This window comes from Eleutherodactylus coqui, chromosome 4, assembly GCF_035609145.1.
Source record: "Eleutherodactylus coqui strain aEleCoq1 chromosome 4, aEleCoq1.hap1, whole genome shotgun sequence".
Lineage (NCBI taxonomy): Eukaryota > Metazoa > Chordata > Amphibia > Anura > Eleutherodactylidae > Eleutherodactylus > Eleutherodactylus coqui.
The window spans coordinates 32,962,011-33,250,368 of NC_089840.1; the positions used below are offsets into that span (position 1 = coordinate 32,962,011).

General features: G+C 45.0%; 1 protein-coding gene across 2 annotated transcripts; it reads left to right on the forward strand.

The window, feature by feature from the left end:
* Positions 1 to 39,512: 39,512 nt before the first annotated feature.
* On the forward strand, positions 39,513 to 207,824 carry GLRA2 (glycine receptor alpha 2). Of its 2 annotated transcripts, none has more exons than XM_066598537.1 (9): positions 39,513 to 40,202; positions 44,947 to 45,080; positions 63,951 to 64,018; positions 76,372 to 76,595; positions 90,738 to 90,820; positions 101,160 to 101,297; positions 108,611 to 108,825; positions 165,679 to 165,828; positions 206,949 to 207,824. In XM_066598537.1, the coding sequence occupies exons 1-9, from the start codon at positions 40,135 to 40,137 to the stop codon at positions 207,228 to 207,230; spliced, it is 1,362 nt and encodes a 453-aa protein (XP_066454634.1). In that variant the 5' UTR covers positions 39,513 to 40,134; the 3' UTR covers positions 207,231 to 207,824. The 2 variants fall into 2 exon arrangements, with proteins under 2 accessions (XP_066454634.1, XP_066454635.1); XM_066598538.1 differs by lacking the exon at positions 63,951 to 64,018 and adding an exon at positions 64,120 to 64,187.
* Positions 207,825 to 288,358: the final 80,534 nt, after the last annotated feature.

Below are 288,358 nucleotides of genomic sequence, written 5' to 3' on the forward strand. Positions count from 1 at the left end.
CTTGTGAATCCCATATTTGGTCATTTTTTCAATAAGCATGTTATGAGATACTTTGTCAAATGCTTTACTAAAGTCAAGATATACTATATCCACCACATTTCCCTGATCAACCCAGTTGGTGATTCTGTCATAGAAGGAAATTAGATTTGTCTGGCATGACTTGTTTGTTACAAACTCATGCTGGTTCTGGTTAATTACTCAATTCTTATCCAAGTACTTGCATGCATGCTGTTTAATAATTTGGTCAAAGTTCTTTCCCGGTATAGAAGTGAGGCTCACAGGCCTGTAGTTTCCTGGATCCACCTTCTTCCCTTTTTTGAAGATAGGGACATTTGCCCTTTTCCAACCCCAACTTGGAACAACCTCTATAAAAGGTATTTTCGGAGAAGTTACAACCCTCAGGACTAGTGTTAAGCAAACCAAAACTATCAAACCCATTTTTTTGGTTGAACTCTGCTAAAAGTTTGGTTCGGCACCAACCTGAGCATCAGGAGGTTGGTCTCAACCCAACCCATTCAAGTGGCTTCTTTATTCTCTTCTTCGTACTCTTCTTTTTTCCTCTTACTAATTCCTCTTTCTTTTTCCTCATCCCTTTTCTTCTTCCTCTTTTTCATTCTTCTTCTGTTATACAGAGCATCTACAGCTCTTAGATAGTATTATACAATAATTTGGACCAAACCAAAAGAAGTCCAGAACTGGATCCACTAGAAGTGGCAGTTCAAAAGCAGATCTAGCAGGAAGAAGAAAGAGAAGCCCAGAAGTGTCTTCAGCAAGAAACAGAAGTAGGAGTCTAGAAGTGGCTCCAGCAGAACAGAGAAGTAGAAGTCCAGAAATAGATCTGGCAGGGAGAAGTAGAAGTCCAGAGGTGGATCCAGTGGGAAGGGGAACTAGTGTAGTGGTCCAGAGTAAAGGCCTATTTATATACAACGATTATCGCTCAAAATTCACCCAAAAGCCATATTTTGAGCAATAATCATTGTCTAAATGTGCCCATATTTCAGTTTTCTGCTGAAGAACGGTTTTCAGTTCTGCTTGAAAACCATCATTCAGCAGAATAACTGATAAGCAGGACCGCACACTGTGTTCTGCTCGGGGAGAGCTGATTACAGCTGATAACATTGTATCAGCTGTTCTCAGCTGTCAGGCCCACTGGCAGAACAGCTGATAAGCAGGACAGCACACTGTGTCTGATCTCCATGGTACTGAATTCTCCACGGGAAGCTAGAGATTACATTGTTTTCTCTTAGCAGCCTGTGGCTGAACAGTGGAGCTAATTACAGAGCTCAGACCTCCTGCTGAGTTTTGCAACAGCTCTCAAAAGCTCATTTGCATGCAAATGAAGCCGATAAAGTACTAATAGCAATTAGTGGCTATTAGCACTTTATGCATAACGATCGCTAATCTTTCAATCTTTTGAAAGATTATCTGTGTGTGTAAATGGGCCTTTAGAGTGTCGCTCTGTGATGTTTTGTCTTCTTTTTGTGTATTGTATTTGTGCTTGTCTGTGTGCTGTGTGGATTCAACCTATGTTGATTGTGTGGTCTGTCTCTCCTAGCCTGCTGAGCTTGTGATGTGTGACATGGGGAGTCAGAAGCTCTTGGGGGAGGGGCCAGAGGAGAGTGGTAGTTGGAGAGGGAAAGGGGGTGATGTGAGAGAGCAGCAGTGAAGTTTGCTCAAAACTGTGTGTGGAGATGTGTTCCTAGAAGTAGACCGTGTGCGGAGGAGACAAGAGAGGTTACCCATGCAGAGTCCCGGGTAAAAGAAAAACATGACAGTGAATAACGTGAAGATATAAGGGCTCAGTCAGAAGAGCGTCCTTTTGCATGCACCTATGCACGCAAAAAATTGCGCTAAACGGATAAACAAAATGTGCGTGACCGAAGATCCGGGCAAATGCTCCTTTCCCTAGAGCAGCTGTGCCTGTAGAAGCACAGCTGCTCCAGGGAGATCCCCTCATCACTGAACACTGTGACAGCGCTGTCACAGTGTTCAGTGATATGGGGACACCCCGCGGAGGTTTAAGAATCCACTGTCACAGCCGTCACCAGCTGTGACAGAGGACCGCAATGCTACCACATTGCTTTCAATAGCACCGGCGCTGCAGCTGGCCCCTTGAGAGCAATGAGCTGCAGGCAACCTCTGCAGTGATTTTCGGGGAAGGGCTTTAAATATAGGCCCTTCACTGAAAATAAGCCCAAGCTCACAGGAAAAAAAAAATCATACATCACCTAGTGCTCCAGCGCGGCTTCTTTCTGCAGCTCCCTGGCAGTTCTTCTTCTGTATTCTGGTGGCCTGGGATTTAAAAATCCCCGCCTCCAGAAAGCACTGCCTCTGATTCGCTAAGCACTGTGACCAATCAGAGGCCGCACTCAGCCATTGAATGACAGCTCCTGTGCAGTCAACCAGAGGGACATCAGAAAACAGCAGTGTGGAGCAAAGCCCAAGGAGCAGCAATTAGCAAGGACTCTTGCAGTGATGGAGGCCTACTCAAGACCAGTGCAGCAGGCAGTTTCCCCCTGCTGATGAACTTCCAGGAAAGGGCCCGAGCAACAGGGTCCCTAGACCCAGAGAGACCACTAGAGAGCCCTGATGACCAAGGACAGAAGAAGATGATGCCGCAAGTGACTGAGAGCGGGAAAGGAGTCCATCTTCTGGAGCTGAGAAAGCAAAGTACAGAGCCCTGCACTTGGAGCACTGTCTATCTTTGCCTTGTATTCTTGGAGTGTTTATTCAAGTAAACTTATTCCAGGCCATGACCGTTCCCGGGGACCTGAGGCACTATATTGCTGTCTGTGGCTCATTTATTTCCTCGCCGATGTTCATGCCAGGGGGTACCGGAATGGTGGCGTCACCCATGAAAACCCCAGCACCTGTTCTCCCATTTATTGGGCATCTCCATGCCGGGGGTGTCCGAAAGAGGCCCAGTGTTGCCCTGTCCTCGGGTGCGTGCGTCCCTCCGAGAGGGAGTGTGGTAAGTGCTGCCATGACAAGTCAGCATCTTGCCTTCCCAGCTCCTGAGTGTATGCCATGTGTCCGGGGTCCTATAGGACGCTGCACATCTATGTAAGTGTATTCATGCCCTAGGTACACTATTATATAAAATCTTTGGCCAGGGTGGGGGACACAGGCTTAATGAAAATGTGATAATATAAGTATAATTAATATAGATGCATTTGTTAACGCAAAGCCTTGCAGGGTAATTGTTTTGTTAGATCAGTGTTCTGTGGTTATGATACAGTGTGACCTGTTTTCTATGCCATATAAAAGGACGTGAGGAGACAGCAAGGCACCTAGTTAGAAGGAGGTAGTTAAGCATTGATGTGATTGAAGGACTGATCCACCAGTATTGTATGACATTAGTCACTGGCAGAGCTGGTCAGGGTCTAGTACGACCCTCCAGCTCTGCTATAGCAGGGAATCCCAGCTGTCACATGACCCTCGGCTCCCGTAGTGGAAGTTACACTTCCACTTTCACTTTTCAGTAGACAGTGCATTGAGTTGCTCATTGAGGGGTTAAAAGCCCCTCCTGCCTTCTCCTCTGGGTAATCAGCTATTATTAACATCTGACAAACCGTCCTGCCTCTGATTGATTGCAGAGGAAGGAGGCTTAAAGCCCTGCCGTAATTTTACTATTGGCTGGGCTTAAAGCCCAGGACCAGGCACCGTATATTTACGATGCCTGGTCCTAAACGGGTTAAACCCTGAAGGCCCCATACGCGGCCCTTTTCTTAAGTTTCGTTTTCAGTTTTTCCCCCCAATTTCAAAAAATCATAGCTCTTTTATTTGCCAATCGACATGAAAGGACCTCTTTTATGTGAAAAAAAGTTTTATTTTTCAATGGTACTATGTAATATACTGTATATTGCACTAAAAAACATAAACATTTCTAAGTGAAGTGAAACGAAAAAAAATGAAATTCCACCATCTTTTTTTTTGGTTGGGGGGAGCAGGGGGCGGGAGGGCTTTTTTATGGTGTACATACTATAGCAAAAATAATATGCTATGGGTCAGTTCAATTACAGCAATACCAGATTTATATATATTTTTTTTTTTGCTGTACTACTTTTAAAAAATAAAATGTTTGAAAAATATTACCGTAATTAATTTTCTGCTGACAGCCATGACTTTTTTATTTTTCCATCAAAATAGTTGCGTGAGGGACGTTCTATAGTTTCCATTGGTACCATGTTGGAGTACATACAGAACATCATTTTGATCGCTTTTTATAAAACGTTTTCTTGGAGACAAAGTGACCAAAAAAAAAAAAGCACAATTCTGACGTTTTATATTGATTTTCTGGACGACGTTCGCTATACAGGGTAAATAATGTATTACTTGTATAGGTCAGACTTTCATGTACGCAGAGATGTCAAATATGTTGGGATTTTTTTGTTTTTCGATTTTTTTTTTGTCATAAATATGAGAAAAGCGTTTTTTTTTTTTACTTTTAATACCTTATATTTTTTATGATAACTAATACAACTTTTTAAAACTATTCTCTACATTTTTAAAGTGTTAGAGGGGATGCAGGTTCACTGGGACACTGGTGCCAGAGGGCTCCTAAGACCTCTATGTCCCATGAGATGACACCAGCATTATACTTCTGTTTTCATCATGGTGGTCACCAATCTCCTTGTTATTGTGTGGACTCTTGTTGTTTTACATCCTGTACATCCCAATAGCCGTATCCTGTGGGAAAAGCATCAGTGCAGGAGCAGACAGCGGTAAATATTTCTGAAGATGCAGAACGCCTGACTTCAGGACGGGGTTTTATTTGTGGGGGCATTATTTACATGGGGGCATTATATCAGCTATATGAATGTGGGGAGCACAATCATTGGATGTTAACCCTTTGCAATCCAATTTTGATTCAGGGTTTCCTAGGGGGCTTTCTCTTTCTGCCATTATACAATGGCACCATCTACTGGCTAGAGCCAGTACTGCGGTATGCGACATGCTGGAGAGGTCCCCCGACAACAGAGCGGCCAGTAATCTACAGTAAGAATACCCTGCCGGATGTCTTCCAACATCAGAGCTGTACAGCCTTCAATCAGAATGTCTTCAGACGTCAGACAGTGGATAGGAAAGGGTTAAGGGCTCGGTCAGACAAATGTTTTTATTGCACATCGCAAAAAAAAACCCGCACATTTCGTGTAGAAAAATCGCGTGAACAGGTGCATTTCCTATCTTTTGCATGTGCGATTTTTTTTGCACTTGTAAAAATCGGACATCTGAACGCTTTCATTGGAAAATATTGGCTCTAATAGAGCCGCTTTTTTTCGCACACCTATTCATGCACGAAAAATATGCTTGTCTGACCGAGGCCTAATGTTGTGATAAGGAGATCCTCATCACAAATCAAATGCACTCTACTACGCTAAATGAGCTTTACAGGAATACATACACATTTAGAAACAGTTCAACTCATGTTTTCTTCACTCAGAAACGAGTTGGTTCAGCATCCAATTGATGAAGTCAATAAATTTTACAATTGAGTTCAACATCCGGTCCTGAGGGTGGTGGCTTTAGTCCCTGCTTACCTTTTTGCTCCGTACTCCCTGTTTGTTTCACACTATGGCCCTGGAGTCTGTAGCTTTTTTGTAGTTACATACTGCCTGCTGTGAATTTTCTACCACAACCCTGGATCACTGAGACAGAGAGATGGGGAGCACTGGGGGATTGAGATGGGGAGCGCTAGGACAGAGAGATAGGGAGCGCTGGGACAGAGAGATAGGGAGCATTGGGACAGAGAGATAGGGAGCACTGGGACAGAGATAGGGAGCACTGAGGCAGAGATGGGGAGCACTGGGACAGTGAGATGGGGAGTACTGGGATAGAGAGATGGGGAGCACTGGGGGATTGAGATGGGGAGCACTAGGACAGAGAGATAGGGAGCGCTGGGACAGAGAGATAGGGAGCATTGGGACAGAGAGATAGGGAGCACTGGGACAGAGATAGGGAGCACTGAGGCAGAGATGGGGAGCACTGGGACAGTGAGATGGGGAGTACTGGGATAGAGAGATGGGGAGCACTGGGACAGTGAGATGGGGAGCTCTGGGACAGAGGGATGGGGAGTGCTTGGACAGTGAGATGGGGAGTGCTGGGACAGAGAAATGGGGAGTGCTGGGACAGAGAGATGGGGAGTGCTGGGACAGAGAGATGGGGAATGCTGGGACAGAGAGATGGGGAGCGCTGGGACAGAGAGACAGCACACTATTACTACATGTAACTTTTGTAATTTCTATAATTTTCGTATTATTTGTGCTTCCCTTGTGCCTTGAAAGTGCTGTGCAATAAGTTGGCGCTATACAAACAAAGATTATTATTATCATTGCTGTCTGTATTTTATGGATCTGTTGCTATGGAAAAATAATTTTTGCCCATTTCAGGTTTTTTTTACAGATATATAAAAAAAAGGGAAACATCATGAATGGAGTAAGAAATGGACATACAGACCACATACTAATGAAGAAATGTATGGACAAGTTTTTAAACACTTGCGTGAATTAGCCCTTGGGTTGATGACATCCACAAGTTCTGTGGCAATATTTGAGGAAGGGTTTTTTAGCCAAAGCCAGAAGTCGATTCCAAGAAGTGGAAAATATAAAAGAAGGAATACTTCTCCTTCCTGTCAAATCCACCTTTCTACCTCTGCTTCCTGCTGGAGCCTACTTTGAGCTTTTACTTCTCCTTCCTGCTGGTTCCACTTCTGGACTTCTACTTCTCCTTGCCACCAGAGCCATGTCTTGACTTCTACTTCTCTATCCTGGTGGATCCACTTCTGGACTGCTACTTTTTCGATCTGCTGGATCCATTTCTAGGCTTCCACTTCTGGACTTCTACTTTTCATTTCTGATGGAGACTTTTATTTTTTCTCCTTGCTGAATTCACTTCTGGTTTGCTATTTCTCCGTCCTGTTGTATCAATTTCTGGACTTCCACTTCTCCTTCTTGCTGGATGCACTTGTAAACGTCTCCTTCTTGCTGGATCCACGTCTGGACATCTGCTTTTCCTTTCTGCTGGATCCAGATCTGAACTTCTACTTACCATCCCGCTGCAACTACTTCTAGCTATGGTCAAAAAAAAAAAACTGCCACTGCCTTTTTTTCTACTGAAGTGCAGGAATATGAGAAATTACACAACTGGAATGTACAGATTTTTCACATCTTGAGTTTTAATGATCCTATGAAGATACAATATCTACTTGTATTTCTAGTTGGTGTTGTGTGTCTCTGGCTCGAATCAGACTTTTAGTCATAACTTACATTTTTATGATTTTTTTCTTGTGTCTACTTTTGGCCAATATGCAGGTTTGTGCGTATAATATAATTTATTTTATAATTTTGGGTTTCTGTCAAAAGTAGTAAAATTGTCCCAAAAAGGGTTAAGGTCTAATTTCCTGTTGAGTTATAGGCTTATCAGACAACTCCAATGAATCACTGTTTTTTTAGGAAAACTAGAATATGATAGATTTAGAAAAAAAACTTGATAAAGTAGCATTGTACGAGGCTTCCCTAATGTAGCTGATTCTATCCTGATCCATCCACTGGGTATAATGTCAGTAATGGGCGAAATAAACAATAATCTGTGTTATTAGGGTCTGATTTAAGAAGTGTTCACATAAGTAGCAGGTTTACTTTAATCCACACAACTTCGATATCTAAGACTGGAGCTATGATGTAATAGCGGCTAATAATAAAGCAGAGTAATAATCTGCACCATCTTCTCTGCAATTATGTCCCTTCTCTCCACAGAGCAATAGGAGCCGCAAAGTTCTCATTTATGTCATCGTTATGATAAATTGTTTCATAAAGCTCCATGCTCAGGTTGGGATTGTATTAATGTGATCATTTCCCTACTATTCGCTCACAGATTGTCTGGATCCTAAAGCTTGTAGGAGCGCCAATTACCTCCAGATTGCCAAAGATTATCCGGATCCTGTAGCATGTGGAAACACCAATCCACTCCAGATTGTCTGGACCCTATATACTATGAGACCTCCAATCACCTACAAATTGTCCGGATTCCATAGAGTTCATGAGTCCAATCATCTACAGATTGTCTGGATCCTATATACTGTGAGGCCTCCGATCACCTACAAATTGTCCGGATTCCATAGAGTTCGTGAGTCCAATCATCAACAGATTTTCTGGATACTACAGAGTGTAGGACCTCCAATCCCCTACAAATTGTCTTTAACCTATTTCGTGTGGGAGTCCAATCCCCTACAGATTGTCTGAATCCTATAAACTGTGAGACCCCCGATTAGCCAAAGATTATTCGGCTCCTGTAGTATGTGGGAACGCCAATCACCTACAGATTGTCTGGATCCTATATACTGTGAGACCTCCAATCACCTACAAATTGTCCAGATTCCATAGAGTTCGTGAGTCCAATCATCTACAGATTTTCTGGATTCTATAGAGTGTGGGATCTCCAATCCCCCAAAAATCTTCCTTATCCTATATTGTGTGGGAGTCCAATCACCTACAGATTGTCTGAATCCTATAAACTGTGAGACCCCCAATCAGCCAAAGATTATCCGGATCCTGTAGCATGTGGGAACCCCAATCACCTACAGATTTTCTGGATCCTATCGTGTGTGGGAGCGCCAATCACCTACAGATTTTCCGGATCCTATCGTGTGCGGGAGCGCCAATCTCCTATATATATATAGTCTGGATCCTATAAAATGTGAGCGCTCCAATCACCTACAGATTTTCTGGATCCTATCGTGTGTGGGAGCGCCAATCACCTACAGATTTTCCGGATCCTATCGTGTGTGGGAGCGCCAATCTCCTATATATATATAGTCTGGATCCTATAAAATGTGAGCGCTCCAATCACCTACAGATTGTCCTGGATCCTATAGTGTGTGGGACTTTCTGCATATCATCTCAGGCTGGCTTCACATGGGAGCATGCGTATTTGTGAGCACCTGATTGTAATGTTTTTGCTGAACAAAAAATGCTTTTTTGCGCATGCATCGGCGTATTTAACTGTACTTTTTGCGCCGCATGTTTATTTTCGCGTGGCAAAGAAAGATGCACCGATTGAAATGGCTAATTAGTATTAATGAGGTAAATAAAAAATATTTGTATAGTGCAAACTTATTCTGCAGCACTTTCAGGTAATTATTACCCCCCACCAAGCTGGGTTCTCATTTTACCGACCTCAGAAGGATGAGTCAACCATGAGCCGGCTACCTGAATCATGCGGGGATCAAACTTGCAACCTTCAGGTCAAAGGTGAGAGCTTACACTCTGCGCCACGTGTCCTTTTTCTAGGGGAATTATGCAGTGTTTCATGCGCCTTCTTATGCATTTTGTGTGCATTTGCACACAAACATTGACTTCTATGGGAATTTCTGGTGTGCAAATATGCATAAAAAAATAAAACGTTCTATTTTTTTGCGCAACCAAAATACACGCTCAAAATACGGAAATGTGTAAAAAAAGTGCCATGGAAATCAACGGGTGCAAATGCTGCCGTGTGAAACTGGCCTGAGAATTCCACTGAGCGCAGGGAGCGCATCGTTATCCACGAACTTTAGATTAGATTTATGAAAATTGTCTGAAACGTCTTTGTTGACCAAAGCAACCAATCACAGCTCAGCTTTCATTTTTCAAGAGCACTGAGCTATGCCAGCTTTTATTTTAGACAGTTTGATAAATCTCCCTGTAACAGACTGTTCCATCATTCTTCGGTGAAGTGTGATTTTCTCTTTCACAGCTGTGGGAATCGAACACAATAATTGCTCTATATGAAGCACAAAATACCGTTATTCTCTAGTATTCATACAATAGCCATTGTTAGTCTTATATAAATGTAGCTAGGACTATTTGTGGGACCGTTACATTTTCTTAGAACTACTTCCTAACATTGCATAATCATATTTCTTTTCAATTCGCTAGTGGAAATAAAAGCTGTTATTTTTGTAACTCAGTATATAAGAGAAGGAAGCTACTTTACGGGGTGATGCAGCAGAGATTGTATGCAGCGGCAGCGAGAGAAATCTTGCAGAAACTTTTGAGGTGGAGGCAGCCACTGTTCAGAGAGAGGCACAAGCAGTGCTGTCCCCATACTGGTGAGCAGTGCAAGAAAGGGCCTAATGACTGGGGCCTGACCACAGATGACTAAACAGCCTGACGAGTGGGGGCCGAACAGATGTACAAAGGTCCCTGATGACTTATGACTGAGTGGCTGAATGCATGAACCGAAAGGGCCCTGATAACCAGTGGCCGAAGGTGTGATAAGATGCACCAGATGACAGAGACAGTGCTGTGGATTCGACAGCAGGATGACCACCCGGACTATAGTGGACTATGGTATGGAGATTGAACCTCCTGTCATTGTACGTAAGTGAGGTTCGGACTTGTTAAAAACTGGTATGCAGACCATTTAAAGGACTTGATAGAGAGTTAGCAGGCCTGTTGACATGGGTAGGGTTATGGGGACATGTACCACTAGAAAATGAAGACGTTGTGAAGACAAAGTGATGTTCTGGAGTCTGTGGGTAGCAGGAGATTAATGTGTTATGGATGTAAGGGCAAAGCAAGCCACCTAACTCCATCAGTGTCATGAGGAGGTATTCATAGAGCCATGGACCTGCGGTAAATTGGTATGTGAAATATGAATGTTGTAAATAGATGTCTACAACGTCAGGAGTGTTAGGTGTAGAGATATAAGTCCTACTGGGTGGTACAGGTAACAGAGTCAGTAATGGCCAATGGCCAGTATAAAGTCATGCAGGGGTTTTGCTGCATCCCGATTCCAAAAAAAATGTAACGGTGATGTATGCAAACATTAAAAGTAGTGCAGGGTTTAGTGGTGGGTTTCACAGTGAGAATAAATGGGTTCACATACACACAAGCCAAATGTTAATTAAGTTTACTTAAAGTGATACACTCACATGCAAGATATCAAAAGACATCCAAGATACCAAAAGATATCACCATTAGAGATGAGCGAGCATACTCTCTAAAGCAAACTACTTGAGCGAGTAGTGCCTTGTGCGAGTACCTGCCCGCTCGTCTCTAAAGATTCGGGTGCCGGCGGGGGAGAGCGGTGAGTTGCCGAAGTGAGCGGGGAGGAACGTGGGGAGGAGAGAGTGAGAGAGAGAGATCTCCTCCCCCATTCCTCCCCGCTCTCCCCTGCCGGTACCCGAATCTTTAGAGACGAGCGGGCAGGTACTCGCATAAGGCACTACTCGCTCGAGTAGTTTGCCTTAGCAAGTACGCTCGCTCATCTCTAATCACCATACAAGGCATGTAAGATCAAAAGACACAAACAGGCTCAATCTTGCAACCCCCTGACTTTAGACATGAATGTAATGTTGGAAGTCTCATTAGAAATGTTTTGACCTTTTCAAATTAATAAAATGTTTTGTTAACCAAAAGACACAAACAGGGTATACAAATCGTGTATCAGCAAGATGCAGAAAAAGCAAAACCCTATTATACTTAGCATCTATCACAGCAGGTATGTGGCAAATCAATTGGGTGTTAATAGGCTGAACTCCATGGACATATGTCTTTTTTCGGCCTAACATACTATGTTACTATGGTTTTTGGGGGGTAGGGGGGGGGTCGATATTCATCAGCTCCGGACGTGGAGGTTAGACTTCAACACCCTTCCATGATGGACTCTCACCTGTCTTTGTCTATAGTGATATTATATATAAACCTTGTATGACGCTACATGACATTTCTGATAAATTATCCAATAAGACATCTTATAGCCATACTCTCAAGGCAAAGCTTTAAATCGGCTTGCCCTGCAGGTCCTAAATAGGTGGGAGTGCAGTACGCAAGTCCATAACATCATGTTTTAGGAATGTTTTAAAGTACTAGCCTGTGCTAGGTGTGTAGGTTGAATACCTCCAAGTGGCTGCTTCTGAATTAAACCCTTTGCAATCCAATTTTGGATTTAGGGTTTCCTAGGGGGTTTTCTCTTTTATGCCATTTTACAATGGTGCCATCTGCTGGCTAGAGCCAGTATTCCAGTATGTGACATGTCGGAGAGGCACCCGACAACAGAGCGGCCAGTAATATACAGTAAGAATACCCTCACGGACATCTTCCCACATCGGAGCTGTACGGGCTTCAATCAGAATGTTGGAAGATGTCAGACAGGGGATTGGAAAGGGTTAAAGGCATAAAGTTACTCCTTCCATACACATGCAGCATTTACATACCAGTGCCTTCTAAAAAAAATATATTGCCGGTTAGGTAAAATTTAACAAAAAAAAAAATCTATGGTGTGTCCGCCTCCATCTGTCACCACCACACCATATACACCATTTACGTGCTACAATCACATGAAAACCTAAAACAAGAACTGCATGTTATTTGTATGTTCTTTCCGTGTTCTTGTGGTTGCATCCTGGTTCTCCGCTTTCCTCCCACACACGAAAACGTCCTCTGAAATTTGTCCTAGTCTGAGATAGAGAAATCAGGTAGTGAGCTTCACTGTGGGTGATGTGAGTGATGACGATAGAATGGTACACCGCGGTGGCATATGTTGGCACTTAAAATAAAAAAATTAAAAAATATATATACGGTATATATATATATATATATATATATATATATATATATATATATATATATATGTGTGTGTATTAGCAGATTCTTCTTTCTTGTTGTCTTCTTCAGAAATTGGCATAGAAGGATAATAAGAGTTGGAGACAATCGCTGCCCCCGCTCTGTTAGCTGTCTTAACCATTCATTTGATCTAATTAAAAACTTTCAGCTTGAAAGATGTAGGTGGCTAATCAAATGCTGAGAGTCCGAGAGAAGTTATGACGGGGTCGTAATTCAGGTGTTGGAGATTTCTTCCACTGCATATAAAAGTCGTATCCCTAGCAACCTAGTAGGCGTCAAGGGTATAAGAAAGACATGGCAGATCTGTAGCGGCTGCAGAGGTGACAAGTGATTAAGGAAGGGGATGAAGTGTAAGACCAAGAAAAATGAATACAATTAAGGTTATCTACTTCAAAAAAAGGATCAATGGATATTTCCATCAGATCGATTCCATATGTCGCAGAGTAAAACTCCTACTTGCCTTCAGTACACCCCTGCGATCTTTGTCGCTGCCCACTGCCAGTGCAAGGTGGCACTGATGAGGTTGTCAAGCGAAGAGCATTCAGGAAACATGGCTGCTCTCTGAGGCGCGTATATCAGGCCTTCCCATATTACTGTATTGTTTAATGTTTTTATAGAATAACTGGTGTTAAGGTATGTGCCTTTAAGAGGGGAGGTTACCTAGGGCATGGGGGAAGCGGAAATGGAGCCAGCGGCTTTTTTTTATAATCTGAGATAGTGGTGGAGTGCCCTGTGTAAGGGGCGCAACCAAATGTGTAATGTTGCAATAAAGATGTAAAGAGAGAGACGTGCAAAAATTGCGTCAAAATCTTGTGCAACGGAACTGGAGAGATGAACCGACACAGCAAAACAATACAAAAATGGAAACAAAAATACAACTGATAGGAAACTGCAGCACTTATCTGGATTAGGAGCAATTCACCTAGCACAGAGGAACACCACTCTCCAACTAAACCTCTATGGAAGTGAATAACTAGCGGTGAGCAAAGGGAGGGGTAAGAATATAAGGCTCTCCAGGCCTGATGATTGGCAGAGCAACTAGAGAACCACACCTCCAACCTTCTCTCAGGAATGCCTAATCCTCAGCATGCATCCATGCAGCATAGAGAGACAGCAACCAGCAGTCTCTGCACATGGTGCATTAACCCTCGTCCTGTATAACAAGGTGATAGGTCTTGGCCTGCGTCGAGGCCACCATGCCACGACGCTGTCGCAACCGACAAGCCATGACAGTTACCAATAGAAATTACAGGACGCCCTGCAAAAAAATGAGCCCTTGCTCAACGACTCTGATGGAAAAATAAAAAAGTTATGGCTGCCAGAATTTGATGTTAGAAAATAATTTAAAAAATGAAGTATCTTTGGAAAAAAAATTAAAATAGTACCGCAAAAAAATATATATAAATTTTGTGTCATAGTAATTGTACTGACGCATAGAATATTAAAAGTTATCATGTCATTGTTGTTGCAGTTTGTGCGCCGTAGATAGATGATGGAATTTAGTTTTTTTCCAGGGGGAGATACAAGGGTGGGAGAGGTACAGAGAGGGGGGCATTATCTTTATCGGTGTCACTAAAGGACTCACTATTACTGCTGGAGCCACTAAAGGGACACTTACTATTGGAAGCACTAACAGGTGTCACTATTACTACTGAGGGCACTATTACCATAGGGACCACTTAGGCCTCATGTCCAGCGTTTTTCAAGCACGCGAATCCGCGCCCCATAGGTAGTTAAATACATGCGGATGTCATTTTTCCCGTCAGGCGCCGATCCGCGTGCGGGAAAAAAAATGGACATGCTCCATTTTCGTGCGGGTCTCCCGCGGGGACGGCTCCCGCAGGCTTTTATCGAAGCCTATGGAAGCCGTCCGGATCCGCGGGAGACCCGTACCAGAATTAAACTCACCTGTTCCAGACGATGCTGTTCTGCCCTTCTTTGCGGCTGGATCTTCTTTTTTCGGCCCGGCGGATGTGCCCGGCGCATGCGTGCAGCACGCCGCCGGCGTGCCGAGCACATCCGCCGGGCCGAAGAAAGAAGATCCAGCCGCGAAGGAAGGAAGATCCGCAGTGTCCGGAGCAGGTGAGTTTATTCTGATTAGCCTCATGTCCGCGGGGCAGGAGGGACCCACTACGGATTCTACATGAAGAATCCACAGCGGGCCTGATTTTCTTTGTGGACATGAGGCCTAAAGGGGGCACAATTACTATAGGGGCCACTGAGAGGGGGTGCTATTACTACTGGGGCGACTGGAATAACAGAGGGGAAAAAAATCATACGTTATGATAAGCCACACCCCTAACTATACCCTTAAACCATGTCCCCCTTTTTACCCTGACTGGTACTTTATGGGGGATGTCACTAATGTACAGCATAATTAAATGGTCCACACTCTTTATATATAATGATGATTTCTTCTCACGGTTGGTAATTGCTTTGCTTGTGGATGTAATTAAGGTTTTGTCTTAGTTATATATTTCTTCTCCTTATTTCTTGCCTTTTACGTGTACCAGCAAAATTAGGGCACGAGGCCCCTCCCCGATTATCAGTACTGAAGCCTGTGCTGCTATCTGGCTCATGCTGTATGCTGACATTGTGATGAATGATCCTCCCGCTCGCTGTTATCTTAGTACGCTCTGTATATGATGATTGCCGCCTTTAATATCAGAGCACAATGGTTCGAGATTTCACATTTACAAATTGCCTTCTTTAATACAGCAGAATGCACCGAGCTGCTCCGAGCATAAGGACATGGAAAAGGAAGAGATAATACTTTTTAAATTTTTTAAATTTTTTTTGGTTCACCAAGGGATTGGGGCTTTGCTGCCGACTAAGAATCCAGACATTTGCTCTAAGTCAGGGGTGCAAAACTTTTTCTGGTCTGAGGGCCACATTGCCATATTGAACCACTTCCAAGGGTCGCAAGGGTATTCCTATCTGAGACACTTATGGTATATCCTAATTATATGCCATAATAAAGTAATAAGTTCCACTTCCAAGACTCCCATCTATTGGGAGAATGGGGGTCAACCCCCCCCCCATAGTTGGGAGTCAACCCCCCCTCCCCACCCCCTCAGCACTCCAAAGAGGAGGAGACAATGCACATAGCGCTCTCCATTGTAGATGATGGATGTTGATGGATGGGGAGAAAGGGAAGGAACTGGACTCCAAGATATTTTACGGACCGCCCAAGACAACAGTTAAAAGAACGCCACTATCCTGCTGGATTGGGGATGGTTGGGAGATCTACAAATCAGCAGCATGACCATCTTCGCTGTTAGAGCCCATTCACAGAAACAGGGGCGTAACTATAGAGGGTGCAGGGGATGCAGTTGCACCCGGGCCCAGGAGCCTTAGGGGGCCCATAAGGCCTCTCTTCTCCATATAAGGAGCCCAGTACTATGAATAAAGCATTATAGTTGGGGGCCCTGTTACAGGTTTTGCATTGGGGCCCAGTAGCTTCAAGTTATGCCTCTGTGCAGCATGGTTTAGGTATGGGTACGGGTACAGATACAGATAGAGTGGAGGGTCCCAGCTCACGTTTTGCATCAGGGCCCCTGAGCCTTTAGTTACGCCCCTGCACACAAGCGTATGGAAAACACACATAAGCAGTAAAAACGGTGCTTTTTCACTGACTCAGGCTTCTTATATAGTCGTATAGGAATTCAGTTGTTTCGTGTTCACTGCGAGGATTTCTTGGCCGTGAATCATACGACAGAAAAGACAGGACCTGCCCTATCCTCCCCGCACATAGCGAATACATTGTGCGGGAAAGATCGGGAAGTACCTATCTTCCCATCTCTTTTTTCAAACTTTGGCGCAGAGTTTGAATTGCCAGCAAGGAAAAGAAAATCTCCCTCGTTCAGGCGCGGCTACGCTCAGTGTAGTTGCGCCCATGGCAAAGTGTTTAAGCCCCGATATTACATACACCAATGTGAATGGGCCTTAAGTGTATTCACTTACGTTGCTGCGGAACTTTCGAGTCACATTCCACAGCTGAGATTCTGCAGCAATTTAAATTTAACCCTTTCCAATCCACTGTCTGACATCTAAAGACATTCTGATTGAAGGCGGTACAGCTTTGATGTCGGAAGACGTCCGGCAGGGTATTCTTACTGGCCTCTCTGTTGTAGGGGGCCTCTCCAGCATGTCCCATACCGCAGTACTGGCTCTAGCCAGCAGATGGCAGCATTGTATAATGGCAAAAAGAGAAAGCTCCCTAGAAAACCCTGAATCCAAAATTGGATCGCAAAGGGTTAAAGAATAAAAATGCTTGTCAATGCTGAGAAAAGAGAAAAGAGGAGCAACACCATGGGGGTGTTATTCGGCCTCCTTCACATGAGTGTATGAACATTTGCACATGCCTCAGTGCAACATTTTGTGCACTGAATGAGGTTTTCATGCCCGAGTATCACAACATATCACTGTACTTTTTGCGCAGACAAGGTATCTTCATTCGCGCACGGCAAGCAATAACGCACCAATGTAAATGACTACTTGGGGTTCTAATGGGTTCCAGGTGTGTTCTTTTTCCAACGGAATTACGCAGCGTATCACGCATCTCCTTGCGTACTGTGCACGTAAATGCACCCTCTCCCCTCTGACTTCTATGGTGACCTTTGGTGCACAAATGCGCAGAAAAATAGAGCCCGCCGCAGGGTCTTTTTGCACAACCAAAATGTGCAGAAAAAAATACGCTCATGTGATTCATCTTCTTGAAAGCAATGGGTTCTATTTTCTGTGTAGTGTGTATGCAAAAATTCTGTGTGCGCGAATACACTCGTGTGAAGGGGGCCTTATTAGTGGTGGACATGGATGTGCAAAGGTGCTGCCACTAGAGATGAGCGAGTATACTCGCTAAGGCACATTACTGGAGCGCGTAGTGCCTTAGTCGAGTATCTGCCCGCTCGTCTCTAAAGATTCGGGGGCCGGCGCGGGTGACAAGTGAGTTGCGGCAGGGACCCGCTCCCCCCACCGGCCCCCGAATCTTTAGAGACGAGCGGGGAGATACTCGGCTAAGGCACTACTCGCTCCAGTAATGTGCCTTAGTGAGTATACTCACTCATCTCTAGCTGCCACCAATTCTGAGGCTAGATTCGCCCAGATGTAATACGCAGAGAATATAACCTGTTTGTTCACATGTATGTATTTTTTCAGCACATTCTGGTAGCGCAAAAAAACCTAAAACGCACGCTGCACAATTTTCTGCGCTTTTGTGCACCTAAAGTCCTCATAGAAGTCAAGGGCGATGGGTAAATGTACGCAATCATGCAGTATTTCATGCTAGGAGATGTGTGGAATAGTGCATGATTGCGCAGGAAGAAGAGCACATCTGGAACTGATTAGACTAATTAGCCATTTCAGTCGTTTGGGTTTTTTTGCCGCTCGCAAATGAACATGACTTGCGGGCACAAAAAGTACAGTAAGCACTGTTCATTCTGTAAATACGCTCTGCTCTGGCACACGCAAATAGGCATACCCTCGTGTGAAGGGGGCCTAAACCTGTAAATAAGAGGTCATGCAACGTATGGGTGGTTGTCAGAAATCTGGCGTCGGGTGCAAGTAGCAATAAGAGTACAAATAGTATTCTTTATTGTATAAGAGTTAAGAACAAGCAGCAAAACGCGTTTTGAGGCACAGCTTCTTCTTCTTCAGTTAAGCTGGGGTAGGACACAACTGGCTGCCGATTGAAAACTTGGTAGTGCCTATTAGCCGACATAGTGGAACAACGTCAGTGGGGGTGAGGCTCTAATTACAGGGCGTCCAGAGCTCCTGCACCCCTGAAACTTCCTCCCCCAAATTTAAAATTGCCATAATCATAAGAACCCACAGAATAGATTGAACATGTCCTCCATGCCGCCTGGTGTACATTCTTCTCTATTCCTGACATGTGCGCACCTTGTTGGGGTCTCTTTTCTTCTATGGTTTGGAAGACTCGACACGCATGCGGCTCCTCTATTGTGCTCTCTTCAGTCACTCCCACTTCGGGGATTTGTTATGTGGCTTTTATTATGTAACAAAAGCACATCTTATTACGGTTGTATTTGGGATTATTTTGCCTGTAATTTGTGCATAATTTTTCATCATGGCATTTGCTATGGAGGTCGGGGGAAACCGGATGGGGCAACCAGGTCTCTAATGTGTTTATTTGTAGTCCCATGAAGACTTATTTCACTCGACCTTCAAATGAGATAGGCTAGTTGATACACACAAATCCGTTCCGAGACTCTAGTGGAATAAATAATATATTGTCTGGGGGGGTATTCATTCTACTCATTTATTTCAATGTTCGCATATTAACCCAGTGCAATCCAAATTTAGATTCAGCATTTCCTAGGGGGCTTTCTCTTTCTGCCATTATACAATGGTGCCATCTGCTGGCTAGAGCCAGTACTGCAGTATGTGACATTCTGGAGAATCCCCCCCACCCTCCCCCGACAACAGAGCAGCCAGTAATCTACAGTAAGAATACCCTGCCGGACGTCTTCCGTACAGCCTTCAATCATAATGTCTTCAGACGTCAGACAGTGGATTGGAAAGGGTTAAAGGGATTTTCCGACTCTTTACTATTAGTGAGTTATCCTCAGGATAGATCATCAGTAGTTAAACGCAGGGGTCTGCTGCTCGGGATCCCTACTTATCAGCTGTTTGCAGGGTGTCCTTCCTCTGGATCAATATTGGGGGGGTAATCGGCTGAACTGGATGGACATATGTATTTTTTGGCCTTATGTACTATGTTACAAAAAATACTATATTGTTTTCCATGGTACTTTCTCTTTAAGAGGAACAGAGCTAAGCGGAAAGGAACAGGAGAGCAGAGGGCAACTAAGCTACAGAGGGAGGATAAGGAGTTGCTCCTGAATTTGTGCTACTGGACTGTTGCTGGGGTCCTACAGACAGCGTTCTTCGGAAAGGATGAAGTAAATTGGGGAGAACCGGAAAGGGGGGAATTCTGTAATCAAGCAATTTCTCGGTTTCCCACGTCAAACCCGTGCTAGCGGGCCTGAGAGAAACGTAGTTCTCCCGTCAGCTAGGCGCAGGACTCTTGCATATTGACGAAGCCAATTACTTACTAACAGAAAAAAACTGCTATTTATCACTGTTTCCAAATTACCCGGCATACGGGCTTTCAGAATCGTTACTTGTTGAGAATATAAAGTGTTTACTTATTCAGCAACTACGTCTCCTGCAGCCCATGTCTGTATTCACTGGAGCCTCCGGGCCAAAGCCACCACCCAGTCCTATTTTAGGACCCGACCCTCCTCCGAGCCATTGTGGCTGGAACTGGGTCATGAATCCCTAATGTCCCCCTTGCCCACACACTGAGGAATCAGTGAGAATTTTATCTGTTTAAGAGTAACGGTCCTTGTTCACCAAGAGTCATGTCAGAACAGAATGTCTCTTCAACGGCGGTCCTCCTTTACCTGTCCAACTTATAACCCACATATTGGGTCTGCAACACAATCTCTGGAGCCCAAATGCCCACCAGTAACCAGTTTTCTTCCTTTGCCCATTGGTGGCTCCAAGAAGGCAGAAGGATAGGAAGGCCCAAAGGAGCGTCTGACTCTAGTAATTTTGCAAAGGTTGTACACTAGATGCTCTTTTCCGCCCATAGCGCACTACAACTTGCTATCCAACCAGATCTCCGGAAGTACTTCATGCACGTCCCTCCAGCTCTCTCATCCAACTCTCTTGGCACACCCTCCAATTTCTAGTTGGTGATTGCTTACCCACAGCCAACTGCTTCTTGAGCCCTCCTCCTCTTAAAGACACATTTACCGTATACCAAAGGTGTGTTTTAAACAGAGAACCGTAGAACGTACATTCGACGGATCCCGCCCCCTTACATGGTCATGTACATACCCATCTGTGTAGTGCATGGGTGACCATTCAAATAAGTAGCTGCTGTGCAATGCATGGCTGATGAAGAGGGGCTAGCAGGCCAGATGCAGCCTCCCTTAGACATAACAAGGGGTTAGTGCCACGACATCCATGGCCAGCTTGGCGGCTTCCATTTGACAAGGATTTGGCTGTCTGAGATGCGCCATAACATCTTGTACTCTCTGAAAAGATTGGGGGATGGTATATACTTACCTGGGTGCTCATAGACCATTATTATAATGTCCTGTGAGACGGCTGCCATAGAACAATCATTAAGGCTTGTTCTGTATTCGAGTATAAGAGTAAAGTCGTATCTGGTCAGGTTTTAATGAATTCTTCGCAGATGAAGCAACACGGCGCTCCTTTGTCTCCCATCCACTAAACATCTCTTTCAGTAAGTCTTAGATGAATGGTATCGACTTGATCCCAAACTCTCTGGCCCGGCACCAAATTATAACATAGGAAATATAATTAGCTGAAGGAAAAAAGACAAAAACGCTTTGATTGTGCGCCGCTGGGTTAAGCGTTCCGTATTTCCTAATGTGTTGTCAGAGCGATGAGAGCTGAGGGTTTTGTTCATGTAATTTATTTCTGTCTTACAAGTGCAGATGAATTAAATGGCAGATGAATAATAAGTGGACGTCTATTCTAGGAAGCTTCGGGGGTCATATGGAGATTACAATGTTTCCCCACTGCTAAACTGCTCGTGGCGGCCAAATGGGTCCAGGAACCTCCCGTCTATGATCTTTCACAGGAGCTCTTAATGTGCCAGATTGTCTTACCTTTATTGGACATGAAGAATTACTTATCCGATGAAAGATGGTAATGAAGGAAGTCTGAGGATTTTATGTGCTGACTTTAGAAAGTACCTAATTAACATGTGCTCTAGTGATTGATGGCTGCAGAGAATTGCGGCCACCGTAGGTCTATGAAAAATGACCAAGGGCGCCTTACGTGAATGCATTTCTGAGGGAAGAGTAGGATTGTGTATGTGTTGAGCATATAGAGCTAGTTATTTGGGAATAGGTTTAAGACGGTCGTAATGGCCGCTGATAACCATAAGCAATACCTTAAATTGTTATATGAGTAGTTCAAAAGCTGAATCCTGCGGGAAAAATGCTACGAATAGAGATGCGAGCATTGCCCTTAGCGAGTACCTGCCCGCTTGAGAGACAAGATTCGGCTGCCGGAGCGGGGGAGCGGTGAGTAGCGGCAGTCAGCAGGGGGGAGCGGGGGGGGAGAGAGGGAGAGAGAGATCTCCCCTCCGTTCCTCCCTGCTCTCCCCCGGAGCTCCCTGCGCACCACCGGCACCAGAACCTTGTCTCTCGAGCGGGCAGGTACTCGCTAAAGGCAATGCTCGCTCAGCACTAGCTACGAAGTAAGAATGCTTTCAAAAATAAGAGTGTTAAAAGTTTATTTTTGTCAAGTAACAAAATGCAAAGTGACTGATCAAAAGAGAAATCTAACTCATATCAATATTTGGTGTGACCACCTTTTGCCTTCAAAACGGCATCAATTCTTTCAGGTACACTTGCACAAGGTCAGGGATTTTGTAGGATTATAGTCAGGTATATGATAAAGTAATTATACCAAACAGGTGATAATGCTAATCATTTTCATATGTAGATTGAAATAAATCATTAAGTGAAACGGTTACATAGAAGGCTTAAAATTGGGCGAGGAACAGCCAAACTTCAAGGTGAGGTTGCGGAAGACAGTTTTAATGTCCCAGGTCATACACCATGGCAAAACAGCACAGCAACAAGATACAAGGTGGATATACTGCATCAGTAAGGACTCCCCAAGGGAAGGATTTTAAAGCAGACTAGGGTTCAAGATGTGCTGTTCAAGGTCTTGTGAAGAGGTGTAAAGAAATGGGTAACATTGAGGACTGCAGACGCAGCGGTCGGCCAAGGAAACAAAGTACAGCAGATGAAAGACACATCATGCTTATTTCCCTTTGAAATCGTAAGTTGTCCATCAGTGCTACCAGTTCAGAACTGGCAGAAACCAGTGGGACCCAGGTACCCCCATCTAATGTTCTGAGACGTCTGCCCAGTCAGTGTTCTTCATGGAAGAGTTGTCCCAAAACGCCATACCTTCAACATAGAAACAAGGCCAAACGACTAAACTATGCAGGTGTTCTGTACTGATAAGTCGAAATACAGAGTTATTACAAGTCATCATCTCAATTTGAAACAATCATAACTCATAATGACACATAAATCTGATATCAATGGAAACAGAAGCTCAAAAATTTTAATTTAGAAAAACTCTCTAATAGTTAAACTATCCTTGTTGCCCATAACAACCAATTACAGTGCAGCTTTCATTTCTCAAGCTGCTGAGATAAAATAAAAGCTGCGCTGTGATTATGTTATGTTTGTGCGGGCTAGTGAGCAGTGGGCCGACACAAGCGTTACCAGAATAGGGAACACCAGGTGAAACTACCACCGATTAACACCTCTCCCTATCTTCTACAAAGGAAGATGACCAAGGATCTACCTGAGCGGGGACATCGGGCCAATAAGGGGTGGCCCAGTGGTCTTCGGATCTGGGGCCTTAATGCCTCTAGGAAACCACGCACCCAGTCTAGGACGCATACACATGCCACCACTGACAGGGACATCTGGGCAGGATAAGAAAACACACAGAGCCATAATCACATCATACAGCAGCCAATACACAAACACTTGTAGCAGATGTTTATGCTATAAATACCAGGCAGGTGTTTTGGCCAAAATATGGAAGCTAGCGGGCCACGTCATGGCTCCCGGCAATACCGCTAGTCCCTACACTAAGGCCTCCTTCCCATGAACAGATTTCCGCCGCGTAATTCGCGGCGAAAATCCGCTGCGTTGCCCGCTGCTATTAGGTTCTATTGAACCTAATAGCACAATACTCACGGTGTGGAATTCCACCGCGGAATTCCGCACCGTGAAATCTCCCGTCCTCACCCGCTGCATGTGTACGCGCGGCCGGCTTCCATTGCAGTCAATGGAAGCCGTCCGTTCACGCTATCTTCCGCTATAGCACAGCGGAAGATAGCGTGAAAACGCTTCCCCGCCTACCGCCGCGTCATATGACGCGGCCGGCGCGTCACATGACACGGCCGTCCGCTTCATGTGACGCGGTGGGCGTGTCACGTGACGCGGCGGCGGTGGGCGGGGAAGCGTCATGCGGGAGCGAGAACGCCGGATCCGCAGGTAAGTATGGGGTCTCTGGGGGGCACCGTGACGGACTTTGCCGCGGAATATTCCGCGGTGGAGCCCGTCACGGCCACGTGCAGCCGGCCTAACCAGGAGTCCAGCGACATAACCAAAGAAAACCACAAGACACAAACCTTATTGGCAGCCATCACACATAGAGCCTGCTCACACCACAGGAAGGGGGACCCACATGTCTATGAGCTGCGTATGTGCGACTTCGCCAAGGTGAATGTGTTTTGCGCTATAACTTGTAGGGAAGTGTACAGCCCCTTCTTTTTCCATGAGGAAACAATCCCATGGATTTCATTCCTGGACATGCTACAGATATGGCTTCTTCTGCAGTTGGAAAAGGGAAATCCCAGGTGTCGCCTCCCAACAGGATGAAGAACATCCCAGCCTCCTATTGTGACAATGAAGTCAGAAGTGAGCTCAATAGTTGACTACCAAATGGATGGACTGGTCCTGGCAGGATCCTGACTACAGGCTTGATGTGTGTTGAGTAATAAAAGGGGCTCACATTGACCAACGATGATGTGGAAAAAAATTGTGATGCTGAGCAACAAAACATTTTGAGTTTCTGTTTTTCTATGGTATCAGATTTATATATCTGAGTGTCATTAAACATCAATTATGAGGGTTTCAAATCGGCAAGAGTATTTGTAATAATCCTGTATTTGTCTGTAACAGAAAGCAAGGTGTTCACCGAGCGGCTGGAGAGCGGTACAATAATAAGTGTCTGCAGGCAGTAGGGAAGCATGGTGGAGAGCGGTACAATAATGAGTATCTGCAGACAGCATTGATGCATGGTGGAGAGCGGTACAATAATAAGTCTCTGCAGGCAGCAGTGAAGCATGGTGGAAAGTGGTACAATAATGAGTGTCTGCAGGCAGTAGGGAAGCATGGTGGAGAGCGGTACAATAATGAGTGTCTGCAGGCAGCAGTAAAGCATGGTGGACAGCAGTACAATAATGAGTGTCTGCAGGCAGCAGTGAAGCATGGGGGAGAGCAGTACAATAATGAGTGTCTGCAGGCAGCAGTGAAGCATGGTGAAGAGTGGTACAATAATGAGTGTCTGCAGGCAACAGTGAAGCATGGTGAAGAGTGGTACAATAATGAGTGTCTGCAGGGAAGCATGGGGGAGAGCGGTACAATAATGAATGTCTGCAGGCAGTAGGGAAGTATGGTGGAGAGCGGTACAACAATGAGTGTCTGCAGGCAGCAGTGAAGTATGGTTGAAAGTGTACAGTAGTGCTACAATAATGAGTGTCTGCAGGCAGCAGTGAAGCATGGTAGAGAGCAGTACAATAATGAGTGTCTGCAGGGAAGCATGGTGGAGAGTGGTACAATAATGAGTGTCTGCAGGCAGCAGCAAAGCATATTGGAGAGGGGTACAATAATGAATGTTTGCCGCAGCAGTGAAGCAAGGGGGAAGGCGGTACAATAATGAATGTTTGCTGCAGCAGTGAAGCATGGGGGAGAGCGGTACAATAATGAGTGTCTGCAGGCAGCACTGAAGCATGGTGGAGAGCGGTACAATAATGAATGTCTGCTGGCAGCAGTGAAGCATGGTGGAGAGTGGTACAATAATGAGTGTTTGCAGGCAGCATTGAAGCATGGTGGAGAGCTATACAATAATGAATGTTTGCAGGCAGCAGTGAAGCATGGGGGGAGCAGTACAATAATGAGTGTTTGCAGGCAGCAGTGAAGCATGGTGGAGATTCCTTACAAGTTTGGGGCTGCATTTTAGGGAACAAAGTTTGGGATTTGGTCAGAATTAATGGTCCACAATGCAGGCAGATACGTATCCATCCTCCAATACCATCAGAGAGGTGTCTGATTGGCTCACATTTATTTTGCTGCATGACAACTACCCAAAACATCCAGCCAATGTTAGTAAGAATCCTCTTTAGCGTAAAAAAGAGCAAGGAGTCCTGGAAGGGATGATTTGGCCCCGCAGACTCCTGACCTCCCCATCATCCAGTCTGTCTGGCATTACATGGAGCGACAGAAGGATTTGAGCAAACCTACATCCACAGAATATCTGTACTTAGTTCTCCGACATGTTTAGAGCAACCTCCCTGCCAAGTTCCTTCAAAAACTGTGTGCAAGTGTACCTATAGTAATTGTTGCTACTTTGAAGGCAAAGGGTGGTCAGCTCAAATAGTCATGTGATTTAACATTTCTCTTTTCTTCATTCACTTTGCATTTTAATTGCCAAAAAAACTAACACTTCTATATTTGAAAGTTTTCTTACTCTGCAGCATTTTTCCCGTACCTGCCTAAAACTTTTGCAGAATATTGAATATGGAATCAGCTCTTCTCCAAAAGCCAATAGCAATGCAATGCTGATCAGTCGTAATAGATTTTGCGGTAAGTAGGCGTTTTACGCCCTCCACAGCTCAGCTTAGATATAGTTGGGCTGTACTTAGGTTCTAGTATGGAGGTGCTCATTGAATGGAAGTTAATCCTGGGTTGACAGTTCAGGTATTATCTAATAGCCTCTATTGCCTTGCAACCAAGTATGAAAATTGAATTTTCGTGGGAAGAGCTTCTATTAGTCGCAGATGAAAGCAGCCAAAGCATCTCCACTTCCAGGAAGAACTTTTTTAATCATTTCAGGTACATAATCAGCATCCAGTAGTTGTATTGCCACTGATGGCAGTAATGACATACAGTTCGCCTGCACAGGACCATTGGTATTGGATTGGACTATAATAATTTTCTCGGAGGCAAGGAAGAGAAGAACCTAATGCTGCAAACGGTTGTAAAAAGATAGTTGTGTTCCATAAATTAAGGTGATTGAGAACAGCAGAAGTTCTATCAAGGCTGCTTGTTTCAGTTCCTGAAGGGCAGGGGTCCCCAACTCCAGTCCTCAGGGACCACCAACAGGTCATGTTTTCAGGATATCCTATAGTAAGAACACCTGTGGCAATGTCTGAGGCACTGACAATAATTACATCACCTGTGCAATACTGAGGAAATCCTGAAAACATGACCTGTTGGCGGTCCCCGAGGGCTGGAGTTGGGGAACACAGTTGTAGGGGACTTGAATTTGCGATCACTTCTTTGCTTGTGCTATATACTGTAATATTTCAGTAGGGTGTGGGATGCTACGCTAACCCATTGGCACCCCTTGATTGCATCCTATAGGTTAGTGGGACTCCGGAGGAATCCCCTCAGGCTGACTATTTAGACACGCAGTCAGTTTTGACGGTGGCATAGAGATAGTTAACTGCTGCTATCTGAACTAACTCGAGATCCTCCGGAGTCTGCTTCATACATTCTTCATGACTGCATGGCATACTGTATATATACGTGATGGGTCAAAAAGTGTTTAAAGGGGTGACATGAGACTATAGCAAATTCTGCTTTTCCTTTTCAGAGACTGCCCCATGTGCACAGGCCATGTTCGACATTACAGCTATCTATCCAGTATTGCTGCAGTACTAGCTATACTTTATAGACAAGAGTGGCAATGTTTCCAGCCAGACATGTTCAGGACAGACTAAATGCAGAATTCTGCAGAGAAAAAAAAATTAAATTATATATATATTTCTATATACTTCTCCTTTATGATTTGTGGTTCTTTATAGTTTATGTGACCGAAAAACGTTACTAGTCAGGAGAAGGTGATGTAAAGGTAAAGCCCCCTGGTGCAGGCACCGAGTCATGACTGACTCCTAGGGTGACGTCATATCGTGATGTTTTCTTGGCAGACTGTTTTTGTAGGGTGGTTTGCCATTGCCTTCCCCAGTCATCTTTTACCCCCCAGCAAGCTGGGTACTTATTTCACCGACCTATAAAGGATGGAAGGCTGAGTCAACCTTGAGCAGGCTACCAGGGAAATGAACCTGCAACTTTCAGGTCGTGAGCGAGAGCTTAGGACTGCATTTCTGCTGCCTTAACGCTTTGCACCACATAGCCCAGCAGATAGAGCTGCTGCCTGGAACGCAGGAGCTCCTGGGTTTGAGCCCTAACAATAGCCCCCTCCCTCTAGGATGGCCTACGGACATCCCAGGGGTTGGCTTTCCCGGATACCTCCTGTGGAACATTTTCATAACCCTCTTTGAATCTTAAGAACTCGGAGCATGAACATTCTGTTCCGGCTCCCATACAATCTCTTTTTAGAATTATAGACAAGTTTGAAGACTTCGAGTCGAACAGAATCTGGAACATACAGTCTCTTTTCCTGCACCCAAAACCCCTCTCTGAAAGGCAGATCCACATCCTTAGAAGGATGATTGAGGAAAGAGTCATTTTCATACCCCTTTGAATCTTGTTAAGAACTCGGAGCATGAACATTCTTGTCCGGCTCTCAATTGTTTTCCAAACCACACTCCTTCCACTGTGCAAGGTATTGTAAGTCCCCTTTAAAAAGTCTAGAGTCCGGAATCTTATCAACCATGAACTCTTCCTCCCCTTGGACTTTCACTGGTAGAGAAGGTGGCTGACTTCCCCGGCAAACGTGTTCTCCCTGAATAGCTTGAGCAGCGACACATAGATCACTGGGTGAATCTTTGAAGCGATCCGAAAGGGTTCTATAAATTTTTGACCCAATTTGAAGAGGATATGTGACTTTTTAAATTCTTCATGGATAACCAAACTTTTTCACCAATCTGAAAGGAAGGAGTGGGCTTGCAATGTTTATCCGCTGCCTGCTTATAGTTATTCTGGGCTTTCCTGGACCATTTTTGTGAGTTGATCCACCACAACAAAGATGAGTCATTTCTTTAGAAGTGGGAATATCAACCATAAAATCCAATGTTATTAATCCCCACAGCCTGGATGGAACTGGAAGTGGTTGAAGAAGTCCTAAGGGAGAAGATCGTGGTGTGTTGTTTAGTGCACATGTTTCATAGGAGGCAACTTAGTTTTTTACATCATCCTTGCAATTAGGCCACCAAAATGAACGAAGCAACAGTTCTAAAAGTTTTCATAACCCCAAGATGGCCTGCAGGTTTAGGGCGCCTGCACACGAGCAAAAATTCCACGGCGGGATTTCCGCCGCTGAAAGCCTGCATAGGATTGCGTTAACAAACGCATTTCTTTGCAGACGGCCGCGGTTTGGCCTTGTGAAATCTCGCTCGGCAAACAAACCGCGGTATGTTCTATTTCTGCGCGGGGCTCGCACATCAAACAGCCAGAGCCGCGGGCGTGGGTGAGTACGCACTGGTCCCTGCAGGCGCTCGGGTCGGGTCCCGCAGCGAGAATCCGACCCGCCCGTCTGCAGGCGGCCATAGAATCATAGACAAGTTTTAAGATTTCGAGTCAAACAGAATCCAGAACATACGGTCTCTTTTCCTGCACCCAAAACCTTTCTCTGAAAGGCAGATCCACGTCCGTAGAAGGATGATTGAAGAAAGAGTCATTTTCGTACCCCTCTTTGAATCTTGTTAAGAACTTTTTTGAGTCAAGAACACCCAGGAAATTTTTGCAGGGCAGAAAAGTACAGTCTGCGTTAGACTCCTCCTCAGGTTCAGCAAAAATCCTGGACAAGGCATCCGCCGTGCAATTTCTTGAACCATTTCTTAAACCAGGCCTATAGGAAATAATATTAAACCTGGAGATGAACAAGGCCCATTATGCTTGTCTTGCTGACAGTCTTTTAGCTGCGCAGATAAATTCCAGATTTCGGTGCACTATTACAGAATGATCGGCACCTACGATGTTCCACCAAGCTGTCAGAATATATAAGACTGTCATCGAGGTAAGCAACAACAAATTGATCAAAAAAATCTCCATACACATCATTAAAAAAAATGCTGAAAGGTGACAGGAGCATTACAAAGACCAAATACCATAAGCAGGTATTCAAAATGGCCATATATTGTTCTAAAGGCGGTCTCCCACCCGTCACCTGAACTGATCCGTATGAGATTATAGGATCCTCTCAGGTCTAGTTTAGTGAACAACTTGGCAGAATGGAGTCTTTCCAGTAATTCCAGGTTTAACCCTTTCAAATCCACTGTCTGACGTCTAAAGACAATAGGATTTACGGCTGTACAGCTCCAATGTTTGAAGACGTCCGTTGGGATTCTCTTACTGTATATTGCCAGCCTCTCTGCTGTTGGAGTCTATCCAACGTGTCACCTCATGCAGTACTGGCTTTAGCCAGCAGATAGCGCCGTTGTATAACAGCAGAAAAAGAGTAAGCCCCCTAGGAAAACCAGGATACAAATTGGATTGGAAAGGGTTAAGGGACGAGGGTAGCGATTTTTGACAGTAATTTTGTTTAGTTCCCTATAACACCGTGCAACAAATTTTACAAAACATTTTCATAACAGAAAGTAAGTGATATGTTTCTGTAATAATAAAGCCTGCTGATTACACTGGTAAAGTTGATACTAACAGCATGTCTCACTATCAAGTCACGAACCATTTCCTTTGTTTAAGATGATAACAGTTTGGACATGCTGTAATATTACTATTCGACTGTTTTTGGTGGAATAAGGCGCTTGGATCTTGACTTCCAAAGAAACATTAATTTCCTTCTGTAAGAACCAGCAAACGTCGCCCATGCTTCCTGCAGGAATCACCTTAGTATACAGTCAAGAGAACAGCTGATCAGCAGGGGTCGCTGGTGACAGAACTCCACTAACCTACTATTGATGATCAATTTTGAGGATAGGCAATCAATAGGTTACAACTGGATGACTCCTTTTAACCCTCTCCAATCCACTGTCTGACGTCTGAAGACATTATGATTTGAGGCTGTACAGCTCCGATGTTGGAAGACGTCCGTCGGGGTTCTCTTACTGTATATTGCCAGCCTCTCTGCTGTCAGAGCCTATCCAACGTGTCACCTCATGCAGTACTGGCTTTAGCCAGCAGATAGCGCTGTTGTATAACAGCAGAAAAAGAGTAAGCCCCCTAGGAAAACCAGGATACAAATTGAATTGGAAAGGGTTAAGGGCGCACATTCATTATGAGGATGTTCTGTATTGTATTAATCCAATATTTTGCACTGAGCATGATTTCTTTCATCTATCACACAGAACACATATCTGCAGCACATCTCATTTATCTATGACCTGATAATTCTCTCACTGCCTTTATTCTATCTCGATAGAAGGCACTGATAATGTGCAGCTCCCCGCGGCTGTACCGATATACTGTATGTTCCAAAGGTTTAACAATACATTCTGTACTTTACTCATTTGTCTTTTTATGTATTCACAAGAAAGAGACATGGCAACCGCTGACGTTAATAGACATACACCACCTAATTCACAAACCCATATTACACTTGTGACTCTTATCACATGTAGCTAAGCAATCAGGAAGTCACAGATTCAATAGAAATTACAGAACTCTCTGCGTTAAAATGTCAAGTTGGGAAGAAATGGTCAGAAATCTTGATTATTTGAGACACTCGTGTTTATAATGGCTCCTGGAACCAGGAAATAACTTCCCAGTCCTAAACTGAACTTGCAGAACTGTAATTCTGAGCTGCCATCCATATTGCTAGAGTACCTTTCCACCATTAGGTTTTGTTACCTGACTAGCAAATGTTCACTTGTTCCTCTTGTGCAATTGTTTCTTTAAATGTGTTCCCTCCCCAGATGATGGGTTTGTGACATGATGGTGTAGAGTAAGTGCTAGTGAGGTAGTACCGCCTGTTACTAGACAGCCATCAAGATAATAAAGTTCCATGGAGCAGCGGAAGTAAGTGTAGTGATGCAGCAGTTAGTGGTCCGGGCAGAAGGCAATGAGCTGTACTCCTGAGCGCTGCTGAAGCGTCTAGAGACCAGCACTGCTTACTCAGTGCTGGTCTCTAGATGTTTCGGTAGCTCTACACGATTCCATGCACAAGCCCGTCACAAGCCCGCCACAAACTGGCTTACAGTCACGTCCAATCTGGATGTGTTAGAGCCGAAAACCTGAAAGACTCACGGGCTGTGAATAAATAGACTGCAAGTGCCTACAAAACAGCGGTAAACAATAAAGACACCAGACACTAGGGAAACACTGTCCCTATAAACCCTTTACCCAAGAAAGAGACACCTGCCTATACGCAGATAACCCGCCCTAACAAGGGCAAACCTAACTGCGTACCTAGGCCACTAACAGACCCTACGTGGAATAGAGAAAACCACAGAGAACAAGATATCAACAATAGTAACCTCAGTACTTAGCTTTGTGACGGATCAGGAAAACAGGAGATCCAGCACCAACTCTAACTTCCACCACAGTTAGTGGGAGACTGAATCAAACAGCAATCAGCTAAGTGCAAGGCCAGGTTAAATAGTCCCCCCAAATTACCCACAGGTGAGACCAAGCAAGTCTTTCCTAAAACCACTCCCATCAGATCCAGAAGATGAAGAGAACCAAATACAAGACCTGAGCCAGATGACTACAAAGGAACAGATCCCAGAACCGCCGTCACACATACATTACACTAGAAACCTACTTCAGCGCAGAACTGGTATACGTTTCCATCTGGTGCATGAAGTTGCCGCCAGATGAGACAAATGTATGAACGGGCTTGTGCCTCTTAAAATATGTGTCGCTCCTAGTTGGGTTCATAGTTTACTTAGACTGCTGTATGAAACACCATTCTAAAAGTAGCTTGACATGGGACAACTGCAGTCAATAGCCGTCCCAGTAACTACTGATTGTGTGATTTTACACACGTGTGATAGTCTGTCAGGTAATGGAGGTGGAGCGGCCGGAGATCACGTCTGCCCGCCTCCATTCACAATAAATAGGAGTCATTGAAAGATCGAGCAACTCCTGTTTACACGGATTAAGAAGCCTCTCGGCAGTCATTCAGTTTCAATGAGTTGAAATGGAAGACTAGCGACAACTAAGTGACTTCTCACTTAGAGCCCTGTTGAGGGCTGTGTGAGCATTATTGGCCCATGTAAAGGTTCCTTAAGTAAATATGCCTCAATGTATATAATTAAGGAATGGTTTATATGTACAAGAACCTCCACCCGTATTACAACTTTGGTCCAGTTTAGGCCGCAGCAAACTATGAACCTTCCTAAACATCTTCACAACCACAGTAAGACAAAGATCCCACGTCTTCTCTATTTGAACACAACATTATTGGTGCATGACCCTTAACGGTCCAGTGAAAGATTACCAGCCAAGTAATCCATCAATATTACAGATCCCTTGGTGACCTACAGTAAGTCCAGGTCAGAAGAATCGGGGAATATATGAATATTAACCCTTTGCAATCCAATTTTGGATTCAGGGTTTCCTATGGGGCTTTCTCTTTCTGCCATTTTACGATGGCGCTATCTGCTGGCTAGAGCCAGTACTGCAGTATGGGACATGCTGGAGAGGCCCCCCGACAACAGAGCGGCCAGTAATATACAGTAAGAATACCCTGACGGACATCTTCTCACATTGGAGCTGTACAGACTTCAATCAGAATGTTGGAAGACATCAGTCAGTGGATGAACCATGGAGCTCAATGGGAGAAAAGCTAGACAGTCAAGTTTGATTCACATCACGACCCTCAGTACAACTGCACCGATCATACTAGTTAATGTGCAATGAAAATCACGTAACAAAATCCCCTCTACTCCGAAAGACAATTACATTCTGTCTGTTCTTAGGCAATTAGAAGCTGACAGACAAATTCTCCTAAACTCGTAGAATAATAAAAATTCCATTATTTTTGGAAGAAATGACAAGTCCACATGTGCCGAAAATTATTGGAGAAATAGCTTAAGATCTTCGGTGTCATTAAAGTATTATATCACTTTTATATTGCAATCACAGTCACCATGGGTGATTTGCAGCAATGGGGTTTCCGTAGATGTCCTTTGAACAATGCATAGAATAGGCTGAGCAGGTTATGTAATCAGCCCCATTGCCTCTCTTAGGACATCATGTGCTCCATTTCTGTATTGATCAGGGGCGGCATTGTTCCCTGACTGCTTCGTATCTCCATTACAATGCCTGATTCCCTAAAACCCCATTCATCTCTGATTGCTCACATATGGTGTAGCTCACCTGCTGGCTCTGTTCTAGATCTTACTAGGAACCGGTGGTCTCATTTAATCAATGTTCTTTTTGTTATTTGGATTCATAATTCTAAAGCCCATGCATGCAGTCCTCCAGCCATCTATATATTGGATGAAAGTGAATGGAAATCATGTCAGGTGTGCCTTTTGTTATTTGCACCACAGCACAATGCCAACCAGGACCCTTGCTGATCAGATGAGGATGTGGTGCATAGAGGTGCCAACATATGTGACAAATGTATTAAGAGGCTTGTGTGTAGCGCTTACACCAGCACTAAATTTACTTAGACTGGCATACTTAAATAAAACACCTAAGTCACATTAGGTTGGAATTTGTGTTGTGGTGGCTGATCTTTGCTGATGGGGTCCCCAACCTCCTCCTGTCATCCATCACGCTAGCAATGTTTAACTTGGGTCATCGGTGGCAGACACCGCATCGGCTGTCAGTTTCCTGGTGTCCACAGGGCATGCACGCATGGTGGCCTGATTTTTAAAGAGCCAGTGCATGCACCCAGCTTTTCAATCCCCGGGCAATCCAGGCAAGTTGCTGTCTATCTAATGCATCCCACCCCACTAGAAAGTCCCTAAGCAATTAGTCTTGTATGCTATGCAAAGATGTATATTAGTTCTAACTCCTGTTTGATCTTTGCATGCACTACTCAGCTTTCCCATCGTCTCCATTTCTGACCTCAGGTTGGCATTGGATGGCACTATATCTGTCTGCTGCCTGCCCTGACCTTGGTCTGTTATATCTTTATTATGAGAAGACCATGCCTGCTTTTTCAGTATGGCGTTACAACTACCCTGACCAAGACTAACTTTGGGTAGCAGCCTCAGGGCTGATGCAGTAAAGACTAGATCTTGATTGGTGGGGTAAAAGAGTGAATACCAGGTAACCCCAGGTGGTGCCCTCAGGGGTAGCCCCAAAATAAATTGGCTTGTGGCATGGTGGGTCTACACCTGCTGTTCTGCCACTTTGGGGCCTCCTTGCATTGACATGCTTTTTCAGTTCTGCCCATAAATTTTCTATAGGATTGTGTTGTCAGGGCTTTGTGATGGCCACTCCATTAGCTTCACTTTGTTGCCCTTAGGCCATTTTGCCATAACTGTGGAAGCATATTTGAGGTCATTGTCCATTTTAGTTTTAACTTCTTATCTGATGTCTTGAGATGGTGCTTTAACATTTCCATAGAATTGTCTTTCCTCATAATGCCATCTATTTTGTGAGGTGCACCAGTCCCTCCTGCAGTAAAGCACCTCCACAACATGATGCTGCTACCCATGGGTTTCATGGCTAGTGAGGTGCTCTTTGGTCTTCCCCTTTTTCCTCATTACATAACATAGTCATTATGGCACAGCAGTTCTATTTTTAATCAAACCAGACAACATTTCTCATTGAAGTCATGTTTCTCTCCCCATGTGGAGTTGCCTTTTTATGATGGCTTTGTAGCAACGGATTGCTCCTTGCTGAGTGGCTTTTCAGGTCATGTAGATATAGGACATGTCCTACTGTGGATGAAGATACTTTTGTATGATGCAAGAACTCAAAGAAGGCATCATTGTTGCTCTTGAGATAAGAAAAGTGCAAAGTGATTTTGTTTTATAGAAAAGTTAAACAGCAGGGAGCTCCCCTTTTTCGCATTTGCACAAGGAAAGACTAGAAGTAATGGGATGAAACTGAAAGGGAGGAGACAGATTGGATATTAGAAAAAACTTTCTGACAATGAGGGTGATCAATGAGGGGAACAGGTTACCACAGGAGGTGGTGAGTTCTCCTTTACTGAAAGTCTTCAAACAAAGGCTGGACAGACAGCTGTCTGGGATGACTTAGTGAATCCTCCATTGAGCAGGGGGTTGGACCCGATGACCCCAGAGGTCTTTTGCAACTCCACCATTCTATGATTCACCACTTGGCAAACATTCATATCTGTGATCAAGGGATTTCTAGGGGATCAGAAAAAGGAAAACTACCAACATCTCATCCAAGACCTTCTCAAGAACTATAAAAACCTTGGATGTCGAATGTCCTTAAAAATAGATTTCTTAGATTCTCATCTGAATTTTTTTCCTTGCAACCTAAGAACAGTCGGCGATGAACAAGAAGAAAGGTTCCACCAAGGTATTCAAACAATGGAGGAGAAGTATCAAGGCAGTTGGGATCCCTCAAAGATAAGTCATTACTGCTGATTTTTGCAGGAGGACAACAGGATGCATAAGAGAATAAATGAACTGCTTTGTTTTTGCTGCTTCTTTTATTTGCTATGTCGTATGCAGTAATATATGAATATGGTACAGATAGTCCCCGACTTGCGAACATTCGATTTACGGACTTCGCAAGTTACGAACAATCTGTCCTGCGCAGTATGATGTAATGCTATGGCATTACATCATACTGTGCAGGCACTGGACAGTCTGTCCGGTCAGGTCGCGGGACACTGTGAAGTTGCTAGGCAGCCCAGAGCCTTCTGAAAGGCCCTAGGGCTGCCTATGCAGAGCACCTATCAAACTGTGCCCTTGATAGGCACTCTGCATAGGCAGCCCTGAGGCCTTTCAGGAGGCCCCCAGCTGCCTATCAACTGCACAGCGGCCCGCGATCTCATCGTGGAACGCTGTACGGGCCCCCTGAACGTCGGGTGCTGGCTGTTTCTTACAGCGGGCACCCGGCGGCAGCAGTTCCGATGAGCCGCGCCGTTCGTCGGAACTGCTGCCGCCGGCTGTCTGCTGTAAGAGTAGCCAGCACCCGACGTTGTATGGAGCGGGATCCACCGGCGATCCCGCTCCATACAAACATTTGTTCGGACTTGCGAACAGGTTCCTGGAACGGAACCTGTTTGCACGTAGGGGACTAACTGTATTTATATTTTTATACACTGTAATTCTGTAATAAATAACAATTGAAGCTCAGCTTTAAGTTTGAATTTAATAAAATATGACATTTACTTCCACTTCCCTGGAATATAAATACTGCATTATATATATGTACATCAAAATATAGCAACTGTTAATTCTCAAAAATCTGTAATGTGGAGATTTTTTACAGTCATATTTAATTTCAGCGAACCAAAGTAAGTTTTAAAAAACTGTATTTCCCCACGTTATTTAAAGAAAAAAAAAAAGGGTAAAATTGTTGACTAGTGTCATCGTGGTGGACAGATGAATGTGGTAACTTCAAGCATTCGGAAACCGCTCTCAAGGATGTACCGGACGTCGGGGGCCACAATTCTCTTTCTATTGTCTTGGCTGATTTATTTTAAAGTTCCTATGATGTAGATCAAAATGGTTGTTCTTAAAATCCCATATCTATCTCATATCTATCTATCTATCTATCTATCTATCTATCTATCTATCTATCTATCTATCTCATATCTATCTATCTATCGCCTATCTATCTATCTATCTATCTATCTATCTATCTATCTATCTATCTATATATCTCATATCTATCTATCTATCTATCTATCTCATATCTATCTATCTATCGCCTATCTATCTATCTATCTATCTATCTATATATCTCATATCTATATATCTCCTATCTATCTATCTATCTATCTATCTATCTATCTATCCATCTCATATCTATCTATCGCCTATCTATCTATCTATCTATCTATCTATCTCATATCTATCTATCTCATATCTTTCTATCTCATATCTATCTATCTATCGCCTATCTATCTATCTCATATCTATCTATCTATCTATCTATCCATCCATCCATCTATCTATCTATCTATCTATCTATCTATCTATCTATCTATCTATCTATCTCATATCTATCTATCGCCTATCTATCTATCTATCTATCTATCTATCTATCTATCTATCTATCTATCTATCTATCCATCTATCTATCATCTCTAACTATATATACAAATAAGAGAGATGGAATAATACCTTCACAGTATTATTTGCATCTCTCTTATTTGCATATTACCCAGAGGAGCATAAATGGCCTTCTGAGTCTCCTCCCTCACCGTCTAGGTGCCCTCCCTAAGGAGAAAAGATAGGGTTTCTAACTATATATAATTACACTCAAAATTATTCAACCCCATTGCAAATTAGGTTTGTTTGCCACATTCACAAACTTTCAGCTTTTTGCAAAAACCCAATCAAGCAAAAACTATTTAGATAGGTCAGCACAAGTGGCTTCTCCAAATGTAAGACAAAATGCCACTTTTAATGACTACTGCAGTCTTGGAATTATTCAACCACTCCATGACAAGAGTCTTTAGTAGTTGTAGAGCAACTTTTGCTGTTATGACCTGCTGTAAATGTGAAGTCTAGTGAGACACCAGCTTTTGACAGCGTTCCTACGGAACCTTAACCCATTCCTCACGGGCATTGGCCTCCAGTTCACTAATATTCTTGGATTTGCATGTTTCTCATTGTGTTCTTCTCTAGTGCATCGAATAATAATTAGGCATACCTGATTGATAAGGCTACGATACCCATTGAGTATCATCCAAATTGAATATATACTCTAACAATATGATCCTTACTCTGCAAACGGAAACCTCAGCGCCGGTTGCCATCAAATTCTCCTGCAGGTCTTTTGCAGTCACTCTTGACCACCTGCTTCCTCTGGTGGCAGCCTGTAATAGCTTCCTCTTTCAGCCATATCCAGGTAGTTTAGCGAGTCTTCCTTTAACTTTGAACCTGTGAACTATGCTTTCAACTACTTCTCTAGGAACATTCAGTGCCTTTGCTATCTTTGTATCCTTTTCCTTGTTTGCTCAGCGCTTCACTCAGAAGGGCAATAAGCCAGTGATGTCTTTTCTAAATGCTCTGCATGAACGCTGATGACCTTAGCGGTGACATCAGTGCTAGTGCAGTCCTTTAGACGATTGTCTTCCTCTCTAAATGGGACATTAGCCATATTTCTGACATGCAATCAAACATCACAGTCAACAAAGCCGTAGCCAGTTCAGGTATTTGATGTGTTTTATCTCAAGCACACCTGATACAACTAATGAAGTGCTTGATTAGTTGCATCAGGTATCCTTCAGACAACAGCTGGTTTACAAATGTGTGTTCTTATGAGGGAATCATTCTGAGCCTGCAGTAAAAATTGCATTTTGGGTTGAAATTAGTTGGGTTGAGCTATTTAAATTGTTCTTGTTTGATTGTTTTCTTGCAAGCAGCTTTGGTAAATAAACCTAATTTGCAATGGATGTATGCAAAAATCTATCTATCTATCTATCTATCTATCTATCCATCTCATATCTATCTATATATGTATCTATCTATCTCATACCTATCTATCTATCTACTCTTAACCATCTAACATTCTAAAGACGATTCCGTATTACTCTGCAAGCCACTTGTAATATATATATAAGGATATTGTTATCTTTCATTTCATTACTCCCCTTTATAGACGAGAGATGTTGATGTGAGGGTCCCAGAGACTTCCGCTGTTTACACATCTGGCTGTTCATCCCAGACACATTAGAATTTCCCATCCACTTAAATCTTCCTCGGTAGTAAGAATCGTCAATTTTGGAAGTTAATATGATATCCTAAGAAGGAGCCAACAATTCTTTTAGAATATCTTCCCCATTTGTTGCAGATCTTGTCAGCTGCGCAAAATCCGCAAATGAGGTACATGTGAACGCACCCTTCCTGCCGCGTTTAGCGGCCGTATCTCCCCCCACCATGATTAATATGATGAAGCTTATTACATACCCAAGACAACTATATACATCTCACAGACTAGAAGGAATAGGCTTGCTCTTTTGGTTAGGGGGTTTGCAGTCAGCAGCCTCTTCCCACCCACATCAGCACAGTCCATAGTTGCATTGCTAAAAGCTTGTGCTCATTCCCCCACACGCCGCCTCCTCCTCGTCTTCTTCTACATCAGCCTCAGTGTCAGCAATAGCAGCAGCACAGGGAGACGTATCTGTAAGGAGCCTACGCGGCGGACAGGAGAACGTTACCATCTGACACTCTAATTACTATCGCTCTCAATTGACGGAGCTATTTCGTGGTCTGAATACTAAAAATCTCCCCAAATTCTTGATAGGAGCCCCTGGTCCTGGCTCCCCTTGCCATCCCTATATATGGATGCTGCTGTCAATATGGGGTTGTCCCTGTCGGAGCTGTTGATATAATTACCACATCCGTGCCAAGTAGAGCAGCCGCTTATACCGAGCCGTTGTGGGGATTCCACGTTACGCGATGTATATGAGGTAACATTTCCCTGGTCGGAGAATCCGGAGAGAAGGAACATCATCCGGTGTTTTGTATTTCACCGCTGCCGAATAATGAGCCTGGGCTTAACCTGACGATGCTTCCAGAGCGGAGCCTGCTGTCTCTTCCCCCCGTGCTCTGTCACAATGCCCATCTCCCTCATCTCCATCTCATGACGGCATCTAGACAATAGGGTCTTTTCTTTCTTCTCTTCTTTGGGCTGGGGTCATTTCTGGAGTATTTTTTACCTTGATATAATCCGGAGGAATGAACCGGCGGTTGGTGAACATTGTGACAGCGTTCCTTGCATTATGCTTCGAGATCAATAACTTAAGGTAGGCAACATGAATGATATTCTGCCATCCTATGTGTGATACGTGCACGCCGGTCCTTATCTCATTGTGTGAAGGTATAAGAAAGACGGTTGTAGATCACCGTCTACAGAAGAAGTTACGAAGTGCGTTGGATGTTGTCTGGGGATCCAAAGGAATGAGCATCGGAAGAGCCTCGGATCTACGGAGCCACCAATGGGATCGCCGTATCCAAGCAGATTGCTGCCACTCTGTATGAAGCCTCATTGAAAGCAGACCATATATATATATATATATATATATATATATATATATATATATATTTCTATTTATGTAATCTATCTATCTATCTATCTATCTATCTATCTATCTATCTATCTATCCATCTATCTATCTAATCGTGTAAGATCCAACCATTTACCAGCACTACTACCTATTAGACACCACAGATACCATTCTGCAATATCATAATGATATAACCAATTCAGCTCTGCTACATCTGCATATAAACAGTCCAGTGCATTGTAATCTTTCCGTTGTGGTTCCTTGTGTAACATTCAGCCTGTGGCTATATTAGCTCACTAATGAGAATATTCTGGTCGCGCGTTCTTGTTTTTGCCATTTTTCATACATATTCAATGGCTGGAAAGGTCACGGGATGCTTGTATGTGATAATGTCGGGGATAATTTATTGGACTGCATCCACTTGTTTTAGCATTAAAGGGGTTGTTCAAGTTGTAAACTATTAATTGCCTGTCCTTAGGATAGGTCATCAGTAGTAAATCGGAACCCCTCTGATCAGCTGTTAACTACGCTGATGCGCTCGTGCGATGAGATGATTTCTGCAGGAAGCAGACAGCTCCATTTCCACTGCAGTGGTGAGGCTTGGTATTGCAGCTTGTGTCTCATTCATATCAATGGGAACTTGGCCTGCAATACCAAACATGGCCACTACAGTGCAAACGGAGCTTTTTGTTTCCTGTAGACATCAGCTCAGTGAACGAGCACATTGGCACAGAAAACCGCTAATCAGGGGGGTGGTGGAGGTGGTGGACCTACACTGATCTACTATTGATGGCTAATCCTGAGCATAGCCCAATAGTTTACAACTGGACAACCTATTTAAGAATAATGATACATAAGAAAAATGAATATATATTACATATATATATATATATATATAGTCCCCTACTTGCGAATGTTCAAGATCCGAACTTTGGTACACATGAGCAGAGTGACAGGCATTCTATAAAGCCATGCCGTAGGCCTCTGGCTATCATGGCAACCCACAATCTTATTACAGGGGGCAGTGCGGGACCCCCAAACATCGGTCAGGACATTTAAATGCCGCCATCAGAATTGTCAGTGGCATTTAATGGGTGAACAGCTCCGATGAGCGGCATGGATTATCAGAGCTGTTGCAGGCTGGTGTCAGCTATTAGAAACAGCCAGCACCTGCGTTGTATGGAGCGGGATTGACCCCCGATTCCTCTCCATACACACCCAGTATGGACATACGAACACATGCACTTACGAAAAGGCTCCTGGAACAGAACCTGTTTGTAAGTGGGGGACTATATATATATATATATATATATGTGTGTATTGGGTGGGCTACTTTTCTGTGACACATTATGTATTACATATGTGTATGTAATTATAAAGCGCTACACTACATGTCCCAGATTACCACATGTATCCTGCGTACCGCTGTACAATGGCATCCCGTTTCAGTGAATTCATCAATTGGCCACAAGTCATTCATTGGTTGTCAGTAGATGAGATAAGGTGACCTCTTAAATAGTTTAGGACTAGAGAAAAAGAAAGTATTGGGTAATATGGTGGTGAGTCGGCCATGGGGAGACCATTGCCAATTATCACATGACATCACCGATTACAGTATCAACATTGCCATAGAAGCCGGGATTATTCCTCAGTGTCCGCAGGTTGTCGCACAGGCCTCGCGTGACAAGTTTCCGGGTTGTTCGGATGCCACATAGAGTTAATGTTACCTTTGTGGAATCCACTGGAGCTGCGGTGATGACAAATATAGGTCAGCGGCATTACAGAACTAAGATAAACGCAAACCACGGGTTACAATGACAACACCATGTAAATAAAAATGTCTGCCGCCTGAGCTTACTATGAGATTATCAGAGGCGCAGAGACCGCAGAGTGAAAATACGAGAGAGAGGAGTGTGATGGTACAAAAGGCCATAGTGTGAGGATACGATCATAGATTGTAGTGTGAGAATACGAGAGACCACAGTGTGAGCATATAACCAGGGACCGCAGGGTAAGGATACAACACCATGGTGTGACAATACGAGAGGCCATAGTGTGAGAATACGAGAGAACGCAGTGTGATAATACAATCATAGATAGTAGTGTGAGATTACAACCAGAGACCATACTGTGAGATTACGAGATCATAGTGCAAGAATATGATGAGAGACCACAGTGTGAGAATAAGAGATGCCATAGTTGTGAGAATATAAGAGACTATAGTTGTGAGGATGCAACCAGGGACCGTAGTGTGAGAATATGAGAGACCGCAGTGTAAGAAAACAACCATGGACTGTAGTGTGAGAATATGAGAGACCGCAGTGTAAGAAAACAACCATGGACCGTAGTGTGAGAATATGAGAGACCGCAGTGTAAGAAAACAACCAGGGACCGTAGTGTGAGAATAAGAGAGACCACATAGTAATAATCCGGGAGACCAAAGTGTGAGAATACGACCAGGGACCGTAGTGAGAGAATATGAGAGACCATAGTATTGGAATATGACCAGGGACTGTAGTGTGAGAATATAAGAGATCAGAGTGTAAGAATACGACCAGCGACCATAGTGTTAGAATACGAGACCGTGGTGTGTGAATAAGAAAGACCATAGTGTGCGTATGCAAGAGACCATAGTGTAAGAGTACGAGAGACCACAGTGTGCGAATACGACCAGGGACCATAGTGTGAGAATACGAGACCGTAGTGTGCAAATCTGAGAGACCACAGAGTGAGAATCTAAGAGACCAAAGTGTGAGAATACGACCAGGGACCACAGTGGGAGAATAGGAGGGATTATAGTGTAAGAAAACCAGAGAACATAGTATAAGAGTACGACCAGGGACTGTAGTGTGTGAATACGAGACCGTAGTGTGCGAATACGACCAGGGACCGTAGTGTGCGAATACAACCAGGGACCGTAGTGTGCGAATACGACCAGGGACCGTAGTGTGCGAATACAACCAGGGACCGTAGTGTGCGAATACGACCAGGGACCGTAGTGTGCGAATACGACCAGGAACCACAGTGGGAGAATAGGAGAGATCATAGTGTAAGAAAACCAGAGACCATAGCATAAGAATACGACCAGGGACCGTAGTGTGCGAATACGAGACCGTAGTGTGCGAATACGACCAGGGACCGTAGTGTGTGAATACGAGACCGTAGTGTGCGAGTACAACCAGGGGCCGTAGTGTGTGAATACGAGAGCCCATAGTGTAAGAATACGAGAGACCATAGTGTGAGAAGATATAGCGGAAACCTACGCCAGCTCAGATCTGGCATAGGGTTCAGTCTACCGCGCAGAGGAACCGGCAGACACTAGAAATGTGTTAAGAGACTTCTGCCTCTTAAAGGAGTTGTTTGGTTGCAAAACAAGTTTTTAAAAATAGTTCCAAATCTGTTTAAATAATTAAAATTGAGGTACTTCCCCGTCTTCAGGCCCAGCGATCCAGCGCTGCAGCCCCGCAGTCCTCCCGGTGTTTGCTGTTAAAAGGACATCACATGACGGCTGCAGCCAATCATAGTCTGCTGGGTCACTGCCGCTTCACCTGGCATCAGCACTCACATTCTGGGTGCTATGATGCCCGAAATTCTAAACGGTGAAGCTGCAACCTCTGATTGGCTGCAGTGGTCATGTGGTGTCTGTTTCAAAAACCAGGAGGACCGCAGGGCTGCACTGGACCGCTGGGTCTGAGCGCGGGTAAGTACCTCAGCCTTAATTATTTTAACAATGTTGCACTATTTTTAAAAACTTGTTTTAGAACCAGAAAATCCCTTTAAGTCTCTTAAAACGTTTGTCGTGCCTGTGCATTAAACTGAAACCAACGCCACCTGGCGTTGGGTTCTGCTGTAATGTGCGCCAGGTTCACATGGGCGCTGTGTATTTGCGTTACGTTTTAGCGCATGTGTGTGCGTATTTTACTGTAAAACACACAAGCATGCCCCCATTGACTTCAGTGGACAATTAAGTTTAGTTAGTTTAACCCTTTGCAATCCAGTTTTGGGACATGCTGGAGAGGCCCCCGACAACAGAGTGGCCAGTAATATACAGTAAGAATACCCTGCCGGACGTCTTCTGACATCGGAGCTGTACAGCCTTCAGATCAGAATGTCTTCAGACGTCAGACAGTGGATTGGAAAGGGATAATATGTGCTATTTTTGCACGAAAATATGACATGCTGCGGGGTTTTTTCTGCACCCAAAAAATGCCCGTGACCGAACCCACACAAATCAATCAATGTGTTCGATTCCACAAAATCTGGCGCTCCTGCGCACGCAAATACTCATTCGCTCATGTGCAGCTGGCCTTAAGCCGGATGAGTAAATCTGCCCCAGTGCGTTCTGTCATGAATTCTATGGACCGTGATGTCATATTCACGCTGATCCCGCGTCCGTGTGCAGGGTAATAATTACAGAAAGTCTGCATATTCTGCATGTCATGCATGTATATCACATTCACGCTGACCTCCATGATTCGTTTAGGTCGGCTTACTGTAAAGAACATGACTCCAGGTCTGGGAAATCTCCATCCCAGAGCATGTCCCCTTCTGATTTTTTGGATAAACTCATGGGAAGGACGTCTGGATACGATGCAAGAATTAGACCAAACTTTAAAGGTAAGATTGTTTATCATGGCTGGGTAATAACAATGGCGTTATCACATGCACCCAGTCGGGGGTTAATAGCTGAACATCCAGCACAACATCAGAACACAAGCACAGCCAGTGAAATCACAGAAGAGCAGATCTGAACATGAATCCCCCTAGCAAACCCCCAATAATGCACCAGACGACACTTAAAGGGATTGTTCGGTTACTTGTCAACATTTCTGCTATGTCTCCCTTTGTCTTAGGGCTCATTCACAAGGGCGATTTTCGATGTTGCATATTACACATCAAAATAGGCCATAAAAGTGAATGGCCTTGTGCAAATACGCAGTGAATATGCATTAAATATGCTTACATTGCGTATTGCAGCATTAAAACAATGGGTCCTACTGAGTATTTTTTGCACATGTAATAACACTGTATTTAAAGTGCACGAAAACCCACAAAACGGCCGAAGTACACAGGAAACAGGCGTTTTCGGTTCGTGAATACGCTACGTATACACAGACCTAAATATGCTCACGCCTGTGTGAATCTAGCGCCGTTGCCCCAATGTCCTCCTGGTGATTGTTGTGGAGGATGTCATCACAGGAAGTCCCTTTATTGCTGCAGTAAAAAAAAAGAAAGATGATTCTCTACAGTCATGCATTGATTATAGAGGTCTTAACGCTGTTACAGTGAAGAATAAATATCCACTACCTTTAAAGGGGTTGTCGGGTTATCAAACAACCTGCCTTCAATAGAGCTATCTGGGCTAAAATAATAAACTGAGCTATACTTACCCCTCCGCCGGGAATCCAGCGCTACAGCCCCACTGTGGTCCCAGTGTTTGCTGTGTTAGCTGCTATCACAGGAAGTCAGGTGACCGCTGCAGCCAATCAGAGGCCACAGCATGACTGCCCGATTTCCGGGCATCAGCGCTCACATCCTGAGCGCCATGATGCCAGGAGTTTAGAATAGTGACGCCACAGTCTCTGATTGGTTGCAGTAGTCACATGATTTCTGGTGCCGAAACTTTCAAAACAATGACCAGGAGGATGGTGAGGCCACAAAGCTGGATCCCCACGGCAGATGTCGGGTAAGTATTGCTCTTTTTCCTATTTTAAGACAGTTGGAAATACAGCAGAAATGTTGTCCGGTAAACTACCAGCCCCCTCAAGAGACACAGAAAGGGGACAAATATTTATTGTTTCAATTTTAGATTTTCTGTCTTGGACTAATCCTTTTGGTTAGAAGGATCCTCCAAATTATAAACTGGTCACATGTTTTCTATGGGTGAATCTGGCAGCAAAGGTTTAATTCCCCTGCAGCACCCCCAGAGGACAACTGGAGCATGACACTGTGCCTAATAAAATTAGCCTGGGTTTTCTAGAGATGGCCTGGGTTCTCCTTTTAGCTGCTTTCCACTCCAGTTAATTAATGGAGATCCCAAACCTTTTAACGCAGTGAATTTGGGGTTTCTAACCTGTAGATCCCTTCAGGAACAGAATCAGTTACAGTAAATGTATACCCTAGTACAATAAGACATATAACACACTACGTTACATTCATATTTACAGGACATATTGTATACTGGGGCTTTATAATCTGAACTTTAAATGTTTGGTAATATTTGGTAAAGTTGTTTTCTTGGCTAAGAGATTTCAAAATCCATATTACAAGTTAATAATATTTCCAGCTTAACCCCTTAATGGCCTATTTGATACCTTAATAACCCAACTATAATCTTAGGTCTTTCGTTGTGGTTTTGAAAGTGCCGTTACTCTCATCATTTATTTGTCTACACAGCTATGTTAGGGCTTGATTTTTTTTGCGGGACAAGTTGTATTTTTTTTAATGTGTTGTAAAACTTTTATTAATTTTTTTGGGTGGGGAGGTAACTCCCCCCCCCCCCTTCCCCCCAAAATTCCACCATTGTTTTTTGTTCTATTAGCGTCCACCTGTGCGGTAAAATAAACATGATAGCGTTATTCTCTTGATCGGCATGATAGCAGCGATACAAAGTTTATGTTTTTGTTTGTTATTTAATGTGTTACTGTTTTGTACCCTAAAAACACTAAGAAAACGAAACTGTTTCTCTCACCGCAATTAAAGACTCAGAACTAGAGATAAACGAGCGTACCCGTTAAGGCAAAATACTCGAGCGAGTATTGCCATTTTTGAGGACATGCCCGCTCGTGAGAAAAGATTCGGGGGCTGGCGGGGGTGAGCGGTGAGTTGCAGGAGTGAGCATGGTGGAGCAGGAGAGACAGATCTTCCCCCTGTTCCTCCCTGCTCACCCCTGCCCCCCGCTGGCCCCCGACTCTTTTGGCACGAGCGGGCATGTACTCGAAAATGGCAATACCTGCTCGAGTATTTTGCCTTAAAGAGTACGCCCGCTCATCTCTACTCAGAACATTTTTATTTATTTTTTATCATAAAATCTATATAAGAACAGTTGTAGGACAACCTGTAGATCTTATCGGTACCATTTTGGGCTAAGATGAACTTTTTGCTCATTTTTTATTCCACTTTTTCGGAGGTAGGAGTAGCAAAAACAGCAACTCTTTTTACAAGGTTTTATTTACGGCGTTTACCATGCAACATAAATAACCTTTCCCCTTCATTCTGTGGGTGAATACAATTACAATTATTCCAAATTAGTTTTTTTTTTTTTTACTGCATTTATATAATTAAAAGTTTTTTTTACGGAAATAAAATTTTAATTTGCATCACTGCACCCATAATTTTTTTTTAATTTCCCATCCACTAAATTTGTATATATTCCTAATTGTAAAACGCGCTAGGGCATTCCCCATTATTGGCGTCATTAACAATCAGCTGATCCCCGGGCCAACTGCCTGTACGGAGAGCGAAGGATAGGTCATCAGTAGTAAAAGTCGTGGATAACCCCTTTAACACAATCCATCCAGAAGGAAGCAGAGTCCATAGGAGGCGTAGAGTCCATCTGTAGGATGTAGACTTTAATGGAGCTGATAAATAGTAGAGCAATACATTTCGGGGCCAGAGGTCCCTTCTCTCCTTCGTACTCTCAGTGGGATCTGACGCTTCCTACGGCTGTTGTAGCCATAAAAAATTGAGACATACACCAATTCTGAAGCTCCGCCCACTTATCTAAACACAAAAATGTGCCTTACGGGCCTCATAAATATGATGATTGGCTACAATGTACATTTTTCTCATAGCATAAACACATTGATAACTCTGCTCTCTTCTGTGTAGAGAACATCATATTTCCCCTAAAACGTCACGAAAAGCTGAGCTGTGCGCTGTGTGTGAATCTAGCCCAACTAACTGTAACATAATTGCACTTTAACCCCTTAAGGACCACCAGGGTGTTTTGGTCCTAAATGTCCAGACACTTTTTAGGGATTTTACCCCTGTGGTGCTTTTACTGCACTATTTTATTTTCTTCAGCTACCAAAATTATTTTTGTTGACATTTTTTTCCCTTGACATATAGGGCTAATTTTTGACGTCGTTTTTCTCGGACTTTTTTTTCCTGTTTAATTGGGCGTAAAAGGGTAGGAAAAAGTTTTTTTTTTGTTTTTTTTTTTACTTATAGTGGTTTTTAAAATGAGTATATTTAGGCTAAAATAAAGTACAAGAATGGGTCCCTTATTTTGTTTCAGACCTTTTGATATATAATTTGTATAGTCTTGGATTACAGGGCACACATGGCGACGGTTTTGGTTGGCGTTGTTGGTGGGTCATTTTCTTTTTTATGTATATATTTTTATTTCATTTTTTAACTTATTTTTGTAACTATTTTTTCTAACACCTATGTCTACCATGATGCCATATAAGACCTGGGGAAGGTCATTCACGCTAAGGGCTTAGTCAGACGGGCGTTTTTTGCCGCGATTTGCGCATGCGCATGCGTCCGGCGATTTTTTAAAACCATTGCTTCGCAATGGTATCGGACACATGAGCGCTTTTTATGCGCTCGTCCGAAAAATTATAGAACAAAAAAATCGCAGATCGCACCTATCTGCGATCTGCGATTCCTGTTCGCTTCTGTATATGCGCTCAATGGGGCCGGCGGCAGCAGCGCTGACCCCATTGAGAACATATAGAAGACAAATCATTCTTCTCTGCCCCAGCTGTAACAGCTGTGGCAGAGAAGAACGATGTTTGCCCATTGAATTCAATGGAGCGGCAATACAGCCGCTCCATTGAAAGCAATGGGCTGCCGGCGTGCGCGGGGTTAATTGTCGGGAAGGGGTTAAATATATAAACCCTTCCCTGCAATTCATGCTAAAATGTGTTAAAATAAAAAAAAATTGTATACTCACCTTTCCTCTGCAGCCGGAGTCCAGCCGCGGCCGCTGTCAGTTCTCCTGAACTGCTTCTCGGCACTATTCAGCCGGCGGGGCTTTAAAATCCCCGCCTGCTGAATGATCTGCTCTGATTGGTCACAGCCTGACCAATGAGAGGCCGGTTTCACTCACACACCCATTCTGCCACACCTGACTGCTGCCTCTCAGCGCTGAGCCAATCAGGGGCAGGTCTGACTCACATCCATTCATGAATTCATGAATGGGTGTGAGTGAGGCATGCCTCTGATTGGCTCAGCGCTGAGCCAATCAGGGGGCAGGTCTGACTCACACCCCCTTCACACCCACTGCAGGACGGCTGCCCGGAGCTGCAGGCAGAAGGTGAGAATGCAATTTTTTTTTATTTTAACACATTTTAGGATGGATTGCAGGTAAGGGCTTATATATTTAAGCCCTTACCGACAATTCATCCCGGGCTCGCCCGCAGCGCATTGCTTTCAATGGAGACGGCTGTATTGCCGTCTCCATTGAATGCAATGCGCTGGACAGCTCCGGCCCGTTTCTAATGAAACGCGGCTAGGAGCAGATTTTCGGGCGATTTGCGGGCGACTTGCGCGCACCGGTCACGCGATTTGCGGATGCGCATCCGTCATGCGATCCGCAAATCGCGGCAAAAAACGCCCGTCTGACTAAGGCCTAACTTAGAAGCCCCAGTTACAGGGGAAAACATCCCCCTGCAGTGACATCAGTCACTAACAGAGCTGGTCAGGGTCTGCTAAGACCCACAGCACTTCCGTAGCAGGGGGCACTCGGCAGTCATGTGATTGCTCGGTCGAATAGTGGAAGTAACACTTCCGCTTTCTCTCTGCACTACATAGCCCTCATTGAGCGCTGAGTAGCCTGTAAAGGAGAAGAAAGAAGCGTTTAGAAAACATTTCTGCCTTCTCCTCTGGGTCCTCGGCTCTGTCTAACAGCCGAGGACTCAACCTGCTTCTACTGCTGCACCATATTTTTTCTATCAGCTGGGATTAAAGCCCAGGACCAAGCACTATAAATTTACAGTGCTTGGTTTGTAAGTAGTTAATCAGTTTCCTATTACACATTGCACTGCTCAGACCATTGTGATCTATAATATCTATACAACGGATTAAATCTCTTAGCACAGAAAATGGTTGTGAAATGTTGTGATATTGCTATGTATATATAAGACGGTTTTCAGTTTGTCTGTATACATATCCCTCCAAGACTATCCCGTCTCATACCTGCTGTGCGTTACATTAAGTGCCCGTCTTCTCATATGTGTCTTCCAGTGATCCATCATGTGTTCCAATCCATTCCATCCATCATCACCGCCACCGGAGTAACATTGATCATGAATCACGGAGGTCTGGTGAACAGATAACAGATCTGTGCCCCGAAGAGGAATCCCTTATGTCCTTATTACCTGCAGTTGTCACCACACAGCACATCACGAGATTCTTGCATGAGGACATGTTGTAAAATAACATATGTCCTACCACCCAGAGTCATGGCGGTTCTGGTTTCCAGAGATTTGAGATGTAAGACGACTCAGGATCCTGATATCACGTTTTAGCTGCTGCTACTCGTTTTCTCTATTGCTTTTGTATGTTTCTGGATTGTTCTATTGGTTATTGAGTGTTTATACTGTAGGGTATCTGAATGTATAGATAATAGCAGATGGCTGATCCCAGAATGGAGTATTGGAATAATGTTACATACTTGTAGTGATGCCCCCTGGTGTTACATACCTGTTATGGCACCCTTTGCTGTTGCATACTTTTTATGATACCCCCTCGTGTTACACACTTGTTATGGTGCCCACTGATGCTGCACACCTGTATATGGCACGCTCCTGCTGTTACATACTTGTTATGATGCCCCCTAGTGTTGGGCACACTTACTATGGTGCCCACTGGTGCTGCACACTAGTTATGGTGCCCCCTGATGCTGAACACCTGTGTTTGGCACACTCCTGCTGTTACATACTTGTTATGGTGCCCTCCTGCTGTTACATATTTGTTATGATGCCCCCTAGTGTTGGGCACACTTACTATGGTGCCCACTGGTGCTGCACACTTGTTATGGTGCCCCCTGATGCTGCACACCTGTATATGGCACGCTCCTGCTGTTACATACTTGCTATGGTATGGGTTAAGAGAAGTTGGGAGGCCCCAAGATAAACTTTTGCACCCAGGCCCATGAACCTTTAACTACTCCCCTGATGGTGACCCCAGGTGTTTCATAAAGGTACTTGTTATGGTGCCCCTAGTTTAACATACTTGTTCCCCTGGATGTTACACACTTACAGTATTATTACGGCCCCTGCTGATACTTATCTGCTAACTCCAGAAAGGACAATATAACAAATATGTAACATCAGGGAGCACTATTACAAGTACCTGTATAATGTAATTGTTCCCAGCAAGAGAAACCATGTAATCTTGTAGATATGATACCTTTTAATTGCTAACAAAGCACCAGGGGGTGTTATAACAAGTATACTTCTCCGTGTTTTGAAACGCTGCCCCTTCACAATGCCTGCGAATGGACAGCATTTAATACGAAAATTTAAAAAAAATTGAAAAAAAAAAAGTCACATTGCGCATATCCATGATGTCAGGATCCCGGACATGCGTACGGGCTGTGATGAGAGTAACGCTTCGAGACTCACAGCATTGTACTCGTGTGAATGAGCCCTTAGGGTGAGGCTTCTTACATTATTCTACAAGTTACACATCTCCTAGAGGTAGTGTGCCGCTCTAAGCGAGTCATCGCCCCTCACTTCTCCCTCGTCTGACAATCCCCCTAAAACTGGTGTATAACATTGTCTAAAAGCCTGTAAAAGCCCTTAGACAATGTTATACACCAGTTTTAGGGGTATTGTCAGACCAGGGAGAAGTGAGGGGCGATGACTCGCTTAGAGCGGCACACTACTCTTAGATCACCTAGGAGTGCTTCTAGGTACGTTTGAGACAAAGTTAATGAAGGGTTGTTGAACCAGGGATTATTTCGAATTGCCAGATTGGAGACAGGAATTTTTTCCCTTAAATGGAGAACATTGGCTTCTACCTCATTGGGGGGGAGGGGGTTTGCCTTCCTCTGGATCAACATTGGGGAGTAATAGGCTGAACTGGATGGACATGCGTCTTTTTTCGGCCTTACATACTATGTTACTATGAAAAAGACGAAAAATAGAAGAAGGAAAAGAGAGAAAAATAATAAGAAGAAGGAAAAAGAAAGAAAGAAAAAGAAGGAAAGAGAAGAAGCAAAAAGAAGCAGAAAAAAAAGGAAAAAAGATTTGCTTTCCTTCTTCTTTTTCCTTCCTTTGGTTCCTTCTTCTTTTTCCTTCTTTTGCTTCCTTCTTCTTTTTGTTATTTTGCTTCCTTCTTCTTTTTCCTTTTTTGCTTCCTTCTTCTTTTTCCTTCTTTTGCTTCCTTCTTCTTTTTCCTTCCTTTGCTTCCTTCTTCTTTTTCCTTCTTTTGCTTCCTTCTTTTTCCATCTTTTGCTTCCTTCTTCTTTTTCCTTTTTTCCCCGCTTCTTCTTCTTTTTCTATTTTTCCCTTTTACTATAAGTGTGTTTGGCCAAGATGGACTCCCTGACATCAGGATTTCTCGCTGAACTGAACTTTTAGCAATAGTTTGACCCAGAACTATTTCGATTCACTCAACAACACTAATCCCAATAACTAACTTCATGTGGTAGAAATCTAATTTGCCTCTTTAGCGGTCTTGAAGGAGTTTCCATGTTTGCTGAGCACATGTTGGCTGTGCTTCAGTTTCTGGTTCAACACATCCCAATCTACCTCTATGGAGTTTAGGTCTACTCAGGTGATTGTGAAGTCCTCATCATCCAATTACGGTACACCATCAGTCTCCCTTTTTGTTCCTTCAGACCGTCATCCTATTAGAAAACCAAACAGGGACCCACTAAGCAGAAGCCGGATGGGATGGTGCGTTTTTTCAGAATGCTGATAAAAAAAATTAACTGAGCTTTGGTAAAACTTTTGACATGCCATAGAGACACGTCAAAAGTTTTGATGAGTGGGGAATCCGGTTGTTGAGAAGGAAGGATTCATCGGAAAATGACCTATTATATAAATTGCATTTTTGTGTTAAACATATTTTTGAAAAATTGTTTTAAGGTTTTCAGTCCAAATTTTTTTTTTTCATCCAAAAATCTTGCATTCTTCAGCCTGACCACAGAGCCTAATTATAAGCAGATATTTCCTGATCTGTAGAGAAAGCTTTGCAGCAGTCATCAAATGAAGTCATTAAATGTATCTTCAGTTTTAAGTAAGAACCGTCGCACCTCTGCCCCATGATTTACTGCACATCACAGCATTATACACTCACCTTCCTTGAACCTTATTAAGTTATGGTGCTTGGAACCAAAAGTCTTCAATTTGGCCTATAATTTAAGACGCTTTCGCAGGCAGATGGGCGGTATGGCAATTCTCATGTGATACGTTTCATCATAGCAATTTAGGTTTTTTGTTACCACACTTGAAGACACTACTAAAGTATTCTTGACCAACCCTCAGTCCCAGCAGATTGTAGTTTTCTAAATTCAGTTGTTGCCGTATTCTAGTTTGCTACATCCAGAAAAGATAATAAAGTGGGGATCTTTAATGAAGACTCAGATTGGCATTACCGTTAGTATACTGTATGCACATTTAAAAGAAGTCTGTAACATTACTTTCTCCCTTAAGCCTATGCTGAGGGATAGGATGACAACAGTAATTACACTTTTGTTTCCAATCACACTGCTCCATGAGCCCCGAAATTAGCATTTTTCTGGTATGCAAATTGGTTGTGAACTGTCCAATGGGCGGTTCAAATGCTAAGAATGGTCCTAGATGTCTCCCCATTGTTCAGCCTAAACTGCACCCTCTTCCTAGTGATTGACATCACCAGCTCATCTATAGAATACACCAGTATTAGTGTATCTTGACGCCGTCAGGAATTCCTGGTGGAGTCAAGATTGACAGGGGGGATATGACGCCCCCTGATGCTGATTGGCTGCAGAGGTGGACATGCTTCAGGTCCTGGGAGTCCACTAACGATGAATGGCAAAAGCATACAGCGTCCACCTGTGCCCATGCTCGTTCCTGGAAGCGCAACTCATTCAGCCGACAGGGCCGGCATCAGCAGGGACACCACAGCGGCATCAAGCGCCTTCCCTGGCGGCGCTGCAGGACGGAGCCCACAGGCCCATAGGACAGACACTCACCGCCACCTGACGCTTTCTTAGGCAGTAAGAGGAAGAGAGCTGGGAGGTGAGACAGCGTGGGGGAACAGTGACTGACTGCCGGCGGCCACTAGGTAGTGGCAGACGACAGCATGGAGGACCACACACTGTGAGAGGCGGCGGCCATGTGCAGCAGAAGGATTATGCCAGGGAGGCCATGCAGCAGGAGGCCACAGCTGCAGGAGAGGCTGACTGACAGCTGGTGCATGCATAGCACTGGGAAGTTACACTGACGCCGGTGAGGACAGTCAAAGGGCTGGGAAATCATGCTTCGTTGCACCTTTCCGGACCTTCAAACCTTGCACCAATCGGGAGCTGGGTGTGAGAGGGGCGTTCCTCCTGTCAAACCCCTAGCTTCCGAGGTGTCAAGGTACACTAATACCGAATGCACCTTGTCTCCAACTCAAGGGGGCTAGAAATGTCAATCACTTAGCAAGAAGAGAATCCTGGCCCTGTCTTAGTATGTGGACCGCCCAATGGACGGATAGCGCATCTGAAAGTCACATGAATTGCAGATGAAGCTGGTTGATGTGGATGTCGTGATGCCATAGTGGTGACATACGAAGGTGGAGGCAGCTTGTTTTATCAAAAATAAATATATTCACATTATACCTCCACATAGGCGGGTTCAGTATAGAGTGTTACAATACTCATCAGAATAGAACAATATTCCCCAAATAATAGCAACCAAGCACCCACTATTCAGCATAAGATATCGGCCTCTACATCTCCTCTCAGCCTTTTTAAAGTGGTAGCAGCAAGGCACATATAACTCGGACCTTTCATCTATATACCCAATCAATCACAAATATTGGCAACTCCAAATAGTTCCAATTAATATACATGAAGGGTCAAACTATAATTTTCAGCTGGCAGCTGCTGGGATTCCGCGTCCAGCTTCCTTTTCTTCCAGTCGTGTGGAAGCGTTTTAACTACGCACACTTAGTACATAACATAGGTACCACATGTAGTGGCCTCACGCATCACTGATGGCATTCTAGAACACAATTAATGCACAGGAGCCAATGCCAAAACATACACGTCTCACGATTTACTTCCATTTAGCTTATCAGCCCAGACTTCTCAGAACCACCCATTGGAGCTCCTTGGTAAATACACAGAAACCTAGCCTAGGATATTGCTATCTGTGGCTTTATCACAATATCACATCTGATGCAACATGCAAAATACCCTTTATTACCCTTCAACTTCTGCCATCACAAACGTAATACACATATAGCACTACTTCCTCCTATTGAGTAGCTACGCAAGCAATTTACTTAACATAACCCCATTTTATCTATTTACAAGGCTGTGCACTAAAATGGTGCCACCATTAGCACTGTACAGTATATTACATCTTTTAAGTAGTACCAAATAGTCCAAGACCCTCACCCTGGCAAGGGACTTTGTGACTCACAGAACCCGGGGGGATAGGAGGCACTCACTACTGATGCTGGAATACAGTTTCCGGATACAGACTACTCCATGGCGCTTGGACCCTTGCAGAAGTTACCACAGCTGAGGGGGTGGTGGGTTAGCTGTTATGGATGTCACGGTAGAACTACCATCTCTTCCTCCAAGGGACGTGTGCAACCCTTTACCAAGAACCTGGCAGGCCTCTCCAATCAATGCTGATGATGCGGTTACCTGTATAAACCTCTATATGTAAACTTTGGTATTTGTCACGGGTGACGCCACCGTTCCATCCACTGCAGTAAACTCCATAGATGGTGCAATAAATAGGCCACACACAGGGCTGTACTTTAAGTAGACTAAACCGGGAACTGTTGATAAAGCCTGTCTTTACTGGAACATCCAACAGGGATGATACACAACAGTCCTTGACATGGAGGATTGGCATAAAGACAACTTCTATTTGTGAGGAGGCAGGGAGGCAACTTGGAGCATCTCAATACATAGTCCTGGTTATCTGTAGGATCACTCTCCCGGATGACTTCTCCCACTCTCTCTACCGGCCAACACTCACTGTTTAGTTGTCTGTTAAAGTACTCTCTCAATCCTTCTATGGTAGCTTCTAAACTCTATCCCATATTGGATAGGCCTAGATGGGGATATCTCCTGCCCACGTGTAGGCTTGCAGACTCACTCGCTGTCTGACGAGCTGACTACACTGACTGACTGCTTGGCAAAGACTCCAACAACAACCACAACCAGCAACCCTATTTGCACATCTTGCAAATACATATATCTTTCATGCTCACCTGACAACACTGGATGCACACAAACTGTTACATTTTCCAGACATACCTACACATTAAGCTTTTGTGTGCTGCAGCTGTGCAATACACATAAATCACTGACAAGAGAATTGCACAGTGCACATACATTAAAGACATGAAAGACATTTAGGGACACATATATGAACATTTATAAACAGTTATGGAGGGGCCAGATATATAATAATAATAATAAAGACAATAAGAAAAACAAAGTACAAACATTGCAGAACCGCGGTTACATGGAAACAATAGGGGTGAGGGTCCTGCTCCAATGAGCTTACATACTACGAATAGTGGGCGGATACAGAAGGTAAAGGAGCTGGAGATGTGCACTGTATGGCGAGGTGGAGAGTGAGGGATGCTATACACATAGACAATGGTCAGACATTTAGCCATGTGACGGCAGAATCGGTATGACTGCAGGAGCGGTTTATGATGGCTAGCAGGGATTGCAGTCAGTAGGTCAGGGAGCATGTTATCAGGCGGAGTACAGAGGGGTTTGTTTAGGGAATTCGGTATGCCTCCCTGAAGAGGTGCGTTTTTAGAGCACGCCCGAAGTTCTGCGAGTCCTGGATTGCCCGGGTAGCCTTTGGTAGTGCGTTCCAGAGGACTGGTGCTGCTCTGGAGAAGTCTTGGAGGCGGGAATGAGAAGTTTGAATTAAAGGGGCGCTCAGTCTGGTTTCGTTAGCAGAGCGGAGAGCCCGGGCTGATTGATGGATTGAGATGAGGGAGGCAATATAGGGGGGCGCTGCGCTGTGGAGGGCTTTGTGGATGAAGGTAGCGAGTTTGAATTAAATTCTGTATTTAACGGGCAGCCAGTGCAGTGACCGGCACAGGGCAGAGGCGTCCGAGTAGCGGCTGGACAGGAAGATGAGCCTGGCTGCCGCATTCAGGATGGATTGGAGAGAGTAGAGTCTGGTGCAGGGGAGGCTGATCAGCAACGAGTTGCAATAATCAAGCCGGGAGTGGATGAGGGCAACAGTAAGCGTTTTTAACATGTCCACAGTGAGAAAAGAACGAATTCTTGTGATGTTCTTGAGGTGCATCTGACATGTTCGGGCCAGAGATTGGATATATACTTCAGGCCACTAGGTTTAACCCCTTACATATAGATGCAAGTTCCAAATCTGCATTTCTGGGATCCAATACCCCTGTATCAAACTTTAACCATGTTTGTGAAGATGATCATCTTTTTTCAACCTCCTCTACATCCGCTTAGAAATAGTTAACTGTTTTATCTATCTGCATGGTAATAGTGCAAATGAGCCTATTAATATTTATGTAACGGTGAACAAAGAGCTGCTATGTTACACGGCTTTTCCCATTTTCGCTTTGTTGTAATGCAGATAGCTTCAATAACATTTCAATGATAGATTATCTCCAAAGCGTAATTCCATATCAGTGTTAGAGCGTCCTTAATCTCGCAGTGCGTTGCTCTAGTAGATGCGGTTTACACTAAATAATCTAAAGCATTTCTCCAGATGAGATTTCCATGTTCATTTGTAATTAGCTAAACATCAAAGTTTACAATTGCAATTTCTTGCTGCTTAGATCCAAACCGGAGGAGTAAGATGCCAAATTAATTAAATCTAGAAAGAAAGCCTCCGTTATTTGGGCTTCTCCTTGAGGAAAAGGTCATCTTTGCCCGGAGGTGAGAAGCCAAAGTGTCATCTATATAGGGCAGTGCGCTGGAGTAGATGTGACACTTGTGGTATGATATTGTTAGTTTGCTGCCCGTCATGATCTCCTGTGAAACGGTTTTCAGAAGCCTTAATGTTTAACTTTTACCGCTCCTTGTTATAGTACATATAAAGGGGGTCATTTATAGTAGAATCAGACTCTGTGCCCACGACTGGGCCTTTTACCACTTAAGCCTCCACCATCCTGGGCCTCCACCACTTCAGCACCTGGGGGGGCTTCCACCATCTACTGTTAACAAATTGTTCAAAGAACTGAACTTAATTAATAAAAAACTATTTCTTAAAGGGGTTGTCCATTTATAAACTAATGATGGCCTATCCTCAGGAGAACTCATCAGTAGAATGATTGGTGGGGGTCCATTGCCTGGCATCCCTTGATATTTGCCAGGCTAGTGCATTTGTGTACTGAACTGAATTCTGCAGGAAGCAGACAGCTCCATTCTTATTGTAGTGGCCAGGTTTGGTATTGCAAGCCAACTTCCTATTGAAATGAATGGGAACTTGGTCTGCAATACCAACTCTGGCCACTACAGTAAGAACCGAGCTGTCTGCTTCCTGTAGAAATCAGCTCAGTGCACAAGCACACCGGCTGGTTGAGGATCCCGGGCAATGGATCCCCACTAATCTACTACCGATGACTTATCCTGTAAATAGGTCATCAATAGTTTACAAAGAGACACCCCCTTTAATTTACAACCTAAGGCCTCTTTCACATGGCCATAGGCGTTTTTACGTGTGCCTACCGGCGCCGTAAAAATGCTTGAATGGGCGCACAAAACTAACGTTTGTGCGCCCGTTCAGATGGCACGGGCCCCGGCACATAAACGCCAAGGCCGCAATACCGTTGCCTCCCCTTCCCTCCCTCTTGCCGGCTCACCTGCTCTCTCCTTCCATCCGGCTGTTTGCAATGGTAGTGGGCATGGGCGGAGCTAAGCACCCGCCCTTTGTCTGCAGCCAGCAATGGGAGGGGGCAGAGCGGTGCGGAGCTTAGCCGGAGGGGAGGATAGAAGGAGGAGGGAGTTTAGCAGTCACATTACGGGGTTCCACTTAAAGGGGGCCCGTGTCCCCTCTGCTGCAACCCTATCCTTTACTTTCTATCTGGTGCCAACTCTGAAACTCAAAGGCCCTCATTTATCAGAACTGTCTAATAGTAAATCTGTCCTTGTTGCCCATAGCAACCAATGACAGCGCAGCTTTCATTTTACCTCAGCACTATAAGAAATGAAAGCTGAGCTCTAGCAACCAATCACAACACAGCTTTCATTTTACCTCAGCAGTAGAGATGAGCGAGCATACTCGCTAAGGACAATTACTCGATCGAGCATTGTCCTTAGCGAGTATCTCCCCGCTCGGAAGAAAAGGTTTAGCTGCTGGTGCGGGTGAGAGATGAGTTGCGGCAGTGAGCAGGGGGGAGCGGGAGGGAGAAAGGAAGAGAGAGATCTCCCCTCTGTTCCTCCCTGCTTTCCCCAGCCGCTCCCAGCCCGCCGCCAGCAGCCGAATCTTTTCTTCCAAGCGGGCAGCTACTCGCTAAGGGCAATGCTCAATCGAGTAATTGCCCTTAGCGAGTATGCTCGCTCATCTCTAGACAGCAGTATAAGAAATAGCAACCAATCACAGCGCAGCTTTTATTTTACCTCAGCGGTTGCAGAAAAGGCTGAGCTGTGATTGGTTGCTAGAGGCAACAGGCAGTTTTCCTCTCAGACACTTTTGATAAAGGAGACCCGATATGTTCTGTTGCCTATGTAAACAATGGCTATTGGCTCTGCTATGTGTGGAAATATGGAGGAAGTTAAGGTTAAACTCCTAGCTTCTGGGCCTCTAAGTGACTACACATCTGCCACAGTGGCCTCAGTAGTAATAGTGACCCCCACAGTGGCCTCAGTAGTAATAGTGTGCCCTATATTGGTCTTAGTAGTAATAGTTACCCCCACAGTGGTCTCAGTAGTAATAGTGACCCCCACAGTGGCCCCAGTAGTAATAGTGACCCCACAGTAGCCCCAGTTGTAATAGTATCCCCTATATTGGTCTCAGTAGTAATAGTGACCCCTACAGTGGTCTCAGTAGTAATAGTGACCTGCACGGTGGCCCCAGTAGTAATAGTGACCCCCACAGTGGCCTCAGTAGTAATGGCAACCCACACAGTGGCCCCAATAGAAATAGTGACCCCCACAGTGGTGCCAGTTGTAATAGTGACCTCCTCTATGGTGCCAGTAGTAATAGTGACCCCCACAGTGGCCTCAGTAGTAAAAGTGACCCCCACAGTGGCCTCAGTAGTAATAGTGACCCCCACAGTGGCCTCAGTGGTAATAGTGTCCCCTATATCATCCCTAGTAATAATTGTGTCCCCTATATTGGCCTCATTAGTAATAGTGACCACCACAGTGGTCTCAACAGTAATAGTGTCCCCTATATTGGTCTCAGTAGTAATAGTAACCCTCACAATGGCCCCAGTAGTAATAGTGTCCCCTGTATAGTCCCTAGTAATAATACTGACCCCACAGTGGCCTTGCTAGTAATAGTGACCCCCACAGTGGCACCAGTAGTAATAGTGACCCCGACAGTAGCCCTAGTAGTAATAGTGTCCCCTATATTGGTCTCAGTAGTAATAGTGACCCCCACAGTAGCCCCAGTAGTAATATTATCCCCTATATTTGTCTTAGTAGTAATATTGACCCCCACAGTGGTCTTATTAGTAATAGTGACCCCAACAATGGCCCTACTAATAATAGTGACCCAAAGAGTGGCCTCAGTAGTAATGGCGACCACCACAGTGGCCTCAATAGAAAGAGTGACACCCACAGCAGTGCCAGTAGTAATAGTAGCCTCAGTACTAATAGAGCCCCCCCAAAACCCACATACTTATTCTCCTCCTGGTCTTCTGAGTGCTGCTGCTCCTCTTCACAGCACTGTTGCGGGCAGAAGTGTGTGGCCAGCAGCAGCGCCTCCTCCACTGATGTCTTCTCCTGCGGAAGCAAAGTGATCAGCAGCTGAGGAGCTTCTTTTTGACCAGACATTCTGAAAGCAGGACAAATGGCTGTCCCGCTGGGGTCCCGAAGGAAAGCGGGATGTGGTCCCAAAGTGGGACTGTCATACCTAAGTCCGGACATCTGGTCATTTTAGATAGAGGGATCTTTTGGATTTTTCCCATAAGCAACATATCCTGTGAGTGACTGTGAGCTTTACACAACCTATTCTTACCCCCTGGGTAGCAGCAATGTGTCTTACACACTCGAACACTTTGTTCACAGAAAAAAATGGGAACTTTGTCTGCAATACCAACTTTGGCCACTACAGTAAGAACCGAACTGTCTGCTTCCTGCAGAAATCAGCTCAGTGCACGAGCACACCGGCTGGTTGGGAAACCCAGGCAACCCTTACAACCTAAGGCCTCTTTCACATGGCTGTAGGCGTTTTTACGCGCGCCCCCCGGCTGAGGAGCTTGCGGGGTAGAGGTGTCATTTGTCACGGTGGCTCTACCAGACTCCTCACCCGAGGGGCACACAGAACCTCGGCCAAGGCACTGCTAGGCCTCTTCCGGGCAACGCCAGGTGGCAGTTACCTGAATATGTGTAGTGGACCTGAAGTTGTTACTCGTGACGCTACCGTTCCTTTTCTCGCCGGCAAATCCCTGGTGGTTAAATAAGAGAGTCCACACACAGTTAAACTTGGATACTTCAATCACCGGGAACAGGCAGTGACTGGAAACTTTACTCTGTAGCTTCAGAAAATACAGCTTATTCGCACTTGCAGGAAGGACACTGTTGCAGTAGTTGGTCAGGGAGGAGAACACAGGATGACACCGGGCCCACAGTCTAAGTTATCTGTGGTGCTCCACTCCTGGAAAGGGAACACTCTGGAGGAGGACGGGGAAAAGGAACACTCCACTGACCCTCACTCAGAACTTGCTTCGTGGAACACTGCACAGCGAACTTTCCCACTCCTTGCGCTCCTCAGAGGTGGATCTTGGCATGGAAGGACTCAGGATACCTTTCCTTCTTTACCATCACTTCACCACATGAAGGGTTGAAGGTACCCCCATGTGGCCGGCACCCTCACTGCTTTCTCAATCATTGAAGATAACAGAACAACCGCTCACACTCAATCACTCATATTTATAAAGTACAAACATCACATGACAAGACAGACTTGTTACATTTTCCAGACATGTCCCAGCCACTTTCAGACATTAACCTCTTACATGCTGCAGCTCTGCAATACACATAACTGGACACAGGACAATTGGCACAGTGCATCCACACTACATACATGACATGTATGATAATTATGGAGGGGCCAGAGATAGGTGTTTTGGGCCACTACAAATGTATCTAAATGGATTTGCAACAAAAAAGCACAACGTATGCCAGGATTCTGTCATAGCAGCAGTCATAACTGATCCCCACTGGGTGAAGTCTGATCCTGCAGCTATTCTCCCTCCTACTGTATCTCTTCTAGACAGATTGAAGCTATATAAAATGTTGACTCAGGGCTTATACATATCTTCTAAAACCTAAACATGATCAATGTTATATGTATATTAGCGCTCGTTCATATTAGTGTTGGGGGATTCAGTCTTCCTACTTCCTTCGAAGTAGAGGAAAACCGCACCCCCTGGCCGAATAGCTCCGTTTTATGACGGATTGAACGGTCCCCCAATGACTGGTGAGCAGTTCAGCATCTTCCCGGAATTTACATGACGAAGTCAAGTTGCTTGCAATGCTATTTCGTCTTGTTTTCTAGCGGAAATCAGCGGCAGAGGTTCCGCTGCTCATGTGACCGATCCTTTATACTGATGCATGTTATATTTGTACATTCCATACACTATTTGTGCGATTTTATGTATTTTCGTTAAACCCTTTTCTATTCTATCTCCTGTGGTCGGGAGAAGGACTCATTAGTTCCCTTGCGGTACAAGTTGATGTTCAGGCCAATTGTGTCTCATCGAGTGTCAGTATCATTCGATTTTCCTTTTGCGCTAAGTACATTTACAAATGTCGCCAGCTCTCTCCATTACTGTTGTTCTCATTATACAAAGCGTGTAGATTCTACCGGCGCCCTGATAAGAATGTAATGGCGCAGTACGCAGTGAAAGATCAGACGCTTGTAGGACGGTTAAAGCTTTTTACATTTGCCTTGCCATTACACGACATTATCAGCATCGCACTCCGCATTCTCTCATTCCATGTCTCCTGCGAACCACGTTTCCAAAAAACAAAACCCGACATTTTTATGTTTTATTTAAAATGCATCCATAATGCTTGTTTTCTTGTGTTCCTGTAAAATATGCTTTTCTTCCTCTTGGTTACCTCCGAATCTGTACCAGCTTGTACAGATCAGAGTCATTCCTTCTTTGCTTCCATCTGTATTGCAACATTCTTATTGCATTCCGCAGGTCCGCCAGTAAACGTTACTTGCAATATTTTTATAAACAGTTTTGGATCCGTCACAGAGACCACAATGGTGAGTGTCACGCACACTGGCCGAAGGCCAGACGGTAATGAATGTGCTTCATGAACAAAACCTGTCATTTTTTTTCTTCTATTTATTGTCTTAACTTACAGGTCCCCCTGTAAATGTTACCTGCAACATATTTATCAACAGCTTTGGTTCAATAGCAGAAACCACAATGGTGAGTGGTACTGACCATTGAAGCTACCCTGCCAAGAAGATGGACATGTCACTTTAGTCAATCGGATGGAAAAAAATCCAAAAAGATCCAAAAATATATAGCCACAAATTCAAAATGTATTTATTATAAGCACGATGGAAAAAAATTAAGGTAGTTTCATACTTGCGTTGACTTCCGTCACAGATCCGGCACAAAAGACTAAAAGAAAAAGTGCTGCAGCAGTGCTTCTTCATCCGGCTAAAAGCCGAGCAGTTGAGCGGAAAGTCAACAGACCCCATTACAACCAATGGGGTCTTTTCGGGGCTGTTTGGTTCCGTTGTAAGACAGAGCCATTCGGCCACAGGGATCCGCCTTTTCTGCTTACCAACAGCAAAGTGGAACCCCAATGCAGGTGTGAAACTACCCTTACCCCTACTGTAATCATGATGGGTCTTCGAAAGATAACCAAACATTATAATTTGATGCGTAAATACAAAAAGAAATTCCAAAACTTTTTTTTTACAACCGCTTCTAAATTAATTTTTTTGATTTTTAACCGAGAGCAAAATTATTAAAATCCTGAAGGGAAATCAGAGAGAGGTAACATGTCTCCATCTTTGCAGGATGTTGTTCAATGAGATTAACTGCATAATGCACGCGCTTACGATGCTTGCATTACTTTCTATCTAATCCTCTCATTTCATGTTGCTGTATATTCAGAGATGTACACGTCAATGGTCATTATTGCCTCCATATGAGAAAAAAATGCACATGCTCAGAGATTAAAGCAAAATGTGAGCGTCCACCCTAATTCCGCAACTCAGTTGTATGCCAAAGACAGGCTTTTACCGAGAGACATTCCCACCATGTGATTGTTGGCTTCTATTATACCTGATGAATTATTGCGCTGTGCATGTGTTTTTTTTCTTTTTTCAATCAAATTCCAAAACTATATTCAGTAACTGAGATATTAATATAGATTAATAGGGGAACATCTGAAAAACACAAAACATATCCATCATCATTATAGTTTTATTATATTTGTGGGATGGAAGATATTTTCCAAAAAATTCCAACTAAAGTGGTCAAGAGAAAAAAAAAAGGCTTCAAAAATGTGTGACTTAAAAAAGCACCCCCGCCAAAAAAGTATAAAAAATACATGAACCAAAAACTGGCCAAAAACTAAAACCCCCAAAAAGTGTGAAGCTACCCATAAATCTTCAATAGCTGACCACTGAATATTTGTTTGTCTGACTGCTATTCCACCCTGCCTCCCCATACACAGGCATGCTCATTTCGGTTGAGTGTGTATATGTTCTTGGTGTGGAGGATGAAATAAACTGCTGCCAGAATCTTCTGACACCTTTGAGAGAAAGCGATCACGCATATTGAAATTCAGCATACCCAATCTTATTTTCTCCTCAACATATGTTGAACCAAGAACAGAAATGTCTAATATGCATTAGATGGTTGGCCGGTCTCACCAAAATTGGTGGGTTAGGCCGACCTTAGCCTACTGTATAAAGACATCTTAACTGTTTAACCGGAGCTCCCACAATGCACTGCTCTCTGGTAACAGGAATTCTGCAGAATGTTAAATAAGAAGTTCTCTTGGAGTTGGAAATGAAACAACATATAATGAATACGTACTGAAAGACAAAAAAAAAGCCAAATATATGCACATACATTGATTTTTATATACTGGAGACAGTGAAATCTCATAAAAATGTTGAGCAAAAGCGGATTATTCTTTTAAGCAGAAACCTCTGTGTGCTTTGTGTGGCATGAGGCGAGAAGGGCAGCTAAGATGCCAATTTACAAAACTTCACCCCTCAACGGGTCTCTATGGATGTAAAGGCAAGCCACAAGACCGGCACATGAAATAACTGCAGCCAGCAGGAGGATTCAACAGATCCCTGCGTTCTAACTGTGTCACAGCTTGGCAAGTGAATACAGGGAAAGCCTTAAGACTGACTTTGGTCACCGTCAGAGCCCTCTTCTCTGCTAAACCTCCTTGGCTGGGCCAGGACACCAGGAGGTAGGCGATAGTTTAAGTCACCTTGGACCTGAAGCTCCTCGGGTAACTCAATTTACTACTTAGCTCACAACTCACTCATCCCTAACCTTAACTCCCCTCACCCACAATTGGCGTCAGCATGGACTTTCCACAGCAAAATGTGGGCATTGAGAGGCATGCAGTTTCGATTTTTCCTTTACAGTGGTGGATACGAATTGCATATTCCAGGAGCAGAAGAAAAATCGCAGCATGCTCTATTTTGCCGCAGAATCTGCACGGACTGCCTCCATTGAAATCAATGAAGGCGTCCCACCCACAGCCCATACGCAATTAACATTGCGTATGGGATAAGGGTACCCGTATCTTCGCCAAGCGACTGCATGGCCAATGCAAAAAAACTGTACTGCGCACGTGCCTCCACGGTCATCCGCAGAACAGTTAAGGGAGGTACGCAGCGCCACCGGCCAGGATCACAACCGGAATGCACTGCGGGCCTCCTGCATGCAGAATCCAACCCGTTCGTGCGACCCAGCCTTACAAGGATGAGAGGAATCGGCGGCCTGTGGTCTCTGTCATTTCCTGCATAACTCTTCTTTTTTTTCAGTAGCATGCAGCAAATCCCGAGGATTTATAGATGACATTTTGCGTTTAGTCGGTTTTCTCATTCATCTTAGCATTCCATTAAAGTCCCTGGTAATTTTACTAAATAGGTTTTAATCACTAGAAATTCTTAACTTCTGAGGAAATGAACAGAAATCCGATTCTGCTCCGATAAGTAATAATAATTCCAAGCACAAACAAAAAGAGTTTTGCCAACATCACGCACAAAATCTATCCACGTGCTGCGCCTGATTACAGGGTTGCAGGCATATTTCCTGTAAGAGACATGAGTCTTTGCTGGGTGACAGACAGTCTAATTATACAACTAATGTGTCGCTGTAGGGATAGGAAGACACAAACAAGAGCCGGGATGCCACACACTGAGGAGAGTCAAACAAACGGCTGCTTGACATTAAAGGGGAATGATCAGCTTCAGAGATACACAAGGATTATCAATACATACAAAATAAACCAGCTGATCTATCGATCGCCATTTACAGATATCATCAGCACTGAATATAAACGTTGCACCCAGTGGTGTACATAGAAGTGAGGGGGCCCCATAGCAATGAGAAAAATGGGCCCCTTATTAAGGGACTGGATTTTGGTACCCAGGACAGACGGGTCTGGCAACTGATTTCCCCTCCACTCCCTTTCCATGACAATGGGAAGATTTGTGCATGAATAATCAATGCACACATATCTTACTGAGTCCCTGCAGAAAAAACCCTGATGTATTTATCTGATTTTGCGTTGAGTTTTCATTTCCATGCATTTAGAAAGCCTCATACTTGGTTTGCAGGCTCTCCTAGATTTATGTTTCTGGCTTGGAGCACTGATCAGTTGGTCTCTCAGAAACAAGCTCAGCTCCCCCTCCTCTCTTTCAGAGGCTGTGTAGCATAACCACGCCCACTCAATACTACACAGGTACCTCTCCTCCTCTCTCTGAGTAGCTGCTGGTCTGTCCCCACTCCCCCACCCCACACACACACTGCTCATAACAGCAGAACATTCACCCAGAGTGAATTACAGCCCTCTGTAATAGTAGCTTTCTCTGCTCTCTGTCCACCTGATCTCCTCCACCATCCCAAATCTCTGTTATAGCTCAGTGGAAAGGCAGTGAATGCACTTTCACAACGGGACAGCAGGCTAGTAAAGGAGTTTACTCTGAATGACAGAATTTGCTAAGATTTCGATCCCCCAGCCTGCAGTGCCTTGGGAAACAATACAAGCATAGAAACCAAACCATCAGAATTTTTTTTAATGAAAACCAAGTTTTTGAGCCACTCAGTTCCTCTGGAGAAGGAAGTCCTGCACAGGTTCCAGAGACTCAGTTTTAAAGGGGGTGGAACCAATCATCGCTGGGCCCCTTCTCTCTATGGGCCCCATAGCAGATGCATGGTTTACCTCTATGGTACGTACACCCTCGGTTGCATCAGAACATTGTGGGGTGCTGACAGTGGGGACAATAAGCCAGGTCACAGGCTTTCCTGCAGTAAACTTGGTAATGAATTCTAAAACTATTGGATGAGAGGATAAACGCAAGCTAATATTAATCCCATCAGAGTGGATCTCTGTGCAGCATTGTAATTAACCCTATAAAGATGCTTACAGAAATTTACACTAAAGTGAACAGGGTTGAATTGCAGCTACATGTGCAGATAGGCTGCTGTGCTTAGAAAAACAACAAGGGACCAAGAGACCCCTCCACCTATAGGGTCATCAGGATTACTAATATAACTGTCCCCAAGCTGTTCTAAATAGGTGCCATGTATCTTGCAGGAAGTCATAAACAAGCGTAAAGGAGTTGAAGCTGCCCCGAGTAGACTAAATATGAGCACTAGGCTTTGCAATAAAGGGGTCGTCCCATTTGACAACCATTTTCCATCCGCACACTCAGGACCCCTCTGTATGTGTTAGAGCAGAGAGCCATTAACAAGCAGTAGCTCTCTCTAGCTGGCCCAGACCATTTACAATACATATGACAACAACAGCCATTCATTTGAATGGACACATTTTGTCATCTATCCTCAAGACAGGTAATAAGTGTCTGATCGCTGGGAGTGTGACTGCTTGGGCCTCCACCAATTATGAGTACAGTGGTTCTAACTCCCCCTTAACAATGGAGTGGCGGTTATATATATGTGCACTACTACTTCATTTATCTCTATGGTGCTACCGGAGATAGCCTAGTATGGCACTCGGGTATCACCAGGGAATTTGATAGGGATAGCATAAATGAGTGCGATGGTGTCCACTAATTCATAAGGAAGGACCCCTGTTCTTGTGATCAGTGGGAATCTCAAAAGTAAGAACCCCATAGATCGGAAACGTATTACCTATACTGTTTGTATAGGCGGGACAACCCCATTGATACTGTAGTGGTTGCTGGAAGAGAAATGAGCAGCCAATAGCAATATTCCCTTTAAAAATCATAGTAAAGGATATATTTCTACTGAGGCAACCTCTTCTTATTAAAGGGTATGATTGTGATGATATGACCTCTTCTTATTAAAGGGTATGTCTGTGATGATATGACCTCTTTATATTAAGGGGTTTGTCTGTGATGGGACAACCTCTGTAAAGATCTTTAGTGCATTAAACTTCCTTTAGTGATACAGACATGAATTCAGTAAAGCAAAAGAGCCTTGTTTATTACTTGCAGTGAGGTCCGGCCGGGTCAGCTATACCCTCTAGTTTCCAATAGATGCACAAACATGGTTGATCCTTGATAACATTTCAGAGTTGCTTAAATAGCGTTATATTGGATTTAGTGTGTATATCCATAGAAATGAATGTTAGCAATAGAAAAGCAGATTTGATAAAAGAGTCGAGTATTGGATCAATCTAACTTACATTATTAAGGTATAATAATAATGTAAATGTCACTGAGGATATTGAGGCTAACGTACCACACCAGGATTTCTTTAATTTATTGTATTGACCTGATTTTCCCTTCTGACTGCCATGAGGGGCTGATTGGCAGATGTAGATGAAATGCAATTGTCAAGTTATCTACACAACACCAGCCATGAGTACCACATAAGAGAACCAAAATAACCACATATCACCAGCCATGAGAACCACATAAGACAACCAAGACACCCACACAGCACCAGCCATGAGAAACATATAAGAGAACAAAGATACCCCCATAGCACCAGCCATGAGAACCACATAAGACAACCAAGACACCCACACAACACCAGCCATGAGAAACGTATAAGAGAACAAAGATACCCCCATAGCACCAGCCATGAGAACCACATAAGACAACCAAGACACCCACACAACACCAGCCATGAGAAACGTATAAGAGAACAAAGATACCCCCATAGCACCAGCCATGAGAACAACATAAGAGAACCAAGATATCTACACAACACCAGCCATGAGAGACGTATAAGAGAACAAAAACACCTACATAGCACCAGCAATGAGAAGCGCATAAGAGAAGCAAAATACCCACATATCACCAGCTATAAGAACCACATAAGAAAACCAAGATATATACACAACACCAGCCATGAGAACCACATAAGAGAACCAACATATCTACACAAGACCAGCCATGAGAACCATATAAGTGAACTGAAATATATACACAACACCAGCCATGAGAACCACATAAGAGAACTAAGGTACCCACACAACACCAGCCATGACAACTACATAAGAGACCCAACATACCCACAAAACACCAGCCATAAGTACCACATAAGAGAACCAAGTTATTATTTACACAACACCAGCCACGAGAACCAAGATACCCACACAACATCAGCCATGAGAAACATATACGAGAACAAAAAAACCCACACAACACCAGCCATGAGAACCAAAAGAGAGAACCACGATATCTACACAACACCAGTCATGAGAACCACGTAAGAAGAACCAAGTTATTATCTACACAAGACCAGCCTTGAGAACCAAGATATCTACATAGCACTAGGCATGAGAACCACATAAGAGAACTAAGATACCCACACAACACCAGCCATGAGAAACGTATAGGAGAACAAAGATACCCACATAGCACCAGGCATGAGAACCACATAAAAGAATCAGCATACCCACATAACACCGGTCATGAGAACCACATAAGAGAACCAACATATCTACACAAGACCAGCCATGAGAACGACATAAGAGAACTAAGATATATACACAACACCAGCCATGAGAACCACATAAGAGAACCAACATACCCACATAACACCAGTCATGAGAGCCACATAAGAGAACCAAGTTATTATTTACTCAAGACCAGCCTTGAGAACCAAGATATCTACACAGCATCAGCCATGAGAACCACATAAGAGAACCAAGTTATTATCTACACAACACCAGCCATGAGAACCAAATAAGGGAACCAAGATATCTACACAACACCAGCCACGAGAACCACATAAGAGAACCAAGATATATACACAACACCAGCCATGAGAACCACATAAGAGAACCAACATACCCACATAACACCGGCTATGAGAACCACATAAGAGAACTAAGGTACCCACACAACACCAGCCATGAGAACCACATAAGAGAAGTAAGATATCTACACATCAGCCATGAGAACCACATAAGAGAACCAGCATACCCACAAAACACCAGCCATAAGTACCACATAAGAGAACCAAGTAATTATCTACGCAACACCAGCCTTGAGAACCAATATACCCACACAACACCAGCTATGAGAAACATATAAGAGAACGAAAATACCCACACATCACCAGCCATGAGAACCAAATAAGGGAACCAAGATATCTACATAACACCAGTCATGAGAGCCACATAAGAGAGCCAAGTTATTATCTACACAAGACCAGTCTTGAGAAACATGATATCTACATAACACCAGGCTTGAGAACCACATAAGAGAACCAAGTTACTATTTACACAACACCAACCTTGAAAACCAAGATACCCACACAACACTAGCCATGAGAAACATATAAGAGAACCAAGATACCCACATAACACCAGCCATGAGAACCAAATAAGAGAACCAAGTTATTATCTACACAAGACCAGCCTTGAGAACCAAGATAACTACATAACACCAGGCATGAGAACCACATAAGAGAACCAAAATATCTACACAGCCCCAACCGTAGTCACTAAAAATGAAATGGTATATTGTGCACTATAGGAATATCACTGGATGTCTTCACAGAGCCAACAGTGGCTTTAACTGAGCATACACATGTACATAGTGTCCGATCAACAGCAATCTCTCTCTATCCCCCATATACAGATGTGCTTGGCCAACAGCAATCTCTCCCTATCACCCATATACAGATGTGCTTGGCCAACAGCAATCTCTTCCTACCACCCATATACAGATGTGCTTGGCAAACAGGAATATCTCCCTGCCACCCATATACAGATGTGCTTGGCCAACAGTAATCTCTCCCTACCACCCATATACAGATGTGCTTGGCCAACAGCGATCTCTCCCTATCTCCCATATACAAATGTGCTTGGCCAACAGCAATCTCTCCCTACCACCCATATACAGATGTGCTTGGCCAACAGCAATCTCTCCCTATCTCCCATATACAGATGTGCTTGGCCAACAGCAATCTCTCCCTATCACCCATATACAGATGTGCTTGGCCAACAGCAATCTCTCCCTATCACCCATATACAGATGTGCTTGGCCAACAGCAATCTCTCCCTATCACCCATATACAGATGTGCTTGGCCAACAGCAATCTCTCCCTACCACCCATATACAGATGTGCTTGGCCAACAGCAATCTCTCCCTACCACCGATATACAGATGTGCTTGGCAAACAGGAATATCTCCCTGCCACCCATATACAGATGTGCTTGGCCAACAGCAATCTCTAACTATCTCCCATATACAAATGTGCTTGGCCAACAGCAATCTCTCCCTACTACCCATATACAGATGTGCTTGGCCAACAGCAATCTCTCCCTACTACCCATATACAGATGTGCTTGGCCAACAGCAATCTCTCCCTACTACCCATATACAGATGTGCTTGGCCAACAGCAATCTCTCCCTACTACCCATATACAGATGTGCTTGGCCAACAGCAATCTCTCCCTACCACCCATATACAGATGTGCTTGGCCAACAGCAATCTCTCCCTACCACCCATATACAGATGTGCTTGGCCAACAGCAATCTCTCCCTACCACCCATATACAGATGTGCTTGGCCAACAGCAATCTCTAACTATCTCCCATATACAGGCATGCTTGGCTGACAGCCACACCACTGTGCAAACGTTTTAGGCAGGTGTGGAAAAAATGCAGCAAAATAAGAATGCTTTTGAAAACAGAAGTGTTAATAGTTTGTTTTTTGTGAATTAAGAAAATGCAAAGTGAATGAACAAAAGAGAAATCTAAATCAAATCAATATATGGTCTGACCACTATTTGCCTTGAAAGCAGCATCAATTCTTCTAGGTACATGTGCACAAAGTTTTTGAAGGAACTCGGCAGGGAGGTTGTACTTCAAACATCTTGAAGAACTAACCATAGATCTTCTGCGGATGTCGGCTTGCTCAGATCCTTCTGTTTCTTCATGTAATCCCAGGCAGACTCGATGCTTGTGGGATCAGGTCTCTGGGGGGGATATCATCACTTCCAATGTTCCTCGCTACCTGCTTTGCACTTTAGCTCACATCTCCGCCCTGATTGGGTATTCTTGGAATATAATTCCCGGAATACAATTAACAAGCCGTCAAACAGACTATGGGTAAAAGAAGATAATTATGCATCTGGTAGCACAAAAGTAAATATGTGTCCGGATTGAATTCACAGCCATTAACTCGATTTCTAGCAAGTTTTAATGTTTCAAAATAAAACAAATTTGCATTTCCGAACAGCGAGACGGCGATTCCAAATGGACACGGCAATAAACTGGAGCACACAGGCAATGAGAAATCCTCGCTGCAAACCAGAGCTCACTGAAGCCTGCACTTTCCAAGCTTAGACTGGGAGAGGGATCCAATGATTTGGCTGAGCTATTTTGGCATTACTAGGGTAACAGCATCTATTTCTCATTGATCTACATACTATCTGGCATATGGAGGCCATTTAAAAACTCATCAACTCATCGCAACACCATTGTTCACAAGACTGCGATGCATAATATGTTCATGTTAATGCTGGTTATTGTTGTGAAGCTCATACAGGCTGTTGTGTTGTGGGATCTGCTAACGCTGCTGCTTCAGTATTGCCAGGACTTGTACACCGAGAACTGCGATCTATACCAATGTGAACTAAATAATTGTTTTTGTCTTAAAGTCACTTTCAGCATTTCTGTATCTTATTGTCTGTAGCTGTGAGCTTTGTCTATAATGTTCGGTGCTATGGTCCACTACACAAATGGGAACTTTACCATTCACTGTCTCTAATTAGTGCAGGAACATTTAGATTAACCCTTTCCAATGCAATATGTATTCTGGTATTCCTAAGGGGCTTACTCTTTTTCTGTAGTTATACAACAGCGCTATCTGCTGGCTAAAGCCAGTACTGCATGAGGTGACACATTGGATAGGCTCCAACAACAGAGAGGCTGGCAATATACAATAAGAGAACCCAGACGGACGTCTTTCAACATCAGAGCTGTACAGCCTTAAATCATAATGTCTTTAGACATCAGACAGTAGATTGGAGAGGGTTAATACTGGGATATGACTGGGACTTCTAGTATAAATTCTGATACCGTATCATTCTCCATAATCATTCATATGCCTACAGCTGTCAATGACACTTTTACAAATGTGACAGGTATCTAAAGCTCATAAACAGTATCACAGTCACTTCACCCCCAGAACCACCAATAGGTCATTTATTCACCCTTTCCAATCTAATTTTGAATTCAGGGTTTCCTAAAAGTCTTTCTCTTTTCGCTGTTATACAATGCTGCCATCTGCTGGCTAAAACCAGTGTGTGTGCGCCACAGAGGCTCAGACAGCAGAGTGGCTGGCAATAGACGGTAAGAATACCCTGTTGGACGTCTTCTGACATTGGAGCAATACAAGCTTCAATCAGAATGTAGGAAGACGTCAGACAGTGGCTTGGAAAGGATGAAGACAAGTCTGCTATTTTCCAGAACAGCGCCCCTCTTGTCCATGGGCATGTATTGCATCTCAGCCATATTCACTACAATTCCAAACACAGCCCATGGACAGGAGGATCACTGTCTATGTGCAAAAAACAGGCTTTTTTGTAATCTCAGACCTTATTAAAGGGGTTATCCAAGTTGTAAAAACTTTGGACAACCCCTTCCCTATGCATTAAAATAAAAAATAGTGATTTACTCACCTCTCCTGCTGTGTCGCACAATGGTGCTTGGTCCTCCGCTCCAGTCTCTGTTGTAGAAGACCATAAATCTAATCACGCCACAACTCTAATCATTTGCATATATGTCTGAGATGTAACTGCATGCCCAGCTTTGCAGCAAAATGCCAACTACTTCTAGGTCCTTAATTTTTTTTTTTTTTTTACAAAGGGTGTATATAAGGACTATTATTAATATTATTACCAGTTTGGGGGGAAGCCTGCAGTCTGACATTGTCCAATCAGTGCTGACAGTGTTAGACTCTGTAGGGACTTGATTTTTTTGACAATGAGTGTATATAAGGAAATATAACAGTAGGGAAATAGGGGACCCTAGCTTACTGATATGAGGAAACTCTACCTATAGCAGAGCGCTCGTCCTGCTAAAGGCAACCCCACATCAGGAACCTGGGGCAACCCTGACTCTCCCTAGATGGTGAAAGGGGATGTAGCAAAGGTTCGATATTACATAACTATATGAATCACAAATGTACAGGAGATAAGATGTAACAACACCCCAGATAATATAAATCACCAGACTGACTTATCTGAACCGAAACACAGGACTGGACAATAAGCCACCCACTAGCCCAGCAACACCTTCAGACAGAGAGCATAACCAGCGTCCTCTGTGAGGAGGAGCTGGAATAAATGTGTACGAACTGAAGCTGATTGGCTGGCTGAGCTACATACCTTCTAGCCAACCAGCCATTCCACATACCAACAGAAAAGGGTCTTTGTTGGCGTCCAGCTTCGAAATGACAATGAGCATGCGTGAGGACTGGGGCTGATGCTGTGACATCACCCTGATCCTCCGACATGACCAGTGAGCTATGATAGACCGGTTTTCTTTTAGACAGTTTCTATGAATCTGCTCCATAAGCTTCATCCAGATTAATGTCCATAGGGAACCAAAAAAATTATGACAAAGTTACTGAGGAATGTTTGTGTTTCCTATGGAGAGAATCCCCCTCATTATATTAGATGTTATACTGATCTTACTTATTTGTAAAAATGGCAACAATTCTCTTCTGACATTGTTAAGGAGAATCCTACCATTTGTTCTGTGGACCATACCACTTTATATTTGGTGTTCCTGGAAGAGTATCTGAAAGTCTGCACTTGTATTTTACTTCCAGAGGCTCCTGCATTAAATTAGTGATGCGGCGTGGGACCCTCTGGTAGGGAATACATTGTCACTGTGCACCATGAGCCTGGTTATAGCGGAATACTAACTTTTACCTCACTACTTCCGTAGGACTACCGAGTGAATATTTTTTTGAGACAGCAATGGAACGACCCACGACTTTCTTATAGTGAGTACCCTGACGACTCCTTGGATCTGGATCCCTCCATGTTGGATTCCATTTGGAAGCCGGATTTATTTTTTGCTAATGAAAAAGGAGCAAACTTCCACGATGTCACCACAGACAACAAGCTGCTGAGGATCTTTAAAAATGGAAATGTATTGTATAGTATAAGGTAAGGGAAACCGCTTCTGCGCAGAAGTTCGGTAGAATCAGAGTCCATACTCGGGTTGGAGAAATCCAGAAAGGATTTGTTCATGCTGGAGTCGTTTCTGCTAAATTTGTGATTAGAAAAGTCTGATTAACGTCACAGAAATGAGGAACGGCATATTTACTATCTATCTCACATCTACCCTGTTTCCCTGAAAATAAGACATAGCATGATTTTCCAGAATTTTTGAGGATGCAAAATGATTTTTCAGGCTTTTTGAGGATGCTTGAAATATAAGCCCTACTCCAAAATTAAGCCCTGCTAGAAGTTAATTTAAAAAGTCAATTTAAATAGTGTCCAGGCAGCTATACATGTAAAAAAGTTAAACCTTTTGAAACAAAAATTAATATAAGACACTGTCTTATTTTCGGGGAAACACGGTATGTATTCATCTTTATAATTATCTAATTCTGTCTCTATCTCTCTCATATTTGTCTATCTAGCTATCTATCTCATATCTATCTATCTGCTCTCTATGTCACATCTATAGGCTTTATTCACACGAGCGTTATATTGCGGCAATTTTGCCGCAATAAAGCGCTGGCCGAAAATCGTGATCATCTGATGCATTGAATTCCCATGCATCAGTTCAGATGGGCGATTTTCCGGTGTGTAAAAACAGCCAGTCGTAAAAGATAGCGCATTGCGGCCAGCCGTTTTTACGCTGGCCAGAAAAGATAGGTCTGGACCTATCTTCCATCCAGAATACACCGGCCGGTCCCATAGACTCCTATGGGAGCCTATGAGAGCTGCTGGAAAAGGGAGGTGAGAAGGAGTTTAGCAGCACCTCTGCTAAACTCCCTCCCCCTCACCACCAATTGCAAAGGAAGGGGGCGAGACGAGGCAGGAGATTAGCACACTAGCTCCTGCCCCACCCCCTCCCATTGCAAGCATCCGGCAAAGGAATGGAGAGGGGGCAGGAGTTTAGCACACTAGCTCCCGCCCCATCCCATCCCCTCCGATTGCCGGCAGCCGGCAAGGCGCAGAGAGGAGGAGGGAGTTTAGCAGAGGTGCTGCTAAACTCTCTCTCCTCTCCCGACAGTATTCCGGGCTGCAGTGTATACTCGCCGCAACCAGGTCGTCTGAACGGGCTCTTAAATGGGAGATGCAGCCGTGACTTGGTCATAGCTACCTCTTGGTTAAGAGATTTTCGTCTGCCCTGCTGCCGTGATGCAGCAGGCCAACAATCGCAGCACCTTTGTGAAGGAGCCTATAGATTCATGGTTCTAATTATCTAACTTTCAGTCTCTATCTCTTTCATATTTGTCTACCGGTATCTAGATATCTATATCACTCATTATCTATCTATCTATCTATCTATCTCATATCTATCTATCTATCTCATATCTATCTATCTATCTATCTCATATCTATCTATCTCATATCTATCTATCTATCTCATATCTATCTATCTATCTCATATCTATCTATCTATCTATCTATCTATCTATCTCATATCTATCTATCTATCTATCTATCTATCTATCTATCTATCTATCTATCTATCTATCTATCTATCTATCTATCTAAGTATGTCACATCTATATATTCATCTTTCTAATGATCTGTCTCTATCTCCCTCATAGTTATTCACATTCATACATTAGCAGTTTTCTTAAATCATTCTAACATTTGCTTTCCTGTCTCAGTAATCCATTTGAAGCCACAGTTCCGTATCTAATACCCGCCAGCTCGTTGCTGCGCTCCTAAGTGCGGCTCTGAACACGTTCTGCATAAGTTCTCAAAATTTCTAAGTTGGGAAAATGTCAAGTCCATTCCCCCGATCATTTTACAATGGCACCAACTGCCTTCTATTCCTCAGAGACATGGCACTTGGTGTCACTTAAGGAGCAGATACCATTCTATCCTTTGTAGTGGTTTGACAGGCGGCGCGCGCGTGCTCCCTCTTTGTGTGTTAGTTGATGAGTGATTGAACAGCAGAGGAGAATCTATTCTGATTTGGGTCTTATTTTTAGTTATAGTCGAATTCCTAATTCTTTTATATATTCCTACAAGATTCTTCTACTTAGGAAGATACAGATTCATTATGTAGCTAAAAGGTACGTGATAAATGCATCTAGAGACGACCATAAGGGCGGATTCTACCATAGAAATAATGAAAACTAGCCTAACATCATCATGTTCACTTACTACTGTGTTTCCCGGAAAATAAGACGCTGTCTTATATTATTTTTTGCCCCAAAAAGGGCACAGTGTGTTATTTTTTTTTTGTGGGAGGGGCTTATATTTACCTGGTCCGCGGCGTCTCGATGGTCTTCGGCGGCGCTGCGGCAAGTGTCCTCCTTGTCTGCCTGCTCAACTTCTTTTTGGCAACGGGGCTTTGAATACCCCGCCTCCAGCAAAGCAAGCGCTGTGATTGGCTAATCACAGCGCCAGCAGCCAATCACAGCCGGCGCTCGATGAGCCAATCACAGCCCTTCAGTGATGTCATCCACTGAATGGCTTTGATTGGCTCATCAAGCGCCGGCTGTGATTGGCAGATGGCGCTGAGATTAGCCAATCACAGCGCTCGCTCTACTGGAGGTGGGGTATTCAAAGCCCCGTCACCAGCAGAAGCTGAGCAGGCAGACTGGGAGGACTCAGCCGTTTGCCGTAGCGCTGCTGGAGACCATTGGGATGTCGCGGACCAGGTAAGTATTGATTTTAGGTCCCATTTTCGGGGAAGGCCTTATATTTCAAGCCTCCCCCGAAAAACCCAATAGGCCTTACTATCGGGGTAGGACCTATTTTCGGGGAAACACAGTAACATAAGGCCTAGAATTTTACCACATTAAAGTGACCCTCAGGTTTTGGGACAAAATTTTATCCCAGGACCAGGGAGGCCGAGTGGTATATTACCTGCAGTTGTTCTTCTGTGCCATCCATCCAATTTGCTGGTTTTAGGTCCTATTTTTGTCTGTCCAAGATGGCCAATGCAATCTTACATCTACCTAATCTCCATAGTGCATAGGTAGTGTTAAACTACCAATGCACTATATTTGCTCTCTGATTGGCCAGTGCGGCTCACATGATCAGCACTGGACAATCAGAAAGCAGTGCACAGTCTGAAATTAGCTAGATAGAAAATTGCAGCAGACTTATGGCAGAGAACAACAAATGCAGGTAGTATACCCCCAACCCTTCCGGTCCCAGGACAGAAATTTGTCCTGAAGCCAGAGGATCACTTTAACACAAGAGCTTACAATGTATGAATAGGGGTGACACAAGAGCTGACAACCTACGAGGAAATAGGGGTGACAGAAGAGCTTACAATCTATGAGAAAATAAGGGTGACACAAGAGCTTACAATCTATAAGAAAATAGAGGTGATACAAGAGGTAGCAGTGCTTGTTCTGCGCAATGGTCCAGCCATCTTTTATATAAATAGGGTCTTATAGATAAAGCTCTGAGACGCTGACCAGCCCAAATCCTTGTATGTTGTACATATAAGAAGTGCACTAGGGTGATGGGGATTAATGTGATCGGGTTCTGAAGGGGAATTTAGAAACAGGATAAATAGGGAAGCATTAGATTAGGAAATTTGATAGGCCTCTCTAAAGAATTGTGCATTTAGTGCACGCCTAAAATTGTGGATATTGGGAATTAAACCAATTGTCTGGGGTAGCGCATTCTAAAGGACTAGGGCAATTCGACAAAAGTTTTGGATACTGGTTGGGAGGTTTGCAATAGGGCAGAACTTAGTCTATGCTCATTAGAAGAACAGAGAACACGGGTAGGGTGGTAGATTGATGAGGGAGGAGATATAGGGCAGTGTATCACTGTGGAGAGCTTTATGGATGAGAGTGATAAGTATAGACTAGTAATTATTAGGAAATTATAGCACTAGTGTTTCTGGTGGTGCAATGCGTCACACAGCTCTGCTACAGGTCCTTCATCCCGAGTGAATGAGTTACTTGCTCCGCCCCTGATTACATCACGGCTATGTCATCACAGGCCCTTCATCCTGGGTGACTTACATGCTCCGCCCCTGATTGCATGACGGTGACATCATCACAGGTGCTGTAAGCACATGGCTGCTGACTGGCTCTGCAGGTTTTTAGTAAAGTGAAGGACCTGTGGTGATGTCACTATCAGATGATCAGGGGTGGAGCACAGGGCCCCGGTGACTGATCCCATGACAGGAGCATCTTCACATGTAACTCACACAGTCACTCTCTTACAGACAGGTGGTTATTAGTATTCCATAGCAGCTTAGGCCATGGGGGGGTTTGTAGAGGATGTAGTCCACCCATAATCTGTACAGGAATGAAAGACCTGTGATGACGTCACCGTAAAGTGACCAGGGGTGGAGCATTTAACTCACTCACTCAAGGATACAGAGCCCAGGTGACTGATCACATGACGGTGACATCATCACAGGGCCTGTAAGCACACGGCTGCTGTCAGGCTCTGCATGTTTTGTTTGAGGACCTTTGAGGATGTCACTGTCATGTGATCAGGGGCGGGGCATGTAACTCACAGTCACTCACAGGTGGTCGTTAGTATTTTAATTGTATTCTATACTGGATGGGCAACCAGTGCAGTGACTGGCAGAGGGAGGAGGCATCAGTGTTTTGACCAGCACAGGGTGGAGGCATCAGTGTAGTGACTGGTACAGGGTGGAGGCATTGGACCAATGACTGGCACAGGATGGAAACATCAATGTAAGGCCACCTGCAGACGGGCAGAAATTCCGCGGCGGGATTCCCCGCAGAATTTCCGCCCCTGGACGCCTGTATAGGATTGCATTACAGCACGCAATCCTATGCAGACGGCCGCAGTTTGTCTGCGTGAAAGTACGCACAGCAAACAAAACGCGGCATGGTCTAATTCTGTGCAGGGCTAGCAGTTAGATCAAAAGATGAGTCTGGCTGCTGCATTAACAATGAATTAAAGAACAGAGAGTTTAGGAAGGACAGGTCCAATCAATAGCGAGCTGCAGTAGTTAGAGTGAGAATGGATCAGGGCAACAATAAGCGCTCCTTCTGTTTCTACGGCAAGAAAAACACAGATTCTGGAGATATTTTTGAGGTGCAGGTGACATGATCAGGCAAATGATAGAATATGAGGAGTTAAGGTAAGATTGGAGTCACATATCACCCAGACAGCGAGTGTCCTGCCCAGGAGTCACAGACTAAAAGTTAAATATCAGGTTTAGGTCATTTAGTAGATCACAGAAACACAAGAAGTTCAGTTTTTGAAAGGTTCAGTTTCAGATAGAGAGAGGACATGATGTTAGAGACAGCGGACTGACAATCACTGGTATTTTCAAGTAGTGAGGGTGTGATGTCTCAGGAAGAAGTGGATGTCATCAGTCTAGAGATGGTGCTGAAAGCCAAATCTGCTGATAGTGTGTCCAGTAGGGGCTGTATAGATGTAAAAGAGGAGAGAACCGAACCTTGAGGAACCCTAATAAAAAGGAGAAGAGGAGAAGAAGTAAAGCGCGAGAATGAGGTACAGATCAAGCAATCCAAAAGGTAGGAGGTAAACCAGACGAGAGCAGCATCCTGAAGGCCAATAGAGTGGGGCATATTGAGGAGACGTGGGTGATCTACAGTGTCAAAAGCTGCAGAGAGATGCGGGAGACATGGAGAATGAGGTGGTGCGAGAGGGAAGGAGATCAAAGCTACTGGGGGATTGGGAGATTATTTCCTGACGTTGTTGTTGTCAATTTTCTCTTTGAAGTAAGCGTTCAAGTGTTCAGCCCTGTGTTCCTTCATAGGTAGCTGCACATTAGGTCTAAGGATGGAGTCAAAAGTATCACAGAGTCATTTTGGATAGTGAGGAGATAAGAGAGGTGAAGTAAGCTTGTTTGGATGGTGAAGGGCAGAGTAGTAAGTTCTGAGCATGAATTTGTAGTGGAAGAAATCTCCTTTCCTGGAGGAAACGTGTTTGAGGTGGGTGCCAAGGTTACCATGCCTGTGTCAAGAGGGTTGGAGTATGGGGGCTGCTGCTTTGTCCTGGCCACTTTTGAGGGTTTCGTTATATTGTTTGATACCCAGGTTGGAATAAGAGAGGGAATAGATTGGGGACAGCGAAGACTCAGTATATAAATTGCTGAGCATTAACCACTTGTAGGTTTCAGTATATGCGATAAGTAGGAGTGTCCTGAGAAAGACAAGAATACTTGATAGTAAAGAGGAGAAGTCTGTGGTCTGAGAGCAAGAAAAAGTTTAAAAAGTAAGGGCCCTTTTACATGGGACGACCTTTTGGGAGTAGATTGTCACGTGTCTGGCGCAGGACTGGAATCTCATGTTGTAGCCACTTACTAAAGGGTAGGGTGGTCCAGGAGTAGTTAGGGTCTGGTTCACAAGATGATGGTGCAGTACAGTTAGAACGACCGGTATTGCGGTGGTAACTTCTCATTTTCTAGGGGAGCACTCTTGGAGCTTTGCCCCTGACTGGGCGTGGGCAGCTTGGATTGGCAATTCATCTTACAATGCTCTAAGGGGAAGGTGATAGTTCTTGATTCCCAGTTAATGGCCGGGTTGTGAGTAGAGAACTATTCCTCGGATGACTGGGAGATTCGTAGAGGAGATGAGATGAAAACTGATCATCTCATGATGATCTGGCTCTATGTGAATATCCAGTTGACGTGTCTCCTGAGTGACAGGCCCCCGAAACCAGAGGGAAACCATTCACCGTTTCCATTTCAACGGGTTCGGTTTTAGCTCTGGTTGCAATATGATTGTCAGGAGCATATTGTCAGTCCATGAAATTCCCTCCTGCTCCTGAATCCAACATGGCAGTGCCTAAGATGCTGAAGGCTCCCCATAGTTATCTTGAAGTCATTGTCAATAGTGGGGAGTTTATTGCACATTAGCTAAAGGCTGATTTACACGCAACGATTATCACTCAATATTCGTCCAAACTACGGCTTTTGAGCGAAAGCCGCTGCGTGTAAATGTGTGCCCATTGTGCACTTACCACACACTCTTCATTCATTGCTGAGTTTAGCAAAAAAGCCGTTGTCCCTGATAAGAGGGGCATGCTGTGCTCTCCGCGGGCAGCGTTAATAGCAGAACAAAAGCGACATGTTTAGAGAACAGACCGCTGTTCTCTAAATACATGGAAATGAAGCTAGTTAGCTACTAATGGGCTGATTATCCCATTAGTACCTAATGCAAAATGATCGCTCAAAACTTTCAGTTTCTGATGAATTTTGAATAGAGATGAGCAAAGCTACTCGTTTCGAGTAATTACTCGATCGAGCACCGCGATTTTCGAGTACTTCTGTACTCGGGTGAAAAGATTCGGGGGGCGGAGGGAGGCGTGGCGGAGCGGGGGGTAGCAGCGGGGAACAGGGGGGAGCCCTCTCTCTCTCCCTCTCCCCCCCACTCTCCGCTGCAACCCCCCACTCACCCACGGCGCCCCCCGAATCTTTTCGCCCGAGTACGGAAGTACTCGAAAATCACGGTGCTCGGGCGAAAAAGGGGCGTGGCCAAGTAGGTTCGCTCATCTCTAATTTTAAACAATCATTCTTGCGTGTAAATGGACCTTAACAGTTCCAGTAAATAGTGCATGTGAGAAGGAAAGAGACATGTAAGTAAAAAAGGAAAAAAATGAATAGCGGCTCACCTCACCAGCAGGGCCTCTGATACAGGGGAAAAAACAATATCTGTTTCCCAGCGGGAGCTCCGTCCTCAGATGGTCGTTGGCAATCGGCTAAACTTCATGAGAGAAACTTTAGATATGGAGGAGGGCTTCAACCGAAACGCGTTATTTCTCTCGGAAAGAGACATGGGTTGATATGGATACCCTGTTTCCCTGAAAATAAGACATAGCATGATTTTCCAGAATTTTTGAGGATGCAAAAGGATTTTTCAGGCTTTTTGAGGATGCTTGAAATATAAGCCCTACTCCAAAATTAAGCCCTGCTAACATTTAATTAAAAAAATCAATTTAAATAGTGTCCAGGCAGCTGTACATGTAAAAAAGTTAAACCTTTTTGAACAAAAATTAATATAAGACACTGTCTTATTTTTGGGGAAACACGGTAGTAAGCACTGAATGGGGATACTCGCTGTTAGTTATGAAGCAGAGAGCTAAAATAAAAACAGAAGCTTTAGTAATAGTAGAAGTGGTGAACTTAATGTTCTTGAGGAGCTCATATACACTCATTGACAAAAAAAATAACGCATCAAAAAGGAGTTGTTGGAATCGGGTGAAACTTTATATGTGTGAATATAATAATAATATATGTGAGTGATTATAATATTAGAGCGTAAGGATACGTTTATTGCAGAAAACTGTGTAATTCCAAGGAGGCTCTACTACCCTGTTGTGTCACCTCTAGCCTGGATATGGGCAGCCATGAAGGCATACAGGATCCATATGCTATCCTGCAGCACATTTGCCCATGGATGCCGCAACTGGGCCTCTAGATCCTGCACACTTTTGGCTGCCGAAGCTGGTGTCCCAGATGGTCCCATAAATGCCCGATCAGTGATAAATCTGGTGACCGGGCAGCCAAGAAAGTGTGAGTGTTGTGGGGGCTCCTGGTACCCCCTGGTGTGTGGCCAAGAATTATCCTACTGGAAGCCGCCATGAGAGGAACACATGTGGCTGCAGGATGCCCTGAACATATCGCTGAGCTGTCATTATCCCATGTACTAGGGGTGACCGACTTCGTGTGCTAAGGCTCCCCAGACCATCATATCAGCAGGGGGCAGTGTGCTGTTCGACAGCAAAGGCAGGAGTGAGGCACTCACCATGAGTCCTCCATTCTCAAACACGACCGTCATCAGTGCCCAAACAGAACCGGCATTATTTTCATAATTCACAAAGTCGCAATGTATAAATGCCCACAGAATATGTCTACCAGGGCTGTAGCTGGGTTGCAGGCTGTCAAAGGGGGTGCATGGTGCCAGATGGGTCCAGGATGCCAGAAAGGGTGCAGGGTGTAGGAGTGTATGGTTTTAGAGAGGGAGCAGGGTGCCAGAGGGGTGCATGGTTTTAGAGAGGGAGCAGGGTGCCAGAGTAGGCGCAAGGTGCAGAAGGAGGTGTGGAATGCTAGAGGAGGTGGACAAGCTGATTGTCCTTGTCCACCTCCTCTGGCATCTGGCACATAGACACAGAGCTAGGTCAGTGAACTGAATCGTTGCTCCATGGAACAGGAAACCCTTTTTACACTACTTACCCGTATAACAATGTGGCAGGCCCAACAGGGCCGCCAAATACATGATTGTTTGCTGCAGAACTCAGCACTGATAGCTGATGGAAACGTTGATATCTCAATACAAGTAATGTTGTTTCAGATTCATTAGCACGTCTGCAGCACGTGTCCCATATCCTTCCATGTAGCTGTTCGCATAATAACGTGTGAGCGCGCATCACTTAAATGCATGCGTCTATAAATTATGGACACTATTTAGCCTAATTTCAGAAACACGTATGGTAATTTCCATTAATCGCTCTGAGTCCTTGGAGCTAGATCATTCAGACGATCGTGTTAGAGTCATCCGGTTTTTTCCTGTTCCATACTGTACATGGATTTTGCATGTAATACAAGTGAATCCAGAGTGTAGCATTACACAAAGCACCAGTGGACTATTCAGAGTAATCCTCAGCATCGAGGCATCCAGCAGTAACCACCGACTAAGCTGGAAGAGAAATGAGAGGAAATATTAAATATTCTATATATGAAGATTCAATATAGCGCGTCTTCTCTATATATGCGGATTATAGATACACAACCTGCACCAACTGTCCACCCCCTAAAAGTAATCAGAGCGTAGGGGAAAAGAACAGATGATATACTGGGAAGCCTGCGGTATAGTGCGCCTTCTCCATATATGAAGATTACAGATACACAGCCTGCACCCCCTCCCCTGAGTAATCAGAGCGTGCAGAAAAGGATGATATATCTGGTAGCTGCAATAAATGTGTCTTCTCCATATATGAAGATACTGATACACAACCTACACTGGATCCCCCCCTCCCGAGTAATCATAGGGCACAGTAAAAGCAAAATGATATACCTAGTAGCCTTCAGTATAGAGTATCTTATGTTTAGATCAAGATTACAGATACATCCCTCCCCCAAAGTAATCAGAGTATACATGAATAGATTATTTCCTGGACGTCCTACACAGCAGCACATATATACACGGGGATTTATTCATCTACCTCATCTTTTGGACAGGTGACATGAACCAGGGGCTTAACTATAGAAGATGTAGGGGATGCGGTTGCACCCGGGCCCAGGAGCCTTAGGGGTCCCATAAGGCCTCTCTTCTCCATATTGGGAGCCCAGTACTATGAAAAAAGCATTATAGTTGGGGGCCCTGTTACAGGTTTTGCACCGGGGCCCAGAAGCTTCAAGTTACGCCTCTGACATGAACCATTAAATAGTAGGGCCGACTACTAGACACGGATCATGGGCAGGAGGGCACTACTTCTGAAGAATAGAGGTAGATCCTCTTTATCATGTCAAACGACTCTTTTTATTAGAGTGATTGCTTTTATCATACTTTAGAGATGTTTTCTGGGACTAAACTATTAGGGGTTCTGCCGCTTGCGATCCCTGCCAATCAGCTTGTTGAAGGGACCATGGTGCTCAGGTGAGCGATGCGGCTTCTTCTTTCCTGTGATGTCACATGCATTGATCACATAACTTGAGAGTAGCTTAGTCCCGTTCAAGTGAATGGAATTGAGCTGTAATACCCGGCACAGCCACTATACAGCATACGGCGCTGTGCCTGGTATGGATTGAAGTGACAGCAGAACTCACCTGCAGCCCTTTAATATGCACCTATTCTTGTGTCATGTGCTGATTTCTGGGCGCCAAAGAGGACGTTATGAGAAAACCTAAATCTACTAAGAAGTTATGTAAACAGGGAATTAGTCTTTAACCCCTAAATGGACAGGCTTGCTTGGGCCTTAATGACCAGCATTTCATGAAAATGGCTCTACGACGACTTGTTTTATGTTGGAAAAATAGTTTCTATCGATATACATGCAGGGCTCTAACTACAGGTGGGTACGGGAAAGTAGCCCGCCACGCTCTACAATCTGTCTTTGTTGTCCATAGCAACCAATCAAAACACAACTTTAATTTCTCATATTGCTGAGGTAAAACGAAAGCTGCGCTGTGATTGGTTGCTATGGACAACAAAGGCAGATTTTCTTTTTGACAGCTTTCATAAGCGTGTGGTGCTGCACTATTTTCCGTGTGGCACCCTGTATAATTTCAGATAGTCTCACTCAGGGTTCGTTAGCCATCAATAGGAGGAGGCGGGACGGGCCAGCGCTTAGCTCCGCCCCATCCCACCCCTCTCATTGCAAAGAACGAGCGGGGAGGAGGGGACAGGTGAGCCTGCGATGGAGAGGAAGGGAAAAGGGCCGACGACATGGTAGTTTTGGCGTTTATGCGCCATGCCGTCTAAACGGACACACAAACGCTTGATTTGTGCTCCTGTTCACCAGTTTTAGCTCTCCCAACGTAGTGTATATCGGACGGCCGTGAAAACGGCAGCCGATATACGCTCGCGGGAAAGAAGCCTGAAGCCTATTTACACAGAGCGATAAACGCTCAAAGATCGGTCAAACGACAGTTTGAGTGACAGCTTTGAGCGCTCATTTTGCATAAACTATTAAATAGCTACTCAGCTACTTAATAGCAATTAAGTGTGCAAATAAAGCCTTAGCTAAAAGCAGTTAAAAGCCCAAGGGCTCTTATCTACTTTCAGCTCCTTTGTTTCCCGACGAGAAACAATGCTATCAACACTACCCGCGGAGAACTGCTGATAAGACCGCAGGACGATTTTTAGGTTGGCCTGAATTTATCAATCAGCTAGCAGTGAACGAAGGCCGCGCGCTTAGATGCAATGATGATCGCTCAAACGATCGCTTTTTAGCGATCATCGCTCAGTGTAAATGAGCCTTTACTTTGGTGTAATCAGTCAGCCCAGGGTTCTCAGAACCAAACATCAGAACACCTTCGATAAATGCATGGCAGCCTTGTCAGGTATATTGCTGTCCGTGGCTTTGTCACTGTGTATCAGTTCTTACTAGTGGGTGAACCATGCGTCGGGGGGCGTCCTCCCTGCAGTCGGTTATAGTATCTTTGGCATGTTGCTTTATTATATAGATTGCTTTATATTGTGATGCCATATATATTTGTCATTGAATGTGGTTACATTGCTGCTGTGTCCCGTGTCACTACCTAATATATGGATGCTGTCAGGCTGCATTGGCATTAACTGTTTATCATGAGTATGCTATTACTATTTTAACCCCTTCATAATGGGGCCTTTTTTTTTTGCTTTTAATTCCCCACTTTCAAAAGAATCCTAGCTCTTTCATTTTCTATTGCCGTAGTTACCTGAGGGTGCATTCCCACGAACGTATATCGGCTCGGTTTTCATGCCGAGCCGATATACGTTGTCCTCATGTGCAGAGGGGGGGAGGATGGAAGAGCCAGGAGCAGGAACTGAGCTCCCGCCCCCCTCTCTGCCTCCTCTCCGCCCCTCTGCACTATTTGCAATGGGGAGAGGTGAGGCGGGGCTAATTCTCGGAACTTAGCCCCGCCCTCGTCCCACCTCCTTTCATTGCAAATAGTGCAGAGGGGCAGAGAGGGGGTGGGAGCTCAGTTCCTGCTTCTGGCTCTTCCATCCTCCCCCCCCTGCACACCAGGACAACGTATATCGGCTCGGCGTAAAAACCGAGCTGATATACGTTCGTGGGAATGCAGCCTGAGGGTTTATTTTTTGCAGTGCGAGTTGCTTTTTTTGCAACGGTACCATTTAATGCGCTGAAAAGTTTAAAAAAAATTCTTAGTGCCCTGAAATAGAGGAAAAACACAATTCCACCATCTTTGCCGCGGTACTGTTTTTACATCATACATACTGTGGTAAAAATAATACGGTAACTTTATTTTGTGAGTCAGTCCGATCACAATGATACTTTTTTTTTTAGTGTTCACAGGAGACTTTAACTTGCGATCGTTCGATTGTTCATACCATATACTGCAATACTTCAGTATCACAGTATATGGTATATTTGCTGACATTCTATTAAGATTGGGTTTCAACTGGTACAGCCGGGCTTTAACTGTCAAAGACAGACAACACTGGCCGTGTGTTGAGTGGGCTTGGCTCCTGACTAGAGTTGAGCGAACATACTCTGCTGAGCTTGATGCTCGTTTGAGTATTAGCGTACTCGATGGTGCTTGTTACTCGAACGAGCATCAAGCCGTGTTCGACCCCGCCCTAGTTTTTGGCTCCTCCTAACTGTGACGTGCCTGTTTTGGCCCCTCCCCGCCACGACGCAGCGCACGACATTGGCAACTTTTTTGTCAGGCAGTAAGGAGAGAGAGAGAACGAACCTAGGAAAAAAAAAGAAAAAAACCCCGGGACCCGGCGTCCCACATACAAAAATGCTCGAGTCTCCCATTGTAGTCAATGGGGTTCGTTACTCGAGTAGAGCTCTCAAATTTTACGAAAAGCTCGACTCGAATAACGCGGACTCGAGCATTTGGGTGCTCGCTCATCTCTACTCCTGACAAAACCAAGGACGTACATATACATCCTGGGGCGTGAAGGGGTTATAGGCTTTTATGTTTCTACCTTTTAGTCTATGTATATTGTTGTATAGGAGTATTAATTATAACACAAAGTACTTTTTGTATTGATTGGTTACCATAAAAACATGGGCGGTCCACGGAGAAGCAGACATATCAATTGGGTTAACTCCCTACATCCCCCAGCCAACCAGAACCCTATTGTCATTGATGAGGGGCAAGAACCCCGAAGCAGCTGTCTGTAAGTGGGTACTTTGGTTTGGCTTATGTCCTTAGTCACACTACAAGACCAGTTAAAGGGTCAGACATAGATTTATAGGGAAGCTACCTTCCAGTAGGCATTGTCCCATCTCCCATTTGCATACCAGTCACATTTGCAGCTAATTTACCAACAATTAAGAGATTTTCTGAGCCGAGTGTTTTACATCATAAACTGGAAGAACGATGTTCAGCCTAATAGATCAGATACAGTCAGGGACGTAATATCTGCAGATCAGTCTGAGAATTAAACCGTAATGAGGATGACAGAACACATTTGCACTTTGGTTAACAATTCATTTGTGTCCTCCAATTATTTCCCGCAGATTAACGTTGACGTTGTCGTGTCCAATGGATCTGAAGAACTTTCCTATGGATGTACAGACATGCGCCATGCAGCTGGAAAGTTGTGAGTATCATGGCAGATAGTTAGGATTGGGATTGAAACGCGCTATTTGTTTTTACCATTAAAGAAGCCTGACGATGATGATAATAGTGATGATTATAGCGGCTGCTGATTATTGTTGATGATGATGATGATGAATTTAGCTGCTTATCATGATTATAGCTGATGAGGATTATACCATATTAGGCTTTGTTCCCACGTATTCACGCTATGATCTGAGCAGTAAAAGCTTGTGAACGGCTGCACAAATCTAACGCTTGTGCGCTCGTACAGATAGCATGGGCCCTGGCCAGGGGCGTAAGTAAAGGCTCAGGGGACCTGATGCAAAAGGTGAGCTGCCCCCCTCTATCTGTATCTGTACCCATACCCATACCTAAACCATGCTGCACAGAGACATAACTTGAAACTTCTGGGCCCCAATGCAAACCTGTAACAGGGCCCCCAACTATAATGCTTTATTCATAGTACTGGGCTCCCTATATGGAGAAGAGAGGCCTTATGGGCCCCCTAAGGCTCCTGGGCCCGGGTGCAACCGCATCCACTGCACCCTCTATAGTTACGCCCCTGGCCCCGGCACATATACACCGAGGCTGCCATGCCGTTGCCCCTTCCCTCTCGCTTGCTGGCTCACCTCCTCTCTCCTCCCCTTCGGCTGATTGCAATGGGAGGGGACGGGGCAGAGGGGAGCTAAGCGCCACTCCGTTCTCTCCTATTGCTGGTTGCGAACAAGCGGTGGGAGCTTAGCTCCGCCCCTGTCCCACAGCCAGCAATGGAAGGAGGCGATACAGGGCGGCACTTAGCTCTGCCCTACCCTGCCCATTGCAATCAGCCGGAGGGGAGGAGAGAAGAGGGAGGGAGTTTAGCAGCCACGCTGCTAAACTCCCTCCCACCGCCCTTCTTCAGCCGCTGTCATTGGTTCCCATAGGAGCCCATGCAGCGGCCGACATATTCCGGCCCAAAAGATAGTTCCAGCCGATATACGTCGTCTCTCTCTGCAGGGGAAGAAAGCTGGAAGAGCCAGGAGAAGAGCTCTGAGTTCCCGCCCCCTCTCTGCCTCCTCTCCACCCCTCTGCACTATTTGCAATGGGGAGAGGCGGGACAGGGTGGGGCTAATTCTCATAACTTAGCCCCACCCCCTTTCATTGCAAATAGTGCAGAGGGACGGAGAGGGGGTGGAGAGGAGACAGAGAGGGGGCAGGAGCTCAGTTCCTGCTCCTGGCTCTTCCATCCCCCCCCCCTGCAGATGAGGACACCGTATATCGGCTCGGCGTGAAAACCGAGCCGCTATACGGTCGTCTGAATCCACCCTTATGCTGATTATGATGAAGTTGATAATGATTAATTATAAATAATGATGATACCTGCTGCTGCCGGTTATGGCAGATGATGTTTGATGTTTATTATAGCTGACGATGATGAGTATAATAGCGGCTGCAAATTATAGCGGATGGTAATGATTATAACTGATGATGATTATAGCAGATCAGGATGATGATGATAGCTAAGGATGATTATAGCTGCTGATGATGATTATAGAATATGATGATGTTTATTATGATGGTGCTAGCTGCTGCTGCTGATGATTATAGCAGATCATGATTATATTGATCATTATTATAGCTTACAATGATGATTATAGCTGCTGCCGCTGATTATGTTGATGATCACGATGATTATAGTATATTATGATGATGTTGATAATGATTATAGATGATACCGGTAGCTGCTGCAGATGATTATGATGATGATTATGTTGATGATGACTATAGTTGATGATTATGATGATGAGGATGATTATATTATATTATGATGATGTTGATAATGATTATAGATGATACCGGTAGCTGCTGCAGATGATTATGATGCTGCCTATTATAGCCAACAATGATGATGATTATAGCTGCTGCAGATCATGATTATGTTGAAAATAGCTTTCAATTATGATTATAGCTGCTGCTGATTATGTTGATGATGATTATTATGATGTTGATTATAGCTGGTGATGATGATGATTATAGCTGCTGCTGATGATTATTATGATGATGATTATAGCTGCTGATGATGATGATGATGATTATGGCTGATGATTATGTTGATTATTCTGATTATGATGATTATAGCTGCTGCTGCTGATTATGTTGATGATGATGATTACAGTATATTATGATGATGTTGATAATGATTATAGATGATACCGGTAGCTGCTGCAGATGATTATGATGATGCTTTTTATAGCCAACAATAATGATGATTGTAGCTGCTGATAATAATGATTATAGATGATCATGATTATTATAGCTGATGATGATTAGAGTAGACTTTGATTATGAAGATGTTGATAATGATTATGGCTGGCAATGATGATTACAGCTGCGGAGGATGATGCTGATTATATCTGATAATGATGATTATAGTAGATGATGATGTTGATTATGTTGATGATTATAGCAGATGATGACTATGATGATGATAATGATTTTAGTTGACAGTGATGACGATGCTTGTGGCTGCTGCTGCTGATGAGGATGCTGTTGATGATTTCAGAAGATGTTAATGATGATTATAGCTGCTGATAATGATTATAGCAGATGATGATGTTAATGATGATTATAGCAGATGATAATGATGCAGTTGTGCCACCATGATACATGCAGAAAGGAATAATAAACAATGGATTATAAACAACCTCTATAGAACTTATTCCTGTTTGTGCGGCTATATGAATAGAATCAGAAGGTTGTTAATGATTTCATTACGTCATGACTGTATGGAGACCATGGAAAATGTTTTAGGCTTTATTTACACGAGCGTTTATCGTCCGCCGCTTTCACGGTCGTCTGATATATGCAACCTTTTGATGCATTAGATTCCAATACATCAGATCAGATAGGCGTATTCCTGTGGCGTAAAAGTGCTTCTTTGAGACTGCTCAGAGAGTGCAGGGCTCTTTTTTCCTCCCCGATTTGAAAAAAAATCATAACATTTATAACTTTTCTATTTTTACATTGACATAAGCCCTCTAGGGCTTGTTTTTTGTGGGACACGTTGTGTTTTTCTGTGGTGCCATTAAATATTCCATATCATGTCCGGAAAAACTTTAAAAAACTTTGAAGTTGAATGAAATGGAAAAACACCCTCAATTTCGCTATTCTTTTTTTGGGGGGGGGGATGGTATCTTGTTACTATGACGTATACTGTGTGGCAAAAATTACATGTTAAGTTTATTCTATGGTTCAGTCAGTACGATTACGGCAACAGCAAATTTATATACTGTGGTTATTTTTCTGTTGTATTACTTTTGAAAAAAAAATTATGGAGAGAACTACAACTTTTTAATCACTTTTTATAACATTTTGTCCTGACGAAAAACAGCACAATTTTGGTGTTGGGTATTTTTTGTTTTGACCGTTTTCACCATGCAGGATAAATAATATGTTATTTTAATAACAGACTTGTATGGACGCACCAATCGTACATATGTTTATTTCTTTTGTTTTATTTTTTTGTTAAAAACAGGAAAAGTTTTTTTTTTAACTTTTAAAATTTGTAATTTTTTGCAAAAATGAAAAAAAACTTTACTCAACTTATGTTTATCTTGATTGTAGTCCCCATAGGGAACCTGAACTAACAATCATCCAATTGCTTATAGAATATATTGCAATACTTCAGTATTGCTGTATATTGTATTTCTGGAGTCATTGTATTAAGCCATACTTTCCCCCTGTAGTAATATATAGCCATTCTGTCCCCCTGTAGTAATAAATGATCATACTGTTCCCCTGTATTACTACCGTATATAGCTATACCACCCCATGTAGTAATATATAGTTATATTCCTACAGGGGGCAGTATATGGGTCCTCAGTATGTAAATATAACAACAGAACCAAGCTCAGCATATATATATGTAGAACTAGAACCAAGATCAATAAAAGGATAAATTGTAAAGTCAAGTCAACCCTTGCTATTTAAGTTTGTACTTCCTAGTAGAACCTGTATGATGGGAGTTGTCAGATCACAAACAGGAATGCTACCTCCCATCATCACACTACAGACCACACAGTGACTACAGGACTGACCAGAGGCAGAATAAACAATAACAGCGTGATTCACACGTGACGTCATCTAGTTTTCTTCTCCATCCAGTCCAAATTGACACATCTTCTCTCGTACACAACTTGTCGCAAGTTTTCACACAGACGTCTTTGGCTCTTTGCTTCTTCATATCCATAATCCCTATATTAAGATGTTTAATTGTGCCACACATGGTTCCCCCTACATATTCTATAGCAGTGCAACTAATAGCACCCCCTGAGTTATGAATAACAGACCGCGCTGTCCCCCTGTAATAATGATCGACACTGAGCCCCTGTAGCAAATAAGGAGCCATACTGTTCCCCTGTATTACTACATAGCCATAACACCACCTATAGAAATATATAGATATACTGCCCCCCCCTGTAGTAATAAATAGCCAAAATGTTCTCCTGTAGTAATGTATAGCCACACTGCCCCCTGTAGTAATATATAGCTATACCACTCCCTGTAGTAATAGATAGACGTACTGTCCTCCTGTAGTAAAAAATAGCCGTATCACTCCCTGTAGTCATATATATATGTATATATTTGTAAAAGCCCTCCCTGACTGACGCGCCACTGATTCTCTAACTTCCCAGTGTCGTACAAACATAAAATTTGGCACAACCATTTTTTAGGTCCTAAATAGGAAAAGTACAGGAGTCACAACTTGATTATTCAATACTAAGTGCAAAAATATTGGTACCCCTATGTAATGTACCTAATCTAATTCTCTAACTTTCTGGTGTCGTACAAAATACGTATATTAAAAAGAATCTAAGTCACCTCTGTGTGCATTTACTGAGCAAAAGAAAGCAGCCATGAACTGTAAGGATGGGGCATTCCTTTAAGGCTAAGAAAGGGCTGCAACCTCCAGCCTGGGGTTAAATTTGAATAAAAAGGGGCATTACCTTTAAGGGAGGGACATCAGTACATGCAGCCTGAGGAGAATCTTACACTCTTCTATGTGTATACATATTTTATTTCTCGGTTCATCTGAAGTAACCGCGGCTTCATAAAATTTCCATGCAGACAACACGTAAACACCAGTACCACATTAACTCGGGAGAGGCTGGGTATATCAGCTAGTAATATATAAATGTACTGTCCCCTTGTAGTAATAGCCATACTGCCCCCTGTAGTAATATTTAGCTGTACTGGCCCCTGTAGTAATAAATAGCCATAATGTTCTCTTGTAGTAATGTATAGCCATACTGCCTCCTGTAGTAATATATAGCCATACCACTCCCTATAGTAATATAGCCAATTGTGTAAACCGTAAAGAGAGAGACTTAAGTGCAACTGCCCCTTTAAATAGCTGAATAGTGAGGAAGCTGGGAGTCGGGTCCCCGGCAGTCTGATAATGATGACCTATCCCAAGGTCATTCAATATTTAAGTATTACTAACAGGTTTTTCAATAGTCCTGCAAAACTGTGACAGATAGACAGTAGCATGTTGAAGGATAGCAAAAATTCCATTACTTCCATATAGCAACTAAACATTGCACAAAACCACAGAAGAAACATGGCCTCAAATGGGTATAAGACTTTTTAAAATTTCTTTTACTGATTATCACCCACCACTCAGATCCCCACCGATCAACTGATTACTAGGGCCGCTGTCACTGCAGTCAGCGCAGTAAGCAGAAAACGCTGATCATAGCGCAGCACCCCGGGTTGGTATTGCAGGCGCAGCTCCCATTGAATCAAGGAAAGCTGCGCTGCAGTACCAATCTGGGCTGCTGCACTATGGTCAGCACATCGCATTGACTGCCACTCAGCAGGGATCCACGGAGGAGGTGCCTGTCGGTCACCAATAGAAAAATGTAAAAAGTCCCAGAATACCCCTTTAAATGCTCTCACTAGCAGGATCGCCCCTGATACAAGCCATAGTGATCTGGTTGGAGCTGGGAAGCTCAGGGAAATTAATTCCCTTTGCCGGTCTTTGGAGCCGGTGAACAATCTACAGACCGCGACTTATGATTCATCAGTTTCCCACAGTCCAGAGTCTTCATCACCTGCGGGAGATCGGTGGGAGATGATTAATCCTGCTGACATTGGGAACAATCTAGCTTGTGAGAGTGCATTAAACAATTTTAGCTTATTCAGTTTCGTAATAAATTCACCGTGTACCTCCAAATTAGAGGTTGTAAAGAGTAAATGCCGAGCGCCATTGTGCGCAGTAAGAAAAGTCATGTCCTACTTTGTTTCTCGACTTAGAAACAGAAGACAATTCTTACCATCAAAAATGAAAAAAAGAGGCAGCTGCTATTATTATGGAGGTTCTATCTACTAGAGAGGTGAGAGAGAGGGGGTTCACCATAAACTGTACAGCAAGTCCCAACAGATCTCATACAGTCACCGGCTAGTGAAGACCAGGAGTTAATTCGGTATTTTGGGACTTTTAAAGAACTGATCAATTAATCCGATGAACTAAATCTAAGAGAAGATTGCTGGATTGGCCTGTGGGACACGACCTACTGGAGAACGCAGTCCCATGACTGTAGCTGGAGGAGCCAGGCCGTGGTGATGCAGGATTTGCTCTCTCCTTTTCAGTCTATTAGAGTTACAGAAGCAATCCACTATACATCCTAGAGGTGGGACCCTATCGCATACCAACAAAATAATATACCCGAACATAACAAGAACATAATACAACATCATATTCCATATCAACATAATGCACCCCCTTTTGTAACTGGGGCGGCATTATGTTACGATCTTGTGGGCAAACTAAGCATGGGGCCCACACGATCGTGACCACGAAAGAGGGATGCACACGGGTGCAGACGGGTTTCCAGCAACTGACCCTGTGCTACCAGGAGGATGACATGGCCCTACCTGTGTGGGGACATCACCCTAATAAAGGGCGGCCCAGCGGTCTTCTGATCTGGGCCCTAGATGCTCCTAGGAACCACGCCCCCAGGACAGGATACATACACATGCCACATGACAGGGACAGAACAACAGGACACAGAGAGCCAGAATACACAGCATACAGCAACCAAAATGAAACCACTAGTAACAGATGATAAGCTGAATATAAATACCAGGTATTAGTTGAAATTTTGTACAAAACGTGGAACCTAGCAGGCCACTTCACGGCTCCTGGCTATACCGCTAGTCCCTACACTAACCAGGAGTCCAGCAGAACAAACTGACACAAAACTGACAGAAAATAAATGTACAAATGGACATAAACCAGCAGGTCCCCAAACACACAGCAAGCTGCAACAGACAAGGATTCATGACTGCTTACCCTGAACACCAAACACACAGCAAGCTGTAACGGACATGGATACATGACTGCTCATTCTGGACACCAGACAGAGACTGACAGGAGCTGGGTTTATATGTGAGCAAAGACCCAGGGGATTGGCTAGCAGGAAGTCACCACACACAGCCAGCTCAATCATTCATCACCTGTGTAGCTGTGCTGCTTGAAACAACAGCACTACAGGTCTCAGCAGCACACATAACAATTGTAATCCCTTGGCGTTAACATAACGCTGTAAATGTCAAGTTAATGTTTGCTACATCTGTATCTTAGTTTTCCAGACTGAAACCAGTGGACCAGAGGGGCGTCAGCACAAAAGCCCAGCAGCAGGTCCTAAAACTGCTCCCTTCGGTCCCAGAACAAAATTTTGTCCCAAAACCGAAGGGTTGCTGTAAGGGATCGCCAGCGCTGTACAGATGTGGTGTGGAGTCAAATCATTGTATATGCCAGGAAGATCAGACAGTTTGTATGCTGATGTAGCTACAGACTTCAGTGGAAAAACATAGGCCAAAGGGTATTCTTATAGCATTTGTTTTCTTATAATATATGTTGGGATTCCATGAGCAGTGGGGAGCAGTCGCTACATTATTACTGCAGCATAGCAACCAAGATCGGCAGATAGCAGATTTCAAGTTTGGCTTAATTCTCTTATTTTATACCTTCCACTGCTGTCTCACAATTTTTGAAATGTCCTAGATGGCCCATTTATCTAGGAAACTTAAAAGGTTTAGACTACAGTGGGTTTTCAAATCATATTGTACATCATATAAGTAAACAGCTAAGTAAGAATACCACCACCATCAGTTTCCACAGTACTTAGCTTGAGATGAGCAGGAAAAAACAGGAGACCAAAAGACCCAGTTCTGATTCCAACAACCATCAGATGAAGACAGAGAATAATCAGTACAGGTCCACAGCCAAGACAGGAATAAGAGCCCTCCCTAATTGCTAGGCTGGTGCAACAGGTAACAGAACATTCCCATAGACGCTGCCAACAATGCTAAAGAAACCGGAGAGGAAAATCCAAAACAGCACTTGCATAAATCAGACCACTGTGAACAAAAACCAAAACCTGCCGCAACACATGCAAAAAATAAGTACATACATCATGTGAAGACAGCTGTATAGGGCAGGGGATCCCAACCTTTTTAGCACTCGGGGACCTCTGGAAAAATTTATCTCCGGGATCCCCTACCAATTCTAAGTCCCTTCCAGACAAGGTAATAACTTCCACTGCAGATTTGTAGCGAATGTGCAGCAAATCTACTGTAAAGTTACTGCAGAATCGGCATCTGTTACTTTTGGATTTTGTTGCAGATCTTGCCGACAACTGCAATCTGTGAATTGCAAATGGTGAAATCCGTAACATTTCCATAGCAGAATACGTATGCTGAAGATTAGAAATTCCACAGCAACAGTATGCTCTCATCTCTGGGAGGAAACCTTCCAGCTCATGTGGAGGGGGGTTTTGAAAATTCCATTCACTTGGTTTGTACTGTAAACTGCTGTGAATGTGCGGTGCAGAAGCTACACCGCAAATCTGCTGCAGCGTGACCCAGAGTAATTGTGTCATTTTTTTAAAAGAAATAAGTGCTAAAAACAAGTAATGTGCAAGAAACAGTAAAATTAAAACCCCTAACATCAGACCCAAAAATCTATGCAGGCCACATACAGCAAAATTAAAGAGGTTGTACCAGTATTCCAAGTTATTCCCTACCCACAGGATAGGGAATAACTTGCTGTTCGCTGGAGGTCTCACTGCTGAGACCCAACCGATCTCTAGAATGGGGACCTCATGTCCCCCTCTGCCTGTCACTGTTGGGGTTGCTTCTCCCCACGCAATGTCAGAATGAACAGAGCACTGAGCATGTGCGGTTGGCTCTCCATTCATTTCAGTGGGGCTGAAATACCCGAGTGCTTGCTGCTTGGCTATCTCAGCAGTCCCATAGAAAATGGATAGAGCGCCGGTGGACTTGCACAATCAGAGCTCCATTCAGTTTCCTTCTGTGGAGATGCGGTTGGCCCATAGTGAGAATGGGTGGTACAGGACCTCTGTTTTTGAGCTCAGTACAGGTCTCACCAAGACCCTCACCGATCAGCAAGTTATCCCTTATCCTGTGTAAAGGGGATAACTTGTCATCTTGCTACAAGCCCTTTATTACGGTCCCCAAATATCAGACCTCGCAATAAATTCATCAAACCCCTATATTAATTCTGACTCTCTCATCAGTAAATGCAATTACATCCACAGCTTCAACATGCCCCCTCCCTGCAATAATCACATCCAGAGCTTCCCCCCCTCCCCCTCCAGTAATCACATCCAGAGAACCAATCATATCTATGCCATTTGCAGTAGAAGGAAGACCGCAGCGAGACTCACTGAGTATAGGCCATGCTCCTGTGCTTGCCTCTGGCAGGCAGCGCTTGCAGCAGTATTTCTAGCAGATGGGCATAGTATGCGGTATCTTTGCTAGATGCAGATAGAATTTTTTTTCTGTTCCTCAAGAAAAACACTGGAGTGTTGTGGCAGCCCCGATAGGTTCTCACAGCACCCCAGGGTGCCATAGTTGGGAATCACTGGTATAGGGTAACAAGATGGGGACCCATCCTTACCAATAAATTAAGCTCTGTCTTTTCTTCGTTATTGGTTCAGTCCACGGAATGGATAATTCTAATGTGTGCGACTCGTGTTAAAATGATGATGCTACAACAAAATGAAGAGGCTCATTAGTAATAGACCTCAAATCTAACAAAAGGCAATGGGAAATAATGACGGTTTTTATTTAGCCTTTTTGGCATTCCTGAGCATCATTACTCAGTGGGAGATTTGATTCAGTTCCAAATGAAGTGGGATAATTAGAGTTGTGTTTTGCATGTTAGAAGCTTTTTCCTTGCTGCAAATGAGGTTGAAATGTCTGATTCTCTTTACTGCGAGACATTGATGTGCCTTCAATTTCCAATGTAATCGGCTGCGCTTTCTTCCCCCTAGTTGGATACACAATGAATGACCTTATATTTGAATGGCTGAGTAATAGCCCGGTGCAAGTCGCTGATGGTTTAACATTGCCGCAATTCATACTAAAAGAGGAGAATGAACTCGGATACTGCACAAAGCACTACAATACAGGTAAGTGGTGGATTCTGTTTCCTTTTTCTATATTTATCTGTTTGGTTTGGGCTTTTTTGACCCTAAAGTCTCATTCCCACAGCCATGTTATGTATATATGTAGTGTGTGGACCCATAATGGGGTAGTCATGGATTACCATGGGCCCATATTGTATCTCTGTAGACTTCCAACTTTATACATTGGCAAGAATTCATTCTGAAAAAATCTCATGTTCCATTGGATTCCGTATTACAGAAGAGAAGCAACGTTTCTAGGTAGTCTGTAATGCCTCAGAGAGGTCAAACATAAAGGCTCACATTTACTAAGCGGTTCCAAAAAAAGTCGCAAATCATGACTTGTGACAAATTTGTGATGGTTTTCATCATTTGTCAAATTTGAAAAGTGACACTATAAGTGGGTGTGCACTCCAAGGAAATTTAGAGGAGAGTTCATACAGAGGCACTTCTACCAGTTTCCTGGCAAAAAGTCATACATTTTGTGGAGGAGCAGCTTGTTCTTGGCAGGCTAATATGCAGTCACCCACTCAACCCAGCCCAGATTGGGGAGGAGTGACTGCATATACTAATAGCCTGCACATGTGAACGATACCAAAGATGCCAGCCATAGATGGATGGTGGCCCACCATACAGGATATCAACCCTGGCTGATATAAAAGCGGGTTGCCCTGTATCTCTAAAGTGGGCCACACTGGCTGACATCTTGGGCTCCCCCACTAACTAGCAAACTACATACAAAAGTACTAATGCATACTAATAAAATGCGGGTGTTGGTACTGCATTTTGGCCAAAATGCATAGGCTGACGGGCTGCGCCGAGGCCACGCCGCTTCTGTCAGTACCTACGCTAACTCACTATAAATTACATAAAATCACAGAGGTGAGGGGAAAAAAACTAAAACATTATTCACAGAGAAAGCCAAAAATACAATACCTGAAGGTCTGCAAAGCAGACGCGGTTGCCATAGGCACGATCGCCATAAGGCAGGCACAATCGCCACCGCCACAATCGCCGTAGGGCAGGCGCAATGGCCGTAAGCCCTGGAGATATGCAGTCAGCCAGACAATAATGTGGAGGAGCAGCTTGTTCTTGGCAGGCTAATATGCAGTCACCCACTCAACCCAGCCCAGATTGGGGAGGAGTGACTGCATATACTAATAGCCTGCACATGTGAACGATACCAAAGATGCCAGCCATAGATGGATGGTGACCCACCATACAAGATATCAACCCTGGCTGATATAAAAGCGGGTTGCCCTGTATCTCTAAAGTGCTCGCTCGAGCAATTGTCCTTAGCGAGTATGCTCGCTCATCTCTAATCCAGACATATTACCCATCACTCCATATTACACAATGCATCCTCAATTTTCCTAAACTAAGTCATCATACTCCGTAAAGTGTGCGCATGCTTAGTCGTTGGAGACTAGCCTCACATGTCTAGTATCTTTATCTTCATTCCCCTCAGGCCCATTGCACTGTCCTCTTCCTGTGTCCCATATGGGTAGGGAGTCTGCCTCTCCTTCCACGCGCTGTGGGGTCCTTCACAGCTATGCAGACCTTTTGCCGCACATTTTGTTCTGCTGCATTACAGTCTCTCTAGTCTGCTGCATTCTCTCAATCTTTTTAAGCAGCCTTCATAAGGGTTACAGTCCTAGAAATGGCTGCCATCATGTTCTCTTCCCTTGTAAGGCTGCACCACCCCACTGTTCTGTCTATTTCTGCTGCACCTTTTACTGCTGTGACGCAGCTCTAATCTGTTATATAGTGCTTAGCCCATCCACTACCCCCCCTAATGTGGATCAGACCCAGTGGTGATGTCACTGGGTCTGCGCAGTGCCTTCTCCTGTCAGCGATGACAAGCTCTTAAACAACCGGTGCCTCACTGCACCTCCTTGTCCTCCCTTTCCCGGCCCTCTAGGATAGCGCAACGGGTGTTGTCAATCCCAGTGCTGACAACTGCTTGCTCTTCTGCTCTTTCTGGAACCTCTTAGGTAGCCGAACTCTGGCTACCTTCTGACTACGCTACCTGCCTGCTCTTTTTGAACTGCAACTGATATCCACCGTTGCGACTCCTGGCTTTTCTTGACCACATAATCTGTCCGCTCAGATTACAACATGAAGCTCCCAACCCCGCTCATTACAATGGGTGTCCTGTGGATAGGTAATAAACATTGGTGGGACAACCCATTGAGAAACCAGAGCCCTCTGCAAAGTGTCTGTGGCCGGGTGCCGACATTTGCCAACAGTGTGCCTCCAATGTCACAGAGGAATGAGCATCGGGCAGGTCTTACATTTAGGAGGAATCATCAGTCTCCAGTATAAGTAAGTTCTGTAGAATCGTAGCCGTACCTCCTGCAGTCTTCGCTGAATGCTCAGAATAAAGTGAAGAGATCTGGGCCGAGTGTTCACTTTGTTTCCTGTGTTCAGCACTCATAAACTGGCTATATTGCTACAATTGATCGAGCTGCAAAGGACCACAGGAAGCCAGGCTACAATCCTAGTAGAGACACAGCAGAATTCATTGATCGGCTGTGCTGAAAATTTCCTTTTCCGTATAAATCCTAGCGAATGTTTATTTCTTTTATTTTTGGGAGGTCGACTATCAGCCAAGAATCATCAGCCGACAAACCTTCAGTTTGTCTTTGATGTTTCAGAAATGTAACGGAGCGTGAGTTCACACCTGCATTTAGTTTTCACTCAGGGTTTCCGTCTCTATGTTCGGTTTTTGGAGCAGAGAGATGGAATAAAATGAAATAAAAGGGATCACTTTTTACCACTATTGATTTTTTAAAATGGAACATATAGCTTCACGGAGTGCACTGTTTGTTCCATTTATAAAATGGAAACCTAACAGCTCTGAAGATTATGTTGCTGATTGTTCTTCAGCTCAGACGATGGTGGCGCTGACTGTTCTCCAGTTCAGAAGATTGCAGTGCTGATTGTTCTCCAGGTCAAATGATGGTGGCACTGACTGTTCTCCAGCTCAAATGATGGTGGCGCTGATTGTTCTCCAGCTCAAGCAAATGATGACACTGATTGTTCTCCAGGTCAGAAGATTGTGGTGCTGATTGTTTCAGTTTAGAAGATTGCAAGGCTGACTGTTCTCCAGCTTAGACAATGGTTGCACTGATTGTTTTCCAGCTCAGAGAATGGCAGCCCTAAACGTTCTCCAGTTTAGACGATAGTAGCACTAATTGTTCTCCAGCTCAGATTATGGTGGCACTAATTGTTCTCCACCTCAGATTATGGTGGCACTGATTATTTTTTGCCTCAGACAATGGTGGTACTGATTGTTCTCCAGCTCAGAAGATCATGGTGCTGTATGATCCCTTATGGTTGTAGGAAAAATAGTAAGGACACAAGCTGGTTTAAGGAGAAAGCTGATAGTATATGGATTGTCAGACTAGGACCTTTTGGGTTGTCAAAATATGTCTATGCAAAGCTGCAACTAGACTTTCCTTAAAACAGCCCTGTTTGCTACCCTACCACTGTATCTAAACAGTTGAATCCCTGGTCTATGTAACTAGAAGTAAATGGATGACTGACCACCTCTGTCATCAAAGTAAAATATTTTACATATTATTTTTTAACATTACCCTCTGTATAGAAAATAATCCTGAAATACTGTAGTTTTGTAGAGATCGCCTTTCAGCTTGTGCTGTGTAACCTAAGGGCCACTAGAAAAAGGGTCAGGAGTCACCTCATTACACAGGATCATGATCGTGATGGGGCAGCACAACTTCATCTTCCTTCACTGGTTTTCTTATATGGAGGGTCTTCTTATTTAGATTATCTTCTTCTAGAAGTAGTTTTCTTATAGAGGTGGTCTTCCTATTTAGATAATCTTCTTATAGAAATGATCTTCTTATTTATGTGGTCTTTATATACAGGTGGTATTTTTACAGAGTTGGTCTTCCTATCAAGGTGGTCTTCTTAATAGAAGTGGTCTTATAGAAGTGGTCATCTTATCAAGGTAGTCTTATTTAGCTGGTCTTCTTATAGAGGTGGCATTCTTACAGAATTGATCTTATCGAGGTGGTCTTCTTAATAGAGGTGGTGGTCTTATCGAGGTAGTCTTATAGAGGTGGTCTTCATCTAGAGGTGGTCCTTTGCACTGTACATAGATGGAATTCTCCAATTTAAGAGTAAAATCTAATTAAAGAATGGACAAAAATGAAAATTCCCAACCCTGTGCACATCTCTACCTTAGCTTACTCCAAAATAGACTCCGTTATGTCTAAGCTGTAAGACGAGAGATGTTCTGCCTCAGATCTCCAGGATTGTAGTGACTTAAGAAGAAATGCTGTTAGGATGTAGATGTTGTTTAAGCGTTGGGAGACTGCATCATACACTATCTTATATCGCTCTTCCTTTCATTGTGTTCACCGAAGGTCATAAGAATGTTCTCTGGTGTATTGTAATATCAGATAGCGGACTCTCCGTGCATACTTATGCTGTGTGATCTACCCGGAGTACACTTGTGCCTATATTGCATGTCTTCTTCAAATGCTTCCATAATAAATCAAAGAGACCACTATCATTCCTTGAAGAAAATACTAATACCCCGGAGACTCCTTGAAGACTTCTTCTGACTGCTAGGAGTTCATTAGACTGTATTTGTGGTGAGGAGCGATGATTGCGCAGGCTCCTGACTGTTTCCAAATGAATACATTTAACCACAGCTATAATTTCCCAGATAAGCGTGAACGTCTCCGAGTTGCGTGAGTCGTGTCATTGTGTTCAGTCTTATAATGAAACGTGGCAGATTCAGCCATATGTGTCATCCTCACATCTGTCACCGTTAGAGACGATTTCCTGTGGATCTCAAGTACAAGAGGGTCACACGCAGAGAAGAAAGTCGCAATGTAAGAACTTCACATCCACCATAAAGGAAGGTTTACAGAGATATCTTCGAAGAGGAGAGGAAGAATTCCTGTGTCACTTCTAATTAGTTTTCACTACAACCAGAGAAGCATCTACACTGTTTAGATTTAATGCATGCTTGTGATTTCCTGCAAACCATGTAAGAAAAAAAACTATGTCACAATGAGGTGTGTAATGTGCATGAGACTAAAGTATCAGATTAGGAGAAAGGGGCCTTTTTTTTCCCTAAAAAAATATGCGCCCCAAGTGTCCACAGGCCGTGACTGGTACTGCAGCTTAGCCCTATTTACATGAATTTGACCAAGCTTTATTATTAGATTCAGCCAATGAACAAGTGTGGTGCTGATTCAGGAAAAACTGACCATTCTCTTCTAATCCTTTAATGCTCTGGTGGATTATTTTATACTGTTCGCTCCAATTAGTTATAAACCACCCAATCTATATATGTCCCAGTCAGAGCTGTATGGAGAATGAGGTCATTCATCAGTCCCTATCGTAATCGGTGTTTGCTATCATATAGTATAATTGAATCTCTCATACTTATACCAGAGGCAATTTTATAGGAAGCCAATTACCGATCAGTCTCAAAGGGAACTGAAGAACCCAAAGGAAATAATCACAAGTACAGAAAGAACATATAAACTGCATTCACATTGCCTCAAACTGAGCGGCCATCACTGACCTGACCATCATCATTGGCTTCACCACCATCACTGAATTGACATTGAACACTGACCTGGCCACCATCCCTAAACTGACCACCGTCACTGACCTGACATGACTATCATCCCTAACCCGAACATCGGCACTGACTCGACTACCATTAGTGACTTGACAAGCACTACTGACCTCACTTGACCACCAGCACTGACCTGACTATCACCACAAACCGGACCATCATTACTGATCTCACTACCATCACTAACCTCGTTACAATCAATGACCTAATCACCAGCACTGATTTCACCACCATCACTGACCTGACCGGACCACCATCACTGAGCAGCTTCAGATATTGTTCAGATAATGATTGGTGTAAAAATAAAATGGCTTCCGACCTACTTAACTTATACATAAAAAATGATTTATTCCAGATGAGCTCTGGATAATGTAGTGTGGAATATTTACTTTACATGATTTACGGTATATAATTTGCATGCAAGTTGTATAGACCCATAATTCAGCTCCTATAGACTTCTATAGGACCCTAGAGGGCCCTTGATTTTTGAAAAAAAGTGTGATATTCCATTGGATGTCATATAACAATTGCGGAGCTATTTTTCCCTACTAGCTTTCTAAATCAATGTGTTTTTGAACTTTTTATAATTGGTTTTCATTAAAAATTTCTGACTGTTTGATTGCTGGGCTTGTACTGTTTTTCAAGGCACTGCAGGCTGGAGGACCGAAAGCTTAGCAAAATCTGACAGTCAGAGTAAATTGATGGGTTGTTTCTCAGCTCCTCCCCTAGCCTGCTCCCCTCTTGTGAACTTGCATTCACTGCCTTTCCACTGAGCTATCACAGAGGGTTATATGAAAGTGGCGGGGAATGGTGGAAGGGGATCAGGAGGACAGAGAACAGAAAAAACTTCTATTACAAAAGGCTGTAATTCACTCTGAGGGAATTTTCTGCTCTTATCAGCAGTGAGGAGGAACGGCCCAGCAGCTACTCAGAAAATTAGATAAACAGAGAGATAGCTGTGTAGTACTGAGTGGGTGTGGTTATGCTACACAGCCTCTGAAAGAAGAGAACATAGGGAGAGCAGAGCTTGTGCACATTCATGAAAGAGACCAGCTGACCAGTGCTGTGAACACCACCTAACCACAAATTAACCACAAGCCTGCAAAATAAATATGATGCTATCTAAATGCATGACAAGGAAAACTTAATGCAAAAAAAACAAAACAAAGCAGATAAGTGCATCCTTTTTTCTGCAGGGACTTAGGAAGATATGTGTGTATTGATTATTAATGCACAAAAGTTTCCATAGCCTTTAAGGAGGCAACATTGCAAGCACTGTTCATATATCCTATTAGGGCATATGAATGTCATAGATTGGGGTTCTCCATTTAGGACTGCCCTCTATGACTCTGTAAGAGTGGCTCCCACTTTGACAAACCTTGTGATGTCCTTCTATTACAGGAGGACCATTCATTTGAATAGCCATCTTATACTAATACAATTCCTCTGCAGAGGAAATGTCTGGCTGACTGCAACATCTCCCAACCAAGCCAGCTTTTTTAGGGGGATGTTGGGAACAGGATCCAGGGCAATTGAAAAGAGTTGTGAATGTTGGCCCAATCCCCTTAATACAGTAGTGTATGATACATATGCACCATATGGAGACACGTGGATTGTGAGAGTTTCATTCAAAAAGTTGGCACCACTTTAGCTTCTCGTGATGTCTGAGTATCTCCATTTAATTTCTTTTTAGGAAAGTTTACATGCATTGAAGTTAAGTTTCACCTGGAGCGTCAGATGGGATATTACCTGATACAAATGTACATCCCCAGCTTACTCATCGTCATCTTATCCTGGGTCTCCTTTTGGATTAATATGGATGCTGCTCCGGCCAGAGTCGCTTTGGGAATTACAACTGTCCTAACAATGACAACCCAGAGCTCAGGCTCAAGAGCTTCCCTGCCAAAGGTAAGACAATGTGGGCTTTCAGCCTTAGGGGACGCTCGTGCCATTGAACTCACCCGCTGTAAGATTGGAGCATGCAGCCATTGAGTATAGTGAGAGGGAATTGTTGGTACGAACTTCTCCCACCGCATTATTAAGTGACCTCCTTCAGTCTATGTGAGAGGGTACAATCAGGGGCGTAACTATAGAGGATGCAGGGGATGCAGTTGCACCCGGGCCCAGGAGCCTTAGGGGGCCCATAAGGCCTCTCTTCTCCATATAGGTAACCCAGTACTATGAGTACAGCATTATAGTTGGGGGCCCTGTTACAAATTTTGCATCAGGGCCCAGAAGCTCAAAGTTACGCCTCTGGGTACAATAAAGCCTAAAATGTCACATTTCAAGTTTATAATAGAGTGGAGAAGACGGCATCACCCTTTATATCACAGCTGATTAGAGGGATAGGAGGTCTGCTTAATCAGAGGTGTTGATCTGATCTCCCTGGTGCATAATGTAATGGCTACAGTATATGCGGTATTTGCTGCAGACGCTTACAAGCTGGTGATATGCATTGACATTACTATAATAATGCTATACAGGGGTGGACAAAAATATGGAAACAACGTACGAAATGCATGCCTTAAAATCGGTCTCTACATGTTCTATTGAAATATAATTTATAATCCCATGTAACTTAAGCGGAGATAATATGACACAGATGCTGCCAGGCAGAAGTGAACATCTGCCCAAACAGCAAGGTCCCATTGGCCAGGGGTTTGAGCCACTGAGCTGCTGTTACCAGCTGCTCCCAAAATCACCCAGAGCAGGGCAAGAGGTGAAGTAAACACAAATTTGTCAGGAAAGCTCTCAGTCAAGCAGGGCTCAAAAGGGAAGCTCACTGCTAATGATTAAAATCCCATGCATTTCATAGACGTTTCCATATTTTTGTGTGCTAATACAAGCATAATGCTAATGAGGTGTGAACTCCTGAGTGGCACTAGTGAGCAATGTTTATGTAAAAAGTATTTACCTTCTGCCCTCCATACCTGCTGGTCTCTTTGCCAATCGACTTTGCTCTGCATACTGTATACCATTTGTAATTAGTCTCCAATAAACTCTATAGAGATTTATAAATATCCCCCTTGAGGGTGTGATCACATCGTGGAGAAAATCCGCGCCAAAATCTGTGCATGATCACACCTTATGGGAATTGGTTTGGTCTTCCAAGAGTATGTACTGCTGTGCGATTCAACATAGAAGGTAAAATGTATTAAACTGGGTGGCAATGCACTTTAGTGGTTGCATCAGGGTGAGGGCTTAAACACATGGGTGTGTGCGCTAATACACTCGCCGTTACGGAGCGTATTGTACATGAACTAGTGTTTGGTTTTTTTTGACTATTGAAAAAAGAAGCTAGGTCCTGCCCTATCTTTTCCCATACAATGTATTAACGTGCGAGAATCCCGATAGTGAAAACTAAATCATTGAAATCAATGGTTTCGGTTAGTTCCATTAGTTAGTTGTGTTGTGGCTCAGGGTGCTGGAGAGCCCATGCCTGCTCAGAAAGGTTCATCATAAAGGCGGCTTCAGATGGCTGTATGCACAGCTATGATCGTTTGTTTGCCAGCCGTTCAATCTCTGCGCCATAGCGAATATAATAAAAAATAATGGGAAGATAAGTCCTGCCCTATCTTTTCCATGTGTAGTATTAACTACTTGTGGGAAAAATAAGGCAAGTCTTATCTTTTCTCGCCATACAATTAATGGGCAAGAATCCCGATAGTGAAAACAAAACCTCTGAAATCATGGCCGCATATCAGGATAAAAACATGCTCACTTGTTTAAGCCCTAAGGGCTCATTCACCCAAACATGTGCTGGTGTGTATATACGCGCGCACAAAACCGTGGCACCCACGTACGCGCACAAAACGCATGAACACAGGTCCGTGCAGCATTGCTTTCAATAGGGCCACGGCTGCTGCCGGCGGCCCCATTGAAAGCAATGGTCTGCCTGCAACCCCTGCAGTGATTTTCAGGGAAGGGCTTTAAATATAAGCCCTTTCCCTGAAAATCATTCTTATCTGGTGTAAAAAATAAAAAATATATACTCACCTGTCCGCTGCTGCCGGGTCTCAGGTACATCTGGCCGCTTAGGTCCTGGCACTGTAATAAAGTTATTTCAGCAGGCGGGGATTTAAAATCCCCGCCTGCTGAAAGGGCTGTGTCTGATTGGCTGAGTGCTCAGCCAGTCACAGGCGGTGCTCAGCCATTCATTTAATTCATTGAATGGCTGAGCGCTGCCTGTGATTGGCTGAGCACTGTGACCAATCACAGGCAGTGCTCAGCTGTCATTCAATGAATGGCTGAGCGCTGCCTGTGATTGGCTGAGCGCTCAGCCAATCAGACGCAGCCCTTCCAGCAGACGGGGATTTTAAATCCCAGCCTGCTGAAAGAACTTCATCACAGTGACGGGACTCAAGCGGCTAGACGGGCCAGAGCCCCAGCAGCAGTGGAAAGGTAAGTATGTTTTTTTTAAAATATTTTTTATTATAACTAGGATTGATTTTCAGGGAAGGGCTTATATTTAAAGGCCTTCCCTGAAAATTACTTCGGGGGTGCTGGCATCCTATTGCTTTTAATGCGGTCACCAGCTTCACGATCCTCTGCCACAACTGTGACAGCTGTGGCAGGGGATTCTTTACTCCCTGCAGGGAGTCCCCTTGTCACTGAACACTGTGACAGTACTGTGACACGCACCACGGACCTATGGGATGCACGCATGTCCTATCTTTTACAGGTGCGCGTGTTTGCACGCCTGTAAAACACTGACATGTGAACACACCATAGGGAACCAATGGTTCTAATAGAAGTGTGTTTATGTGCGCACCAATGTACGCACATAAACGCGCTCATCTGAATGCACCCTAAGGGCTTCTACCCACTAGCACGTTTTTAACGCTGCGATATCGCTGCGTTTTTTCAATGGGACTTTCTAATGTTAAAATTGCATCGCACAAAAATCGCAAAAGCACAAACTTGCGATTTTTGTGTGATGCGATTTTAACATTAGAAAGTCCCACTGAAAAAAACGCAGTGATATCTCAGCGTTAAAACACTAGTGGGTAGAAGCCCTAAGGGTGCATTTACACAGGTGATTTTCCCACATAATTTCTGTGCGTTGCAAGATTCACAGAAATTGCATGGGGAAAGAACCCATTGTTTTTAATAGGTGCATTTACATATGCGATGTTTCTCTTGCATCGCTGCGAGAAGAATCGATGCCAGAGAAAAATTGCAGTATGTCCTATTTTTAAGCAATTCTCTTAAAAAAATCGCCCATTCTTTCCTATGGGAGCATTAAAAAAATGGCATCGCACCCGCATGTATATACGAGCTTCATGGGAGTGCATTGCGATACGTTTTTTGCTCCCATAGGAAATAATGGCGAATTTCACTGCATAAAAATTGCAATTGCAGCGATGCAAGTATAACGTGAAGCCCATTGCAATTGCAATATAGATATTGCACTCACCCATGTAAATGCACCCCAAAGCTGATTCTGTGACTCCAAAGGAGAGATTCCCAACCTGACTATGAACTGTAGCACACATCCTCCTGAAACTAATGCAACTCAAGGCTTAGTCATCCATGATATATTAAGGTCACATTTCTGCTGATCTTGATAATGTGGCGACCTTTCCATCAAGTAACTAAGACTAATGTCCTGTAATACAGCAGATGGAGTGACGCTACGTGTTAGCTGCTCTCTTCTCTGACTCATAATGGAGGATCCTGAGCGTTGACCATCTGCATGACATCCATATGCTCTGAAAGAAGATTTGAAAAGGGTTTATCAAAATTAGGCAACCCAAAAAGGCTTAAAATTGCAAAAAAGTTGTTTCTGTTGAAAATACAAACCTTTCTATCCAGCCAACCCAAACTCGACCCTGACTCAAGAGGAGTAACAACTTCAAAGCTTACAATAGGTGTCGGTGGTTTGACTGATGGTTCGCGGTTTACATGGGAGTAGTTACTTACAAGTATCCTTGTATCAGGTTGTCTTCCTTTTGGTGGAGAAGTACTTTGCTCAGGTTTTGTGCAGACATTACGCTTTTTGCAGTCTACTACAGTAAAGTTCTTACAACTTGATCTTAGTCCTTTGAGTTGAAGAGTTATTTTCATAAGTACAGCACAGCGGTGGACACTTACTAAGGGGAATCTGGCAGAATCCGGGATCAATTTGCACAAAAAATGGTTTATATGCTGTGCACATTTGTTGTATGTTTTAGGCATGTTTTGTGTCCCATAAGACAATGGGTTGTGGCTTGGAATGTTACAACATGCACATAATATTGGCACAAAGTAAGCCAACCAATAGGGCATGCAGTGTTAGATGGACATGTCTACTTGTCTAGCTAGTGTACCACATTTATCATTCAGTATGAACCATTGCGATGCGTTTGTTTACAGCCTGCAATGTCACCTGCCCCTGATGTCTTCTGTCCTCAAATGTCTTCTATCCTCCAGTATCTTCTACCACCAGTCTTTTCTGCGCCCCCCAATGTCTTTTACCTTCACCAGTATCTTCTACCTTCACCAGTGTCTTCTACCACTGATATCTTCTGCCTTAGTGCCTTCTATCCTCGAGTGTCTTCCACAACTAGTGTTTTCCAGTATCTTCTGCTCCCCAGTGTGTTTTACCCCCAGTCTTTTACCTTCCAGTGTCTTCTACCCCCGCCCCCCCTTCCGGGTGTCTTCTGCCCCCAGTGTATTTATTTTCTCAGTGTCTTTTACCTCCCAGTGTCTTCTGCCCCAATATCTTCTGCCCCTAGTGTCTTCTATCCTCAAGTGTCTTTCACTACCAGTGTCTTCTGTCCCCTAGTGTCTTCTACCTTCCAGTGTCTTCTACCCCCATTCCCCATAGTGTCTTTTACCCTCTCGTGTCTTCTGTCCCCAGTGTCTCTTCTGTCCCAGTGTCTATTACCTCTCAGTGTGTTCTGCCCTGGTGTTTTCTGCTCCCCCCCCCCCCCCCGGGGTCTTTTACCTCCACCAGTATCTTCTACCTCCACAACTGTCTTCTACCACTGATATCTTCTACCCTAGTGCCTTCTATCCTCGTGTGTCTTCCACAACAAGTGTTTTCCAGTATCTCCTACTCCCCAGTGTGTTTTACCCCCAGTCTTTTACCTTCCAGTGTCTTCTACCCCAGCCCCCCCTTCTGGACGTCTTCTGCCCCCAGTGTCTTTTTTGTCTCAGTGTCTTTTACCTCCCAGTGTCTTCTGCCCCCAATATCTTCTGTCCCTAGTGTCTTATATTCTCTAGTGTCTTCTACAACAAGTGTTTTCCAGTATCTTCTACTCCCCAGTGTGTTTTAACCCCAGTCTTTTACCTTCCAGTGTCTTCTACCCCAGGCCCCCCCCCCTTCTGGGTGTCATCTGCCCCCAATATCTTCTGACCCTAGTGTCTTCTATCCTCGAGTGTCTTTCACTACCAGTGTCTTCTGCCCCCTAGTGTCTTCTACCTTCCAGTGTCTTCTACCCCTACTCCCCATAGTGTCTTTTACCTCTCAGTGTGTTCTGCCCTGGTGTTTTCTACCCACCCAGTGTCTTTTACCCTTAGCCTTTTACCCCCCCAATGTATTCTAACCCCCAATATCTTCTACCCCTACTCCCCATAGTGTCTTTTACCTCTCAGTGTGTTCTGCCCTGGTATTTTCTACCCACCCAGTGTCTTTTACCCTTAGCCTTTTACCCCCCCAATGTATTCTAACCCCCAATATCTTCTACCCCCCAGTGTCTTCTACCTCCCCCCAGTGTCTTCTACCCACCCTCCCCCACTGTCTTCTACTCCCGGTATCTCTTACCTTTCCTTCTCTTTCTATATTTGAATCCTGTTGTCAGATAGTAATAGAAGATATCATACAGATAATGCATATATCAAAAGCTCCTCCGACTCGCGGTGAGAATAACTTCAGGATATGACTCGTATAGGTGAAAAAAAATAAAAGTGGGAAAGCGCACAGACGAGGATACCTGCCGCATCTTTTTTTAGATATTTCGTTTCTCAACCAAAGTCAGTTGTCATGGAAACTGGTCCTATCAGATTAGTAATGCACCAATAAGACAATATCTCCAAACTAATCTCATCACTTGTATACCTCATCCATCAATCCCGTCACACAGGCAAGGGTTAATATAATATTCTGAGATATTCTGCCGCTTCTGTTCTTGAGGTTTTTCACTTGGAAATATAGTGAGATACAAAAGAGATAAGAACACGATGAGAGAAGAGGACGCTGGAAGTTATACAACAGGCCGGTTGTACTAATGCGCTATATACAGGGCTTCTACACGATAATGTGTCACATTCAGGGTGGCATTCCTATATGAATTCACCATGAGGTGTACTCCCCTGTTACTGGTGTATGTATGATACTAGAGCAGACACCATCCACTAGGATAGCAGTAGAAGATTGGGCATGTAAGGAAAAATGGCCTTCATGTTGGAAAACACAAGACTTTACAAGCTTGGAAAAGGCCAGATGCGGGCCGAAACGTAGCTTTTTAAGACATAATAAAGATGCATCAACGGATGTAACCAGGAGCGTAACTAAAGGCTCAGGGGCCCTGATGCAAAACGTGAGCTGGGGCCCCCCCTCTATCTGTATCTGTACCCGTACCCATACCTAAACCATGCTGCACAGAGACATAGCTTGAAGCTTCTGGGCCCCAATGCAAAACCTGTAACAGGGCCCCCAACTATAATGCTTTATTGATAGTACTGGGCTCCCTATATGGAGAAGAGAGGCCTTATGGGCCCCCTAAGGCTCCTGGGCCCGGGTGCAACCGCATCCCCTGCACGCTCTATAGTTATGCCCCTGGATGTAACTATTTTAACAAGAAGATTCCCGTGCGCTGCTTGCAAAATCTTCAAATGCTGAACTATAAATTGAGCAGATGACAAAAGTGTGCAGAGAGTGAAGGTAAAAGTGTGCAGCAGCCAAAGGAAACAATGCGCAGAAGGCGATAGAAAAAGTGCGCAGAGGGAGATGATAAAAGTGTGTAGAGGGCGACGGTAAAAGTGTGCAGAGGGCAAACGTAGAGGGTGAAGGCAAAAATGTGTGTTCTGGGGAAACGTAAAAGTGTGCAGAAGGAGATTATAAAAGTGTGTACAGGGAGATGGTAAAAGTGTGCAGAGGGCAAACATGGATGGTGATGGTAAAAGTGTGCTCTGGGCAAACGTAAAAGTGCGCAGAGGGCAAAGTGTAGAGGGTTATCTAAAAGTGTGCTCAGGGCAAGCATAAAAGTGTGCAGAGGGTAAAGGTAAAGTGTGTAAAGGGAGAGGGTAAAAGTGTGCCGAAGGCGACGGTAAAAGTGTTCCGAGGGCGACGGTAAAAGTGTTCCGAGGGCGACGGTAAAAGTGTGCAGAGGGTGATGGTAAAAGTGTGCAGAGTGGAAAGATAAAAGTGTGCAAAGGGCAAAGTGTACAGAGTGTAAAGGGAGATGGTAAAAGTGTTCCGAGGGCGACGGTGAAAGTGTGCCGAGGGCGACGGTAAAAGTGTGCCGAGGGCGACGGTAAAAGTGTGCCGAGGGTGACGGTAAAAGTGTGCATAAGGTAAAAATTAAAGTGTACAGAGGGCAATGGTAGATGTGTGCAGAAGAGACAGATAAAAGTGCACAACGGGCAAAAATAAAGTGTGCACAGTGAAAAAGTTAAAATTGTGCAGATGGTGTAAAGATAGATCTGTACGGAGGGCAATGTTAAAAACGTCCAAAGGGCTATGGTAAAAGTGACTTGCACTCCATGTTCTTTCCGTGACACCCTCTTGTAGTCTAATGATGCAGTTCCTCTATAGAGGAAGATCTTCACAGTTACTTGTGTAACCCCGGTTGGGGGAGGGGTATGAATACTAATCCTCCCCAACAGTCCCTGGCGCTAACCTGTATGGGACACAGAGACCTGGCACCTTCACTGAGTGGAAGAATGGGTGTGTAAATGAGTTGTTCTCAGCGCCTCCACTCAGGACGGAGCCTCTGACATAACAAGGAGCTCTTCCTGAGAATTACCATACTCCTGTAAGGTGTGGCGCACTTACAACCCCTACTGGAAAAGCGGTGGATTGCACTGTATTACCACAGTGCGCCACACTGGCATTACATCAAGGGCTCGCCCAGCATCTATAGCAAACATGAAAAAACACACTGATAAATGCGGGCGTTAGGCCCCCCTCACACAGGCGCTTTTTACCACGCTTAGCGTGCAGTTGTCAATGGGAACGCTCACACAGGCGCAGACAGACGCTCGATCATGGCTCGTTTCAGTGCCGCGATTTTCGAGCGGTGCATGTTCTATTTTTGGGCGTTTCAGCATTTTCGAACGCTGTGCATCGCCCCTTGAAATGAATGGGCAGAGTTTTCAGCGCTGCTAAAAACACAACTTGGTGACGCGTTTATGACAGCGCTAAATGCCCAAGCTACACTATGTGAAAAAAAAAACAAATACCCACCTAGCAGGCACCGTACGGGTTCCTGCCGCTGCTCTCCGGTGTTCCTGCAGGCATCGGTGAAATTACCAGCGTTTTAAATGTCTGTGATTGGTGTATCGAGCGCTGGCTCTGATTGGCCGAGCCAGCGCTCGAGAACCGATCAGACCAATCTCTTGCTGGAGGAGGCTGACAATTTCACCGAAGCCTGCAGGAACGCCGGAGAGCAGCGCAAGGACCCGGACGGCGCCTGCGTGTTGAGTATTCCTTTTTTTTTCAGCTTCTGTGGCTGCGTTTCGAAATCAAAGAGGATGGCTCTCAGCAGTCCATGTCCTTGTCTGCACTGCTGGATTAGGTGATCGAAATTGTATATAAAACTCGATATCTAGCTGTGATTTTGCCATAATCACTGAAAATTGCACCACGGGTGCAAAACAGCCAAAATTGGAGAACCAACCTAAAGTTATATTGTAGACAATGTTAACCCTTTCCAATCCACTGTCTGACATCTGAAGACATTCTGATTGAAGGCTGTACAGCTCCGATGTTTGAAGACGTCCGGCAGGGTATTCTTACTGTATATTACTGGACGCTCTGTTGTAAGGGGCCTCTCCAGCATGTCCCATACTGCAGTACTGGCTCTAGCCAGCAGATGGCGCCATTGTATAATGGCAGAAAGAGAAAAAACCCCTAGGAAACGCTGAATCCAAAATTGGATTGCAAAGGGTTAATTATAGGATGAAAAAAAGAAAACCTGATAAGTAAAGAAAGCAGATGACGGCCCTCTAATTGTCTCACTTCCCTCATCACCAGATAGCTGTGGCAGACAGGCAATGTGTTTATCTGGTAGATAATGCAATGTATCGGGTTAGTAATTAGCTGCATCTTATACCTGGGGATATCGGTGGAATATAAGTAATCAGATTGAATCTGTAGTAAATGTGGGATTTATGCACCGTGGAATCAGGAAACATGAGGAGCTCAAAGCTACGCGATTTGTTGATGAAAGCATATGGCCTGTCAAGAGTCATAAAGCCGTATAAGAAGTTTTGACTCTATCACTGCAAACAGTCTTTAGTTTATGATAATTAGCACTTATGATATCACTGTATCACTGACTTTTACGATGACATCACAGCTGTGTGGAAGCCATATGCAAAGCATTTAGTTGCTGATGAGAATCAAAGAGAAGGAGTGTTCTCATTTGACCAGCTGTGGTGGTGTCATTCCAAGATGATCACTATGTGGCCTCATAAAACTGTCCCCAACCACAAAAATGGTCAACAATAAAGCCAACAGTAGTCCATCCACTGAAACTTTATTGTTATCATTGCCCACCTAGGATATAGCCTGTACTTTTACTATTCAATTGACTAGCAATAAATTGTAACATTAGCTGAATTATCATTGTACAGGGAGGGGGAGGAGGTGAGCAGTGGCCATCACCTATTGAATTGTTTGGAAGTAGGTTGGGGTGTGTGGTTTGTGACCCATGCAGGGAGAGGGAGGAGAACTGTGATCATAACCTCTAGACTTCTATAGTGTGGTGGTTATTCAGCATCCGAGGTGCGGGCCCTACCCTAGGAGACAGCGGGGTAGAGTCTAGGCCCTGTCACGGTGGCTCTACCGTCTCCCACTTGAAGGGTAACCGGTGACCCATCCAAGGGGCCAAGGACAGGCTATTAAACAAGGGAACCCAATGATGATTTACTTTAGTTCTTTGTGTCACGCGTGACGCCACCATTCCATCCTCTGTGGTGAATCCAGTTGTTGGTAATAAAGAGTCCACACACAGGTATTTAACTTTCTGAGCCAAACCAGGAACGGTCGGTGAAGCTCGTTTACTTGAAGCAACTTGATTACAATCCAAGAATACACGGCAGCAGTAAAACAGTGCAAAACTCACGGTGTGACAGGGAGGATTCACGGGTGGACAGGAGAAACCACAGTCCTGTTTTCTATGGGTCCTGATCCCGGCAACACTCTTCCTTCTCTTCAACTCTATACTGGTCAACACTCACATTTAGGGAAAGGTGCACTGCATGGCGGCTCTTAATTCTCTCTCTCTCTGTCCAAGGGCAACACTGAAATCTCCTGGGTGAAGTCGGCCCAGGGTAGACTTTGGTTATCTCTCAGCCTCTTCCATTCTGGGCCACACACGGCTGAAGGTGCCTGTGTGGCTCCCTTGCAGAACTCCCAGCACTCCTTTCTCTTGCAAGCCCATAATAGAACTCTTTTGCACACACTTTGCAATCACATATATCAAGCCTGGTCAGGTGACCACCAACTCACAACATAAAAGAATACATTTCCAGACAGACATCTAACATACCAGACAGTTAACCCTTACAGTGCTGCAGCTATGCAATACACATCAATCATGCAACACAGAAGACACTGACATTACAGTGGACAAATGCATACACACTATTATGGAGGGGCTCCAATGTTTTGGGCCACTACAGTTATGCTCTGTGATCTGTGAAGGAAGGGGAGGAGGTGAGCTGTGATCATCAACTGTTGAGTTCTATGGAAGAGAGTTATATGCATGCTTTGTGACCAGTTCAAGGAGGGATAGAAATGAGCTTGACCATCTTCTATAGACTTCATTTGTGCAGAGAGGGGACGAGGCAAGTTATGAGCATCACCTAGTGTGAATGGTGAATCCTGTGTAATCTAAATACAGGAGTCTCCTCTCATTATAATCCTGCCTGTGATGATAGTGCGAGGACTGCTGAGAAGTTTTCTCTATAAAACAGGAAGTGTCGGACTATTATTAGGCTTAGTGGTCAGTGGGAGAACTGCAGGATTTTAGGATTTTATTTTCCAAAATAAAGATAAAAAATGTTTCAAAAATCACCAAAAAATTGTTAAAAAAATAAGTGTAATATAAAAACCTGAATTATATAAAAGGTCATTTACACAAAGATATCCTGCACAGCGGCAATGTTACCATGCGGCGGTTGTGGCTCCTCCCGAGGCGGCGGTGTGCTGAGTTCCGCGGTCGGGGCGCGTCCCCCCGGCTTGTGGTTCGGCTGCCGGGGGTGACTGGCTGGCATGGTGCTGGTGGCTCATGGCGCGCGCGCCTGGTAGCCCTGGCGGTGCCATGCGTGCGCACCTGGAAGTGCAGCTGCCATGCACGAGCTCCCTTTTGATGTGCTATGGGGAGTTGACTGTCTCCCTCTCTCCGCCTCTGGGTGGAGGCTTCTGTTTAAAAGTCTGGCAGTGACTGAAATCACTGCCAGTTATTGGTTTCCCTCAGGTTGCTAGCTAGTCTGCATCTGTAGGTCTCCTGCCTCTGTCAGCTTGTCTGCTATTTTTGTTACCATCTGCCAGGTTGTTCCATCTGCCTCGGTACTATCAGTATTGTTTCATGTTGGCATTTATCATCTGCCTTTCCTGTGTATTCTACCCATTTCATCAAGGTACGCCAGCGTTCCTTCTCGGTCCCTAGATAGCGTAGGGACCGCCGCCCAGTTGCCTGCCTGGGGTTAGCCAGGAGTGGAGACAAGTAAGCAGGGACAGGGGTTGTGGGTAGATGCAGGGCAACCCGGGCAGGCATATCCAGGGTAGTTTACCGTAACAGGCAAATGTCAAAGTGCATTGTCTACCTCTGTTTCCATCTGGTGTTGTAAAGTGATTCCAAAGTGACCGATGCCACTTTTCTCAAGGAATGTCCCACCATACACCCTCATGCAGGGTGCCTGTCGGTAAATACACAAAGCACCTATTCCATACTTGTGAGCCATAGGTGTGCAGCTTTATGGTGCCTCAGTATGCACTATATTATGGAGATGTTCTCCTAAAATTCACCTATAATACAGTGTCCGATGGAGTGTGCCTCATATGGAATATAAGGTACATGGAGTTACAGGAGGACCCTATAGACTTCCATGGGTGCCATATTATAGTTCTGATTCATAACGTGGGTGCGGGAGCTCCATCAAAAAAGAGGATTTCAACTGTAGGATTTCTTCAGAATACCGAGGTGTCTTGTCTTCATTTACTGAAGCTAGAGACATTGATCATCTACACCACTGTTCTCCCAATAACAAAGTGCCATTGAATATGATGTCTCCTTACAGAATGTACGTGTTCCTCCAGGTGGGATATAATTGGGTCCCGGTGAATCTTCTCTCTGTTTTTTTCTGTAGCTACAATCTATTGGTAACAGATTTCTATCCTTTTTGCATCTTTCACCCATATTAATATTACGCTATGGTCTTCATGGTTATGGATATCCGACTTTTTCCCTCAATCTTATGACTTCTGCCTATTATATAATAATGAGTTATCCTACAATCCTTTAAGATGACCTGATGCTGTCCATCTTCTTGCTGTGTATACCGTCAGACAAAAATGCAAACTTGACTGTAATCCAGTTACAATAAGGAGCGAGTCAACACTGTGGAACCACCTAGATTTCTCCATTGATTAGTAATAAAATGTGGTCTGATTGGACTTTAAAACCATTGCGACCCATCTCAAGTTTTCCCAAGATCAGCTTAATGTACCACAATGTTTCTAGCAAAATTTTCTATGCATGGATGACACAAACGTTTAAACTTTTTGCAGAAATGCACATTGCTATGTTCGAAGGAAGAAGAATACTGCAGGACAACACCAAAACCTCACTACAACTGTGAAGCCTAGTGAAGGGGGCAAGATGGTTTGAAGCTGTGGCGGAGTGGGCAGCATGATTGTAATTTATAGTAGAGGGTGCATCATGGTTTAGGGCTATATAGTGGAGTATACATCATGCTATGGGGTTATGGTGGAGGGGATATCAAGGTTTGAAGCTATGGCTGAGCGGCATCATGGTTTAGGGCTATAGTGGAGTGGGCATCATGCTTTGGGACTATGTGGAGGAGACATCATAGTTTTGGGCTATAATGGAGGGGATATCTTGATTTAGGACTTTGCTCCTCAATGTTTAGATGCCTTGTGATCACTGGAGGAACAATGAATTCTAAGTAGAATCAGAACATATTACAGGACAACAAGGGTTCTGACATCAAAAAAAAAAAAATTGTACTCACCTTGCCTGGCCTGGCCCGATCGCCAGGCATGTCCCCTCCAGCCGGCATCTTCTTCTGTGCCTTTAAAGCAGAGCAGGAGCGGTCAAAAAGACCGCTTCCTGCTCTGGTCCGTCCGTCAGGCACTTCAGAGGTCAACGGACGGACCGCCACAGCAAGCACGTCACAAGCAGTGTTTGCTGTGGGCGGCCCGTCCGTCCGGCTGAACTCCGGAGTGCTGCGCATGCGCAGTGGAGACGCAGCCTGTCCTGACTCCTGTCAGAGGGCACCTCTCCACTGCGCATGCGCGCGATCCCGGCGCGGCTCGTGCAGACAGAAGAGGAGGAGCAGCGCCTGCCGGGAGATGACCCCCCAATGTCAACAACAACAGAAGAACAGGTAAGTATTATCTTTTTATGCTTTAGCAGCCATTAAACCATGGGTTCCCTGGGTCCATTAGGCACACCAGGGAACAATGGCTGCTAAAGCATAAAAATATTATTCATGTCAGAACCCCTTTAAGGACATCCATCCATGAATTAAGCTAAAGAGACATTAGATGATGCAACAAGATGATGACCCAAAGCACACAAGTAATCAACTAAAGGATGCCTGAAAAATTTGTGTTTTGGAATGGCTGACCTTAACCTCATGGAGATGTGGTAGTATGACCTGCAGAAAGCTGTGCACACAAGGCATCCCAGAAATAGTGATAAACTAAACTATAACCCTGTAAGATTTTGCTTCTTTTTAAAAAAAGTTGTAAACGTGCAAATGTTTTATTCATAAGTGGTTATTCGACCCCAGTAAGGGGCAGAAGGGAAGTGCACTTGGGTTTGTATTGCTTGATAAGGACCATTTTTAAAAGGGTTAGTCACTCTGGGCAATGCTGATTTGTTAGAAGGGTCATGTGAACATAAACTGATCACAGGGCGCCTCAGTGCTAGGACTTGCAGTGATCAATAGTTTTTTTGCAGGCCACCAACAGGGTAGTGAAGAATTACATGACGCCCATTAAAATACATGAGCTATGTGTGCAATGCAAGGTCTGGGTTTTCCAGAGAAGGACAGGGGTTCTTAGCCATTATTGATGCAGGCTCTTAATGGAGGTATTCTCAGAGTGCCCTAATGGGGTTTTGAAAATGAGTTTTCTAAACTAGACAAACTCTTTCGCTTGAGGTCATGTACATCCCAGAGGGTTGGTTGTTCTCCACCATTTTCATGCATCCTCATTAGCTGTTTAAGGTCTCCTAAGTTCATTATGACGTGTTTTATTGTCAGTGCAGAAAATGTTCCCAACAAAGGAATTATTAAACCATCGACAGCAGATAATTACATCCCAATCTGTAGAAACAGCTGCAATTTGTCAGCCTTCCAAGTACAGTACGCCTGCATTCTAAACACCAGGGGACTTGGACCTAACTTGACTCCTTAATAGCTTCCTTTGCAGAAGTCTTTCGCTAAAAATGAGCATTCTGAATTAAGTGGATTTGCAAATCAATGCTGTTGCTGTTCTTAACAATGTAAGAAAAAAAAAATAGATCCTTTGTTTAGGACTTAGGAAAAGATTAACCATAAACCCCCTTTAAACTCATGCATAGCAAAGCTAAATCACACCTGAAGTAACTTCGGTACTTAATCTTAAAGTGGAACTGCACTAAGAAACGTTTTAACCAATTCTGTCCAGTTGCGGATATTTTTCTTAGCCAGAATAGATCTGTGGGTTGTGATAGTCTTAGCAACAAAAACAGCAAAATGCCAACAGAATGGAACCCAGTGCAAGTGTGAAGAAAGCTGGCCATCTTCATTGCCAGGGCCTCCTATCCCCAAATTATGGCATCTCTTTCTATTCTGTGTTCCTGTCAACTGTGGATTAAGCAGACCACAGGCCCTGCGCTCTTCACACAACTTGGCACCATTCGACAGTCTGCCATAACTATCTATCGTCAACCTAATTTTTCTGTACGCAGTCCTCTACAGCAGGGGTCCCCAACCGCGGACCAGGCCCAGGCCGTTGGGGTTCCTTTGCCGGTCCACGGCGGCAGCGCCGCAGGGTACTGTCTAACAGCAGACTTGACAAGGAGGTGACGCCCCCACCTTTTGATTGACTGGAACGCTGGCCTGCTAACTCCGTCTCTCTGGAGGCCGCTGTTGCCATTGTGCAGGTAAATGTCTGCGGTCGTGTGTCTGCAGCGCAGACACTATAGCCACCTAAGTACTCCGGTGCTGACACTCCCAGACTCACCACCAGCGGGGTCTGCTGCCCTGATAGTAGATGTGGTGCAGTGTTCCCTCTCCACCGCCCATCGGCGATGTCTTCCGCTGCTTCGCTCCTGTGAGTGAACACCCGTTCGGCGCTGTCATATGATAAGCCAGAGTAAGGCGATTGGCAGCAGGGTCGGGACACAAACCAAAGCGGGGTCCGGACTCAACATCACATCCCAGACCCACAGATGGCAGGGCAGCGGCGACAAGCAAGCTAGCGGGGACAGCCTATGTACGGGGCGAGTTACAGTGTGTGCACGACACATCACAGACGCCAGCTGGGGATGGGAGAGCAGCGGGAACATGACTTTGAACCGGACAGTGTGAAACAGCCAATCAGATGCTGGGGGCGTCACCTCCATGTTAAGTCTGCTTAATGATGTCGACACCCCTAACTTCCAGTGTCGACTTACTACAACAGTACCCCATCACAGACCAACACTAAACACTGACAGTGTGCTCTGCAGCGGATCAGAGCACACTGTGTGGGCTGGCCTCATAAGACGTGACTCCTGGCAGAGAACATTATGCGGGGCGTGCCAACTTTCAGCGTTAGGGAGCCGGTACAGTTTTATTATGTCTCCACTGGAGGTTAGGGGTGGCGACATAATACAGCACTCTTGACAGTTGTAGACGCCCCCAGCTTCTGATTGGCTGGGGGCGCTGTCGTGCTATGTGACTGTCTCACCTGTCCAGAGGCCCCAGGAGGAACGCAGCCCACGGTAACAGTGCCGCCAACACTCAAGCCAGCACTCAGCCCGTCGGACGGGAGCTGACATCCCCGCTAAGCTAACAGACTGTCGCCGGGGGTGAGTCACAGCAGGCGTCCACCATAACCCCGCCCCCATATGACTAAAGCTCCACCCCCACCCCGCCCTGCTGGGCCATGGAAAAATGATCTTGCTTGAAGCCGGTCCCTGGTGCAAAAAAGGTTGGGGACCACTGCTCTACAGGACCAAGCTCATAACATTAATACAATAGGCTTAGAGATACATTGGCTCAGTTGTATTCTACCTCTAAATAATGCAGTCACTGAACAATAGAGAGGTACCAGTTTTACACAGCGATAGTGATTACAGTGCTGTATCTTCCAGTGATCACAGGTGTTGTCTCCTCTGGTTGTTAACATCTTCACTGTTGACATCTCTGGTGCTGTCCACTTTTCTTTATCTCCTCTATCTGGGCCCAGATTATCGTGAAGATCTCTTCCAGACACAATTTGTCTCTGCACACTCCTTCCATCCTACAGCTACCCTGATTGCCCCTTTCAGTATTTCCCAATAGTAATAGTGCCTCTCTTTGTGCCCAAAATAATGCTACTGACCCCTTTTGGTCTCCATAAAATTATAGTGCCCTTACACAGTAAAACCCCTATAGTGTGCATCACAAGAAATAATGCTTCTTTTGTGACCTACAGTAATAGTGCCCCCCAGGTGCGTAACTGTAGAGGGTGCAGGGGATGCGGTTGCACCCGGGCCCAGGAGCCTTAGGGGGCCCATAAGGCCTCTCTTTCCATAAAGGGAGCCCAGTACTATGAATAAAGCATTATAGTTGGCTGCCCTGTTACAGGTTTTGCATTGGGGCCCAGAAGCTTCAAGTTATGCCTCTGTGCAGCATGGTTTTGGTATGGGTACGGGTACAGATACAGATAGAGGGGGGGCCCCAGCTCACCTTTTTCATCAGGGCCCCTGAGCATTTACTTACGCCCCTGGTGCCCCCCACAGTAGTATTTCTGCTTTGTACCCCACTGATATGATAATAATGCTCATTTTGTGCCCATCAAAGTAACAGAGCCCGCTATGAGCCGCTCAAAGTAATATTGCCTCTTGTGTTCCTCCAAAAATAGTGTGCCTACAAATAATTGAGCCCCACCTGTGCCCCTTCACGTAATAGAGCCTCCTTTGTGTGCCTACAAGTAAGAGTGCCTCCTCTGTTCCCCCACTAATAATATACAGTCCTGGCATAGCCAGACTGCTCTTCCAGTCTGCATGTACTATAATGAGATTAGCGATCGTGGGAGTAGTCAGGTTATACTGGCACCGTTCTGTAATGATGCTGCAGCATCTTGGATACAGGTCGTTTAGTGTTTCAGGCAGCTGATTAGATGGTCGGTAGTTCACTTGGGTTTGTATTGCTTGATAAGGACTATTTTTAAAAGGCTTAGTCACTTTGTGTGAGGCTGATTTGTTAAAAGTGTCAGTTTTGGACATAAACTGATCACAGGGTGCCCAATTGCTAGGAACTGCAGTTTTTTTGCAGGCCACCAACAGGGTAATGAAGTATTATAGGATGCCCATTAAAATACCTGAGCTAGGTGTGCAATACAAGGTCTGGGTCTTCCAGAGAAGGACTCCTGAGCCATAGGTGGTCACCCAAACTTCCCCAATTATAGTCTACCAATCATCTCCTGTCACTGCTACCAACTTATAAAGCCTCCTCTGTACCCTCCAAAATAATTGACCCCCCCTATTTGTTCCCCCTCCTCAGCCCCACAACTACAGTCACACTGAGCAACCTGTATCTTAGACGCTGCAGCATCACAGCAAGGTCCCCGCATGGCCCGACTCCTCACCAGTCTCCTGTACGTACTATGACAGTAGTAGAAACAGGGGAGAAGTTGGGCTACGACAGGACTGCAATGTGATGGTGCTGCAGGTTGGGATAGAGGTTGTGTAGTGGCTCACTTAGATGGTGTAGTGGTGTGTATGGCCATGGCCCTAAGGAACCTTGGAAGGCCATCCAAACCTCCCCAGTTATAATCCGCCATTGGTTCCTGTACTGTTACCAGGTAAGAACCTTCTTCTGCTGAAACTTTTCAGCCGTTACTATTTGTTAGATCATTTCATCATTCCATCTTGATGTCTTTTTTTACCCTCATTTTACTCTCTGATTCACATATGTGACATAGAAGTTTTCAGGCTCTGATGGTCCCTACAGGAAACCATCAATGCTTTGCTATTACCCCAACAATACTTCAGTGAGCTCTGTGCGTCACATTGTTGTCGCATTTTCAATTTATTTATGAAGTATTTGTGTAAAAAATCTATAGTGTTATGGTGTGTGCACCACGTTGTGGCTCAAGATCTCTGGGTGGGCATGCTTATGGGTGAAGTTACCCTTCAGCCACGTTTATGGAGTGCAATGTCCAATAGTAGGCAGCCTGAAAGTATCAGCCACAAAACTAAATGAAGGGCATTGCACCTTTAAATTGACCCTCCGGTTTTGAGACAAAGTTTTGTCCTGTGACCGAAGGGGGCAGTTATACAACCTGCCGTTGGTCTTCTATGCAGATGCCTCTCTGATCCGCTCATTTTAGGTTCTGCTTTTGCCTGTCCAAGATAGCCAGCACTATCTTCAGACCACCTAATCCCCACAGTGCACTGATAATGGTGGATTACTAATATCATTATTCCTGCTCTCTGATTGGCGAGCACTGCTCACATTATCAGTGTTGACCAATGAGACAGCTAGAAAATTGCAGTGGCCATCTTGGACAGAGGAAAATGATCCTGAACCAGGGGATTGGAGAGACATCAGTTTAGGAGAATGAGAACAATTAATATATCGACCCCCTTTAGTCCAGGGACAGAATGTTGTCCCAAATGTAATAATTAGAGATGAGCGAGCACCCAAATGCTTGGGTCCGCGGTATTCGAGTTGAGCTTTTCGTAAAATTCAAGAGCTCTACTCGAGTAACAAACCCCATTGACTACAATGGGAGATTCGAATATTTTTGTATGTGGGACGCCGGGTCTCTCTCTTCAAATGACGCGCGCTGCGTCGCGGTGGGGGGGGGTCAAAACAGGCACGTCACAGCAGGGAGGAGCCAAAAGCTGGGGCGGGATCGAACACGATTTGATACTCGTTCGAGTAACGAGCACCGTCAAGTACGCTAATGCTCGAACGAGCATCAAGCTCGACAGAGTACGTTCGCACAACTCTAGTAATAATTGATGTGCAGCAAACGTAAAAAAAAATGCCCTAAAAAATAAGACAAACTCCGATAATACCATGTTAAGGAAGAGTTAAAAATGCCGGACTCTATGAGGAAGAAGAAAGCTCTTCGGTATGGACAGCGTTCATCAGCATCTGAAGAAGTGTTGTTCTTAGTGCCGCTGATCGCATCAGACCTTCAATAGCTGCAGTATATTGGCAGTAATGGACCTCGCAAACAGGAGTGGAGTATAATTTAATTATGCCACGTATGAGAAGTAATGGTGGAAGTGCATTATCGCATTTATTCCAAACATAGCCCTGTGTACAAAGAGAATCATTATACCGTTCTGAGATGCTAAGAGCTGTATAATAGATGCCCTTCTGCCAATAGGCCTGCGGAAATGATCGCGCTGGGAAAATACCGGAATCTAGAACATCACAGTGAAATATTTCCATTCTCTGTTATTTATGACAACCCTTTTACAAAGACGGCGCGGCGCATCTATCAGTCAGTCCTGGGAAAACAGTACCGGGATTTGGGATGGACTGTTGTCGTACAGCCTTCAATGTAACACAATTGTGATTTATAGAGTTCGTTTCCACCGCTGATTGTAAGACTGATGGCCGATAGTTGAATTAATAGGATGGAAGCAAGAATAAGGGCTTCTTCACACTGGTGATCACGATATATCGCCATGAGAAAATTGCAGCAAAAATCAGAGTTTTGTTCAGACGACTGATACACTATCCTGCCAAAAGTCATTGGACATTTGAGCAAGAATCAAAAGTAGTATTTATTTCCATATGTTAATACTTAGTGGGGCTCCTTTGACCCTAATGACATCAGATACTCTCCATGGCATACTTTCTACTAATGTCTGATACACTTCAGCTGATATTTCCCTTAATTCATCCTACAAATGTCTGTCAAGTTCTCTCAAAGGAGATGGACACTGTTCATATTTCTTGACCCAACGTTCCAGTTCCTTTAGTAGGGTTCAGGTTGGGACTCTGTGCAGCCGGTCCAATCGTGGAACCTCAAATTGATGTAAAACAGCGTTGGATGTGTGACGAGCCACGTTGTCTTGTTGGAAGTATGGCCGACCATTCCCAGAGTATTGTCACATTGTTGGCAGCACATTATTGTCTAGAATGTCAGGGTACACCTCCGTGTTCATGGGTCTTTCTTGTCACTACAACCAACGGACCGAGACCATGCCACATAAAACATCTCCAGACCTGTAACTGTTGGTACAACACACTGAGGCAGAAGGTATTCCTCAGGATCCTCCACAGCCAGGTACATCCATCTGATGTGAGAATCGGGTAGCATGATTCATCACTGCATAGAACATTCTTCCATTGATCAACTGTCCAACCAGGATTGTGGATGGGCCAATGCATCTTTTTTAAATGAATTCTCCAGACGTTTGCAGAATGAGTGGAGGGAAATACCAGCTGAGGTGTATCAGATGTTAATAGAAATTATACCATGGAGAGGATCCGATGTCATTAGGGTCAAAGGAGCCCTACTAGGTTCTAACATATGTAAATGATGTTTACATATGTTAGAACCTAGTGGGGCTCCTTTGACCCTAATGACATTGGATCCTCTCCATGGTATACTTTCTACTAACATCTGATACACCTACTTCTGATTGTTAGAGAAGGGGACGTGCATCCACTGCGTCAACCTACTCGATATGTGGTGGCCTGATCCGGCAAGGCCGACAGCTGATCCTCTAGCGTGTGGAGGTGAGATACCAGATGACTGCGACACAGTCTGGGAATGCAAACTAGGGAAGGTACCTAGCCCTGAGCTAGTATGCAGGAGAGGGAAGACCCTGCCTGTAAGCAGGGCTGGCGTGCTGATGAATGACACCAAAGTCTTCCTCTAGGCACTGCCTGACCCTGACAGAACAGAACACCTATATGACAAAAGACAGACCAGGACTGGGAGTAAACAAGAGACAGGGGAAGAAACAGGCTTGCAAGCAAGCACAGAGGAACAGGTGCCGAGTATATACAGGAGAATGCAAGCAGCATACTTGCTCAAACAGGAGCAGGCTAGAAGCCACAGAGAAGGACTTCAGACAACATCAACTCTGCAGCACTGATGTGAAGTCCAAGCAAGCTATATGAGAAGAAGATTGGCAAACAACCTACAGCTGAGCAGAGAAGCCCTGGAGCAATTAACCATAGCAGTGCTGGAAGCAGGTAAGAAAGCTCAGGTTACAGGGAGAGCAGGGTGACACCCACGTCTGCCAGCACCAGGGAGAGGGAAGTTAGTCTGAACAGAGGATCTAACACTGATTCTTGCTCAGGTGTCCAATTGCTTTTGGTAGGATAGTGTGTCATGTCTCCTTCATCCGCGAACTACAGAACTGCAAACGGGACTTCCAGACAGATAGAAACCAACTATTAACAAACACACAAAATACTCAACTTTCATACCAGCACGCATAAACAAATGGAATAGGTACAAGGTATTATTTCATGTTTTGGCCAATACACTTAAAGGGGTTGTCCCGCGGCAGCAAGTGGGTCTATACACTTCTGTATGGCCATATTAATGCACTTTGTAATGTACATTGAGCATTAATTATGAGACATACAGAAGTTTTAAAAGTTATTCACTTACCTGTTCCGTTGCTGTCGTCCTCGTCTCCATGGTTGCCGTCTAATTTTCGCCGTCTAATCGCCAAATTAGACTCGCTTGCGCAGTCCGGGTCTTCTGCTGTCTTCAATGGGGCCGCTCGTGCAGAATGCCGACTCCGTGTAGCTCCGCCCCGTCACGTGCCGATTCCAGCCAATCAGGAGGCTGGAATCGGCAATGGACCGCACAGAAGCCCTGCGGTCCACAGAGAGAGAGGATCCCGGCGGCCATCTTCAGCAGGTGAGTATGAAGACGCTGGACCGCCGGGATTCGGGTAAGTACTACCCGGTTTGTTTTTTTAACCCCTGCATCGGGGTTGTCTCGCGCCGAACGGGGGGGGGGGGGGGGTTAAAAAAAAACAAAAAAAAAACAGTTTCGGCGCGGGACAACCCCTTTAAGCCCGCAACAATGGTGCTCACTGTCTTGCGTGTTCCTACTCTCACAAGTCAACTTCCACATGAAACCTGCCTGCATGCAAGGCGATCGTCCCAATAGGGACCTAACTCACCCAGGATGGAAAACGATCCAAAGCAGGACAGCGCGCAGTTCGCACCAACACACTTGGGATTGCATTCAACACAGAACAGGACGGTTCATGCCACATGTCTGGCCACCTGCACAGACACACACAACACATCATGCTTGAAAGCAAAACCCCAGCGTGTAGGAAAACCAGCATCCTCTAGCCACAGGGGCTAGCATTTATGTGCAGCAATCTAGTGGGGATTGGCTGGCCAGCTCAATTATCCCACACCTGTGAAGGTGTGCTCCTAGAAACCAATAGAATAGGTCCCAGCAGCACAATCTAACGTTAAGTCGTTAATAGTTACGTCCTGGGTAAGCCCTTTAATGAAATATTGAGGGGCTTTTTGTATTTTTATGGTTTTCTTCTCTCTACAGTTTTCGCTCTAAATTTGAATGCCAATCTGATGCATACAGTACATAGTATAATAGATGTTATTACATGGCTCTGTTCAGTGTTTATGCCTTCCCTTGAAGCCTGCTACGAAGGAATGGTTGTACAGGCACCTAGCAAGCACATGACTTACTACTTAGATTACCATTATTCAGTGGACGTAGCTGCATATAGTGATCCAGTCACAAAGGCTTCCATTTGCTAAAGATCGCAGATGAAATTATGTACCATGTACGACACGTGGAAAAGCTGTATGACATTGACACTGCAGCGGCTTGGTGGATATGTTACTGAGCAGAGAGGCTATAAATCTGTTATCTGCTATTGACATTTCTTTTTGTTTTAAGGATCCCCAAAAATAAGCTGTTCACAAAGTGGTCCCCTATTTGGATGCAGGGCCCTGTAGGGTGACCCCGGACACATGGCATATGCTAAGGAGCTGGGAGGGCAAGATGTTAGCTTGTCATGGCAGCACTTACCATGCTCCCTCCCGGAGGGATGCAGGCAGCCAAGACCAGGGCAGTGCTGGGCCTCTTCCGGACACTCCCGGCAATAAACAGTAGAACAGGTGCGTGGTTTGTCACGGGTGACGCCACCGTTCTGGTACCCACCGGCATGAACATCGGCGGGTAAATAAGTGAGCCACAGGCAGTGATAGAGTACCTCAGGGCCCCGGGAACGGTCAAGGCCTGGAACAACTTTACTTGAATAAACACTCCGACAATACAAGGCAAAATAAACAGTATTCCAAGTGCAGGTAGCGTTGTAGATATATACAGACAGACTTGAAGATGAGTACCTCCACACAGCGATCGCAAACTTCAGGACGCCTGTGTGTGTGACAATTCAAGACGTGTACCTCCACCCAGCGGTCCCAGACTTCAGGAAGCTTGGGCGTGAACAACTGAAAGAAGAAGAGTGACTCTGCACTGGGCTTTGTGTAGGAAAGACTTAAGACTGGCTCACGCTCTTTCTCTCTCTGGGGGTTTACTTACTGCTCATACTGATCCTTGTGCTCGGGAAATCTCTCCTCCTCTTCCATCTTCAACACATGGGGGCTGAAGGTGCCCCCATGTGCCTCTGTACTTTCTCTCCTTGGTGGAACTCAAGATGGAAGCAGATGGAAGATGACCCTTTCCCGCTCTCAAGCACTCACATTTATACCTTCACTCATACCATGTGACAGGAAAGAATTGTTACATTTACCAGACAGTCAGCCCATACTTTGCAGACATTAACCTCTCATTTGCTGCAGCTGTGCAATACACATAACAGAATGACAAGACAGTCTTACACAGAGCATCTAATACAGATATGTATGACATTATGGAGGGGGCCAGGAAAGCATGTACTGGTTCACTACATGGATACCAGCGTTCAGCCTTGATCTGCAGGGGAACTTGGCAGAAAAATTTAAATTCCTTTGCAGTACCAATGCTTTTCATTGGAATCAGTAAGGTTGTAGCACGCAGGCATGCCGCTCTTCACTACGGCTAATTTGAGACTTTCCAAAAAATGGTCATCCAAAAAAGATAAATGAGTTCCCAATGATTGGAGCACCTCAAGGATTCCAGTAATTGAAGAGGTTTCTCTCTCGTACTGCACTGCTCAGTAAATCCAATAGTAGGTGAATTATTGCTATATTCTATTTAATCTAGCAGAGGTGAAACCATTGCTCCACTAACTTCTACTACCTATAGTCGACCTAATTTTTAAATAGAATATAGCAATAATTCACCTACTATTGGATTTATTTAGCAATGCAGTACGAGAGAGAAACCTCTTCAATTACTGGAATCCTTGTGGTGCTCCAATCATTGGGAACTAATTTTTCTTTTTTGGATGACCATTTTTGGAAAGTCAACCAATCATTATAGGTGACAAGTGCATCCTTGTATATCATACCATTGGTTCTCCTGAATTAGCCCATACTGCACTGTTTCAAATCATTCCTACACCGGTTAGGTGTAAGTGATTATTTTTGTGTCAGGTTGCTTTATTTGTTTTTTATATAGTATTTAATAAAGGTTATTTTTTAAGGAAGAGACAAGAATCACCCCTTTACACGGGACACGCATCAGAGAAATGACGCTCGACACTCACCCCCATGTATACTTGCACCCGTGCTGTTACACAGGAGAGAGTATTGCTGGATCGCTGACAGCGTGGCCAGCAGAGAGGCGGAGCAGCTGGAGGAGAGTTCTTCCCCCACTCTTCTCTGTCCCTCTCCATTCACTGTAAGCAGCAGTTGTTCAGTACTGAACAGCTGCTGTTACACTGAACGATGGTTTTTCGGGATTTTAAGCAGGCTTAAAACTGAACGACTGGACGATTTTCGGCCAGTTATTCAGTTTCTGCCTGCTTTTACATGGAAAAATTATCGTTCAAAACCCCACGGGAGTGCAGGAGCCTGAACAACCAGAACGATAATCATCCCGTGTAAAAGGGCCTTAATAGTATTCCTTGTGATAGATTTCCTTGCCTTGTGCCTTATCTGCTTCACAAGACACAAGGCATAGAGAGTTGTACTTTGTATCAAAAACAAAGAAATCATATACCACAGATGTACTGGCATTATTGCCACTGCCCGCAGATTATGGGCTAAAATGTGCTTTAAAAGGATACCTTCTCTAACTGATTGTTTTATGTTACTGGTAAGACATTCTTTTATTAATACGCACAATAACCTTATTATTCACTGTAAAATTCTTATTGTAATTTGATTGGATGGTGAGGGGGCGAGACGAGCGCGTGATCAGCCTTTGTCAAGTTTATTATATGAGATATATTCAATAAATATGCTTCAGAAGAAAAGCTTAGGACACCGTACTGTATCATGTGTTTCCTTCTCAATGTATCGTAATAATATTAGGCCTACAATACCTGTTGAGTATCACCTAAATTAAGTGATTACTTCATGCTGCAATATATCAAACATGTGCATACATACTGTACAAATTTTTGATGAGGTACGTATTTCCATCTGTTTACTTTATTCTGGAAGCACATTGGAAAAACTTTCGTTTTTTAATAACCATTTAGGAGACGTACAAATTTAACATTATTAACATTTTGAGGAACACTTTGTTTTCCTGCACCAAGCCAAGATTGCAAAGGCTCATAGGTTTCAGAATGATAGCTACCCCCACAAATGACCCCATTTTAAATAGTACACATCTTAATATCATCACTGAGGGGTGTCAGGAGTATTTTGACCCCGCAGTTTCTTTTCAGGAGTCAATGCAATTTAGAGGAGAAAAAATTAAATTTCATATTTTTGCAATTATATTATTTTAAAGACAGTTTTTTCTTCTATAATGCACATGAAAATGAGCATTTGCACCCCAAAATGCATACCCCTGTTTGTCCTGTGTTCAGAAACATACCCATTTGGCCCTTATCTTTTGTCTATGCACAACGGGGCCCAAAGTGAAAGGAGCAGCCGCTGGCTTTCAGAACAGACATTTTGCTTGAAAGTGTTTTAGACCCCATTGCCCACTTGTTGAACCTATGAGTTGCCAAAACGGTAAAGAACCCTCACAAATTATCCTATTTTGAAAACTAGACCCCTTAAATTCATCTAGGGGTGGGCTGTGTATTTTGACCACACAGTTTTTGAGAAGCAAAGCAAAGCAGAAGGGGAAAAAATTAAGATTTTAACTTTTTTGGCAATTGTATCATTTTAAAAACAGGGGTTTTTTTTGTACAACACATATGAATGAAGACTTTTACCCCAAATGGATACCTCCATTAGTCCTGTGTTCAGTATCATACCCATTGTGGCCTTAATCTTATGTCCGTATACACACTGAGGACCAAACCGAAAGGAACATCAAACTTAATTTTTTTTTAAAAACTTTTACGTGAGCTTTAGTATCCATTGGATAACGGCGATCACGTGATTGGGGACTGCTCAACATGGCCTTTGGTCACTGCTTCAGGCTCTAAATTACCCAGGGCCCTCCTCACCTTCTGCGCTTGTGTCCACCACTTTGCTGACGGTTGCATACGCCGAAGCTGGGCAAAGGTCCATGGATAAGGATCCCATCGCGGGACATCGCCAGAAGCCTTAGGTAAGTAACTTCACCTCCCCTCACAGATCGAATCCGTGATGGGAAGTGAAACTTTAACTTTTTTTAACTTTTACATGATCGCTGTTATCCATTGGATAACGGTGATCATGTGACCGGGAACCGCATATCACAAACCCCCGGTGACATCTCCCAGCTCTTGACATCTCATGCTACTCGGCTACTGTCAGAAAAGGCGCCTTTTATGTAGTGGGATCAGCTCCTGATCCTACTCCATACCAATCCCGAAGCTGGAGGGTATACATGTACGCCCAAAAGTGGCAAGGAGTTAAAATACATTAACGTTTATATGTGCAGATTTCTAGTATTGAGACTTCAGGATTTCAGAATTGAGGAACAGTATGAATGGCTCACATTTAGGCCTAGTGCCCATGGCCCTGATGGGCTCCACAAGCAGAATTCCGCAGCAGAGTCTGTCACGGCGCCCCCCCAAAGACCCCATACTCACTTCCTGATCCGCCGGCCCGATGTCCCGCATCCCATGCCGGCGCGCATGTGCAGTATAGCGCATGACACACCGGCAGTGTCATTTGACACGCCCACATCGTCACATGACGCACCGGCCGCGTCATATGACGTGGGCGTCGGTGGGCGGGGAAGCGTTTTCATGCTATCTTCTGCTGTGCTACACTAACTGCAATGGAAGCCATCCGCGTGTACGCCCGCGGCAAATAGAACATGCCGCGAGTAATTATGGGTGATTTCACGGGGCAGAAATCCACCCGTGGGAATTAGGTCTTAGTGTTGTATGGTGTACATACTATCTGTAAGGGTTTATTCACATGATTTTCACTCCATTTAATGACTATTGGCAATGGACTGCACACAAACTGAGCCATTAGTCACTGGGGCTGCAGGCATGCATATTTTTTTACATGGAGTGTAAAAAAGTCACAACATGTCCTATTCTGGTCCAATGTCTTGGAGAACAGGCACCCATTTATAGAGGACATCTTCTGCGATCTCTTTTCCACTGATCATTGCTAAGGAATTCTAGAAAAAAAATGGGGTTCCTTCAGTTTTTTTTTTGCGTGCAAAAAAAAGTGGATGACACAGATCACACGCATGCATTAAAATTGGTTATACACATTGAAAATGGACATGCTCACGTGACTAAGGCCCAACTCTGTCTGCCTATAAGGCCTTATTCACACAGATGAGTTTTTAGTCGGATTTCACTGCTAGCGTACGTGCAATTTACATCAGTCTTTGTTGTGTTTGCATTTTTAATATGCAAATGTCATCCTAGTGTAATCTGTCAACCCCCCCCCCCCAAAAAAAAAAACGGAAGGTGGCCCAACTGATGTCACTTAAGTCACAACTCATTAAAGTAAGGTAAAAAAAATGGAGCGCACATGTATGCCAAGCAAGCGCATTCTATTTTTTTCATGCAGCTGTTGACTTGATTGTAAAAATGCACCAGAATAGATCATGCTATGATTTTTCGAACGTGAACCATCGGTCCAGAAAAAAAAAATGGGGCCAAGTGGGGCATTATTATAAAACGGGTCATAATGAGCATTATTATTAGATAGGGCCATGAGGGGCATTATTATTAAATTGGGCATTAGTACTAAACAGGGTCATGAGGGGCAGAACTATTAAACCTGGGCCATGAGATGCAATGGGACAATACTAAATGGAACTTCATTACTAAACAGCCCCATGAGGGGCACTATTATTATTACTGCAAGTAGGTGACTGAAGGGCAGTATTATGGGAAATATAAGGCGTGGCTTTGCTTAAAAGGGGTGTGTCCTTTCACATAAATTTGCCACGGCGCCCCATGTGTTCCGCTACAGTTGTCTCTATTTTCATTCTTCAAAAGTTGCAGCAGTATAAGAAATGAAAGCTGTGCTGTGATTGGTTGCTATGGGCAACAAAGGCAGATTTCCTAAGGGTGTGGTGTTGGGCTACTTTTCCATGGTCCACCCTGTATTTGAATGATGGTTATTTACTATTGTCAGCATCGGTAATGCACGCGATGTATTGAAGCTATAGACACTGCTGAAGAGATATTAGTAGTTAATAACATCTTTACGGGTAACACTACTGTTATCTTTAGAGGTAACACTATAGAGGATACAGTGGGTGTCAGCGGGGTAACATTGTGGAGTATATGGTGGGTGTCTGCGGGGTAACACTGTAAGGCCGCCTGCACACGAGCGGGTCGGATCCGGCAGCGAGAAGTCTCGCCGCGGGACCCGACCCGAGCGCCTGCAGGGACAAGCGCGTACTCACCCGCGCCTGGCGGCCCCGGCTATTTCATGTGCCGGCTGCCGCGCAGCCGGCGCATGCGCAGACCGGAGCCGGCGGCCGGGTGAGTGCGTGCCCCGCACAAAAATAGGACATGCCGCGGTTTGTTTGCCGCGCGAGATTTCGCGCGGCCAAACTGCGGCCGTCTGCATAGGAGTGCGTATTGTAATGCACTCCTATGCAAACTTTCAGTGGCGGAAATCCCGCGGTGGGATTTACGCCCGTGTGCAGGCGGCCTTAAGGATACAGTGGGTGTCTGTGGAGGATACGGTGGGCATCAGCGGGGTAAATTGTGGAGGATACGGTGGGCGTCAGTGAGGTAACACTGTGGAAGATATGGTGGGAGATAGCGGGGTAGCGCTGCATTACAGACTGCTAGCTGCCGTCAGAGCAGATCAGGATAACTCCACCGCTGTCGTACCTTTGTCTCTGACCCTGGAGACTGGAGGTCGATTACCTTGCAGTTTTTCTTCAGGAGGTAAATTGTTGGAAGTTCGCGCTGTTATTTAAGACATTGTTGAGGATCAGTGTCAAGCTTGGAATAATCAAAAGCCGGCAGCGGGGTGCGGAGAGATCACATCTAGTCTTCACAGGTTACAGAACAGCGGTGTGCAGCAAGTTTTCCAGATGCCAGCTAGTAATTGTTTCCTTTGTAAAAGAGTCTAAGATGATGGGAGGTAAAATATCTTATAGTGCGCCATTCTAGGAGCGTCCGGTGTGGCATCATTGATCGTAATTCATTGCCGGGAAGGAGTTAGAATATTAAATGTTATTTTCAAGTCATTAGCTGGTTCTCAAAAAGTAAAGGGTTGATGAGGTTAAAAAAAACATGGCTGTCTTCTTCTGTACATAGCACCTCCCGTGTCCACAGGCTGCGTAAAGTATTGCAGCTAAGTTCCATTTACTATTGTTTCCAGCACCATTTTATTTAACCATTTCCTTTCTACTAAGGTGGTTTGAAAAACTTAAAACGGAGTTTTCTGCTCCCAGAAAGTAACAGCAAAATCCTAGAATAGTAGAGTTGGAAGGGACCTCCAGGGTCATCGGGTCCAACCTCCTGCTCAGTGCAGGATCACTAAATCATCCCAGACAGATATTTGTCCAGCTTTTGTTTGAACACTTCCATTGAGGGAGAACTCACCACCTCCCGTGGTAACCTGTTCCACTCATTGATCAGCCTCACTGTCATTTTTTTTTCTAATATCTAATCTGTGTCTCCTCCCTTTCAGTTTCATCCCATTGCTTCTAGTCTTTCCTTGTGCAAATGAGAATAGGGATGATCCCTCTGCACTCTGACAACCCTTCAGATATTTGTAGATCGCTATTGAGTCTCCTCTCAGCCTTCTTTTTTTGCAAGCCAAACATTCCCAGATCCTTTAACCGTTCCTCATAGGACATGGTTTGCAGACCGCTCACCATCCTGGTAACTCTTCTCTGAACTTGCTCCAGTTTGTCTATGTCTTTTTTAAAGTGGGGTGCCCAGAACTGGACACAGTATTCCAGATGAGGTCTGACTAAGGAACTGTAGAGGGGGATAATGACCTCACCTGATCTAGACTCTATGCTTCTCTTAATACATCCCTAAATTGTGTTTGCCTTTTTGGCTGCTGCATCACATTGTTGACTCATGTACAGTCTATGGTCTATATATAAGTGCTTGGATATATCATTAACTAGTTCTAATTGGTGGGGCTCTGACCAGTCCTGAGAATAGAGGTGTCTTCCTCTTGAATGCACAATTGGTTGTTGGGAGAGACGATGAGTAAAGAGAAACTTTGACAGGACCACAGCACTAAACCAGTGTTACACTCCTTCATTTTTAGGATTGGTGGGGTACCAACAGCACAACTTCCACCAATCACTAAAGGGGTTTTCCAAGCTACTTTTATTGATGAGCAATCCTCGGGATAGTCATTAATGGTTTATGGGTTGGGGTCCATGACTCGAGCCTGGACCAAACAGCTGTTTGAGCACACACTGTCACCAGCAAATGCAGGGTACAGCGGGGAAGCAGATACCTCCGATGCCTGTGTAGTGGCCTGTGCCAGTAATTGCAGGCGCCGCTCTCATTAAAAATGGAAAATGGGTGCATTTTTCTGCCCAAATAGGTGTGACATTAGGTAACACCCTTTCTCCATCAGTTCTAACTAGGAAGTCCAATTGTACATGTTTTTGGCTGACTACGATGGGATTACATAAATGTAGCATGTCATCATGTGGGTGCTGTACGTTTATGATTAATACGAGAACTTGTTCATCAAATGTTACTAAAAAAAAATTCAATATTTTGTCGTTCATCAATTGTTCTTCCACTGCTTACCTCCTCTTCCTGCATACACAGATCATGTCTACAACACTCTCCCATAGAAGGCTATAAGTGAAAGCCACTGCTTACCTCCTCCATACACAGACCATGTCTACAATACTCTCGCATAGAAGTCTATAAGTGAAAGCCATTGCTTACCTCCTCCTCCTGCATGCACAGATCATGTCTACAACACTAGCCCATACAAGTCTATAAGTGATAGCCTCTGCTTACCTCCTCCTCCATACACAGATCATGTCTGCAACACTAGCCCATGGAACACCACAAAAACTTAAAAAAAGAGCACATATACTCTAAAAATATTCACCGCTTTATTATTACCATTAAAACACATAGGGAATCACACTGTATCCGGGGAATGCAGAGGCAGCATAAAGTCCCATTAATAAAATATATGGCAAGAACTGTAAGTGCAACAGGAACCAAAATGGTCTCAGCACCGATCCTATAGCAATCAGTATAATAGTCTAACTATTACTGTAAACTGTGTCTTTGTGCCTCCAGTTTCTGTCGTAGGCACAGCCCAGGACTCCGATTTCAGGGTACATACAAAAGTAAGATACAGGCACAGTCCAGAACTTGGGGTGCAGGATCTTATTTCAGTATGCAGAAAGCAGGATGCTGGCACAAACCAAGACATGGAGTTCAGGAAGCAGGATACAGGCACATACTAAGACATGGGGTTCAGGAAGCAGTATACAGGCACAGACTAAGACATGGGGTTCAGGAAGCAGGATACAGTTACAGACTAAGACATGGGGTTCAGGAAGCAGTATACAGGCACAGACCACGACATGGGGTTCAGGAAGCAGGATACAGGCACAGATCAAGACATTGGGTTCAGGAAGCAGGATACAGGCACAGACCACGACATGGGGTTCAGGAAGCAGGATACAGGCACAGACCACGACATGGGGTTCAGGAAGCAGGATACAGGCACAGATCAAGACATTGGGTTCAGGAAGCAGGATACAGGCACAGACTAAGACATGGCTTTCAGGAAGCAGGATACAGGCACAGACTAAAACATGGGGTTCAGGAAGCAGGATACAGGCACAGACCAAGACATGGGTTTAGGAAGCAGGATACAGGTACAGACTAAGACATGGGGTTCAGAAGGCAGGATACAGGCACAGACCAAGACATGGGTTCAAGAAGCAGGATACAAGCAGAGACCAAGACATGGGGTTCAGGAAGCAGTATACAGGCACAAACCAAGACATGGGGTTCAGGAAGCAGGATACAAGCAGAGACCAAGACATGGGGTTCAGGAAGCAGTATACAGGCACAGACTAAGATATGGGGTACAGGAAGCAGGATACAGGCACAGACCAAGACATTTGGGTTCAGGAAGCAGGATACAGGCACAGACCAAGACATGGGTTCAGGAAGCAGTATACAAGCAGAGACCAAGACACGGGGTTCAGGAAGCAGGATACAGGCACAGACTAAGACACGGGGTTCAGGAAGCAGGATACAAGCACAGACTAAGACATGGGGTTCAGGAAGCAGGATACAGGCACAGACTAAGACACGGGGTTCAGGAAGCAGGATACAGGCACAGACTAAGACATAGGGTTCAGGAAGCAGGATACAGGCACAGACTAAGACACGGGGTTCAGGAAGCAGGATACAGGCACAGACTAAGACATGGGGTCCAGGAAGCAGGATACAGGCACAGACCAAGGCATGGGGTTCAGGAAGCAGGATACATGCACAGACTAAGACATGGGGTTCAGGAAGCAGGATACATGCACGGACTAAGACATGGGGTTCAGGAAGCAGGATACAAGCAGAGACCAAGACATGGCTTTCAGGAAGCAGGATACAGGCACAGACTAAAACATGGGGTTCAGGAAGCAGGATACAGGCACAGACTAAGACACGGGGTTCAGGAAGCAGGATACAGGCACAGACCAAGACATGCGGTTCAGGAAGCAGGATACAGTTACAGACTAAGACATGCGGTTCAGGAAGCAGGATACAGGCACAGACCACGACATTGGGTTCAGGAAGCAGGATACAGGCACAGACCAAGGCATGGGTTTTAGGAAGCAGGATACAGGCGCAGTCCAGAACTCGTCAAGTCAACCAATATGACTCGTCCCAGGGCCCATCGAGATTCAGTGCCGCTCTACTGCGTTTTAGAGTTGATCATGAATATCACATAATAACTGAATGTTAAATGTAAACCAATGAGGAATGCCTGCAGCATCAGGGCATAGATTGGGAAGAGATGGCGGAGCACGTGCCTCAGGTGCTGGATGCCAGGGAGGGAGCCAACCAGCCACTCTTTCTTGGTCAGGATATTTAAATATATATCTAGAGCAGCTAATTAAATCTTTGACCTGGATGAAGGAAAGTCTAGCTACATCTGTGCAGATTAGATGGAACGTCAGTATATCCACTGCTGGACATTTTAGTCTTTTTCCTCTTAGTCACCATACCGTACATGATGGTGGTGGAGCAGATATCATAGAAGCATCAGGACGCCCCCGAGCAGACATCCTTCTCTGCTCCTTTAATCAGATGCAGTCATATACAGGACAGGCGTAGTCCTTACTGATCCCTGGGCTCCATGTGTCAGGATGTAAGCTCTTACTGTAATTCTTTATGACTGTGTCCCTATCTGATCAGGTACCCCCCTCAATAATGTTAGGTGCATCACCCCGGGTGATGTGCCCCATGACATCCTGACAAGTGGTGTACAGATAACAATACCAGATAAGTGTCACAATCAATGCATGTTAGAAGCAGATGTCCTAGCAATACCCTGCCAGCTATGTACAGCGGTAGAGAAATACCAGGTCACGCTGAATCCATAGTGTGAAATATCGCCCTTCAGCCGGGATTTAACAAAATAACAAGCAGCTTCAGACCTGACATGTAGGGAATACAGATCACTACGCGTTTTACTTCTCCAGGCCTGAAATACAGCAGATAATAGGTACACCATGATAATCCCATTAATGGTTGTGTATCTAGACTAGAATTCTAGTATCAGAAATTTTATATAGGGTCTCTATATTTTGCAGTATTCAGATTCTATGTTAGAGTCATCACCTACAGTATGTTGTACAATGCGGTATTATCACATATGACAATGCATATTGTCCCTAGCACCCATCGTGCCATGACACAGCTATTGAGTCTTGGGTTGGATGGGGCCGTCTGTGGTACTGAAGCCTTTCCCCCTTATATAGTTCCCAAATAACATAGTGTGTAAGCCTGAAAGAAAGACATACGTCCAATCAGTTCAGCCTTTTACCCTGCAATGTTGATCCAGAAGAAGGCAAAAATCACCAAGAGATAGAAGCTAGTTTTCATTATTTTAGGGGGAAAATCCTTCCTTTCTCCAATATGGCAATCAGTGTAAAGGGCTGGATCACCGACCCTTCTGAAGTAGTTAGTGACTATGACATGTAATATTGTATCACTCAAGTAAGGCATCCAGGCCACTCTTGTACTTGTGAGTTCATCATCAACACATCCGTAGGCAGAGAGCTTCATAGTCTACTACTAGAACCAATGGGGTCTATTCAGAGCCATTTGGCTCCAACATCCGCCGGGTCCAGTATTTTAATTGTTCGGCTCTGAGGTCGGACCTGAACGTCAGAAATAGATTGCAACTGTGAAATGCGCCTTTAACCCTTTCATAGAACAGCACTAGCACGGCCTTTTTAACCCAACACTTGACCCCAAAGGACTTTATGATGAAGGGTTTTTTTTTACAAAAAATATGCCATTCTTAAGATCCAGATGTATACATCTTCTTCACTGAGCGCAGCCGTTTGGGACATGAGTCACAAGCAATCAGCTATGCTGAACGGTAATATCTGATGGAGCAGATACAGCAGCGCTTTACCTCCATTTCTCGCACTGAGTCATTATAAGGCTCTGAGGAATATTGGCTGATCTGTGCAATGAAACGGATAGGTTTTATTACTTAGGACCGCATCTCCCAGCGCCGCGTGCACGGATAATAGTATTGGAGCGGAATTTAGGAGTCATGCCAGTCTTTAAATCAGATTACAGGGTCGGCTAAATGAAATCATTCTAATCACATAATTGGTAGCAAATTGGATACGATAGAGCAGGAATCTCTTGCAGCCGGTATTGATCGCACATCAATGCTTCTATAGTCTATTTCTATGGTTTCATTTCTGCTAATTGATTGACTTCTCATTTCTAGGACCAAAAGACTTTAGTGCTCGGCAGATTCCACTAGACATTCTTCTATCTATGATATGCCTCCAGATATGATTGCAAATTCTCATAGCTACAGTTATCCAGAACTGTCCGCAATTTGGGAGGCTAAGAAGTAGAGGATGTCTTATCTTATACTATGACATACGAGAGCTATTCTTATGTCAACCATTGCATATAATCGTTCTTGCCAGCCACCAGCTTGTAGCGGGGGACACTATGTGGATGTAGGTTGGGGCGATCAAACCCTCTTAGGTCCGCCTGGCCGGGTGATCTTCTTTCTCCATGCAGAAGCGTCTTGTGGAACTATATGAATCATTCTCTTCTTGACTCGGTCTCCTACCTTCTGATGTATGAAGGTGCCGCTGTCCGTGCAACACAATGACGTAGCTCTTGCTACTGTATGTTATGAGCTTGGTTCTGGTGCTGTATTTGTTATGAACTTGTTTCTGGGGCTGTATTTATGTTAACAGCGTGGTTCTCCTATTGTATCTATGTACTGACCTTGGCTCTAGTGCTGTACTTATATCACGAGCTTAGTTCTGGTGCTGTAATTATGTTAGGAGTCTGGTATTGAATCCATGTACAGAGATTCTGTTGCAGTATTTATGTTATGAGCTTGGCTCTGGTACAGTATTTATTCCCTGAGCTGTTCAGCTGTGGGTACCCTGCTTTCTTGCTGCTTTCTGCTCAAGCAGATTGCCTATCGGCATAATATATATTGTTTTTCTATTTTTCTCATGATGGGGAAGGGCAAAAAAAAAATTGCAAGATGTCATCTAACTAGAGATGAGCGAACGTACTCGTTACGAGTACTTACGCACCCGAGCACCGCCATTTTCGAGTACAGCGGTACTCGCGCGTAAAGATTCGGGGGGCGCCGTGGCGGCACGGGGGGTAGCAGTGGGGAGTGGGGGGGGAGAGGGAGAGAGAGAGGGCTCCCCCCTGTTCCCCGCTGCTCCCCCCCGCACCGCCGCGCCTCTCCCCGCCCCCCGGCGCCCCCCGAATCTTTACGCCCGAGTACTGAAGTACTCGAAAATGGCGGTACTCGGGTGCGTAAGTACTCATTACGAGTACGTTCGCTCATCTCTACATCTAACCCAAGGCTGGCACTTCATGGAAAGACAGTGTGTTCAGGGGTAACTACCAGGGTGCAGGGGAAGCAAAAGAACCCGGGACTGGTACCTGAGGTCCCAATTAGCTTCCTGGCTGCATAGAAGTTTTGGGGGACCTGTCATAGATTTTTCAAGCTAAGGAATAAATACAAATCATGACGTCATAATAGAAATAATTACATAACGTACTGTCATATCATTAAAACAGTTCATAGCAAAGAAATAGAGATAGAACAGTATTTTGACATTATCGTAATGCAACTCAGAATAAATATGAAGATTACTGTGACATCATCGCTAGTAGAGGAGAAACAGTATTGTGACATCATCAAAATGCACCAAAGCCAAGGAATAGACAAAACACTACAGTGACATCATAACGGTGGGCTATTTGGCCTAATGAGTTCCAGATGTATTCTTTTCCCCACAGAATTGTGCAGTGTTTCACACATCACCTTGCGTACTGCGCACCTTACATGGACTTCCATATAGAGCATGTTCTATTTTTTGCATGCATGTGAGAAATCAAGCGCAGAATCAGGAAATATGCACGCACCCATTAACATCAATGGGTTCTATTCTCTGCTTATTGCGCGCATAAAGTTTACGCATGCAAATACACCCGAGTTAGGGTGCCCTAAAGAGAAATATGTTTGTGACATGTTCACAGAAGAACACATGCACAGGTCACCATGGTGATCTAAGCCCAATTCTATGGTGTTCTAAGCTGTGCTTTATGGCAGACTAAGCTGTGCTCTGTGGCGGTCTAAGCTGTGCTCTGTGGCGGTCTAAGCTGTGCTCTGTGGCGGTCTAAGCTGGTCTCTGTGGCGGTCTAAGCTCTGCACTCTGGCGGTATAAGCTCTGCTCTGTAGTGGTCTAAGCTCTGCCTGTGGCAGTCTAAGCTCTGCTCTGTGGCGGTCTAAGCTCTGCTCTGTGGCGGTCTAAGCTTTGCTTTGTGGCAGTCTAACTTCAGTTCTGCAGTGGTCTAAGCTCAGTTTTGTGGTTGTCAAAGCTCACTTCTTTGGTGATCTAAGCTTAGTTCTATGGTGGTCTAAGATCTGCCCTATGATGGTCTAAGCTCTACTTTATGGTGGTCTAATCTTAGTTCTATCATGGTCTAATCACCATTTTATCTAAGTCACCACCACTGCTCCAACTAATGTGTGACTGTAATTCCATAATAAATCTATGTAAGGGTTGACACTTAAGGACAAGATATCCCCATAACATGGTACCATGTGGTGGCATCATGAGGTAACACCTAGAGTGCCTATGGCTTCATACTCCATTCAAGGGACTCAGTAGCATGTGCCATCTTACAGGTTCTGCGTACACAGCTCTGCCATGTCACAAGGCTATAGATCTTCGTATCCGCTGTAGATTCCAGATGCTGAATAGTGAATGTGTAGGGGGGGGGGGGGAGGAGGGGATATGGATGTGGCTGTCTGTTTTATTGTTCATTCGATGTTCTGCACTGTCAGTGATTTATAGACTACTGTGAATTTTAACAGGGGAGCAAACAAGGAACAGAGCTGAGCAGGCAGGAGAGACAGAAAGTAGTAAGTCTGTGCAGCTATGCTGCAGTGTGGGGAGCTGGAAATACTCCTCTGTGTCTGTGCAGCTATGCTGCAGTGTGAGGAGCTGGGGATGCTCCTCTGTGTCTGTGCAGCTATGCTGCAGTGTGAGGAGCTGGGGATGCTCCTTTGTGTCTGTGCAGCTATGCTGCAGTGTGAGGAGCTGGAGATACTCCTCTGTGTCTGTGCAGCTATGCTGCAGTGTGAGGAGCTGGGGATGCTCCTCTGTGTCTGTGCAGCTATGCTGCAGTGTGAGGAGCTGGGGATGCTCCTCTGTGTCTGTGCAGCTATGCTGCAGTGTGAGGAGCTTGGGATGCTCCTCTGTGTCTATGCAGCTATGCTGCAGTGTGAGGAGCTGGGGATGCTCCTCTGTGTCTGTGCAGCTATGCTGCAGTGTGAGGAGCTGGGGATGCTCCTTTGTGTCTGTGCAGCTATGCTGCAGTGTGAGGAGCTGGAGATACTCCTCTGTGTCTATGCAGCTATGCTGCAGTGTGAGGAGCTGGGGATGCTCCTCTGTGTCTGTGCAGCTATGCTGCAGTGTGAGGAGCTGGGGATGCTCCTCTGTATCTGTGCAGCTATGCTGCAGTGTGAGGATCTGGAGATACTTCTCTATGTCTGTTCAGCTATGCTGCAGTGTGAGGAGCTGGGAATGCTCCTCTGTGTCTGTGCAGCTATGCTGCAGTGTGGGGAGCTGGGGATGTTCCTCTGTGTCTGTGCAGCTATGCTGCAGTGTGGGGAGCTTGGGATACTCCTCTGTGTCTGAGCAGCTATTCTGTAGTGTGAGGAGCTGCGGATGCTTCTCTGTGTCTGAGCAGCTATGCTGTGGCGTAAAAAGCTAGGGATGCTCCTTTGTGTCTGTGCAGCTCTGCTGCACTGTGAGGAGATGGGGGTGCTCCTTTGTGTCTGTGCAGCCATGCTGTGGCGTGAGGAGCAAGGCATACTCCCTGGTGAGATAAACTGCACAGGATTAGCCCTACGGGGCGTGAGCTCTTCAACAGCGCAGATATTTCTTTTAGATAAAGGCTGCGCTGCATACAAGCAGTGGAGAGACTTTTGCCTCATCGTTCCTCTCCTCTCTTCTGAGTCTACCAGAGACTACATTACTGGTGACTGGGTAAGGACTTTTTAAAAACTCGTTACTTTGCGTTTAATTAAAATTTGTTACTGAAAGCATACATGTCAGCTCCCGGACCCCATGTGAGCTCTCCCCGAAAGCTCTGTGCTGCCAACACCATCCCAGATCACTGAGGAAACCCTGATCCAAATACCAAGACCCACTCACTAATGCAGCTCCAAAAATACAGTAGTTACCGATCAAACTGGAAAAACAGAATACAGATTCAGTCTTTGCACTTTAGCAATGTGTATTATCAGAGGCGTAACTCGAAGCTCCCGCGCCCCGATGCCAAACCTGTAACAGGGCCCCCAACTATAATGCTTTACTCATAGTACTGGGTTCCCTATATATAGAGAAGAGAGGCCTTATGGGCCCCCTAAGGCTCCTGGGCCCGGGTGCAACCGCATCCCCTGCATCCTCTATAGTTACGCCCCTGTGTATTATAGTATCACCTGCAGTATCCAGAATCCACAGAGGACGGGTCTATCAGACGTAAAGAACGGTTATTGGGGATTCCACTGCGCGTTTCATGATAACATCAGGCTGCCGGTGTGTTTATGCAGCTCTTCCTGAAGATAATCAATTCCCTGAGTCATCGGAGGAAAATCTCACATATGATATTTGCTGTGAAATCAACTGTGTGTGCAAAGCATGAGATTTAAGCTTGACGAAACGTACGAGGAGGAATCCGCGAAATAAATCGAAATTACCGCAATCATACTGAAATAACTGTGACTGGTAAAGCGTGAAACACGAACACATTTACATCATGTCCCGGTTATCAGGTCATTAGCCTTTCTTATCAGGGAGGCGGACTCGGGGTACTACTGGGTGACCACAGATTAGTGGCTCGTACGTAGGACGCATAAAGTTCTCACAACTACCTGCTTGCAGACATCAGACTGAAAATGAAGAATCTCAGCCGTTCTCTTCTGGAGGCCTTGGTTGATAATGGTGAAGTCGAATAGAGTCATTTAATGGCGCTCAACCGGGCAGAAATAAAGACGGGATCTTCACTGTTGTTTGGTTCATTTTTGACTCGAGGAAAGGAACATTATTATCTCTTTAGTTTGATAAAAACTGAGAAAAAGTCAACTCAGCCAACCCTCCAGTTCCCAATGCTGGAGAGGCACATGGATGCTCCAATAGACCTTTGGAGACATAGAATTGTCTCCCAATTTTCTTTATAAAAATCCCAACAATTCTGTTAAAAATTAACTTTTATTCATTGCATCGTAAAAATCATCCAGGTAGTGTGATCATAACAGCTCTTAAAGGGGTTGTCCCGTGCCGAAACGGGGTTTTTTTTTTTTTTTTAACCCCCCCCCCCCCCCCCGTTCGGCGCGAGACAACCCCGATGCAGGGGTTAAAAAAACAACCCGCACAGCGCTTACCTGAATCCCGGCGGTCCGGCGTCTTCATACTTACCTGCTGAAGATGGCCGCCGGGATCCTCTGTCTCCGTGGACCGCAGGGCTTCTGTGCGGTCCATTGCCGATTCCAGCCTCCTGATTGGCTGGAATCGGCACGTGACGGGGCGGAGCTACACGGAGTCGGCATTCTACACGAGCGGCCCCATAGAAGACTGCAGAAGACCCGGACTGCGCAAGCGCGGCTAATTTGGCCATCGGAGGGCGAAAATTAGTCGGCTCCATGGGAACGAGGACGCCAGCAACGGAGCAGGTAAGTATAAAACTTTTTATAACTTCTGTATGGCTCATAATTAATGCACAATGTACATTACAAAGTGCATTAATATGGCCATACAGAAGTGTATAGACCCACTTGCTGCCACGGGACAACCCCTTTAAGCATGGCATACAAGTGGATGAAAAAACTTAATTTTAAAAGCAATACTACCCAATATGGGGGGGTGGATGTTTTTGATTTTATCCAGTACTCTCATCTCTCATTTCCTCTGACACTAATGATGTTAAAGAAACATTTACATATCATGTTATCTGTATTGCTTGATTGGGTGGTATTGCTTTTGAGGCTGCATTCCCACGAACGTATATCGGCTCGGTTTTCACGCCGAGCCGATATACGTTCTACTCATCTGCAGGGGGGAGGATGGAAGAGCCAGGAGCAGGAACTCAGCTCCCGCCCCCTCTCTGCCTCCTCTCCGCCCCTCTGCACTATTTGCAATGGGGAGAGGCAGGGCGGGGCTAATTCTCGGAACTTAGCCCCGCCCCGCCTCTCCCCATTGCAAATAGGGCAGAGGGGCGGAGAGGGGGTGGAGAGGAGGCAGAGAGTTGGCGGTAGTTCAGTCCCTGCTCCTGGCTCTTCCATCCTCCCCGCCTGCACACGAGGACAACGTATATCGGCTTGGTGTGAAAACAGAGCCGATATACGTTCGTCTGAATGCAGCCTAAAATAGAGTTTTTTCATCCACTTGTATGCCATGATTAAGAGCGGTCACACATGAAACGCATAGGAGCTGTTATGATGACACTACCTGATTCGTTCTTATGATGCAATGAATAAAAGTTAATTTTTAACAGAAGTGCTGGGATTTTTTTTTAAAGAAAATTCAGATACAATTAACTCTTTAACACCTTAATGACCGCCCCATATTAAACCCAATTTTCAGTTTTTTGCATCGTCAAATTCCTAGAGCCGTATCTTTTTAATTTTCACATCTACATAGCCATATGAGGGATTGTTTTTTTGCAGGACAATTTGTATTTTTAATGGCTTCAATTTAAGGCACAGATAATGTTATCTATAACGTTTATGATTTTTTGGGAGGTGGGAGATAAAGAAAATAATGAAATACTGCCATTTTTGGTTATTTCATTTTTACAGCGTTCAGCTTTGCAGTGTATTATATTGGCTTATGAGACCCTGACTCTGGCTGAGCCTTATGGGTCTCTGTTGATGGTAGACTGGAGACCAACTTGAAGACTCAAGGTACCATTGGAACCCATCAACACCCTGCGATCACATCGCAGGGATCCAATGAGTGACAGAGGGAGTTCCACAACCGTATGTCGCCCCGCCGTTTTCACGGTCGGCCGATATACACTGTGATCTAATGCATTGGATTCCAATGCATCAGACCATATGGCCATATTCCTGTGACGTAAAAGCGCCCGGCCGGCCAATATAGCGTTTTTACATCGGACCTAAAAGATAGTCCTGCAACAATCTTTTGGCCCGAAATATGGCGGCCGCTGCATGGACTCCTATGGGAGCCAATGACAGCGACCGGAGAAGGGAGGTGGGAGGGAGTTTAGTAGCATGACTGTTAAACTCCCTCCCTCTTCTCTCCTCCCCTCCGACAGATTGCAATGGTAGGGGGCGGGGAGAGGCGGAGCTAAGCGATACCCCATCCCGCCTCCTCCCATTGCTGGCTGCAGAGAAGGGACGGGGTGGAGCTAAGAAGAGGTGAGCCGGCAAGGGGGAGGTGCAGCGACATGGCGGCCTCGGCATATATGCGTCGGGGCCCATTCCATCTGAACGGGTGCACAAATGTTAGATTTGTGCGCCCGTTCACAAGCTTTTACTACCTAGATCATAGCGTATACTGGCCGTGAAAGCGGCGGCCGATATACACTCGTGGGAACAAAGCCTCACTTTTACAATCTCATGTCTATGTACAGAGGCTTAAAGTGTCATCATAAAATGATCTCTTGTATAAATCACATTTTTGTATTAAACTTTTTAAAAGAATTTTTAGTGATTCGTTTTTTAAAATTTATGCAATCTATAATATAAATTCCTGCAGTTTTCACGCTGACCAGTAAGCCCTAATAGTCTAACGGCTCTGGGTAGGTGCGTCAAAAAATCATATCTAAAAGAACCCATGGTTTCCTGTGGGTTCTTCAAATGAACGATTTTTTTGATGCGCTGAAAAAAAAAGACAAGGGGTGGGGGGAGGGGCATACCTGCTAATAGCAGCCACGCCATGCTCGTGGCTGCTTTTCGTTCATCTGATTTAATACTCAGATAGCCGCACTGTTTTAGCGCGGCTATCTGAAAGTTAAAATAACGCTCGTTTGAAAAAACCCTAACACTGTTCTGTACAGAAAACGTCTCAGCCGTCATCTCATTATTATAACAGGCAAGTGATACCTATATATAGATAAAGCAGGATCCACAGCTCACCCCCTCCCCCTTCATGCACAGATCATAGAGCATGCCCACAATACTCCTATAGAACCTATAGGTAATGCTCACAGTCACATCCTTCTCCTCCCTGCAAAGGTCACAGAAGATGCCCAATATGCTCTCCATTAGAAATCAATAGGTAATGGTCACGGCTAATGTCCTCCCCCTCCCTGCGCAGGTCATAGAACATGAGCACTACTCTCTTTAGTAAAAGTCAATGGGTCCCTTCCTGTTCCTTGTGTCTATGGCCTAAAAGGCTGCAATAAAACATATCTCTAAATGCAGTTAACTGCATAAGGTTATCCACCGGATAGGGGATAACTTTAGGAGCAGTGGATGTCTGACAGCTGGGACCCCCAACAATCTCAAGAATAAGGTCCTAACGGTCCCCGCATGAATGATGTGGAGGTCGCATATGCACACCAAAGTATATATGTGATGACCACAGCTAAATTCTCCTACTCCCTACACAGGTCTTTTACCATGCTCATATCACTCTTAGAATCATAGAATGGTAGAGTTGGATGGGACCTCCAGGGTCATCGGGTCCGACCCCCTGCTCAGTGCAGGATTCACTAAATCATTCCAGACATATGTCCATTGAAGCAGAATGCCCCACCTGCCATGGTAACCTGTTCTACTCATTGATCACTTTCACCGTCAGAAATGTTTTTCTAATATCTATATCACATGTAATCCTTTGGATCTTCAAGATAGTTTATTAATCATCCAAGAAAGATGTATGTCCAGCCTCTGTTTGAAGACTTCCATTGCATGAGAACTCATCACCACCCGTGGTAACCTGTTCCACTCATTCATTGCCCTCAGGGCTTATTCACACGGGCGTATATCGGCCGGTTGTTTATGCCCGGCCGATATATGCAGCTACTGTGATCCATTGGCTTACAATGCATCAGTGTACATGGGCGTATTTCTGCAGCGTAAAAGCACCCGACCGGGCGCTCTCATGCCGACGGTGGCAGCTGCATAAATTCCTTTGGGAGCCTATGCTAGCTGCCGGAGAAGGGAGGTGGGAGGGAGTTTAGCAGCGTGACTGCTAAACTCCTTCCCCCTTCTCCTCTCCGCCCTTTGCCGCTGTTTGCAATGGAAGGGGGAGGACGGGACGGAGCTAACACTCACCCCCTCCGCCCCTCGCATTGCTGGCTGCAGACAAGGGACATGGAGGGGGCGGGAGCTTAGCTGCAGCCCCGTCCTGCCCCTCCCATTGCAAACGGCCGGAGGGGAGGAAAGACGAGGTGAGCCGGCGAAGAGGAGGGAAGGGGGAATGTCTTCCCAGGCCCCACAGCATTGCGGTCTCTGCATATATGCACTGGGCCCTTTGCCATTCAGGCGTTTTTACAGCACCGTCAGATGCACGTAAAACAACTATGGCCATGTAAATGGGCCCTTACTGTCTAATAACTAATCTGTCTCCTCCCTTTCAGTTTCATCCCATTGCTTCTAGTCTTTCCTTCTGCAAATGAGAATAGGGCTGATCCCTCTGCACTGTGACAGCCCTTCAGACATTTGTAGACAGCTATTAAGTCTCCTCTCGGCCTTCCTTTTTGCAAGCTAAACACTTCCAGATCCTTTAACCGTTCCTCATACTTTGCAGACTACTCACCATCTTGGTAACTCTTCTCTGAACTTACCCCAGTTTGTCTATGTCTTTTTTAAAGTGGGGTGCCCAGAACTGGACACAGTATTCCACATGAGGTCTGACAAAGGAAGAGTAGAGAGGGATAATGACCTCATGTGATCTAGACTCTATGCTTCTCTTAATACATCCCAGAATTGTGTTTGCCTTTTTTGCTGCTGCATCACACTGTTGACTCATGTTCAGTCTGTTATCTATTAGTATACCCAAGTCTTTTACACATGTGCTGCTGCTTAGCCCAATTCCTCCCATTCTGCATGCGCTTTTTTTTTCATTTTTCTTACCCAGATGTAGTAGCTTGCATTTCTCATTGTTAAGTAGGATTCTATTAGTCACAGCCATATTTGGTCATTTTTTCAATAACATTCACCAACATTGTTTTCCACTTTGTTGCGGAATTCTGCAACGGGTATGGAATGTGTGAAAGCGCCCTTAATCTGTCAGAGTGTGACGTACTATAGACAAATGTTACCCAACTTGAGCCGTCAGATGAGAACACGTAGCAATTCCCGATGCAGTGACAATGATTAGGGTGAGTTCACACACAACAGATGTATTGGAGAATTTCTGTGACATCTGGATGGGGTTTGCAGAAATCCCTGCTCTGACCAACAACCAGCCTTATCCAGATGAAGGGATCGGATTTGCAGTCACAGAAATTTCTGCAACAAATCTGCCATGTGTGAATTTCCCTTTTTACCATCTGTGCAATGCCAGTAAAATCCTGAAAACCTGCCGCACAGAGGGCACCTGAGGACTGGTGCTGAGATACACGGCCGTGGACAGCTGGAGGCGTATCAGGGTGATCCATCACTCATCTTGTCGCACGAGAGACGGTTATTTCCTGTTTTGGAAAAATAATTATACCCCGTTGTACAAACAAAAGTGCCCAATATGTTATGGAAGAGCCGCCACATACTGTGTGAACAGACCGCAGACATACGGTGCGTCCGGAAGGTCTTCAGGCACTTTCACTTTTATACATTTTGTTATGTTGTGACCTTGTGCAAATTAGAAAAACTTCAAGTACCTTATTCTGCACCCAATGCCCCATAGCGACAAAGTGATAACAAAAATGTTTGAAATCTATCATTTTGCATTGACATAAGTATTCACACCCTGGATTTAGTTAAAGCACCTTCAGCAGCCTTTGGCACCTTCTTCAGTAGAATGCCACATAGTCTGCACACCTGGATGCAGGAATTTGCTGTCATTCTTCTCTGCAGATGCTCTCAAGCTTTGTCAGGTTGGATGGGGGCCGCCTGTGGACAACCATTTTCAGGTCTCTCCAGAGATGTTCAGTTGGGTTCAAGTCAGGGCTCTGACTGGGCCGCTCAAGGACATTCACAGAGTTGTCCCTAAGCCCTTCCTGTGATGTCTTGGCGGTGTAGCAGCACAAACTTTTAGTAGCCTTCTCCAAATATGTGCCTGCACACAATCCTGCATCTGAGCTCTATTGGCAGTTCTTTCCCCCTCTTAGCTTGTTTTTGGATCTGATATGCATTGTGAGCTGGGAGACCTTAAATAAACATGGGGTGTGTTTTTTTAAATGACTAGATTGACCCGATGTTCGCTATGCGTACATGAAATGTTTACCTGCGTGTAGCAGTGCTGAGTGTGTGTACCTGCGTGTGTGTGTACCTGTGTATGTGTGTGTACCTGCATATAGCAGTGCTGAGTGTGTGTACCTGCGTGTAGCAGTGCAGAGTGTGTGTACCTGCATGTGCGTGTACCTGTATATGTGTGTGTACCTGCATGTGTGTGTACCTGTGTATGTGTGTGTACCTGTGTGTAGCAGTGCTCAGTGTGTGTACCTGTGTGTGTATCTGCGTGTAGCAGTGCTAAGTGTGTGTGTACCTGCGTGTAGCACTGCTGAGTGTGTGTACCTGCATGTAACAGTGCTGAGTGTGTGTACCTGCATGTAGCAGTGCTGAGTGTGTGTACCTGCATGTGTGTGTACTTGTTTATGTGTGTGTACCTGCGTGTAGCAGTGCTCAGTGTGTGTACCTGCGTGTGTGTGTACCTCTGTATGTGTGTGTACCTGCATATAGCAGTGCTGAGTATGTGTACCTGCGTGTAGCAGTGCAGAGTGTGTGTACCTGCATGTGCGTGTACCTGTATATGTGTGTGTACCTGCATGTGTGTGTACCTGTGTATGTGTGTGTACCTGTGTGTAGCAGTGCTCAGTGTGTGTACCTGTGTGTGTATCTGTGTGTAGCAGTGCTAAGTGTGTGTGTACCTGCGTGTAGCACTGCTGAGTGTGTGTACCTGCATGTAACAGTACTGAGTGTGTGTACCTGCATGTAGCAGTGCTGAGTGTGTGTACCTGCATGTGTGTGTACTTGTTTATGTGTGTGTACCTGCGTGTAGCAGTGCTCAGTGTGTGTGTACCTGCGTGTAGCAGTGATAAGTGTGTGTGTGTACCTGTGTGTAGCAGCACTGAGTGTATGTGTACCTGTGTTTGCGTGCGTACCTGCGTGTGTATGTACCTGCGTGTGTGTACCTGCATGTAGCAGTGCTAAGTGTGTACCTGCGTATAGCAGTGCTGAGTGTGTGTACCTGCGTGTAGCAGTGCTGAGTGTGTGTACCTGCGTGTGTGTGTACCTGTGTATGTGTGTGTACCTGTGTGTAAGCAGTGCTCAGTGTGTGTGTACCTGTGTTTGCGTGCGTACCTGCGTGTGTATGTACCTGCGTGTGTATGTACCTGCGTGGGTGCGTGTGTGTACCTGAAGCAGACAGGCAGGACTGTCCGGCACTCTGAACATTAAAAGAGCAATACAGCACGGTGTCTCTACAGCGTCCGAGGAGTGGACCCACAGCCGAGGAGATAATGTTGTAGATTATGGCCTTGTCACGGGGCTTTACCATCTCCTCCCCTAAGGTTATCATGGGACCCAATCAAGTTACTCCTGGGGGAGTTTCACAGGGTAACCCAAAATATGGTTTACTCATGATGCCACCGTTCTTCCCTCTGCGGTAAATCTGGATGGTTGAATAAAGTATTCCACACACAGGGAAATGTTTCAGAGCAAAACCAGGAACGGTCGGCAGTGCTCGTTTACTTGTAACAAAGGTTAACAGTCCAACACTTTACACAAGCCATCAGGACACTGAAGCAGACAAATTAGTGGTGTGACAGGGAGGAATCACAGGATGACAGATGAGTCCACAGTCCAAGTTATCTGCGGGGTTCTGTTCCCGGCCCCTCTCCTTCTCTCTCTCTCTAGCTCTCTACCGGTCAACACTCACATTTCAGGAAATGGCACTCAGCGCTGCATGGTGGTCCCTCTTACTCTCTTAGTCCTCCATGTTAATAGCAGGAAAGCCTGGGGGAATTGGGCCCAGGGCACACACAAGGCAATCGCTTAGCCTTTTCCATCCTGGGGCTCCTCACAAGAAAAGGCACAGTCTCTCCTACTCAATAAAAGTTCCTTGCTTCCTCCAGACTGCTGCTAGACTCCACGCTCCCTTGCAAGACCAACTCACTAACTTGCATCAACTACTAGACTCTCCCTCACATTCCACCTTGCAATTACATATATATAACATGGTCACATGACACACAACAAGATACATTTTTCAGACATAACTTAGATGGTAACCCATTCAGTGCTGCAGAGGTGCAATACACATCAAATTCATGCACATAGAAGAGACTGACAATACATAGGCACAAGACAAACACATTCATAGTTATGGAGGGGCCCCGTTAACTCTGGGCCCTTACACTTCTACTCTTGTCCTCCCATCATGCACTGCTCACAGGATGTTGGTGTCGTGGCCTGTCAGTCGCGACGTTGTGGCATTGTTGCCTCAATATAGGCTAAGACCTGTTGTCTTGTTAAGCAGGTCAAGGGTTAATGCACCATGTGCAGAGTCTGCTGGTGCTGTCTGCCTTTGCTGCATGGTTGCTGGATTAGTCATGCCTGGGAGTAGGGTGGAGGTGTGGTTTTCTATTCACTCTGCCAGTTTTCAGGTGTAGAGTGGTTATATATTCTCATTCCTCCTGGTGACCAGTGCTGCTTATTCAGTTCCATGGTGGAGATCTTGGAGTTTGGAGCTCTGCTGTGCTGGGTGGTTTCTCGACTTGCAGATAAGTTGTGGGTTCATTTCTCCAGGGGTTCCTATAGGGACATTCAGGGCCCAGAAAGAAGACTGTGGGGCCGCCTTTTATCAAGGCGATGTCCCCGCTTTAGGCAGGGACCCGTCACCTCCTTGCTAGGTTAGGACCAGGCTTCCTTCCCTCTCCTTGGAGGGGGGCTACCGTCCTGCATTGCAAGGTGTGCAGCTTTTTCCCACTGTGTGTACATTCCCTGTTGCCGTGCTGAGTGTAGTACTATTGTGTCGCATGGGCTTTTCATCTGGGCTACGTATTTCAGTTGTGGCGCGCACTGCTCTCTGGTGCATAAGTCCATCTACGGAAGTAGTCGTGAACATCACCCTGCGTCCGTGCTGGCGTGGTGCTTGTGAGCCGCGCGGACATGACAGTTGGAAGCTATGGAGAGAGCAGGAAGTAGCAAATGTGGACAAGACCTCAGAGGAAGTGGAGATATTTTTCAGGCAAAGGGATAGAAATTTCTGTATATTGTGATGATGTATGTTAGAGTTTAGAGTGTTAATCTGTGCCCGGAATACCCCTTTAATTCACTGTATAGTGTATGATGTCTACAGAGGAGAACTGGAGATACAAAATTCCCGTACTGCTTCTCCAGGTTTTTCATTGGGGCCCTGAGAAGACTCGTACAACGTTGTATCTACACCTCGCTCCTTTCTGAGGCATAAGGCTGTAGAAACTTTCCAGTAGGCTATATGCCCACTGGTGCAAATCTAGCACGAGTTTTGTGTATTGCGAGACACACAGAAATCATGCAAATACGAGCTGCATTCTTTTGAACGGACTCATTCAATTTTTTCCCTCACAGTGACGCTGCGAGGTAAAATATTGCTGCATGTCCTATCTTATGTCGTTCTCTTGGAACGCTTCCCCATTGTTTTCAATGAGACCTTTAAAGACGTCGCATGGTGCTCGCATGCCGTGCAACGTGCATGCAACTTCGATGTGTTGTTTACCATTGAAAACAATGGGATGAAACATGTGCCTGATGATCGCAATAATTACACAGAAGTGATGCAAGGCGTATTTGAATGCAAAGCGCCTCACATCCGCATGTAAAACGCACAAGTTTATCGGCCCAATGCCGTACTCTTGTGTGAATGTAGCCGTAACCAGCTGTCTGCACTCGCTGCTACACCTCTGGATCAACATTGGGGGTAATAGGCTGAACTGGTTGGACGTGTCTTTTTTCAGCCTTATATACTATGTTACCTCATGTTCTCCCTTCACTGAAGCTTCTGGAACTAAACAAGAGTTTTTATAAACTTTTAGGGTCCTCCAGCAGCATAGAGCTGAGGGGCTGAGAGGTGGGGCAACTACACTAAGTAATACTGAGTAACTGAGGCTCTTCAAACCCTCTATATTACATTCTATGATCCTCCAGTCACCAACTCCAATACAGACTCATCCCCTACAAAGAGGATATTAAAATATATTAAACTATCAGAACATGTAAAACACATATTTATCCTGTTTTCTCAGAGTACAATTGCAGCAATCCAGGGGCGTGGCGTGGCGTGGCATGGTGGAGCTGGGGGTAGCAGCGGGGAACAGGGGGGAGCCCACTCTCTCTCCCTCTCCCCCCCCACTCCCCTCTGCAACCCCCCGCTCACCCACAGCGCCCCCGAGTACTTTTCACCCGAGTAGTGAAGTACTCGAAAATCGCGGTGCTCGATTGCGAAATCGGCCTTACCGAGTATGTTCGCTCATCTCTAGTAGGTACTCATTCCAGACAAAAATAATAAAATTACAAAACAGTGGAGAACTAAACAATAACAGGGGTAGTGGTCCATTAGACTCCTGTAATGTCATGTGGTACTTCAGTGCAGTTGCTGTAGGTGGTGGGAAGCACTTCAGGAAGCAGATGTTTTATTTAAAAAATTCCAAATTTATTGAGAAAGTTCTTTGTCCCAAGCAGCATTTACACCACTTCCATGATACTGTTCAAATCACAGACTCCATATACATCATTCACTATTGATCCTGTTAACTGACTTGAACTGTAAAGGGTTAATCGGTGCCATGCTTGCTTAATACTGCTTGCTTCTATTCCTCTCTCCCACTGATACTCCAGCACAAACTGGCTAGTAGTAAAGATGGCCTCCTGGGTCCTCCCCAGTCTCTATCTCAGATTCCTCTGGACTAGACTCACTAACCCCACCCACTCTCTATCTTTTATACCTATCCTGTCCACCAATCCTGAGTTAGGGGAAACCTAACTGTCAGGTTGTGCTGCTGGGATCTGTTGTAGTACTGGGTTCCAGGAGCGCAACTTCACAGATGTGGGATGATGGAGCTGGCTGGGTTGCGGTGATCTCCAGCAAGCCAATTCCCTGGGTCTTTGCTCACATATAAACCCAGCTCCTGTCAGTGTCGGTTTGGTGTCCAGGGTGAGCAATCATGTTACTTCTGTGTTGCAGCTTGCTGTGTGACTTGTTTCTTGTCTGTCCTGTGCAGCTTGCTGTGTGACTGGTTCCAGTATTTGGCAGGAGGCCAGACATTAGGTGTGGATAGCCCTGTTCTGTGTATATGGTGTGAACAGTGTCAAGTTCTGTATGTCGGAGCAGGTGGCTAGACATAAGAAGTGAACTGTCCTGTTCTATGTGTGGTGGCTGCAAGAAAGGTTGGTGTCGCTGGACTCCTGGTTAGTGTAGGGACTAGCGGTATAGCCAGGAGCTGTGACGTGGCCCACTAGCTTCCATATTTTGATCAAAATATCAACTAATACCTGGCATTTATAGCTTATCACCTGCTACTAGCGTTTGCATTTTGGCTGCTGTACGGTGTGATTCCGGCTCTGTGTGTCAGCTTACTCTGTCCAGTTGTCCCTGTCGTGGTGGCATGTTTATGTGTCCTATCCTGGGTGCGTGGTTCCTAGGAGCAGCAAGGGCCCAGATCCGAAGATCATTGGCCGCCCTTTATAGGGGCGATGTCCCTGCTCAGGTGGGTCTGTGTCACTAACGTTTAGTAGACGATAGGGAGAGGTGTATGTCTGTGGTAGTTCACCTTGTGGCCCCCTCCTGTCTTGGGCACGTTCGTGTGGGCCCGGTGCTTGTTAGCCCACACGAACCAAACACTAACTATCCAAACTCAGTGCTAGCTAGGGGTGACTGACAGGTGTTAGAGGAGGTTGGGGTGTATTTTGCACAGTCATACAGTGCTAGGTAGCATAGACACATCTAATTAACACATTTCAAGTCATAAACACATAATTTCACACATTTATAGATTACATTAGTTGGTAATTAATGATGCCGGGGGACCCCAACTCTGGGGTATTACACAATTAGCACATAGTAGTAGTGACAACTCTGTGTCTCTACAATAGTGAGAGATGCAGAGACCAATGACCTTGGGCTCTCAGTTGTAAAGCTGGAAGCCTCAGTGGCTCTGTGGAACTCCCGGCTGCACAGATTCATTAGAAGGAGCTGCATGTATGACTCCCGGACTATACGGAGGATAAGATGGCAGCTGGACTAATGGAGCGGATTCTGCATGCCGCATCCAGATTAATAAGGGTGGCTTCAGACGAACCTATGCACAAATACACTCGCCTCAGCGCAACATATTTGCGTAGTGAATGAGGCTTGTTCGGGCGCATGCCTGTGTACTTTACTGTTCATATCTGTGCCGGCACGGTGTGTTCACATGGACGGGGGGGGGGGGGGGGGAACGGGACATCCCTGCCCTGATTTTAAAAGCCTAATGAGGTCCCAGTGTGTTCAGTTCCAGACAGGTTTATGCGGTGTATTGTGCATCCCGTTGCATATTGCATGTGATTTGCATGCCTCCCATAGACTTCTGTGGAGATCCTTGGTGCATAAATATGCAGGAAAATGCAGAAGGTCCTATTTTTTTTTGTGTGAGCACGAAATACACGTGAAAATACGTCCAATGAGAGGCCTTTTCCTGTCAAAAACGCCTCCCATCACTTCAGTAATGCAGCTTATAGTTGCATCAGAAGATCGGCAAGTATTTCCCATTGTTTTCAATGGGAAACCTCGCATTGCGTTTGCATGCATATCGCATGCCATGTGATGGTTTTTACTGTCCCATTGAAAACAATGGGTGATGTACTCCAAGAAACGTGAAAAGATAGGACATGCCGCCATCTTTATTGTACAGTATTCACACGAAATCTCTGCTGCTCCCTAATCAAAATACTAACGACCACCTGTCAGTGAGTGAGTGAGTTACATGCTACGCCCCTGATCACATCACGGTGACATCATCAAAGGTCCTAAAACATAAAACATGCAGAGCCTGACAGCAGCCATGTGCTTACAGAACCTGTGATAATGTCATCGTGATGTGATCAGTCACCTGGGCTCTGTGTGCGTGAGTGAGTTACATGCTCCGCCCTTGATCACATGACGGTCATCACATGTTCTTCATCCCTGTGCAGATTACAGGTGGACTACATCCCCTACAAACCTCTGCAGTCTCAGTTGCTATGGAATGCTAACAACAACTTGTCTGTGAGTAAGCGGCTGTGTGAGTTACATGGGAAGATGCCACCATCATGGAATCAGTCATTGGGGCTCTGACCTCTGCCCCTGATCACATGCTGGTGACATCATCACAGATCCTTCACCTGCATAGCCGGACAGCAGCCATCTGCTTACAGCACCTGTGATGATGTCAGCGTCATGTGATCAGTCGTCTGTGTGGGAGGAATCCGGGGTCACATGACCAGGGGGGTAATCAGTGTGTGTAGGAGTCTACTGTGCTGGTTGTGATCCCTGTTGTATGGGATGAACGATGTGTGTACCAGAGCTGTATGTGATGCACATGTAGCAGAGCGGTGTGTATTTGCGACGTGCATGTAGCAGAGCTGTGTTTGTGTGACATGCATGTAGCAGAGCTGTGTGGCCTCACCAGAAACACTGGTGCTATAATTTCCTAATAAATACTAGTATAAAGCCATATGGGACTCCAAGTTTCGGCTTCATTTCCGTCTTCAGAGCACAACTGTGTTACTTTGTTTCTGATTTTCTAACTAAACACCCACTTTCCTGCAAGAGCGTTTGTGTATGGTGGGGGGGAGTAAAGTACTGTATATGTGACTTGTAATATGGCCGACGGCTGTATTGTGACTAGTCCCATGGAGCTGCACACAGCCTTACTGTACCTGCCTATAACATCAGATTACATATAGAGACATAGTGGAGCTTCTGTCAGAAAACATTGCGGTTGCTCATTGCCTGCCGTATTTTGGAGGTATTATTCCCTCGAAGGAGTTGCGGCGCTCACTGTGTGTAATGCCAACACATCATCTACATGGCAGGCGAGAACAGCTGCAGGTAGCGGTAACACGCTGGGAGGCCAGAAGAAGCTCCATGCTAAGCGGCTGCTGCCTCCATCTGCACCTGTCTTCACCTGCCAGGTCGCTGGCTTGTTGGCATTAAACGTGCCCTTCTTCTCACCCCGCTGAGGGACGCATTTCCTTCTATTCCGTATTGAACTTTTTGCTGGGCACCCCAGGCAGTACTCATCCCTTATCTGTCCTCCGCTATGTGGATATCTTGTAGCGGCGTTGACCTTTCTCCTCTGGGTACAGAGGAGAAGCTCTCCGACGTACGGCACCTGATGGCAAGTGGCAGGGAGCCAGTGCCGGGGACTCAGTCTGCCTCCGTATGGCCTCCTATACATGGCTTTGCCATATGGATGAGATAGCAGAGGATCGCCAGTTTGGGGACAAACAATCATTAATACACGTCATATTTACCTGTCTGGATTTATTGTAAGCCATGTAACTCGCAGATTTTGCGGCATGCTACGTTTCACCATTAAGTTCACCCCCTAACACCAAAACAAACAGTGAAGATTCGCAAGAGATATGGAAATTCTGCAAATTTAAAGGGCCACTCCAGTGATTTTTTTTTAAATTTATTCATTATGTAGCTGGGCCTTCCCCTCCCCACCCCCAGTATATATAAATGAGCTAGTGTTACTTTGGCTAGTTATTTCCATCTCCTGGCCTCTCTTTCCTCAGATGGTCATGTGATCCCAATTCTGATCTATTTGGGGTTATGGACTAATTTTTTTAGTAAGATTCTCAGTTTGTGTGATGCTGTTGCATGGATCTATCACTGAAATTGGTTACAGGGGGACACAGATACTCCTATCAAAGTTACTCATGATGATCACACAGTTCCTGTCACACAATTATAATAGAGGAGATCATAGCTCATCCTCGTGACTGTATATTTATGGTCTGTAACTTATTTATAAGAATATAGAAGGTAATGGTAATTAAACTGTACTAACCTGCAGGCAAAAATGGTATAGCCTTAACCCTTTGCAATCCAATTTTGGATTCAGGATTTCCAAATTCAGGGGGATTTCTCTTTCTGCCATTATACAAAAGCACCATCTGCTGGCTAGAGCCAGTACTGTGGTATGAGAGTACTGCTAGAGAGGCCCCCCCCCCCCCCCCCCCAACAACTGAGCAACCAGTAATATACAGTAAGAATACCCTGCCGGACGTCTTCCGACATCGGAGCTGTACAGCCTTCAATCAGAATGTCTTCAGACATCAGACAGTGGATTGGAAAGGGTTAACTGATGCTTAATGAGATAAATGTGAAACAAAGTAAAAAAAAATCTCACTCACAATATTGTGCTTTGATAAATATTAGACAGGGGGCTGCACTGCATGGAAGTGACTGCAATACATCCAGAGTGTGATGGGCAATCAGGTGAAGGATGAGAAAAATGTGTTTTTGCTGGAGTGGCCCTTTAAAAAAAAATGGATATCATTTTTTATGAAGATACCGATGCTGATTTTGGTCCAGTTTTGCCACAGATTCCACCCAAAAGGTGACATGTGCAGTCAAAATCCACAGCACAACTTGACACGCCGATGGTTTAAAATCTGCAGCGCCGGTCAATTTGCGCTGTGGATATTCGCCAGTCCCACCTTAGTGGGCCCCGGAAATACAGCGGAATCCCAAAATTTAAATTTATATATTTTCCAAATAAAGCAGTTTTATCCTCCGGTTACACGAGCTTTAGCGTTCTGCTTTTTCCTTGACAGGTATCGTACGTGAAGGCCATCGACATCTGGATGGCGGTCTGCCTGCTGTTTGTGTTTGCCGCTTTACTAGAATATGCAGCTGTGAATTTTGTATCAAGGCAACACAAGGAGTTCCTGAGACTTCGCAGGAGACAGAAAAGACAAAGCAAGGTAGGGGAAACTCATCTCATACTGGATCCTGTATGCGCATTCTGTATTATCTCATCGCTGTCCTCATGTCCCCCCGCTATTACCGGCATTTGATGTTCTCTTCTCCCCGGCAGAGCAGATATGACCCGACTTAGCTGGATGGCGACGGGTTTGGATGTGCAGCTGACAGACATTGCTTAGTGCATGGACCCCGCAGAATCCCTACAATTCTGTATTATGGGGTCGCTGCCACTGCACGGTGCTTCGTATAATCCCCATAGAAGTAATGCTCCAAAACGAGAATACCGCCATAATGCATATAAATCCGTGAGATAAAAAAAACGATGTACCTCCGTATCAAATCAGGAGCGAGGAGGGTACTCAATGGGCTTTATCAGTCTATGAGTGCCATTACTGCACAGCATGGATCCATATGGTGTCGTGTGCATTAGCCCAACATTTGACTACCCCTATAATCTGCCCCTGAATGTCCTGTAGATCTGGACATGTCTATGTAAATCATATGGCAATGAATGTAGGTGCCCTATTGTACCGTTTCCCTGAAAATAAGACATACCCTGAAAATAAGACATAGCATGATTTTCCAGAATTTTTGAGGATGCAAAATGATTTTTTCAGGCTTTTTGAGGATGCTTGAAATATAAGCCCTACTCCAAAATTAAGCCCTGCTAACAATTAATTAAAAAAAGTCAATTTAAATAGTGTCCAGGCAGCTATACATGTAAAAAAGTTAAACCTTTTTGAACACAAATTAATATAAGACACTGTCTTATTTTCTGGGAAACACGGTAGTCAAAATCCGCGTGGCATCCACAACAGAATTTACCCGCTGTGCGAATATTAGTAAGAGTAATAACAATAAAAGCAGTAGTAATAGTAATAATATTAGTAGCAGTGATAATAGTACGAATAGTAGTAGTAATAGTAGTGATAATAGTAATAGCAAATATTAAAGGGTTTTTCTATGAAAATTCTATTGGTGACCTGTTCTCAGGATAGATCATCAATTATTCATTGGCTGAGACCTGCCGTTTGGGACCCCAGCTGATCGGATGCCCCTTGACAGCACCAGTATACAATGGGGTCGGAGAAGGAGACGCTGCTCCGTCCCCTGTGTAGTGGCAGGTTGTTGTAACTGCAGGCACAGTTCCCATTGATTTCAATGAGCACAGTGGCTGCAATTACAAGCACCGGCCACTACACAGGAGGCGGAGCAGCAGCTTCCACTCCAACCCCACTGTATACTGGCAATGTCAGCGGGCACCCGATCAGCTGGGGTCTCGAGCGTCAGGTCTCAGCCAATCAACTACTGATGACCTATCCTGAGAATAGATCACCAATAGTATTTTCGTGGAGAACCCCTTTAATAACATGTGATACCGTGTTAATCGGAAAGTCCTATGTAATGTTAAATTCTCTTGTATAGAAAAGACGTAAGGCTTATAGAGTGATACCTTTATTGACTGACCAGAAAAATGATGTCCACAACCTCTCAGAGCACCGAGGTCCCTCCGCTGGGCAGGTGATACATGAAGCTCTGAGAGAACATAAAACCAAGATATTGTACATGGGGTGAAACATCGCTGACTCCACAGGGACAACAGACTGAAGGAAATATTCCGGAGTTACCTCTCCTCTCATACAAAGAGCCACCAAACCTAAGAAATCTCCTCCTCCGATGTTTTCCCTCATGACCACCAGAGATCTTCACCCACCGAAGATACCTTCCACCCAACACACAACAGGACTATAGCATTGCTGATCATTCTCCTGTATACCCTCCAGTGTGGTGTACAGGATATGTCGTACACAGTGGCGTAATTTGAAGCTCCTGGGCCCCAATGCAAAACCTGTAACAGGGCCCCCAACTGTAATGCTTTATTCATAGTACTGGGTTACCTATATGGAGAAGAGAAGCCTCATGGGCCCCCTAAGGCTCCTGGGCCCGGGTGCAACCGCATCCCCTGCATCCTCTATAGTTACGCCCCTGGTCGTACAAGGTGCCCTGATGGAATCTATACCGGGGAAAGGCTACAGTACCGGATGAACCTGCAGGGACATACAGTAACAAAGAAGCTGGATACACCCATGAGGAGTCATAGTTGTGGACCAGAACACAGTGGGAAAAATGTAAAGGTCTTAATACTCAAGATCAACTCAAGAACATAAGAAGGAGAGGAAAGTCCGGCCCAAGGAGTGAATTTAATACCTGGTTTTATGACTCATTCCATGAACACTTTCCAGCATAATCAGTGCTGACACATCCTACATCATCACCTACTAACCCTCTATCCATGCACCATCCTAGCTATTACTGCTCTGGCTTACCTCAGTGATGATTCACCCCATGTACAATATCTTAATGGAACTTTTAAATACTTTGTCTCTGAGCTCTGAAAGCCTGTGCATATAATTTTTTCTGGTTAGTTAATAAAGGTATCACTTCTATAATACTTTTGTCTTTTCTATATGCAAGAGTATTTAAAGGGATTTTCAGGGAAAATACTATCCCCAACCTGTTCACAGGATAGGGTCTGTCACTTGGGATCCCGGTCGATCAGCAGATCCAGTGCCCGCTATCAGTGGCACACCCCACAGGGTACGGAGTGGAAGCAGTTAGATCCGGCCCTTGTGTAGACGCCTGCACTCATTATTGCAGGAACAGCTCCCATTAAAATCAAAGAGAGCTACACCTGTAATTACCAGTACCAGCCACTACTCCGCAGCCTGGGTATAGTGGCACTGACAGCGTGCCTGATCAGTTGGTGGATTAGAATCTTGAGTGGCAGATCCCAACCTAACAAGTATTGATGACCTGTCCTGAAAATAGGTCATCAATAGTATTTGCTTGTAATACCCCTTGTGGCATGCAGGGTCAATTGCCTTCGGATCCTCGGACTCTCTCAGACTGGAATGGACACAACATGTGCATAAATTGCTCCAGGAGACTTGGATTTCTTTATAAATCTGGTGCCTGCCAGCCTGTATTCACAGCAGCACAGCATATCACAGTTCATTTTAACCGTACTCCACCTGGGTGTGAAAGTCGAGGGTGGTCGTCCCTGTCAGACTCGATTGTGTACAGCATACACAGCATACCAATGTCCAGGGTTTATTACAACCCACAGGGTCCCCGTCACTAACCCCACCCAGGGCATCTGGAGGGCGTCCTCCTCTGTCAGACTGGCGTGACGGTTCCCCTCAGGCTAGCAGCCCTTCAGGTCCTCTGAGCTATAACTTCTCCTTTTGAGTGTGACAGGAACAGACTTTTATGTAGCTTCCTGCCACACCTATAGGAGTTAACCCTTTCTCAGGTTCCAGGACGCCTGTCTGTAGCCCTCTGCAGGCTATCCTGTGTAACGCACTCCTACACTCTTTATCATCAGATAGCAGTAATAATAATAGTAGTAGTAGTAATATGGCGCCCCCTATGGACATCGCCAACATGTCAGATGAAGACTTAATCAGTGTCCGCAATGGACAAATATAGACATGTATTAGAACACCAAGACGCAGGGTACACAAAATGGGGCAAGTAACAGCAACAGAAATACAGGGATAGAAATGCTAATCCTAACCAACTGATATGTGGCAGACTCGGCCTGAAGCAGGGTGATCGCCCTGATGAGCGCAACCACACGTCAGGAACCTAGGAGTCCTAATCTGTCCCTGGATGGAGGATAGGGAAGATGTTCAATGCAGATGGAAGGAGCAATGTATACACCATAGTATAAGGTAGAAGTGAATAAGCACATGCTGACCGGAGTCCGCTGCCTCACCAAACGGGCAGCAAAATAACAAAGGCGCAATCACATCGGCTGGGCCTGATATCATGATGTCACCCTGGATACATTTCCTAATTGCGATCGGAGTGCCACAACAATTAATAGTAATCATAATACTAGTAGTAGCAGTAGTAATAATAGTGGTACTAATGGTAGTAATAATAAAAAAAATAGTAGTAGTACTAATAATAGCAACAATAAAAGTAATAATAGCAGTAGTAACAACATTAATACTAGTAAAATTCACAGTATATATAATATATACACACAGTATATAAATATAATATAGAAATGGGATGTGTAGTCCTGGAGGCAGAAATCTTCTGCATCATCTTGGAAGCCCAGTGCTCGCTCCGAGTATTAAGTACGCCTGTGTGCTATGAAGCAGCCTTAGGAGGACTATCATTCCTGATGGCGCCGATGCTGCAGCAGATAGTTTATTTTGCACTTTTTTTTTAAATTTCAGCAGATGAATCTGATATTTTTGGAATAATTGTCATCATATTGTCTCATAATTCTACATTGTGTTAATTGCATGAAGGCTTCTATCCTCCTCAGTCAGGGGTCACGCAAACAATGGTGCTCGCCAGCGCCGGAGTTGTGAGCGGCGGTACAAAAGGCAGTGATTAACTAGATGAATGTGTGCACACAGATGAAACAATGATCTCCCTCTACATGAGCAGCGGCATCGGAACGGGAGACGTTGCTATGGAGATCGCCAAGTAGCATCAAGTCAACACTTGGAAACTAAACCAAGTAGGGATAGAAATGGTGCAGACTGTGAATATTTATAAAACGTGTAGTTTAACGATCAGGCACACCAATGAGGCACTAATAGAAGTCTATGGGGCCACACTGCACCTCCGCTGGCCTACTATATCATATGAAGACGTACAGAAACAGCATACTCCATCGGATGTACAGCGAGGGTATGTCAGGGCATTCGGGAAGTTGTAGGACCACAGGTTGGAGACCCCTGATATACAGTACATTTACAGACTGATGGGCAAATAATGGTTTTCCTGTATAGGGCAGGGTCACTTTTAACCCTTTTCAATAAACTGTCTGACCTCTGAAGACATTATGACTTAAGGCTGTACCGCTCCGATGTTGGAAGACGTCCATCAGGGTTCTCTTACTGTAAATGCCAGCCTCTCTGCTATTGGAGCCTATCCAACGTGTCACCTCATGCAGTACTGGCTTTAGCCAGCATATAGCGCTGTTGTATAACGGCAGAAAACAACTAAGCCCCCTAGGAAAACCAGGATACAAATTGGATTGTAAAGGGTTAAAATCACTTTCAATAAGAAGTCGTTGTTCCTACAAATAAACGGATGCGTAATTTACCCTAATTTGTTTTTGAGCTTTGTTTGACCAGGAGTATCCACTGCAGGAGAGAAATGGTTGATGTAGCAGCATGGCTGATTAGTGTGGAGCAACTATTAGGTGTTTTAACAATTTGCAAACCAAATTTAGATTAAAGGTTTCCTAGGGGGCGTTCTCTTTTTGCCATTTTACAATGGTGCCATCTGCTGGCTAGAGCCAGTACTGCAGTATGTGACATGCCGGAGAGGCCCCTGACACCAGAGCGGCCAGTAATATACAGTAAGAAAACATTTCGACATCGGAGCTGTACAGGCTTCAATCAGAATGTTGGAAGACGTCAAACAGTGGATTGGAAAGGGTTAACACACACGGGCCTTATTCACATGGGGGCTTTATTGTGGCTATTTTGCCGCGATAAAACATCATGCGAAAATCGCAACCATCTGAAGCATTGGGTTTCAATGCATTCATTCAGATGGGCGATTTTCCGGCACGTTAAATTGGACGGCTGCAAAAGATATCACATACGCTGCCGATTCTGGCTGACTGCTTTTACGCATGGCCGGTAAAGATAGGTCTTGTCCCATCTTTTTGCCGGAATACGCATGCCATTGCCATAGACTCCTATGGGAGCTTAGGAGAGCCGTCAGAAAAGGGAAGGGGGAGGGAGTTTAGCAATGGCCGAAGAACCAATCAACAGCCAGCGCATTTGGGAGGCGGGATTTATTAATTGGCCAATCAATGCTGCGACTCAGCCAATTCATGTCTCGCCTCCATACCGCGCTGGCTGTTGATTGGTTCTTCGGGCCAATGCTCAGCCAATCAATCTAGCACATTGATTCATCGACCGCTGCATTGATTGGCTGAGCAGTTCTAGATGAACCAATGAGAACCATCGCTTCCTAGAGGCGGAATTTATGAATCCCTCAACCAGGAAGTGATCTTCTGTGGGCAAATGAGGACTGCAGGATGCCTGGCACAGCTCCAGAAAGCAGGAGGAGGACCCAGACCGAGCCTTGTGGATAAGTTTTCCTAGGGCTTAGTTTTGGGGTAGGGCTTAACCTTCTCCTTATAAAGTGCACACGTTTATCACAGGCAGCAGCAATGCGATGCACAATTTTCCACAAGAAAACGTATCACTGTCGCTACAAAAGTGCGTGAACAAAGCTGCGATATCAGTCCAATTTTGTAGCGGCTGTATCACTGTCACCCGTGTAAAGGAGGTCTGAAAAATTAGTTGGTCATTAAGACACAAACAGCCTCATGTGACGCGGAGTGTTAAAACAGCAGAAATGCAATCTTAAGCTCTCACTCACAACCTGAATGCTGCTGGTTCAATCCCTGCTTGGTTCAGGTAGCCGGCTCAAGGTTGACTCAGCCTTTCATCCTTCCGAGGTCGGTAAAATGAGAACCCAGCTTGCTTGGGGGTAAAAGATGACTGTGGAAGGCAATGGCAAACCACCCCGCAAAAACAGTCTGCCAGTGTGATATTACCTTAGGAGTCAGTCATGACTCGGTGCTTCAACCAGGGGACTTTAACTTTACCCAAAGCCCAAACAGGCTTTGTCACTAAGGGGTTAAAAGACAATAAGGAAAAAGGAAGACCTGAGCCCTACGGAGAGGGAAGGAGTGCGACCTTTGCAATCAAACTGCTTTATAGCTGCCAGCTGATGTTTTATTTCACTTCTGGTTGTGTCTTCTCTCGGTGATGCAAAGTTCAAAAGTTAATGACTTTCTTAATTAATCAGCTATTTATGAAGCGCACGTATTACAGTGACCCTGCTCTGCAAATCTTCCCTTCTATGAAATATCCTTCAGGTTAACTCTTCATACATGGTAGCTTGCAGTATTGCTGGAGTGATACAAACCTGTCACTGATTTGGTTGGCAGTAGAGATGAGCGAGCCTGCTCGGATAAAGCAGTTACTCGAGCGAGCATCGCTCTTCTCGAGTAACTGCTTACTGGTCCGAGCAGGCTCGGGGGAATGGGTGTGAGCGGGGGGGGGGGGGGGGTGAGTGAGAGAGATCTCTCTCTCTCTACTCCCCGCTAACACCCGCCGCTCAGATCAGTAAGCGGTTACTCGAGAAGAGCGATGCTCGCTCGAGTAACTGCTTTATCCGAGCGTGCTCGCTCATCTCTAGTTGGCAGCACTGAGATGAATCTGCAGCCCATTTCTTCTAGTTTGCTTTTTTAAAATCTTGTCTTCTTATAATCTAAACCAACAAATGTCTGCGGTCCAGATGGGAGGTTTACTTTGTCTTCATTGCAAATCCTAGAGCCTCATTGATGTGTTGCCTATAGTACGGCACCCACAGAAAATGATGGTGCATACTGTATGCCTGTATTAGGCCTCATGTCCACGGGAACGCACGGATTCCATCTGCTGAATCCTGCAGCGGACTCCAGCTGTGCCCGCAGACATGGACAGAAAAAGACTTTTTCTTACCTGTCCAGATCCAGTGCGTCTCTTCGGTGCTGGACGGATCTTCTCTCTTCAGCACGGAATCCCCTGCTTTCCCACGGATCCACGACACGTCCACAGTGACAGCTGCGGCTGTGCTGCGGATCAGACGCGTGTGTGTTCCGCATGCCAGGAAAAAATTACATCCGCATGCTTTTAACTGTTTTGTGGATGCTAATGCATCCCTATGGGTGGCTTGATTTGCGGATCTCCCGCATGGGTTCTACAAATCAAATCCGCCCATGGACATTGGGCCTTACTCCCATGAGCAGGTTCTGCTGCAACTGGGATGTGGGTGATGTTCAGGGTAGCTATTACTAGGTATGTCACTGACTAACCGATTGCTTGCAATTAAATATGGGTGATTGATGGGAAAAGGTCAGGTCTCTGCTCCCTGGTATGCTGATACGGTGTAGTGCAATGCCCTCTTGAAAAGAAGAATCCAGAGAATAAGGCCGCCTGCAGACGGGCGGGTCGGATCCGGCGGCGAGAATTCTCGCCGCGGGACCCGACCCCAGCACCTGCAGGCAGGAGCGCATACTCACCCGCGCCCGGCGGCCTCGGCTCTTTCATGTGCTGGCTGCCGGGCAGCTGGCGCATGCGCAGACCGGAACCGCGGCCGTCTGCATAGGAGTGCGTATTGTAATGCACTCCTATGCAGGCTTTCAGTGGCGGAAATCCCGCGGGATTTCCGCCCGTCTGCAGGCGGCCTAAGGAAGAGGATAACAGTGCAACTCACCTTTACCTGATCCAGAAGCACAAATGTTCAAGACCCAATTGATGAAGGCATAAAACTTTGTAATTAGAGATGAGCAAGCGTACTCGCTAAGGCAAACTACTCGAGCGAGTAGTGCCTTATGCGAGTACCTGCCCACTCGTCTCTAAAGATTTGGGTGCCGGTGGGGGAGAGCGGTGAGTTGCGGCGGTGAGCAGGGAGGAGCGGGGGGGGGGGGGGGGAGAGAGTGAGAGTGAGATCTCCCCCCCCCCCCCCCCCCCCGTTCCTCCCTGGTACCTGAGCGGGCAGGTACTCGGATAAGGCACTACTCACTCGAGTAGTTTAAGTTAGCAAGTACGCTCGCTCATCTCTATTTGTAATCCAGTTTCAGAGTCCAGTCCTAAGGATGGTTTCCTAAGCAGTTGCTACACTTTCTGCTCCATACTGCTGATGTGGGTCTCTCACCATGACACTGGAGTCAGCAGCTTTCCCAATGCACCACTTCTGCAGATGCAAGAATGGCTGTGAGCTCCTATTCCTTAAACCAGCTTACTAGTTTACAATATACTTTATTTTTCAGAATTTTCTAGAAGGATACAATAAGTTTTAGAACTTCTACTCCTCTATTTGCTTAAAGGGGTTTTGTCATTAGAAAAAAAAATACTCACCTATTCCTGCCCAGGCAGCCTTATTACAGCATCCTCTCCTCCCCGATATTTTCCTGGCTCCTACAGTCCCCGGGTCACATCACCTCCAGACGGCCAGATCCTCTTCTTTCTGTTATGAAGCATACATTCACAGGCAGTCTGCTTCCTGCAGGTCAGTGTACGCTATGTTACTAGTGATGTAGTGTTCATTACCCAGCAGAGAATGCAGAACCTGCACATATGCGCTGTGTCCCCACGAGTGTCATATACTATTGCCACAAAACAGTGCACTTGTGGAATGGCCTAGTATAGGGGCTAATGACATAGCGTACATTGACCTGCATGAAGGAGACTGCCGAGAATGTACATAATGTTAGAGGTAGAAGAGTATCTGGCCGACTGGAGGTGAAGTGACCCGGGGAACTGCAGGTTCCAGGAGAAGATGCGGTAAGGAGACTGCCTGGGGAGGAATAGGCAAGTATTGATTTTTTTCTAATGACAGAACCCCTATAATGCTGATTGGCTGTAGTTTTAAAGAGCTGAGTCACTGGGCTGTTCTATCCCTCTCTGATCTGTACTCTATCAAGCCACCACCTTCAAGGCGAGACATCGGTTTTGAACACATTTAAAGGCATACACACCCTTTTAGACATGTCAATATTATTATGTTGTGACATTTCTGGGTCCCTGCAATCCCATTGCATGCCGTAATATGGAGGTATTCTCTGTTGAAGCATTGCATACAGGAGACACCACTAGCCAACGCAAACAATGATACGGTACACGATGTGCATGAAGTCCAAGAGTTAAATTGTGGCTTCATATAAAGGGCAGAAGTGCTTCTGTGCACTCATTGACTCTGTATCCACCGGGCTAGAGGAAGGTGTCCGACATGAATGACATACTGTATTACAATCTGATGCTGTACAGACTCGGGCAGCAGATGTTCCATTCCCCGATGATATCTCATATAGTCATCTGATTTCAGCTTTCTCCTTTCAGACATGTTTCAGTGATTTCTTATTATTGCATATTATTATAATTCTTGCATCTATGATTTTGCTGCCTTCTACATGAAATGTATGATTTTTTTTGTTGCATTGTGTTATTTGTCATTGCTATTATTTGCTATTGTTTTTGCATGGTTTTTGTGCCATTTTTTTTGGTTTAATCATTTTGCTGTTCTTCCATTCTTGCTGCCTTTATCTGTTATGACAATCTGTGGATAGACTGTCCTTGTTGGGAATGAAAGCGTGGAGTCGGTACGGCGCATGAATGGATTGCGGAGTACAGATTCCTCAGCATGCGGAACTTTGAATCAAATCTACAACCCAAGTGTAAGGGTAAAGAAAGAGACAAACAGTAACTACATGAGGAGATGGGGGATTATATTCACTTTAAGCCATTTTAGAGCAATTGTATCAGTGCTGTGACAGATGTGCTCCATGATCCTGTAGTAGAAAGAAGCTTTTAAGAGCGGGGGGCTGTGTGTAGAGGAGGAATCCCCTCCGTGAACTCGTTTTTTCACTCTTGTCTGTGGTCTTTTATTAGACGCGCCGAGCAGGTGCTTAGTGAATAACTAACATCTACTTCAGATGTGACTCGTGCCTTGGAGAGAAAAGCCTTTCCTGAAGGAGAATATTCTGACTTTTGACCTGTCAGGACGGTTCAATCACAGTTTTGAGAAATACAGTCTTGCGGTTCCATCTGATAACATAAAACGCGTCCTCTGAAGCTGCGTGCCGAGCTCCTTACCTTCAGGTCTTGGCGCTTTGGTATTTGAAGCCTGAACAGATTTTAAGCTTAAAAAGATGCAAAAACGTCAAATTGACCCATTTCATAATAAGGCCACCTTCACACGTTGCATATTCAGTGCGGGCTTTCGGCGATGGAAAACCCGCAGCTAGTATGAACCAAATCCACAGTGGCCAAATCTGCACCCACGTCTTGTAGCTTTGGCCGTTTTTTTAGTATCAGATCTGCTGACGGATTTAACCCTTGTATCCCAGGTTGAATTCTGCTGCACAAATAGACAGGCTGAGGGTTCAGGATCTGCAGTGTTTTTGAATTTGATGCATTGCAGAAGTTTTTACGCCATTTGAAGGTTTTGTCCCCTTATGCGGTCGTGAGAATCAAAGTGGTCAAAGCAAAACCGCTGATTATATCAGTGGATTTCAGTGGTTTCATTCACTATTGGGCAGGGGCGTAACTAAAGGATCAGGGGCCCTGATGCAAAAGGTGAGCTGGGCCCCTCCTCTATCTGTACCCGTACCCATACCTAAACCATGCTGCACAGAGACATAACTTGAAGCTCCCGGGCCCCAATGCTAACCTGTAACAGGAGCCCCAACTATAATGCTTTATTCATAGTACTGGGTTCCCTATATGGAGAAGAGAGGCCTTATAGGCCCCCTAAGGCTCCTGGGCTCGGGTGCAACCGCATCCCCTGCACCCTCTATAGTTACGCCCCTGCTATTGGGATTCTTGGCCGCTAATTGCACGGGCGTGAAAGGATAGGACTGCCCTATGTTCCCCGCATGTAGAGAATACGTCTGAAAAGCCGGCAAAGGGGAAAGGATTCCCCTTGTTAAGGCGTATCCACGCTCCGTCCACCGAGCAATATTGCGCCCATTCTCGTCTTTTAAATCCCCTCTTTGTGGCTTGTAATGTAAATGTTGTAGAAATTCCACAGCACTTCTATCAACAGATACATTGTAGCATTTATACCGTGTGTGAAGACAACCTACGGCTGAATTCTCACTGGGCGGATTCCGGGCGGAAATCTCGCGGTTTGGCTGTAGTGAAAAAATGCAAGATTTCCTCCCGGAATCCGCTGCTTCAAAACCCGCGGCATTTAGCTGCAGGTTTTGAAGTGGCCTGGCTGCACGCTCTTCCGCTGCACTCGGCGCTTCCATAGAGGAGAGTGCGGCCGCAGCAGGGGAAAAAAAAAAGATTTCTGCCGGCTTCGCCGCAGCGGATTCGCCGTCCTGTATGGACGAGATTTCTGAGAAATCTCGTTCACATGGCTGGTTAACGCCAGGATTAGTGGCCGCAGGCGGGCTCGCTGCGGTGAAAATCCAGATGGAATTTCTGCGGCAAATCCGCCCTGTGTGAACCCAGCCTACGGGTTCCTGCAGGTTTTCGCGCATGCAAAATCACTTGTGCAAACCGCAGGCAATAGAGCCCATTGATTTTAATGGGTTCCCTCACATTCACAGTTTTTTTGCTATATTTTTACAAGTTTGTGCGCCCTTGGCACCACAGTAGTCTATGGGGGGGGGGGGGTGTAAATGCACACCCCAGCCGCACGAAATTGTGCGCGGAAATGTGTGATATAATTGATAACATCAGGGACTAATTAAGCTGCTCAGCCGGTTCAATCACAAGGCGGCGTGTGCCCTGCGCCTCTGTGAACGGGCCCGGCAGAGACGAAAAGTACAGTAGAATGCGCGGACAGGCGCAAAAGCACACGGTAGTGTTGCCTTCACATCAGGAATATGCAGCGAATATACGCCTACGCTCATCTGCAGGAGCCCTAAGAGGGCTCACACTGAAATCCACGTCTTACATGCAGATTTGCCGTGGAAGTGCTGCAGATGTTAGCCTTAGGGCTCCTGCAGACGAGCGTAGGCGTATATATGCTCGCAGTAGCGTGACGCGATTGCGTTGTGAAGGGAGCGCTATCACATGCTTCCCTGCGCATGTCCACGCATTCTACTGTTCTTTTCCACGCTGCTGGGCCCGTCACGTGATTGAACCGGCTGAGGAGCTAAATTAGTCCCCGGGGACTCCTGTGGCGCCTTGGGTGCATGTCGCGTATATGTTCACAAATGAAAATCTATTGCAAAAACACCGAATGGGAGGGAACCTATTGAGATCAATGGCTTCTACCGTCTGCGGTTTGCACAAGTGAATTTGCACACATAAAATCGCATACAAAATCGTCCGTCTGCAGGAGCCCTTCGCAAAATTATGGTGCGGAATTTCTGCTTCGTATGGAAGTACATTTATACAGCCCCGGGTCGCTCTCTCACAAGTGGTTACTCGCTGTATATTACGCATGTACGTCACGAAATACACATCACTACACCTCCGTATATTTTAACGGGGCCTTTTACAGAAGAGTTTTTGTGCCACGTATTTTACGTGCAAAATCACATGCAACGCGTCCTATATTCATCGCTTTACGCATGTTTCAAGTACAAATCAGCCATTGAAATGAATGAGGTGGGTAAACTATGCAGTAAATGTGCAAATTGGGACGCCACCGGGAAAAAAAGCGTTGTGACATCATCAGCTTGCTTGGCTGCGTATTTACTGCAGTAAAAACGCCGGCGACTGCGCACACAAACGCATAAAACTGCAGCTGTAAGGAGGAATGGGGGGCGGAACCTTCATTCTGCGGATCGTGAGACCCCCACCAGTCAGACTTTTATCATATTTTTCTATGAGGGGGGCCCTCGTTCTCTGGATCGTGAGACCCCCACCAATCAGACTTTTATCATCTTTTTCTTTGGGAGGGGGGGACCCTCGTTCTCCGGATCGTGAGAGCCCAACCAATCAGACTTTTATCATCTTTTCCAACCCGGGGGACCCTCGTTCTCCGGATCGTGAGACCCCCACCAATCAGACTTTTATCATCTTTTCCTATGGGGGGGGGACCCTTATGTCCGGATTGTGAGACCCCCACCAATCAGACTTTTATCATCTTTTCCTATGGGGGGGCCCTCATTCTCTGGATCGTGAGACCCCCACCAATCAGACTTTTATCATCTTTTCCTATGGGGGGGGGACCCTCGTTCTCCAGATTGTGACAGCCCCACCAATCAGACCTTTATCATCTTTTCCTCTAGATAGGTGATAAAAGTCTATTCCGCTACAAGCCCTTTAATCTAAACAGATTCAGCATTCAGCGCTGGTTCATTTCTTCACACACGTTTTCACCAGATCTGATACAAAGTGCCAAACCCTCTGCAGAGCCAGGAACTCTGGCAGCTTGCAGCACCTACTGGTGGATCTCAGGATCTGACTGCATGCTGATTATATTATATCAAACTCTGTAATAAAAGTGTGCAGCAAATCCCAGATTTTATATCCCCGCCTATAACAATGTCCACGCCGGGAATCGGAGCGCGGCGTTAGAATATAATAGAGCGCTGATTGCTGAATATAAATAGCGAACGGTTAATCAGCGCAGAATGTCCGAACGAAAAACAAGCCGGTCGTAAAAGGTGATGATTCATTTTAAGCTTCTTTTTTTTTATGAGCCCTCAGAGGTTGGAGCTCCGACAATTACCGACTAGGTAGACACTAAAGCCGAAGAGCACGATGAGCGGTCTACAGCCACGTAGACACACTAGACAGGCTCTAATGGTCATCACGCCGTACCTTCACCGCAGAATGGATCGTCCGCCTTTATTTACTCGTATTACTGCTCATGTAATATTTACACACAGTATACAATATTCATTAAGCACCAGGCGAGGGGGAAATATTGCCCCATCCTGGAAAAGTGGCCAATAGGATGGGGGCCTTCCGAGGTGTTTCAGAGATATTTTTGGAATTTGGCTTTATTTCAAAAAAACTGAACAAAAGGTGAAACGTCTCCGTGTTACTTATTCATAAGGCTTTGTGCTGAGTTCGTGAATTTCATATGGAGCTACCATTACAGTATGAAACAAAACGACTGTGATGTGAGCGAGCAGCAAACACCAGGGTTCATATACAAACTATATACTGTAGGTGAATAGACATAGGGCTCTCCAAAGTCATGCTCAAACGTTTACATACACCGTCCTTCCAAAGGTAATTGGACTCTTGATCAAGTAGTATTTATTTACATATATTAATATTTAGTAGGGCCTTTTTGGTCCAATTAACATTGAATACTCTCTGTGGCATACTTTCTACTAGCTGGTATTTCCCTCCATCCATCTTGCAAATGTCTGGCGAGTTCTCTCAAAGAACATGCATCAGCCCATCTACAGGGATGCAAGGAACGTTATCATTGGACAGTTGAGCTATGGAAGAACATTCTATGCAGTGATGAAACACGCTACTCCGTCTTCACATCAGATGGATGTTCCTGGGTGTGGAGGATCCTGGGGAACATCTTCTGTCTGAGTGTGTTGTGCCAACAGTTAATTATGGCGGAGGTTCTGTTATGGTCGTCTGGGGATGCGTTACGTGGCATGGTCTCCATCTGTTGGTTGTAGTGACAAGACCCATGAACACGGAGGTGTACCCTGACATTGCAGACAAATGTGCTGCCGACACTGTGGCAATACTCTGGGAATGGTTGGCCATACTTCCAACAAGACAATGTGTCTTGTCACAGATCCAACTCTGTTTCGTGTTCATTGGAGGATATGGATGTTCCACAATTAGGCTGGCTGCACAGAGTCCCAACTTGAACCTACTGAACATCTTTGGGATGAACTGGAATGTCAGGTCAGGAAATATGAACAGCGAGTGTCCATCTTCATTGAGAGAACTCACGTGACGTTTGCAGGATGAATGGAGGGAAATTCCAGATGAAGTGTATCGTACGTTAGTAGAAAGTATGCCATGGAGAGTATCCAATGTCATTAGGGTCAAAGGAGCTCCACTAAGTATTAACATATGGAAATAAATACTACTATTCATTCTTGCTCAGGTGTCCAACTACGTTTGGCAGGATAGTGTAGGTTGCATTGTCTTTCTCTTCTCCCTGAGATAAGCAGTGGCAGTGCAGTGTGACAACCACTCATCTCCCCCTTTCCATAGAATGGACTTGGGCCAAATGTTCATGTAATCAGGGAAATCGTCCATCGTGACTGTCGGCTGAAGGATCTTTCGGCTGACACTCCTTCAGTGTCCAGCTTAAAGGAGCGCAGCGCCATCTGTGGTGAGAACGGCTCCACATTATCACCGCACATAAATCCTCCACCCACTAAATGCTGTTTTCTTGGACGTTCGGCTCAGATTCATTTTGCTCATTGTTTTCCTGTTCATCATTATGTAGATTTGGAGAGCTACCATCCTTGGCACCGGCTTTAATAATCGCTTCTCTCACGGTCGCCAAATATTATCCAAACAGTTTGAAAACATGAAGTAGAAATATATTATCATCTCGCAGTGCGCACATGTTCAGTAATTTCAGGATCAACAATAAACCCCTCTGCTCCGCTGTGGAAACATTTAAAGTATCAGATTGTAATACGTATTAAAGTCCAACAGCAGAAGAGTGCGGCTTAATTAGAGAGGCGATGATTTCCCCTGACACTCTTCCTATGTGAGGTTCCCCAACTTGTAATATTAATATCACAGGAATATGGATCCGCGGGACGGATTAATGAACGTTATTAGAATTTCCTTCTGTGTCGTCTATTTGGCGAATTAGGTCCTTTATTTAATTCCGTGAATAAAGTCAACCCTGCGAGATCTTCAATCCATCCACAAAGACACACAGAATTCAATGTTATACGCAAATACAGAGAGGAAAGAGCAATAATACAAATTACCAAAAAAAAAAATTTATATGTGGCATAGAATTCAAAAACTGAGCCCAAAAACATCTGATTGACTTAGACGGGAGATGGGAGAGTGTAGTGGGCATGCTGTGACCTGTGCAGGGAGGGGGAAGTGAACTGTGACCATAACGTATTGACTTCTATAGGAGAGTGTTATGGGCATGCTTTGTGTCATATCCAGGGATGGGAAGGGGTGAGCTGTGACCATAAATTATGAATGTCTGTGGGAGAATGTTGTGGGCGTTGTTACATCCAACCTGGACACGCTGGATCTGTCACTCGCATATCTACCAAAAATGCAAATAAATAAAGACAAAACAAGAATGGAACCAAAATATGGGAAACACTGTCCCTATACAATCAAACAATGGGAAGGGCCCTGCCTGAAGGCAGGACGATCGCCCTGAAAAGGTCGTCCCCGACCGTGGGCCTCGGCCCCAAGTTGACCCTACGTGGGGAAAGGAAACAAAACCAGAAAACCTAAATCCCTCTGCAAACAAATGCAGTACTTAGTTTGAGCTGCAGCAAGTAACTGAATGGTCCAGTAGAAAGCTTCTGACTGCTAGCCCAATCAGGGAGAGACTGAGAAATCAACTGCAGTTCAGCTCAGTCCCAAACCAGGCTAAATAGCCCGAGCAATCATTCACAGGTGCTACCAAGCACGTCACACCAAACACCACACCCACTGAGCCTGAAGATGTAGAACATCTCCAAAACCAGCACCAGACTATCAGCAAGGCAGCAATCCCAGAACCGCCGCAACAGGCATGCTCTGTGACCTGTGCTAGTAGGAAGGGAGGAAGTAAACTGTGACCATAACTTATTGACTTCTATATGAGAGTGTTATGGACAGGCTTTGTGACATATCCAGGGATGGAAAGAGGTGAGCTGTGACCATAAACTACAAACTTCTGTGAGAGTGTTGTGGGCATGATCTGTGACCTGTGCTAATAGGAGGAGAATAGGTAAACTGTGACCATGACGTATTGACTTGTATAGGGGAGTGTTATGGGTATGTTGTGTGACATATCCAGGGATGGGAAGAGGTGAGCTGTGATCATCAACTACATATGTATGTGGGAGTGTTGTGGGTATGCTCTGTGACCTGTGCTAGTGGGTGGGGGGCGAAGGTGAACTGTGACTATAAACTTGGGTGGGAGAATATTGTGGGCATGCTCTGTTACCTGTGCTAGGAGGGGCAGAGTTGAGCTGTGACCATCACTTATATACTTCAATGGGAGAGTGTGTACACAGCAGGAGTGGCAGCACTTGTATTTTGTGAGGGCTCCATGATCAACTGCAAAGCTTAGGAAGGAAGAGTTTTACTAGGAAGCTAAACACTAGAATAAGGGGGCACAATCTAAGATTAGATCAGAAGTCGCGTCAAGAAATATATTATTGAAAGAGTAGTAGATGCTTGGAATAAACCTCCAGCAGACGTGGTTGGAAAATCAACAATAAAGGAATTAAAGCTGCCTGGGATAAGCATAGATCTATATAAGAGAGAAACAATATAAAAAAGACTAAAACAAATAAATAAGTAAACCATCTTCAGCGCTCGGGGGTCTAGACCATAAGTTATAAAAAGTAGTTTAGCAAAATCATCAATGCACTTACTTGAGAAGGGGTCTACGATTAACCCAAAAGACCCCTTCCTTAATGGTCCAAAGTGACATAAAGGAACAATATCAGCAGCTTGCAATAAGTAGGTCCATTCCAACTGTATCAGAGGAAAAGTCCATATTTATTAATAACTCAGAAATTATAGAATGTTACAAAATACAAAAAGAAAACATATAAACAAAGAAAAGAAATGTAAAAAAGAGGAGGTACAGAGTGCAACGCGTTTCTGAGCTCCTTTTTTCAAACACATGAAATATAACATAGGAGGTAAGGTGGCTATATATATATACAATTAAAAGTGGTATTGCCTACTTGGACCCAAGGTGTGATGGCCACCCCTTTCAGGCTGGACTGTGCACGCCAGATGAGTCTTTCTGATTCTCCTCCTTTTTATCAAATTGTGATATTAATATCCTCCCTAGAGGCGCTGTCCTGATTATCTTTGTGTTCTTCATAAGAAAAGAGTAGATGGACCGTCTCGTCTTTTTCTGCCATCAATTTCATAGGCTTCTGCCAAGACAGTAGCACTAGTTACAGATTTGCTTATATAATTATGCCAGTCAAAGAATAATGTAACATAGTAAGTTAGGCTGAATGAAGACAATGTCCATCTAGTTCAGCCTGTTTCAACCCCCTTGTTGATCCAGAAGAAGGCAAAAAAAAAAAACAACAATGAGGCAGAAGCCAATTAGCTTCCCGACTACATAATGGCAATCAGAATAATTCCTGGATCAACGTTTGATAGTTCCTACCTGACTGTAAGACCCGGATTCACCTAATGTCTATATCCTGTAATATCCTTCCGCTCTAGAAAGACATTTAGTCCCTCTTAAATTCCTCTATGGCTTTTGCCATCACCACATCCTCAGGCAGAGAGTTCTACAGTCTTACTGCTCTTACAGTAAAGAACCCCCTTCTGTGTTGGTGATGAAACCTGCTTTCTTCTAGACATAGAGGATGCCCTTTTGTTACTGTCGCAGTCCTGGGTATAAACAGATTCTGGGAGAGATCCCTGTGTTGTCCCCTAATGTATTTATACATAGTTATTTGGTCACCCCTTAGCCGTCTTTTTCCAGGGTAAATAATCCTAATTTTGATAGCCTCTCTGGGTATTCCAGTCCTCTAATTCCGTTTATTAATTTAGTTGCCCTTTTTTGAACCAACCCAAGCACTGCAACATCTTTCCTGGCACCCGTGTCCAGAACTGTGCGCAGTATTCCATGTGAGGCCTGACAAGTGCCTTATATAGTGGAAGAATAATGTTCTCGTCCCTCACCCCTATGCCTCTTTTAATGCACCTAAAGACTTTATTTGCTTTTGCAGCAGCTGACTGGCATTGATTGCTCCAGTTAAATCCACAGTCCACTAGTACCCCTAGCACTTTTTCCATATCACTTTTCCCTAGTGGTACCCCATTTAGTGTATATTGGTGACATCTGTTTCTCCAGCCCATGTGCATAACCTTACATTTATCAATTTTGAACTTCATTTTCCATTTTTCTACCCAAGCCCCCAGTTTATCTAGGTCCGTTTGTAGCCGCACATTGTCCTCCGTTGTATTAATTGTCTTGCATAATTTTGTATCATCTGCAAATATTGATATTTTACTGTGCATTCCCTCTGTCAGGTCATTGATAAATACATTTAACAGAATGGGGCCCAATACTGAATCCTGTGGCACCCCACTAGCGACGGTGGCCGAATCTGAGTACAAACCATTTATCACTACCCTCTGCTTTCTATCTCTGAGCCAGTTCTTTACCCAGATACACACGTTTTCACCCAGACCGAGCTGTCTCATTTTATATATCAGCCTATTGTGCAGCACGGTGTCAAATGCTTTCAAGAAATCCAGATATACGAGATTAATAGACTCTTCCAGGTTCAGCTTAGAACTAACTTCATCATAGAAGCTGATCAAATTGGTCTGACATGATCGACCCCTCATGAACCCATGCTAATGAAGAGTTATACCATTGTTTTCTTTGAGGTATTCTAGGATGGCGTCTCTCAGAAACCCCTCGAATATTTTTCCAGTTACTGAAGTGAGACTTACCGGCCTGTAGTTACCAGGCTCTCTTCTGGACCCCTTTAGTATATTGGAACCACATTGGCAATGCGCCAATGCAATGGTACAACCCCAGTCTCAATAGTGTCCATAAATATAAGAAATAGTGGTCTAGCTATCACGTCACTTAGTTCCCTTAGAACCCTTGGGTGTATTCCATTGATTTATCGATTTTAATCCTCTTTAAGCAGCTCTGTATTTCCTCCTGTGTTAGGCATGCAATATGTAGCGCGGGGGGGGGGGGGGGGTTATTTTATTCCCCTGCATCTCGTGTGACATTTATTTGTCATTCGTGAATACACTTGAAAAGAAACTATTCAATAGAATTGCCTTCCTTCCATCACCTTCTATGATTTCTCCTGCATTATTTGTTAAAGGGCCAGTTCTCTCAGCACAAATTCTTTTACTGTTAATATAATTGAAGAATAGTTTCGGGTTGTTTTTGCTCTCTTTGGCGATCAGTCTTTCTGCCTCCTCCTTAGCGATTTTGATCTTTTCTTTGCATATTTTGTTTTTTTCCCTGTATGATTTTAGTGCTTCTTCGCTGCCTTCTTGTTTCAGTAGTTTAAAGGGGTTGTCTCGCGAAAGCAAGTGGGTCTATACACTTCTGTATGGCCATATTAATGCACTTTGTAATATACATCGTGCATTAAATATGAGCCATACAGAAGTTATTCACTTACCTGCTCCGTTGCTAGCGTCCCCGTTGCCATGGTTCCGTCTAACTTCGGTGTCTTCTTGCTTTTTTAGACGCTCTTGCGCAGATGCATCTTCTCCCTTCGGCTGGTCTTGGAAGCATCGGCGTTTTGGCTCCGCCCCCTTGTACGCATCATTGCGTAGCTCCGCCCCCGTCATGTGCCGATTCCAGCCAATCAGGAGGCTGGAACCGGCACGCATCATGGGGCGGAGCTACGCGATGATGCGTACAAGGGGGCGGAGCCAAAACACCGATGCTTCCAAGACCAGCCGAAGGGAGAAGATGCATCTGCGCAAGCGCGTCTAAAAAAGCAAGAAGACACCGAAGTTAGACGGAACCATGGCAACGGGGACGCTAGCAACGGAGCAGGTAAGTGAATAACTTCTGTATGGCTCATATTTAATGCACGATGTATATTACAAAGTGCATTAATATGGCCATACAGAAGTGTATAACCCCACTTGCTGCCGCGAGACAACCCCTTTAAACGCTTTCTTTTTTTTGTTTATTGCCTCCCTTCCAGTCTTGTCGACCCACACTGGTTTCCTTCTACTTGTACTTTTGTTTTTAAAGGGTAAGAACTGCTCACATGAGGTGATTAGGATGTTTTTAAACTTCTCCCATTTGTTGTCTGTACTGAAATTTTTGAGGATGTTGTCCCAATTAATGTTACCGATAGTAGTTCTGAGCTGATCAAATTTTGCTTTACTGAAGTTTGTTTTATTTGTCGCTCCCTGATAAGGCTTCTTATTGAATGACAGCTGCAAATTAATTATATTGTGGTCACTATTTCCCAAGTGCTCCTCAACCTGCACCCCCACTATTCGGTCCGGTTTGTTAGTTAGTACTAAGTCCAGAGTGGCCCTCCCTCTAGTTGGTTCCCGCACAAGTTGGGTAAGGTAGTTATCTTTAATTGTTCTCAAGAACTTATCACCCTTGTGAGATTTGCTGGTTTCGTTTTCCCATATTATATCCGGATAATTAAAGTCCCCCGTGATAATTACTTCATTGCGGTTTGACACCTCTTCTATTTGCCTTAATAATAAGATTTCAGTTTCTTCTGTTGCTTTTGGTGGTCTATAGAAAACCCCTATCAGTATTTTGTTAATTCTTTCTCCCTGTATTTCTACCCACAGAGATTCCATATGTTCATCTCCTACTCCTATATCCTCCCGTAGCCTCGGCATTAAGTAGGATTTAACATACAGACATACCCCTCCCCCTTTCTGGTTTCCACAGTCTCTTCTGAAGAGATTGTAACCCTGTAAATTCACCGCCCAATCACACTTATCATCAAGCTATGTTTCCGTTATTCCCACTAGATCGTAATTTTCATCAGTCATTCTCGCTTCAAGCTCACCCACTTTACCGATCAGACTTCTTGCATTCGTTGCCATACAATTTATATGGTTGTTGTTGTACTTTATATTCATTGTGCTACTAATGGTACTATTGGCTGTTCTATCAGTTCTAACTGTACTAACCCTACCCCCTGCTCAACCCCCATTCCCATTACTTGGCCCCAGGTCGCTATCTACACTTCCTACCCCCCTGTTTCTTTTTTTGCCCTCCCCCCAGTCCTGGAATAGTCCCAAGAAGTATACAGTGGAACAGTTTTCACAAAAAAGTATACAGTGAAGAGTTTTATATATATATATATATATATATATATATATATATATATATATATATATATATATATATATATATATAGATATATATATAGATATATATATATATAGATATATATATATATAGATATATATATATAAATAGTGCTGGCCACATAGAACTGGTGCCTGCTAACACAAGGGGTCCTCCAAAAAAAAATTCCGCCAGTTACAGCTGTACCTGTAGATCTGTGCCAACCATAGAATAGAAATATAATATATTCAGATATGGTATTACATATTGCAGTATATATGGCAGTAGATAAGATATGGCGATCTCCGATCAGCTGGATAGTAAAGAAATGGCTCAATAAAAAGTGATATTTCGTTCTGCTTGTCTGAGAGTTCAATGACCTCCTGCAAAGCCAAACATGTTTTACATGCTGTATATTGGACAATTAGGATCTGGATTGTGATTGGATACTGAGGGATATGATAATAAGTGCACCACTGCAAATAATGAAAGTGCAGCTTATAATATAATGTATATAGCGGGTCTGGAAAGTCTTCAGACTCTTTTACTTTTTTATATTTTGTTATGTTTGTAGTCTTAGGCAAATCTGTCATTCTGCACTTAATACCCCATAATGACAAAATGATAACAGAAAGTCAGAAATTATTGTACTTTTTTAGGGTGCATTCCCACGAACGTATATCAGCTCGGTTTTCACGCCGAGCCGATATACGTCGTCCTCATCTGCATGGGGGGGGGGGGAGGATGGAAGAGCCAGGAGCAGGAACTGAGCTCCCGCCCCCTCTCTGCCTCCTCTCCGCCCCTCTGCACTATTTGCAATGGGGAGAGGCGGGGCGGGTGGGGCTAATTCTCGGAACTTAGCCCTGCCTCGCCCCACCTCCTTTCATTGCAAATAGCGCTTCCATCCCCCCCCCTCCCCCTGCAAATGAGGACGACGTATATCGGCTCGGCGTAAAAAACCGAGCCGATATACGTTCGTGGGAATGCACCCTTAAAATGAAAAACGTACATTTTCAATTAACAGAAGTATTAACACCCTTTGGTATGACACTTGAAATTTCGTTCTGGGGGCCTCCCATTTGTCTTGATCATCTTTGAGATGTTCCTACACCTTGATTGGAGCCACTTGTGGTAAATTCAGTTGATTGGACGCAATGTTAAAAGACACACCCCATGTCTATGAGGTCTCACAGCTCACAATGCATATCAGAGCCAAAACCAAGCCATGAGGAGAAAAGAACTGCCTGTAGAGCTCAGAGACAGGATTGTGTGGAGGCACGGATCTGGAGAAGGCTACAAAAACATTTCTGCTGCACTGAAAGGAGTGTGTAGGGATCCTATATTTTGTACCCTGACCTCAAACTCCATGTGCCGCCATACAGTGCCATATCAAGAAGCAATCACTTTTAAACAGTGAGTTGACGATTCTTTTGGAGTGATATACAAGCACATCTCTCCTCACCATGTGGGGTCTCATACTTCATGCCAGGCTTCATATGTATATTTCATTTCCTTGACCTTTACATCGATGTAACAGAATTGAATGGAGACAACAGATGGTCACGTCAGTGTAATTGATGATCAGTTGCTCAGCATGGCAATTATGGGACTGAGTAGTCGGCAGACTGCAAACACAGAATGCTGGATTTTCAGTTCTCAAAGTGAAGAAAATACAAAGCTTATTCAAAATGGGTCATCAGGCGGGACTGAACATTAGGAATGGATACCGACTGATACACGTGAGCGATAAACTGACTGGCTAACGACTGCTACATGTGAGCGTGAAACTAAATGGCTAACGACTGCTACGTGCGATTGTGAAACTGAATGGGTAACAACTGCTACATGTGAGCGTGAAACTGAATGGGTAACAACTGCTACATGTGAGCGTGAAACTGAATGGGTAACAACTGCTACATATGAATGTGAATAGGTAACGTCTGCTACATGTGAACACGAAACTGAATGAGCAACGTCTGCTACATGTGAGCGTGAAACTGAATGGGTAACAACTGCTACATGTGAGCATGAAACTGAATGGGTAACAACTGCTACATGTGAGCGTGAAACTGAATGGGTAACAACTGCTACATATGAATGTGAATAGGTAACGTCTGCTACATGTGAACACGAAACTGAATGAGCAACGTCTGCTACATGTGAGCATGAAACTGAATGTGTAACAACTTCTACATGTGAGCGTGAAAGTGCATGGGCAACGACTGCTACATATGAGCGTGAAACTGAATGGGTAACGACTGCTAGATATGAATGTGAATGGGTAATAACTGCTACATGTGAGCATGAAACTGACTGGGCAACAATAGCTACATGTGAGTGTGAAACTGAATGGCTAACGACTGCTACATGTAAGCGTAAAACTGAATGGCTAACGACTGCTACATGTGAGCATTAAACTGAATGGGTAATGACTGCTACATGTGAGCATGAAACTGAGTGGACAACGACTGCTACATGTGAGCGTGAAAGTGAATGGGTAACGACTGCTACATGTGAGCGTGAAACTGAATGGGTAACGTCTGCTACATGTGAGCATGAAACTGAATGGGTAATGACTGCTACATGTGAGCATGAAACTGAGTGGACAACGACTGCTACATGTGAGCGTGAAAGTGAATGGGTAACGACTGCTACATGTGAGCGTGAAACTGAATGGGTAACGTCTGCTACATGTGAGCATGAAACTGAATGGGTAATGACTGCTACATGTGAGCATGAAACTGAGTGGACAACGACTGCTACATGTGAGCGTGAAAGTGAATGGGTAACGACTGCAACATGTGAGCGTGAAACTGAATGGGTAACGTCTGCTACATGTGAGCATGAAACTGAATGGGTAATGACTGCTACATGTGAGCATGAAACTGAGTGGACAACGACTGCTACATGTGAGCGTGAAAGTGAATGGGTAACGACTGCTACATGTGAGCGTGAAACTGAATGGGCAACGACTGCTACATGTGGGCATGAAACTGAATGGGCAACGACTGCTACATGTGGGCATGAAACTGAATGGGCAACAACTGCTACATATGAATGTGAATAGGTAACGACTGCTACATGTGAACGTGAAACTGAATGGGTAACAACTGCTATATGTGAGCGTGAAACTGAATGGGTAACGACTGCTACATGTGAGTGTGAAACTGAATGGGTAACGTCTGCTACATGCGAGCATGAAACTGAGTGGACAACGACTGCTACATGTGAGCGTGAAACTGAATGGGTAATGACTGCTACATGTGAGCATGAAACTGAATGGGCAACAACTGCTACATATGAATGTGAATAGGTAACGACTGCTACATGTGAACGTAAAACTGAATGGGTAACAACTGCTATATGTGAGCGTGAAACTGAATGGGCAACGACTGCTACATGTGAGACTTGTAAAAAAACCTACAATCTGCAATATTTTTAACAGTTTTTTTAAGTTTTCTCTTTGTGGATTTTTGTATAGCCATCAGGTCAACTGTGGTCACTGCAGAAATACGCACAAGAAGATAATATAATTGGAGAAAACTGCAGAAAATGAGAACTTCTCTTACAAACAACCTCTGATTACTTTCCGACATGAAAGAAAATCATTTCCATAGATACAGAATCTATTTTTACCGCTTGGATAACAATTTATCTACTTTTTATGTTATCTCCGTTATTTCCTGACTACATAGATGCCTTCTGGAGAAGCCTGACGGCTTTCCAACAAGTTTATTTTTATTCCGCTACTAAGGACCATAGTAAGTACGGTACAGCATGTTAGGCCTCCTACACACAGCAGTCATGTCCACAGAGCCTGCATAGCAGCACAAGGTCCCTATGGATCCGTCCTGCAGAGCCAGAGACCCTCCCTCGCTGCAGCACAGTATTTCAGATCAGGGCCAAATCGGGATTAAAAAGCAGCCTTGGCAAACAAACATGGCCATCCCACATGCAATATCGCATCCCTCTCATTTCAGAAATGCAGAAATTTAGTGGTGCACAATGCACGCTGCAATGAATTTTGCTTTACTCTTTTAGCTGAATTGTAGGCTTCTCTACATATTTCTACTCCGATCTTACCAGTTAATCCATGGTGATCTCAGGGTTTCACCAGTGTGGTGACTGAGCACAGACCTTTGTGGGGAGACAGCGGGGAATAAGATGGTTGTCAATGGTGGCTTTACTGTCCCTCCTTGGAATATCAAAACGCGGCCTGGCCCAGTTGCGCACAGTGACAAAATAATACCGATGGTGAATAAATGCTGTAGATTAAAGGTTCACGTGACGCCAGTACCTTTTCAGTGTAGCGTTCTGGTAGCGATGAAATGAAGAGTCCAAACCAGATTTGAGAAAGTAAACCAAAGGTACACAGTTTACTTCACGCTTACAAGATTAACAACAGTTCACAGTTTGCAGAATTTCGGCTGTGAGCGGAGAATACACGTACTTATTCCTTCGATTCTCCTCGGTTCAGGAAGATGAGCCCACCAGTCTAAAAAGTTATCTGGGGGATTCTTCCAGAAGGGTATTTGTGAAGAATTGGGGCTTATGCCAAGTTTACTGTACTCCTACTGTCTTCTAGTTACACAGGGGCAAGTTACACTCACTCTTGGGAAGTGTTCCCTCTGACTCCTCACTGTGACTTGTTTCTGCCGACTTCCTTCAACCCCTGACCTCCAATGGCTCCTTTGCTGCTACAGCTCTACACACTCCTTCCTCTGTCCTCTATCTCCGACGACCAACCACCCCCTTCTCTTCCTGTCACTTTCCCACCCTTACTCTCCGACTTCAGCCTCCATCTTGCTCACTTTCTCGTGCTTCATTCAACTCCTCCCACTCCACCAATCAGAAAATTTACTAGCGAGCAGCCAATCAGAAAAGAGCGATTGCCGGGCAGACTAGACTCAGCCCGATATGAAGAGAATGAGAGGGTCTTCCTCCTGTAGGATGCCTCCTATGTCTCCCTAGGTGCTCATAGCGAGGTATCAAGGACTTGCTAACTGTTTGACTACCCTGAAGGCCTTTGGGCCACTACACCAGCAAAGTAGTATTACCATGCAGTGCCAAATACCACGCTCAGAACAAAATGCCAATGCAAGGATGAAACTGGTACAGATAGCAGGAACAGTGAGAGCGCGAGAAGTATCCATCATTTATCTGCACCCTCCTGACAGAGGACAAGTTAAACCTAAAGTGGAAAAGTTTTGGGATTAAAAAAAAAAAGATAATCTTGATCAGAACTTTATTAACACTATGTCATCACCTGCGATGGAGAACAGATGAATAGAGATGAGCGAACGTACTCGTTACGAGTACTTACGCACCCGAGTACCGCCATTTTCGAGTGCTGCAGTACTCGGGCGTAAAGATTCGGGGGGCGCCGTGGCGGCACGGGGGGTAGCAGTGGGGAGTGGGGGGGAGAGGGAGAGAGAGAGGGCTCCCCCCTGTTCCCCGCTGCTCCCCCCCGCACCGCCGCGCCTCTCCGCGCCCCCCGAATCTTTACGCCCGAGTACTGAAGTACTCGAAAATGGCGGTACTCGGGTGCGTAAGTACTCGTTACGAGTACGTTCGCTCATCTCTACAGATGAAGAGTGGAAAACTCCATATCATTTATATAAAAATTATACTTTAGAATATACCCACACATACCCAATGGTATATACCTGATGGTGTATACCCACACATACCCGATGGCGTATACCAGACTAAGGCCCAATGTCTATGGGTGGATGTGATTTGCGGGATCTGCACGGGGCACCTGCATGAAGAATCCACAGTTCAAGCCGCCCATAGGGAAGCATAGGCATCCGCACTTCAATTAACACATGCGTTTTTGTTTTCCGGATTCCACATGTGGAAAACAAATAGCAGCATACTCCATTTTAGTGCGGATTCTGTGCGGACAGCTTTCATTAAAAGCAGAAGTTAAAAAAAACCCACTGTACTGCACACTATGTACGCCGGCCGGTGCTGCCGCACACATCTGTAGTACAGAAAAAAGAAGACCCGGACAGATACGCAGGGTTGCAGGCGGATTCTGTGCGGGATTCCCCATGTTGTATACGTGCGTGCCCGTGGACATGAGACCTTAGGCCTCACACAGACATGCGGAATGTCGCAGCGAAATCCGGCCCTAGCAACAGTGGCGTCCGCTCGTACCCGCTTTTCTTTTATCTGTATTGCGGATAGTCCGCATGACTCGCCGTCGAACATGCGCAGTACAGATTCTTTTTTTTAACTCCTGTTCTTCCCATATCATCGCCTATGGGTTGACGCAGAATCCACACCTTTCCGCAATGTCAATTGCGGGAGGGCCACAGATCGAATGGCTTCCATTGACTTCAATAGAAGACGTCCGCGTGGAATCTGCACAAAAATGGAGCGGAAACCCGCAATTGGTTTCCGCTTGTGTGCATGAAAAAAATCACTTTTCCATAGCATACTATGGCAGTATTTGCTACAGAATCTGGAGTCAGACGCCTGCTCAGGATTTCGGAATGCTAATCAGCCTGTGCTTAGGTCGCCATACCCAGTAGCGTATACTCACACATGTGATTCATCTTCGCTCATAACTTCTTGGCGAACCTTTGAAACACAGTCTTCTCATCTGACATCAATTTCTGGGTGTATGCCAAGGTTAGCGCTTCGGTCTCCTTCTTATGAGCCCTTTCTTCAGCACACTCACATTCAGTGTCACATCTAACAGACCTGATTTTCTCTTCAGCAAGCCCCTGTTCACACGTCTTCTGTTTCTTCTCCAGTTTGGACACAATCTGACATTGGTGGCCAAGCTCCACAGTAATATCCTGTAACTCCTGCTGAAGACTACTTTTAAACTACTCAAGTTTATCATAAGCAGCTTCTTTTTCTTCATACCGTTGATTTGTAGCTTCTAACTCTCCTTCAATTTTCCTCTTCTGCTTTTCAACAGAATCTAAGTATGCAGTATTCTTCTCCATTTTCTTTTCCATATCTGATACCTGATCCTGAAGTGTTGAAATCTACTTTAACAGGCTTCTCTTAGTCTTTGCATGTTCCTCTGAGGGCTCACTCACACGGGCGTTTGTACGTGTGTCTGACAGTTGCGTTTGCGATCCGCATCTATATAGACCCAATGCTTTTCAATTAGAACGGTCACGTGTGAATTTTATATGCGCACAAACGCATGCGGTGAAGATTACAGGACACAACGATTCACTGCTCTTAGCTGTCATTCAGGAATGGGTGAGTGCTGCCTCTGATTGGCTGAGCACTGTGACTAATCAGAGGCAGCTCTTAGCTGTCATTCAATAGCTGGGAGCTGCCTCTGATTGGTTACAGTGTTCAGTCCATCAGAGGCAGCCCATTCAGCAGGCGGGGATTTTAAATCCCCGCCTGCTGAATACTACTGAGAGCAGTTCAGGAGAAGAGCCGGCTGGACGCACCTGAGCCCCGGCAGCTGCAGAGAGGTGAGTATAGTTTTTAAAAAATTTTTTTACACTTTTTTAGGATGGTTTTCAAGGAAGGGCTTATATTTGAAGCCCTTCCCCAAAAATGACTACAGCGTTTGCTGGCAGCCCATTGCTTTCAATGCAGCCGGCTGTATTGCCAGCTCCATTGAATTCAATGGGAGAACATTGCGCTCCTCTGTGACAACTGTGGCACAGCTGTGGCAGAGGATGGCGGACAGCTCTCTTTTTGAGCGTCAAAACGCCCGTGTGACCGAGCCCTTTTGTGCTAATAAATGCTGCTAGCAGCGTTTTTTCTGCCATGCCGCCTGCTTAGGTCACGCGATTTTTTAAACGCATTAGTTATGCGCAAAAAAATCGTGCAACAAAACGCCCGTGTGATTGAGCCCTAAGGGTGCCTACCCACTAGCGTTATTTTTTCACTGCGAATTCGCAGCTTTTTTCCCAAATGTCAATGGGATTTTCTAAAGTTAAAATCGCAATGCACAAAAATCTCAATTTAGCGCAAAATTGCGATTTTTGTGAGTTGCGATTTTAACATTAGAAAGTCTTATTGACATTTGGAAAAAAAACGCAGCAAATTCACAGCAAAAGAAAAACACTAATGGGTAGGCACCCTAAAGGCGCCTTCACGCTGGCAATAAAATCACGCGATGTGAGAGTGAGTGAAAATGCAGAATTATGAAACCCATGCTTTTTAATTGTTTCATTCACATTTGCAATGTTTTCACTAATACAATGTTGCATGAAAAAAGATTGTGGCATGTCCTATCTTTCTGCGTTTTTTTTTTTTTTAATCTCTCATATTTCTCTATCGAGCTTCCTTTTTATCACATCGGAAAGCACGAACTTGCAATTTTCGTGTGATGCGATGCGTTTTTAATATTAGAAAATCCTGTTGTCTCTTGTGCTAAAAAAATTCACGCGAGAAAATCGCAAGCAGCAGCAATAAAAAAGCAGCACTGACGCAAAAAAAAAAAAAAAAGCAGGAAAAAGATGTAATTTTGCCGCGATTTTCTTGCAGCAAAATCGCGATCACCAGTGTGAAGGAGCCCTAACTGCTTGAAGAACACACTTCTCTCATTTTCCATGTTCTTCGGGTGTGCACTAAGGCTAAGTCTCTGGTGTCTCTCTTCTTGCACCCGTTTTTGAGACTCTTAAATCTGAGCTTCCAGTTCAACCTGCAGGGCTCAGTCACACGGGCACATTGGCAACCGTACACCGGCGCCAATGCGCCCGTGTGACTGACAGTTAGAAGACCGCCGTACCTGAAGACGGCCGTCTCTCTCCAGCGCTGATGAAAGAACACATGACCGGCAATGAAGCCGGTCACATGTTCTTCCTCCCGGTGCTGCAGAGAGACGTCCGTCTTCAGGTACGGACGTCTGCTGGCTGCAGTAACATGGGCGCCAATGTGCCCGTGTAACTTAGCCTGCAGTCTGTTAATCTTCTCAGACAGCTCTACCTAGACTCTGTTACCTTCAGTGATTTTTACCTGTAGCTCTTAAAGCTGCATTTCTCTTACATTCAGACTCACGCTTGTCTTCCAATAGCACTTTCACCCCCTGTGTCAGCCCAGTACACTCATTTTCCAAAGTATGGATAGTTTCCTCTTCTGCCAGTAGCCTTTTATTATAAACTGTATTCCCTGCAGACATTTGGTTGCTACTAGCAACTACCTTAGCTTCACAGGACCCTACATAAGCAATACCTCCCCTCTAGTTCACTCTTAGTACAACCTGCAGTTTTTCCATTATTTTTACACTCTACCACTAGGGGCATACTTGAGCTAATTCCCACATGGCTGTGGCTGAGCTTTCTGTAACCGTCTGTTCCCATTCTGCATTCATCTGTGCAGATGGTAGCAAATTTTCATAAATCCTAGACATTTCATATATCTTATCACCTGAGGCTTCTGTGTCAGAACCATTTGAAAAAAAATCCTGCAAGACATTTTCATCAAAACGCTTTTCAGATCTGTTGTCAAATATTAATACATATTCTGTAGCTTTCACCGTACCCTCCTGCAAAGCAAACATATTATGCATATAATACTTTCTTTTTGTGTCATTTTCAGCATTTTTGCCCTAGACATTTTTTGCAAAACGTTTGCATTTATCAGTCTTTTCAAGTCCATATTTAACTCAATCAACAAAACCGTGCTAACTTGTTCCACTCATTGATCACCCTCACTGTCAGACAGTTTTTTTCTAATATCTAATCTGTGTCTCCTCCCTTTCAGTTTCATCCCATTGCTTCTAGTCTTTCCTTGTACAGATGAGAATAGGACTGATCCCTCTGCACTGTGACAGCCCCTCAGATATTTGTAGACAGCTATTAAGTCTCCTCTTAGCCTTCTTTCTTGCAAGCTAAACATTCCCAGATCCTTAAACCATTCATCACGTAAGAGGTAATCAAGGCTCAAGGCGGGCTGAAACGCGTCTTCCGTGTTTGTGATTTTATTAAGCACATGTTACAATAAAGAGGAGTTTTTACCCATGATAATCCGAGTTCCCATCTATTTGGATGTACCGTTCCTCATAGGACATGATTTGCAGACTGCTCACCGCCTTGGTAACTCTTCTGTGAACTTGCATGATCACTCTATGATCTATTAGTACACCCAAATCTTTCTCACATGTGCTGCTGCTTAGCCCAATTCCTCCCATTCTTTGTGTGCTTTTTTCATTTTTCTTGCCCAGATGTAGGACTTTGCATTTCTCCTTGTTAAATACCATTCTGTTAGTCGCTGCCCACTGTTCAAGCTTGTCTAGATCTTTTTGAATACTCTCTGTCTCTTCCCTAGTGTTAGCTAATCCTCCTAGCTTTGTGTCATCTGCAAATTTGATGTTTCCCATCAATTCCCTCCTCCAGATCATTCATAGACAATGTTGAACAACACTGGGCCTAGGACAGAGCCTTGTGGTCCCCCACTTAATACATTCTTCCACTTGGATGTGCAGCCATTTATGACCCCTCTTGGAGTACGATCACTCAGCCAATTGTGAATCCACCTAGCTGTTGTCTTGTCAATCCCATATTTGGTAATTTTTTCAATAATGATGGTATGAGATACTTTGTCAAATGCTTTACTAAAGTCAAGATATACTATATTCTTATTGGGCCACACCAGTACCAATCTGATGACCTCGTTGCCAGGTGCCAAATTGGTAGATATGGAAGCCCGTGATGAGAAGATTTGCTAGCAATTATCTATCAATAGCATGAAATCACTCCATGTTATATCAAGACACCTCCATGAGAATCAATGAATTCTACTTTATTATCAACATTACCAACCCTTATACAGAAAGAAGAAGGCGTATACAAAAGTTACTTGGTACAACGATTAGTATTACATAGTTTACTGTTACAAAGGTGACAAAGCTTATTGATCATAAGGCTTATTGACATCTACCAAATAGTCTCAAAGCTCTTAAGGCTCGTCTTAGACATGGAAATCACTGCAGTCAGGATATTGTTATCGCATTATACACTATTTCTGCTATAGCTGTGTGTCTTCTATGTTAACACGGCTTAGTCTTATTTAACATTTCGGTTGACCAACTATCTTAGAATCCTAGTTACCAGCATTACAAAGCATAAGTTTTACTCTTCTATTTAAGGGTCAATAGTCCAATACAAGGTAAGAAACATACACTTATTGCATTCTGAAACTTAACACTTAATATTCCATGACAATACCTACCGCATTTTCATGATCAACCCAGTAAGTGATTCTGCCATAGAAGGAAATTAGATTAGTCTGGCATCACTTGTTTCTTACAAACCCTTGTTGGCTCTGGTTAATTACTCAATTCTCATCCAAGTACTTGCATACGTGCTGTTTAATAATTTTTTCAAAGATTCTTTCCGGTATAGAAGTCAGGCTCACAGGCCTGTAGTTTCCTGGATCCACCTTCTTCCCTTTTTTGAAGATAGGGACAACATTTGTCCTTTTCCAGTCTTCTGGGACTTCTGTTCTCCAGGAATTATCAAAGATTATGGCTAGTGGTTCAGCAATTACCTCCACTGCTTCCTTTAGTATCCTAGGATGTAATTTATCTGGACCTTGAGACTTGAGTTCATTTACGTTAGCTAAGTGTTCCCTCACCATCTCTCTGCTTACAGATAGCCTGCATTCTTTTATTCCTTCAATAGCACAGGGAAGATCAGTTGATGTTACAATTAGTTACTGAGAGAATTCTTAACTAATTCACCATTTTTATCTTATAAGCATGCAATAGCATCTTTGACTTTTCTTTTGCTTTTGACATACCCCCAAAATCCTTTTTGATTGCTTTTAGCCTTTGTTGTATGCCTCAATTCATTTTTAGCTTTATTAATTCAAGGATAGCATGATCACTGCCTCTTAAGGTCCCAGCCACCTGTAAATCCTCAACAAATTCCTCCCTGTTGGTAAGAATTAGGTCCAAGATCGCAGATCCCCTTGTTTTCTCTTCGACCTTTTGGAAGATAAAGTTGTCAGCAGGAGTAGATAAGAATTTGCTGGATCCATTACTTTTGCCTGTGAGAGATTCCCAACAAATGTCTGGATAGGTAAAATCTCTCATAATCACCATGTTGTGCTTTTTGGAGAGCTTGGCCCTCTGATGTAGAAAGAGTCCCTCCATATTTTCTGCTTGTCCAGGTGGCCTATAGTAAATGCCTATAATGGTGTTCTTTCTGTTGTTCTCTCCTTGTATTCTTACCCAAACAGTTCCTACAGAACTCCCATGAACTGAAGCTTCAATCTTGGTGGATATGAATGTTTTCCTAACATACAACACAATACCTCTTCCCCTTTTTTAGGTTTGTTTCTTATAAATAAGTTGTATCCTCCAAGCCTTGTATTCCAATCATGTGTATCATCCCACCACGTTTCCGTGATGCCTATGACATCACATTTCTCTTCCTGTGTTAGGAGCCCCAATTCTCCTTGTTTCCCATGCTCTGTGCATTTGTGTAAAAACATTTTAGTTTGTGATCGGTGTCTCTTGCTCCTCTACTTTTCTTTTGAATTTTTTGTCTTTGTTCCTTCTTTCCACTTCTAATAGCGAGGGTCTCAATTAATTAGCTGTATATTTTGACCTGGCTTTTCACTTCTTCACATATTGTTCTAGTTTAACTGCTTAAGGACATGGCCTATTTTGGCGTTGAGGATGCAATGATTTTTGGGGGATTTTCATCTCCACTTTTCAAAAGCCTTTTTTATTTTTCTGTTGACGCGGCTGTATGAGGGCTTGTTTTTGCATGGTGAACTGTAGTTTTTATTGGTGCCATTTTTGGGTGCATATAATTTAATGTAAAACTTTTATAAATTTTTTTATGATAGCAGGAAGAAAAAACAGATTCTGCTGTTGTTTTTTGTGTTTTTCTTTTACTTACAGCGTTAATCATGCAGCATAAATGACACAATTCATTATTTCTGTGGGTCGGTATTAAAACAATACCAAAATTCATATATATTTTTAAGGTTTTTCCACGTTTACGCAATAAAACCCGTTTTTTAAAATAATTTGTTTTTATAAATTGCTGCATTCAAAGTCCAATAACTTTTCTATGGACAGAACTCTGTGAGTGCTTGTTTTTTGCATAAAGAGCTGTAGTTTTTATGGGTCCCATTTTGGGGTACATACGGCTTCTTTGATCACTTTTATTGCTTTTTTAGTAGGCAAAAAAATAAGCATTTTGCCTCCGTGTTTTAGAGATTTTTTTTAACCCTTTCTGCCATGCAGGATAAAAAATATATTTCATTTGTTGTGCGAGTCATTATGGATACGTCAATACCAAATATGTTGGATTTTAATTTTTACATTTTTTTTTTACTTGTAGTGGAAAAAAGCACAATAAAAATGTTTTTTTGAACTTTTTTTTTTTACATTTTTTTATTTTGACACTGTTTTAGTTTCAACAGATTTTATTAAAGTTCAGAAAGTTAATACAGTAGTCATTCATGCTTTCTTATTTCCCCACGCAGGGGGCGATGAGACTAATAGAAGGAATGACAAAGGTTTAATTTCAGACATTTTTGTACATTTCTTACACCACCTTTCATTTAACAAACTGAGTTCTTTTGTATCGCCTGTTTCTGACATTCTCGGTGAATTCTGGGTATTCAGGCTTCAGCAATTACAAAATTATAAAGGAAACATAAAAACATAAAAGAACATGGAAAGGTAGGTCTTCACTTCTTGTTTTCCATTCGTTACCAACTTTGGGTAATTCTTTTGCTTAGCTCTTCTAGGATTTGTGTGGTTATCGGGGGGGATTTAGGTTGAGAGCAAGTTATGTCTGAGGCCTGGGATGTCCATCATTTCAATCCAAGGTCTCCATAATTCACTGTATTTCGTTAGAGTGTCAGTTTGTATAGCATGTAGTCTTTCATACAGGGCAATCTGGGAGATCCAGTTTTGGACTTCATTATATGAGAGGGTTGGCTGTTTCCACCTAGCTGCTATATGGATTCTAGTTGCCATGCATATGTGCTGGATCAATTTATGTGCTTGGTATTTTATTCCTGGCGGACGATCTTCTAGTAGGAATAGTGTTGGAGATTTTGGGGTTGGACCAATAAATAGTCTTTGCAATAGTCTGTGTATCTGAGACCATAGTCTGGCTACCACTGGGCAACTCCACCATATGTGGGCTTGGGATCCTACTTCTGTACATCCCCTAAAGCAGAGTGGCGAGGTCAAGGGGAAAAATTTATTTACTCTTACTGGGACTAGGTGGGTGCGGTGTAAGATTTTAATGGACGTTTCCATTAAGGAGACTTGGTGGCTACCTCTGGTGATAGTTTCACAGCAATGTTGCCATCTTTCCACTGACATGTGAATTTGTAGTTCCGTTTCCCACTTTCTCATAAATGGAAGTTTGCTTTCTGTATCAGGTTCGTTTAACGTTTTATATAATAAAGATAAAGTTCCTTTCCTCAAGGGGTCATTTTTGCATAATCTTTCAAGTGTTGTCAGCTCAGGGATCACCCTTGGTAAGTTCAGTGAATGTAGAAAGTGGAAGACTTGGTTGGCTCGGAAGTTTTCTGCTGTTGGTAGATTGTAATTAGTTTGGAGTTGACACTGTTTTGATCCTTTTTTTTTTTTGCACTATTTGTGTCCCTGCGGGGGACTTGTACAAGAGCACCTATGATCGCTATGATAAAGCATTGCAAGACTTCTGCAATGCCTTATAACTTGTATTAGTGATCATAGGCACTGACCATGCAGGACGCCTTGGCAACCCGTCGCCCCCCCCTCTTCCCCGTGATTACAATGCGGGAATCCGATAACGTCACATAGGGAACGCTCTCCCTCTGTGAACCCTTTTACATGCCGCGATCTACATAGGGGAGGGGTTATCAGATCTCTTCTGATTTTGCGCTATCCCTAGGGCGTAACTGTACGTCCTGTTACTTTAAGTACCACCCTGCCAGGATGTACAGTTACGCCCTGTGGTATTAAAGATGGTATAAACTCACACATATCCACTAGCATATAACCACATATACCCAATGATATATACTCACACATAGCTGATGGCATATTTGTTCACAAAGCCGATATATACCCATACATATGCGATAGCATATTTTCATACATACTGCATAACAGAGACGTAAGTCGAAGCTTCTGGGCCCCAGTGCAAAATCTGTAAGGGGCCTCAACTATAATGCGTTATTCATAGTACTGGGCTCCCTATATGGAGAAGAGAGGACTTATGGGCCCCCTGAGGCTCCTGGGCCTGGGTGCAACCGCATCCTCTGCATCCCCTTGCTGTATAGTATATACTCACACGTACCCGATGGACATAGTAAATGATGCAGAAACTATGGCAAATCTGCTGAAAATGGCAGAGAATATGGCAAATGAGCGGAGACATATGGGCTGAGATGTAACAGTTGGGAAGCAATGTACTGTAAGCGGTTTTATACCAAGCATGGGAAATTCATGTCTCTGCACCCATGTAATGTATATTTATATTCCTGCCTGTAAGAACACATTTATGGTGCCTTCCTGCCACTGTTCATGCAAAGAGCAAAAAAGTCAATTATTGCTGGGAATCAAAGCCTTTTTTCCCGGAGCCGCTAATCTTTTTATTTCATGAGGTTCAGGAGGATTGCGTCCATACTAATAAATCAGCTCCACTGTATCTCCGACAGCAGACGATAATTAACTTTTACCCCCATAAGGTGTTTAGTCCATGGACTTTGGACAGTCATTGCGACAGCCCGGAGCTCAGACATCAGACGTGTTTTCTGCTGCTGACAGTTTAATTACAATGATTTACATGGTTTATTGCCAGATAATAGAAGATCTTGTTTTCTTAACATAAACATCTTCCAGCGGAATTACAGATCCAAGATATTTACAAGTCTTAGAATCGAGCAGCATCTCATTGTTGTGGCGACCCGCCTAGAGGAGAACTCGGCTCAGACTGGAGATTTCCTTTCTTATTTCCTTACTTTATCTCTAGTTTACTTGTGAAACCATTTTGTAGTTCTGGTTAAAATACAATATCTTAAGGCGAGACCCTTAAAGAGGATGCATCAACTCTCCCGCCATGTCTGCTTAAGTGAAACCTTCTTAAGGTGAACACCCACAATTGCACTGACAAGTGGTCTTCTTGGGTGGTCTTCTCAGAGATGCCCATTATGTGTAATATATGGCAGAAGTGAGAATCTGTCACAAGAAATCTGGTCTAGATCATGGGTGGTCTTGTCATAGAGGTGGTCTTGTGGGGAGACTTTACGGTACCTGCATTACTTATGAAGTAACAGTTCTGGAGCATCTTTTCTCAGGGCTTAGTCACATGGGCGTTTTTTCATGCGATTTTTTTTATTTTTTTTTGTGCGCAAAACTGATGCGCACAAAAAATCACATGACCGAAGCCAGTGTCATGACTGAAACAAACGCTGCTAGCAGTGTTTATCAGCCCAAAGGGCTCGGTCACACGGGCGCGGCCCGCTATCCTCTGCCACAGCTGTTCGCCCATTGAATTCAATGGAGCCTGCAATACAACCGACTCCATTGAAAGCAATGGGCTGCCGGCAAACGCTGTATTCATTTTCGAGGAAGGGCTTCAAATATAAGCCCTTCCCTGAAAACCACCCAAAAGGAGTGTAAAAGATAAAATAAAATATATACTCACCTTTTTGCAGCTGCCGGAGATCAGCCGCGTCCAGCCGGCTCTTCTCCTGAACTGCTTCCTGTAGTATTCAGCAGGCGGGGATTTAAAATCCCCACCTGCTGAATGGGCTGCCTCTGATTGGTCACAGCTCTCAACCAATCAGAGGCAGCTCTCATTCACCTATTCATGAATTCATGAATGGGTGAGTGAGTACTGTCTCTGATTGGCTGAGCACTGTGACCAATCAGAGGCAGCTCTCAGCTATTGAATGACAGCTGTTACAGCTGTGGCAGAGGAGAACGATTCTTAATATATATATATATATATATATATATATATATATATATATATATATATATATATGAACAACAATTTGTGCAGAACGCAGTTACATGCGAATCGTTGTGTCATAATATTCGGCACATTCACATAAAAAACAGCCATGTGACCGATCCCATTGCTAAGCATTGGGTATATATATTTGCAGATCGCAAGCGCATCTGCAAATCGGACAAAAAAAAAAACGCCCGTGTGACTGAGCCCTTAGACTCTGGGTTGTTCCATTCCTTTGCTATTCCTTCTGGGAATGTATGAACAAATTGACAATTGTGGCTGCTGTCACGATGATGGGTGCACATGGACATCTGATAAAGGGTCATTTGAAAAACTTGCAACAACATCCAAACAACTATTGTATCCTCCTCTCATTGTAGACCACCTAATACAGCCTCCAGAAAATGTAGGCCCCTTACTGATAAAGTTGGTCCTCTTCTGCCTTAAACTACAGTAGCACCTCTATTTATTTAGGGCTCGTCTACTATATATATATATATTCCCATCACCAGATCTCCATGTATTAATGGGGATCCCCAGGGTTCCTCTGCAATAACAAGGATTGGTGAGAACACCAATCTTCACCATTAACCGCTTACATGCCACAACCAATCTTGATCCTGGCAGATAAGAAGTTAACAGAGGGAGGGCGCTCCTTCTGTGATATCATCGGCCGTCCGTTGTGTAATCATGGATTGCCATGGCTTATCCTAGACAGGAATACTGATAATACACTGCAGTTCAGGGCTACTACAGTGTATTTTATGAGTGATCATATAATACACTACAGGGACATCACCGACCAAAAAGTTAAGGAAAGTTATACATTAAATGTACCCCAAAAAGGTACCAATACAAACTACAGCTTGCCATACAACGAGCAAGCCCTTATACGACCATGTCAACAGAAAAATTAAAAAGTTATGGCTTTTGAAAAGCAAAGAGGAAAATCCCCAAAAATAATTGTGTTCTAAAGTACAAACTAAGCCATGTCCTTAAGGGGTTAAGCTTTTATACAGTCTTCATTAGTAGGGTGTCTGTGTAATGAGGAGCCATACAGGTCCTCCAAGGCGAAAGACCCTTTTCCTACCTACTCTCACCCCTGACCAAAGGACCCCTATATTAAGTTAATATTCACTAATAAGATATAGGAAAATCTTTTTTCTTAAACTAGACAACACCTTTCAGAAACTTTGTGCATGTCTCATAAGCATTTGAACATTTTTTTTTGTTTTAAGACAGAAAATTCATGTCCTTTTAGTGTAAACTAGTCAAAGAACAATAAGGTTGTAATCAAAGGAGGCCTAACGCTCAAGTAGACTTAGAACTTATAAAAGTAGCTGCTCATCCATATGTTCCTGTAGACTCTGAGGAGGGTTATCGATTCTCTTAGGGAGAGCACCTAGAAGGTGTGAGGAGACTTATAAGGCCATGCATGCTTCTCTGGGGAAATTATGCAAATAGGAAGGTGGGACAATGCCCCTGCAGTGCCACCTGCAGACATGAGAAGTTGAGATATGTGAGTTGGAGTAGAAGTCATTGGAGCAGACATTTTTATAGACTTTCTGTCACAAATCTTATTGAAAAATGGCATCCAGCTTTTCTTCAGCTGTTTGTGAGGATTGTAATAATATAGATAACATAGACTTTAGGGTTAGTGAACCACATCAAAAAGTCAAGAGTTGCCTAAATGGTACATGTAACCATTTGCTTTCTTCTCTCCCTACTTTCAGGAAGAAGATCTAGTCCGGGAGAGTCGTTTTAACTTCAGTGGATATGGCATGGGCCATTGCCTACAAGTGAAAGACGGCACTGCAGTGAAAGCCGCTCCACCCGCTCTCCCTCCACCGCCGCCGCCAAAGGATGCCGATTCCATCAAGAAGAAGTTTGTTGATCGAGCAAAACGGATTGATACCATATCCCGGGCTGCCTTTCCACTGGCCTTCCTCATTTTTAACATCTTTTACTGGATTACATATAAAATCATACGGCACGAAGATGTACACAAGAAATAAGCCACTCATTTATTTAGGGAACTCAATGCCAAAGTGTGCTTGTAAATAAGTAGCGGAGAATCCCCTAGACAAAAAAGACTGGTTTTATATCCACCTACTGTACTCTTCCTTCAAGACAGAAAGCAGGAACAAAGACATTTGGGGAGCAAAGAAGATGAATATTCACCCTGAAAGAGCAAAAAGGTTCTTTCTAAGTGTTTAACATTTTGTCTTCAGTTTACCTTTTCCCAGCATTGTAATAAGTAACTCTTGGGCTTCTTCAGACACACGGTACGTTCTGTAGAAATCTACTGCAAGTCATTGAGATAGCTCCTTCAATATAAGGCGACTCCCAGCAGCCACATCGCTCACATCGTAGATTTGAGGTGGTTGTCCAGGATTGGGAAAGGGATCTGCTTTTTCTCCAAAAACAGAGGGACATCTATCCATGGGCCACGTCTGGCATAGCAGGTCAATCCCATTCACTTGAATGAGCTGCAATACCAGACAAAGCCTTTGGCCTTTGGACAAGATTGCTGCTGTTTCTGGAATGAAAATCGAATAAATTCTAGATTTCTGAAGAGCCCCTATAAATACACCCTCTGGTTCAGGTCATGAAAGAACAATTTTCACCTCTATGGTGATGATCCAGTGCTCTGGATCCAGTGGATTTCCTGGAGATGCCATGTTCTGGATCCAGTAGATTTCCTGCAGATGCCATGCTCTGGATCCAGTGGATTTCCTGCAGATGCCATGCTCTGGATTCAGTGGATTTCTTGGAGATGCCATGCTCTGGATCCAGTGGTCTTCCTGGAGATGAGATGCTCTCGATCCAGTGGATTTCCTGGAGATGCCATGCTCTGTATCCAGTGGTTTTCTTGGAGATACCATGCTCTGGATCCAGTGGTTTTTCTAGAGATGGCATGTTCTGGATCCAGTGGATTTCTTGGAGATGGTATGCTCTGGATCCAGTAGATTTCTTGGAGATGTCATGCTCTGGATTCAGTGGATTTCCTAGAGATGCCATGCTCACGATCCAGTAGATTTCCTAGAAATGCCATGCTCTCGATCCAGTGGATTCCCTGGAGATGCTAACAAAGAGAATAAATTTTAACAACTTCAGCTATAACTAGGCCAATTGTTTGGATTATAGCGATGTCTCTTTACATGTTGTCTTATTATACAACGTATCTTTACTCTGATTGGTGGCGAATCTTTGCACATTTTGTCTTCGTAAGAGAAGAAGAGTTGAAATCAGGTCTATCATACATATTGGTTTTCCGCCAATCAGAAGAATTCGTTTAGTATCAGATACACAACGATCAACGATAACGTTACGACCGGTACCAGCTTTACAGAACGTCTGTGTGATGATGTTAATAAGCTTTTCTGTATAAACATGGGTCCAATGTAGCCAGCACTGCCACTAAGAATTACCGAAACTCATTGAAATCTTCCATATTGTCACCCCCCATTTAATAAACAGGTTGAACAGGTTGCCATTTTGATAAACAAGCAGTGACCACTCGCTGTCTGAGGTGAGGACCAAATTTTATAAAGGACTTGCTGCCTTTTTACAGTATCTGAGCTGCGGTACATTCCATCACAGTGTTCGTATCTCGTGTTGCACCGAGCAATTCTTTTGTGTTCAGATGATTTCTACTTCTGTATACATATTCTATATAAATATATATATATAAAAGGTTTATACTTTGATATCCGGTGTCAGCGTGACTTTCAGGAGAGGCTTTATTACGATCATGTAATATTTGGATTCTCATTGTGCGCTCTGTGGTTTTCTTAACGGTCAGCACTTTAAATGATTTTCAATATGGATACGCCCGACAATGAATTGGGAGGATTCTAATATTTGTATGTTTTATCTATCGGTTTCCGTTGTTTTCTAACACTAAGTATCTATTACTTCTACTCAATCGAGATTACAATTTTGCACTAAATGGCAAACAATCAACTATTAAGCTTCAAAAATCTAGTGCAAGCCAAGGGCACCAATGGTCAAGACAATCGCTCGTCCTTAGACTTGTGAGCCACCATTGAGATATCGTACATCTCTTTTATATTAATGAAATACAGGGACAAACATCATTGGAAGGACTGCACAACTAACATACAAATTGCCCCTTCCCAGAGAAAAGTATGAGTTCACATCCCTCTTCTGCATTTGCTTACATTGTAGAGTCTGTGGAAATGGAGGGCACTACCTAGGACCACTGCACCCACTGGAAAAAGAGGGATGGTATGAGCCTTAATGGTTTTGGACACCTTTGAGAGGCATTTTTTTCACTTAAATGCATGTATTTTAGGCTGATTATCATTTTTGCAATAGGGTTTAAATAAAAAGTTTGCACAGTTTGTCTTCTGCAGCTTCTACATATCACTGTACATAGAAACTGCAGTCGGTAGAAGATCATTAGTGAGGCTGGACTGACAGCTTATGGTCCATTTACGCAGGAGGATAATTGTGTGATGAGGGAGGAGCTGAGAGAGAGGCGATTTTCTGATTTGGGCGGGCAATCTGATTTGATTGGCTGCTTAAAACACGTGACTATGGTGGTTGCAAAGTAGAATTGTACAAATACTCAAACAAACATATGCTACTATATTTGTCTGGAAGCACGTGCTAAGCAAAACCGACCGTGGAAGTCATGTGTTTCAAGCAACCAATCAGCAAACATTATATAAACCAGTGCAATCTACATGGGAATTCCAAATCTGAAAATTTGTCCCTCTTTTTCCACCATCAGGTACAAGTTTAAAGAAGAAGATTTCTCTGCGCTCTTTGTGTCGGGGAATAGAGGTCACCAAAGTCGTTCCATAATATCCATTTATTGGATTCGCAGTACAACGTGCTGTAGCCCATATGCGGGCCTTTATCAGGCATGATAAAGGCCCGCATATAGGCTGAAACATGTTGCACTAGGAATCTAATAAATGGATATTATGGAACGACTTTGGTGACCTCTATTGCCCGACACAAAAGCACAGAGAAATTTTCTTCCTTGGACTTGTACCTGTATCTATACCCAGTGTGGTAGTGGGGATATATACCGCCTGACTACTCTCCTGGATATCTGGGATACGGATGGGCTTGGAGGAACATCATTTACTATTTAGGGTGAACTTGGACTTCAAGGTGCTGGTGGGGAACTCCTATCAGTTTTCTGAATTTTCCGTTGTGATCCCATAACTGCGGAGCGCTGTCCAATATTGTTCATTTTACTTTCCTTCCACCATGAGGCGGTCCTATATACCTATTAACACCCTCACAAAGGCTGCACTCCACCCTCATGCCCAATTATCTTTGCTGTGACTTTCAGTGTAAACACTTGCAGGACAGACAAACGATCCAATAAGCGATCTCAAAAACAAACGTAAGCACACAATTATGGTCATGTGTAAAAGGCGAGCATGCAGATGCTCAGGAGTCGCTGTGTTCTTTTTTCGTCATTCGCTTTCTTTTAAGTTATCTTTACAGGTGAATCCAGCTTTAAGCCCTATTTACATAGGACAAATGTCGGGCAAACGATACCTGACACTCGTCCCCACATGTACTCGCTCCCGTGCTGTTGTACAGGAGCGAGTATCCTTGGCTCGCAGTGGGGCGGCTGGAGGAGATTTCTCTCCTCGCTCTCCCCCACCCCTCTCCATTCACTTAACACAGCGGTCGTTCAGTAATGAACAGCTGCTATTTACACTGAGCGATCATCGTTCAGGATTTTAACGGTGAAAGATGAGCTTAACGATGATCATTCAGTGTAAACAGCAGCTGTTCAGTACTGAACGGCTGCTGTGTTAAGTGATTGGAGAGGGGCAGGGGAGAGCCAGGAATGAAATTTCCTCCAGCCTTCCCGGCCCCCTGCTGGCCGCTCTGTCAGAGATCCAGCGATGCGATACTCCTGTTTGACAGCACGGGAGCGAGTATGTGCGGGGGCCAGTGGCGGGCATCGTTTGCCCGACATTCGTCCCATGTACATGGGGCTTTAGTTTTCAACCCTTATCTCTCCTCTCCTGCACCTTCTAATCAGCTAATTTAAAGATAAAATTTGTTTTGGTCATAAATTACCTGATAAGAATGTGCAGGAGAGGAGAGAGCAGAGGGGAAACAAAGCCATCAGTCCAGCCTCAGTAAAAGATCTCTTACTGAGACGAAGATACCTTTTACATGGGACTATTGTCAGGTGTACAAGCGCCCAGTAGTTGTCCAGCGATAGTCTCTCCTGTGCTTTCACACAGGAATGAGGATCGCTCAATGAATGGAAGCAGAGTGGGCCGGAGACCACTCCAGCCGGCCGCTCAGCTCCATTTACAGCAAACAGGCAGTCTTTAAAGATGAATGACTGCCTAATTACCCCGACCGATTGTCATTCCGTTTTTATGTCAACCTGAACTGAATGACAAACGATGATTGAACAAATGATCGATTGCCGTTCAGTCGCTAGCAGCATTTACACAGAACGATCATTCCGATTACTGCAATCCAGCATTCATTGTCCAGTGTACTTTTACATGGGCCGATAGTCACCCAACTAATCTCTCAAAGAAGCAATGATGGGCTACTGTCATCTGGTGTAAATATGGGAACCCGACAGACCAAGGGAGCGATATCGCTCACTTGTCGGAGTGACTGTCAGCCCGTATAAACAGGCAGTTCTAGGAATGACTGCCTGTTTACTCTGAATGGAGGCAGGTGGTGGCCAGCACACTCCACCTCCATTCAGCGAACGAAAGCACAGGAACGACAGTCGTCCCTTAGACTGTAGTGTGTATATACAGTTATATGCAGAAGTTGCAGAATACAAAGAGTGCAACATTTATAATGAAACCCTACTGCAAACATGATTGCCAGCTCAAAACATAAGCATTTAAGTAAAAAAAAAAGGCCCCCCTAAAAGGTGTCCGTAGCCTTTAAAGGCATTGTCTCGCTAAGACAAGCACTTTCAACATGCACTTTTGAGGTGCTCTCTTCTATGAGCTAGAACAGAGAGTCTTAAATACTATCCTGTTTCCTAAAAATAAGCCCTACCCTGGATTTTCAGGGAGGCTTGAAAGATAAGCGCAACCCCGAAAATAAGCCTCAGCTACATTACATTAAAAAGAAAGGAATCCATTATCTAGCAGGCTCAGTCAAGGTCTCTACCGCTACTCTCCGGAACTCCGACGCACTTCCCACAGTCCTCAGTCGCGCATAGAAGATCACTTCTTGGTTACGGGAATCATAAATCCCACCTGCAGCAAGCGATTGCTCTGATTGGCTGATGAAACAATTACAGGCATCACATTGTGGAGGCGGGATTTATAATTTGGCCAATCAATGGCACAGCTCAGCCAATTCATAAATCCTGCCTCCCTAACACGATGGCTGTGATTGGTTCTTTGACCGCTGCTTAAGCAATCAATGCAGCGCTCGACTAAACCATCACTTCCTGGAGGCAGGATTTATGAATCCCGGAAAAACAAGTAAGTGATGATCTGTGGGCGGCCGAGAAGCTCTGGGGAGTAGCGGGAGGGACCTGGACCAAGCCTGCTAGGTAAGTATAATAAGACATCCTCCCAAAATAGGACCTAGCACCTCTTTTGGGGCAAAAATTAAAATAAGACGGGGTCTTATTTTTGGGGAAACACGGTAGTAACAACAACTCCTGAGATGCCTTTGTATTGCTGACTTTGTGTTACATGGGCAGCTATTCTTTTGTATAACCGCCATGTAATACTATACAACTCCTGTAGTGGCCGCTGCGGGTATAAAGTATCGCATTTCTAAATCCCTTGGCCGGCTTCATTCCTAACCAGGCTTGTCATGGTGAGACAACCTCTTTAACGTTGGGCGTAGTTTTTGGTGTGGGCACATGGGTTGTTCCTATGGTACATATGTTCTCGAGGACAAGTGGTTGTTTCTATGGTAGCTAGGTTCTCGAAGGATGAGAATGATTGTGCTCATCGGACATAGTCTTTCCAATTAGCTAGATTTACAGGTATGTTACATTTTCACACGCGCCCAGAACCTACAGCCAGCATTAGACAATACGAGGATATAGATGTTTGGATGATATGTTTGGTGGGTGGTTTGCAGCAGCGTCGGTGACTGGACACTAGTATTAGGAACACGAACAGGAGACTTGAGGTTCCCAACAACCGTCTACCCAGTTGTGTGTAACGCACCGCGCTCTCTACGTCTCTTGTTTCCGTAACGGTGTAGCTCAGTCAATGTTATCACTGCCGTCCGTTCAGCCGCAGTGGACGGACTTTTAGTCCAATTTGTTTACAGGCCTCCGATTTCTATCTTTCTCAAAATGGCTGTCATTTCCGATACTACTGATAACCTAAGAATTTTAAAGCTTGACTGTGGTTTTCGTATCCAGATCTTTAGCCTTTGGTTTACAACCTACGAAGTTCAGGTCCTTAATACATATTTTAAGTACAAGAATGAAACAAAAAAAAAAGTATTTTTACTTATGAAATCTGTGCGGTTTAACAATGAAGTGATGATTTTACACAGACTGTAAATCATTTTAATTAAACAAGGAAACAAATATTTGTTCCATGTCAATAAAGCTCAATGTGTTCAAAATCGGATTCATGTCTCCTTGTTCTTTCTTCTATCGTTCAACGTGTTTTCCGGGACTACGCTATAGATGACCTATCCTCAGTAGTTGATCGTTAGGGGTCAGACGCTAAGAATCTGTGATGATCGGCTAATTAAAGTGACAGCGATTTGGGTGAGAGAAGCTGTCACTTCAGACAATGCCAAGCACAGCTCTTTACATTGTATAGTGGCTGTGACTGGTATTGCAGGTCAGTTCCATTCACCTGAATGGAACTGGCCTGGGAAGAGGCCATAGCACTCACCTGAGCACTGCAGCCTCTTCAGTTAGCTGATAGGAGGGATCCCGAGCAGTGGACAACCCTTTTCCCGATCAACTATTGATGACCTAGCCTGAGTATAGGTCATCAATATCTTAGTCCTAGAAAACCCCTTTAAGACTCTGTTGTGTGTGACAAGAATATGTTGTCATCTATTGTATGTTGTGCGATTACAGTATGTCATAAATCCAGCTTATTCAACGTATACAATGTTATATGTTTATGGCCGTCTCCAAGGTATGTAACCACCTAAGGGGAAGACGAATCGTTATGGGTATATCCCATATCTATGGATGAAATGCAACTACTGTCAAACATTTTGGAGGCTAGAAGAGTATTCTTTGGCTATCCACTCACCCAAAATAGCCCTCTCTCCTTCCTCTCCCTCTGTCCTTTCTCTATTGCTATTGGTCTAGTGTATTTTCTTCCCAGTGCCATGTCTCTATGATTACTGTGACTACTTGGTTTAGAACCAGTATCCCTACCTGAGTTGAGTCAAGGCATCTCATCCAGTCAACCAGTAGGCTGCTCTGTATTGATGAGAGGCAAGAACTCTGAAACAGTCTATCTAGAGATGGACCATTTTTTCTGTTACAGGGGTCTTTGGTTTGGTGGACATGAGATCATTTCTATGGTTTAGTATTCAAGTACGGTACTCCCACAGTGAGGTAAAAACACCCAACATTCACCCAAAAAAATAACGTCCATCTTTCCTGTATCTTGTTCCATTCATTTTTCTGTAAGACACGGTCTTGAGGAGAATAGCAAGAATAATATGGTAAGACCTTTACAGTTGCAAGAAAAAGTAAGTGAACCCCATTGGAATTCCCTGGATTTCTGCAGTGATTGTTAATAATATATGGCCTGATTGTATCTAACTCACAATTATAGACAAACACAATGTAACAACACAGGCAGTTGTACCATTCATGTCATTATTAAGCACATTGAGTAACATCCACAGTGCAGGGAGAAAAAGTAAGCAAAACTTGTAGATTTCCCTTTAGCAGTAATCACCTCCACCAAATGTTTCCTGTAGCTGTAAATAAAACCTGAACAATTTTGAGCTGGAATATTAGACGGTTCCACCCTGCAAATGTGTTTCAGTTTATCGATATTTCTGGGATGCCTTGTGCACACAGTCCTCTTCAGGTCAGGCCAGAGCATCTCCATAGCATTATGTACCTCTGTAAGAATTTTGGAACAACAATCTTAGGGTGAAGTCACACGAACGTATATCGGCTCGGTTTTCACGCCGAGCCGATATACGTTGTCCTCGTGTGCAGGGGGGGGGAGGATGGAAGAGCCAAGTGCAGGAACTGAGCTCCCGACCCCTCTCTGCCTCCTCTCCGCCCCTCTGCACTATTTGCAATGGGGAGAGGTGGGACGGGGGTGGGGCTAAGTTCCGAGAATTAGCCACGCCCCCGGCCTGCCTCTCCCCATTGCAAATAGTGCAGAGGGGTGGAGAGGAGGCAGAGAGGGGTCGGGAGCTCAGTTCCTGCTCCTGGCTCTTCCATCCTCACCCCTCTGCAGATGAGGACAACGTATATCGGCTCGGCGTGAAAACCGAGCCCATATACGTTCGTGGGAATGCACCCTAAGGGCTCATGTCCACGGGCAAAAGAAGAATTAAAATCCGCAGCAGATTTTAACTCTTCTCCTGCCCGCGGATCCGCATCCCATAGGGATGCATTGACCACCCGCGGGGTAGATAAATACCCGCGGATGGTCAATAAAAGTGATTTAAAAAAAAATGGAGCATGAAAAAATCTGGACCATGCTCCATTTTCGTGCGGGTCTCCCGCGGGGACGGCTCCCGCGGGCTTCTATTGAAGCCTATGGAAGCCGTCCGGATCCGCGGGAGACCTAAAATAGGAATTTAAAAGAATTAACTCACCCGCAGCGGACCGGGAGGGTCTTCTCTTCCTCACGGCCGGATCTTTCTTGCTTCGGCTCGGCGGATGTGCCCGGCGCATGCGCGCGGCACGTCGGCGACGCGCCGGCGTCGTGCCGCCGGCGTGACGAGTTCATCCGCCGGCCGAAAAAGAAGATCCGGCCGTGAGGAAGAGAAGACTTTCCCCACCCGCTCCGGATGAGTGAATTCTTTTAAATTCCTATTTTCAGCGCTCATGTCCGCGGGGCAGGAGGGACCCGCTGCAGATTCTCCATGGAGAATCCGTAGCGGGCCTGATTTTCCCCGTGGACATGAGGCCTAAAACACAATTATAGACAAACACAATGTAACTAATAACACAGACAATTGTATTGTTCATGTCTTTTATTAAGCACAATGTTGAAGACAAATTTTGGAACCTTCCTCCCTGCCAGTGTGTTTTAGTTCATCAGTATTTCTGGGATGCCTTGTGTGCACAGCCTTCTTTAGTATTTCCGTAAGGTTAAGGTGAGGACTTTGAATGGTATACACAGCCCTCTTCTGGTAATTCTACATCATCCCCATAGGGTTAGGTGCCTATCTACAAGAATTCTCGAACCATACTCAGCAATTTTCAGAAGACGTCTAGAGTTTAGTTATTCTACATTCATTGATGACTTTAGAAACAAAACTTTCCCCTTGGATCTGAACATGAAAATTTTTGATTTGTACAATGAGAGCTCTATCACACTGCTGAACTATACAACATGCAGCTCATACAGTACATCATACACATTAGTCATTCCACAAATTATGAAATCACCACCATTATTTCCCCATATCCTCAGCTTTGGTCTTGACATTTGACCTAACATTATAGTTCTATCTATCATCTGAGCCCCCACAAAGATCTCCAACTAAAGGCGTCCAGCAAAATGCAAAATCTCATTCTGTCTCTGAACTGCCAAGAAGAATCATACATTAAGGGTCAGCATAAGATAAAGAAACTATCTACAAAGCTACTGAAATATTCCGAAACTGTGGAATATTGTCACGTTATTCAAGAATTGAATTTTCCTTTCATTTCTATGAGCACATATCGAAGATCTCCCTCCCTATGAAAAACTCACCAAGATGTTCTATAAATTTGCACAAATCATACTATAATGATAAAGTACATTTATGCTGCTCTTCATATAATGTACAGCAGGGGTCCCCAACTCCAGTCCTCAGGGACCACCAACAGGTCATGTTTTAAGGATATCCTAAAGTAAGAACAGCTGTGGCAATGTCTGAGGCACCAACAATAATTACATCGCCTGTGCAATACTGAGGAAATCCTGAAAACATGACCTGTTGGGGTCCCTGAGGACTGGAGTTGGGGAACACTGATGTACAGGGACCCTCCTAGATTTTTAAATCTTCCCTGAAAAAAATGATCTTATTTCTGTATGCATTTAGTCCATTATAGATTCTTCATAAAATCATTGTTCCGAGGTCCGGAGACCCCAGGTCAGGCCAGGACACACTTCTTTACTCCATATGTTAAACGGATGGTGCAGAGGACAGTGTGGTTGAGCCCTAAGAGTCAACCCTCCTCAAAAATAATGAAAGCTCTTCGGCATCGTTATAAGAATTGATCTACTGGTTCAAGACGTTATTTCCATCCTATGTGGCGTATTACTTCCCATTAGCATACTGGATACATCACTTTTGAGCATTTATTTGTTCTATATCTAATATAAATTGATGAAAAACACAAAAATAATACATTATTAAGACTGTAATATATGAGGCACTCAATTAATAATGACTGTTTGATTGCTCGTGTGGAGTGAATAGCAAGTTTGGTAATAAACCTTATATTTCATGCTGTGAGATCAGGGACGTTTCTGACAAGTGGTGACTTTTTGAAGAATTGTTATTTCTACTAATGACAGAATGAAAACAGAATTCTTCTCCAGATGTAGTACAACACTTTAAAGGGGTTGTCTGGTTACCACTATAGCTCCAAGTGTCTTAAAATAATTTTAAAAAGCTGTACTTACCTGTCCTCTGCTGCAGGGATCCAGTGCTGTTGGCCCGGCATCCTCTCATGATTGTTGAAAAGATGATGTCACAGGAAGTCAACTGACCGCTCCTGCCAATCAGAGGCTGCTCATTGTCCTGACATCAGTGATCACATCCTGAGCACCATGATGCTAGGACTTCAGAACGGTGAGCCTGCAGCCTCTCATTGGCAAGACACTGGACTCATGGTAGCGCTCACCTTTTCTTCTCCGGACAATCGTTCTTCCAGATCTCCCGATCAGTCTAAAGGGGGTTTCATCAGAGAAAATACTGTACAGGGACTGCATCGGACTGGGTTAAAGTTATTTTCTCAGATTAAGCCCCCTTCAGACTTTTTGGGATATCTGGAAGAATGTCTGTTTGGAGAAGAAAAGGTGAGCGCTACTAAAAGTTCTGCGTCAGGCCAACAGTTAAGCGTCCTGAGACCATTTATGTGTGGGGTTACTTTTCATCCAAGAGAGTGGGTTCACATCATTTTTCCTAAAAATACTGCCATGAATAAAGAAAGCAACTTCTTCCAATCATCCAGGAGCAATTTGGTGATGAACAATGCTATTTCCATCATGATGGAGCTCCATGTCACAAGGCAATAGTGATAACTAAGTGGCTTGGTGAACAAAAACATTGACATGTTGGGTACATGACCAGGAAACTCTCCAGATCTCAATCCCATTGAGAACTTGTGGTCAATCCTCAAAAAGCGGGTGGGCAAACAAAAACACAGAAATTGTGATAAACTCCAAGCAATGATTAAGCAAGAATGGGTTCTCATCTGTCAGGATCCGGCCCAGAAATTGATATCCAGCATGTCAAAGTGAGTTGCAGAAATCTTGAAAGAAAAGGGTCAACACTGTAAATATTGAGTCTTTGCCTAAACTACATGTAGTTGTCAATAAAAGTATTAAAACTTATGAAATGCTTATAATTGTACATCAGTAACCATAGAAACATCTGACTAAAAGATCTATAAATACCGAACTGTTAGGATCCTGTTCTTGGGATTTGTGTGGTTCCCAGTGGTCATGCCTAAAGTTATCCCCTTTCCGATGAACAACCTCATGCAGTTTACTGCATTTAGAGATATATAGTTTATAGCAACTTCATGGGCCATAGACACAGGGAACATGAAGAGACCCATTGACTTCTATGGGAGAGTGTAGTGGGCATGTTTTTTTATCTGTGCAGAGAGGGGGAGTAGGTGAGCTGTGATCATCACCAATAGACTTTAATTGGAGAGTTTTCTAGGCACACACAGGAGGGAGGAAGAGGTGAGCTGTGTCCATCTATTGACTTCTATGGATATATGTTCTATGTGTAGTGGACAAGCTGTAGGACCTATAAATGAAGGAGGAGGTGATCTGTTACCATTACCTGTAGACGTCTATGGAAGAGGGTTGTAAGCATGCTCAATTGCCTTGCAGGGAAGAGGAGAATGTGAGCTGTGACTATCACCTGTATACGTCTATGGGAGAGGGTTGTGATAATGCTCAGTGAGCTGTGCAGGGAGAAGAGGGGGTAAGCTGTGACATCCCCATTGTGAATGGTACATTCGGTGTTATCGATATATGTGTCACCTTTCATTGTAAGTTTAGAGGAAAGCAGGTTTCATCACCAACATAGAAAGGGGTTCTTTACTGTTAGAGCAGTTAGACTGTGGAACTCTCTGCCTGAGTCGTAGTGATAGCAAAATCCTTAGAGGAGTTTAAAAGGGGACTAGATGTCCTTCTGGAGAGGAAGTATATTATAGGCTATAAATCTAAGATTATTTGTTAATCCGGGTATACAGGCAGGTAGGAACTATTAGGGGTTGATCCAGGGAACAGTCTGATTGCCATTAGGGAGTCGGGAAGGAATGTTCTCCCCAAAAGAGCTAATTGGCTTTTGCTCTTGGGGTTTTTTGCCTTCCTCTGGATCAATAAAACAGGAAGCTAGACAAGCTGGACTAGATGGACATTATCTTCATTCAGCCTTACGAACTATGTTACTGTGTTACTATGTTACTATGTAATCCTGCTTGTGATGATAATGAGATGACTGCTGAGAAGTTTTCCCTCCTGAACAAGAAGTGTCAGTTTATTATTAGGCTTAGTGGTTAATGTGAGAACTGCAGTACTTCAGGTTTTTTTTTTAGATATAGATCGTGATATCAAAAGATAAATTTAAATTTTTTTCAAGAAAAATTCTTGAAAATGTTTAATATATAAACTTAATTTACACAAGAGGCCATTTTTTGATTATATATTCCCTTCAAGCGATTACTGAAGTCCCACATACGTCGGTTTGAAAAGTATCAGGAAAAACTTTTTGTGGCTGTTCTGGAAACTGCAAGAATTCAGCTGTATCTGACTACCTGCGCAACGCACAGCTTCAGAGTGGTTTAATGTCCTGCTTTTTGATTCTTCATTTTAATGGAAAATATAGAAGAAATCAATGCTCCACAATTTAACACATGGTGCGGATATTACAGAAAGGCAGTTATTGTAGCATAAAATGTATAAAGGGAACCGTATCGGACACAAATAAAGAGGAAAACAGCATGGAAAGTCACAGAGCATACAAGCCTTATCGACAGAACAGCGGCTTCATTTCCCTTTCTTTCACAAGGAGTTCTCATGAGAATGTTGTTAATGACAAATATGGATCTTAATCTTCTGATGTCAAAACGATCATTTCTCTAGAGCCCAGGTACCACCGAGGGCAACGACTTTTATTGTTATGTGTCCTGACCGACACAGCATTTTACTTTATGTTCAAAAGATATTTATTGAAAGCTGTGGTGTATACAAGATGAACATGGATAGAAGATACAATAAATGAAAATTTACATAAACTATTTGTCATCTATTTCTGTCGGACTAAAACCGGCTCTCAGAAAATTTAAACAACAAACTTTATGAACAGAGATCGCCGTCTTGAGGGACCATTGTACTTAAATGAGTCCCGCATAATATGTAAGTCCTTTTCTCTAGTAGAGTTATCCACCTATTGATCCCTGTCAGTGTGGCAACTCCTAGTCAAAATACAAGGTTAACCATTAAACTGGGGTGGTAAAGCTAGGGGTAAGATATAGGATAGGTGGGAGAAGAAGGAAATGGGAAATAGAAAAAAAAGAAAGAGAAGGGTACAAGTATCAGGTGTCTCGCGGACTTACCCCACGAATCGGGTCTGATAAGTTCGTTTTAGGGATGCTCCTCCAAGCATCTATGGAAGGAAGACGACTCTCGGAAATCTATTCACCTAGTCCAAGTAGAGTAAAAACCAGAAGATTCCTTATCTAGATCATAGCATCTATGTTCCTCCAAATATTTCAAATGATCCATGGCCCCCACCCAAACTATTGTCAGAATTGCAAAGCTCTGTCTGTTTCCAATATTTGGGAATAATCTGGTGCATTGCCGTTATGAGTAATCTCAAGAAGCCTTTCCTTGACCTGGAGATCAGGCATGGAAAGATGGATAGGAGTTCTATCTCTGGAATGATAACAACTGGAGAATCACTTAGAGCTGTATATAGTCTAGAAATATCTAGCCATAGTGGAGCTATAAGTGGGCACCAGATATGTAGTATTGTACTCGTGGATGAGGAGCATCTCCAACACTGGTCTGCAATTGAAGGGAATAATTTGTGTAGTTTAGTGGGGGTCATATACCACTGAGATACTGTTTTCTAGTTGAGCTCTTGCAACCTGCTCGATAAACAGATGTTAAAGGTCAGTGTGTAGGATTTTTTCCAAAGCTCTCCAGAAAGGGGTCTACCCAACTCCTCTTTCCAAGACTCAATCCAGCCGGGTACAAAATCCTTCATCTGTCAATTTAATAGCAATCTGTAGACTAAGCAAACCAGATGAGAAGGAGCCTCCGAGGACAAACACGTTTTTTCCAAAGGAGTAAAAGTTCAACTGCCAGGTTAGATGTTGATGCAACTGCGTACCTGAAACCATTGAAGCCAAGATCCTATTGGAACTCTAGGCTCTCTCTCTAGATCTTGGGGAATTCCACTGATGGAAGAAATGAGAGATAGGTATGCAAATGTGTAGAGAGTAACTGAGAGTTTTCCACTAAAAGTGTGAGGGGACCAGTTATTGAAATTAGGTGTCCCTGTTTGACAATTTTCCTTTAAGAGAGTAAAAGAATCAGTAAGAAAGTTGACATTTCCAATTTTTCCCAGACCGAACTTTGGGGAGTCCAGAAAGCTCCCTGAATCTGAAGGGGATTCAAAATCTGTTCTATTATCACCCATAATTTGGTTGTAGGGTAGTAAAAAAAATGGAGGACACAATTACAGATGGTAGCTTAATGATATAGATCTAAATTGGGCAAACCTGTACCCACTGTGATTTAGAATGTGTTATTGTTTTATATTCAATATGAGATGAGGAATTCCTCCAAATAAATTTAGTGATCATCTTTCGGAACTTCTCAAAATAATGCTTAGGTATATCCCAAGGGATAGTCTGGAACATATATAAGATTTTGGAAAGCCTATCCATTTTTAATTGTGTTAATTCGTCCGAACCATGAGAATGGAAGACCATACCATTCTCTTACTTCTGACTCAACGGTCAAAAGAAAGTGTTTGTAGTTTAATTCAAAGACTTGATCAAGGTTGGCAGGGAGCTGAATCCCTAGGTATTGTATTGATGTATTATTCCAATGGAAGGGGAATAGTTCCTAGAGGTATCTGGCTTCTTATTGGGGTTTGGTGATGTTTAGTATTAGAGATTTTTGTAAATTAATTTTTAAAGTTGCTAAGTCTACCATATCCAGTTACTGTAAGATGACAGGAAGACCTAAACTCAGAACAGGAACATGAATTAATAGATCGTCTTCAAAGAGGAATAATTTGTGCTTCTGGTTCCCTAAGGATATTCCCTGAATAGAGGCATTAAATCTAAGAACTTTTGCAAGAGATTCCATAACCAGTATGTATAAATAAGGTGAAAGGGGACAGCCCTGTCTTGTTCCATTTCCGATTAGGAACGGGAACAATAGGAACCCATTGACTCTTATTTGAACTGTCGAATTGCAATAGAGCGACATAATCCAGGTTAGCATTCCAGAGCCTAGGCCTATTCTAGATAGTGTCGCTTCTGGGAATTTCCTTGGTGAAATCTTTCTATAGACAATATACATAATGGGGTATCAGATCTACTTAACTTTGAAATCAGAGAAAGGGTTTTAATTGTGTTAACACAAGTTTTCTGACCCGGGAAACTTGAAACCAACCCGTTCCTTATGTATAAGAGTGGGAAATAGGGACTTAAGTGATGGGCAATCATTTTAGAGAATATTTTAATATCTTTGTTTCTTAAAAAAATGGGATGGAAATTACTACAAACCGAGGGGTCTTTCCCTGGTTTAGGTATTACAATTAGGTGAGCTTGAAGGGTCTGAGAGGGGAAAGGGACAGCTCTGCGAGACAGCGTTAAATGCCTTGAGCATTAAGCCTAAAACCAACACTCCACAGGATTTATAGAATCTAGGGGCACATCCATTAGGTCCCAGGCTCTACCTAGCCTTCAGGTTCCGCAAAACATTGTCAAGTTCATTTGAACTAAAGTCTTGTTCAAGGATAAGGTGCGTCCCCTAAAAAGTTAAGCTCCAAATATTGATCAATATAATTTTGCATCAATGTTTCTGAAGAGCTAGTTGGGGTAGAAACATTATATAGTTTATATATTCAAGGATTCACTGTGGTGAGTTTACTAGGCCCCTGGAGGGAGAATTCATGGAAAAAATATGAGAATGGGATGAAAAGCGATGGAATGCTCTAGCTAACCATTTTCCCCATTTGTCATCATATTTTTAGTTTCCTGCTCTCATTCTGTCCCTAAAATATAGTTTTTTTGATCGAGAAGTAGCAGAATGTCATGATGGAGAGATGGCCATCAGAGCATCAGAAGACTATGATTTGTTTGTTGTCTTCTGTAAGCCTAGGGTCTGTAACAAATGAGAAAGCTTATGTACTTGTCTTTCTTTAATCTCATACCATGTGAGATTAAAATCCCTCTAAGGACACACTTTAAAGGAGTTTTGTCATTAAAAAAAATTATCTAAACTTACCTATTCCTTCCCTGTCTGTCTCCTTATCACATCTTCTCCTGGTTGAGCTTCTCCAGTGCCCAAGGTCAGCTCACTGCAGGCTGGGCCCAGCTTGTTATGAGGGCTGCATATATCAAATTCCTTCCGGCTGGGTCAGTGAAGGTCACATCCCTGTGCTGTAGCTTCACTGCCTAGGAAGGAATTGTAATCTATTTCAGAGATAGCTCTCTTGAACAATCTCTGAAGAAGATAGGCAGTCCCCCTGCTGACCTGTGAGCTGTGACCTCACAGGAAGGAGAAGAATCAGGCAACTGGAGGTGAAGTGACCCCCTGGACTGCAGAAGACAGGAGAAGATAAGGGAGGTGAAGATCTGGTAAGTAGAGAATTTTCCATAGACATACCAATTTTGTCCACAATATTTCTTTTTTAATTAACTTAGAAAGAGGATAGGAAGAATCCAATGGCTGGATGTTCTTAAGGACAGAAATGTCCAAGAAGATTGGGAAATATTGCGAAATGAGATTCTCAAAAGCACAATCGTTAACAATGCCTAAAAGAAAGGAGAATGGGAAGCATTTAAAGAGACCAGGATGGATGAACACAGAACTTGCACACATGATAAAAACTAAGAAAAATACCTTTATCAAATGGAAAGAGGGGGGTAATATCTAAATAAGAATATAATGTGGTCTGCAGAAACTGTAGGGCAAGTGTCAGAAAAGCTAAAGCTAATAATGAATTGAGGCTTGCAACAGAGGCCAAAAGCAATAAAAAAGGATATTTGGGGTATGTTAAAAGCAAAAGAAAAGTCAAAGATGCTATTGGATGCTTACAAGATGAAAATGGTGAATTGGCTAATGATGTTGAGAAGGCCGAACTTTTAAATTCTATTTTGTATCTGTTTTTCCTCAGACAATAGATGGAACATCAACTTATTTTCCCTGTGCTATTGGGGGAATAAAAAAACGCAGGCTATCTATAAGCAGAGAGATCATGAGGCAACACTTAGCTAACTTAAAAGAATTTAAGTCTCAAGGTCCAGATGAATTACATCCTAGGATACTAAAGGATGCAGCGGAGGTAATTGCTGAACCACTCGCTATAATCTTTGATAATTCCTGGAGAACAGAAGTTCCAAAAGATTGGAAAAGGGCAAATTCTGTCCCTATATTCAAAAAAGGGAAGAAGGTGGATCCAGGAAACTACAGGCCTATGAGCCTGACTTCTATATCGGGAAAGAATTTGGAACAAATTATTAAACAGCATGTATGCAAGTATTTGGATAAAAATAGAGTACTTAACCAGAGACGGCAAGGCTTTGTTAAAAACAAGTCATGCATGATGAATCTGATTTCCTTCTATGAAAGAATCACCAACTGGGTTGATCAGGGAAATGCAGTTGATATAGTATATCTTGACTTTAGTAAAGCATTTGACAAAGTATCTCTACTATACTTTGGATTTACAACTGGCTGAGTGATCATATTCAAAGAGTGGTCATAAATGGCTGCACATCCAAGTGGAAAAATGTATCAAGTGGGGTACCACAAGGCTCTGTCCTAGGCCCAGTGTTGGTCAACATTTTTATAAATGATCTGGAAGAGGAAATTGATGGGAAACTGATCAAATTTGCCAACAACACAAAGCTAGGAGGATTAGCTAACACTAGGGAAGAGAGAGTCTTCAAAAAGATCTAGAAAAGCTTGAACAATGGGTGGTGACTAACAGAATGGCATTTACCAAGGAGGAATGTAAAGTCCTACATCTGGGAAAGAAAAATGATAAAAGAACATAAAGAATGGAATGTATTGAGCCAAGCAGCAGCACATGTGAAAAAGACTTTGGTATACTTTTAGATCATACACTGAACATGAGTCAACAATGTGATGCAGCAGCCAAAAAGGCAAACACAATTCTGGGATGTATTAAGAGAAGCATAGAGTCTAGATCACGTGAGGCCATTATCCCCCTCTACTCTTCCTTAGTCAGACCTCATCTGGAATACTGTGTCCAGTTCTGGGCACCCCATTTAAAAAACGACATAGGCAAACTGGAGCAAGTTCAGAGAAGAGTTACCAAGATGGTTAGCGGTCTGCAAATCATGTTCTATGAGGAACGGTTAAAGGATCTGGGAATCTTTAGCTTGCAAAAAGGAAGGCTGAGAGAAGACTTAATAGCGGTCTACAAATATTCGAAGAACTGTCACAGTGCAGAGGGATCAGCCCTATTCTCATTTGCACAAGGAAAGACTAGAAGCAATGGGATGAAACTGAAAGGGAGGAGACACATATTAGATATTAGAAAAAACTTTCTGACAGTGAGGGTGATCAATGAGTGGAACAGGTTACCACGGGAGGTGGTGAGTTCTCCTTCAAGGGAAGTGTTCAAACAAAGGCTGGAGGACAAATATCTGTCTGGGATGATTTAGTGATCCTGCACTGAGCAGGGGGTTGGACCCAATGACCCTGGAGGTCCCTTCCAACTCTACCATTCTATGAATTTCTTTTTATCGTGTTTATAATTGAAAAACAGTTAATGTACGATACTAAATGCGTTTTCATAGAAATTTTGACAAACCCAAGATAAAAAAGGGTATGGTATGAGAACAACAAAAATCTGAATAAATCACAAGAAATGTATTTCACACAAAAAGATGATTTATTACAAGATAGAAAAATATGTATCACAAAAAAGAATAGTAAAGTGTATTGTAACAACTAAAAAAACCTAAAAGAAATATAATAGTTACTTAAATTGTACATGATTTAAACATCAGGAAGAGGCTTAGAGAGCGTGGCTTTTGCAGTATCAGGGTAAAGTTTTTCCACATTCTGCTACGACTTGTAACAAGAACTGGCGTTGTTCTGTGTTTTTAGTAATACTTGAGTTAAAATCTTGGCTCCATTTGACACTCTTATCTGCTGTGTCATTTACAAGCGTTACATTTTTTTTAACTATCATTTTACCTTTTAAGTAATCAGGTTTTTTAAACTGAACACCCGGATCACTTTCCAAGAAAGAAGTTGCAATTTTGAACCATTTAAAAAAATCTAAAGTTTGAAGAGACATAAAAAACAGCGAATGTGCTTCTCCAAGGCTGAATTGTGCTCTTACATTTCTGTTATCTAATTCATTTTCAGCCTCCTGCTTTCGAAAAGATAATAATTTCAAAGCCATTTTTTCCTATCTTCTTGCTTCAAAGTTTCATTAAAAAAAAACAGATGCCACTTGTTCTGAATTTAGATACCATGGGCGTTTCATACATTTGCCTATTGCTTTCTCTGATACCTCTTCATCAATTTTTTAAATAATTTATAAGCAATTTTAACAATTGCAAATCTAGGTTGGGTGCCATAGCCACCTTGGGGGCATTAAATCAAGCTTTCATGTAAATATTATTAATAAACAAACACATTTGGATTATTCCATTTTTTTCCACATCATTCACAGGAAACTGATCCCTAAAAATGTACATTTTTAATGAATAAATGCCTTTGGCCATCCACCTAGCATGATGAATGGTACCCTGAAAGAAATTTCTTCTTCAGTAGTGCATCCCAAAAAAACTTAATTCGAGAAATAGTCATCCCTGGGCTGCTGCTGTTTTAGTTGTTCTAAAAGAAAGCTCAAAATCTCTTCAGGATCATTTATTTTGTTTTTAATTAGAGATGAGCGAGCACCAAAATGCTCGGGTGCTCGTTACTCGGGACGAAATTTTCGCGATGCTCGAGGGTTCGTTTCGAATAACGAACCCCATTGAAGTTAATGGGCGACCGGAGCATTTTTGTATATCGCCGATGCTCGCTAAGGTTTCCATTTGTGAAAATCTGGGCAATTCAATAAAGTGATGGGAACGACACAGCAACGGATAGGGCAGGCGAGGGGCTACGTGTTGGGCTGCATCTCAAGTTCACAGGTCCCACTATTAAGCCACAATAGCGGCAAGAGTGGGCCCCCCCCAACAACTTTTACTTCTGAAAAGCCCTCATTAGCAATGCATACCTTAGCTAAGCACCACACTACCTCCAACAAAGCACAATCACTGCCTGCATAACACTCCGCTGCCACTTCTCCTGGGTTACATGCTGCCCAAACCCCCCCCCCCCCCGCACGACCCAGTGTCCACAGCGCACACCAAATTGTCCCTGCGCAGCCTTCAGCTGCCCTCATGCCACGCCACACTCATGTCTATTTATAAGTGCGTCTGCCATGAGGAGGAACCGCAGGCACACACTGCAGAGGGTTGGCACGGCTAGGCAGCGACCCTCTTTAAAAGGGGCGGGGCGATAGCCCACAATGCTGTACAGAAGCAATGAGAAATATAATCCTGTGCCACCGCCATCAGGAGCTGCACACGTGGGCATAGCAATGGGGAACCTATGTGCCACACACTATTCATTCTGTCAAGGTGTCTGCATGCCCCAGTCAGACCGCGTTTTTTTATAAATAGTCACAGGCAGGTACAACTGGGAATCCCCAACTCCGCAATGGGAATTCCGTGTGCACCCACAGCATGGGTGGCTCCCTGGAACCCACCGGCTGTACATGAATGTATCCCATTGCAGTGCCCTGGACAGCAGAGCTAACGTCAGATTAAATGCAGGTGGGCTTCGGCCCACACTGCATGCCCCAACCTGACCGGGCTTTTTAATTCATAGACACAGGCAGGTACAACTCCCTATTGTGAAGTCCCTGTGGACCGACAGCATGGGTGGGTGCCAGGAAGCCACCGGCGGCACACAAATATATCCCATAGCATTGCCCATCACAGCTGAGGTAATGTCATGTTTAATACAGGTGGGCTTCGGCCAACACTGCATGCCCCAGTCAGACTGGGGTTCTTTAGAAGTGGACACATGTAGTTACAACTCCGTGTGGACCGACAGCATGGGTGGCTCCCTGGAACCCACCGGCGGTACATAAATATATCCCATTGCAGTGCCCATCACAGCTGAGGTAATGTCATGTTTAATACAGGTGGGCTTCGGCCCACACTGCATGCCCCAGTCAGACTGGGGTTCTTTAGAAGTGGACACATGTAGTTACAACTCCGTATGGACCGACAGCATGGGTGGGTGCCAGGAAGCCACCGGCGGTACATAAATATATCCCATTGCAGTGCCCAGCACAGCTGATGTAACGTCAGCTGTAATGCAGGTGGGCAAAAAATTAATTGGATTACACTGTAAGCGAGGGCCCCAAAAAATTGGTGTACCAACAGTACTAATGTACCTCAGAAAAATTGCCCATGCCCAACCAAGAGGGCAGGTGAAACCATTAATCGCTTTGGTTAATGTGGCTTAATTGGTAACTAGGCCTGGAGGCAGCCCAGTTAAAATAAAAATTGGTTCAGGTGCAAGTTTCAACGCTTTAATCAGCATTGAAACGTATAAAAATTGTTTAGAAAAATTATATGAGTGAGCCTTGTGGGCCTAAGAAAAATTGCCCGTTCAGCGTGATTACGTGAGGTTTCAGGAGGAGGAGCAGGAGGAGGAGGAGGAGGAATATTATACACAGATTGATGAAGCAAAAATCTCCCCGTTTTTGATGGTGATAGAGAACGATGCTTCCATCCGCAGGTGCAGCCTACATATTGCTTAGGTATCGCTGCTGTCCGCTGGTGAAGAAGAGAAGTCTGGGGAAATCCAGGCTTTGTTCATCTTGATGAGTGTAAGCCTGTCGGCACTGTCAGTTGACAGGCGGGTACGCTTATCCGTGATGATTCCCCCAGCCGCACTAAACACCCTCTCTGACAAGACGCTAGCCGCAGGACAAGCAAGCACCTCCAGGCATACAGCGCGAGTTCAGGCCACGTGTCCAGCTTCGACACCCAGTAGTTGTAGGGGGCAGAGGCGTCACCGAGGACGGTCGTACGATCAGCTACGTACTCCCTCACCATCCTTTTACAGTGCTCCCGCCAACTCAGCCTTGACTGGGGAGCGGTGACACAGTCTTGCTGGGGAGCCATAAAGCTGGCAAAGGCCTTGGAGAATGTTCCCCTGCCTGCGCTGTACATGCTGCCTGATCTCTGCGCCTCCCCTGCTACCTGGCTCTCGGAACTGCGCCTTCTGCCACTAGCGCTGTCGGATGGGAATGTTACCATCAGTTTGTCTGCCAGGGTCCTGTGGTATAGCATCACTCTCGAACCCCTTTCCTCTTCGGGTATGAGAGTGGAAAGGTTCTCCTTATACCGTGGGTCGAGCAGTGTGTACACCCAGTAATCTGTAGTGGCCAGAATGCGTGTAACGCGAGGGTCACGAGAAAGGCATCCTAACATGAAGTCAGCCATGTGTGCCAGGGTACCTGTACGCAACACATGGCTGTCCTCACTAGGAAGATCACTTTCAGGATCCTCCTCCTCCTCCTCCTCCTTCGGCCATACACGCTGAAAGGATGATAGGCAAGCAGCATGGGTACCCTCAGCAGTGGGCCAAGCTGTCTCTTCCCCCTCCTCCTCATGCTCCTCCCCCTCCTCCTCCTCCTCAACGCACTGAGATATAGACATGAGGGTGCTCTGACTATCCAGCGACATACTGTCTTCCCCCGCCTCCGTTTCCGAGTGCAAAGCGTCTGCCTTTATGCTTTGCAGGGAACTTCTCAAGAGGCATAGCAGAGGAATGGTGATGCTAATGATTGCAGCATCCCCGCTCACCATCTGGGTAGACTCCTCAAAGTTTCCAAGGACCTGGCAGATGGCTGCCAACCAGGCCCACTCTTCTGTAAAGAATTGAGGAGGCTGACTCCCACTACGCTGCCCATGTTGGAGTTGGTATTCCACTATAGCTCTACGCTGCTCATAGAGTCTGGCCAACATGTGGAGCGTAGAGTTCCACTGTGTGGGCACGTCGCACAGCAGTCGGTGCACTGGCAGATTAAACCGATGTTGCAGGGTCCGCAGGGTGGCAGCCTCCGTCTTAGAGTTGCGGAAATGTGTGCTGACCCAGCGCACCTTTCCGAGCAGGTATGATAAGTGTGGGTAGCTTTTCAGAAAGCGCTGAACCACCAAATTAAAGACATGGGCCAGGCATGGCACGTGCGTGAGGCTGCCGAGCTGCAGAGCCGCCACCAGGTTACGGCCGTTGTCACACACGACCATGCCCGGTTGGAGGCTCAGCGGCGAAAGCCAGCGGTCGGTCTGCTCTGTCAGACCCTGCAGCAGTTCGTGGGCCGTGTGCCTCTTCTCTCCTAAGCTGAGTAGTTTCAGCACGGCCTGCTGACGCTTGCCCACTGCTGTGCTGCCACGCCGCGCGACAGCGACTGCTGGCGACGTGCTGCTGCTGACACATCTTGATTGCGAGACAGAGGTTGCGTTGGAGGAGGAGGAGGACGAGGGTGGTTTAGTGGAGGAAGCATACACCGCCGCAGATACCAGCACCGAGCTGGGGCCCGCAATTCTGGGGGTGGGTAGGACGTGAGCGGTCCCAGGCTCTGACTCAGTCCCAGCCTCCACTAAATTCACCCAATGTGCCGTCAGGGAGATATAGTGGCCCTGCCCGCCTGTGCTTGTCCACGTGTCCGTTGTTAAGTGGACCTTGGCAGTAACCGCGTTGGTGAGGGCGCGTACAATGTTGCGGGAGACGTGGTCGTGCAGGGCTGGGACGGCACATCGGGAGAAGTAGTGGCAACTGGGAACCGAGTAGCGCGGGGCCGCCGCCGCCATCATGCTTTTGAAAGCCTCTGTTTCCACAAGCCTATATGGCAGCATCTCCAGGCTGATCAATTTGGCAATGTGCACGTTTAACGCTTGAGCGTGCGGGTGCGTGGCGGTGTACTTGCGCTTGTGCTCAAACAGTGGCGCTAGCGACGTCTGGACGCTGCGCTGAGAGACATTGCTGGATAGGGCCGAGGACAGCGGAGGTGAGGGTGTGGGTGCAGGCCAGGAGACGGTAGTGCCTGTGTCCTCAGAGGGGGTTCGATCTCAGTGGCAGGTTGGGGCACAGGGGGAGAGGCAGTGGTGCAAACCGGAGGCGGTGAACGGCCTTCGTCCCACCTTGTGGGGTGCTTGGCCATCATATGCCTGCGCATGCTGGTGGTGGTGGCTCCCCATCTGATCTTGGCGCGACAAAGGTTGCACACCACTGTTCGTCGGTCGTCAGGCGTCTCTGTGAAAAACTGCCACACCGTAGAGCACCTTGACCTCTGCAGGGTGGCATGGCGCGAGGGGGCGCTTTGGGAAACAGTTGGTGGATTATTCGGTCTGGCCCTGCCTCTACCCCTGGCCACCACACTGGCTCGGCCTGTGCCCACACCCTGACTTGGGCCTCCACGTCCTCGCCCGCGTCCACGTCCTCTAGGCCTACCCCTACCCCTCAGCATGCTGTATTACCAGTAGTGCAGAAACAGAACGCTGTAATTAAATGTGCCACTTATTGGCCTGTGGTTGGAGGCTGACTTCGCTTACGGAAAACACAGCAGAGCCAGGAAATAATTTTGCGCAAGCCTGCTGTAACACTTAGCTGGCTGCGTATGAATTAGGACAACTACCCCCAGCACAGACCCAGTACACTGAGGACGGTCACAGGCAGCCCAAATAGATTTTTTTTCCCAAATGTTTTTGGAAAGGCCCACTGCCTATATACACTGTATATGTCTTCTCTCTCTGCGTCACCACTACTGGCCCTGGAGTATGTAAAATAACTGCAAACTGTTGCACTGTGGACTGGAATACAGCGGTGATGCAACAGCCAACACAGAGCTAGGAAATAATTTTGCGCAAGCCTGCTATAACACTTAGCTGGCTGCGTATGAATTAGGACAACTACACCCAGCACAGACCCAGTACACTGAGGACGGTCACAGGCAGCCCAAATAGATTTTTTTTCCCAAATGTTTTTGGAAAGGCCCACTGCCTATATACACTAAATATGCCTTCTGTCCCTGCCTCACCACTACTGGCCCTGGACTATGTATAATTACTGCAGGGCGCAATGCTCTGCACGGCCGATATACAAAAAAAAAAATGTGCAACACTGCAAAAAGCAGCCTCCACACTACTGCACACGGTTAGATGTGGCCCTAAGAAGGACCGTTGGGGTTCTTGATGCCTAAAATACTCCTAACACTCTCCCTATAGCAACTCCAGCAAGACAGCACTTTCCCTGATCTCTGTCAGAATGCAACTGTGGCGAGCCGCGGGAGGGGCCGATTTATATACTCGGGTGACACCTGATCTCCCCAGCCACTCACTGCAGGGGGGTGGTATAGGGCTGGAACGTCACAGGAGGAAGTTGTAATGCCTTCCCTGTCTTTCTATTGGCCAGAAAAGCGCGCTAACGTCTCAGAGATGAAAGTGAAAGTAACCCGAACATCGCGTGGTGCTCGTTTCGAATAACGAGCATCTCGAACACGCTAATACTCGAACGAGCATCAAGCTCGGACGAGTACGTTCGCTCATCTCTATTTTTAATATATTTATCCTCAATACCACTTTTATATTTTCTGTTGTCTATCTTACACCACTTTGCTTAAAACTTTTCAAAAATACCTGGTTGAGGGCCAGCGGTAGAGCCAATTTTGTAATTGAACTCTACCGTTAAGAAGACTTCTAAAATGTGGTGACGACATGCCAGGTATAGAAGATTTCTCCCAAACATTTGTTCTAACGGAACACATGTTCTTCTGATATGACCCGTGTTTACAGCAGTGGTATCAAAACACATTGCCTCGATTTTTCCAACTGCCTCCCACTCTTCTACTCCAGAGAATACAGCTTTTGCTTGAGTGATCCCCATACTATTTTCAAGCTGAGGTACTCTTATCAATTGATCATTTTCCCCATAGCTAATGAGAAGAGCTAGCTAGACACTTTATCTATTCCAAATATCCGGAAGCAATTTTCCATCCCAGTGTAAAACAGCAGCCTCTAAATCAGAATTTTTAAACCTTCTTTCAATTGGCTGGGCCCTTTCCTGTCGAAAATGTTGTCTATGAAGTCGCACTGTACTCCTACTTAAGGCTAAAATGTCTACATTTTCACCTAATGCCTCTAGAGTAGATGATATAATTCTCACTGCATCCCTGTCCGAAATATTACATCTATCCAACAATAATAACAACTTTTTGGTAGCAATTTCTTTACTTCCTCCAGAGTACTTCACTTTCTTTGCACTTGGCTTATCTTCCTGATGTGTTCCTGGAATGTCCTCAAATTCGTCTTGTGTCGGCTGCTTGTCTTCTGATCAGTTACTTAGAAGAAAGTCTAAGTCTATTCTTTTGTCGCCTGAAAAATAAAAAGCGCAAAATTAACCTATTTGTATCTCCCCTCTAATGAAATGACATTAAAATATGTGTTGTACAGATTAAAAAGGTGGAGAGGAAATATTAAAAAGAGAGCAAACACACCTACTTGTTGTGATTTTTCCAATATTGCGATGTAAGCTGACTTCTTCTCTTCTTTTCATTTTTCTGCTCGCACAAATTTCAAGTGAACTCCTCCCATGCATGCAGGACATCTCTTTTGTCTGTGAAGTAACAAAATCGCCTTGTCTACTTGATTGGTATTGATGAGTGCATCCTGATTAGCCAATCAGGAGGCTGGAATCGGCACACGTGACGGGGCGGAGCTACGCGATGATGCGTACAAGGGGGCAGAGCCAGAACGCCGCTGCTGCCGGACCGAGCCGAAGGGAAAAGACCCATCTGCGCAAGCGCGTCTAATCGGGCGATTAGACGCTGAAATTAGACGGCGCCATGGCGACGGGGACGCCAGCAACGGAGCAGGTAAGTGAATAACTTCTGTATGGCTCATATTTAATGCACGATGTATATTACAAAGTGCATTAATATGGCCATACAGAAGTGCATAACCCCAGTTGCTGCCGCGGGACAACCCCTTTAAGTGTCTTGTTGGAATCTTAGATTTCTCCCAGAAAATAAATACTTCTTGGATAGTAAGTCTTGAAGCTTCTTTGATGCTCAGTTTGACTTGACGAATATTATAAAACAAGTCAAGACTGAAAAAAAAACAATACAAAGTTTACCACTTGAAATTCAAATATTGACTGCGCTTCCTGCCATTCGCCACACAAGTCCCCAAGAGCAGAAGTGAAGATATCTGGTAGGGTTGTTCCCTTTATCCTTTTAAGGCCCATTAAGTCCCAAATATTCTCGCTCAAAAATCGCTTAAAGCCATCTTTTGAGAGAGAATTGTTGGGCCTAAATGCACTGACATCGCGCAGTTTTCGTGCACAAGCTGTTTATCGTTCAATTCTAGTTTTCTTAAATTGAGCAATCAACTCTTATTAGCTGTGCAGGCTGTTATCACAGTCGGCAGCGCTGATAAGATTCTTAAAGCCCGTGTCCCGCTGGTAGTTCACAGCGGGACGCCAGGTGTAATCATGGAGAACAATACAGCAGTTTGCCTATGCATAACAGCTGTATTTTTCACCGTGTGATAGCGGCAGTGTCCCACTCTGCCTGCATAGCTCTTTAGTAGGTACTTAGCTACTATAGACTATGCAAAGATGATCGCTCAAAACTGTCACTCAAACTGTTGTTTGAGCGACTTTTGAGCGATCATCTGTCAGTGTAAATGGGGTCTTAGAAAGGGTCCTTTAACCTAAGAACAACAAGTAGTCTGTGACAAGGAAAGAAAAACCTCAATTCAAATTCAACATACCATTCATTTGGAGACCTCGAACACACAAGGCCCTGAAAATTGCCTAATATCTTCAAATCTATGAGTCACACCCAAAAAGTGATTAAAGTAATATTTGTAAGCAAAAACATTATCAATGAAATGAGTCCATGATCAGGTTTGTAGGACAAATAGTTTTCATTTTATAGAAGAACTGTGATTTTTTTTTTAACAAAAATGCCCTAAAATCATAACTTCAAGGTTGATGAGGCACAGGTTAATGTTATCCAACTGATCTGAAACTTTGGGAACCTCATTGTCTTACCAATTGGCAACTTCTTTAAGGGTCCCCCAAAAGATATTCCAAGAAAATGTTTTCCCCATATACACTGCGACCATCCTACTTACCCGGGTCCTCCTCAGTTTACGGATCGCAGAGTAGGAAACAGAAGAGCAGCCCATGAAAATATTCATGAAGGGGTCAAAAACAAGATTAAAATCTCCACCCAGTATGATACTGGAACCCTGGGCTAATTCCACTAGTTTCTGGAGAGCTTTAGTTCCAAAAGAAATCTGCTCAATCATATATGTATATCCAGATATCAAGATCTTTAGAAAAATATATCTTCCCTTTTTGTCAATAAGCAAAGCTGTAAAAGTAGGATTGAAGGATTTGTGAAAAGCTATTGATACTCCGCAAGCTTTACGGCTCAGATTGGGAGCATGATGCCATAAGTTATAATATTTATTGTTACAATTAGGAACTCCAGAAGCCAGAAAAAGAGTCTCTTGAAAGATTACTACACTTGGCTACACTTTTCCGACTTATTGAGACCTCTGGCGTTACAGGTACAGAATGTCAGGACGCCATCTAGGCCTAAACAAACAACGGGATATAAAGTCAGCAGGCCAATCCCACAGGTCACCAAAGACAGGAGAAAGGAAAGAGAAAGGGAAAGCAGGAAAGTGAGGAAAAGATAAAGAGAAGAAAGAAGAGGACTTAAAAGGTATAAATAATAAAACAAAGAATGACAAACCTTATTTGAAACTTTGTTTCAAAACTAACATTTGATGTATGGCACAATAACACATTGTGTTGCAAACAATACGTGTGTGTGTGTGGAAATAGTAGGCCATCGTCTCCATTGCGACCTCGGCACCTAAATATATTTCTCAAGGGGGTAAGTTATAGAAACTAGACATCTATATAAAAACATAGTAAGAAGACAATTCCAGTAGGGTAAATTCCCCAGGGTTCCTCTAGTAAAATTAACTGGAAATATAGGCCCAGGGGAGACCCACCCTCCCCCTGCTCCAACCATCTCCAACACTCCCATGAAACAATGAACCATTGAACTGTTATAGCAGGGAGGGATCAAATATCCAAAGCAGTAATTTAGGACAGCAGTTCAGTTCTGCACCTAGAAAAGTGACCTCATACAAGGCCAAACAATAAACATAACATAAAAGCCCTTGTAGGAGTGTAATTCCTTAGGTGGTCAAGAAATGGGCTCCTTTAGAGCTTCATCTTGCCCATGGTCCAATAGGGTGTCATTTCTCTCTGGGTGGCAAGGGAGGAGGCGTGAGTGACTGCAGCCAACCCGGTACTGCAATCATGGGTAGCTCAAATGCAGAGAGAAATTTAGAGAGATCTCCCAGGTCCATAAAGGTGATCTACCATCTCGCTTAGCACTGAGATTTAAGTGATAACCCAATCTATACGGTATTTCCTTCTCCTTTAGGGATACAAGTAATGGACGGAGAGCCTTGCGGAGCTAGAGAGTCGTTCTGGCTAGACGACCCAGATTATCCAGATGTATTAGGATATCGTATATAGTGTTCGAGTGTTCTTGCAGGACAGCATGATGGTTGTTTATACTGTATGTGTAAATATCTGATCCTGAATGACCCCAGCCTCTGCCGAACGATGTTTTATATGTTACACCTCTTTATGTAGAGACTCTAATGCCTACTTCAGGCTATCTAGCTCCCTCTTAGTAGGGATGGTGTTGCAGCATTTCTGGGATCTGCTAGCGGCCAGGGTATGTGGTCAGGTTCGCCCTTGTTAAGGTGGGTTATCTGCTTATAGGCAGGTCCCTTCCCTGGATAAAGGATTTACAGGGCAATGTTTGGTTAGTAAATCTGCTCATATGGCAACAAAGAGAGCATGATTATTAAAAGATTCAGGAGATGATCCACTGAGAGAATAGTAATGACGGCCATATTGGATGTCCCACAGTTCTCCAGAGAACTGGATGAATAGAAGTTTTTCCATTGGACAACTTATGTTTCTGGAATTTTACTTTAACTTTTTAGGAAGTATACTTTTAGCCTCTATCACAAGGCAATACTTCGGTCAGTATTCTGCGCCAGTATTTGTAAAGGAAAACCAGCTCTGGGTCCAGAATACGGAAAACCTGAAAATCTTTACTTTATACTCTTCTACTTTTATGTTCCATTCCTGGTTTTATCTTACAAATACTGTCATAAAATACTAGACAGAATCCTGTCATACGAAAGTCTGATCTGTACTACGATACAGTCAAACTACAAAACAGTTGCAATAAAAAATAAGTGAACCATTTGGAATTGTTTGGATTTCCTTTATTTAATGGCTTAGACACTTCCTATCTAATTTTCTTAAAGTGGCCCTTTGATCCCTAAAAATCCAAGATGTCCGCTTTGCTTCTCTGACGCACACTAAGACACTACACAGTGCTTTGATTGGCCAGCACTGCTCACGTGAGAATCAATGGCCAATTACAGATACACTACCAACGCACAGTGTACATCAGGTAATCAGAAGAGTGGTGTGGGGCCATCTTCATGTGTTCAGTACCGAAGGGTCACTTTAATTGAAACACCTTTGGCCAATAAAGTCATGGAGAAGTTATTAACACAAAGGTTTTTCTCCCTGCACTGTAGAAAGACATGAACTTCACAACTGTCTGTATGTTATTAGTTACATTGTGTTTGCCTATAATTGTGACTTAGATACAACCAGACTACATTGCATTAGGAATCAATGCGGAAATCCATGGACTTCCAAAGGGTTCACTTACTTTTTCTCCCTGCACTGTGGGGGATGAATAGTACAAGTGCCTATGTATAATTAGTTACATTGTGTTGGCCCATAATTGTGACTTCGACTCAATCAGACCACATTTTATTAGTTATCAATGCTAAAATCCATGGCCATCCAAAGGGTTCACTTACTTTTTCTTGCAACTACAGGAAGTTATGCTATAAACATTAAAATCTTTTGGTTTATGTGAAGCATATAATTAGGGATGGCTGTTCAAAAGTTTTATGACTTTGACAAAGTTCTGCGAATGAATTTAATGCCGCTTGCAAGACTTACCATTGTGCAAACATCTAATTGGCTTTTAATTCCGCTATAATTCCTTAATCTACTGTCAACAATACATTAGTGTAATAATCATCATGGGAAGGTGGTGTGCGGCATCATATAAAGGACATCAGCAAGTTTATATCTGCCGTGGTACAAAGAAGGCTAGCACAACTCTTAAAGGGGTTTTCTAGGGACAAAATGGACATTCTAAAAATGCTGCGATCTAGGAGGTCCAGCTAAGTAGTGTCAACTTGTATCTTTTATCTGACGCTCTGAACCCTCTTATTGATCCTGTGCAGCTCTAAATTTGCCGATGTGTTTACATGCATCACAGTAAACACAGCAACAGACTGTTGCCTACAACTCCCAGCATGCATAGAGCTCGTTTACTGGCCAGCGCTGTAGCTCCGCCCACAGCTTACAGGTCCTACAACTTACCAGCATTAACTCCCTCTCACTCAGAGTGCCAGAGAAAGCGGCGGAACCGACCAGACAGGACTGACGGCACTCTGACTGCACATGAACAATACAACACAGTGCTTCCACACCTGTCCTCCCATCATGCACTGCTCACAGGATGTTGGAGCCTATGGACAGGGAAGGAAGTAGAACAAGATGTCAGAGGAATTGGAGATATTTTTCAGGCGGAGGGTCATGTGATATAGCTAGACGAGGTACAGTGAACCTATTACAGAATGACTTATTGTGATGATGTACATTTGATTTAAAACTGTTAGTCTGTGCCCGGAATAGCCCTTTAATGTGGGCATACACACCTGGTAACTGTCAGTTGAGGATGCCAGTAACATGCACGTTCATCTATGCTCTCAGCTCCTGCTTACCTGGGAAACAATATGTTCAGACAGTATAAATGTATCCGATCCCATCAATGTATCCCCGAGTTGCGGATCACAGGCGAGGGTCTGCCAGGAAGTCAGAGCATGGAGAGCATAAGGTATGTACTACTAATCCAGGTAACTGCCACGCACATACTGATGCAAATGAGGGGGTGTGGAGGGGCGCTTTAAGGTTTTGTTTGAAGTATAGTTTTATGGTGGGTCCCACAGTGAAGATACATGTGTTCACATACACACAGGCCAAATATTAATCAAGTTTACTTAAAAGTGATAAAAAGTGACATTCAAGATATCAAGAAAGTAATCAAAACTACAAACAGGATATACAGATAGTGTATCAGCTAGATACGGAAAAACAAAACAATATTATACTTGGCATCTATCAGTGGGTTTGTGGCAAAAATCAATCTGGGAGAGAGGAGTCAATGGTCAACCTCAGAGGCCGCAGCATCAATCCAAGCAAAAGACGGCTTTTAAGCAAAAAGTTTTGCGTAAACTACTACTTGGTACTAATGCCTATTACCGTGTTTCCCTGAAAATAGGGCACCCGCTGAAAGTAAGACATAGTAAGACATTTGAAGAAGTCCCAAATATAAGGCACTCCCCGATAGTAAGGCATAGTAAAGTGTGTTTGTATATAAGCATGCCTGCCGAACAGAACACCAGAGTATGCAGCTGTGATGCTTTTTAGCCCGCCGCTGTCCCCTACCTTCACCGTCCATTGCAGAGCAGCTGCATGCAGGACATGAAGACAGTCACCTGCCGCCGATCCCGATGTTCCCTTCCGCGGCCATCACTTGTAAATGTGCAGGCATCTCAAGAGGCCCGTCCCCTGCTGCCATCCCCGTTGTCTCCTACTACCAGATGTATCGGTAGATCTGCAGACAGTCTGCCGTTACCCCTTCTCCTGCCGGGGTTATCCTGTCCCTGCTGTGCTGTACGAGTGTGCTGTTGTGAGCTCCCCCTGCTGGCCGGAAAATGGGATACTGTACATTCTGTTCCTGCCGTACATGTCTGCTGTGATGAGCTCCCCCTGGTGGCCAGAAGCTGCAATACCATCCCTGATTACAAGTGTTCATTTTTTTTGTTAAATAATAAATGTGAATTCTTCTTCATTGAAAAATAAGACACCCCCTGAAAATAAGACATAGCGCATATTTGGGAGCAAAAATTAATGTAAGACACGTCTTATTTTCGGGGAAACAGGGTAGTAACAATTAGTAGTGTGTGAGCCACTGGGAGCTGTATTCAGAGAAGAAGCCACCTTCTGTTTTCTGAATACATTCCCTTTGTTCTGCCAATAGGCTGACAGCTGGGACAATGTAATCAGCGCTCCCCGGGCAGAACACAGCGTGCGGTCCTTCTTATCAGCTGTTCTGCTGAAAGATGGATTTCATGCTGAACTGAAATTCATCGTTTGGCAGAATAGTGGGTACATTTACATGCAACGATTATCGCTCAAAAAATTGCTTTTGAGCAAATTAGTAGTTGTGTCTAAATGGGCCTTTATAGTACCAACTTGCACTAGGTGTGAGCTATGGACCTTCGAATCTATAAGTATCTACTGAAAAACTTTCAGTTTTGAATTTAAAGGTATAAGAGTCTAAAATTCTCCTACTGTACATAAGTATGAAATAAAAATACGAAAGAGGTTGAGCATCACAGAGCTGAAGAAACCTAATGAGAACAGCAGTACATACTATTATTACAGAATACCCCATACTTACATATAAAAACAGCTCGCCCTTAGTACTGCCAGTAAATATACAATAGGGATTTCATTAAAGGGAACCTGCAAGTCCCTAATGGCTCTACAGTATAGGGACACACATTGATTTCGGCGCTCTGTCACTTATAGCGATCACTTTGGAAGTTTTGGAAATCTTACATGTCAAAGTTTGCAGTGATTAGTTTGATGCGACTCATTAATATTCATATATTCAATGCTCTATCCCTTTCACATTCCCCTGCCAACGATTGACAGGTATTTCATACATAGTAATATAGAAACCAATCAATCAACAGCAGTGGGGCGCGGGAGCGGCATATATATCAATGTTAATTAGCCACACCGGACTCTCTGCAAACTGTGAAATTTTCCAAAACTCCTGAAGTGATCGGTATGAGTAACAGACCGCTGAAATGAGCGTATCTGTCACTATACTGTAGTTCCACAGGTTGGGGACCGTTAGGGACCCAACAGGTTCCCTTTAAAGAACTGTGATTATTAGATTTCTTCATAATGTAGCAGTCAGGCAGGGCTACAGACAGGTCAGGATTTGGTGGCCAACGGCACTAATTAACTGTGAACTTTATATGGAAAGAGACTGGTCACCACATTTAGTGCACGGGCCCCAAACCTCCAACGTGAAACCAAGCAGACTTGCAAGCAAAATAGTTTCTTTTTTTAGTCAAATCATCATAGAAAATAATTCAGATCAGCAAAACCTGACATCAGTAAAAGTCCATGACAAGAGGGTTTCAGACCTGAGGTATCTGATGGCTGGGAGCTCTCACCGGTCATGTGATTGCTGATATTTAACAAATAATGACTAGCATGTAAAAGTTTTTAAAAAGTTGCAAGAGTTAAAGCTTCATCTCCCCTCACGGATCCAAAAGATTACCAATTCTGACAATGGCATTTAAATGTCCCAATGGTCATTTAACCTCTTAAGGACCAAAAGCGGTAAATTTACGGCGCTTGGTCCTGGGCTTTAATTCCCACAGATAGTAGAAATACGGCACGGGATTAAAGCCTCTGCTTCAGCAATCAAGCAGGAGCAGGTCGGGTGGTCGGCTGCACTGGGCGGAGAAGAGAGAAGCATTTTTTAACTACTTCTGCCTTCTCCTTTCCTGGGTACATGGCGCTCAATGAGTGCTTAGTACTAAAAACAAAAAGTATAACTTCCACTATGCGACCCAGCGATCACGTGACGGTCGGATACCCCCTGTAACAGCGGCGCTGCAGGGCCCTAGCAAACCCAGATCAGCTCTGCTAGAGGCTATTGTCACTACAGGGGAAGGTTTTCCCTGTAACTGGGGCTCCTATGGATGTTGCTCCTATGGATGCCCCAGCTACAGTGGGAAAGAGTGAAATTGCCTGTGACATGTCTTATTTGAATGCTAGTAGAAATACAATATATAGCTACACTAAAGTATTGCAGTATATTGTATAAGCAATCAAACAATTACAATTTCAAGTCCCCATAGGAGACCAAGAAAAGAAATAAGTAGAAAAAATCTTTTTTGTTTGTTTTTTTGTAGAAAAATTAAAACTTAAAAAAAATATTTCCCCATATTTGTAATTTTTTAAAATTGCAACAACAATAAAAAAAACAGATTTGGTATCAGCACATTCGTAAATGTCTGATCTATTAAAATAATGCATTATTTATCCTGCATCATGAATGCCATTAGTAAAAAAAAAAAAAAGTACAACGCCAGAATTATGCTTCTTTGGTTCCCCCCCATCACCAAGAAAAAAATAATAAAAAGTGATCAAAAAGTCGAATGTACTCCAAAATGGTAACAACAGAAACCACAAGTTTTATTATAAAATACAAGCCCTCACACAGAGGCATCAATGTCAAAATTAAAGAAGTTATGGTGGCCATAAAATGAGTTTTTAATGAAGTAGTGCAACATAACTAGATAAACTTGTCATTATAATCATGCTGAGCCACAGAATAAAGTTATCATGCCATTTCTGTATGTATGCTGTAAAAACAAGCCCCCTCCCAAATGCAGCCATTTGCAATTCACTCCACTTAGAAATGCTTTAAACTTTCTTAGTACATTATATGGTACATTAAAAAGTACCAATGAGAAATACAACTTGTCCCACAAAACATGCCCTCAACCAAGTATGCCAATAGACAAAAAAGTTAGGATTTTTTTTTAATGGGGAGGAGAAAACAAAAATTCTAAAACAAAAAATGGCCTTTTTCATCGATGTTCCCAATTTGACATGTTAATCGCTTCGTCTTTTTGCAGCACAGTATGTGTGAGAACCATGGGATGAACATGTGGATGTCATCAGGGCTCTAAATTCATATGTTAATGTTATAAGGTTTCTAATGTTTGATATTTATATAGTTTTTGAAATGTTTTTGTGTCTCCTGTTAAACCCATATAGTGTCTGTGTTATTACTTGTGGGTAACCAGATGATGGTGCTAAGAATTCTTTCTTTTTGCGGCAGATGATATCAACTAATCCCGCTTAGTCATGTTTTTCCTTTATCTGTATGTACAGTACGACGGATCGTTCTGAAGAAGGGATAGGAACACTAGAAACCCCTACCATCGGGACTAACGGCCCAGATCAGCACATCCCTCTGATCAAAGACTGAGGAAACTGAGTGCATTCCAATGTTTGTAGCCTCATTTGTCCTCATTGGTTATAAGTAAATTGACAGGCCAGTTATTTAACATGAGCTGTTAATACAGTACAAACAGAGCAATAGTCTGCAGAGAAGCCGACCGATAACTCTATGTGACAGGAAAGTTATTTGCAAAGGGGTTTCATTGGAGGTTGGAGGTCCCAAGTTCTGAAGTGGCTCACCAGTGTGTGTTCACATCAGTGCAGCCTAATGTATCCTGCTAATTCCGACTTGTTCGGGCCATATGTAACGGTTATCTGCTAATGCGAGTCGACAGGAGTATTCCACAGCTTTGCTTTTTCATGTAAGTGGATGGGCCAGCTTTTTCTTATAATGTCTGTTAATGCACAATGATGTAGCCACTTCTATATTCCAAGGAGACAAGACACGCCATTAATATGTTTTAGAAGAGCAGGGTACATTTTTAATTTACTGCTGCGCTCTAATAAAATCTGACAGAACGGATCTTAATGCAGCTGATACATTCAAGTCGATTGCCTGTGACAGGCCGACATCTCCATTAATGAAGACGAGAATATGTTTCTGGGGTGATTTCTGTTCATGAATATTGGATTTCTTAATTATTGTGATCCCAACAAATGCCTCACACCATAAACTACCTGGTCCTCCTGCAGGATCCAGTCTTCTGAGACATTGGAGGCCATTGCTTCACTAGAGAATAAGATTGAACGTTTTCTTCATAAGTCTCAGGAAGCTCAAGATCAGCGTCCAATTTACCTTCTGGGAGCCGGACTACGATCGTCTCTGCTCTCCTTTATATGTACATTGTTCCCGAGGAATTTTTGAAATTTCGGAGTTTATTTTAAAAAATTTTTTACAATATAAAATTTAGTGTTTCATTTATATTAAATGTATTTAACCCCTTCCCGCTCCAGGGCGCAAGTTTACGTCCTGGGAGCGGGGTACTTCCCGCAACAGGGCGTAAACTTACGTCCTGGGGATAGCCCGAGATCACATATGATCCCGCGCTATCCTGCAGCAGGAGCCGGCTGTCAGTCACAGCTGGCGTCCCGCTGCAACAGCGGGGGGGCATCGGAGATGCGCCCCCCGCTGTTAACCCCTTCCCTGCCGCGATCTAAGTAGATCGCGGCAGGGAAAGAGTTCACAGAGGGAGCGCGCTCCCTCTTTGTCTTCGTCCGGCTCTCGTGATGTTATCGCAAGAGCCCGGCCTGTCGCCATGGCAACAGGATGCCAGACACTGGCGTCCTGAATTGCCAATGCCTATTATCACTGTGTAAGCGATAAGGCATGGAAGGGCAGTAGCCCAGCCATGCCTTATCCCAGCGATGGGCAGTACTGTGGTCAAAGTCCCCAACACAAATGTTGTAAAAAAAAAAAAAGATTAAAAAAATGTAAAAAAAGTTCAAAAACGCTTTTTTTATGCTTTTTCTCAGATTAGCATAAAAAAAAGGTAAAAAAAAACAAAAAACCACACATATTTGGTATTGTCGTGTCCATAACGATGCATACAATAAGCTGCACATGCTTTTGACTGTGCACGGAAAAAAGCGTTAAAAAAAACGCTAAAAAACTGAGACAAAATGCTACCTCACTAAAAACGCAATAAAAGTGATCAAAAAAGTCGTATGTACCCCAAAATGGTACCAGTAAAAACTACAGCTCGTCTCGCAAAAAATAAGCCCTCATAGAGCTCCGTACATAAAAAAATTAAAAAGTTACAGGACTTTGAATGCAGCGATTTAGAAAAAAAAAAGATTTCCAAAAAAAGGGTTTTTATTGCAGAAAAGTGGAAAAACCTAAAAAAAATGTAAGAATTTTGGTATCGCTGTAACCGTACCGACCCGCAGAAAAAATGGATTGTCTTATTTATGCTGCATGATTAACGCTGTAAAAAAAAAAAATCTATGGCAGAATTGATGCGTTTTCTCTCCCTGCTATCATAAAAAAAATAAGAAAAGTTTTACAATATAGTCAATGTACCCAAAAATGACGCCGATAAAAACTACAGTTCACCACGCAAAAAACAAGCCCTTAAACAGCCGCGCCGACGGAAAAATAAAAAAATTATGACTTTTTAAAAATGGAGAAGAAAATCCGCCAAAAATCGTTGCGTCCTTAAGCCCAAAATAGGCCGTGTCATGAAGGGGTTAAGGGAATGTGCAAGAAAATAAATAGATAAATAAATAAGATCTAGTCTGTCCACGTTTTGTTTCTTCTAGTTGATCAAACATGGTAAAGGGGTGGTGCCCTGTTCTTCGGATCAGTGGGGGTCTCAATGGTGAGACCCTCATTGATCAGACTTTTATCATCTATCCTGTGGATGGATCATAAAGGTCTACTGTGATAGAGACTCCTTAAACTAATTTTCCCACAATTAACTTCTATTACCTATCCACAAGATTGGTGAGGAAAGTCTAATGCCCCATTTAGACGGAATGATGTCGGGCAAATGATGCCGACACTCAACCCAGTGATGCTCGCTGCTGCGCTATTACACAGGAGCGAGTATTGTTGGCATCGCTCACAGCTGTTGCAGCCGTTCTGAGGCCTGCACTTTGCTTGCAGGCCAGACCAGGTTTTGGGTGTGCCCTTGCTTCTCCTGGAGCTGAGGGGTGTGGTAGTTGCAGGAGTAACGTCAGTCAGCACCTGGTGCTGAGTAGCTTGGCTCCTACTTAAACAGTGCCAGCATTATCTCCTGTGCAGGTCAATCCTTCAGTTACCTTTGGACAGCGACGGAGGAACACACCTTGGCTAAAGCTCCTAGCCAAGTTCTTTTATACTTGGCTTGGTTTTCTGTTTTTTCCTTTTTGTTGTGCTAGGGCTCCCTGACAGGGACTGGTCAGTGGCCCAGGCACGCGTGCGGGCTTGCACTTGTCAGCGCGGTCGGTCTGCCGAGTAGGCAGGGCCCCCTCCCGGGTTAGGGGACGATAGGGAGAGAATTCCCCTTAGCTTTTGCTTCTTTTTGCACAGTTGTGCCTTTTGTTTGTGTTTTTGAGGTTGCATGTCCAGAGGACACAACAACAGCACTGCTGGAATGGAAGAGGACCCTGGCTGGGGACACATTATATAAGGCCCTAGATGGTAATGTTTCATCTCCGGGATCCACATTTTTGGGTGCATTAGATCTCTCCTTTCTTAGTGGATCTCAGAGAAACTCTCTGAATGCCGGTACCTCAGAGGAGGAAATTCTAAGCACCATTAAAAATCTTAAGCTAGGAAAGGCTCCTGGTCCCGATGGATTCACTGCACTAGAAGTCTATAAGTACCCAATCTAGTTACATACTACAAATCAGCCAGCATAGCTCGGTGGGCAGTATGTTTTGATGACCTAAATGACCCTCTATGGGCATGGTGGACATTCAAAAAACATGTATTTATCCGCACATTATACCATTTCTAACTTTGTCCACTCAATCTCTTCCCCCAGGACTACAACTATTGAGTCCGCTTTCATATTACTCCCTCCTACTATAGAGAAACACCCAATTTAAGTTTAATCTGTCCTCTAGGATCTCTCCTATGCTACCAATAATACCTAACCTGCAGTTTCCACCAAGCCTGGACTTATAATTTTTCAAATGGTGGAGAGGCAACTGGATAACCGCTCTACGCCATTTCTATACAAATACTTTTTAGCTACATTTAAACTAACTATAGAAGAATTTCTGCGAATTATTCAAGTATTTCACTTTGTCCATTCACTTTCCCCCCTTATTACGCCCCTCAAGCCTACCTCATTTCAATCTATCTGTGCCAATAACCCATCCCAGAGGGGTATCCTATCATTTATTTACAATACACTAAATCAACCTCTACCCGGGAAGAAGCTTCTGTTTATGAGGAGGTGGGAGGCGGACCTACCGATGGAGATGACCACTGACAGATGGCAGTACTGCTGTTCCACAATCCCCAAAGACAGCCACTAAGTCTCCCTTATGGCAACCTCACATAAATTCTGCATAGAACATATTTAGTACCTCAGAACTTGCACCACCGTTACCTATCTTCCTCCCCATTATGCTTCTGAGGATGCCAAGAAATGGGTGATATGCTTCACTTTTGGTGGACCAGTCCGTAGGTCGAAAGATTGTGGTTGGAGCTTCATAACTTACTTAACTACCTGTTTGTTGGTCCAGTTCCCAAATCCTCTACAGTCTTCCTTCTAGGAGATCGTCCTTCGCGATTCAAATATCAAGCCCATAAACTAATTCAATACGTATGTATGGCCACAGGAATTCATACCGCTTCCAAATGTAAATCTTCTACTCTTTCCTTTCCTGAAGTTAATAATACAATATCTGCGATACTGCTATTTGAAAGGATTCAAGCGATCAAAGATGACACCATGATGAATTTCTTAAATTTCTGGCAACTCTGGATTGATAATTATTAGAGATGAGCGAACACCAAAATGTTCGGGTGTTCGTTATTCGGAACGAACTTCCCGTGATGCTCGAGGGTTCGTTTCGAACAACGAACCCCATTGAAGTCAATAGGCGACCAGAACATTTTTGTATTTCGCCGATGCTCGCTAAGGTTTTCATGTGTGAAAATCTGGGCAATTCAGGAAAGTGATGGGAATGACACAGTGACGGATAGGGCAGGCGAGGGGCTACATGGTGGGCTGCATCTCAAGTTCACAGGTCCCACTATTAAGCCACAATAGCGGCAAGAGTGGGCCCCCCCCCCCAACAACTTTTACTTCTGAAAAGCCCTCATTAGCATGGCATACCTTTGCTAAGCACCACACTACCTCCAACAAAGCACAATCACTGCCTGCATGACACACCACTGACACTTCTCCTGGGTTACATGCTGCCCAACCGCACCCCCTCCCCCCCACAGCGCACACCAAACTGTCCCTGCGCAGCCTTCAGCTGCCCTCATGCCACACCACCCTCATGTCTATTTAGAAGTGCGTCTGCCACGACGAGGGACCGCAGGCACACACTGCACAGGGTTGGCACGGCTAGGTAGCGACCCTCTTTAATAGGGGCGGGGCGATAGCCCACAATGCTGTGCAGAAGCAATGAGAAATATAATCCTGTGCCACCGCCATCAGGAGCTGCACACCTGGGCATAGCAATGGGGAACCTATGTGCCACACACTATTCATTCTGTCAAGGTGTCTGCATGCCCCAGTCAGACTGGTAATATGCACCTTAACAGTAACCGCGTTGGTGGTAATGTGGTGGTGACTGCGGACCTAGTAGCACGGTTGTATTTTGTTGGTTTTCGGAATGTGGCCAGGATTAAGTAGGCCGTGGCGGGGGGATGGTGGGGGGGCTCTCTTGTAGTGTCGGTAAAGGTGAAATTCTTGGACTGCCACCAGACGAACCAATGCAAAGGCATTTGCCAACAATGTTTTCCCTGTTGGAGGAGGAGGGGGATGTTTTTGAGGCACTACGTGTCCTCTCCACGTGTCCGTTCCATGTCAGCAATAGTAGCACTCAAGACAGGCCCCAGTAACAATTCTGAAGCAGCAGTATAGCGGGAGCGCAGTCTTCGTTCCATGTAAGCAATAGTAGCACTCAAGACAGGCCCCAGTAACAATTCTGAAGCAGCAGTATAGCGGGAGCGCAGTCTTCGTTCCATGTAAGCAATAGTAGCACTCAAGACAGGCCCCAGTAACAATTCTGAAGCAGCAGTATAGCGGGAGCGCAGTCTCCGTTCCATGTAAGCAATAGTAGCACTCAAGACAGGCCCCAGTAACAATTCTGAAGCAGCAGTATAGCGGGAGCGCAGTCTTCGTTCCATGTAAGCAATAGTAGCACTCAAGACAGGCCCCAGTAACAATTCTGAAGCAGCAGTATAGCGGGAGCGCAGTCTTCGTTCCATGTAAGCAATAGTAGCACTCAAGACAGGCCCCAGTAACAATTCCGAAGCAGCAGTATAGCGGGAGCGCAGTCTTCGTTCCATGTAAGCAATAGTAGCACTCAAGACAGGCCCCAGTAACAATTCTGAAGCAGCAGTATAGCGGGAGCGCAGTCTTAGTTCCATTTCAGTAGCCTTAGTATAGCCAAGGCACAAGTGACATTTATGTAGCTAAAGTGTAGGCCAACCCCACACACCTTTCTGTACCATGAGTGCAGGCGAAGAACATAGAAATTACTATGATTACACTGTAGGTGAGGGCCCCAAAAAATTGGTGTACCAACAGTACTAATGTACCTCAGTAAAAATTGGCCATGCCCAACCAAGATGGCAGGTGAATCGCTTTGGTTAATGTGGCTTAAGTGGTAACTAGGCCTGGAGGCAGCCCAGTGTAACGAAAAATTGGTTCAAGTTAAAGTTCCAACGCTTTTAAGCTAATTGAAAATTATAAAATTTGTTCTGAAAAATTATTTGAGTGAGCCTTGTGGCCCTAAGAAAAATTGCCCGTTCAGCGTGATTACGTGAGGTTTCAGGAGGAGGAGCAGGAGGAGGAGGAGGAATATTAGACACAGATTGATGAAGCAGAAATGTCCCCGTTTTGGATGGTGAGAGAGAACGTAGCTTCCATCTGCGGGTGCAGCCTACGTATTGCTTAGGTATCGCTGCTGTCCGCTGGTGGAGAACAGAAGTCTGGGGAAATCCAGCCTTTGTTCATCTTGATGAGTGTTAGCCTGTCGGCACTGTCGGTTGACAAGCGGCTACGCTTATCTGTGATGATTCCCCCAGCCGCACTAAACACCCTTTCCGACAAGACGCTAGCCGCAGGACAAGCAAGCACCTCAAGGGCATACAGGGCTAGTTCAGGCCACGTGTCCAGCTTCGACACCCAGTAGTTGTAGGGGGCAGAGGCGTCACCAAGGATGGTCGTGCGATCCGCTACGTACTCCCTCACCATCCTTTTGCAGTGCTCCCGCCGACTCAGCCTTGACTGGGGAGCGGTGACACCGTCTTGGTGGGGAGCCATAAAGCTGGCCAGGCCCTTAAAGACTGTTGCACTGCCTGGGATGTACATGCTGCTCGATCTACGCACATCCCCTGCAACATGGCCCTCGGAACTGCGCCTTCTGCCACTAGCGCTGTCGGCTGGGAATTTTACCATCAGCTTGTCCGCAAGGGTCCTGTGGTATAGCAACACTCTCGAACCCCTTTCCTCTTCGGGAATCAGAGTGGGCAGGTTCTCCTTATACCGTGGATCGAGCAGTGTGTACACCCAGTAATCCGTCGTGGCCAGAATGCGTGCAACGCGAGGGTCACGAGAAAGGCATCCTAACATGAAGTCAGCCATGTGTGCCAGGGTACCAGTACGCAACACATGGCTGTCCTCACTAGGAAGATCACTTTCAGGATCCTCCTCCTCCTCCTCCTCCTCCTCCTCAGGCCATACACGCTGAAAGGATGACAGGCAATCAGCCGGTGTACCGTCAGCAGCGGCCCAAGCTGTCTCTTCCCCCTCCTCCTCATCCTCCTCATGCTCCTCCTCCTGTACGCGCTGAGAAATAGACAGGAGGGTGCCCTGACTATCCAGCGGCATACTGTCTTCCCCCGCCCCCGTTTCCGAGCGCAAAGCAGCTGCCTTTATGGTTTGCAGGGAATTTCTCAAGATGCATAGCAGAGGAATGGTGACGCTAATGATTGTAGCATCGCCGCTCACCACCTGGGTAGACTCCTCAAAATTACCAAGGACATGGCAGATGTCTGCCAACCAGGCCCACTCTTCTGAAAGGAATTGAGGAGGCTGACTCCCACTGCGCCGCCCATGTTGGAGTTGGTATTCGACTATAGCTCTACGTTGTTCATAGAGCCTGGCCAACATGTGGAGCGTAGAGTTCCACCGTGTGGGCACGTCGCACAGCAGTCGGTGCACTGGCAGCTTAAAGTGATGTTGCAGGGTGCGCAGGGTGGCAGCGTCCGTGTGGGACTTGCGGAAATGTGCGCAGAGCCGGCGCGCCTTTACGAGCAGGTCTGACAAGCGTGGGTAGCTTTTCAGAAACCGCTGAACCACCAAATTAAAGACGTGGGCCAGGCATGGCACGTGCGTGAGGCTGCCGAGCTGCAGAGCCGCCACCAGGTTACGGCCGTTGTCACACACGACCATGCCCGGTTGGAGGCTCAGCGGCGCAAGCCAGCGGTCAGTCTGCTGTGTCAGACCCTGCAGCAGTTCGTGGGCCGTGTGCCTCTTATCACCTAAGCTGAGTAGTTTCAGCACGGCCTGCTGACGCTTGCCCACCGCTGTGCTGCCACACCGCGCGACACCGACTGCTGGCGACATGCTGCTGCTAACACATCTTGATTGTGAGACAGAGGAGGAGGAGGAGGAGGAGGGTGCTTTAGTGGAGGAAGCATACACCTCCGCAGATACCAGCACCGAGCTGGGGCCCGCAATTCTGGGGGTGGGTAGGACGTGAGCGGTCCCAGGCTCTGACTCGGTCCCAGCCTCCACTAAATTCACCCAATGTGCCGTCAGGGAGATGTAGTGGCCCTGCCCGCCTGTGCTTGTCCACGTGTCCGTAGTTAAGTGGACCGTGGCAGTAACCGCGTTGGTGAGGGCGCGTACAATGTTGCGGGAGACGTGGTCGTGCAGGGCTGGGACGGCACATCGGGAAAAGTAGTGGCGACTGGGAACTGAGTAGCGCGGGGCCGCCGCCTCCATGATACTTTTGAAGGACTCCGTTTCCACAACCCTATACGGCAGCATCTCAAGGCTGATGAATTTTGCGATGCGGACGGTTAACGTTTGAGCGTGCGGGTGCGTGGCGGCATACTTGCGCTTGCGCTCCAACAGTTGCGCTAGCGACGGCTGGACTGTGCGGTGCGAGACATTGGTGGATGGGGCCGAGGACAGCGGAGGTGAGGGTGTGGGTGCAGGCCAGGAGACGGTCGTGCCTGTGTCCTGAGAGGGGGGTTGCATCTCAGTGGCAGGTTGGGGCACAGGGGGAGAGGCAGGGGTGCAAACCGGAGGCGGTGAACGGCCTTCGTCCCACCTTGTGGGGTGCTTGGCCATCATATGCCTGCGCATGGTGGTAACATAGTAACATAGTAACATAGTATGTAAGGCCGAATGAAGACATTGTCCATCTAGTCCAGCCTGTCTATCCTACTGTGTTGATCCAGAGGAAGGCAAAAAAAACCCCAAGGCCAGAAGTCAATTAGCCCTTTTGGGGAAAAAAATTCCTTCCCGACTCCCTAATGGCAATCAGACTGTTCCCTGGATCAACCCCTAATAGTTCCTACCTGCCTATATACCAGGATTGACACTTAACCTAATATTTATATCCTGTAATATCCTTCTTCTCCAGAAAGACATCAAGTCCCCTTTTAAACTCCTCTATGGATTTTGCCACCACCACTTCCTCCGGTAGAGAGTTCCACAGTCTAACTGCTCTTACAGTAAAGAACCCCTTTCTGTGTTGGTGATGAAACCTACTTTCCTCTAATCGTAGCGGATGTCCTCTTGTTACCGTCGTGGTCCTGGGTGTAAACAGATCGCGGGAGAGATCCATGTGTTGTCCCCTCATGTACTTATACATGGTTATTTGGTCGCCTCTTAACCTTCTTTTTTCTAGAGTAAATAGTCCCAATTTGGATAGCCTCTCTGGGTATTCCAGTCCCGTCATTCCATGTATTAGTTTAGTCGCTCTTCTTTGAACCCCCTCAAGCACTGTGACATCTTTCCTGAGCACCGGTGTCCAGAATTGTACGCAGTATTCCATGTGAGGTCTGACAAGTGCCTTATATAGTGGGAGGATAATGTTCTCGTCCTTCGCCCCTATTCCTCTTTTGATGCACCCCAAGACTTTATTTGCCTTTGCAGCGGCTGACTGGCATTGGTTACTCCAGTTTAGTCTATTATCCACTAATACCCCCAGATCCTTTTCCATATCACTTTTCCCTAGTGGTACCCCATTAAGTGAATATTCGTGACATCCGTTCCTCTTGCCCATGTGCATAGTCTTACATTTTTCAACATTGAACTTCATTTGCCATTTTTCTGCCCAAGCCCCCAGCTTATCCAGGTCCGTTTGTAGCCACATATTGTCCTCCGTTGCATTAATTACATTGTATAATTTTGTGTCATCTGCAAATATTGATATTTTGCTGTGCAGCCCCTCTATCAGGTCATTAATAAATATGTTGAACAGAGTGGGGCCTAATACTGAACCCTGTGGCACCCCGCTAGCGACTGTGGTCCAATCAGAGTACGAACCATTTATTACCACCCTCTGCTTTCTATCGTTGAGCCAATTTTTTACCCACTTACACACGTTTTCGCCCAGTCCGAGCTGCCTCATTTTGTATATTAGCCTATTATGTGGCACGGTGTCAAAGGCTTTAGAGAAGTCCAGATATACAAGATCAATAGATTCTCCCTGGTCCAGCTTAGAGCTTACTTCATCGTAGAAACTGATCAGATTTGTCTGACATGAGCGACCCTTCATGAATCCATGCTGGTGAGGAGTTATTCCCTTAATCTCCTTGAGGTACTCATCGATGGCGTCTCTCAGAATCCCCTCGAAAATTTTTCCCGTTACTGAAGTGAGACTTACTGGCCTGTAGTTACCAGGCTCACTTTTGCTCCCTTTTTTGTAGATTGGAACCACGTTGGCAATGCGCCAGTCCAATGGTACTACTCCGGTCTTGATAGTGTCTAGAAATATAAGGTATAGCGGCCTAGCTATCTCGTCACTTAGTTCCTTTAGTATCCTTGGGTGTAATCCATCAGGGCCCGGTGATTTATCAATTTTAGTTTTCTTTAGACGCTTCCGCACCTCCTCCTGCGTTAGGTATGAGATATTTTGTGAGGGGTTCGTTTTATTCCCCTGCTCCTCGTGTGGCATTTCCTTTTCTTTGGTGAACACACTTGAGAAGAAGCTGTTTAGTAGATTTGCTTTCCCTTCGTCATCATCAATGATTTCTCCTGCATTGTTTTTTAAAGGGCCAGCGCTCTCCCTGCAAATCCTTTTGCTGTTTATGTAGTTGAAAAATAGCTTCGGGTTGTTTCTGCTCTCTTTTGCGATCCGTCTTTCCGCTTCCTCTTTGGCAGTTTTAATCGTATCTTTGCATATTTTGTTTTTTCCCCTGTATGATTTTAGCGCTTCTTCGCTGCCTTGTTGCTTTAGTAGTTTGAACGCTTTCTTCTTTTCGTTTATTGCCCCTCGTACCGTCTTGTCCAGCCACATTGGTTTCCTTTTAGCTGAGTTACTTTTATTTTTGAAGGGAATGAACTGCTCACATGAGGCGATTAGGATCCTTTTGAACTTTTCCCATTTTTCCTCCGTACTGATATTTTTGAGGATGTTGTCCCAATTAATGTTACCGATAGTAGTTCTAAGCTCATCAAATTTTGCTTTACTAAAGTTTAGTTTCTTTGTTACTCCTTGATAAGGCATCCTATTGATTGACAGCTGGAAGTTGATTATATTGTGGTCGCTGTTCCCCAAGTGCCCCTCAACCTGCACCCCCTTTATACGTTCCGGTTTGTTAGTTAGCACTAGGTCCAGAATGGCTTTCCCTCTTGTTGGTTCCTGCACAAGTTGGTTCAGGTAATTGTCTTTAATTACTCTCAAGAACTTATCACCCCTGTGAGATTTGCAGGTTTCGTTCTCCCATGTTATATCTGGGTAATTAAAGTCCCCCATGATAATTACTTCGTTTCGTTTTGACACCTCTTCTATCTGCCTTAGTAGTAAGTCTTCAGTTTCTGCTGTTGCTTTTGGTGGTCGATAAAAGACCCCTATCAGGATTTTGTTGTTTTTTCCCCCCTGTATTTCTACCCACAGAGATTCCACCTGTTCGTCTCCTACCCCTATATCCTCCCGTAGCCTCGGCTTCAAGTTCGATTTGACGTACAGACACACCCCTCCCCCTTTCTGGTTCCTTCGGTCTCTTCTGAAGAGATTGTACCCCTGCAAATTCACCGCCCAATCGCACTTATCATCAAGCCATGTTTCAGTAATTCCGACCATATCATAGTTTTCATCAGTCATTCTCGCTTCAAGCTCGCCCACTTTACCGATCAGACTTCGTGCATTCGTGATCATACAATTTATTTCATTTTTTTTGTTTTTTAAATTTGTTTTGTTGCTCTTCGTACTTATGGCTGATCTGTCAGTTCTAACTGTACTAACCCCATCCCCTGCTCGTCCCCCATTCCCTTTGCTTGGGCCCAGATCACTAATTACACTGGCTACCCCACTATTTCTCATTTTACCCTCCCCCCCAGTCCCTAGTTTAAACACTCCTCCATCCTTCTAGCCATCTTTTCCCCCAGCACAGCTGCACCCTCCCCATTTAGATGCAGCCCGTCCCTACGGTAGAGCCTGTAGCCGACCGCAAAGTCAGCCCAGTTCTCCAGGAACCCAAATCCCTCCTTCTTGCACCAACTCCGGAGCCACTTGTTTACCTCCCTAAGGTCCTGCTGCCTTTCTAGTGTGGCTTTAGGTACAGGTAGTATTTCCGAGAAAACTACCCTGGAGGTCCGCGCCCTGAGCTTGGACCCTAAGTCCCTGAAATCATTTTTGAGGGCCCTCCATTGACCTCTAATTTGTTCATTGGTGCCAACGTGCACCATGACTGCTGGATCCTCACCAGCCCCTCCCAGTAACCTGTCAATCCGATCTGCGATGTGTCGAACTCGAGCGCCAGGAAGACAACACACCGTTCGACGATCCCGGTCTTTATGGCAGATTGCCCTCTCTGTCCCCCTAATAATTGAGTCCCCCACCACTAGAACCTGTCTAGCCTGCCCTGCGCTCCCCGTCCCCGTCTCACTGGAGCAGTCATCCCCCTGGCGTTCAGAGGGCGTGTCGTGCTGCAGCGGTGCTGGCTCTGTAATGGCATCCCCCTCATCTGCCAATCGTGCAGACTTGTTGGGTTGTGCCAGTTCAGGACTAGCCTCCCTGGTTCTCTTCCCTCTACCCCTCCTTCTTTCTGTCACCCAGCTGACTGCCTGCTCCCCCTGCTCTTCCGTACTACCATCCGCCCCCGCCTCTACCCCAGCGAGTGTCTGCTCAGTGAGCACCAAACTCCTTTCCATGATGTCAATGGCTCTCAGTGTTGCCAGTTGCCCATTTAGATCCAGAATTTGGGCTTCTAAATTTGCAACGTGCATGCATCTTGCGCAACAGTATGCACCCTCGATCGGCTGATCAAGGACCGCATACATTGCACAAGTAGCACACTGGATGACATTGCCAGGCATGGAGCTCATCCTAATGGGGATCTACAATTTACTTGTGGAAGTAGTGAAGATAGCCTTGCTCACACTCCGCTCACACGCTGCCGCAACCGCTGTCCCGCTGCCGCAACCGCTGACCCGCTGCCGCAACCGCTGACCCGCTGCCGCAACCGCTGTCCCGCTGCCGCACCCGCTGACCCGCTGCCGCACCCGCTGTCCCGCTGCCGCAACCGCTGACCCGCTGCCGCAACCGCTGACCCGTTGCCGCAACCGCTGACCCGCTGCCGCAACCGCTGACCCGCTGCCGCAACCGCTGACCCGCTGCCGCAACCTCTGACCCGCTACCGCAACCGCTGGCCCGCTGCCGCAACCGCTGACCCGCTGCCGCAACCGCTGACCCGCTGTCGCAGCCCTTCACCCGCTGCCGCAACCCCTCACCCGCTGCCGCAACCCCTCACCCGCTGCCGCAACCCCTCACCCGCTGCCGCAACCCCTCACCCGCTGCCTCTCTCGCGCAACCTCTTACCCGCTGACACTTATGCGCAAACAGGCAAATTTTTTTTTTTTTTTTTTTTTTTTTTTTTTTCTCCCCCCTCACAAACACTTAGACCCCCAGACACACACACACACAGAAGACACAACTAACCAGATACACAGAAGACACACAGCTCACAAACACACACAGAGGTAGATACTCAGCTCCTCCGCTCCTCCTGGTGACGTCACCCGCTGTCCCGGCGGCCGCTCACTCTGCCCTCCTGTCTCAGCTGCTCCGCTGAACTCCTGGTGGCCTCTTGGCGCCGGCTGCTGCGCTCCGGTCCCACTGGTCACTCCTGCCCCCGCGCCTGCTTCAGCTGCCGCTGCCGCTGCCCCCGCACCTGCTTCGGCTGCTGAGCTGCTCCGCTGTCCCCTTCAGCTCCCCGCTCGCTCGTGCCTCCGTCTCGTGTCGCTACTCCTGGCGTCTGACGTCACTTCCGGATCACGCTGGTGGTGGTGAGGCTGTTGGTGTTGGCTCCCCGGCTGAGCTTTGCGCAACAAAGGTTGCACACCACTGTTCGTCGGTCGTCAGGCGTCTCTGTGAAAAAAAGCCAGACCTTAGAGCACCTCGGCCTCTGCAGGGTGGCATGGCGCGAGGGGGCGCTTTGGGAAACACTTGGTGGATTATTCGGTCTGGCCCTGCCTCTACCCCTGGCCCTGGCCACCGCACTGCCTCTTGCAACCTGCCCTGCTGATGCCCTTGACTCCCCCTCTGAAGACCTGTCCTCCTGAGTAAGCGTTGCACACCAGGTGGGGTCAGTCACCTCATCGTCCTGCTGCTCTTCCTCCGAATCCTCTGTGCGCTGTTCCCTCGGACTTACTGCCCTTACTACTACCTCACTGCAAGACAACTGTGTATGATCGTCATCGTCCTCCTCACCCACAGAAAGTTGTTGAGACAGTTGGCGGAAGTCCCCAGCCTCATCCCCCGGACCCCGGGAACTTTCGAATGGTTGGGCATCAGTGACTATAAACTCCTCTGGTGGGAGAGGAACCGCTGCTGCCCAATCTGAGCAGGGGCCCGAGAACAGTTCCTGGGAGTGTTCCCGCTCCTGAGCAGGTGTCATTGTAGTGGAGTGAGGAGGCTGGGAGGAAGGAGGAGCAGCAGACAGAGGATTCGGATTTGCAGCAGTGGACGGCGCAGAACTGCGTGTTGACGATAGGTTGCTCGAAGCACTTTCTGCCATCCAGGACAGGACCTGCTCACACTGCTCATTTTCTAATAACCGTCTCCCGCGTGGACCCATTAATTGGGCGATGAATGTGGGGACGCCAGAAACGTGCCTCTCTCCTAATCGCGCAGCAGTCGGCTGCGACACACCGGGATCAGGAGCTCGGGCTGTGCCCACACCCTGACTTGGCCCTCCGCGTCCTCGGCCGCGTCCACGTCCTCTAGGCCTACCCCTACCCCTCAGCATGCTGTATTACCAGTGATTTGATTTAACAGGCAGGAAATAAATTGGCGCAAGACTGCAGGCCAAATATAATTTTTGCCCTTTTGGGAAAACGAAAGGCCCCACTGCCTCTAGTGAATGAATAATCTAAGTTTAATAACTGTGCTGTGTCCCTGCTAATGTGTCACAGAACGTGAGGGTAGCAGAGTTATTATAACTCTGGCAGAGCAGGTATTTTTTTTCCCAATTAAGGAAAGCAAATGGCGAAGCCAGCAGTAAAGCGTAGCTGGGTGCGTATGATTTAGCAATGTTTTTCACGCAGCTCACACGTGTCCACAGGCGTTAGGACGGACAGAGGCTGGACAAATAGATTTGTTTTCAGTTTTTTCCCACCAACAGGCAGCACTGCGTATATTCAATGAACATGAGAAGTTTAATAACTGTGCTGTGTCCCTGCTTATGTGTCACAGAACGTGAGGGTAGCAGAGTTATTATAACTCTGGCAGAGCAGGTATTTTTTTTCCCAATTAAGGAAAGCAAATGGCGAAGCCAGCAGTAAAGCGTAGCTGGGTGCGTATGATTTAGCAATGTTTTTCACGCAGCTCACACGTGTCCACAGGCGTTAGGACGGACAGAGGCTGGACAAATAGATTTGTTTCCACTTGTTTTTCCACCAAAAGGCAGCACTGCGTATATTCAATGAACATGAGAAGTGTAATAACTGTGCTGTGTCCCTGCTTATGTGTCACAGAACGTGAGGGTAGCAGAGTTATTATAACTCTGGCAGAGCAGGTATTTTTTTTCCCAATTAAGGAAAGCAAATGGCGAAGCCAGCAGTAAAGCGTAGCTGGGTGCGTATGATTTAGTAATGTTTTTCACGCAGCTCACACGTGTCCACCGCCCGTAAGGACGGACACAGGCTGGACAAATAGATTTGTTTCCACTTGTTTTTCCACCAAAAGGCAGCACTGCGTATATTCTATGAATAATAACTGTGTTGTGGCCCTGCCTATACAATTCTTTCCCTGCAGTATCAATGGAGGGTGCAATGCTCTGCAGAGGCGATTTTGAGAAGCCCAAAAAAAATGCAGCACAGCTAACAGCAGCCTGGACAGTACTGCACACGGATAAATATGGCCCTAGAAAGGACCGTTGAGGTTCTTGAAGGCTACACTCACTCCTAACACTCTCCCTGCCTATGCAGCACTTCTGTCCCTAATGCCAGGTGCAACGCTCTGCAGAGCCGATTTTGAGAAAAAAAAAATGCCACTGCTAACAGCAGCCAACACACAGCTATCAGTGGCCCTAATAAGGACCTTTGGGGGGTCTTGAAGCCTACACTAACTACCAATTCTTTCCCTACAGCAGCTCCGGTACAAACAGCACTGTCCCTCATCTAACTCACACCGCATCTGAGGCGAGCCGCGGGAGGGGCCGACTTTTATATTAGGCGAACACCTGATCTTGCCAGCCACTCACAGCAGGGGGGTGGTATAGGGCTTAAACGTTGCAGGGGGAAGTTGTAATGCCTTCCCTGTCTTTCAATTGGCCAGAAAAGCGCGCTAACGTCTCAGGGAAGGAAGTGAAAGTAACCAGAACACCGCATGGTGTTCGTCACGAATAACGAACATCCCGAACACCCTAATATTCGCACGAATATCAAGCTCGGACGAACGCGTTCGCTCATCTCTAATAATTATCAATTATAATCTAGAGCAGGGGTGTCAAACTCATTTTCACCGAGGGCCACATCAGACTTCTGATGACCTTCAAAGGGCCGATTGTAAGACAGTATAGTAAGGGTCTGTTCACACAAGCGTATTTGCGTACATAATATGCAGTGAATAGAAGCCATTGATGTCAATGAGTCATTCACATGATGTATATTTTCACACAGCATGACCTATTTTGTCGAGTACTATGCACCCCAATAGGCCATTGAAGTGAATGGGCCGCGCAAATACATGGTGAATGCGCAGGAAACCTGTGTATTCACTGCATATTTGCACACCATCTCAGTGGGCCCATCTGCGTTCTTTTATGCGTGCCCAAATATACAGGCATAAGTGATTTTTGATTGCGCAAATGCGCAGCGTGTTTGTGCGACCGAAATACGATTACGCCCGTGTGAACGAGCCCTAATAGTGACCCCTATAGTGGTCACAGTATTAATAGTGACTCATATAGTGGTTGCAGTAGTAATAGTGACCTCTATAGTGCTCGCAGTAGTAATAGTGACTCCTATAGTGCTCGCAGTAGTAATAGTGACCCCTATAGTGGTCGCAGTAGTTATAGTGACCCCTATAGTACTCGCAGTAGTAATAGTGACCCCTATAGTGCTTGCAGTAGTAATAGTGACCGCTATAGTGCTCGCAGTAGTAATAGTGACCCCTATAGTGCTCGCAGTAGTAATAGTGACCCCTATAGTGCTCACAGTAGTAATAGTGACCCCTATAGTGCTCGCAGTAGTAATAGTGACCCCTATAGTGCTCACAGTAGTAATAGTGACTCTCATAGTGGCCCCAGTAAAAATATTGACCCCACAGTGGGCTAAATAGTAATAGTGACCCCCACAGTGGGCCAATTAGTAATAGTGACCCCCACAGTGGGCCAATTAGTAATAGCGACCCCCACAGTGGCCCTAGTAGAAATAGTGACCCCCACAGTGGCCCCAGTAGTAATAGCGACCCCCACAGTAATATTAACCCCCTCAGTAGTAATAACCCCTCAGCAATATTATCCCCATCAGTGATAATATTATCCCTGTCAGTAATATTAAGCCCCCTAGCAGCATTAACCCCCCAACCCTCTCATAGTGACCCCAGTAAAAATATTGACCCCACAGTGGGGCAATTAGTAATAGCGACCTCCACAGTGGGCCAATTAAGAATAGCGACCCCCACAGTGGCCCCAGTAGAAATAGTGACCCCCACAGTGGCCCCAGAAGAAATAGCAACCCCCACAGTGGCCCCAGTAGTAAAAGCGACCCCCACAGTGATATTAACCCCCTCAGTAGTAATAACCCCTCAGCAATATTATCCCCGTCAGTAATAATATTATCCCTGTCAGTAATATTAACCCCCCTAGCAGCAATATTAACCCCCCAACCCTCTCATAGTGGCCCCAGTAAAAATATTGACCCCACAGTGGGCTAATTAGTAATAGTGACCCCCACAGTGGGCCAATTAGTAATAGCGACCCCCACAGTGGGCTAATTAGGAATAGCGACCCCCACAGTGGGCCAATTAGTAATAGCAACGCCCACAGTGGCCCCAGTAGAAATAGCGACCCCCACAGTGGCTCCAGTAGAAATAGCGACCCCCACAGTAGCCCCAACAGAAATAGCGACCCCCACAGTGGCCCCAATAGTCATAGCGACCCGCACAGTAATATTAACCCCCTCAGTAGTAACAACCCCTCAGCAATATTATCTCCGTCAGTAATATTAACCCCCCCCCCAGCAGCAATATTAACCCCCCCCCCCCACAGCAGCAGCAATGTTAACCCCCTGCAGCACACATGTGATCTAGAGGTCCTGGGACTACGCTACAATATATCCTCTACCCAACTACCACCCTAGTAACCAATTCCTCTATACTCTGCGTATGTTCCTGGAATTTGATATGGATTCTTTACAACCCTGTTTAAATCCCTTTGTTAACCCCTTCATGTGTTTTTAGATACTAGAGTATTCAGCTACTGTAGGCATACAATAATTTTGTAAGCCATTGTCGGCCCCCTGCGAGGGGACTTAGGAATGTTATAAGCTAGAGATGAGCGAGCATACTCGTCCGAGCTTGATACTCGTTCGAGTATTAGGGTGTTCGAGATGCTCGTTACTCGAGACGTTACTCGAGTACCACGCGATGTTCGAGTTACTTTCACTTTCTTCCCTGAGAAATGTGCGCGCTTTTCTGGCCAATAGAAAGACAGGGAAGGCATTACAACTTCCTCCTGTGACGTTCCAGCCCTATACCACCCCCCTGCAGTGAGTGGCTGGGGAGATCAGGTGACACCCCAGTATTAAAATCTGCCCCGCCCACGGCTCGCCACAGATGCATGGTGACAGAGATCAGGGAAAGTGCTGTCTGGCTGTAGCTGCTATAGGGAGAGTGTTAGGTGTTATATTCGTCTTCAAGAACCCCAACGGTCCTTCTTAGGGCCACATCTGACCGTGTGCAGTACTGTTGAGGCTGCTGGGAGCAGTGTTGCACAATTATTTTTTTTTTGTATATCGGGCGTGCAGACCATAGCATCCTCAGTCTGCAGTCATTTTACAGAGTATAGGGGCAGTACTGGTGAGGCAGGGACAGTGGGAAAGGTGAAACAGATATACTGTCTATATAGGCAGTGGGCTTTTTCAAAAAAATTGGGGAAAAATACTATATTTGGGCTGCCTGTGACCGTCTTCAGTGTACTGCGTGTCTGCTGGGGGTAGTAGTCCGCCAGAGGGAAACAGTATACATAATATACGCTGTATACAGGGTCTGTCTGGTGTTTCAGCTCACCATTTAAAAAAATAGAAGCAAAATACTTAAGGCCTACCACTGGCCTTTGGCCACTTGACGGCTTCTGCTCTGTGAATTCCAGTAGCTCAGTCATACACACCTACGTCTCACTACAGGCTTGCGCATAATTGTTTCCTGGCTCTGCTGTGCGTTCCGTAAGCGAAGTCAGCCTCCAACCACAGGCCAATAAGCGGCACATTTAATTACAGCGTTCTGTTTCTGCTCTACTCATAATACACCATGCTGAGGGGTAGGGGTAGGCCTAGAGGACGTGGACGGGGATGAGGACGCGGAGGCCCAAGTCAGGGTGTGGGCACAGGCCGAGCTTCTGATCCAGGTGTATCGCAGCCGACTGCTGCGGGATTAGGAGAGAGGCAAGTTTCTGGTGTCCCCAGATTCATCTCACAATTAATGGGTCCACGCGGTAGACCTTTATTAGAAAATGAGCAGTGTGAGCAGGTCCTGTCATGGATGGCAGAAAGTGCATCCAGCAATCTATCAACCACCCAGACTTCTACGCCATCCACTGCTGCAACTCTGAATCCTCTGGCTGCTGTTCCTCCTTCCTCCCAGCCTCCTCACTCCATTAAAATGACACATTCTGAGGAGCAGGCAGACTCCCAGGAGCTGTTCTCGGGCCCCTGCCCAGATTGGGCAGCAATGGTTAATCTCCCACCGGAGGAGTTTGGAAAGTTCCCGGGGTCCGGGGGATGAGGCTGGGGACTTCCGGCAACTGTCTCAAGAGCTTTCAGTGGGTGAGGAGGACGATGACGATGAGACACAGTTGTCTATCACTCAGGTAGTAGTAATTTCAGTAAGTCCGAGGGAGGAGCGCACAGAGGATTCAGAGGAAGAGCAGCTGGACGATGAGGTGACTAACCCCACCTGGTTTGCTAAGCCTACTGAGGACAGGTCTTCAGAGGGGGAGGCAAGTGCAGCAGCAGGGCAGGTTGGAAGAGGCAGTGCGGTGGCCAGGGGTAGAGGCAGGGCCAGACCGAATAATCCACCAACTGTTTCCCAAAGCGCGCCCTCGCGCCATGCCACCCTGGAGAGGCCAAGGTGCTCAAAGGTCTGGCAGTTTTTCACTGAGAGTGCAGACGACCGACGAACTGTGTTGTGCAAGGTTTGTCACGCCAAGATCAGCCGGGGAGCCACCACCAGCATGCGCAGGCATATGATGGCCAAGCACCCCACAAGGTGGGACGAAGGCCGTTCACCGCCTCCGGTTTGCACCACAGCCTCTCCCCCTGTGCCCCAACCTGCCACTGAGATCCAACCCCCCCTCTCAGGACACAGGCACGACCATCTCCTGGCCTGTACCCACACGCTCACCTCTGCTGTCCTCGGCCCCATCCAGCAATGTCTCTCAGCACTGCGTCCAGCCATCGCTAGCGCAACTGTTTGAGCGCAAGCGCAAGTACGCCGCCACGCACCTGCACTCTCAAGCGTTAAACGTGCACATAGCCAAATTGATCAGCCTGGAGATGCTGCCGTATAGGCTTGTGGAAACGGAGGCTTTCAAAAACATGATGGCGGCGGCGGCCCCGCGCTACTCGGTTCCCAGTCGCCACTTCTTTTCCCGATGTGCCGTCCCAGCCCTGCGCGACGACGTCTCCCGCAACATTGTACGCGCCCTCACCAACGCGGTTACTGCCAAGGTCGACTTAACAACGGACACGTGGACAAGCACAGGCGGGCAGGGCCACTATATCTCCCTGACGGCACATTGGGTGAATTTAGTGGAGGCTGGGACCGAGTCAGAGCCTGGGACCGCTCACGTCCTACCCACCCCCAAAATTGCGGGCCCCAGCTCGGTGCTGGTATCTGCGGCGGTGTATGCTTCCTCCACTAAACCACCCTCCTCCTCCTCCTCTGTCTCGCAATCAAGATGTGTCAGCAGCAACACGTCGCCAGCAGTTGGTGTTGCGCGGCGTGGCAGCACAGCGGTGGGCAAGCGTCAGCAGGCCATGCTGAAACTACTCAGCTTAGGAGAGAAGAGGCACACGGCCCACGAACTGCTGCAGGGTCTGACAGAGCAGACCGGCCGCTGGCTTTCGCCGAAGCCCATCTGCATTTCATCTGACGTTAGCTTTGCTGTCCAGGGCACTACAATGGGATATATTTATGTACCGCCGGTGGCTTCCTGGGAGCCACCCATGCTGTCGGTCCACACGGAGTTGTAACTGCATCTGTCTACTTATAAAGAAACCCAGTCTGACTGGGGCATGCAGTGTGGGCCGAAGACCACCTGCATTAAACCTGACGTTACCTCAGCTGTGCTGGGCACTGCAATGGGATTTGTTTATGTACCGCCGGTGGGTTCCAGGGAGCTACCCATGCTGTGGGTGCACACGGAATTCCCATTGCGGAGTTGTACCTGCCTGTGACTATTTATATAAAACCCCGGTCTGACTGGGGCATGCAGTGTGGGCCGAAGCCCACCTGTATTTAATCTGACGTTAGCTCTACTATCCGGGGCACTGCATTGGGACAAACTACAGGAGCAATACAGCGCTAATGAGACGTGCACAGCTACGCTAGCATTGGAGTCCGCTGTAGGCCCGCGATTGCTGAGGGTTTGTGCAGAGGCCTATGTCCTGGGTGCAGTGAAAGTCCGCTTCCTGCCTAGGATTGCTGAAGCTGGGGGCCGAGGCCTATGTCATGGCCGCAGTGCAAGTCTGCCATGTTTGGCCGGTCAGATCAATTTTTGGTTCATGTCTTGGGTTTCCTAAGACCCACCTATGCTGTTGGTGCAAACGTAGCTCCCATCGCGGTGTTTGACCTGTCTGGCACAAAGACACTGACTGACTTGGGTAGGGGGCAGAGCGCAGACGGCTTTCCCCTTGCAGTGTGGATTGAGCTATGCGACACCTTGACAGAATGAATAGTGTGTGGCACATGGGTTCCCCATTGCTATGCCCACGTGTGGAGCTCCTGATGGAGGTGGCACAGGATTGGATTTCTCATTGCTTCTGTACAGCATTGTGAGCTATCGCTCCGCCCCTTTTAAAGAGGGTCGCTGCCTGGCCCTGCCAACCCTCTGCAGTGTGTGCCTGCGGTTCCTCCTCATGGCAGACACACTTATAAATAGACATGAGGGTGGTGTGGCATGAGGGCAGCTGAAGGCTGCGCAGGGACACTTTGGTGTGCGCTGTGGACACTGGGTCGTATGGGGGGGGGGGGGTTGGGCAGCATGTAACCCAGGACAAGTGGCAGCGGAGTGTCATGCAGGCAGTGATTGTGCTTTGTTGGAGGTAGTGTGGTGCTTAGCTAAGGTATGCATTGCTAATGAGGGTTTTTCAGAAGTAAAAATTGTTGGGGGGGGCCCACTCTTGCCGCTATTGTGGCTTCATAGTGGGACCTGGGAACTTGAGATGCAGCCCAACATGTAGCCCCTCGCCTGCCCTATCCGTTTCTGTGTCGTTCCCATCACTTTCTTGAATTTCCCAGATTTTCACAAATGAAAACCTTAGCGAGCATCGGCGATATACAAAAATGCTCGAGTCGCCCATTGACTTCAATGGGGTTCGTTACTCGAAACGAACCCTCGAGCATCGCGGAAATTTCGACTCGAGTAACGAGCACCCGAGCATTTTGGTGCTCGCTCATCTCTATTATAAGCCAATCACGTTTGCCTTTAAATCGTAATAAAATCCTCTGAAACTAAAAGGAATAATATAACCTGCAGGGCATCTTGCTACCAACGCACATTGGAAGAGCATGCTTTCCTCTTCAATAACACAAGTTACTCGGCTTCAAGATACAGTCTACAGCTCAAAGTCATCTATAGCATTAAATAATGAAGTCATATATAGAATTAAAACTGTATCAGCAAAAATAAACAAGATATTCAAATAGATTTAACAGATGCTCATGTTACAAAAATGGCGTAAAACTTGTACACCAAGTTCCAAATATTGTGAAATGTTTTTGATGTGATAGCGCGTCTGCCAGCAGCGTAGTATGTGCAATATGCTACCAAGTTAAAAGGAAACGGGCTGTAAAATGCTGATGATAAATACACAGTAAGGAAAGGCTGATCCTCGCATACTCACGTTACATAAGAAATACAAAAGGAATCTAGAAGAGAGATCCTTAAAAGCAGCGGGCTCAGCAAGACAACCCCTGTTCAGGTGCATTGTTGGTTTTTCTCCAAAAATAACATTTTTCATTTAAGGCAATGAAAAGTCCCATTTTAAAGGATTTAGAACAATCTTAAAATGAAAGATGGGGATTCTGGTTAGCTATCAATGAAAGTACAGCTTTGCCAGCTCAGAAAGGTTTTTCTTTTTCACTTTATTGAAGGTGCACAATGAACAAAGCTTTTTAGTATTGAACCAATCCCTTCATCTGGTCAATATACACCCATATGAGATATAAAGGGAATAAAAGCATACAAGGACCGCCAAGTGTTTGTTGGGTCAAAGTTCAAAGGGAGTAGCCACAATTTGTAGTGATGGCCTAAAGGCATTCCTAATAAAAAACAGAATTGATATTAAAATGATATTAACCCTTTCCAATCCACTGTCTGACGTCTAAAGACATTCTGATTGAAGGCTGTACAGCTTTCAATGTTGGAAGACGTCCGGCAGGGTATTCTTACTGTATATTACTGGCCGCCATGTTGTCGGGGACTCTCCTGTGTGTCCAATACCATAGTACTGGTTCTTGCCAGCAGGTGGCGCCATTGTATAATGTCAGAAAGTGAAAACGCCCAAGGAAACCCTGAATCCAAAATTGGATTGCAAAGGGTTAAAGACAGTACTAAAATATAACAAATATATAAGCCCAGAGGTGTAACTTTAAGTTCCCGGCCCCGATGCAAAACTTGTAACAGGGCCCCCAACTATAATGCTTTACTCATAGTACTGGGTTCCCTATATGGAGAAGAGAGGCCTTATAGGCCCCCTAAGGCTCCTGGGCCCGGGTGCAACCGCATCTCCTGCATCCTCTATAGTTACACCCCTGCATAAGCCCATAAAAGGACACCCAAAAACATCAACATATGATATATATCATACATAATAGCTAAAACAAGACTGGAAAGTTAGCAAGAACTTCCATCTTTGATTTCCCTTTCTGAAGATATCGGCCCCAGAGGAGGTTTGGGACAAGGGGAATCTGGCAGTAGTCCGTGGCATTTATACTAATTGATGCATGCATGGAAGTAAAATGGCCTCTGATGGGTGCATAGCTTACACTGCCTATGCACGTTGGTATACAGTATTGTCATAAGAAGTGCGGTTCTCTATCTTGTTCGTTTGCAGTGTTCATTTTAAAGGAGTTATCTCAGATAAAGAAAAAAGTTTCTGGAAAAGGAGATGCTCTCCGTATCCACGTTCTGGCTCAATAATGGATGTCTTAAATCAGAGAATCTGTCTGTTAACACAGGGTGACCAAATAGGGCACATGTGTCAAACACAAGGCCCGCGGGCCGAATCCGGCCCGCTGCCTTGTGTTATGTGGCCCGCGGCGTGCCGACGGCCGCTCACCACTGTAGTGATTACCAGCTGGGGTGCCGCAGCTCCCCGCTGGTAATCACACTGACAGCGCTGATCCCTTCTCCCCTGAGTCCCCTGCTCTTCAGTTCCGCAGGAGAGGACTCAGGGAGGAAGCGTGCCGTGCCGCTCACTGATGTCAGTGCACACCCGGACGCATATGAACTTTTTCCACAAGACTTCTGCACTTGTCAGCAATTCCAGCAATCTGATTGGGGAATCAGCCAACCCAGAGAACCAAACAACCAATCAGGTTGCTGGAATTGCTCTATAGTGCAGAAGTCTTGTGGGAAAAGTTCATATGCCACCCGGGCTCTGCACGATCCGAGGAGGAACGGTGCTGACAGCAAGGAGGAGGTAAGCATATGGCTGGGGAAGGGGGAAGTTAATATTGCTGCTGGGGGGTGAGGGTTAATATTGTTGTTGCTGGGAGAAGGTTAATAATGCTGATTGCTGCCGGGGCTGAGGGAGTTAATATTGCTGGTGTGTTGGGGGGGGGGAGGGGTTTAAATTGTTGCTGGCAGGGGGTTAATATTGCTGCGGGGGTCGGGTGGGGTGGTAATATTGCTGGTGGGGGTTAATATTGCTGCTGGGAGGGGGTTAATATTGTTGCTGGCAGGGGGTTAATATTGCTGCGGGGGTCGGGTGGGGTGGTAATATTGCTGGGGGGGGGGGTTAATATTGCTGCTGGGAGGGGGTTAATATTGTTGCTGGCAGGGGGTTAATATTGCTGCCGGGTTGGGAAGGGGAGGAGGGGGGTGTTAATATTGCTGCTGGGTGGGTGGGGGTTAATACTGTTGCTGGGAGGGGGTTAATATTGGTGCAGGGGGGAGGGGTTAATATTGCTGGTGGGGGTTAATGTTGCTGTGTGGGGGGGTTAATATTGTTGCTGGGAGTGGGTAATATTGCTGCTGGGAGGGGGTAATATTACTGTAGGGGTCGCTATTACTACTGGGGCCACTGTGGGGATCGCTATTACTAACTGGTCTACTGTGGGGGTCAATATTTTTACTAGAGCAACTATGAGAGTCACTATTATTACTGCGACCACTATAGGGGTCACTATTTTTACTGAGGCCACTATCAGAGTCACTATTACTACTGCGACCACTATGGGGGTCACTATTAGGGCTCATTCACACGGGCGTAATTGCATTTCGGTCGCACAAATACGCTACGTATTTGCGCAATCGAAAATCGCTTATGCCTGCGTATTTGGGCACGCCGAAAAGAACGCAGATGGGCCCCTGAGATGGTGCACAAATATGCATTGAATACATAGGTTTCCTGTGCAATCACCACGTATTTGCGCGGCCCATTCACTTCAATGGCCTATCAGGGTGCGTAGTTTGAAACAATATAGGTCATGCTGTGTGAGAATATACATCATGTGAATGAAATCATTGACATGAATGGCTTCTGTTCTCTGCATATTATGTACGCAAATACGCTGGTGTGAACGAGCCCTTACTGTACTGTCTTACAATCGGCCCTTTGAAGTTCACCAAAAACCTGATGTGGCCCCCGGTGAAAATGAGTTTGACACCCCTGAAATAGGGTGTTCTCAAATGGATTTTTGTAACCAGGCAACTCCTATCACATGATGAATTGATCCAGAAAATCTGAATTAAAAACTTCAAAGACTCTACAGCACCACTATACTGACCTCAGAATAGATCATCAATAGTTGATCAGATAGGGTCTGTCGCTCAGGAACCTGGGCGATCAGCTGTTCAGGCACCTACTGTCAGCTCCAAAACACAATGTACAGAGCGGAAGCAAATCGCTTCAACCTATATAGTGGCCCATGCTGTTAATTGCAGGTGCAGCTCTCATTGATTTTAATATAAGTTGTGTCTGCAATTACCATCCCTGGCCACTACACAGGTGTTGGAGCTACCTACTTTCTCTTCTTAGTCAATATTTTGGAACTGACAGCAGGCTGTTCAGGGTCTCGAACGGCAGATCCCAGCCAATCAACTACTGATGACCTATCCGGAGGATAGGTCTTCAGAAGAAGTAGCCCAGAAAACTCCTTTAAGGCCATCATATAGAGTTTAATCATCAGAAACCACTGATAATGGTGGGGCCAGAGAAGACTCTTAAATATGTATGGGGGCGGTTCGGCTTACCCTGACCGATGATGTTGGGGGAAAGAAGGATTGGGGAAGATGAAGTTCAACACCTAATCGTTTTGTTCCTGAAGAGATCAGCCCACACCAAAGCTGTCTGGTGTGGCTTACCTCCCTAACCAAACAAAAGCTTAGTTGAAAAAAAAAACATTCACGAGTATGGGGAGACGGTGGAAACAGGTGTTAGACAAACCATGGCTCATCTAATAGTTGTCCGTATTGATTTAGTGGGTTGGACCTGATGACCCTGAAGGTCCCTTACAACTCTACCATTCTATGATTCTAGTTGTTGAAAGTGTATGGGTAACTCAACACTACACGTTCTTTTGTACAGTTTTGTTGTGCTTCCTCATACAAGAGTTTATCCACCCTTCTCCTTTCACACCTTGTTACTACTGTACCTCCTTAAAGTGTATCTCTAATTAATTTGGGTCAAGGAAACATCCCCTGTATGCCTTGGATAGGAAAAAGAAGATGTTTCTGGATATTAATAGAAATTATCTCTGAAGAGTAAGAAAAAAAAACCTGCCCCCTCCTTCACAAAGTATCTGCTCTCATTAGCTAACGGTAGGAATATCTGCATAAATTTCATTTCCGTTACTTCTGTTCTAAGCGGGGCAAAAAGAATGGGAATAATCAGTATTTTTGAGTGACATGTTCATATTTAGTCTAATTAGTGTACTGTATATTTTGCAGGCCTACGTCTCTCCATGTATCGTGATCATTTCATGATTTAGAAAAGCACTAGTGTCTTGGATGTCACCAGAACTCATGAAGCGCGTTGGGAGCGTGAGTCATTACAGAGATGAGTCATAATGAAGATATTCCAATGAGAACTGAATTAGGTCTTCAACCGATCCTTCCCATTTGATTACTACTCTGTAATGGCTGTAAAATCAGTGTTTAAAAAGGGGTAAATATAGATATGTGAATGATTATGGAAGACGTTCAGTATACACCGAGTATATACTTTAAGGAAGAGTATTATAATAATGTTGGCTTTATTGAGTTCCGTTCATAATGGGATAGTTGAGTTGGCATAGTTAATGGTATAGTTGAGTTGGCATAGTAGAGTTCCGTTCATAACGGTATACAGGCAGAAGGTCAGGGCTGGCAGCAAACAGGGAGTCCTGGTAAGAGACAAGACTGGTCAGTAACATAAAACTGGAATCGTGCACTTTCATAGAGCTTAGGAACAAAATGAGACAATTTACTTAGGTCGGTAGAGATGGAGTTGGGTTCTTAAGAAGCTAGGACAGAAATGCATTGCCTGAAGATAGATGTTGTTAATAAGCACTGATCCATTAATAGGCTGGGTGCTGCAAGTACACGCGACTGGCAAGATCAGTGGTGGCTCGGGAGGGAGCGCTGAGTATACAGACTGGTAAGAGAGTGCGGAGTAACATCATGATAAGACAGATAGAGGTTAGGGCAAACAACACTACAAGGCAAAGTCAGGAAAAAGTCCAAGTTAAATGCAAGGTAGCATCAAAGACAAGCGGTAACACTGCCTAGTTGAGGGTGGTGTAAATCCAGGGGTCACACTGTCACAGACCCCTCAATGTAGAATAATACAGGAACGGACAGAACAAGCTTTGAATGTAATGCAAGTAAGGCTTCATTCACACGAGCGCATATATGGTGCGTTTTCACGGCCAAACAATATATGCGACCATCTGAGGCATTGGCTTCCAATGCATTCGTTCATGCGGGTGAATTTACAGCGCGTAAAAATGTTGCACTGTAAAAAATGGAACATACGCGACTAATATACGGCGGCGGCGAATATACGGTGGGTATACATCTTTTGACCAATGTATGGCGGTGACTGCAAGAGAGTCCTATGGGAGCTGAAAACAAAAGGGAGGAGGAGGCAGTTTAGCAGCGTCCAATGCAGGCAAAAGCCTCTATTTACGCATTTGAAGGCATCCCGAGGATTTATGCGAAGATTTTCCAGGGTGGGACGTATTTTTCCGCTAAAAACTAAGCTCACGGTCGTGTAAATGGATGAGAAAACGCTAATTATCTCTGTCTGAGATCGAAGAAAAAGCTCCATTTATGCCAATTTACAGCGTGGACGAGAAAACGTAAAAACACGTACGGTTGTGTGAAAGAGCCCTAAATCTTAAGACTTTATTGTAAAAGCTCCCAGTGTATACAGTAGAGGTTGAGGCAACATTTGGGGCCAGAGCCCTTTGTCAAGCTATATCAATAGAAACGAAGAACGGCATAATACAAATGGAAAGTAGCAAACAACGCTAATGATGCCGATGAGCCGGAACCTTTTGGCTCAGTGTGGTGATTGTAAGCAGGTGCAAATAATAACGGAGCACAAGAATTACATTTTTTCTCAAATGAAGTTAAAAAGGTGATTTTGTTATCCAATTAGTTCTTTTTATGCCGCATTCCAATCTGCTCTCAGGATTGTTTTCTATCACTCATGGTTTTTTAAGAGAGACAAGATTTGAACTTTCAAGAAAACATGTATTATAAGTAAAATTATAATTTCTGAGATGCCACTTGGTGAGTTTCTGGAGTATTTTGCCACATTTTGTTTGAGCGCCCATGAGCCCTACTGGGGCTCCACCGGTTTTTCCATATTTGAAATATCTTGGTGAAATTGTTATCACATTTGTTGTTGTTGAGGGCGGCTTCAGACGACTGTATATCGGCTGGGTATTCACGCCCAGCCGATATACGGCGTCTCTCTCTGCAGGGGTAGAAGGCTGGAAGAGCCAGGAGCAGTGCTCTGAGCTCCCGCCCCCTCTCTGCCTCCTCTCCACCCCCTCTTCGCCCCTATTTACAATGAGAGGAGGCGGAATAGGGCGGGGCTAAGTCATCTCCCCGCCCATTGCCCATAGCCATAAATGGGAGGAGGTGGGGCAGGCGAGCACTTAGCCTCGCCCACGCCTCTCCCATTGTACAGAACGAGCGGAGAGGAATGAGAGGTGAGCCTGCGATGGGGAGGGGAAATGGGTGATGGCCTGGTGAGCTCGGCACATTTATGCACTGTACTCACCAAGCCATCTGAACAAGCGCACAAGCTTTTGATTTGTGCGTCCGTTCACCAGATTTTTCTCTCCCAACGTAGCGTAAATCGTCCGGTCGTGAAAACGGCGGCCGATATGCGCTCGTGGGAATAAAGCCGAAATGTGATTGTTCCCAGTAAGAGAAACCAAGTAATCTTGTAGACATGATACCTTTTAATCGCTAACAAAAATACATGATTTTATTACGAGCTTTCAGAGCTCACAGGTTTATTCTTCAGTCATAATTAAATAGATCCGAAAAGGCATGAATATACCGCATTTTTCGCCTTATAAGACGCACCGGTCTATAAGACGCACCCCCGTTTTAGAGCGGGAAAATAGGGGGGAAAAAATCATTACTCACCTCCCCCGGCATTCTGCGGCGCTGCTGCAGGCTGTCGCTCCCTCCTGGTCCCCGGCAGAGCATTGCTTTCTGGACGCAGGGCTTGAAATCCCCGCCTCCAGAAAGCTAATACTGTGTTTGCTAACACACGCCGTCAGCCAATCACAGCCATTCAATGACATCATTGAATGGCTGTGATTGGCTGAAGGCGCACATGTGTTAGCAAATCACAGTATTAGCTTTCTAACTGATCGCACATTCGTTCATGTGATCGCGAATTTAATGCGCAATTGCGCTAAATAAATTGCTTCCGCGCGTTAAATTCGCGATCACGCTAAAAATGGCGATCGGAATGAATTTTCGGCACATTCGCTTTATAAGACGCAGGAACTTTCCCCCGCCCCGCTTTGGAGGCGGAAAAAGTGCGTCTTATAAAGCGAAAAATACGGTATATACACATACTAATGACAAGGTACAGATATGGAAGTGATTAATTTGCAATTGAAAGGATACTACTGAGTAGAGAAATAAAAACATTCTTATATAGTTCATAAAACCTTTAAGGATGTAAAGGTTTTATGGTCCCTGAATTAGTGTTAGGGGGTCACCAGGCCAGCAGTGTTATCTGTGCTATAGATGTCTCATACTTCCCATTCACACATGAACCCTCTTGAACAATTTAACCGTATGTTGAAAGTGTCAAAAGTTGTTATACGTTTATACTCCCAAATTTTTCTGTGGCCTTGTGATTTGAAATTGCTTTTAAGTATAAGTTTTTAACATGGTGCCAAACTTTTTACGTTTTCCTGAGACACACCAAAGACCTCAAAGTTTCCACATTTATTACTTGGAGCTTTTATAATTCATATATGTCCCCCTGTATAGTAGAGTTTAGTTTACAGAATAAACAAATATAAGGTTATTGTATACATTTTATCACATAGATGAATAACACAATGATATAATGATATACCCTATACTATAGAAAAGCACAAACTACTTCCAGTTTATGGTTAAAGGTTTGGCATCATCTTTTATCTAGCTTCAAAGTTTGCAGTGATTTTTTTGGAAATTTACCATTGTAATAGATAAAAATGGGAAAATAAGCCCAAGTGACTCTCAAATTAGAAGAGCGTGATTACTTAATTAAAGGAGATGTCCCGAGGCAGCAAGTGGGTCTGTACACTTCTGCATGGCCATAATAATGCACTTTGTAATGTACATTGTGCATTAATTATGAGCCATGCAGAAGTTATAAAAAGTTTTATACTTACCTGTTCCGTTGCTGGCGTCCTCGTCTCCATGGTGCCGACTAATTTTCGCCCTCCGATGGCCAAATTAGCCGCGCTTGCGCAGTCCGGGTCTTCTCCTCTTCTCAATGGGGCTCCGTGTAGCTCCGTGTAGCTCCGCCCCGTCACGTGCCGATTCCAGCCAATCAGGAGGCTGGAATCGGCAGTGGACCGCACAGAAGAGCTGCGGTCCACGGAGGAAGAGGCCATCTTCAGCGGTGAGTAGAGAAGTCACCGGAGCGCGGGGATTCAGGTAAGCGCTCCGGTGAGCTTTCTTTACCTCCCTGCATCGGGGTTGTCTCGCGCCGAACGGGGGGGGGGTTGAAAAAAAAAAAAACCCGTTTCGGCGCGGGACAACCCCTTTAACAGAAAAACGTTAATTATTAGAGATGAGCAAACACCAAAATGCTCGGGTGCTCGTTACTCGGCACGAAATTTTCGCAATGCTCGAGGGTTCATTTCGAGTAACGAACCCCATTGAAGTCAATGGGCGACCGGAGCATTTTTGTATTTCGCCGATGCTCGCTAAGGTTTTCATGTGTGAAAATCTGGGCAATTCAAGAAAGTGATGGGAACGACACAGCAACGGATAGGGCAGGCGAGGGGCTACATGTTGGGCTGCATCTCAAGTTCACAGGTCCCACTATTAAGCCACAATAGCGGCAAGAGTGCCCCCCCCCCCCCGCACTGTCAGCGTAAAGATCGTTCTCCTCTGGCACAGCTGTAACAGCTGTAGCAGAGAAGAACGATGTTAGCCCATTGAATTCAATGGAACCAGCAATACAGCAGGTTCCACTGAATGCAATGGGCTGCCGGCGATCGCAGGATGAATGGTCGGGAAGGGGTTAAATATATAACCCCTTCCCTGCAATTCATCCAGAAATGTGATACACTAAAAATATATACCGGCGTATAAGGCGACAGGGCGTATAAGACGACCCCCCAACTGTCACCTTATACGCCGGCAATACAGTGGAGCAAAGAATAAAAAGCATTACTTACTTCTTCAGACGATCTGCGCCGCTCCTGCAGACTGTCACTGTCACCATACACCTTCAATTGTTCAACTGACAGCTATTTCCACCAACTTCCTCATACACATGCACGCTCACTTTGTTCGATAGCCATTTACCTCGAATCCCCCGACTCAAGCATACATATGAATTCTGGTTCTATTGACAGCTACTCTTCCAGTCTCCCCCAATACACATGAAGATATGTTCTGCCGACAGCTATTTCTCCCCACTTCTGCCATACAGATGAACGCTCATTCTACAGAAAACCATTTCTCCCAACAAAGCCAAAAAGCCATATACATGAACTCTCATTCTGCCGACAGCTATTCCTCTTGACTTCCTCATTCATGTGTTTGGCGCCATCATTTCTCAACATGAACTGTTGCGCGAAAGTCATGTCCCCACCTATACACATAAGGGCTCCTTCACACTGGTGAGGGCGATATCGGGCCAGAGATTCACGCAATCCTTCTAAAACCCCTGGATGTGAGGCAGTTTGACATGGAAACAACCTCGGATCGATGCGGGGGTTCCCTTCATCCCTTATCCTCGTAATGGTGCATATTTGCATGCATGTTTGTGTGTTTGCATGATTGTATGCACGTTTGTGTTGGCGCATATTTGCATGTATGTTTGAGTGTACGCATGTATGTTTGTGTTCGAGCATGTTTGTGTGTGCGCATGTTTAGGCGCATTTCTGTGCTCCTTTTAGGAAGTTCTATACTGTTTTCCGAAAGGAATACACCGTGGTCCGAAAAAGCAGAGACGGAGGAAAGCGGAAGAGACAATATGTTTTTAACACACAGCTGCTGTATCTGTCATCCATGATGGATACGCGACCATTAGTAAACAGTAGCACAGAGGTGGGACACATGCGGAAAGGAACGGATGTTTTATACAGGGCGATTATCGTTCTGGTTGTTCAGGCTCCTGCAGGTTTTTGAGCGATGATTGTCCCTTGTGAAGGCATGCTGAAACTGAATGACTGGCCGAGAATCATGTTTATCAATAGAGATGAGCGATCGTACTCGTCTTGATACTCGTTCGAGTATTAGGGTGTTCGAGATGCTCGTTACTCAAGACGAGCACCACGCGATGTTCGAGTTACTTTCACTTTCATCTCTGAGACATTAGCGCGCTTTTCTGGCCAATAGAAAGACATAGAAGGCATTACAACTTCCCCCTGTGACGTTCCAGCCCTCTACCACCCCTCTGCAGTGAGTGGCTGGCGAGATCAGGTGACACCCGAGTATATAAATCGGCCCCTCCCGCGGCTCGCCACAGATGCATTCTGACATAGCTCAGGGAAAGTGCTGCTGCTGGTGCTGCTGCTATAGGGAGAGCGTTAGGAGTTATTTTAGGCTTCAAGAACCCCAACGGTCCTTCTTAGGGCCACATCTGACCGTGTGCAGTACTGTTGAGGCTGCTTTTAGCAGTGTTGCACAATTTTTTTTTTTTGTATATCGGGCGTGTAGAGCATTGCGTCCGCAGTCTGCAGTCATTGTACAGAGTATAGGGGCAGTACTGGTGAGGCAGGAAAAGAGATATTCAGGCTATATAGGCAGTGGGCTTTTTCAAACAAATTGGGGAAAAATACTATCTTTGGGCTGCCTGTGACAGTCTTCAGTGTACTGAGTGTCTGCTGGGGGTAGTAGTCCTAATTAATACGCAGCTAAGCGTTACAGCAGGCGTGCGCAAAATTGTTTCCTGGCTCTGCTGTGCCCGTTACATCACCGCCGTCATAGCGCCAGAGGGAAAGAGTTTACAATATATACGCTGCATACAGTATCTGTCTGGTGTTTCAGCTCACCATTTAAAAAAAGGGAAGCCAAATACTTAAGGCGTACCACTGCCCTTTGGCGACTTGACTGCTTCTGAGCTGTGAATTCCACTAGCTCAGTCCAATGCACCTACGTCTCACTACAGGCTTGCACAAAATTGTTTCCTGGCTCTGCTGTACGTTCCGTAAGCGAACTCAGCCTCCAACCACAGGCCAATAAGCGGCACATTTAATAACAGCGTTCTGTTTCTGCTCTACTCGTAATACACCATGCTGAGGGGTAGGGGTAGGCCTAGAGGACGTGGATGCGGGCGAGCACGCAGAGGCCCAAGTCAGGGTGTGGGCACAGGCCGAGCTCCTGATTCAGGAGTATCGCAGCTGACTGCTGCGGGATTAGGAGAGAGGCAAGTTTCAGGGGTCCCCAGATTCATCTCACAATTAATGGGTCCACGCGGTAGACATTTATTAGAAAATGAGCAGTGTGAGCAGGTCCTGTCGTGGATGGCAGAAAGTGCATCCAGCAATCTATCGACCACCCAGAGTTCTACGCCGTCCACTGCTGCAACTCTGAATCCTCTGGCTGCTGCTCCTCCTTCCTCCCAGCCTCCTCACTCCATTACAATGACACATTCTGAGCAGCAGGCAGACTCCCAGGAACTGTTCTCGGGCCCCTGCCCAGAATGGGCAGCAATGGTTCCTCTCCCACCGGAGGAGTTTGTCGTGACTGATGCCCAACCTTTGGAAAGTTCCCGGGGTCCAGGGGATGAGGCTGGGGACTTCCGGCAACTGTCTCAAGAGCTTTCAGTGGGTGAGGAGGACGATGACGATGAGACACAGTTGTCTATCAGTGAGGTAGTAGTAAGGGCAGTAAGTCCGAGGGAGGAGCGCACAGAGGATTCGGAGGAAGAGCAGCTGGACCATGAGGTGACTGACCCCACCTGCTTTGCTAAGCCTACTGAGGACAGGTCTTCAGAGGGGGAGGCAAGTGCAGCAGCAGGGCAAGTTGGAAGAGGCAATGCGGTGGCCAGGGGTAGAGGCAGGGCCAGACCGAATAATCCACCAACTGTTTCCCAAAGCGCCCCATCATGCCATGCCACCCTGCAGAGGCCGAGGTGCTCAAAGGTCTGGCAGTTTTTCACTAAGAGTGCAGACGACCGACGAACTGTGGTGTGCAAGGTTTGTCGCGCCAAGATCAGCTGGGGAGCCACCACCACCAGCCTCATCACCACCAGCATGCGCAGGCATATGATGGCCAAGCACCCCACAAGGTGGGACGAAGGCCATTCACCGCCTCCGGTTTGCACCACTGCCTCTCCCCCTGTGCCCCAACCTGCCACTGAGATCCAACCCCCCTCTCAGGACACTGGCACGACTGTCTCCCGGCCTGCACCCACACCCTCACCTCCGCTGTCCTCGGCCCCATCCAGCAATGTTTCTCAGCGCAGCGTCCAGCCGTCGCCAGCGCAACTGTTTGAGCGCAAGCGCAAGTACGCCGCCACGCGCCCGCACACTCAAGTGTTCAACGTGCACATAGCCAAATTGATCAGCCTGGAGATGCTGCCGTATAGGCTTGTGGAAATGGAGGCTTTCAAAAACATGATGGCGGCGGCGGCCCCGCGCTACTCGGTTCCCAGTCGTCACTTCTTTTCCCGATGTGCCGTCCCAGCCCTGCACGACCACGTCTCCCGCAACATTGTACGCGCCCTCACCAACGCGGTTACTGCCAAGGTCCACTTAACAACGGACACGTGGACAAGCACAGGTGGGCAGGACCACTATATCTCCCTGACGGCACATTGGGTCAATTTAGTGGATGCTGGGACCGAGTCAGAGCCTGGGACCGCTCACGTCCTACCCACCCCCAGAATTGCGGGCCCCAGCTCGGTGCTGGTATCTGCGGCGGTGTATGCTTCCTCCACTAAACCACCCTCCTCCTCCTACGCAACCTCTGTCTCGCAATCAAGATGTGTCAACGGCAGCACGTCGCCACCAGTCGTTGTCGCGCGGGGTGGCAGCACAGCGGTGGGCAAGCGCCAGCAGGCCGTGCTGAAACTACTCAGCTTAGGAGAGAAGAGGCACACGGCCCACGAACTGCTGCAGGGTCTGACAGAGCAGACCGACCGCTGGCTTTTGCCGCTGAGCCTCCAACCGGGAATGGTCGTGTGTGACAACGGTCATAACCTGGTGGCGGCTCTGCAGCTCGGCAGCCTCACGCACGTGCCATGCCTGGCCCACGTCTTTAATTTGGTGGTTCAGCGCTTTCTGAAAAGCTACCCACGCTTGTCAGACCTGCTCGGAAAGGTGCGCCGGCTCAGCGCACATTTCCGCAAGTCCAAGACGGACGCTGCCACCCTGCGGACCCTGCAACATCGGTTTAATCTGCCAGTGCACCGACTGCTGTGCGACGTGCCCACACGGTGGAACTCTACGCTCCACATGTTGGCCAGGCTCTATGAGCAGCGTAGAGCTACAGTGGAATACCAACTCCAACATGGGCGGCGTAGTGGGAGTCAGCCTCCTCAATTCTTTACAGAAGAGTGGGCCTGGTTGGCAGACATCTGCCAGGTCCTTGGAAACTTTGAGGAGTCTACCCAGATGGTGAGCGGCGATGCTGCAATCATTAGCATCACCATTCCTCTGCTATGCCTCTTGAGAAGTTCCCTGTAAAGCATAAAGGCAGACGCTTTGCGCTCGGAAACGGAGGCGGGGGAAGACAGTATGTCGCTGGATAGTCAGAGCACCCTCATGTCTATATCTCAGCGCGTTGAGGAGGAGGGGGAGGAGCATGAGGAGGAGGGGGAAGAGACAGCTTGGCCCACTGCTGAGGGTACCCATGCTGCTTGCCTGTCATCCTTTCAGCGTGCATGGCCTGAGGAGGAGGAGGATCCTGAAAGTGATCTTCCTGGTGAGGACAGCCATGTGTTGCGTACAGGTACCCTGGCACACATGGCGGACTTCATGTCAGGATGCCTTTCTTGTGACCCTCGCTTTACACGCATTCTGGCCACTACGGATTACTGGGTGTACACACTGCTCGACCCACGGTATAAGGAGAACCTTTCCACTCTCATACCCAAAGAGGAAAGGGGTTCGAGAGTGATGCTATACCACAGGACCCTGGCGGACAAACTGATGGTAAAATTCCCATCCGACAGCGCTAGTGGCAGAAGGCGCAGTTCCGAGGGCCAGGTAGCAGGGGAGGCGCGGAGATCAGGCAGCATGTACAGCACAGGCAGGGGAACACTCTCCAAGGCCTTTGCCAGCTTTATGGCTCCCCAGCAAGACTGTGTCACCGCTCCCCAGTCAAAGCTGAGTTGGCGGGAGCACTGTAAAAGGATGGTGACGGAATACGTAGCCGATCGCACGACCGTCCTCCGTGACGCCTCTGCCCCCTACAACTACTGGGTGTCGAAGCAGGACACGTGGCCCGAACTCGCGCTGTATGCCCTGGAGGTGCTTGCTTGTCCTGCAGCTAGCATCTTGTCAGAGAGGGTGTTTAGTGCGGCTGGGGGAATCATCACGGATAAGCGTACCCGCCTGTCAACTGAGAGTGCCGACAGGCTTACACTCATAAAGATGAACAAAGCCTGGATTTCCCCAGACTTCTCTTCTCCACCAGCGGACAGCAGCGGTACCTAAACAATACGTGGGCTGCACCCGCGGATGGAAGCTACGTTCTCTATCACCATCAAAAATGGGGACCTTTTAGCTTCATCAATCTGTGTATTCTATTCATCCTCCTGCTCCTCCTCCTGAAACCTCACGTAATCACGCTGAACGGGCAATTTTTCTTAGGCCCACAAGGCTCAGTCATATTACTTTAGTAAACAATGTTTATACGTTTCAATTCTCATTAAAGTGTTGAAACTTGCACCTGAACCAATTTTTATTTTAACTGGGCTGCCTACAGGCCTAGTTACAAATTAAGCCACATTAACCAAAGCGATTAATGGGTTTCACCTGCCCTCTTGGTTGGGCATGGGCAATTTTTCTGAGGTACATTAGTACTGTTGGTACACCAATTTATTTGGGCCCTCGCCTACAGTGTAATCCTAGTAATTTTTATGGGCTTCGCCTGCACTCATGGTACAGCAAAGTGTGTGGGGTTGGCCTACACTTTTGCTACATAAGCATAAATGTAACTGGGGCCTTGTCTATAGTGCAACTACTGAAATGTGAAAGAGACTGTTATCTCCTTAAACTGCTGCAACGGGAATGTTACTGTGGCCTGTCTTGACTGCTACTACTACTGAAATGGAACTAATACTGTGCTCCCCCTATAATGCTGCTAGTGATATGTTACTGGGGCCTGTCCCTAATGCTACCGCTGAAATGTTACTAATTCTGGGCTCTGCCTATACTGCTGCTAATGCTATGTCACTGGGGTGTGGAAACGGAGGCCATTTCCCACCAACGTGGTTACTGTTAAGGTGCATATAACCACGGACACGTGGAGAGGACACATAGTGCCTCAAAAACATCCCCCTCCTCCTCCAACAATGAAAACATTCTTGGCAAATACCTTTGCATAGGTCCGTCTGGTGGCAGTCCAAGAATTTCACCTTTACCGAGACAACAAGAGAGCCCCCCCACCCCCACCATCCCCCCGCCACACCCCACTTAATCCTGGCCACATTCCGAAAACCAACTAAATAAAACCGCACTACTAGGTCTGCAGTCGCCACCACATTCCCACCAACGCGGTTACTGTTAAGGTACATATTACCAGTCTGACTGGGGCATGCACTGTGGGCTGAAGCACACCTATATTGTATGTGACGTTAGCTCTGCTGAGCAGGGCACTGCAATGGGATATATTTATGTACCGCCGATGGGTTCCAGGGAGCCACCCATGCTGTGGGTCCACAGGGACTTCACATTAGGGAGTTGTACCTGCCAGTGTCTATGTATTAAAAACCCTGGTCAGACTGGGGCATGCAATGTGGGCCGAAGACCACCTGCATTAAACCTGACGTTACCTCAGCTGTGATGGGCAATGCAATGGGATATATTTATGTCCCCCCGGTGGCTTCCTGGGCTCCACCCATGCTGTCGGTCCACACGGAGTTGTAACTGCATGTGTCCACTTCTAAAGAACCCCAGTCTGACTGGGGCATGCAGTGTGGGCCGAAGCCCACCTGCATTAAACATGACATTACCTCAGCTGTGATGGGCAATGCAATGGGATATATTTATGTACCGCCGGTGGCTTCCTGGGACCCACCCATGCTGTCGGTCCACACGGAGTTGTAACTGCATGTGTCCACTTCTAAAGAACCCCAGTCTGACTGGGGCATGCAGTGTGGGCTGAAGACCACCTGCATTTAATCGGATGTTACCTCAGCTGTGATGGGCACTGCAATGGGATATATTTATGTACCACCTGTGGCTTCCTGGGACCCACCCATGCTGTTGGTCCACACGGAGTTGTAACTGCATGTGTCCACTTCTAAAGAACCCCAGTCAGACTGGGGCATGCAGTGTGGGCCGAAGCCCACCTGCATTAAACCTGACGTTACTTCAGCTGTGATGGGCAATGCAATGGAATATATTTATGTACCGCCGGTGGGTTCCAGGGAGCCACCCATGCCATGGGTCCACAGGGACTTCACATTAGGGAGTTGTACCTGCCAGTGTCTATGTATTAAAAACCCCGGTCAGACTGGGGCATGCAGTGTGGGCCGAAGACCACCTGCATTTAATCGGACGTTACCTCAGCTGTGATGGGCAATGCAATGGGATATATTTATGTACCGCCGGTGGGTTCCAGGGAGCCACCCATGCTGTGGGTGCACACGGAATTCCCATTGCGGAGTTGTACCTGCCTGTGACTATTTATAAAAAACCGTGGTCTGACTGGGGCATGCAGACACCTTGACAGAATAAATAGTGTGTGGCACATGGGTTCCCCATTGCTATGCCCACGTGTGCAGCTCGTGATGGACGTGGCACAGGATTGGATTTCTCATTGCTTCTGTACAGCATTGTGGGCTATCGTCCCGCTCCTTTTAAAGAGGGTCACTGCCTGGCCGAACCAACCCTCTGCAGTGTATGCCTGCGGTTCCTCCTCATGGCAGACGCACTTATAAATAGACATGAGGGTGGTGTGGCTATGAGGCCAGCGTGTGGTATGAGTGCAGCTGAAGGCTGCGCAGGGACACTTTGGTGTGCGCTGTGGACACTGGGTCGTGCGGGGGGGGGGGGGGGCAGCATGTTACCCAGGAGAAGTGGCAGCGGTGTGTCATGCAGGCAGTGATTGTGCTTTGTTGGAGGTAGTGTGGGGCTTAGCTAAGGTATGCCTTGCTAATGAGGGCTTTTCAGAAGTAAAAATTGTTGGGAGGGGGGGGGGGGCACTCTTGCCGCTATTGTGGCTTAATAGTGTGACCTGGGAACTTGAGATGCAGCCCAACATGTAGCCCCTCGCCTGCCCTATCCGTTACTGTGTCGTTCCCATCACTTTCTTGAATTGCCCAGATTTTCACAAATGAAAACCTTAGCGAGCATCGGCGATATACAAAAATGCTCGGGTCGTCCATTGACTTCAATGGGGTTCGTTACTCGAAACGAACCCTCGAGCATCGCGAAAAGTTCGTCTTGAGTAACGAGCACCCGAGCATTTTGGTGCTCGCTCATCTCTATTTATCAAGCTTGACAAAGGCTCCTCGCATGGGGGTCGGAACATCACGCTTTCCAAACAGGTGTGGGGGGAATAAAGTTATTTCTCACCCAGGATGCCGTCGGACACATCTCTCTATATCAGTGCCTTTGATGGTGGATATTAAAACCATCCACGATTCGGCGTGCAAGTGACCACTTCAGCCACTTTGGGGCTTTACGAGAGTGCTGTTCGCATCTTTTCACGTTACTTAATCCCTGGAATATAAGACCCAGAGGCTCTTTTGGGGCAAAAATTAATATATGACGGGGTCTTATTTCGGGGGGAACACAGTACTTACCGAGCAGCTGGGGCCCTCCGGCTGGTCTGGGAGGTTCCGTACCTCCGCCAGTCGTTCTTTTCTCCTCGGCCTCTGACAGAATATTACTTCATGGTTACGGCGTTCAAAAATCCTACCTCCAGGAAGTGATGGCTCTAATTGGCCAGCGATCGCTGCTCTCAGCCAATCAATGGAGCACTCGCTGTCCTAACGGCATGCCACAGATTTTCCAAAAGCCTTGCTGCACAGACACCAAGAATTATCAAACAGAAGACAATATACAGTTTTTTCAGACAATATTTTTTTTTGGTTGTGTCTTTTAACCCCTTAAGGACACGGCCTATTTTGGGCTTAAGGACGCAATGATTTTTGGCGGATTTTAATCTCCATTTTTCAAAAGTCGTAACTTTTTTATTTTTCCGTCGACGCGGCCGTATAAGGGCTTGTTTTTTGCGTGGCGAACTGTAGTTTTTATCTGTGCCTTTTTTGGGTACATAGACTATATTGTAAACCTTTTATTATTTTTTTATGATCGCAGGGAGAGAAAATGCATCAATTCTGCCATAGAATTTTTTTTAAAGCATTAATCATGCAGCATACATGACACAATACATGTTTTCTGCGGGTCGGTACGATTACAACGATCCCAAAATTCTCATTTTTTTTTAGGTTTTTCCACTTTTCTGCAATAAAAACCCTTTCTTTAGAAATCTTTTTTTTCTAAATTGCTGCATTCTAAGTCCTGTCACCTTTTTATTTTTCCATTGACGTATCTCTGTGAGGGCTTATTTTTTGCAAGACGAGCTGTAGTTTTTATTAGTACCATTTTGGGCTACATACAGCTTTTTTTGATCACTTTTATTGCATTTTTCTGGGAGGCAAAATGCTAAAAATTAGCATTATGCCTCAGTTTTTTTAGCAGTTTTTTTTTTGCTGTGCAGGATAAAAAGCGTGTTCAACTTATTGTACATGTCGTTACAGACATGACAATACCAAATATGTGGGATTTTTTAATGCTAACATGAGAAAAAGCTCAAAAAAAGGGGTCTTTTTACATTTTTAGTTTTTGTACATTATTTTGATCTTTTTTTTTTTTACACCATTTGTATCCCTCTGGGGGACTTACACCATACCAAGTCTAATTGCTATGATAAGGCAATGCAGGACTTCTCTCCTGCAAGGCCTTATTGCTTATTACAGCGATCATAGGCAATGGCAAGCAGCCAGGCTCTCTGCGATTATATCACGAGAGCCCAATAACATCATAGAGGGAGCGCGCTCCCTCTGTGCACCCTTCCCATGCCATGCTCTAGATAGATCGCGGCAGGGAAGGGGTTAACAGGTGGGGGGGCGCATCTCCGAAGCACCCCGCTGTTGCAGCCGGAGGCCAGCTATCACTAACAGCCAGCTTCCGCTGCCAGATAGAGATCGCTTATGATCTCACGCTATCCATATGATGTAAGGGTACGTCCAGTTGCGGGAAGTAGCCCGCTGCCATGACGTCCCCTTACATCATATGGAGGGAAGGGGTTAAATCAATAATTTTTTTACTAACCCAAAATAAAAAAGGGAAAATGAGGTATTGGTTTATAATATGACCAAAGACAGCTAATACGCAGTAGTCACTTGAGCTAATTTTGGCCATATTACCATATTACATAAGCTTGTAACCAATGTCAAGGGTCCTCATTGTCAAAAAAACCCAAAAACATTAGCTAAAAAAACAATTCGGACCAGTAAAAAGAAACCATGACACGGTTTAGAAAGTCCTGATCCTCAGGCTTCGTGGATAGATGTCAGCTGCCATGGAAATACTCCGTGAGGAGTTAGGAAATAGTCTGCAAAGTGGTCTTTAACTTGAAACCCCGAAGATGCAGGCCTTTTTGCTTGGTTCTGATCACCACCGCCACATGTTGAAGTTGTAGGCAGTTGATCATCCGCAAGTGTCCAACCCGCGCCATTGCTCCGGTAAAAATTGTGCAGAACCACAGCAGCTTTAACCACTGAGCACGCATTTTCAGGTTCCATCTCAATGGTGCCCAAGGAAACTTGCCATTTACTGTAAAGAATTCCAAAGGCACATTTGACAAAATGCTGAGCATGTGTGAGTTGGTAATTAAATACTGTACGTCTGGTGTCCAACCCTCTGCGGGGAAATGGCGCAGAATATGGTTTGATAGGCCTAAGCCCTTATCCACGACAATTATGAATGGGGCCGTTGGACCTGAAGCAACCCTGGCTCTGGCAGGGCCAGCTGGCTGGAAAGAAGCTGCCGGCCTATTCTGGAAGCCCTGAAGATGCGAGCATCAGCAGATCTTCAATGGGCCCTTATATCCACCAGTACACATCGGTAGTCACTGCCGGATGCCGCCAACAGGACTACCAAACAGTGTTTGTAACTAAAATATCGGCACCCTGAGCGCGGCAGCTTCTTAACATGGATATGTTTACCATCCAGGGCCCCAATGCAGTTAGGAAACTGCACTGACTTAGTCCAAAAGAACAAAGGCTGGCGCAGTATATACAGAGCACACAAATCACGGTAGCCAACAGAGCTCCCATAGCTGC

Coding starts and splice junctions, on each gene's coding strand:
- GLRA2 (XM_066598537.1), top strand. CDS start 40,135: ATGAACCGGCGGTTGGTGAACATTGTGACAGCGTTCCTTGCATTATGC. Junction 45,081..63,950: donor AATTAGACCAAACTTTAAAG/GTAAGATTGTTT, acceptor TGCATTCCGCAG/GTCCGCCAGTAAACGTTACT. Junction 90,821..101,159: donor CGCCATGCAGCTGGAAAGTT/GTGAGTATCATG, acceptor TCTTCCCCCTAG/TTGGATACACAATGAATGAC.